The sequence below is a fragment of the Cupressus sempervirens genome, chromosome 5 (assembly GCF_028749045.1).
Source record: "Cupressus sempervirens isolate cs-2001-9-10 chromosome 5, ASM2874904v1, whole genome shotgun sequence".
Classification (NCBI taxonomy): Eukaryota; Viridiplantae; Streptophyta; class Pinopsida; order Cupressales; family Cupressaceae; genus Cupressus; species Cupressus sempervirens.
The window spans coordinates 121,084,396-121,372,753 of record NC_143122.1 but is presented as its reverse complement, the minus strand read 5'-3'; the positions used below and the strand labels follow the sequence as shown (position 1 = coordinate 121,372,753).

The 288,358-nt window shown below is 35.5% G+C and overlaps 4 protein-coding genes across 9 annotated transcripts; 3 read left to right on the top strand and 1 right to left on the bottom strand.

Annotated features, from left to right (window-relative positions):
• The first annotated feature begins 56,222 nt into the window (after positions 1-56,222).
• LOC149554807 (ADP-ribosylation factor-like) lies at positions 56,223-58,759 on the top strand. The gene is made up of 4 exons (XM_089829055.1): positions 56,223-57,774; positions 58,081-58,253; positions 58,575-58,596; positions 58,692-58,759. The coding sequence occupies exons 1-4, from the start codon at positions 57,684-57,686 to the stop codon at positions 58,757-58,759; spliced, it is 354 nt and encodes a 117-aa protein (XP_089685181.1). The 5' UTR covers positions 56,223-57,683.
• A 4,192-nt stretch (positions 58,760-62,951) lies between these two features.
• Positions 62,952-234,642, top strand: LOC149554805 (uncharacterized). 2 transcript variants are annotated; one of them, XM_089828812.1, is made up of 6 exons: positions 62,952-63,082; positions 95,220-95,356; positions 105,114-105,461; positions 133,623-133,989; positions 134,118-134,501; positions 134,624-135,301. In XM_089828812.1, the coding sequence occupies exons 1-3, from the start codon at positions 63,068-63,070 to the stop codon at positions 105,325-105,327; spliced, it is 366 nt and encodes a 121-aa protein (XP_089684938.1). In that variant the 5' UTR covers positions 62,952-63,067; the 3' UTR covers positions 105,328-105,461; positions 133,623-133,989; positions 134,118-134,501; positions 134,624-135,301. The 2 variants fall into 2 exon arrangements, with proteins under 2 accessions (XP_089684938.1, XP_089684939.1); XM_089828813.1 differs by lacking the exons at positions 133,623-133,989; positions 134,118-134,501; positions 134,624-135,301 and adding an exon at positions 234,027-234,642.
• On the bottom strand, positions 74,084-235,796 carry LOC149554804 (phosphoadenosine phosphosulfate (PAPS) reductase family protein). Of its 4 annotated transcripts, XM_089828807.1 has the most exons (16): positions 235,506-235,796; positions 195,765-195,810; positions 195,491-195,657; positions 195,260-195,377; positions 195,007-195,089; positions 194,824-194,883; positions 194,362-194,619; positions 185,016-185,112; positions 168,160-168,210; positions 167,887-167,967; positions 167,378-167,449; positions 130,315-130,377; positions 129,888-130,040; positions 123,444-123,501; positions 123,055-123,143; positions 74,084-74,598 (listed from the first exon to the last, which is right to left on the bottom strand). In XM_089828807.1, exons 1-16 carry the CDS (start codon positions 235,604-235,606, stop codon positions 74,515-74,517), a joined length of 1,581 nt encoding a protein of 526 aa, XP_089684933.1. In that variant the 5' UTR covers positions 235,607-235,796; the 3' UTR covers positions 74,084-74,514. The 4 variants fall into 4 exon arrangements, 3 of the variants coding, with proteins under 3 accessions (XP_089684933.1, XP_089684934.1, XP_089684935.1); XR_016364419.1 differs by lacking the exon at positions 123,444-123,501; XM_089828808.1 differs by lacking the exon at positions 129,888-130,040.
• LOC149554806 (uncharacterized) lies at positions 135,450-137,269 on the top strand. 2 transcript variants are annotated; one of them, XM_089828811.1, is made up of 2 exons: positions 135,450-135,727; positions 135,939-137,269. In XM_089828811.1, the coding sequence occupies exons 1-2, from the start codon at positions 135,680-135,682 to the stop codon at positions 136,206-136,208; spliced, it is 318 nt and encodes a 105-aa protein (XP_089684937.1). In that variant the 5' UTR covers positions 135,450-135,679; the 3' UTR covers positions 136,209-137,269. The 2 variants fall into 2 exon arrangements, with proteins under 2 accessions (XP_089684937.1, XP_089684936.1); XM_089828810.1 differs by having other exon boundaries at positions 135,450-135,826.
• Positions 235,797-288,358: the final 52,562 nt, after the last annotated feature.

Below are 288,358 nucleotides of genomic sequence, written 5' to 3'. Positions count from 1 at the left end.
GGTCCCCAGGTATGGTTACCTCCTAGCCCATGTATAGGAATTTTAGACATTGGTGATAAGTGGAAGGGGATGCTTTTATATCATGGATCCATGGCCTACCTAATAAGATGTTGTAAGCCAACTTCAAGTTTAGGACTCGATAGACATTTTCTTTTACAATCAGGCCAACCCTTATGGGTAAAATTACCATGCCTTTAGAAGATCTCTCTTCATCATCATAAGCTTTAGTTGTGATCTTTTTCTTAGGATCAATAGCATCCTCTATATACCCTAGTGATTTTACTAGGTTTGGTGTGCAAATATTTAAACCGGCCCACCCCGTCAACCAAGGCTCTCTTCACTTTGTTCATGTGTATGAAGATTTCAATGTGAAATGGGGATTTTTGAGGATGAGTAAAGGACATGTCATCCTACACCAAGAAGGATACACAATGAGGGGCAAAAAGATTGTTCACCATGTTTTGGAATCTATTTACATCAAGGTCATTGGGCACTAAAGCTTTGATGAGTATCTCCTTGTGCTTCAAGGATATTTGCAATAGTTCAAAGATGGAAATATGGGTGGGATTTTTCAATAATTGGTTGACTAGACTATATTTGGGCATAGTGGAACTTATTGTGGCTTGATCTAAACTAGTGGTTTCCCTCGACAAAACCACTTTAGAGGCTTGACCTTGGGTGATGACATTCAAGGCTTGTTTCTTATATTTGTCTTTGACCATGATGATATTAACATCAAATCCTAAGATCATGTTAATTGTGTTGTCATAATTATGAGTGTAGTTGACTTTGTCATTAGAGGATGTAGGCTAGTTACTTTTGGAAGACTCACCTTTCTCATGATTTGTGAAAGGATTTTTGAACATCGTGTGATCCTCAATATTGTGAAGGTGTTGTACTTCAATCATCTCATCATCAATTAATTTTTAGATGGCTCCTTTAAGAGCATAGTGTTTATTCATGAGGTTTCCTTAGTTCTAATGATAAGTGCAAAAAATCTTGTCATTTCACCACCGTGGTTTGACTTGTGGCTCATAAGGTTTAGCTTTTGGTAGTACAATGAGCTCATCGACTAAGAGCACTTGTAAAGCTCTTTCGTAGGTCTCGCCTATGGGTGTGTATACCTTGGGTATATTGGTGGATTTATATCCTCTTGGGGGAGGAGCTTGGTTGTATGCTACTTGTTGATTGGGATTATTCAATGTTGGAGTAGTTGTATTTCATTGGTAGAACAGAAAAATGTTATATTATTTCAGTGGGTCTTGGTGAGTATGTACATTGGTATTATTGATAGTTTGGTATGTTTAATTTGGTTAGGGGTGAGTTTACGGTTTAACATGATTGGCTTCCACCACCTCACCATTTACCATGTTTTTATTTTTATTATTGTTCCTCCACCACAATTTTTGTTTATCATTCAACCAGTTAGAGGAGTTATGTGGTTGTGAGGAGCTACATGAGAAACCTTTGCCATCTTTCAATAGCTTAATAATGTCATTGCTTAACAGGGTTTCTTCCACTTTAGCTACATTTTCTAAAGTGGTTTTAAAGTTTTTTGGATCTTCGAGCTTTATCTAGTAATTCATGGTTTTATATAGGCTATTGATGAAAATATCTATTTTCTCTTTATCCAAGTTGTCCTGATGATACTTGGAAAAGGTATGTCTCCATCTCTGTAAAAATACCTTGCAGGATTCTCCTGGGAGTTATTTTGTATTACATAAGTTGATCATGGCAACCTCCCTTTTGATGTTGTTTGAGTATTGTGTGATGAAAGCTGAAGCTAATTGGTTGAATAACTTGATATTGGAAGGAAGTTTTGAGAAACACTCCATGGCTTGCCCCCCAAACTCCTAGGTAATAGCTGCATGAGGTAGGTTGTGTCACAAAAAAAAATAATATTTAAAGTATAGAATTTTCAAAGATGATCTCAAGGATCTGATGCACCAAAAAACTTGTCATAATTTGGTATTTGCATGTTCTGTGGAAAAGGTGTCAAGGTAATGCTTGATTCAAATAGGAGAGGGCATACATTCTTGAGGCTACATTCAATTGGTTGGACTTTTTCCCATTTCATTCTCTCCATTTCTAATTGCAAGTCTTGGAGTTTTTGAGTGACAACCTCTAGGGGTGATTCTTCTTGATCTCTTCTAAGGTTTGATACATCAAAGTCATATGGTAATTTTTCACCTTGTTATACCAATAATAGAAGTTAACATTATTTATGTCATTCAAGTATCTTTTCCATTATGTCAACAACTTCAGGATTTTGTTGGAAATCCTCAATCTTAGTTTCAAGGCTATTTTCATCTCATATATGAGATGAATCATTTTTTTTGGAGGGTTCTAAGTTTTTTTTTTTGAATAAGGGTGATTTGTTAGAAATGGTAGTTGATAAGTAGTCAATGTGTGTAATAGGCTCAATGATATTTGGGGATTGCACATATCTAATAGTTCATTTTTCTATTCTAGCACTTACTCATATGGGCAATATTTTAGGTTCCTTTTGTTTTGTAGGTACATTGGTTTTATGTAGTGGCATGAGATGCGGATGAGACCCCTTTAATTCTTCTACATTTTGATGGTATGAGAATTGTTTTTGGACTAAAATATGTTGGAACATCAAGCTATGTTTCAAAAGGTATTCAATGACATTGGTGATGATAAGACTCAATTTCATGAAGTCAAGTAGGGGATGGATGTGTGTTTCCATTAGTTTCTGACTTGATGTACGAAGTTGAGGTAATGGTGGATATTGGATAAGAGTGCTCATGTAGGATTGGAACATTGCTCACTTTAAATATGTTGGTCATTTTTAGGATTCCTTAGTTTTGTAGAATTTTAATGAAGGAAAAGGGTATCCCAATCTATTATTTGTTTATGGATATTTTGTGTGCAGATAGTCTCTATTTTGAAATTTTTCTTAGATGCGTTGTTTAAATACTCATATACATTATTTCACTATTTGTATGCACCATTTTATACTATTTCAGATGCTCTTTTGTAGTGTGAAAGCATTGTTAAATATGTAGATGCACTATTGTATTCTTCAAATGTGTTGTTTCACTTGTCAAATGCCATAGTACAAAATTCAAATGTGCTACAAAAGTAATCAAATGCATTGTCTTAGGTATTAGATACATTATTCTATGGTATATAGTAGCATTTTTATTTGATTTAATAATGGTTTGCAGTTGCATTTGAATTGGCTTGGAAGGATTACAGTCTGAAGTTCATTAACATGTATTTAAGTAGACATTGTAAATCACAATAATAGTAGAGATGACAATGAAATAAACACGCACACATTTAGAAAATGAAAGAAAATGGCTTCCTAACAAGGCTTGCTAAGGGTTGTGACTACGAGGTTTTAGTGTTTTAACCAATAGTGTTCGAATTTACCTCTCTTGTAACAAAGAGCTCCCCACCAATGCAAAAGAGGTTTGACCCAATCTCTTGTGAGACTACTAGAGGGAGGCTATGTTTTGAACATGATTGACTTGAATTCAATTATGAATACAAGATAAAAGGATTTCCCTCTCACAAGCCCTGCTAAGACAAATCTCAAGAGGTAGCCTTTCTTCAAACGAATACCGTACCTAGTGAAAAGTAGGAGAAATATAAATTGGAAGCAGGTTTGGGAATTTGATCACCTTAAAAGAGTGAGAGTATATCCCTACTACTCTAATCTCTCAAACACAAAAAAAAAGATTGCTTAGTTACAAGCCTTTAACTATGGAAGGTAGGAGGCTCCTATTTAATCTACATGTTTGTTCATTCCCATATTAATTCCTACTAACTCATTTCAAAAGGTTTGGCATTTTAATCAACCCAATGAATTGAGAGCATAGGCCTACTTCCGAATAGATTAGCAAAATCAAACTCCTTACTTAAGCTTTGAAATGCCATAATCTAATTGAAAAGGGATTAGGCCTACCTAATTTGATGCTAGCAAAGGCTAGGCACATTTTTTATTGTCTTCATTCCCTTCTCACAATTTTAGTGGCTCTGGAGTTCCTATCTAGTCTAGAAGAAACCTGTGAACAACCAACAATCATATCTACAAGTTAGATATGAGAGTTTATAGCTCTGATTATTCATGCTACAAAAAATGGCATATGCGCTACAAAAATGTGCAAATGCATTATGTACAAAACATGCAGATGCACTACAAGATCTGGTAAATGCACTATAAAACAATGCAAATGTGTTACATAACACTTCAAATGTGGCAGAAAACAATGTGAAAGTGTTAAAATAGTGTTCAAAAGTATCAAAACATTGAGAAAATCTTAGATCCAGTCTTTGTGAGCTCGAAAATGTCTTTGAAGGTTTGTTATTCCTGTTCTGAGTCTTTCCAAGCGTTGTAAAACCTATAACAAGTCAGATCTACAAAAGAAACAAGAGTAATACACATATCTACAAGTAAAACCAAAGATTAGAATGAAAAGTTTTAAAATAATGAGGCTCTAGAATGAAGCCCCATGGTGAACTCCAATTTGTACATGGTGGGCCCTAATTTGTACATGGTGGAACTGTGTATTCATGAGACTTTAGTGCAGAGTGCAATCGAAATAACAATGAACTAATCTAGACCCAAGAAATCACTATTAAACAAAGACTCCATGAACATCTCATGTATCCCTTACTACAACTGCTAAAATCTCTCTCAGACCAGTATCTTAGAGACAGTTCTAGAATGGGAGTATGCTATGAATGCATATCTAAAAAATTCTATGCTAGACCTTTATGAAAATGCAAATTATATGAAGAAAATAACACTACAATGCTAGAATATGTTCATGCATGAGACTAAAACAATGCTAAATTGCTAGATAAATGCTAGAATGGTACTAAAATGACACTAAAATGACATTAATTATCTATAATAACAATGCTAGATTATAGCTCTAGATATGCCTATAGTGCAGATGCATAAAACTTGGGTACTTTCGCTCTTGATTTTTCCTCTTATTTATATGATTTTAGGAGGGTATTGGGGTAAGGATCAAGATTTTACTTTTTACTAGAGGGTAATAGTGAAACTGGAAATATCTCATCAAGAGGAAAGTTCCAATAGACTTAGTTTATGAGGATAAATGAGGATTTTTCAATTCTTTTAATTTCAAAAAGAGGGATTTTCACTTTTGAGAGGATAAAAGGTTTTTGTTGATTTACTAAATGCTGCATTTACTTTCAACTTTTGTCTTTACTTTTTCCTTTTTTAATTTTATTTTATGATTTTATGCATTATTTTGCCTCTTTTTAAAGTGATTTTGGTCCTTTTATAGATTTGATAGGTTATCGATTGATTTAATCACTTGAATGACCTTATGTTACCATTGATTTGAAAGTCTTTTGTTTTCCTCAATTTGAATTTGTCTTTAGTTTTTATTGCTTGATCTAAATTCTTGTTGTTTTACATCTTGCCAATTTTAGGGTGTCTACACTTTGTTTTGGAGTTATTATGGAAATTGCAAACTAGAATTCTTGCAACTTCCAAGGCTTTGTTTGGGCACATATGGTAACATTTTTAGGTGCAATTTTTTTCTGAAAGTGTGTGATTTTCCATCTAGTTTCCAAATCTGTAACTATTTTTTAGTGATTTGGAGTGGACATATCACTTTAAAAAATAAGTCTCTTTTGGCTATATTTGCACTTGGTGAATACTTGGATTTTAGTTTTCTTATATGTATCAATAATTTGAAGGAGTTATAAGTTGATTTCAGTTATTCTTTGGGTTCATTACAAATTTTTAAAAAGTTCCATTGCTCACTCCATATAACTATCATAAATGGAAACAATTAGTTTATAATCAGTTGATGAATGTTGGATTTATTAGAATAATTCTTGGACATGATCTAGAACTAGCTCAAGGTGTTGTAGAAAGGAGAACACTATTTGATCAAAGGGATAAAGAATGTGGCACTCTTAGATCAACCATCTCTCATTATTTTCTATATCGCATTGCATCTCACACAAATCTTCATGATGCTTGGACAAAATTGGAGAGAATCTTTGGTAAACCTAATAGAATGAAAAAAACTAGATTAGTGAATAAGCTTATAGGTCCAAGTCTAGCTATGTTTTGACAATATTCAAGACCTTTTCTCTAAGTTCAATTCTATTAGATTGGAGCTTTCAAATTGTGGCATTACTAAAGATGGTGAGAAATTGATATTATCTATTATTTCCAAAATAGGTCATAAATATTCTATTTCTATTTCCACATTCTGTGCTACTATGGACGCTCTTGGTCATTCATGCAAAATGCTTTCTCTTGATGCATTTTTATCTCAACTCACAAGGGAACAAGAAAAGTTAGCACATATGGGTTAGTTTAAGTCTTCAAAGCATCAAGTGTCGGTTGTAAATGACTCCTCTCCAAAGGCTTCTAAAGGAAAAGGAAAGAAGAAACACAAGGATCCTAAGAAACATGACAAAGGTAACGACTCTCCTTCATAAAATAGGTTTGAATCTAAGTCCTCTTTAAGATATAAATAATCTGGAAGAAAGAGAGATAAATGTGCATCTTGTAAAAAAGATAGGACATGAAGAGCATAAATGTTTCCATAAGAATATTGATGAGCTTAGTGAAATTCTTCAAAAGGAAAATATCAAGTTTCCCTCATTAGTGCCTAGTCCTTCTACACATTAGGAAACTTATTCATCTACATTATCATCCAAAGACAAAGGTAAAGGACAATCACTCATCGCTTCCACACATCCTAAGAAAGGAAAATGACTTCTTGATTCAAGTGCATCACATCATATGGCATCCTCAACATATATACTTTTTCTATTGAGCCTTGTACTTATCCACATATATTGATGGGTAATAATGCATACATGAAGGTTTGTGGGAAAGGTTCTATTCCTATGGGAGAGGGGACATATAATTATATTCTTTGTATAGCATCCTTGACCACTAATCCCTTTCCATTTACCAAATTACTGATGAGGCACAAAGAAAAATTGTTGAGTTTACTCTTGATTATGTATACATTATGGACATGGAGACTAGAGATGTCAAAGGTATGGGCATTGTTGATCATATGTCATGGTTGTATTATTTTTCTCATTTTTTTGATAATGATGATGATATTGATGATTTACCTAATCCTTTATCAAAGATGAATTATTAGTGTGAGGAAAACATTGGACACTTGAATCATTTTTTTCTTGAAAATAAGTTTTGAACTTAGTACTCCTCCACCTCCTACTTCTTTAGACATTCAATAGGATGATCTTTGTGCTCCAGATCTTGTAGTGTGGGATGAATTCTTGGGTGTTCTTTCAGATGAGTCTCATAATGCAAATTTAGTTAATATATTTGATGGGGTTTCTCTTGGAGATACTTCTCCACCTTCTTTGTGGATTGGATTTACCAACTCTTCATGTTATCTTGGTTTGTCACATCTCCTTGGTAATGCATTACATAGTAGTTTGTCATTGAGATACTTAAGATTTTGCACCCCAAATAAGCACATGGTGTAGAAGAAATCTACTCTAGGTGGTAATAGATGTTATCCCAATCCACCTTTAGAGAACATATCACATTATCATCCTCATCATTGTAGATAATTAAATGCATAATGAAGGATGATCCACCTTTGATGGACATGTGATTCCACCTTGTATAGGTGATAGCTTATCTTCTCCTTAGCACTATCTCTTATCGCCTCTCCTATATAAGGAAGCCTATTACATAGATTTTAATTGATCCATTGGATGTCAAGGATATCCATTATCAATACTATCATTCTTGCATCTTAATATAGTTATCTTGTCAATCTCTTGTGGAATTTATCTTGGTATTTCATTTGATCTTAGGAGTGTTGTAGAGTCACCTAAAACTCTAACACCTTGTAATTACTCTCTCTCTCTCTCTCTCTCTCCCCCCCCCCCCATAGTTGTAATTGTTAATGGAATTTAATTATATAAAGAATTATAATTTATAAATAAAAACTAATTTGAACTTTAGTGTTTACTTGGAAATATATAGTTTTATCATTTTAATTAAAATAATATTTATTTGTATTTTCTAGCTTAAATAGTATAACTAAAATTTATATTCAGTTTCAATATATCAACTCACTAGATTATTTATATTTATATTATTATTCTTTTTAATGTTTAAAACTAAAGAAAAATGGTTTGGGAAAAAATACACTCCAATAAATCAAATCAAATTAAACTTTAGTATCAACTTATAGAAAATTTGTAAAGCCATTCATGAAACCTAAAAAATGGTCTTATAATTCTCTATATAATGTCTAGGTTTTCAAAGAGGCATAAGAATTAGTTAAGAACACATGGTTGGCCCTAATTAGTAGAGAATATTAAACTATTCTTGAAACCAAGTGATGCTCAACATTAACCTATGATTGCATGACAACTAACTGTGTGAATCTCTTGGTTTCATGCAATGCAGAAGGAGGCCACAGTTCAATATGTAATCTCAATTCATATGCATACGACATTAGGTGGAGCTAAAAAATGTAACAAGTTTGCATTTTTTTTAGAGGTCTTTAGTTAAGAGTTATAGACCATCACAGACATTGTGACATTGACTCTTATAGACAAGGGTAATGTCCTTAGCATGCAAGAAAATCAAGCCTTTCTATGTGCTAGCTTGATGAGGACATTCTCTTGGCCATAACAGCTAGACTTCTAATATTCATGATGGTCTATAATTATAAGAACTTAATAGACCTATTAAATAAATGTAGACATGGTGCATTTTTTCAGCTTCACTTATTATCCATGCATATAGAACACTATTGCATGTGCATTCTCGATTCAGAGTGGCAGAATATTATTTTGGATGCAATGGAAAAATGACATGCAGTAGAAGATGGGAAAATGAAGTCACTTTGTAGGTTGAGAACCTTTTTATGTTATATTTTTTCACATGTATCCATGTGAATATGAATATTTTGTCACATGTATCATTTGAAAACATTGTTTTCTTCATATTTCATGTTGAAATAGGTGTATTTTTTCCATTGATAAAAGTGGGAGCTAGGAGGGATGTGTGTTGATTACCCAAATGAGTATTTCTATGAAAGAAAACATGGGAGTTTTGAGGGAACGGCCATGGACTATCCATGGATGATCATGAATCTACTCCTTTTTATGTTTTCTGGCTCCTAATGAATTTAGTATTTTTATATTGGATTGTTTGATTTGTAGGAAGATGTGAAACTAATGAAGGACATGGGCTTGGATGCATATAGGTTTTCCATATCTTGGTCATGAATATTACCATGTGAGCCAATATTTTAACCCTTAAACAAAAGTGACTAGAAATCAACAGTACATTTCTTTAAAAAGTTTCTTGTTTTTGGTGAGAACAAATGACACAATCAAAGGTGGAACTAACAAAGTTGGAGTGGCCTACTACAACAACCTTATCAATGAAATCTTAAAACATGGTAAAAATTAATCATGTTTTCTATTATGGACATAGAAGTCTCTATAATTTTATTCAAGCCATAACCAAATCATGTTTGTAGATATAAAGCCTTTTGTGACTCTGTTTCAATGGGACCTTCCACAAGCTCTAGAGGACAGCTATGGAGGCTTTCTCTGCAAAAAAATTGGGTATGAAACCCTTCCAGATCATGATATCCTTTTTGCATCTTGCCCATATATCATCAATGTTGACATTATTGTTTTTTAATTGAAACATTGACACGGTGGTGTATTTTTCTATGTTTCTATTTTGATTTTTGAGAGATTTCTCAATTCGGAAATTTAAGTGGGAGACATTTTGATTTCCCTTACCCTCATTGTACTATTCCTTCCTTTGTGTATTTTTATTTTAGCATTCTATTTCTTTTCATTTCTCATAATTAGCAACAACTATGTTCAACATCTTTGCAAACTTGATAAGAAGGCCATTTCAGTAAAGAATTTATCTCTGCAATACAATTCAACACTGGAGGACATGAACTTCAATGAAGATGACGAAAACACTTTTTGGATGTTTAATAAGAAATTATATGATAAAATGAAGGGAAGGGGGGATGAAGCTCATAAAAAGGATTAATAATGGGAAACAGTGGATTGGATCAAAATTAGCACCTTTGTAGACGAAGTAGAAAACATAGCTGGATGGAAACATAGAGGCCTAATGACCATATATCATCAATATTGATTATCAATGTTGACATTATTGTTTTTTAATGGAAACATTGACATGGTGGTGTATTTTGCTATGTTGCTTTAGTATTAGCATAGTGGTGTATGACTTATGTACTGCTGCATCTATGTACATATATATATTATTATTTTTAATATTGTTGTGTGTAAGATAGACCCAAAATGAATCTGAACCCAACCCAAAGAAATTTGAGTGAATCTTGAACCTGAATCAGTAATTGAATCCAAATCAACAACTTATCCAAATTGCTTGACCTCGAGGAATTTCAAACTAGGATGCTAAAAAATCTCCACTCCTTCCCACATTGCATCCTCAAGTGAAAGATTCTTTCATTTCACAAGATACTCCAAAAGAATCTTATTCCTTGACCTATTTTCCCTCGCACCCTACACCATTCCAAGTTCTAGGATTAATTTTCCCTCATCATCAACAAATGGAAGCACTTCTGAAGGGGCATTTTTCTATCTGAGGGCTGTCTTCAAATAGGAAACATATAGAATATTATGAATTCTACTGCTAGCTAGAATTTCAAGTGCTTAAACTACCTCACTAATATCTTCCTTAATACATTGTAGGTTTCATTAAATCATAGCATTGGGTACTTGGATCAAACTTTTGAATATCTGTCTCTACCATGGCTAGTTATCCATTGATCTTGCTTTCTCATGCAACAACTATGAACTAAAAACAAGCAACTTTTGGCATCATGGCTATCTACTAGTCTTGCTTTCCTATGTAGCAACTACGATCTAAAAATAAGCAACTTTTGGTGTCATAGTTATTCATTGGTCTTGTAATGGCACACAATATATTTAAAAAAAAAATAATTCGACTCTCTCTTGTGCCTTAAATTCTGATCAAACTTTTGAACATCTTCCTTTATCATATCTAAAATCAACTTCACATTGTGTTGTAACTTTGGCATAGGCGTTTCATCCTCAATAGCTTTCATTTCAGCATTTCAACATTCAAGTTTTCAATTTCCTCTTCATTATATGCTTGGTTTATCAATGATATCCTCTAGTTCGATTACGGTGCATCTCAACTAGCTACTTCAATGATGAAATCACCCATCTATCTCTAGATTGTGCAAGCACTTATTGTTTTACAAAATCTAGATAGAGATTGACAGTTCCAAAGCCATAAACCTAAAGACCATCATGTATGCATCCCACTTTAGGAAAAAATTGGATGTCATGTTCTTGTCCATATGTTTCAATCACTTCCTTCAAAGTCAATTGAGGTGCACCCATGAAATTATTCAAGTGAATCCCACTGCCCATGGAACTTGAGGCTTGTTGTTGATCATACAATAGCTTACATTCTCTCTAGCCCTAGGTTATTCCATAGTCATACCCTCTACAACTTGATTCATCATTTCAAGGGCTACATTTAGCTGACTTCTTAACCTCTCATTAGCAAGAAGCTTGGGGCGAAATAGTCCTTTCCACCCTAAAAACCATTGTGTTACTTAATTAAAACTAGGACTTGAACAAAGCCAATGATACAAAACCTGCTACCACTTTGGAAAAAATGTTGCCTCCAACATTGCAACCATATAATAAATGGGAATAGAACATGCCCAATCCATAACCTAATTAAATTGGTCTAGTTGTTGATTAGCTAGGTTGATTACAAATTCCTGTAGAACTATCATTAGCTTAGGTACGATAAAACAAATAATCAGTTGTATCCAACTAGAAGAATCAAATATAGTTTTTCAAGGTGATAAAATTGCATATGCAGATGCATTACTTGCGCGTAGGGCATGAAACATATTCCCCAACTTATAACGAATGGTTGGATATAAAGGCTCCATACGCTAGCCCAACAATGGTAATAAACCATAAACAACATTAGAGGAAACAATTGCTTTCCCATGCAACAACTATGATCTAAAAGCAATTTATTTTTTTAATAATTTGACAAGTCATCACAATTGTGACGGTCCATTCCGACGACTAGTCATTCCTTGCACAATATAGTTGTCACAAAAAATTCATAACTACAGCGATAAGATCTGATGGATAATCATCACTTATATAGCAACATTGTCGCATACATGTCACAATTGCAATGACTAACTAGAACTTCAAACCGTTGTCATTATGATGGCATATTGTGTAATGCCTACCCCTAGTTTTCTTTTTATGTTGTGTTGTCGAATTATTTTAGGCCAATTTTATGGTTATGTTTTATGATTAGCGATACTTGGTTACTAGATTTTCTTGGATGTTATTTCATACTCAATTCATATATATTTGATTATCTACTTCATACTCAGTGATCTTCTATGTTCATGATTATTTCAATGATGATGTATGTATGTTGATATAGTGATTTCATTTATTTCATGATGATTGTTAGATGAACGATTTATATGCAGTTTCTATAGATACTTACCCCATACTTGCATGTGTATGGTGTACTTGTATGTTTCACTTTATGTTTGATGTTTCTGATGTGGTTGAGGGAGGGAGTCATAGTCACTTGCTATTCAAGATCTACATGATGCACCACTCCTCGTCATTGCTTGTTTAGCTTATATTTATATGTATATGTACATGCTCAAATTTTATGCAAATTGTTAGTATCGGGCATCGACTTCCTTGAATTGCTAGGATGAGTGTGCCTTATCACAGTATCTCAATGGTAAAAGAGGGGAGATAGTCCTTGAGTCCAAATTGTAACCCTAAGCCAATTATCCTAGAAAGTAGGACAACTATATGAGTTATTTAACCTTTCGAATTTGTTAAGTGATGTCAATTCGTAATTTTAACCCTTGAGTTTAACTTAGTGCTCTGTCTTTATAATGTGTTTTCTTATTTAGTTTTGCGGGTTTTTTGTGACTTTTATTTATAATTAAATCAAATTAAATGATTTAATTTTATAAAAAAATTATAAAGAAAAATCAATATTTAATTATATTTAATTAATTGAGAAATTAATTAAATAAAAGAATTAAATTTAAAAGATTTAATTAAGATCTAATTTTGGCGTAATCATATTTATTTAATTTAATAATAATTTATTTAAGAGTTTCATTTTTATAATAAACTCTAAATATTATTATTAGTTAAATTAACAAATATTTTATTAAAGATGTTTTGAGATTAAATAAAAGAGAGAGAGAATAAATTTAATAAAGTTTATTTTAATTAGAATGCAAAAAAGTTTGCAAATGAAATTAAAATAAAATAAAATAATATAGAAAAAGGTTTTGCATGATTGCAAACTAAAACCTTAAGAGAGAGAAAGCTCTTTATTAAGAAATTAGAGCTCATTTCTCCACACATAGGTTTAGAGGAGCAAATTTTGGAGAAAGAGGATTTTTGAAAGGATGAGAATTTCTTGCGAGCTCTGAGCATCTGATCAGTTAACATCAGATCAAGGTAGGATCTTGTTGAGTTTTGCATAGTAATTTCCTCTTTGAAATCTCTCTATCTTCTACATGTTTATGGATTTGTTTCAAAAATGTAATTCGAGTTGAAACTCTTGTGGTAAAATTTACTATTTTTTGAATGCATCTGTAAAAGAATTTGAGATGGGAAACCCTTATTGGATAAAATTTGGGGATTTGTAATTTGATTGTTTGGATCGAGATGAGAGTTTTAAAAAGAATACTAGAAGTTAAGTTTACAAATTTGATAGTGTGTATTTGTTTTCCTATCAGATCTATTATAGAAATTTAATATTATTATAATATATATAATATAATATAATTACCACATTAATTGATGATTTACTACGATAATTATATTTATTTATTTAAAAATGAAATTGCAAAGTTTATTGAGATGGCATTGCTATTGTTTGTTTTAATATAAAATTGAAAAAAAAAAAAAATATTGAAATCTGCATACGATTTTGTACAGGGGGTCTATGTGTTTTATTATATATATATATATGTGTGTGTGTGTGTGTGTGTGTGTGTGTGTGTGTGTGTGTGTGTGTGTATGAATGTATGTACATTCATACATTCATACATACATATGAGGCAGGTCACCACCTCCCAACTCCCCTCCCCCCTTTTCAGTTTTAGCATTATGTGGCTGCTACAATAGACCATGGTTGCTTAAGCAGTTTGTGGTTGCCAAAGGCAGCCCATGGCTGCATGTAGCAGCGCGCAAGGTAAGGATAGGTAGGTTTTTTTTTTTTTTTTTTTATAAATATTTTATTAATATTATATTATATGTTAATTTATTTATATAGATAATATTATTTATTATTAAATATTAAATGTAATAAACTATTGTTTTTGATTAGATAAACAGGTTTTACAGGGAACTTGAAACCCGATAGTTAAAACATAAAAGGTGTAATAAACTATTGTTATTAATAATAATAATTCTTATTTTTATTAATAGATTAGTAATTATTTATTAATAGATTAGTAATTATTTTATTAATAATTTAATATAAATTATTTTATTAATAAATAGATAATTATTATCATTAATAATTTAAGGAGTATTGATTAAATTTTAATAATATTTAATTAAAGTTTTTAATAAAATTATCATTAAAATGTATTTGTAAAGTAAATGGATAATTTTAAATTGAGAAAATTGACTATGTGTAACAAAATTAGGTTTTGCTTAGATGGGTCAATTTTATATGAAAATAATTTCTAATACTAGGGAAATTTTATTACTTTGGATAATTTGAAAACCTTAGTAATTATGACACTTGGAAAATGAAAACTTGAAACCCTATAGTGAAAATTAAACTTTTATAGTTTCAAAACCTAATGAATTAGGAAAGCTATATTTGTTAAGTACTTTATGTGATGTATTGTTTATTAGTGTTGGGTTTCAAGTTTGACTTAGTACATTGACCAGTCAAGATGTTTACTAGAGGCTTGGGGAGTTTTGTTTGGTGATTATGTTATGGTCATATTTTGGTCACAATATTTTCCCAACTATGGTGATGTATTCCAATAATTCTATGATGAGTTTTGATTGGATGTTTGTTAGTTCTTTCTAGTTTCTTGTATAGAACTAAGGTGAATGGTGTGATTTTCCTGGTGTAACCTTTGATTTTTTTATCAGTAATCTTTTGGTGCTTTCGAGTTTCTTGTATATGACTGAGGTGATTATTGTGATTGGTCTTTAGGTGCTTTCTAGTTGCTCGTAAAGCACTGAGGTGAATATTGTATTTTATCTATTAGTGCTTTCTAGTTGCTTGTAAAGGACTGAGGTAAAAATTGTGATTTTATGATTTATATTTTTCATGAACTTAGAGTAGGTAATCTATTTGTACATTGGCAAGTGGCTTGCAATGGAGGCCGAAGGCCTAAAGAGGCTACTTGGGTAACCCATTGTAAGTTGTTTTAATAAGTGATAACATTTCATTAAATGAGAGTAAAATGAATTAATAAGAGTCAATTTTTTTCCTCGCCCATTTCTTGAGTGCTAGTATAAGCTAGGATGGGAGTAGAGAGGATGTTTAGTTGCGACCTTGCCTCATTAGTATACCTTGTTTGTATGAAAGAATACTAATGTTGCATAGAGACACTAGGGGGTCAGAGTCCAAAGAGGCTATTGGGGCAACCCTAGAGCTGGCTCATGTGATGACACTTGTCCACTTACATAGTAGATTTCCTATGTGTCTTTGTTACCTCTGGGTTTAGATGTTACTTGTGTATTGGCACCTTTGAGATAGCTTGCTATCAAGATTTCTTTGACCTAAATATTGGTTATGACTTGTGGATTGATATCCATATGGGACTTGAGATTATCTCCTCAATATGGTGGGAGTGTGCCATTTAAGTTCCATGAGGTCAGGTGGTAGTGTTTCTTATACCATTGAGATCCGACAGCTAGATGTCGTTGCTGGATGTACTTGTGCAGTTGTTCCTTTCTTTCTGATCTTGTATTTTCATTGGTTGGTTATATTCTATTGTATTGTATTTGATTACGAGAGCTTATGAGATGATGTATTTTATTCATGATGTATACTCTTTGAGCGTTTCATACCCTATGGCTTGTACATTGGATGATCATGCATTCTAATTATGCCAAGTGACATCCTTTGTAATTGTATATTATTTAATTAGATTCGTACTTGTCATTATTCCATGATGTGGATTTTGGTTATGTGTTAGATTTAATAGTAATAAACTTTTATATGTGATTCAATGTTATGGAACCCTTAAGAGATGTAATCAATTTTGGATGGTTGTATGTGTGTGAGTTATTGCTTCCACTATATTATATCTTGTTGTTATTATCTTTAAAAAAAAATGTTTGGAAAACTTAGTGAAGCTTTAGGTTAATTTATTTTGGGTTCCCTAGTGAGGTGTTACATATTTTTGTAATTGCGACATCGTCAACATGAACTCTTGTTCCTCCCTTCTTCCAAGTTACGACAGTGTTAGTAGTCACCATTATGATGGTTTTTCTCATCATTGCAATTTATGATAGCATATGTCTGATGGGAGCCAATTTGTGGTTTTGTCGCTAGGGCGACGGGTAGACATCACAATTATGACAGCCTACCATCACAATTGTGATGGCCTACCATCACAAAATGAGTCCAAATGTAGTAGTGTGACTAAGAACTCATACTGACCAAAATGACATTCAAAAGTTGTCTTCTCCACATCCCTCTCTTGAACCTTGATCTGTCGATATCCTAATCTTAAGTCTATCTTCAAATAGAACCAAGCTCCATGCAATCCATCTATCAACTTATCAATGTGAGGTATGAGATATTGATTCTTTATTTTTCTCCTACTTGAGGCTCTACAATCAATGCACATTCATATGATTCTATCCTTTTTCTCACCAATACTACTAAAGAGGCAAAATGACTCCTGCTTGGTATAATGTGTCCCATTTCCAATAGCTCTTTGATGGCTTTTTTCTATCCCATCTTTATCTCTTTTTAAATGTTTGGAAGGAGTAGTTGTAGTACCTCTCTCATTTGATTTCTGTAAGTCATCCTGATGGATGCAACCATGTTGATATTTCATTGTGATGAGATCATGATTAGGACCATGAGTGCCCTACACCCTTGGGGTGATTGGATTTATATTACTATATCAATTTCTTTGATTATGATTATGGTTGGTTTATGAGATTATGATGTGATATATGGTTCACTAAGGTTTGTGCCAGTGGTTACCAAGATCGATGTGGTATCATGATGTTGTTTCATGATTACCCAGAGATGTGTGCAAAGATTGCACTATGTACTATTATCTTACTACACTAGACTAGGTTCCTATAACAGTGGTCAGTCATGTGTTTGACCATTTTCACTTGTGTGTTTTAAGTTACTTTTTAATATTTTTTAAACAACCATTATTATATGCTTAAATAATTAGAAATGGATGGTCCATGTTGGATTCATTGGTTTAGTGTTGTGGATATTTACCTCTCTATACCTGGATTTCAGTATCATAGATGTTAGACTACGTTGTTCAATTGATCATATCCGCATGATGATGGTTTCTTTTGAGATGACAATATGTTTTATGATGATATCTAGTTATCCTATATTTCGGCATATCTCTTATTATGTTAGATGTGGATTTAATGCTTTGGTGAATTACTTCATTCTTGCTTTGATATGTGTTATATGAATGTGAGTGATGTAAATGGATTATTTTAGTATATTTCAATAAATGGTTAAATTGGGTATTCAATGCATTTATTGCTTCAACAATGTTATTATATACAATTGCACTTGATCATGTGTTTTAGTGTGTAGGATTTATATCCCTAACAATGGCATACAGAGTTAGGGATTTAGTTGTTCATTTTACCAATGTCATCCATGTACGGTCAATGTGCATCTTATTTAAATGTTTAAATTAAACCTTTCAGTGAGTTGATAAATCTGGACTCATTTACATAATGTGATTAGACCTGCGAACGTGTCTATACATTTAGAGGTTCGCATTGTAGCAAAATTGTTAAGGATTCTGTGATTTTGATTTTTGGATTTTCAGGCTTTATTTTAATTCATTTTAATTTCTAGCAACTTTGCTACAGATGAATTCCAATTACTTGGAATAGTCTATTTTCATTTGGGTTGATGTGGGGTTTAACTAGTTCTCCTAGTTATTTTTCCCAATCCATTATTCACTCAAAAGTGAATAAGTATCCAAAAAGGAATTTAATTCCTCACTTCTCACTTTTGAATTAGAAATTTTGAGAGTAAAACCCAAAATCCTCTTCATGAGGAATTACTGTTCTATTCATTGTGGGAGCTACAGGCGTGGGATCATCGTGAGATTGGTCTCATTTCGATCTAGCTTGGGGAGACCTTGGATTGCTACTATTTTCAGCTACTTCTGTGAAATTTTTATTTTATGGTTCATATTCCTATTTTTCCCTTTTGGCTGCTAGGTAGGGCTCTCCCATTTTATTGTTTCAGCTATGTTTCTATTTCTATTTTTGGTAGCCATTTGTTAGGAGATTGGGAACTAGTGTTCCCCTTCATTTTTGTATGCTAGCTCTACTTGGTTGGGCGGATATGAGCATTTCCTATTTTTTAGGATGAGGGTTTGAGGTTTTGCACCGTTATCCTAGTTATTTTTGCACATGGACTCCAAACCCATATTTTATTGTATTTTTGTGGTTTTTTTCCCTAAGACCAAATGGGTTTTATTTTTGAAGTTTTCCATTTTTGGGGTTTTTACCTCGATTTGTGTGTCACCCTATTTTCTCAGGTTTTATTGGTATGATGTTGGTTGTGGACCTGGATCATCCATTAGGATGCCAGTTAGATCATTGTTGCACTTTTATGTTGCATTCGGATGTATGTCACATCTATACTCATAACTTTGTGTTTGGTTGAGTGATTTTATACCTGATGTCATTATTTATTTTGGACCCTTGTTATTTTTTCATGTACACTAGGATTCATGTCAAATCCATACTCCCAGATTGAGGTCGGTTGAGTGAGTCCATGATGTATGGTCTTGTTGCATCATTGGGATTTGTGTAGAATCCATCCTCTCAGATTGAGGTCGATTGAGTGAGTTCATGATGTAATGTTTTATTGTTCTTGGAATTGATGTAGAATCTATCCCCTTGAACTATTTTCGGTTGAGTGATAGTTTTCTTGTATTCAAATCCAATCCTTGTGTTATGACCTTCGTGATGATGGTTTGCCACACACGAGCACATACATGTGCATTTGTCCAGTGACTTGTGAGGCCCAATCTTCCATGGACTTCTCGAAAGTTATGATCATTTGGGGTTGGGTTGGGAGTTTGCATTAATACAAGCACTCATTGTTGGATGAGCATGGATAGGGTAGGGTAGCACATGGAGCGGGTTTCTATCTTGCAACCTAGTATTTATGGTGCCATAGGGTTGGTAGAGAAAGTTTTAATTAAGTGATAACTAAATAAAATATTGGGTGGTAATAAAGCTTAATATAATAAAATGCTTCAATGTGAGAGTCTTCTATTCGTAAGTTGAATCTGCATGATCCAAGCTTCAATTTTTTGATGCCAACTGACTCTCCATGGTGTCAGCCCCTACATTGTTGCCCATTTAGTGTCTAACCAGGATCTGTAGTACTTGTGTTGTCTCATGATCTTGGTTGGATCATTTTCTCCATTAGCATAGTGGGAGTGGACCTACAGGTTTCACATGGTTGGGAGGTGTAGCTACCTATACCACTACTTGGGACTGATGCACAGAGATGGTTTATTGTTCAAGTGTGACCATTACTTGATGTTTTCACTTGGTGCTTTGGGTTTTGGAGTATGATTTCTTGTGATTTATGCTTGAATATCATGTTTAGATTATGTTAGTGTATGTGATGCATTCCTATATTATGATGTTTAGCATATCATTAGATGATGTGATGTGCTTAGTTGGAATATCTATTTCTTATTAGTTTTGCATGTTAAATTTCTTATTATTATGATGTTTAGCATATGATTAGACAATGACATTTTCTTAGTTGGAGTATCTATTACTTATTGGTTTAGCATGTTAGATTTCTTATTCTTAGTATGTTATTGCACTTTAGTAGTGATGTCCTCATAAGACAACTCTAACTATCTAGTTTGCAGTTTGAGATGTTATGCATGGGGGATGGCTAGGACCTTTGAGGTCTCATGATGTTATTATCGTTGGGAGGAACCATGCATGAATTTTTTTTTTGTTCATACATATGATGTTGTTTTCAGTACTTTTCCTTCACTACTATGTTTAGATGGTTAGATTTAGTTTCCATCTTTTAGTTGTTATGATTCGAGTGTCTATGCCTCGATTGTGGATTTGGCACTTCCTAGTGTGGAGGAATCATCTTTTCTAGCTTTTTATTTCTTATTTTTTTGGTGTGTTGTGGTTCCTCACACGAGATTGTACTTCCTCGTGCAAGATTTTTGAAGTTTCGCACAGAGTATTGCATTTTCTTGCCTAGCTCCTGGCACTTCCTTGTGCGACTTCCTTGTGCGAACCTCAGCACTAGTGCAGTTCTTTTTGGCTACTAAACCCAACACTTCCTCACACAAGATGGTGTTTCCTCGTGTGGCTCAATGCACTTTCTCATGCAAAGAGGTACTTCCTCACATGAGACTATTAGTTGTTATTCTCTCACGCAAAAAATATGGGGCATCTCCATTATTTTTGGAGACCACAATTTGGACTTTTGAGTACACTTTAGGAATGCTAGTGATTCCATGCTTTGATAGATCGAATATTTTATGTTCTAATGTCATCTTTGGTTTTTTTTCTTCAGTTTGGTCATTTCAGTTAGGCAGTGGTGTTTGGAGATTCATTGGTTGTTGGGATTGTTCGTGAAGTATTCCATTGTGATCTTTATGATCCCTATATGATGTTGTCATGTGCCTTCATACTTGTAAAAAAAAAATTCTTGGCTTTTATTTATCCTTGTTCCAAGGATCTTCGGGTGGGGTATTACATATGGTATCAGATCCCAAGCTCAAACATTGAGATCTTTGTATATATGTTACCCATATGGTTGATGTTGTGTTGTGTGAGTGTGAGTATCTTGGTGAGAGCTCATGAGTTATTTTGCTTTGGTATCTACTTGTGATGGATGTTTTTGTCCAGTAGATGTAACTAGAGCAGTGTGAGGAGAAGGAAGTTAGTCTTTCATTATATTGTAGATGGAACCAATGTGCCTTGTTTGGTTGGTATCTTGTGTGACCCTTTTTGGATGGAGCCACTGATTGGTGTCCATGTGTTGGCTTTGAATGCCTCTTTTGTTTCTCCTTAGGGAGTAAGGTTCATTGTTTTCCCTATTTTCTTATATTTTGTAAGAAAATAAATGAATCTTATTTGTGATTCTATGTTATGTTAGTAATGAAATGGTTCCTTTCATTGAGAAATGAGTGTTTATTGTAAATAATTGCAAATGAGTAGGTTTTGCATTAGATTCTTTGGGTTAATGACTTAAGTCCCTGATCTAATTACTTCATAAGCTTATGGAAATTGTGTTAAAATTGATGGATATCTAAATGTTAAATTGCATGGAAAATAAATAAGAAAATTATTATAGTCTGCATATGCAAGAGGTTATTGATGGTTTACTGATTGATGTGTGTGAGTGTGTTCTATAATGTTGTTAGGATGATGTATTCCTTAGCATTGGGTGGTGATTTATCCCTCTTGTGTGACTACCCTCAGTCATAACATGTAACGTGATTTGATTGATGCCTTGTTCTATTTGGCTAGAGGTATTTTCCTCATGTTGTTGGGCTAGCATTGGTTGTCAGTATTTTTCTTTCTTAGAATAGTCATCAAATTTCTCTATCACTCTCTTTGTGACATTTGTCACATTTAACTTATTGTTGAAATGTGCACTTTTTGATATTTTTTGTTGTAACTGACAGTTCCCCCATTTGGGCCTTTTGATTATGTTTCATGGTGACTATTCTACATGTTTTAACTATTGCCTAGTTGTGTGTTGTGACTCTATGATGTTCATCTCGAACCTCTAGTAGTACGTACAATGGATGATACCATAGAGAACATATTAGTGTGTTTGGTATAGATGTAAAGTTATTAATATAATTGGATGGTTTTAATGATGATTAAACATAATATTATTCTTGAAAGAAAAAAAATCGAAAAGATATGTACTTGTTTTATGGTAAGTGACTCTTTAACCTTTGCTTTGAAAACCTTTCAGTTTCATTATGCATGAATGCTTGGGTTATGTTTAGCTAATGAAATTATGAAAGAGAATTATTATTGGTTCCAATGTGTGAATTTTCCTTCATTTCATGTCTTACATCAATTTGGGCATGTGTGCACTTTGGTTGTTTTGGATGTTTCATCTATTGCTTGTCTTGGTAACTAAGATGATTGAGTTTTTCCATGATATTTTATCTTGAGTGGTGATTCAAAATCTTAGGTCTTAGGACTCTCTAAGATCCATCATGTTGTAGGCCTTATCAATATATTTTTGATGCTTTTCGAACGGAGTCAATCAAAGTAGGTGAAAGTTATGGCTTCCAAAGTGAAGACAATTTTTGTGTTGTTTTGAAATTTCACGTGAAAAATAAGTGATCCTGCACTTTCTCACCTAGTTCTTTGCATTATCTCGCCTACTTTGGTGAGAAACCTCACATGAGAGTGTACTAATTTAGAATGTTTTCCGAGCAACCATGGGCACCCTTTCACACTTTAGAAAGTGCAAATTGATGTTCCAAGTACCCTTTATTGAGTAGAGGCCAATTCAATCATTGCATATCACATTTATGGCCATTTGAGAAGTTTAAACCTTCATATTATTCTTAAAGGATGAATTAAAAAGCCTTCATAATCTACTAGGTACTTATTGGGATTCGTGCTTGGGTTTGTGTGTTCCCTATCACACCTTCCCACCTCTGTGAGAAGAAGTGTGGATTGTGAGCGTTCCTTGCTTGAGGTGGATGTTGCCTTGTCTTTTGAGAGTGACTCAGTCTTTTGATGGGTCTAGAACCGCCTTTTGGACATTGCCTTTGGCGCATCTCTATATCCTTTTCTCTCTTGAGAAAGTGGGCTAGTGTGGTTATCCCACTAAGTCAATTAGTTTTGGATGAGTATTTTGATGGTTGGTGGAATTGTGAGTTTCCCTAAAGCATCTTGGGCTGATTTAGTGTAGATGTTGAGAGAGACTCCCTCTTAGTCCTAATACTCTCTAGTTTCTTCCTCCCTAAGCTTGTATCTTCAAGAGGATTGTCTTAGTCTAGTTGCTCATTGACAGTTGACTTGAGGCTAGAGATTGAGTTTAGCTGTAAGCGGGGTGTGGTATTCCCAGCATGTTGTTGGAGGGACATGGTATCATTGGTCACATATTACCATATTATGAGTTGGTATGCAAATATTACATGATTTTGTCCACTATTGAATTCTTTTCAACCTTGTGGAAAGATGATATCTTGTTTGGTTGGGTTATGTAACCCTAGTTCATAGCGATAGTTGAGCTTTTTGTACCATAGAGACTATGTGCTCCTATGTTTGGTGGTCAGTATTGGCGAGTATCCTTTGGAGTGCACACTTTTGTTGGTAAACTGCCATCCTCTATGCTCAAAGGGTGAGTTTATGTGGATTTAAGGATGTTCATGTGTGGCATGATGGCATTCTTGGGAATTTTGGGATGGTTATTCCCCACGAGTCCAACTCTTTCTGGAATTGCATAGTCTTTTGACGTTGTGTTTTAGTCACATGGTAGGTGCATGTTGTAGTTGGGCACCTGTGGACAAGGTAGAGTGATTTTTTCCTTACCTTGTATTGTTGACTTTATGGCTGGATCAGTTTTCCTAGCACATAGGAAGTTCCTTGTTGGAGGACCTTGTGTTAGTGTGACACCTATTCTCTTGTGGTTAACCTATCTGGGGGTTAATGCAATGGTTTGAGAATGTTGGAATGATTTGGTCAAACTTGTGAAGAAGTCAATCAGTCATTCCTTTTTTAAAATTTTGATTTCGTCCTTGATGTGTTTGGTTTCTTTTCCTGGATTGCAAGCCTCCAAGAGTAAGCCTAGTCTTTGGGGGGGCTAATGTAGTGCCTCTCCCATTTGATTTTTGTAAGTCATCCTAATGGATGCAACCTTTTTGATCTTTCATTGTGATGAGATCATGATTAGGACCATGAGTGGCCTACACCCTTGGGGTGATTGGATTTATGCTACTGTATCAGTTTTATTTATCGCATAGGTTAATTAAGAATTGCACAGAGACAATGAACACAAACACAAATAGTAGAACTCCTTATATTATTCATATATGCCAGAACATTACATTATGCTCTTATCATGATTTACAATGCTTCCTGAAGGGGGTATAAATACTTTCCGAAGAACTTTTCAGAAGGTATTCGTCAGCCACATACATTATGTTCCCTACAAACTATTTACCCATCGGCTACATAACAAGAACTTTTCCAAAGGGTCCTGTCGGCTGATACACAATTTCTACTGATGACATCATCCCCCCCAAAAAGAAAAGTCATCTCCTGGCGACTAGCAAAATTAGGAGACAATCCACAAACAATAAAAGAAATACTAGAGAGAAGAAGGAGGTGTCCCAGAAGAGTGCTTTTGACGACGTAACTCGTACACCTAGTCAGTTCGAATGTGCAGATCAGTCTAAATTTGTGAATTAACCTCTACGACCTCCTTTAGTAGAAGCGCAACATCCATAGCCTGTCTCCTAGCCAATTGCAACTCATGCTGTGCTGCATCTTTATCCTGGATAGTTGCGTCCTTATCCTGTACAACTGCTACCATATCTTTCAATAGTGTTTCCTGCTCTACTGCCCATGCTGCCTGCTGGTCGGCCAAGTCAGTGGATAACTTTTCTCTTGCCTCTTTCTCAACCGCTAGGGATCTCTAAGCTTCAACATTGTCTGCTTCGCTATCTGCCTCCACACGTTGTCGAGCATAGTAAACCTCTTTGTACAATCCCATGATCTCATGTGCCAACTTCATCATCGAAGTGTCACTCGGTCCCAACTCTAGCTCAGTGGCCCAATCTGCCAACATCTCTAGTGTCTCAACTGCCAGCCAACCTCTATCCACAAAACAAGTCTAAAATCGCTTAGGACAAATCCAACAAATATACGCTCGGATCAAATGCCACTCCTTTCACCGAGTGAGAGCCTGAATTACCACATCATGCCCATTCCTCAATGCAGACTTCATAGTCCTAAGGTAGTCCCTACACCTATCCTCATCTGACCTGTAATCCTCCTTAGCGAAGTCCTCCAATGACCATTTTGCATCACTATTCTCCTCCTCATCAGTGGGAGCCATGCCCACATCTGATGTCGCCTCCTCTGCTATCGATACAACCATGGCATGTGGCATTCCCTCCTCCTGAGACTAAGGCTCTGGTATAGGTGGTACTTTCGAATAGGTGGGAGATTGAATGGATGAGCCACACTTGTCAAGAACGAGTTGGAACTGTTGCCTCAGAAAAACACTAGCTCTATCCATCACCTTTGGTTGTTTGGACTGCGCTGGGTCTGTATACTCTTGTATTCCTTCATCTAGTACATTCTCTACTGGAAGTTCCTAAACTTCTTCTGACTATGCTACGGTAACAACTATTGCTAGCTAAATTATAGTAGGTGCCACGAGTGCTGCGACTAGAAGTGCTTCAGTAGGGGTTGAAGAAGTCTCTCAGGTGATAGGTGTTGTCAGGTGGGAAAAGCCTATAGAAAATCCAACTCCCGGTCAGACAAGAGAAGGTCGTACCCTGTGTTACCATAGTGCGGCTAGTGTGACTACTTGGTGGAATCCACCAGTCATCAATATTGATCGCCATGTCTATCCAAACCCAGGAATGTGAGCCATGTGTAGACCTCCTAGCACCAACTTGAAAGTCACAAGAACTGTAGCACGCGAAAATAACAAGGGGGTAGCCATGACAATCTGAACCTCCTCATCATCCTCGCCTTCCCCTTCTTCTTCCTCCACACTATCCTGCTCAGAAGATGTCTCCTATCGGTCACTATCCGTATCACTTGCCATGTCCATCTGAGGCCTCTTTTGGCCTACAGAACCCTTCCACCCAGTGGTTGTATCCAAGTGCTTCCACCGCATGATAGGAGGTTCTCCTGGGGCTAGTGGTCCAAGCTTTGCCTCTAACTCATCCATGGGAATCATCTGTGTTGCTACATCAAGGAAGAGACCAATCGCGTAGTGGGGCATATAGAAGGTCTTGTGTTGGAGAGTCATAAACTCATGCATCCGTTCAACCAGCACAGACGCCCAATTGTACACTTTCCCAGTCATTATTCTGTTCATCATGGACACCTGTGAAAATGAGATATCAGATGCCCTAGAGGATCATGTGAGCCTACTCTTGACCAAGTCCATCAGACATCGCCATGGTCCCTCCTGAATGTTAGTTTTCTTTAAACCCCTTCCCTTCGATGTCTCAGCTAATGCTGCCTGCTCTGCTTTAGTCAAATCTCCACATACTAATCTGATTAAAAATAGCTTCCCATCCTTTGGAATTTTCTTCGACTGAACCTTTTTTCCCTGCTGCCCTAGAATGCCAAAAACACGTGTGAAATCGGCTGCCTTGAATGATACCACCAAGTTCCTGCCCAGATACTTAAATGAGCTCCTCCGAGAAGCTCTGCCATATGTCTCAATCAAGGTACGCAGATACCCTTCATAATCTCGAGTGCAAAAAATAGGCATCTCAATGGCCCATTCAACCTGTACCCTTCTGATGCTTGCTTTTATTGGATGATCATTAGGGGTTTCTTGCCACCATTTTTGGCAATTCATTCCATTCAACCCTTCGAATTGTATAGTCTGTGGCATGACTTCAGGTGTTGTAGTCTTACACTTTTCTTTGCTATTGCTCGAGCCTTCATTTTGGTTACCTTCACCTGCCATGGTCTTGCCCTCTACAACTCTAGACTGTGTTAGTTGTTTCTTCCACTTACGTTTGCCTGCAGACTCCATATTTCAGTTATATCTTTATCTTTTTCTAACAGTCTCCCAAATTTGTACGGTGGAGAACTCTTGCACAAACGTGTACAATGAATTTCAAATCACAAATAGTTCTCAAAATTCGTACAGGAGGAAAAATTCGTACGTTGAAGAAGTTTTAAAAAAATCAATAACAACCAGTACAGCAGAAAGAGCACAAATATGTAGAGTGCCTGCCCAAAAATCCGTACAGTGAGTTATACAAATTTTGTGGTTATTGTACGGCAGTGCAATTGAATTAGATTGGAACCTGTACGCTTCAAATTTGTGATAATACCCATAGATTGCACATGGATTCTCCCTTTGCACATTGCAAACTATTTATCTTATCGCATAGCAAGGCCTGAAGGAATCACTCAGATCAACTATCAAAGGCTTCATGAAATTGAACAAGGGAATTCCTCCAAAGCTTCCAAGTATTGAAATGTCTCCAAGGCTGAATATAAGTGTGGTTGCTTCTTTGCTAGAGATGCAGATGGAACCATGAGGTTTTCATACAATGTTAGTGTGGGAACATGTGAATACTCAGCATCCGAGGTTGCAGAGGGTGAACGCCATGGATTGGTGAGCTGTAAGTACTTTACTCTGATTCTTGTTGGAGCTGATATGCACAATTTGCAAACCTCTTCACAGGGTAATGGTGCCTGACCTTGTATAACTTTTAGTAGTCAAGAACTCCGTAGGCAGCTTTTATACCAGCACAAGCTCAATGTCAAAGGGGGCTCATCAGTTTGACATAAAAACTTCTGTCTACGGTACCCATGGATTCCTGGAAAAAGACTCTTACAGCAACATCCTCATTTTGAAAACCCATACACAACCCTTTTAAAAAATAAAAATAAAATCGTACTATAGCTTATTATTGTAAAATGTGGATGCCAAATTACAAATCCATACGGTAGGTTGAAGTGTCTCCCAGTTCCCATATGGCAATCAGCACTTCCAAATTTTATAACATGCTTTGAGACTTTATAATATGCAACCTCGAAAAACCATACAGTGCCTCCAAAATTTGTACGCTGAGTAGGTTAAAATCTGTACGGTGCTTCAGAGTTTAATTTAAAATCATACACGAACTCCCATACTTAAAAACTGCACACAATCTTAAAATCTCAAAAATTATACAACTCAAAAATCAAGTGAAAATCGTACGGTGAGTAGACTAAAAATCTGTACGATACTCTCTTTTTTTTTTTTGCAATTGTAACACCAAAGTCAGTTTTCCCTTCGACCGTCAGCATTGTCGATCTGCAACAACGAAGGGGTCGCCTAAAAGTCATTTTCTAACACAGAAGTCTTTCGGCCGTGGTATACCTTCAGCTTCGAGCCATTCACCACCTGAGGCACTTCCTATCCATCCAAAGTCCATAATTTTATTGCTCCATTGTCCCCTACTTCCTGGATCTGATACAGCGCAACCCACTTAACTTTGAACTTGCTTGGCTTGATCTCATTTCAGTCATCGTACTTCAATACCCACTGTCTAGGCTGAAACCTATTTAGTTTCAGGTGCTTATCGTGCCATGCCTTTTTCCTGTTCTGCGTTACTACAGTGGCCCACTGTGCTAATAATCGCTTCTCCTCCAACTTGTTCAGTTTGTAAAGCCGCTCCCTTAAGCTTTCCATGTCGCCCAAATTTTTTTCTAGGGCTATCCATAGGCTTGGTATCATGAATTCTACTGGTACTACGACCTCCTGTCCGAACATCAATTGAAACAGTGTGTGTCTTGTTGTAACTTTATACGTCGTACGATAAGCCCATAGAGAAGAAGGTAATTTCTCCTCCTAATCTTCCCCTTCGACTGCTCAGGATTTGTATGTAATTGATACCAAAATTTTGTTGGTAGCTTCCACCTATCCGTTTGCCCTTGGGTAGTATGGACTTGATAGCGAATGATAAATTTTGAACTTCGTGGTAAGCAGTCGGATCACATGATTTACAAAATGTTTGCCTCTATCACTCGTTAATTGTAACGGAATGCCATACCTGGTAATAATTTTCTCATAAATAAACTGTGTTGTACTTACCACTAAGTTGTTTGGTAGTGCACGCGCCTCCACCCATTTAGTCAAGTACTCTATCGCGACAACAATGTAATGGCGCCTTGTGGTTCTACTTGTCTTCAGAGGTCCTACGAAGTCCAAACCCCACCGTTCAAAGAGCTCTTGAGCATGAGAAGGATTCAGAGGCATGAAGTCTCTCTTCAAAGGTTTCTTAGCTTGCTGACATGTATCGCATGCAACAACCCATTCCCTAGTGTCATTGTATACCGTTGGCCACCATAATCCTGCTAGAAGTATCTTTCATGCAGTTGTGTCTGGCCCCATGTGTCTTCCTACTGGTCCTTCATGTGCTTCCTTCAGTACTCGTGGAATTTCTTCCTCCAGGACACAACGCCTCACGATCTGATTGGGTCCCATTTTATACAATAGTCCATTAATCAACTGAAATGTTCTGCTCCGTATCACTAACTTCTATCTTTCATTCGATGGCATGGTATTTGGAAACTGTCCCATCAACAAGTATTCACTGATGCTTGTATACCACTCCGATAGTGCAATAATCTGAAACAACTGTGCATCAGGAAAGTCATCATTCACACTTTTTGTCAGTTCTCTTGTTCTAATACGTGACAAGTGATCCACGCTTACATGTTTCTTTCCTGGCCTTATGATGATCTTGAAGGTAAACTCTTGCAACAGGAGTAACCATTGGCTGATCCTTCCTTGAATGACTGGTTTATTGATCATATACAACAGGGCCTGATGATTGAAATAGAACACAAATGAAGTAGCCAACAAGTAATGTCAGAACTTCTGCACAACATAGACCATCCCCAATGCTTCCCATTCGATCATACTATAATTTTGTTCAGCTTTTGATAGCAACCGACTGGCGAAGTAGATCAGGTGATCCAACCCGTGGCTTCCTGTTTGCATGAGAGTTGCTCGATCACATAGTTTGATGCATCAACATGTACATGAAACTCCTTATTCCAATCTGGGTATGCCAAAATAGGTGTTGTAGCAAGTCGTACTTTGAGACCTTCAAATGCTTCATCCTGTTCCCTCTCCCATCTAAACAATTATGTCTTGCAAATTAACCTATCTAACAGATATGCTATCTTGGCAAATTTTTTGATGAAATGCCTGTAATAACCTATATGCCCGAGGAAAGATTTTACCTCTATCACATTGGTGGATGGCTACATCTCCAATATGTCTCACACTTTGTTCGGATCTATCTTTAGTCCCTCCTTACAGACTATGTGTCCTAGCAACCTTCCCTGCAGAACCATAAATTTGCACTTCTTCGGGTTTAGAGCCAGGCGTGCACGTCAGAACCTTTCCATACACTTGCCTAATGCTACCAAATGTTTGTCCTCCACATTGAACACCGACCAATCATCAAAAAATGCCTTGAAGTTTTCAATGGACATCTTATCAAAAATGTGTAGTATGATCTGTTGAAATGTCGCAGGCGCATTGCACAAACTGAACGGCATCCGATTATAGGCATACACCCCATCTTCTACGATAAATGTCATCTTCAACTTATCCTCCTCTGCGATTGAAATCTGATTGTAGTGGAAAAACCATCCATAAATGAGTAGATCTCGTGTCCCACTACCTCCTCCAGGATGCTGTCTGTGAATGGGATTGGGAATGGATCCTTGATGGTGATTGCATTCAGGCATCTGAAATCGACACATATTCGGATCTAAATGGAGTCCTTCTTCAGTGAGATCACTATCAGGGATACCCATTCACTGGTTTGCATCTTGAAAATAATGTCGGCCTCTAACATCCGATTGATTTCCTCTGTAACCTGTGTCGCATAATTTTTGTTCATTCTGTAGGGTTGCTTCCGTACGGGTACTACTCCTTCGATCAACTGAATGCGATGCACACACAACTCCAACGATACTCCTTTAAGGTCCTTGTACGTCCATGCAAACACATCCTTATACTATAACAATATCTTGAATGCTACTGCCTTTAGTACTGAGTCCCAGTTGTCTCCTACCAGTATGTTCCGTGGTTTGGCTTCGTCTCCCAAATTCATGGTCTGCAACGCGACTTCATTGTATTTGATGGGTTCCCCTTCAGTGAACTTATGTGCCAGGGTCACATTGAGTGATGCATCCCCTTCCTTCATTTCAGTGAACTCCTTTGGAAATTCATCAGTACTATGTCCTTCTATTGTTAGTACGTTGCAGCTCTGAAACAATTCATAATCCTCTATCTGCCAATGGTAGAGACCATTTATTGAATCCAAATAGCCATCTCCTTCCAGTCATAGAACTCCCTCCTGATCTGGTTCCATACTTTGCCCCTTTTCATCCTCTTCTCCTTCAAAATATGATGATAGGGCTTCTTCCCCAACCATCTGAGTGTGCAGATCGATGACATACTTCTGGCCTTTTCTTTCGAGTGATAAAGTATTTTTCTTCCAATCGTTCTTTGCCTTGGCTTGTATCAACCACCCCCGACCTAGAATAGCATCGTACCCTTTCCACCTTAAAGGAATCACAGCAAAGTCCAATAGAAATGGTTGTGTTCCAATTGTCACTGGTTGCGCTGTGAGTATTCCCAATGGCTTGATTCCATTTTGATCAGTTGTTAACAACTGGAAGGTCGGTGGCCATAATGTTGACTGTCCCAAATTTTTCAAAGCACATTGACACCAGATCCTCTGTCCATGATCATGTCCATTAGCATAGTCCCGAGAATTCCCATTTCAACAACCGCCGGATAGCATCTAGATGAAAGAGCTAACAACATCGGGTCTTCTGCACTTGTGCCCCCTTGTTTCTCCTTTTCTTGCTCTATTGGTTGCTTAGCAATCGGGACTATACTCATGAGGGCCGTATAGAGTTGAGGCACAGTGAGCAACAGATCATTTATCCTGACAGGTATCTCGACTTGCAATATCTGTCGTACGATGTTTTGCTCTGCGCAGTTTCGTATGAAGGTACCAAGCGTGTCCTTCATATGTGCCATTTCTATCTGCGTTGCTCTCTAGATCTTTTCCCGTGCTTCCTCCAGTCTCTTCTTTTCCTCCATCAGATCAAGGTATAGCTTCGCCTACTTCCGAGTGATTGCCAAAACTTCTGCCTTGTTCATCTCGATGGTAATCAAGTTTACTCCAGACTTCGGGCACTTAGCATTGTCATGATCGCCAGGTCCACACCATCGGCATAGCAACTTCGGTGTGTTTGCCATTGTGCACTCTCGGGCAAAGTGACCCCACAGATTGCATGCGTGGCATTGAACAATTGGTCAACCATTGGCATCATATTGAATTCGACTCCTTCTGCCATTATTGTTGTTGCTAGTATTGTTTTTGTTGTTGTTGTTGTTGTTGTTGCGTCAGTTGTTTCTGTATCCACCCGATGTGGCACCTTCCATACTAGTGTTCTCGTTCCCTCCTGACAGGGATGCCTCTTGTGTCAGGAACATTTGCTACGATGTTCTTGTTTTCAAATTGAAAGGGCATTCCTTTATCGGGTGTCCCATAATCTAGAAAATCTCACAAAATTAATCTTTTGGGCATGATCCCTTCGTATGGCCTTCTTTCTTGCACTCTGTGCACCATAGGTCATTTCCCTTAGTCTCCTTGTTCATGTTTTTGAACTCCCTCATCATCCGAAGCATGTCCCTCTGAAGAGCACAAACTTTCTTGATCCTACCTTCATTGTCGTTTCTATCTTCTCCTAAAGGCTTGTTGTCATCTGAATCGGATGAGATGGTCTTCTTCTTCTTCTTTGTCTTCTGTTCACTTTTGAGGTTCAATGCTCAATTGTATGCTTCAGTATATGTCGATGGTGGCACGATCTTCATCTTTTTTCATAGCTTTGGGTGGCCTTCAATGAACCATCTTTTATGGAGCCCATCTGCCAGCTTATTCTCCATTTTATCGATTAAGTCCTTCAACCTCCTAGCGAAGACCCGTACTATTTCATTCTTCTTTTGCTTGGTATTGAATATCTCCACTACAATTTCATTATCGTCGCGCAAAAGTTGAAATTCTACGATGAACTCCTTCTTAATGTTATTCCAACTATTTAACTTTTGTGGATCAGTATCAGTAAACCAATCAATCGCAACACCCCGTAGGGTAGCGGGAAATTGGCAAATCCATTCGTTTGTATCTGTTATGCCATTCGCCCTCCAAATCATTTCACATGTTTTACAATGTCGAATGGGATCAACTGCTTCATCACCATCAAATTTAGGCAACTTTTCTTTCGGACCTGCCATTATCACTATATGTTGAGGGTTTTGTTGTGTACTTGAGTTGTTTTGCACTCCCGCGCTATTTTGAGCTCCCGTGCTATTTTGAACACCCACATTGTTCTACACATGCACGTTGTTCTGCACACCTGTGTTGTTTTCTACAGCCACACTATTTTCTACGCCCACACTATTTTTGACTTTTGCGCTATTTTCAACACCCGCGTTGTTTTCAACTTCTGCGTTGTTTGGTGAAGAAGAGGTTTCGTCAACCGAAGCTATTCATTCTGAAAGCATATCTCGGATGAAGAGGTCACTCCATGCTCGTGCTCCTTCGACACTTCGAGCCGTGCGAGTCGATCTCCTTCCATTAGGATTCTCTTCCCATGGTGTATGTAGGTTCAAAAACTCCTCCCTCGCTTCTTCCACCAAATCGAGCCGCTGCCGAGTCTCTTCCAACAATTTTTCAATGCTTTTGTGTCCATCAGTAACTTGCTGAAATCTCCGTTTGCGTTCAGCTGCTTGTGCCAAAATTAAATTTTCCTGCGTTGCGCGTAATTCATCATTTTCCTAGAACTTATTCTTATTCTTGTTCAACTGATTCGGCATTTAATCTTCATTTTCTTGTCACCGTACCAGGTCCATCGAGCAATGGCACCAAATGTTTACCGCATAGGTTAATTAAGAATTGCACAGAGACAATGAACACGACCACGAACAACATAACTCCTTATATTATTCGCATATGCCAGAACATTACATTATGCTCTCATCATGATTTACAATGCTTCTCGAAGGGGGTATAAATACTTTTCGAAGAAATTTCCCGAAGATATCCATTGACCACATACATTATGTCCATTACAAACTATTTACCTGTTAGCTACATAACAAGAACTTTTTTGAAGGGTTCTGTCAGCTAATACACAATTTCTACTGATGACAAGTTTCTTTAATTATGCTTATGGATGATTTATGAGATTATGATGTGATATATGGTTCATTGAGGTTTGTGCCAGTGGTTACCAGGATCAATGTGGTATCATGATGTTGTTTTGTGATTACCCAGAGATGTGTACAAAGATTGCACTGTATACTATTATCTTGTTACATTGCACTAGGTTCCTGTAGCAGTGGTTAGTCATGTGTTTGACCATTTTCACTTATGTGTTTTAAGTGCCTTTTTAATGTTTTCAAAAAAATCATAATTAAATGCCTAAATAATTAGAAATGGATGGTCCATGTTGGATTCATTGGTTATGTGTTGTAGATATTTACCTTGCTATACTTGGATTTTAGTATCATAGATGTTAGACTACTATGTTGTTTAGTTGATCATATTTGCATGATGATGCTTTCTTTTGAGATGATAGTATGTTTTATGATGATATCTGATTATCCAATATTTAGACGTATCTCTGATTATGTTAGATGTGGATTTAATGCTTTGGTGATTTACTGCATTCTTGCTTTGATATGTGTTATGCGAATGTGGGTGACGTAAATGGATTATTTTAGTATATTTGAATAAATGGTTAAATTGGGTATTTAATGCATTTATTGCTTTAGCTATATTATTATATACAATTGCACTTGATTATATGTTTTAGTGTGTAATATTTATATCCTTGGTAGTGGCATATGGAGTTAGTGATTTAATTGTTCATTTTACCAATGTCGTCCCTATATGGTCAACGTATCTTATTTAAATGTTTAAATTGAACCTTCTGGTGAGTTGATAAATTTGAACTCATTTTCATTATGTGATTAGACCTATGAATGTGTCTATGCATTTAGAGGTTCGCATTGTAGTGAAATTGTTAAAGATTGTGTGATTTCAGTTTTTCGGTTTTCAAGCTTTATTATAATTAATTTTAATTCTGACAACTTTTCCATAGATGAATTCCAATTACTTGGAATAGCTTATTTTTGTTTGGGTTGATTTAGGAATTAACTAGTTCTCCTGATTATTAGTCGTAATCCATTATTCACTCGAAAAATAAATAAGTATCCAAAAAGGAATTTAATTCCTTACTTCTCACTTTTGAATTAGAAAGTTTGAGTAAAACCCAAAATCCTCTTCATGAGGAATTATTGTTTTGTTCGTTGTAGGAGCTACGGGCGTGGGATCATCGTGAGATTGGTCTCATTGAATCCAACTCAGGGAGGCCTTGGATTGCCATGATTTTTGGCTACTTCTATGAGATTTTTATTTTATGGTTCAAATTCCCATTTTGACTTTTTGGCTGTGAGGTAGGGCTCTTATTTTATTGTTTCAGCTTTGTTTCTACTTCTATTTTTGGTAACTATTTGTTAGGAAGTTGAGAACTAGTGTTCCCCTCCGTTTTTGTATGCTAGCTCTACCTGGTTGGGCGGGTATGAGCATTTCCTTATTTTTCAAGATGAGGGTTTGGGGTTTTGCACCGTTATGGTAGTCATTTTTGCATATGGACTCCAAACCCAGAGTTTATTGGTTTTTTTTAGTTTTTTTTCCCTAAGACCAATTGGGTTTTATTTTCGAATTTTTTAAGTTTTGGGGTTTTTACCTCGATTTGCATGTTGCCCGATTTTCTCATGTTTTCTTGGCATGATGTTGGTCATGGACCTAGATCATCCGTTGGGATGCCAGTTAGATCATTGTTGCACTAGGATTTGTGTCACATCCGTACTCCCAAATTTGTGTTTGGATGAGTGATTTTTTATTCTTGGTGTCATTGTTTCTTTTGGACCCTTGTTATTATTTCATGGACACTAGGATTCATATAGAATCCATACTCTTGGATTGAGGTCGGTTGAGCAAGTTCATGATGTTTAGTCTTGTTGCATCATTGGGATTCATACAGAATCCATCTTTCTAGATTGAGGCTGACTAAGCGAGTTCATGATGTATGGTTTTATTGTTCTTTGGATTCATGTAGAATCTGTCCTCCCAAGTTATTTTTGGTTAAGTGATATTTTGCTTGTGTTCTCATCCAATCCTTGTGTTATGATCTTCGTGATGAGCCACACACGAGCACATACACATGCATTTGTCAGGTGACTTGTGAGGCCCGATAGACTTGCCGAAAGTTATGATCATTTGGGGTTGGGTTGGGAGTTTTCATTTGTACGAGCACTCATCATTGGATAAGCATGGGTAGTGTAGGGTAGCACATGGAGGGGGCTTCTACCTTACAACTTGGTGTTTATGGTACCATAGGGTTGGCAGAGGAAGTTTTAATTAAGTGATAACTAAATAAAATACTAGGTGGTAATAAAACTTAAGATAATAAAATTCTTTAGTGTGAGAGCCTTTCGTTGGGAAGTTGAGTCCACACGATCCAAGCTTAGGCTTTCCAATGCCAAGCGACTCTCCATGGTGTCAACCCCTACATAGTTTCCCATTGAGTGTTTGACCAAGACCTGTAGTACTTGCATTGTCTCATGATCTTGGTTTCAGTCATCATTACTGTCTAGTGTGAGTGTTAGCCATGGACGTTTTGTTTGTGTGTTTGTGGTTGGATCATTATCTCACTAGTACATTTGACCCTATTTTTAGACCAAAATTTTCAACCATCTATTAAAATGTTTTAGATTGGTTGGAATATGCAAGGAAAAAAAATATTTTTTTTAAAAATCTATGCCTGTGTTGGTCGCAATTTTGACCAACACGAGCTTCATATGTTAAAATTAAAAAAGGTCAATCTATTTCATTATTATGAGAAGGTGTCACTACACATTTTAACTGACACTTGGTGTTCCTCATGCTTGTTTGACAACAGCAAATTGCTCGTCTAGACTGGCAGGTGGAGCATGAGCAAGAAGGGCATTCACAGATACAGTCTCTTTTGGTTGTTTCAGCGCCAATTTTTGTGGCTATACTGGAGTCTATTTTGCTTAGGGTTTTCAAATCATGCCCTTCCATAGGTCTAGCCCTACATAAGCATAGAGAAGTTTTTAGTAAAATATTTGAAGTACTTTCTATGCATTGAGTTTTACATATATTGTCTAGAAAAGTTTTTAATAAAATGTTTTACAAATATTGTATGTGCTTGTATGGAGATGCAAACAGATGGATTTTTAGTCATTGCTATAAATATTTTTTCATCAATTTTGTATTGTTAAAAATATTGAGAGCTTGTTTGCCTTGTAGATAAAAGAGGCCATTGAGAAGCTTTTGAATCTTGTGTGTGACCCAATTACAATTACACAGGTGATTGTGTATCTAATTGTTTGTTTTCTGGTTGTATCACTTTAAAGTAACGTTTTTGTATCATCCTTATTAGGGTTTGTATGAACCACTCTAGGGTTTAAAATGGTTTTTTGGATAAACTGAGGCAAGGCCTTTTTAGGGATTGTCTAGACCAATTAGGAAGCTCCCTTATTAGCATCTCTCTGGCCCGTTCTAATGTTTGGATCAATGGGCAGACTAGGATTTAAAAACCCATCTTGATCTTCAAGATATTTCTCTTTAGTTGAATCATTAGTAGCAGCATGAGGCTTGTTGGGCACTGTAGAATGTAAAATTCCATCCATGCTCGACATCCCTGGGGTTAAGCTGTGGATTTGGGATGTTTCAGTTTCAGATAAATTGTCCTCCTCCAAGCTTGGCATTTCAGCTTCAAGATTAAGTTTTGAGTGCATAAATTGATTACAAATATTATGATCCATTGAAGAATTGATGTCAGATATCATACCATCATTAATATCAATACCCTTTATTATAGAGCTTATGAATTACAAGTTTCCTTGAGCTAAAAGGTCAAGGTCTCAGGTGTACTTATCGTCCCTAGCCTCATCCCTTTGAATGCAGTGTCATATCCTGATACAGACAAGGGTCAGTGCTGGGTTCATAAAGTATCCATCTGGACTTTTGACAGACCCACAGTGGGGTACATTTTATGAAAATGCTTGTGGAAGTGTGGCATGTTTTGGGCAACCTCAACGGTAAGTATTCAAATCTCCTCTGGAGACAAGTAATCACAGTGGTAGGGTACACCGAGAGAGGGTAAATTAAACATAGAAATAGGGTCAAATAGGCACAACAAAGTAGAGAATAATTTGTCATAGAGAAAAGAATAGTTGTCATGATATTTTGGTAGAGCAAAGGATAGTTTATCTTAATACACACAATAGTCTATTACACAATACACACAATATATAGGAACTTTTTAAAAGAGCCTAGGAGATAAACGAAATGGAATCTCTCTCTCTAAAAGAACAAAAGATTTTAAATGCCTTATATAACAAGCTTTTGGGCAATAGATGGCACCAAGGTAGGTCATGTTTTCAAACTATGATTAGGACAAAGACAACGAATGACGTGAATGGTGATTAAGAAAGTGCTTATGATTTATGAGCCATAATACCTAATCATCGTATCTAAATAATAATAACTACAGTCTCTTAAGTACAACCACATGGGAATGATGTCCTATTTACTGTGTCATTCTTATCTAAAAAATAAGAAATAGAGATTCTCAAATCTAATCCAAAATGTACCAAGACAAAACAAAATCAAAATTCAAAGAATAAGATAAAAATATTATGTCAACAAAGAGAGGAATTGATGTCTACAAAATATTTCATTGTCACTATAGTTAAATCAGGACACTTGGTTTTTCTTTCTAAAGTTAGGTTTGATCTTCTAGTAAAGTTACATGCAGAGATTGGAAAAGCTAATTTTCTACTAAAGGAATTAAAACTATAAATTGCCTATGAATGTCTCACATATCTTTAATAATGAATGCATTGAGATGAAACAAATCAGACAGGGCCTTTTAGGCTAAAGCTAGCTATTTGGATTTTGGTTGTTCTTTGCAATCCTCAACTATTTGTATAATATTAGTGGAATTATGCAATCAGAAATCATCTTATTTCTCTCCAACACTAGTGGAAGCCTAATAGTTAGGTGAACATCATTTTCAGACATATTGGGATATGTGAGAAGGTTGCAAACCTTTTAGATGTAATTAAGGACTTTATTACCCTGGACTTCCTCCACAAGAGTTAATTGCATCCTTTTCATTTCAATTGGGAGTAACTAACTTATTTTAGTGAACGATGGCTTGCTATTAAAGTAATGAGATGAAAATGTATTGCACAAATAGCTAGTACTAATATTTTGTGGAGATGTGAAAAACATTATTGATGAAATAAATGGCTATATGTGGAGCTCACTAAAGTGTGCTTTTGAAGGACAAGCTAGGGGCTCCTACTAGTTGTTCAACCAAATGTGAAAGCTTGCCTTTTTATGTCATGAAGGGACAATGCAATAAACTAGGCATAAGATGTCAAGTTGATGAAGTCTGCAACATCATTCTCATGAGATAAGTAGTTGACCTCTATAATGGTCTTATGATTAAATCATAAGCTACCTTTAAAATCTTCAGCATCAATTTTGTAATGGCTAATTAGTTTGGGATGCCAAAGCAATAGTTGTAATGACTTTTCTATTAGTGAGGGTGCTTTTTGAGGTTCATATGGCCTTTTGTCTCTATGTAGAAAACACATTCTTCACTTCATCCTAAGTGGGCTCTTTATGAGCTAGCCAACTTCATCGTGGCAGCTTATTGGGGTTTCAAGTATGGATTATTGTAAATTATATTTTTTTTTAAATTCACTCCGCACATTCTCGTTTTGAACTTTTAATCTTTGGCTATATTTTCTTTGATTTGGATTGTCCTGAAGCTAACATCCATTAGTTCCCATTTCTTATATTCTTCCAAATTGCCTTGTTTTGCACAGAGCATTGCTTCTCTAGTGCTTAAAAACCTTTTGAAGCAACAAAAGGGGAAATCTTGCAATCATAGTTTCTTCATTACAGGTGTTCCTTACGATGCTGCTTGAGTTTTTATATGCTTCCTTTATTCTTCCAAGTGAAGTTTGTTCATGAAAAATTGAAAAGCATTTGCTTGAGCTTGAATTTTAAATGTCAGTTTCATGTGTCTTTTAAGCATAAAGTGGGTATTAGTACTCTTCCAATGGAATACGAAACTAATAAAGCTTCACAAAGCTAAGCTTGTACTGGTATTGATTCTGATTTTAAGATTTTTACACAGATGAGTTTGTATTGGTGTCAATTAATAATCTAATCTAAGATGAAAGAAAGATTAAAAAAAATACAGAAATTTTAAAATCATGATTGGACTTCAGATTGTCATAAGAAGCTTAAATTTGTTTACGTCAAGGAGACTAAAGTACTTTTAGATCAATTTGTTCTATTTTAAACTTCATTTATCTTTCTCTGTGAATAAGAATGAAGTTTTAGTCTTCTTGTATTCTTGAACTTGTTGAAGTTCAGTACATGTCTTATACATCATGAACTAGGCAGTGGCCTTCATAACTCGTGAACCCATTGTTTCTTCCTAAGAATTGTTAGAGCTTTCTATTGCTTTTCACAACTTCTGTTCTTGGTCTTCAATGTCTGATGCATATGAACATTAGCATTATTAGATTCTGAGTTTTCTCTCTGCCCCCGCCAATGGTTCTAGCTTTGTACTCTGCATGGGATATATATTTATGGTTGGTTTGTTTATTGTGAGCTTGTTATGTGGTTATTTGAAAATTCTGATTTCAAGCTAAAATACGAATATTTATGTTGTTGGTGTAAAATCACTCAGCTCCAAAAAAGAATTTCCCTACCAGCCAATACCTGAATCCCTAAACCCAGACTATAGCTTCATTTTTTCATTTGATCCCAATTTGGTTGCTCTCCTGTTTTACTCGTTCTCAGTTGCATCAGTATAATTTCTTTCTGGGAAACTATGAAAACTTTATTAAGCCTGAGCCCCTCATCTTTCCCAAATTTTTGGCTTAATTTTTGTTAATAGATCCCAATCTGGTTGCTCCCATGTTCTGCTCATCTTCTCAGTTACATCAATTAGCACTATTACACAATTTTCTTTCTGAAAAAACATTAAAACCCAGTTAGGTCTGAGCTCCCTCATTTGTCCATCTTGTTGCATATAATATATCGCCATCTATGAAACCTTGATCAAATATAATCAAATTATCAACAAAGAAAACTGTTGGTTTCTTTACACATTACTGAAGAAGCTTTTCCACTTTAACCCTCTTGTGGGTGAAGGATAACATACTAAATAGAGGTACAAAGCTTCAAACGTCAATGGTAAAATATAAATAATTAGAAGAATTTTAAAATATTATCAAAACACACTATAAAGTGATTTTACAACCTCATAACAGTAACATCTTCCAGCTGTTTTAGTGTATCTGTTGAATGTTCAGTCAAGTCACAACACAGATGTGTTGTTTTCTTATTATGACATATCTGTTTGCATAACTACAACTTCTATTCTCTTCAAAACATATAGTTCTCTATAGTTAGCTATCAATTAGCAAGAAATCACCTTGTGCTACTTTGACACTTTCCCTCTTACCGGTTTGCTTTATAAATGATAAGACGAGAAAATGATATGGCCATGTGCACCCAGCTTATCTCAGTTCCTTTCCCTCCTACTTCAATATCCTCAATCAATAAACAATGAAAGAAAGGTGGACAGTTTCTACATGGGAAAGATGATGAAAAAATACGCCTAAGAATTCTTGTAACTGTTAAAATGAGTTAATATCTGCAAAATGTGCCACATTTACATAATATTTGGATGATTATTTTTGGGAAGAATTTATTACATAAATCAATTATAGCTCTTTCATATAATAAGTAAGCTTGGTCAAAATAGAAATATTATGAATACAAATTAAAGTTATAAATGATTAATTTTATTAAATTTTTAAATATATTAATATGAATACAAATGTTATGAATACTAAGTTATAGTTATATTAGTATTGATATATTTATATATTATTTTATTAGTGTTCCAAAATAGCTTTTGCTATGGAAAAACCTTTAAACTTTAGAAAATATGCAGCACTTTACTATTATTTACAGCCAGTAGCATTCCCTGTAAAACTATTATTTACTATAGACACCAATAATTTGATATTGGACCACAAGTGAAGGGAATCGACATTGTTAACCCTTCTGCTCCCAATTGATATTAACTCTATTATCAATGATCATCTTACACTTCCTCCCACACAGATCATTAACAAGATACTGCTTTTGCTCAAACTAATCATGTAACTTTGTATGTTTGGGTGGGTTTGTATACCTATAATTACTTGTTCATGATGGCAGCCTCTATATACAAATGATAACATAAATGTTTGATGAGAACAACTTCCCAAATTAAAATCCAACTTAGCATTGGAATCCAGAAGAATCACAACACATGAAGTTCATGTTCAGTCTTTGATGTCATTTTTTTAATGCGTAATCCTTATAGAATTCAAAAATATTATCTACTTAAACAAAATTCTTTAGAAGTCACACACAAAAACCATATCACATTGTTGAAACATTTTAATAATAAATATGCCTAAAATACAGGACTCGTAATAATTCGGGTGAAGAAATGTACAACATAGTAAAGATCTTACATTTGAATCAGAAGGTTCTGTACTTTGTCAGACAATACATAAGGTAAAAGGAAAAAAAATTGTCTAGTAACACACTTATACAAGGGTTTATCAGACAACAAATTGGCATCTTGCATGGCAAAGAACTAAGATATTATATTTTGCCATTTATATAGACGGTAATATTGTACATAAGATTCATTAGTGTTGGGCATAGATATGACAAAGTTGTAATAAAGAATGCAAAGTGGAACTCCCTCATTCAATGATTTTACAAAATGACAAAGAATGAAAGTATGTTTTCTATTTTATTGTTATAGTCTACCATATGTTCTATATTTTATCGTTGCAGCCTACCAAATTTCCTGACCTGTTGATACTAGTCATCTACACAGGTATGCTATCAGATAGCAAAGTAACTGAAACATATAAATGCAAGTCTCTGAAATTCATCCCATGCAATGCATTTGAAAGCAAGAAGAATCAAACTAGAGGAATATTGTAACTACCTCTTGAACTATGCCTAACTTTAGCGAGCTAGTTAAACCTAATCCTTTTCTATTACACCTCTCTGGGGATCATTAAATGTGCTCTTGTCTTTTTTTTCTTAAATAGAAGTTATATTATGTAAATTAGCTTTTACCTTCCCAAGAGTTAATACTTATTACCGATAATGTTTGTTGAATGTGACTTTGTATTGATTTATGTTTGCATAGTGGCTTAGTATGGTTTAAATAGTATAACTCACTATCAGACTTTAATGGTTTCAATGGTTCCTACAGAGTACGAGAGTGAAAGGAATCAATGACTATTTTGCTTTGTGGTTCATGGTTTCAATGGTTCCATAGCTGCGTAGGCACAATGTTCATTTAAAGTGATCCAGTGTTTCACTCTATCTCCAAACTCTTGAAAGCAGACTTTAGTGTAAGCTACAAAATTCTTCCTGCATTGTTAGGAACACAATCTCTTTTATGAAAGTACGATGGCCAAGCAAATAAATTAAAGTTTAATGATTTACAAGTGTTGCTTACACAATGATTTGAAGCATCTTTTTTTAGGAGGGCTACAAATATTGTGTTTCGAAGAGGCCTCAATCTTGCAGCTATGAGGAGCACATATGTTACCACTTACATATGAATAATAGTTAAAAGTATTTTTCCTCACAAGGCCTCTCAAAAGACGGCTACACAAAAGTTCTCAAAGTTTTTTCATCTTGACACAAGGGCTAGGTAGATTTCTCAACCCAAATTTAATTTTCTTCAAATGATTTACATATACAATCTACTTTATTATTAAAAAAAATTTGGTAAGTCTATTACTTTAATTTAGCTGCTGATTTCTAATACTTACTAAAAAATTTCACAGGGCGACATGGATGCACCATCTCAAACACCTTCAGCGAAGGTAAACATTAATTATTGTAATTTTTAATGTTAATATAGAAACAAATGTCATATTATTATGTTTTTGATAAGGTAAACAGGTTTTAAGGGGTCCTGAAACCCATAAGTTTAACAACAAGAAAGGCTGAAAATAAGCGAAAAATCGCCCAGCCAAATCATAATCCTTACGGCTGAAAATAAGCCCAAAGGCCTAGCCCTAAACAGCTGCCCACTAAAAAGGCCAGAGAACCAACCAGAAAAACAGAGACCAGACAAAAAGCCAAAGCCAAGAGAAACAAAAACCAAAGGACAGAGACCAAACCTAGCAGACTACTTCTCCATCTCGAGCATGGTCTGGGCAGCTTCGGCGCACTCTTGTTGCTCTTCTACCTTATGATCCTGGGCGTTCGTCAAATCCTGCTCCATAGTGTTGTCCTTGGCTTTATCCACATCCAGCCTATCTTTGTCTCTGTTCTGTTTATCATCTTCCTCCATCTGGTTCCTGTCTTTGAGATTATCCAAGAGAGAGAGGATGTTGTCGTTGATCGAAGCGAGGAGGGAGATCATTTGACTAGCCAGGTTGTGATTGTAGTTCTCAATATTTTTTACTCTCCTCTCCATTAGAGTCTCCCAGCTGTTCCGGTCTCCTTGGCTTTCAACACCTGTCTTGCTCTTGATTTTTTCCATTTGGGAAACCCTATCTCTGACATCCTCAAGCTCATGGAAAAGCCATTTAATTGATCTGAAGTTGTCGATCATGCTATTGCGGGCATTGTTCAACAGATTCATACCCGTTTCTCTTGCATTATCAGAAATAGCCACCATAGCCGGGTCAATTAGCTCATTGAGTCTAGGCTTCTCGAGGTCGTCCACCAGGAGTTGGGGGTTCATCGCCTCTCTGTAAATTCCCATAGTGGCCGTTCTCACATTGAAGTTCTTCCAAGCCTTCCTTCTGTTATTAACTTGCACTTCCCCCTCAATCTGTCCAGAGTTGTCATTTTCCTCCAAAGGAGGCTGAGGATGTATAGGGGAGAGGGGAATGGACAGAGACTCCTTTCCCTGACTGCTGGAGCACTCCATGCTCTCTCCTTCCCTCTTCTGTCTTTTTCTCAGTTTCTCCTCATCCAGCTCCTCCTTCGAAACCTTGTCAGAATCATCAGTATCCATTTCCTCCTCCTCCTCAGCAGAGCCAATTTTAGCTGGGGTATGACCTCTAGGGCTCTTTCTGCTGGGTAATTTGATAGAGGGGTAATCCTTCTTATGGCTTTTAGTCTTCTTACCTGAATGCTCAAAAACCTCATCAGAGCTGATGCTCTCGACATCGTCGGAATCTGTGGAAAAACTGGAGCTGCTCTTGTCAACATCCGCCCCCTGGATAGGGTTTTTGCTAATGGTTTGAGCGTGGAAATGCTCATGAATCAGAAGCAGAAGACCCTCATGCAGTGTCGGGTTGACGGTAGCTTTCTTTTTAAAACTAGAAATGGCCTTGTTCATCGAGTTAAAAAGATAATACGGGAAGGAGATCTTACTACCATGCCGAAAATGATTCAGAATCACAAAATGGTGAGTCCTAACCCTATCAAACCTGGGGTCTAGGGTTATATATTCAATGACAGCGTAGAGAACATACCTCCAGAGCTTCTTTATAGTATCCGTTACAAAAAACGTCTCTTTCTTGCCTAGCTTGTTCAGCTCTTCAGTGTTTTTCACAAAATCCTTGATAGCATTAGAAGACATCTTCTTGTCTCTGAAAAATTTATGCCCCCCCATCGGAATCCCCGTGACTTCAGCAACCACATCCTCAGTAATTTGAAAGTAGACCCCGTTCACCTTAACCTTACCATTATTCCACGAATTCACCATGCTGTTAGTGATCTTAGGATCCGAGCCATGAAGTTTCTCGAAGAAATTAGTAACCCCACCCTTTTCCAGCTCTCTCCAAACTTTGGCCTTGTTCTTCCACTTCTGAACTTCCCCCACCGACTCCTTTCTGCTCCTCTCACCCGTCATGTTTACCTGATCAACTTCCACAATTCTCATGAACTCTGATCTGTGCAAGTTATTTGCATTCAAAAAAATGGTGATGTTTCTTTTATGATACCCATGAATAAACCCCTTTCTGAAAATAATGGTATCATCATTTCGAACGTGTCAAAATGTCAGAGGAAACCCCTTTTGCTGGTGCAAATCACGATGCCAATAATGGCACTTACCATTTATTAAGCAATCTTTATTATCCATAATTGCATTGGATTTGAACCGTCCTTCCCAAGATATTATCTTGGTCGATGAGCAACTTTGCCTCCGCCGAAAAATCTTTTCCGGCATGCCAGGACAGATTATTGGTGGCGTTAACCCCTTTATTAGCAAACCAATCATCGACTGGGTTTGCCTCTCTGTAAACATGAGTGACGTGGACCTTATCGAACTTTGTGAGAGTGGCGCAAGTCTCAGCAATTATGTTCGCAATCGTCCACGAGGGAGGGGAAATACCATTAATGGTATTAATAATGTTTTTGGAGTCCCCCTCAAGCCAGAGTTTAGCACCTTACTCGCAGCTCTTGCTTCAGCCAGATGAATAGTTTGGATTCCTAGCAGGGAAGCAAAGGCAGCTATTCCCTCCCCATAGCTATTTCTTATGATTCCACCGCAGCCTGAAGGGCCTGGGTTACCCTTGGAGGCCCCATCAAAGTTGGCTTTTGACCAACCATCTGGGGGGAGAAGCCAGCTAGCATCCTGCCTTTTGAGGTTCCTGTCTTTTTCTTTAGCTATCTTTCTGTCCCCTTCTTCTTCTTCTTCCTCCTTCAGCACTTGGAGATTTTCCTTTATATTCTTCGAGACCTTCCTGCCAAGGATTATAGCCGGCTCCTCTCTGTCTCTAAATATTCTATTATTCCTTTCCTTCCAGATTCCCCAGCAAAAATGGGGTAAAATCCAGTCCGAGTGATCCTGCCGACCATCAATCTTACAAAGGCCTTTCCACTGATGGAAAAAATCCATGAGATTATCCAGTTTGCACCAGAGGGTTTCATTATCATGTGTGATGACATTCCACACCTCCCTGGCATAGTCACATAAGATGAAAATGTGATTTCCGGTCTCAGCCTGATTCTTACACAAGGGACATCTACTGGGCATAACATGTCCTCGCTTCATGAGATTGTCATGAGTAAGGATTTTGTTCTGAAGAGCCAGCCAGTAAAAAATGTTGATCTTTGGAGTGAGACCCGGAATCCAAGCCTCCGCCCAAGGGGCCTTCTCTTTTAAGCTCCAAAGGGAATTATAGCCTGAGGCAACAGAGTATCTTCCATTGGGATTATCCCTCCAGACCAGCTCATCCCCCAAATTGATAGGAATCATGGAATTGAGCATAAGCATTATAGGAGTCAAGTCCTCAGAGATGAGGGATAGGTCACTCCATTCCTGGCCATTCCAATAATCACAAACTTTGGACCCAATTTGATCAGTACAAGCTTGCATCCATCTCTCAAAAATAGGGTTATTGATAAGTGGATCTTGGGAAAGCCATCTATCCGACCAGAACTGGATGTCCTTCCCATTTCCCAATTTCCATGATATCCTGGCCTTAGCCAGGTCCTTGGCTTTCATGATCCCATTCCAAATGTTCGATCCTTTTGGGATATCTTCATTAAAAAGGGTGAAAAGAAGAGTGGGTCTTCTAAGGTACTTGTTTACCATGGTGTCCCTCCATTCACCGGTGCTACTGAAGATCCGCCATATTTGTTTAGCTAGGAGAGCCTTATTGAGGTGAGTGATCTTTCTAATGCCCAGACCTCCGTACCTCATAGGGAGGCAAACCTTCTCCCAAGCAACAAGAGGATATCTTTTCTTCCCTTCATTACCATTCCAGAGGAAGTCTCTCTGGATTTTCTCCATTCTTTCAGCTATTTTCCCCGAAATTCCAAAGAGGCTCAGGGCGTAGATTGGGAGATTTTGAAGAGAAGATTTGACTAAGAGGCATTTCCCCGCTAGACTAAGAGAGACCCCTTTCCAACCAGCCATCTTCCTGTTGAATCTGTCCAAAATATCATTCCAAAAAGACTCCGGGGGTGAGGATCCCAAGGGAAGACCAAGATAGGTAGAGGGGAAAGAGCCTACCCCACAACCCAGAATCCTGGCGATTTTACTTTGTCTAAACTCAGAGGTGTTGATGAAAAAGAGCGAGCTTTTGTTACAATTAATCAGCTGACCCGTCCCATTGGAGTAAGTATCAAGAATCTTCTTCAGGGCTCTGGCCTCTTTGACAGAAGCTTCCCCCCCCCAAGATAGTATCGTCAACAAATTGTTGATGAGTGAAGGGAACGCACTTAGAGGAGGGAAGGATCCCTTTGATACAAGCCTCACGCTTTCTACAGTCTATAAACCTTCCTAAGCATTCAGCTAAAATGATGAACAATATGGGCGAAAGGGGATCTCCTTGTCTGAGGCCTCTGGAAGGTTTGAAAAAATTAGAAGGGACTCCATTAACCAGAACAGCCAAGGAGGAGGTGGAGACCAATTGAGAGATAATTTTGCAACTTTACTGTCAAAGCCAAAAGTCGAGAGGACCTTCCCAAGGAGAGACCAGTCCACCCTGTCATAAGCTTTAGAAAGATCCAGTTTGAGAAGCATACCTTCCCGTTTGGATGCCTCAAGAGAGTGGATGACTTCGTGCACCATCTGGATAGAATCCAAAATTTGTCTCCCTGGAACAAAACCCGATTGATGCTGCGAGATTATCATGGGCAATATCTTGAGCATTCTTAAAGTGAGAACTTTAGAGATGATCTTGTAGAGAGAGTTGCACAGACTAATAGGTCTGAAGTTGTCCAACGAGTCCGCCCCAGGGGATTTAGGAATGAGAACCACAAAAGTCGAGTTTAGCTCCTTGAGAATAGATTTGGCTCCAAAGAATTCCTGGACAGCCTGAACAACCTCTCCCATGATCACCGGCCAGAACTTTTGGAAGAAAAAAGTGGGAAAACCGTTCGGGCCTGGAGCCTTGTCAGCAGGCAGAGAAAAGAGAGCCTCTCTAACTTCCGAAGCCTTAGGAATAGCACAGAGTTGTTTATTATGGATAGGTTGAATAAGCTGAGGGATACAGTGTAAAAAATTCTCCTGGTCCAAATTGGAAAGCATTGGGTCCTCAGAGAGAAGGCTAGAGAAAAAGGAAACAACTTCTTTCGAGATGGCAGATTCTTCAGTTAACAGCTCCTGCCCCTTTCTGATACCATAGATCCTGTTACTAGCACGGTGCTTGAGGGTGGTTGGGTGAAAAAACTTAGTGTTCCGATCTCCTTCCTTTAGCCAAGTGATCCTCGATCTTTGCCTCCAAAATTTTTCTTCCTTATTAATAATGTTATGAATTTCAGACAGGGTCTTGAGCTCTGAAACCCTGTTGGTCTCAGTGTAACCTTCCTTCTAAATGCAATCTTGGATAATAGTTAGATTATCAAATAACTCTTTCTTTTCATGAAAGATGTGACCAAAATCAGACTTGTTCCAAATTTTAATCATCCTCTTCACATTGCTAAGTTTTCTGGTGACTCTGAACATGGCTGAGCCCTCCACCTCTATCCCCCACCATAGCCTGATATTATCCATGAGGTCAGGGTGAGAGGTCCACATTTTCTCAAACCTGAAAGGATGGTATCTCCTGTGTACCAGAGGGGAAACAACAAGAGAAATGGAAGAGTGATCTGAACCAATTCTGGGAAGCAGAGATAGTCTGCAACTGAAGGATTGAAGCCAGTCCGAAGATATAAGAGCTCTATCCAGCCTTACCTAAATGCAATCATGGCCTTTTCTCTTGTTTGACCAAGTAAAGGATCCGCCCTTAAGCTCTACGTCCATAAGGGCCAAATTATTTATGAAGTTAGAAAGATCCTGTTTACTTTCCCAATCCGGGGGCATACCTCCCTTTTTCTCTTTATCTTCTAGCGGTGTGTTAAAGTCTCCCATGATTATACCTTTCTTAATGTCACAATCTTGCACCATATTACCAACTTTGGTCCAGAAGTTTTTTCTATCTCTCTTATTATTGGGGGCGTAAATATTCACTAAAAACCAGGAATCATTGGTGTGCAAATGTTGAACTCTGCAGAAAAGAATGTTATCTTCATCATACTCAGCTACTATATTGAAATACTTATCATTGAAAAGTAACAGCAGTCCTCCAGACGCTCCTTCAGAGTTAGAGGCTATGCCCTTCATGCTATTGTTGAACTTAATATTTTCCATCCTTTCCTTCTTCATTTTAGTTTCCTGGATTAGAAACACATCAGGCCTTTGGTCCCTTATCATATTTCTAATAACTTCTTGCTTGTGGATTCCATTGAGTCCATGAATATTCCAAGATAAGATCTTCATGATTTAACTACTGAACATGCTTCCTGGATGGTGCGCTGCGTACCATCCTTAATGTTTCTTCTGGCTTCCTCTTTCCTGATTTCATTCTTGTTTTTCCTTCCCACTAGGTTAGATTTGTGGCCGAGATCAGCCTTGGCCATGCTTCTAGTAGAAGGGGGAGAAACCGGAGAAGGGTCCCTGCTATTCTTCTTCTTTCTACTCCTGACTTCCGTCTAGGGATTCTCTTCTCCCTCTAGTCCTTTGTCCAGCCAAGCATCAATTCTCGCCAAATCTTCCATTGTCGATGCAGACAGCCTCTCTATGATTCTGTTTACTGTTGAAGGGGGGGGACAACACACCGGGTTAGGGTCCTGGGACATGGGTTCCCCCTCCTTTGGTTCTTCCATGGAGTTCGGGACAAAGGATAGTTTCAAGTCTTCCTCCTGAGAATCCAGAGGGGGAAGAGTCATTTTTTCACCTATCTCCTCAGATTTCTTCTCAGATTCCTTCGCATTGGGGAGATGTGTTGAATCGTCTTTCACTCCTTCCTCTTCTCCCCCTCCTAAGTTTCCAGTCACCAGAGGAGGCCCTGATTCCTCTTGGGGCGCATTAGGAGCAGAATTCATTTTTTCTTCTGCCTCTCCATTTGCCTTGACTTGCGATGCTTTTTTTCTCCATTCTTTTTTGGGATCTAGAGAATCTTTTATCCCCCCTTGTGGACGAGCCTTTCCCACCGTACTCTTCCCTTTGAAAAGTGGACATGATCCAGCCTTGTGGCCAGCCTTCTTGCAATGGAAACAAGCGAAAGGCACACTTTCATAGTCAATCTTTTGAGATCTGTTTCCCAGACGAGATTGTAGTTCTAAAACTTGAGGCATGTCCTGGCCTTCAATGACTCCTACACAGATTCTTGCGTAGTTCAATCTTTTCTTAGCTGCTGTGACAGGGTCAATGGAGAGGAGCTCTCCAAAGGTCCTGGCTATGCCATCAAAGACATCCTCATGCCAATATTCCAAAGGAAGTTCCGGAAATCTTAACCAAACTGGAACCTGAGATTGGAAATCATTGTTCAAATCCAAGTTGGATGTCCATTTTTGCAATATTAGGTTGGATCTGCCCAAAGACCAGTTCCCAGCGCATAGAATACGAGAAAAATCTTCCGAGCAAGAAAACTCGAAAGACATGAAGCCTTTGGCCATAGCAGTCACATCTACATGCCCTTTAAGGTCCCATTTTCTCCTGGTAAATGTCCTCACTACATCAATATTAGGTCTTGGCCCTACAAATTTTCCTACCAGAGTGTTCGCCATGCTTAGGATATTGTGGTCAATAATTTCCCTAGGGATTTCCAGAGCAAAAATACCTTTCTCCTTATCAGATTTGTCAATGACTTTTGGGAAAGACGATTTACCTGATGGTTTTATCCTGAATAGGTTCGACCAGCGTCCCCATGTCCCAGACGGCCCACTGCCCACATGGGGGGGAGGGGGAATCTTCTCACCTGGATGGGGCATCAAAACCCGTGGGTCCCCGTCCTTTGAGGCATCCTCATCTTTCCCCTCCGTTTCCTGCCCTGCGCTTGCTGCATGCCTTGCTGCATGCCCTCCTGCAGACGTGGTCTCCTATCTCCCGCCTTTCTCCAGATTCGAAACAACGTGATTCAAATTGCAATTCCCGCCCGCTCCATCCCTCTCTCTCACCGTCCCCATCTTCCTAGATATGAATGTTATGATAAGAAATTGTTACAAAAAAGCTTCTTTATGTCATATTATTATGTTCTTTTCTTTATGTCTTTGGAGTTATTTTGATGAAATTTTACTGATATTTTATGTCACAAATGATAGGAAAAAGCTAGAATGACTGCTAATCAAATGCAATCTGAAATACGGACGTCATTTCTACATGACATCGCCTGTAGTGCTGACCCTATATTCATCACCCAGAAAATTAAACAAAGATACACTGATGAACTTGTTAACATTATCATCGAGGGTGACAGAAGCAAGTAGAAAGAGGCACTGAGAAAAGAATTGGACTCTAGAATCCAAACTTTGAAGGTAAGCAGTAATTCGACTAAAGCAATAATAGAAGTTCAATAGATGTTAATATTTTATAGTATCTTATGGATCATGATCTCTAATTTTATGTGTTCTTGTATAGACATATGTGCCAGTTGCAACATCACATGGTGAACATGGTGAGGGTTGTAGCGCACAACCTTCATGTAAGTAACACTTTCTTTGTTTATTTTCATCAACATTATAACACTTACCCTTTTTTTTTTGTGGACACTTCTAGCTAGTATCCCATTTGATCTTTATCCATTGCAAATGTCTTTGCTAACAATATTGTATTCTTCAGCTCATGATGAAGTACAAACTCCTCCTTCGGTTGGCGGTCCAATATTGCCTGGTGCATTGTCAGCAATAAGGACCATGCAAACATCCTTGTCTATGCCCAGTACTAGAATTGGTAAAACCTTGTTTTGCTATATTTTGTAATGTGTTATATTTTGTAATGTCTGCCCTTATTATCCTTTCAAATGTGCACTTATTCCTCTTATAAGTCTGCCATAGACATTATAAATCTGCATATAATATCTCTTGTTCGTTTATATGATATATCTTTATCATACACATGACACACAAGTGTTCCATTTCACCTACCCTCATTATGTCTGCTCTTTACTCAGATATTTCTTATTGCACACACCACACATGTACTTATGTTCTATATCTACCCCATTCTGTATGATGTTATATTGTAGAACTTACACTCTTTTCCTCTCTTAATGATTTTCAATTATCTTGTATACCTTCATGTGTTCATGTAGAAAAATTTCTGTTTGAAATGGATGTAGCCTTTCAGTTTTGTCACCTTTCCTTTAATCGCACTTGTTTCTTAAACACATATTAATATATCTCAATACACATTTAATTATGCTTCTTTAGTAATGAATCACATCTTTTAAAACAATAATCATTATTGTCCTCTTTGAAATAATAAAAGATTGCTCCTTTCTACGAATCACTGTCCTTAAAGAAACTCTATAATTATTGTATCTTTTCTCTTAACAACTTTTCTACAACACACTCTAATCATTTGTTTCAATTTGTTGACTGATAATCTTACTGATGCAATGTGATTTTTGTTCATTCTGAATAAACTCAATTTGAATATCTAGCATTGAGATGCTTTTGCTAGTTTGTTGATATATAATCCAGCTGTCAAGTCTGTCAGTAAATTAAAGTCTTTTATAAAGTCAACCATATTAGGTTAAGTTGGCCATGACCAATTTGAAACATTATTCTACTTGGTCATCATTATAATTTACATTTGTTTCTAGGTAGCAAATTAATTGGTCATATTAACAAAGTGTGACTAGTGGCGTCTCTCTGTCTTTCATTTCATTTGGTGTCTTGTTTAATTGTCATGATGTTTCAATTGATAGAGCAACACAGAGCAATACTTCTGAAGTCGATCCATTTCCTGGAGCAGTTTGTGTGATTAGTACTGGTTCATATGAAGGGACATTGTTGCTGAACAAGAAAACTATGTTTCTGTTAAAAGAACAAAAACTTCCAGGTGCTTTAAAATTGTTATTATTTAAAGTGTAAATTTAGTTTAACTTTACATTACTCATTTTGGACTAATAAACCCTTTATGTTTTTGTAGGTAATAATGCTTTCTTTGATCATCTTTTTCATATGACATTGAGACTATTTGGACCCACCATACGTAAAAGGTACGTAGTTTCATATCATTGCTACATAATTTTTATTTTCTTCCATTTATTGTAATATACTAAAGTTATTGATCTAACAATCTTTTTTTTTTTTTTAAGGTGGAATTTTCAAGCCGTGGAATCAAAAAATCAATTGATTGCATCTTTTGAGGAGAAATTTGGAAAAAACATTTTTAACACTGGCCTACTTCTCAAAAGAGCAGCAAAGCATATAAAGACTGGGAGGGATCAATATAGAAGGGCTCTTAAGGATAACCCAAAGTACGACTGTCCTCCTATGATTCCACCGATGGAGTGGAATGAAATAATAGAAGATGCAAAGGAGAAAAGGCTATGAGAAAATAGAGTAAATGAAGCAGCATGGGGCAAAAAAAGGTATGTCATGATAGTATTAAGTACATTGTAATCATGCACTAATTATTGATATTTGTAAATATATAATCTAAGATGTTTGAAATTATTCATATATTGCAAGACACATCCGTGGCTACAAAAGCGAGACTAGAAAAGTTTGGCCAACACAAACTTGGCTCTGGTGGCTATATGAATCTCCAGTCTTGACTTGTAAGTAGGAGCAATGAAATTTCATATTTATTTTTTTTATATAATGTTAAAAACAATTTTATTTAATGAAACCATACATGGAAAATTGACTATAAAGTTGTGGTTGCACACCGATGCGAAGAATCTGAAAGCCTTGCCCAAGAATCTAGTGCACCAAATGATATCTCATAGGTAAATTGGTCAGATGAAAAGTAAATGAAATTGAATTGTTGAGAAGATTCTTTCTTTGGTATTAGTTTTGAACGTAAATTGACTGCATAACAATGTGCATAACATTTTACTGCAACATTCATATCCTACCATAGAACCTGCTCGTGACGAAGGCCATGATGTGCATTATAGTGGTGGAGGTATTAATTTGCTATTGAAAATTAATTATGCAATTATGAATACAATTTAACATCTTCAATTGCAATTTGACATGTATCCTTTTTTTGAATATTTCAAAGCATGTTGAACATCATGCTGAAGGAGTGGAGCATGTTCCAAGTGTCCAACATGTTGACATGGCGGCAAATCAAAATGTTAATGTACATGATGCGGCATTGTCAGGTAAGAAAAATGCATGTTATGTTGTACTAGTACTTAATTACAAATTTGTAACAATTTTTAAAAAAAAGAGTATGCCAATTTATCCCATTTACTTGTTCTTGCAATAGAGCCCCCTTTAGTTCAGCAGCCTCTTGCTCCTCCAAAGAGAAGGAGCCATTATAATTTGACATTACACGTGCCAGAAGAGGAGGAGAATGATGCAGATATGGATGCTCCTATGAACGCTTTTCTTAAGAAAGCTAAGAAAAATAAAAAGAAGAAATGATGTTTTAAAAACGCTCTTTGATAAACCTTGTTGGATAATGAAAGAACTTTGTTTTAACTAATTATCTATGAATCGTGCGTATTAATACTAATTTTTATTTTATGTTAATCAATATTGTTATGTGTTAATGAAGTCTTGATTAGTACTGTGTATTAATGAATTTTATATCATATTAATGAATGTTAAGTGATTGTATTTATTGAATGTTATAGTTCATAAATGGATGAATGAATGAATGAAGTATGTAGTTAGATGATAATGGGTAATTTAGATTGATGTTAGGGGGAGGGGGTTGAGGCCAGATGAGCTTCCACCTTTATGTGGTTGGCCTTGTTAAGTAGAGAATATTATAGTATTCTTGAAACCAAGTGAAGCTCAAACTAACATACCCTTTGTGAGATATCCATTCTAAGGATGTTATCTTAGAATCTTAACATTGTAAGGTAAGGAACACATTGTATCTCAAAGCCAACAATTCATTTGCATTTATTGAGATTGAATGCATTGTTTTTCAATGCCAATAATTCCTCTGTGTTTATATTGTGTGCATTATTTCTCAATGACAACAATTCCTATGTATTTGTAAGCCATCGCATTTATCGGTCTTCTCATTGAGGCTAATCAAAGCAATTATGCAGGTTGCTTGATGTCCATCACATGAAATGCAATGACGGTAGACTCTTCGTCTGTTTGGTATTTGAATACATGGATTGTGATCTCAAGAATTACATTGACAAATTAGTGATGAAGAAACTTCATGATGCACTTTGGGCTGATAGGATCACTTGCAAAAGTACTATTGGTATGTCTCCCTTCCAATTGGTATATGATGTAGATGCAACCATTCATTTCCTTTAGAACTCATTCCCTAAATCTGTAAAAGGCAATAAAATATGAAAAATTCCAGTTTGGTATTAAGATGAGAATCATGTACTTGAATCATCTAGAATAGAAAAGAGAAATAGTGTTGGATATCATTGAAAAGCATCATAAAAATGTAATCAGAATATATTCATGGACTTCCCTCGCATAGTAGACCTGTGGAAGGATGGGGTTGAAGTAAGTATATGATTCTCTACAATCTTCATAATTTGAATTAAATACTCTTTACAACCATTTTCTCTTCATTCATAATTACGTTAAGTACAATTGATTGCAGGCTCCTGTGCGGTTGCGAGTGTTGAATATATGTCCCTGCCCTACATTGCAAACAATTCCAAAGTCAATAGAAAATCTCGATAATTTAAATAAGATGTCTTTTTTAATTTCTTAATTAGTTAGGATTGGAAGAGAATATTTCAAAGAAGCCTGTGAAAAAGAAGATTTGTTCATATTGTTTACTGAACAACCAAGCTAAGTCACAGACAACTATCAACTGTTATATAGAGTCGCCTTTGCATTGCTTTTTAGAAAAAATAAGAATTGACTCTGTGTTGATCACATAACATCCTCAAGAAAGGGCCCAATTCAATATTTGTTTTGTGCCTCCAAAAGGCACAATTCATAGGGTAGATGGTAGGAAGCTTTTAAAAATAATAATGCAACATTGAGAATTAAAAAATGTAACCATGGTCTCCAAACAAAAACTCTGAATTGGTTAGCATAGCCATACATGGTACCTGGTTTATACACAGTTGTACTAGTTTTGGACTTTGTAGCATGTATGTGAACATTCCTTTTTGGTTGTTGGCTTTACATGAGTAAAGTTTATAAAATTTTGAAGTGAATTGGAGGCCATTTTCAGCAAATATGATGAAAGGTGCTAAAGAGATTGAAAATGGGTCACACTACATGGTGCTATCATTTCATTTTTATTTTGGGTTACTCTGTTTGTCCTATTTACTCATGTGATTTGGTCGTATCTTCCTTGAAATGACGGTAGGTATTCTGTTCTTCTTAAAAGTAGAAGAGGTGAGAACAAAGAATGCATCCTCCTTTTTGAATATCACTACACAAAATGTTTCCCCATTGTTCCCCAATCAGAGCTGATATAAGAAAAAAAAATGTAGTAACAGATAATTAGAGGAGTTTTGGAATAAGAGAAGAAGAAATCCATCAGTAGAGACAATGGGAAACACAGCTACCAAGGCACTTGCTAATTGTGTTTCTTGTGGGACTCTGGAGGTTCGAATTTTGATGCTTGGCTTGGATGGAGCAGGTGCATTATTTTTTTCAGTATTTGATACTTTGTGTGTAGATTATCTTGAGAAAGAGAGTGAAATTTTGGCAGAGAAATATTAGAGTTTTAAACATCATTGAATGTCAAAAGATTACAAGATTTTTGCAATTTGTCATATAAAGAGAATTTATTTCTAGATTTAATTGTCTTACAGTCTCTGAATAGAAACAATCTCTTCAACAATATATGAACTGTAAAAAAAACTCATACCGACTGAAACATACATTCTAAGTATGAAAACATATGAAGTTAACTAATAAGCCATGGATCTGTTTGTTTGATCAGGTAAAACAACCATTTTATACAAGTTGAAGCCGGGAGAGTATGTGAGAACAGTACCCACAATAGGGTTTAATATGGAGAATGTGACATTCAAAAACTTGAGCTTCACATTATGGAATGTGGGCGGCCAAGACAATATTAGGAATCTCTGGAAGCAGTACATGGCCAATGCTCAGGTATAACTCAAACCACTCCATTCTCATAGGTTTTACTCTTGGGCTTAAAAGTACTATTTTGTCATTTTAAGTAATGGATAGATGTGAAAATGTTAAGCTTTGAGTACAAATGAAATCAAAGATTGTTTAGTAATCTATTTAATGGTAATGGTTTTCCTGGTCTTTTCTATGCATCAAGACATCCATACTTCTGACAATGAAGTATGGATATGGATGTCTTGATGCATCATAGATAACCATTTCCCAAATCAACAATGTACATAAAAGTGGTTTTTTGAAGTAATATAGATTCATCAAAGCTTTGAATTTGTGTTTTATTAGATCATGGGTGTAAATTGTTCAGGTAGTATGGATTCATCAAAGCATTGAATTTGTGTTTTCTTAGATCATGGGTGCAAATTGTTTTTTATGCAAAACATGGGCTTATATTTGTGATAGATAGTTGTGACAAAGAGTGGCTGAAGAAGCCAAAGCAGGACTTGGATAGTCTGATCAATGATCCATAATTGAGTAGTGTGAAGCTTTTGGTGATGGTGAGCAAACATGATCTTCCAACGGCTATGAACTCTGTTGATATGACTGAAAGGCTTGGTCTTGGTAATATGAGCGCCACCAAAAAATGGCAAGACCAGACTTGCAGTGGAAAAACAGGGGAAGGCCTTCATGATGCTCTCGATTGGCTAGCCTCTACAATCAAGTAATTATTCATTTGCTACTTCAATTGCCAATGCTTCTATATCTTCTTAAAGGACTAATCTTTGGGCTTTCCTCTTCGTTGTTCTTTGTTCTTTGTAGAGAGAGCCCAACATCTTCCAGAGAGTGGGAAGCTTCAGAATGCCACGATCGCTCTCCTATTCATCTAGGAGATCACCATCAGGTACTTTTTGCCCTTGTAAGATCAAAGTTATAACTATTTTTTGATGGAGTTTTTTTGTGAAATCTATTTTGCACGAATTCAGATTCATATTGTTTTCATTTGGAAACCTTGATGTTTGATAGGCTCTTTAAGAATTTTCAACTTTATTACAAAGTTATAACTTAATATGAAATGTTTGATTATTCCAACAATCTTTATATTGTCAATTTTAGAAGTGGCCCACTAAAAATCTCCCTAAAACTTACCTAGAGATCGTAATGGGCTCAATTGATCATGTTTTGAATAACCTAGTAGATGTTTCTATGATATTATGGGCTTTGAATCATGTGAACCAGAGAAAAAAGAATTTGTTGAGACAAATTTAAAGCATGCTTTTACATGTTTCCGCTATTTCTTCTCATCTTTAGAGCTTTAATGGGGAACATAATCAAACACCAAGCTTGAAAGTTTAGAATTACTTTACCCCACCAAAAAGAGAAGTTTCAAAGCATAAATATTATTCCCCCTAAAAGTATTATTACGGCCTACCATACAAAAGCATAAAAAATATCTGATAATTTTGTATAGGTGACATGTTTGATTGTCAATGTCCTCGAGCTTGAGGGTTTTTCATTTCAATTTTCAATGATTCTAAAATAACTACTAGATAGAATGATGTAGCTACATGCAATACCTCCAAGACTTCTAGAAGCTTTTTAATATATATGTTTTTAAATTTATTGTCTTTATTTGTGGATAGGGAAACAACACACATTGTTGTTCATGTTTCAACTAAGACTTATTGGATTTAGTTAATATTAAAAGTGATGATGACTCATTTTTGGAAAAAAAACTTATTTCACAAGTCAATTGTGTAATTTTAAAGTTTTGGGACCATTTATATTCTAGGTCTAATTTGTACAACATATAATAACCAACGTTGTTAGAGCATATAGATAATAGAATGATAAGAAATTTCAGTGCATAAAAGATAAAAAGATAAAAGTGTTAAAATCTTATGTATTATTTAAAAGCTTATTATGTCTCAAATTAGTTATAACTATTGCTTATAGTCTTTTTAAGAGATCTTTATTATTAATTTGTACTGAAGACATGACATTCAATCTCTAAATACTATTTATAGAATTCTCCTACTTATTTTATTTAACATGCTACCTTACTTGTAAAATCTTCCAACTCCTAGAGAAATTTATTATCTATAAAATATTCAACAAAATCTACTTTTTTATAAAATGTTTCACTGTCATAACTATCATATCTATGAGTATTGTGGTGGTTCTGGGGCTTTCCATTTGCAGAATTTATTGTGAGGTAAATAAATATGTAGTGGATGATCCTACACTTCTCAAGGCAAAAGCTCATAAAAAGAAGGTATGCTTCAATTGAAATTAAGCATCCAATGAGTTTGTAGGGTTGACACTAATGTTCTGTGTATTCTCTAATCACTTGCCATGCCTAATGACTAAAGTGGTACCAAAAAGTAAAACAAACAAAAAAACATTTACAACTTTACAAAATTCTCTTTTAGCAAAGACGATGCATCTCAGTAAGATTCCTAACCATCATTAGAGAGAAGACCACTACAACTTCCTTGTTACAGCCCAGACAAGCAAAAAATCATCTTCATATTTAACTAAGACAAGATTGATTTACTCTCTAGAGAAGAGATAAAGGTTCACAGAAGAGATACTAGTGACACCATATGTGAAATTTGGGTAATGTGATTGCTTTGTTTTTTGGGGCCAAGAAGCATATGTACATTTGCAGTATCTTAAAATAACCATTATCATGAGAGTACTCGACTGGCCATGGTTGCCTATCAATATTCCCACAGGCCCTGTAAAGAATATGCCAATTGCCTACAGTCATACACACAAATCGAGAATTGGATGAAAAAATGTAATAGTAGTACCCTTAATACAAGGAGAACAAAAACTGAAAAATATACTTTGATCGAATGATAGGTGGTTTGCAAACCACTTGTCAAGATGGATTGATTATTCACATGATAAATGTTCCCCAGTTCTTCAGAGTGCCTTTGTGGAGATTATCATTTCGTGCTAGTTCTGTTGTAGTCGTCTGCTCAACCTATGTTCCCAACCACTCCATATCTTCCATCTCCTTGTCTACGTGTGCCCAAATTCTGTGTTGTTAAGCTTGAAAGCATTTTGAATAGAGGCAAGATGAGTTCATTGTTTGTTGACAAATCCTCTAAGATCATCAATGAAAAGTGACAATGGCATCCTAACAAGGCATGATGTTGCCCTTTCTCCTTCTTTCTAACTATTTGATCAGTACCAATAATCCTATATATAGATTGAGAATTGGTTGATAACACATAATATCCATAATACAAAGATAAACAAAAGACAAATTAAAACCAACAAAGAGTGGGTGGCAAGCCACTATTTAGTAAGGATTGGTCATGCATGCCCTAGACGCAGCCCAAAAACTCTAGTTGTCTTTATGGAGATTATCGTCACTTGCCATTTCTGCAACAGTTTTGTCTTAAGCTCTCAATGGCCATTGAGAAGCCATAGGAAGTGCAAGTTTCATGTCCGATTTCAGAATAGAGGTTAAAACAATAATGTTTAGTTCTGATTATAATTAATAATGATCTGGCATATCAAGTAGAATTTAAATGGTTGAAGCAAAGTTGCAGATCTGGTACTTCATGGTAGAATTTGTGATGTCAACCTATAGAGTTTGTATATTTTTGTATCTATGCAAAGAAGAAAAGTGTTGAAACTAAGAGCTTGTGAAAAAAGGAAAAGTGACTGCCCCAAGTTCAAACGGCTCTCTTAAAGGGTAATTGCAGCACGTGCCCTGGTTTCCCACTAACAGGAGGAATCATCGACTCATGTTTTGAACATGAGAATCAAAAAACAATAAAGGTCACGACTCCATGTTTTAAAATGAATATTAAGGGGAAATCCAATCTTTGGAGAAATTAAATGAAGGTGACAGGACATGTTGATGTCATTTCTAGCTGTTAACAACTGGGCATTTATTTCAAATTCAATCATTAACAAAAGGTCATTCCTAATTAAAAGCAACATTCTTCACTCGTATGGCGCAAAAATCTAGGGCCTAAGATCACACAACAAATCAGATAATATGAATTGTTTCTCTAAATTATAGTCATATGAAATCACTGATAAATAAATATTGATCAGATTGCTAGATTGTTGTTTGGAATATTTTACTACTTTTTAAAATGCATTTTCAATTCTTTTGTTATATTGCTTTTATCGTGTTCTTTTCTTGTCTTTCATGGTTATTTTTTGTCCAAGTTTTGAGGACTTTTACTAAAACAGAGGATTTCTATCACAATTTCTCCAATGGCATCAGGGACTTTGGGAGCTTCATCTGATACCTAAACATAGCATTTTCTTGTATGTTTATGCTATCTATACATGCATATTTTTTCTCCACACCATAAAATATTACTGAAACTGTATGAAGATCTTGCAAGGAATATCTACATTTACTCAATATCTTCCTCCTCACTGACTTTAGGAATTCAATTTTTGTGTTATTATGACTCTTTCTTTCTCAAATTCATGGGTGTTATTTATGTTTAGGTGTGCATGATATTTTAAGATATTTGGTTTGGCAGTAGGCTATAGGTTTAAGCCCTTTATTTTAATATCATTTTCAAACTTTTATAATGTAATTCTTAAGAGAGACCAAATTCACTTGGTTATACCATTGAATCTTGAAATATTTTAGTGATTATCGTGACTGAAGACAAGTTTTTGCTGCTAGACCAGTGTACTTATAATTTGTTTAATATTTTCTTCTTGGGCATTGGATCAAGTAAGTTGTGCAGATTGTATTGTCGGTGATGCAAAAGTGCAAGGTATTAGTGGAGGTGAAAAGAAAAGATTGTTTGTTACTTGTGAATTGATTGCCAACCCATCTGTGATTTTTGAGGATGAACCAACAACTGGTATGCACTAGTAACTTGCATTTGTTTGTCCCTATCAGGTGATTTTATTGAAGTTTTGCATCTATTTTTATCATATATTTCTATTTATTTATTTTGATTTGATCTGCAAATATTGCATCTTAAATCCTATGGTTATCCTCCTTTTCTTTTCATATTAGGAGTGGATAAATGTAATTGCTTTGAAATAATTTCTTCTATCTCCTGGTGTAGCTTTGAAGTCTTATGCTTAATGAATATCAACATCTGTTTAATAGATGCTTAGGTTGCTACTCTGCATTGATATTGACCTCTGATATGCCACGTAGATAAATGATCCTTTTTGCCCAAAAAAAGGGATTAGGAAGAGATGGTCGGCTGATGTTAATAGCTCGTGATTGCTGAGATATGCTTCTATATTTTTTTGATGAGGTGTTCCCATCCCTAGGTCACCTATCCCTATATCCATATTCCAATCTTGCCAGTCTAGTTTCATATTATGTTCATTTTCTCATAGATGGAAACAACATAAGCAAGTGCAGCAAGTCAGCTTATTTATTGTTGATATCTAGGGTGTTGATATAGCCAACTTTGAAGCTCAAATGCAAGCAATGACCAAGCCAACTTACACATCAATAATTCAGCATGCAAAAGGAGGCAAACTAGCTCTAGTGTTCATGCCAACAAGAAAACATGCATGGCTTACTGCCTTGTAATACTTTCTCTTTCTTCCCTCTGCCATTACAGTATTTCTGATTGGTTAAGCCAGGGAATAGAACCTTTTTGATCTGGTGATCCTCTGAATATAATAAAAGTGATTGAATAAAATTTTAATACATAGTGCTATGTCTAATTACCATATAACAACGCATAAAAATCACAATAGCAGAACACGTTCGGATTTTATAGTTAATGTAATTACTTGTAAAGGATGTTTGAGAAAGCTATAGACTGCTTTAAAATATAGATTTATGTGCTTGATCACTTTTTCCATTATGTGCAGGAGAAATGTTTACATTTGGCTACCAACATACTCCTCCCTATGCTACTTATCAAGTTCTCACGAAGTAGGGAATAATGCTTGATCCAATGCCCATAACGCTTTCAAAGCCTATCATGATGCATGACTTTGCAATAACTGATAACTATGCAATTTTAATGGGTCTTCCTCTCTATTTTGTCCCAAAGGCATTTTTATTTCAGAGTAGTCTTATATCATTGCCTTCTTGTTTGAAGAGTATGGAGAAGTTATTGGAAACTATCTAAACTCAAATAATTCAACTGTATGAAATGTATTTAAAGCCTTACAACTTTAGATCTGTTTTGTTCTTCATAAAAAAAATATAGGATAGAGGTTGTCTATACATCTGTCCAAAATAAATCAAATTGTTCAATTTTACTTGCTGCTATCTCAGGATATGGTGAAGAATGGAAAATTCATTATTTCTTACGATACTACAGTGAAAGCACATTTTGGTATACTGCCTCAATATGCCAAAAATGATCTTCAGATGAGATGGTTTGAACTACCAAACTGCTACATCTTTCATAATGGTAATGTGAAGACACAAGCATAATATTTTAGTATTGTCTTGATAACTTATAGACCGTTTTGCCTTAAGTTTCCTTCAAGACTCATTTTTCCTCGCATTTTTTAATGTTATATTTAATAAACTTACATTTTTCTCTTTTATAACTAGTAGTGGATAAGTTCATATTACTATTGTCAATTTTATGATTATCCTACATAGGTTGGTCAATCACTCTGAAAACAAGTTGAGATCTCTTAGGAGTCTTATATATCTCTGATTTTGTCTCCATTTATGGTCGATCTTATTGCCTTGGATACAAGGTTGATTGGGAAATATCTAATTCTACTTTATGATTGAAAATGCATGCAGAAAATAGAGTTATGTGTATGGTACTATACTAGATTCAGTAGCTAAGGTCAAGGGACTCATAAAGTTTGATCTTCAAGCAAAACCTGAGGTGGGAAAGTTTCAGATTGAAGTTGGAGGCAATGTGCTAGGGGTTTTTGATTTTGGACTTGGAAGATTTGGTTTTGAGGCAATATTTATAGCCAGGGATTATGGGTTAGATCTGGAGGAGGACGATGGTTACTTGATCTGTTTTGTTCATGATGAGAACACTGGGTATGATTCTAGCTTACACTCAGCTTTTTTGAGTCCCGAGTTGTCTTATATTTTTCTCTAGAGATGATAAGAAGAAACTTATATTTATGTGAAGGCTATTGTCTCTCAAATACATGATGAATAGGTTGTCTAGTACATACCACTATTTCGAGAGATATAGTCTTTTACAAAATGGCTCATAATAATAACAATACCATAGCCAATACTGAAACTAGGATCGGGATAAATCATAGTATTTACTATTAATCACTATATTAGCAGGTGACATGTAAGGAAAAAAAATTGATTATGTTAGAGAAATTAGTTGTTATGAGATGATCAATCGAGAGGAAACAGTTGAGAGCTTAGAGTGACAATTTTCAGATGATGATATGAAATGAAATGGGCATGCGAGTAGAAAGAAACTAGAAAGACATTGTGTACAGATGAAGGCATGAAATGGATGGTTTTTGAGCACTCAGCACAGACACTCGGCATTCAGTATATATCATCATTTGAGATCAAATGTGTGTGTGGGATTATACGCATAGTGAACAATAAAGGAGGGAATTGAACCCTTCTTGAGGCTCACACTTGTTGAGGTCCACTTCAGCAATGGCCCTTCCTGTGAAATTGCTGTCTAAAACCTTTCTAATGAGATAATGTGTTATGAGCTCTTCATCAGTGGGATGGAACGTGAATCCAGGAGGTAGTTGTGCATCACCCAACTATCTTAATTTTAGTTACAGTCATGATATGGGTGATGCACAACTGCCTCCTGGATTCACGTTCCATCCCACTGATGAAGAGCTCATAACACATTATCTCATTAGAAAGTTTTTAGACAGCAATTTCACAGGAAGGGCCATTATTGAAGTGGACCTCAACAAGTGTCAGCCTCAAAAAAAATTTGACCAAGCATTCGTTGAAATTTCGACCAATGCCTGGTAGTTTTCTACCAAGCATTGGTCGAAATTTTGACCAATGCCAGGGAGTTTTCCACCAAGCATTGGTCGAAATTTCGACCAATGCTTGACAGTTTTCCACCAAGAATTGGTCGAAATTTTGACCAATGCTTGATAGTTTTCTACCAAGCGTTGGTCAAAATTTTGACCAATTCTTGGTGGAAAATTGTCAAGCATTGGTCGAAATTTCGACGAATGCTTGGCAAAAAATGTGTTGGCAATGTTGAAACTTTTCGACCAATGTATTGGTCGAAATTTCAACCAACCAGTAGGTTGGTCGAAATTTCGACGAGAAAATTTGACTAATGAGTTCGTCGAATTTGGTTGAAGTTTGGTCGAAAATTGGGTCAAAATTTCAACCAATAAAGGTCAAAAAATGAGCCCAAATGTACTAGTGTCTCTATCAACACAGGGTGAGTGGACCTAAGGGTTTCACATGGTTGGGAGGTGTAGCTACCTTTACCACTATTGGGGACCGATGTACAGAGATGGTCTATTGTTCCAATACAACCATTGCTTGATGTTTTCACTTGGGACTTTGAGTTCAGGATTATGCTTTCTTATGATTTATGCTTTCATTAGAATGCTTGGATATCATGTTTAGATGATGTTAGTTTATTTGATGCATTCCTATATTATGATGTTTAGGATATGATTAGATGATGTGATTTCCTTAGTTGGAATATCTATTGCTTATTGGTTTAGCATGTTAGATTTCCTATTATTATGATGTTTAGCATATGATTAGATGATGAGATTTGCTTAGTTGGAGTATCAATTGCTTATTGGTTTAGCATGTTAGATTTCTTGTTCTTATGACGTTATTACGCTTTAGTAGTGACATCCTCATAAGACAACTCTATCTAATTGGCAGTTTGGGATGTTACGCACAGGGGATGGCTAGGACCTTCGAGGTCTCACGATGCTATTATGGTTGGGAGGAACCACTTATGAGTTTTGTTTTGTTCGTACATTGCGATGTTGCTTTCAGTACTTTTCCTTCACTGCTATGTTTAGATGCTTAGATTCAATTTTCATCTTTTAGTTGTTATGATTTGAGTGTCTACCTCAATTGTGGATCTGGTACTCCCCGGTGTGGAGGAATCATCTTTTCTAGCTTTTTATTCCTTATTTTTCTGGTGTGCTATTGTGGTTCCTTGCACGAGATTGTACTACCTCGCGCAAGATTGTGAAAGTTTCGCACAGGGCCTTGCATTTCCTCGCGTGGCTCCTGGCACTTTGTTGAGCGAACCTTAGCACCAATGCAGTGCTTTTTTGCTGCGAAACATAGCACTTACTCGCATGAGATGGTGTTTCCTCGCGTGGCTCAGTGTACTTTCTCGTGCGAGAGGTACTTCCTCGTGTGAGACTATCAATTGTTATTCTCTCGCACAGAAAAGAAGGGGGCATCTGCGTTATTTTTTAGAGAGCGCAATTTGGACTTTTGAGTGCCCTTTAGGAGTGCTAGTGGTTCCATGCTTCGAGGGATCGGAGATTTAGTGTTTTGATGTTGTCTTTGGTTTTCGTTCTAAAGTTTGGTTGTGTTAGTTAGGTAGTGGTGTTTGGAGATTCATTGGTTGTTGGGATTGTTGGTGACATCTTCTATTGTGATCCATGTATGATGTTGTCATGTGCATTCATACTTGTAAAAAAAAATATCTTGGCTTTTCTTTATCCTTGTTCCAAGGATCTCCGGGTAGGGCTTTACAGTAGTTATAACCAGTTTGGCACTTTCTTCTAGTTTTATTATGTGTTCAATACATCTATCTAGTGATATACCATTGGGAATGTCACTAAATACCTTGTTGTACTTATCTAGCAACACCTTAGTCTCAGGTGGGAAACTCCTCTTTTGTTGTCCTAATTTAATTGGTGCGATAACACACTATGTTGCCGAATCCACTTGATCATGCCTCTTTAATCTTTTAATTCTTTTGAAGGACACTATTTTTGGACTACCATTTGTCATATCTCTAAGAACTTGCGTCCCTTCAATTTCAAATTCTCTTCCATTGTTAGTAAATTCATCCTCAATTCACCAAGAGTATAGACTCATTCAATGACAAACATTACATTAGTATCTCCAATACTAACCACCTAGAAGTCATCCTTCCATTCATACTCACCTAGTCGAATGCATAAGTCTAGTATCATCTTTATAGATGTGAGTTTAAAACCATCAACAACCATCACTCTAAATTCATCACACTCTTAAGGCCTTAATCCCATTCTTGCCACAATACATTCATCTATAAAATTGTGTGTTTCACCCATGTCTATAAGTGTGAATATTCATTGTCCACACAACACACCTCCAACTCTAAAAGAGCCTATTTTCCATAAATTAGTTGATTGTGCCATGCAACTATTCTTTCCATGTTCCTTTTCCAATTCTTTTGAAGAGGAGTCTCCATCACTAGTGTCAGATTTGATGTTTTGTTATAAATTTTCAAAACTTGATTTAGGAGTTGTAAACTACTCCAGTTCTTTTGTGTTGACCTTCATAGCACACTTATGAGTAACGTTCTCTACATTAGAAACATAACCTCTTTTTAAGCTCATTTAATTACTCACCATTAATATGGTCGACACTTTCTTGGACTGATCAAAGTCCTAGTGTGAGTAGTTTTTTAGCTTTTTTCCTTTTTATAATTAAGGTTTCATGGAAAGTATTTATTCCTTCATGTTGATGCTTCAATTTCCCTTTATTTTGTTGACAGCATCTTACAAACCTATTGGGATTAAGGCCTTAACCCAACCTCTAAAATGATCTGTTAAGACGTCTAAGAAAAGCACCACTCTCCTTTTTGAGATATAAGTTGCTAAAATAGAGAGCTTTTGAAAGTCTGAACTGAAGTTTTCTATAATTCCCCATTTGTCTCAACAGTTCCAAATCTTTGCAATCTAAATTTGGATCTTTCTTACCAAAATGATTTGAGTTTTTATGTGAATTCAGCATAAGATACAATCTGATTATGGCCTAAGGTAATCAATCCATGATACTACCATTCATGGGTGCTACCTTCCGAATGCAAGATTGCATATTTTATAGCCTCATCTTCTACCATTGGTTTGAGCTAGAAGAAAGTGTATAACTATTATACCCATGATCTTGCTATATATTTTCCTAATCCATCAAAGAAAGGAATGGTTACCTTACTTGCTCTTTGTTGCAATTCTTGGTTCTAAAATCTTCCACCATTTCCCCTATGTGGTCTATTCCTTTCTTTGAAAACTATGTAATCTGGAAAGGTCATATCATCCTAGAAATATGCTCCCAATACTTGTCAATTCATCCAAACTTGTCTATAAATATCTTGATCAAGTCTCTCATTCTCAACTGGAAGGTTGTTGGCATTATAAAATGTAGGCATTAATAGTCTTGAAGAATTGCAACCCCAAAAGCTCCTTGTTGATCATGTCCATTTGTAGTTAAACTATGTCCCCAATTTCCATTATATCCTTGTTTCCCAGTATTGCCATGATTTCCATTGTTTCCTTGCCCTTGACTCTCGTTATTTCCCCCATTACCATTCTATCTAGTTGAGTCTACATTTGAGTCCTTTGTTGTTGAGATTGTGTTAACATGTTCATCATCTCCTTTTGGGTCATTGCTAACTCCCCTAAACCATTTTCGATTCCACCAGTAGTATGAACATCTCTATCCATTGCACCTATTTAATAATCAAATTGTTCAATCTTTGATTATTTGTCCAAATTGAGATTTGACCTATTCCTTTGAAGATAATAATGATGTGTTGATGGACGCATAACACCCAAGCACACAAGAACTTAACAATGCTCGAATACCACTATAATAGTCTACCTCCCTTATAATTTAGTTGATAGAAAACGATGTCACAAAATTATAACAATGTTATTCTTTGAACTAATGTAACTGTTAGGACAAAGCAAATTCTTCAAAATGTCATTTTGCTTTCAATCCAATTTTAAAAACAATAATTTTAATTACCAAGAGTTATTTGCACATATGACTCATTTCTTCCCCAATAGGCATAGTGGCATTAGATTGTTTCAATTTTTGATATAGTAATAAGAAACAACACAAAAAAATTTAGTTAAATCGTCCCTAACCTCTCAAATGCCTATGGTAGCATACTTCTTGTGAGTAACCATAAACCACACATTGAACTCCCTTGACGATTTTCACGATCTCACTAGTAAATCTATGTCACCCAATACGTTGTCCCTGTGATTTATGGAATCTATTAACCTTATCTTCGAAAGTAAGCAGTCTGCTAGACCTTTGGTATCTAGACGATTGATTCATTTGCTACTCATCATGGAAACCTTCCTGCAATTTGAGGTGATCATGAAAGCCACCTCATTCTCCCTGGGTATTGTCTTACCAAACCTTTTCATTAGTCATCAATTTTCATTCATATCTACAATCCTAAATTAGTCTCAGAACTCTACCCAGCCACATCATCCGCTCAGCTCAAACCATGAACTGAGAAAGGGACTTCGTAATAATTATATCTACATATGTCATGTGATTAATAAAGCCTCCTCTTTTGTAGAAACATCTATAGCCAACTTGATAGTAACATAGGCATTTAAACATCACAAGCTATTCCTCGTTTAGCTTTCATTCATGTATTTTAACATTACTGCACCTTACAAAACTTCAACAATTGCCCAACTTACTCCATGTTATCACTCTGTAAAGATTCTCTACTACTCTGATACTTATAAATAGTCTTAGCACTTTGTCCACTGCCAAAGAAAGTCTTTCTCAGGCAAGCTCTATCAACATAGAGGTCACACCAATCTAAAATGCAGAAGCTTCTTTCTTCTCTCCAATAATTTTGAACTCAAAATGTTTCCATTCCCCTTATCCCTTGCCACTTTGCAATTGTCATTACTTCTTGTCTACCTTCCCTCCACAACATTTCCATTTGTCATTTACTTTTCCCCCTTTAAACAAACACATATTTTATTTGTTTAAAATGTAATTCCTTCAATGCATTATAGTATATATGTAGTATTATGACTATTAAATGTCCAAAGGAGTAAGCATTTAATAAATTTGATTCAAATTTAGTGACCAAGAAAGGATGTTGCAATTGGAATTGTCCTTGTGCACATTATATTCCAACTAAACTTTTATATTATCAATGTATTAATTTGTCACCATCATTGCTTGGTGTATTTAACATCATTGTATGTCTCCAATTGTTTGATCATTGGAAACATTACTTATATAACAATTCATAAAAGAAATCAATATGTACCTCCTTAATTTAAATCCTTCCTTTTGATGTACTCTCTCTCTCTCTCTCTCTCTCTCTCTCTTTGTGAAAAGTTATTTCATGCTTTTGCGTATCGACTTCTCATACCCGCATCTATATCCGCAACCAAATCAATTACTTAGCGTTTCAACATTCTCCTCTTTGACCTTGTAGGGAGTAATTTAGGACCAAAGGTTAATGGTGTCCATTACAGTTTATGCCCCAAAAGGATGCCAATACAAAGGGGAGGATGCAAATGTTAATCCAGGAAATCCATTTTTTCGAAGAGTTTCCTTTGGAATCTAGTTGATAAGGTGAAAGAATTACTTATAGATTATGTCCATCGAGAAAGATCCAACGACAAATTGCCAAATGATCTTATGGTGTCCTTGTGCTAAGGTTTTAAAGACATACCTTGTTGAACAAAATAGTTTGGATCAAAATCTTCAATTCATCTTTGTCCTTGTTGGGAAAAAGCTTCTCTATGATGCAATATAGGGTTGAAGACTAAATTTGTGTGGATAAATAGTCCTGGGCTCTATGGAAAGCAATGTATTTATATCTGCCAAGTCACCTGTTTTTAATCAAACAATACCCTCAATCACACAGGTTCCTATGTGGATTCACTTGTACACCCTTCTACTGTTTATAAAAGCTCTAAATTAATTAAGAATCTGTTAGATAAAGTGAACAATTTTATTAGAATTGATGAGCTGATCTGTAGACTATAGAACAAATTTGTGTGTTCATCTCGTAGATTTATTAAGCATATTTTCCACAGCATCAGGATTGTCATATCAAGGTTCATGGTTCCAATTTGTAAATTTTCGGACACTGGTTTTGTTGCAATCTTTTGGGGCACAAAAGAGCAAAATACCCTTTCAAGAATCCTGAGTCGTGACTCAATCAACCTACAGAAACATATTTAGAAAGCTAGCAACCCAAACTTTTGAGTTTGTGAAAAATAATTCAAAGGCTTTTCTACCAAGAGCACTTTTTGGCCGGAGCATTTGCCTCAAAAGAATGCTCTATTTCCTGTTATTCCTCAGAATGGACCTTCACAGGAGAAGGAGATGTCCAATTGGCTTTGAAAGATATACAATTTCCCAAACTGAATCCAAGAAATCCAAAAGCAATTGCGTCCTCAATTTAAGTAAAGAGGAAGGAAGACAGAAGCATGAAGACATACAAACCTGTGACAAAAACTCTTAAATACTCTCAAAATTTTCAAAATTGCCACATTCCAAAATATTGTCTTCACTGAGCAAATTTTAAATTTCTCCCGCTTTTTGCAGCTCTTATCATCTTCATATGAGATGCCAACTTTACAATTCCCACTTGATCATTAGTATACAAAGATGAGGCATTCTAATCTGCCATTCTACTTCTAACTAATTTTTTCATAATGTGAACAGTTTGTCATGCACATAGAGGATTTCAATGGAGTTGATCTATATTTCCTTTGATCAAACTGCCCAGTCAAATTAGTTTTCATTATCAGTAATAGATATCAGTCCTGGAGGGTACCTAAAGCCAATTTCTGCTTCCATCTTCCATATGGTAGCATCAACTCGCATGTAGTTAAACTTTTTGTTTTCAAGACAATTCCAATGAAGTTTTACTTAGGCTGTTGTGAGCATCCAAAATCTAGCTTATTTCTTGGTTGTAATTTAATATAGCAGTACCACTAAGATGCTGCAGAAAAAGATGAAAAATCTTAAATTAAGTTTACAGGCGTCTTTCAGGTTGTGGATGGTAAAAAGATATGGATCCAAGCTTCCAGCTCAATGGATCTGCCCCTCACATTAAAATAATTCCTGCACTGGTGGATGTAGCTGACTTTGCTTTCAAAGAACCCAAGATCAGATAATATGACAAGCAGGCTAGTTTCCAAAACCAAATGTGAGGTATCAAGCTATAACACAATGCTAAAACTAAAAGTATTGTGGAAAGACAGTCTCCTCCTTCATTATCTGTCTTTTAATCAGTTGCAAAGAGAGCTACAAATATAACAATAAAGAAATTTAAAGAAGGGAGAAAAAAATTTAAAACCACCAAAAAATCAGCACAATGAAATATGACCTTGAAATATGACCTTGAAATGGTTTTTCTGCCCAAGTTTTGGAGGATGGTGGGGATAGCAACCAATTCAGTGTACATTCAAGTTTCTAATAGCACCTTCAAAACATGTCCATGATAAATCTATAATATGTTTGTTTCTCCTACCAAGATAACTAAGGCAGCAAAGAGGCTCTAAAGTTTGGTTCCTTTATAATTCACCATAGGGTGCAATAATCGCACACTTCATGTTCTTTTATTGAACAAAATACGCAAAGTTTACAACATATTGATTCTTTAAAATTGATATTACCTTAATAATCAATGAGCATGTCAATAAGCTCAAGGCAAGCCTGCATGATAAGTCAAACCATGAAACCAATTTATTTGCTCACTGCATTTCACATTGACTCAAGTGGTAAATTTTGAAATATAATCATAATGGTTTGGCCCTATAACTACTTCCTCAAAATTATCAGCCTTCAGATGAACCTCATGACATTCCTAGCAGAAGAAAACATGCATCAAAGGTTATGTTCAGTGTGAACACATCATAGATTCATTTTTTTATCGACAATAAAGCAAGCAACTCCTCCTATAATAATTCAAAACTCCAGAGAAATAAAAGACATGGCTTTCCTTCAAATTATAGAAACATTGAAGAGCCAATTTAATTAAATTTCTCTGCAGCTATGGTAAATCAAAGCACTGGAACTGAATTTCAATTTATCAGTTAATTAGTTTCAGCTTGAAAATGCATGTACACAATGCCAAGAAATAATGTTACTCCTTCGAATATATACTTTTATATTGATATTCCCGTTCAGCTGCTCCGTCGCTTGCATTTGGGACACCCTCAAGATGAGGATATAAATAACTGCAAGGAAATCCATCCTTCATGTCCAACTGCACTTTGTTGGATCTAGGTGAGGAAGATAATATATGGCAGGACTTTTTTAACTAATCAACAAAAACCTAAAAGGTGCAACTGCATTAAAGAATTTCTGCACCAAACACAATTAAATTATGCAGGAACAACAGAAGACAGATCAAACATTTTTAATTTCCGAAAATGACCCATGAGGAAAGGCAGATAAAAGCTTCTCCGCAGCTGATTGTACTCTCAATGAGTTCTGCATGCAAATGCGCAAAGGTATCAGAAAAAACAGAAATATTTTCCATCAACAACAAACTAGGAATACCAAAACCACCTCATGAGACTTCAGTATATAAAAAATTTGCAACACTTCAAATTTACAATTTGGATATCTGTCAATTGCATCCAACAGACTGTTGCCTGGGAATCTCCACAAAGAAAAATCTAGCAGACAATTTGTTGTGCAAGGATCCCAATATACACAAAAATAACACAATGGGAAATCACCCTGGCATATAAAAAGAGACTCTGATGCAAGCCTTCCCTTTGCCCAAAAAACCAGACGGAGCATATTATAATTTATTGTTGTTCAAATAGCCCTAGTCCTGTATGTGACAAGTTCAAAATGTAAATCGTTTCAATAATCAAGAATTCCAGTGGTAAAATTTGCAATAAACCTTCTTTCCTCACCCGAAGAAAGGACACAAATTAAACAAGGAGAGGAAATGTTTAAATCTGGCAGAAATTAGAATAGTGCTTGAACATCCTAATTTCACATACTTGAATGACGGTTCTTCAGGGAGTTCAAGAGCTGAAAGCAGAATCAAATCCCTCAGAATTATCTAGCATTTTATATGATTTGAAGACAGGCAATATCTATTGGGAATTTAGAATAATATTTAATCATTTAACTTATAATGGTCATTTAAGTCCCTTAAGATATCAAGTTAGTTTAGTTAGCAACTTTCTGGTTTCTCGATGTCAGACACTTTACTTAATTTCTTAACCATTGTTTCTCATTTTTCTGATTTCTTATTTAAGGAGCCTTTGTCTCCTTTGTGAATATCAAACTACTAATTATCATCTCATGGTATCAGAGCCCATAGGTTAGTTTTTGCAGTTTTATACCTAGAATTGAATTCCAGAATTTTTTTAACATTTCTTATGAAAATTTGTGAAAATAAAATTCTCAATTTTATTTAAAAAAAATCTAAGTTCTTTTTGAAAATAATTTTGGTGGAAATTGCAGAAGATTTTTTGCAGTATTGCATTCTGAAAATCATGAATTTTCAAAGGATCGAAGGTTTTGCATTTTGATTGCGACTAGTTTAGCCACATTTTTCTGTCAAAAGGGTTGATTTTGTGGCAAGATACAATTTGTAGCCAAGTCTGCAAATTTTGGCACCTTTCTCTTGTGCTTGTTGTGAAAAATTTAACCATTGCAGTCACTGATTATTAATCTCCTATTATAAACAATTATTAAACTGCTGAAAATAAATTCCCAGCTAATATCGAAAAATAACACAACTGCAACTTCACTTATAAAATATGGAAAGAAATGCGCAACACAATGAACACAATATTTTCGGACAAATTGTCCCTGGAAAAACCCCTAAGGGAAAACCAGTTCTACAGATGAGAAATTATATTAAACTTCAGCAAATCAAGAGATACAAAATTCCTTGCCTCTTACTGGCAGAATTCCGACAACCTCCTAATTTATCCCGCTGATATTCCCCACTGCTATTCCCACGCTAACACTGCGCTCTTGCTAACACTGCAAGACTGTTTGCTAACACTGCAAACGTTTCTCCAAACTTCATTGTTCTCCAAATGCCCCCTAGACCCCCTTTTATACTACTCTCATTGGTAAACCAACGGCCGAGATTGATTTACAATCGACGGTGGAGATATAAAACAACTTACCAACCCTAACAAAATTGGTTTCTAGTTGCTTCTAAAAGAAGTCAATTATTTAATAAATAATTGTCCTTGCTCTAACCAATTTGTTAGCAAAAACAATTAGATACTAAATAATAGCATATGGACAAACAGCTGTCCAAGCTAACAAAACTAACACTTGTGAACATTTTGCGTGTTTTTCTTCATGTGCACCAACTATTTTTGGCCTGCGTGAAGAGAAGAATTGCAGTATTTATGCGATTTTTTGAGAAAATCATGTCTGTTAAATGTTCATTCTGAATTTTCAAAGGATCGAAGGTTTTGCATTTTGATTGCGGCTAGTTTAGCCACATTTTTCTGTCAAAAGGGTTGATTTTGTGGGAAGATACAATTTGTAGCCAAGTCTGCAAATTTTGGCACCTTTCTCTTGTGCTTGTGAACATTTTGCGTGTTTTTCTTCATGTGCACCAACTATTTTTGGCCTGCGTGAAGAGAAGAATTGCAGCATTTATGCGATTTTTTGAGAAAATCATGTCTGTTAAATGTTCATTCTGAAGCTTGTAGCGGCTGGTTTTCTTCTCCAACCTGGCTAAGCTGTGTTGGTTTCGGGACCCTTTCTCAAATCACTAAGAAAATGTGACCTCCAAGCCTGCAACCTTTGTGCTTATCTTCCTGACCACCATTTTCTGACGAACCAAAAACATATTGTGCTGCAAAATTTATTGTTCCAGTTCTGTCTTTGCTTTTTACAATATTTAGAGAAAAATTGCCTAGGGTTTCCCTGTCATTGGAAAATGGGAGGGAAGGCGTCATTGATCAAGAGCAAGTTGGACTTCAATCAGCACTTCAACACAAATAACCACAATATCTAGAAGTACAGGATGCTCTTGATTTTTGAGCATCGAAGCTTGGACCAGATTGGTCTGGATAACACTGCTCACCTTAGAGTGGAAGGCAAAGATCAGGACAAGTTTGATGAGAATAACTGTGCAGCATTTATGTAGCTCAAGTTATCAGTCACCAATGAGATGCCTCCAGGAGTGCCATTTGGTAAACCTGTTGCAGAGCTTTGGACACATCTGAAGAATCTCCATGAAATGTCAAACAAGGGCAGAGCATTCTTTTTGAAGAAATATGCTCTTTTCAACCATGATGGGCAATGTCTCTACAGGAGCATCTTATGAAGATCAAGAATATATGCAATCAACTGAAGCCTATCAATAGGTCACAAGATGGAAGAAGAGGATATGGTGGTCATTATGTTGAAAAGCTTACCACTGTCCTATGAGCACTTCATCATAACACCCAACATTATATCCACTAATGTTCACCTGAAGTTTGATTATCTGTGCAATAAGCTGATGCAGCAGGCTAGGGAGAGCCAACAATTTGGTAACAACAATGACATGGCCAGGGTGGAATAGACATTTACCACCCAGGACAAAAGCAAAGGTAAATCCACTCACTAAACTAACAAAAGTTTCAATAAGAATCTCACATGCCACTTCTGCGTAAACTTGGTCATATATAGTGGTTTTGAAGAAAGCGGTTGGATAATCGCACATCCAGCTAGGAAGGGTCTCAGAAGGTGGTTCAAAGTGTTGAACATTCTTAAGAGAAGGAGTCAACCTTCAATGCATTCATGGCCAACTGACCTGCAAATTCTGTTCTTTGTAGTGTCGTTAGTTAATAAATTGACCATTATGGGAAGGTATTAGAATAATATTGTATTATTTACCTTTAATGACTATTAAGTCTCTAAGTTAACTAGTTGGTTTAGTTAGCAACTTTTATTTTGTGTCAATTAGATAGTCTAGTATATTTCTATTTTAGTTTTCCGTAGTCTATTGTTTCTTTTAGAAACAGTATCTTTGTAATTTCTTATATAAGGAGCCTTCATGTCCTTTGAGAATATCACAGTGGAATTCTGCAAAGGTCTAACATTGATAAAAAATTGGTAAGTTCCATCAGATAAAAATTTATGAGCCAGCAATTCCTCAGTAAGTCCTACTAGCAGACTTGGAAGTCTAAATGCAGAGGAATTCTGTAGTGGTCTCAAAATGAGTGTTGATAACATAGAGACTCGTAAGGATAATGATGTCACCAAGACAAAAAGAAATGATGTCATAGATGTCAGCAAGTAGAGAGCATGCACGAAGCTCAGAGAGGCTTGAGAATCTCTCCTACCTGGTTTGTCCCATATATTCATGGAACAGTGGCCAATAGGTTGTGATAGTTCATTGTAAAATATGGCCCGTTCTTATCTGTGTATCTCTAATGGACACTACCAACTATGTAAAGAATGTAATGAAGAAAGGCTCTGAGGTAGGGAATACAAATGTGCAGGAAAGAATGTCGTTCTTAGCTGAATGAGTGTTTCTCATAAAGCAGAAGAAAATATTATGGTGAAACTTTCAGAACCATCTCTGGCAGTACAGCCAAGTATAAAAGGTCGTGAAGACAAAGACTAAGCCATCCAAACTCCTTAGTGGAGGAGTATGTGATCTCTAATTAGAAATAATATGAAGTTATGAACCATCAAACAAATGCAGTTATATGGCCATAAGATGGTTGAAACACCTGCGGAATTGTGTATGGACAAGAATCAACACAAAAGCTAAAATTATAGCCATTGAATAGAAGATTTCTACTAGCCAAAGAATTTGATTGGTCCCCCACTTGATTGGAATTACATACCTATCATATTATTAATCAATGTCCTGCCAAATTTTATAAAATTCAAATCTTCCAGCAAATCAGAAAAAAAATAATACATGTCCAGAAAATGACAGGTCTGCAACGCATACAGAAGCCCTTGGTGTTTTGTTTCAAAACTCTAGGCTGGGTCTGCAGTGTGCTCTACTTTGGAAGGCCATGAATAAACAGACTGCTTCATTTTAGGCTCGAGCTCTAGGCAAACACATGTTTGGACCTTTCCAGAGGACTTAATAATAAACATACTTTAACAAAAAGATTATTGAAAACCTCCATTTAGTCACATGTTGGAAGATGACTCCAAGATTTGTTTAAAAAAAATCATCTTGTTCCGAAGGGTCATCAGTTGATGCATGAGCATTCTAGTGGCCGGCACAAACTTACATGACCACAAAATATTTTCTTTGCTTTAGTAGCTTTCGACACAAAAACCTAATATGTGCACTTCTATTTGTGTTTGTATGTCATTGTCTTCGCACATGTCCTGTTCTCGATGGCACAAGTCTGTTTGAGCACATCTCAACTTGCATGCAAGTCTCTCTTGCACAAAGAACAACACAAGCCTTACCCAAGTTCCTGTGCACCTCATATACCAAGATCTAACATCACAGATACTAAATTCCATGCTTGCCCTGAAAAAGTCAATGATGTCAAAATGCCAGTACATGGAGTCAATTAAGCCAACTTCTTTTAGATTTCAGCGATTAAATTTTATGATGACTTGTCAAGTTTGAACTGTCAAGGAGGCATCAATTTTCAATTCACTAAGGAATGGTGAGAATATTCCTTTTGAAGACTACACATTTACCTTGCAAATTAAATTTTCTCCCAATTGTGCTTTAATGGTGGGATGGCTGCATTAGTCCTCACACTGTACATTGATCATATCCTCTGTTCATGGCATCATTGCCAGAGATGCTTGGTCATTTTCAAGGTTTGTCTGTCTCTGAGATGCTCGGTCATTTTCAAGGTTTGTCTGTCTCCCTGTCTCCTTAGGGTTCAACCTATTGTTGTTTCCTAGACACAACTTCCAGTGAGTTTTTGGTAGTGCTTGAGAATGGGCATAGCTCAATGGTATTATAGAACGTCCCTAAAAATATTTCTCTAAGGTTGTTTTTCTTTATACAGAAAGCTCTGCAATTTCCGGTCTATAAAAGAATGTGGATTTGAGAAGCAAATTTCTGCAATTTTGAGATTCTAGGTCATTATTGATTTTTCTCTTTTTTCCCAAGCATTGAAAGAATGTGAAATCTTTCAAGAATGTTAGATAGAGATCATAAAATATTTTTTGTTAACATTGAACTCAATTTGCAAAAAAAAAAAATCACTTTTATTTTAGCTATTGTTTATGAATGGGAATGCTAATAGTTTTCTAAAGAGTTTAGGGATAAAGGTATAATGCTTAAATTATTTCATGTTATTGCTAGTCCCTTACCTTTGAAATACATTTTATGTTCATAAAATAATTTTTTTAAACATTGAACTGAATTTGCGAAGAAAAATCACTTTTATTTTAGCTATCGTTTACGAATGGGAATGCTAATAGTTTTCTAAAGGGTTTAGGGATAAAGGTATAATGCTTAAATTATTTCATGTTATTGCTAGTCCCTTACCTTTGAAATACATTTTATGTTCATAAAATAATTTTTTTAAACATTGAACTCAATTTGCAGAAAAAAATCACCTTTATTTTAGCTATTTTTTATGAATGGGAATGCTAATAGTTTGCTAAAGGGTTCAGGGATAAAGGTATAATGCTTAAATTATTTCATGTTATTGCTATTCCCTTACCTTTGAAATGCATTTTATGTTGATTTAATTTATGTTAATCCTTCCAAATTCATATTGCCATTTTATTCTTATATGTCATTTTTCTGTACTTAAACATGTTGCATTAAATAAATAATAATAATTTTATACATGTTAGTTTGTTATACAATGGTGTCAGCATTAGGCAGTAGAAGCTGACCCAAAAACACTACTTGGAAACTTGATACAACTATACCAGTCCTAAGGAGTGCTATTCATAACATCCAAGGGATTAAGGTTCATGGAGGCATCAATCACCTCAAGTAACAGATTGGATGCATAACTAGCAATGACATCAAACCATGAGGTATATAAATCATGTACAATATTGAAGTCTGATGCTAGAAACAATTGTGTTCAAGGTGAGAAATGAAACTATTTTGCATGTTGTAACTTATAATGCAATACCATTCATAGCAACAAGGAAACTACTTAAAGAAAAGCATCAATCATTTTTTTAAACCTTTTGTGTTTCCCACTACTTTGACTTCTTCTGGAGTACATAATAAAATACATTAATAATAACCCTTGAATTCTCAATGTGATGAGAAATCTAGTACAAAAACAATGGAATAGAGAATGATTACCAAGATATTTGATATTAACAAAGGAGTGAAAGTCTCCTTAAATAAGAGTTACAAAAGATTTGTGATTTTATCCAATAAGATCAACAACTAGGAAAGCATATAACTAAAAGAATAAAGGATATCCCTGAAGTCTATACCAACAACTTAATTGACCATTACAATATCATTTTGATACCATCTCTTAATGGTCAAATTGTTAACTACACCAAGCTTATCTCGAAATTTTACAAATTTATCACAACTCAAAATCTTGGTCAGGACTCAGAATACCTGCAGTTTGGTCCTCAGTTTGAATGCAGTACAACATCACCAATCCATCGTCTATAAATTTCCTTATAAAATGACAATGAAGTTCCATGTCTTGTCCACTCATGGAAGAATGACTTATTGGCAAGCTTTAGCACCCCTTGATTGTTATAATACAAGGGTAAAGACCCTACTTGAGACATTTGCTTATCAAAAAGCATCCCACAAAGCCATATTACCTCACATGTAGCTTTGGCTGTTCCTCAATACTCCTTTTGTCGAGGAAAAAGCTAGTGCTTGTTGCTTATTACCAGTCCATGTGACTACACCCATACCTAGGCTGAAAACAAAACCAAAAATGGACTTCCTAAAATAAAAAATACCTGCCCAATTTGAATCTGTGAACCCAACCACCCTAGGATCTTTGGTTCTGCTATACATAATACCAAAGTCAAGTGTCCTTTTCACATATCTCAACACCCTCTTCGTTGTAACTCAATGTTCCACCTTAGGTGCTATTATGAATCTAGGAATGTAGCTTCCAGCTGAGCTCAAATCAGGTCTAGTGGCTCTAATATAGATAAGACAGTGAACTAGTTGTGTGACTGTTAACTCATTGATCACTTGAGTCTATTTGGCTGAAAGCTTCAGCACTTTTTACATCAGTGTAGAAAAGATCTTGCAATCTATTATTTTGAACTTGTCTAGAAATTTTCTAGCATAGTTAGACTAAGAAATGAAAATACAATCACCTCTCTACCAAACCTCTATACCTGGGCAATATTATAGGAGGCCTAAATCTACCGTGTCAAAAGAATTGCTCAAATTCTATTTGATTACCTCAAGCCTCACTATCTATAATACTAATATCATCCACATACTGTCCAAATGGATATCATTGCCTAAATTTTTGACATACAAGTTAGGACCTGAAGGACTTCTCAAAAAACTTATTTATCCACATACTAGTTAATATTTTTCTTCCATGCCTTGGGTGCCCACTTCAGGCCATAAAGAGCCTTTGTTGGTCTACACACTTGGTGCTCCCTTGCTACAACCTAAAATCCTAGAGGCTGAGACATGTACACTTCTTCCTCAAGTCTCCATTAAAGAAGCCATTCTTTGCATCCATTTGATGGACTTACCAACCAATACCTGTTGCCATAGCTAGAACTAATCAGATGGTGCTCATCTTTTCTCTAACAGAAAAGATCCCCTCATAATCAATACATTCTCACTGCGAAAATCTTTTAACCACCAACTGTAATATGTACTTGTCCAGTGTACAATCAAAATTTATACTTAACATTGTACACATATTTGTAACCAATGGGTTTCTCCCCTAGTTGAGAATCTTAAAAAGCCCAAATCACATTTTTCATAAGATGATGATGTTCAACTTTCATGTCCTTTTCCCATCCTAATCAAACTTTCACATCTACAAAGTCTTGTGGCTCACGAACACTGTAAATGTTAACCATAGAGAAAAGTTAACTATGTTCTACTTCCTCTTGCCTCTGGACAATCTCCGTTTGATCATTTCATCATCCCAAACATCACCAATAAGTGTTTCCCACTAAGGTTGCTTAGTAAAAAAACCCTGCATCCCAATCAACACAGCAAACATGACTTGGGCAGTCTGGTACTATATCATCTAAATGCTAATCTAGGTTCTCTTGTAGAATTTATTTGGGTATAGGTATTGGAATCAACTCATTAGGGTCTTCCCCTTCAAGTGTAGCAAATGGAAGTTGGCCACCTAAAACTTTAGCCTTCATAGGTTCATCTTGAAAACTCTTGATGTCTAAAGAGAGATCTTAAAAAGCCAAACTTATTTATTAATCATCACATCCCTGCTAAATGTCAAGCAATCCATATCCATATTAATTAGCCTGCAGGCTTTATGATTGATATCGTACGCTACAACCATTTACTTTTGACTCCTGATGTAGAGTTTAGTTCTCTTGTTATATTGAATCTAGATGTATGTAGTAAAACCAACGAATTTAAGATGGCTCACTCATGCTTTACCCCCATACCATAGTTCCTTTGGGTCTTCTCCTTCATTATGTGTGTTGGAGACTTGTTGCGAAGGTATAATGCAATGTAAATTGCCTCAGACCAAAACTTCTTTGGGTCCACCATGCACTGGGCCTTATTTGAATCTGTACAGTTCCTTCTCTCAACTACAGTATCGTCAAATTGGCATTTGATACTATGCTTAGCACAAAAGTCCACAAATTCTTTTAAGGAAAACCTTAACTCTCTACAAATGACTTGAACTTTTGAAATTCTTTAAACAATTCTGAATTTTCTTTTAGGAAAAATAGTCAGTTTTTTCTACTACAATCATTTGCAAATAAGATATAATTGTGCCAAATACATGGCACTAGGAACAGATGCAGCATTCATAGATCCACATACTTTTGCATCGGATAGCTGAAGGACCTATAGTGCTCTCCACAGTTGTCCTTTTGAAAACAAAGTACTTCGCCACTTCCCTACTTGGCGAGCTTCGTAAACACATTGTTGGATCTCAAGTAAACCTTTAAACATATTCTCTTGAGTCAACTGAGAGAGATAAGAAAGATTGATTGAGATTCACATAACATTGATGCCAAAGAATATTGATAGGAGATGAACTCTTTGCAGACAATGCATGCTCTTTAAACTCTCTAGTGTCAACAAGCCAATATAGATCTGATCTTCTATGTCAAGTACACTGATTTTGTCAAACTTCTTATAAACAATCTGCCACTTGTAAGTGCTAAAATTACATTCAACTTGGGAAAATGGTGCATGATCTAACTAAAAGCAGATTGATCTCCTCTCCTAGAACATAGTATGCATTGAGGAAAATAATATATTATATTGCTGAGGTTACTTTGACATTGCCTTTGCTAACAACTATATACTCCTCACCACCATCAAAGATCACTAAATTTGAGCTAACCATATACTCGGTGGAACAACCCATCTTGTGCATAAAATGACTTGATGCTCCAAAATTAATGAACCATGTAGAAGAAGTGATCTGCTAATCCTTTGGTTATATATATGTATAAGGTTGACTACTAAAATTGCTCTACAATATGAGCCTTTGGTGGAAACCTTCGTTGGTTGGATTTTGTTTCAGGCAACCTTTGTTCGCAATACTTCTTCATGTGGTTAAGTTTACCAAAACATTGATATGTGATAGTCTTTAGATTCTTTTAAGTATCTTCATTTAGTCCTTGACCTTTCTCATGAGGCCACCTGCATTTGCCCTTGTCATTGGCTGCAAAGGCCTGTTCTTCATGTAAAGTTTCTGCAAATTGTTTAGACTGAATATAGATTTGATTCTTCTTTTCCTATCTTCTTATAACTTGCTGATAATAACTTCAGATTATAGCCTTTAATTGAATTAGAGATATAACTGAGGATTCTGTCTTCTATTTCTGCAATTCGAATGAGGGCAGTAATGACTAAGGAGCGGACTTGTATTTCATCTTGTGTGTCCTTAGACTTCATCCTTATCCTCTATAAGTATAACTCTTCCAAAAGTCATTTGCCTAATCCTCTAGAAGTCGGCAACTTTCTAAGGGTAATTACATATTAATTAAAACATAAACAATGTTGTTAGTTAATACTAATACAACCTCCTAAGGATAGATGCCGATTTTGAAGAAGGAATAATGCAACTTAGACTTGGTCCTCTACTTATCATGCTATATCAGATCTGATCGATCTGTTATCAGATCAGTATGCTTAATCAAGTTACAGATTCAACACTCCCTCTTAACGTGATAATCATACTGAGAGATATCATATCTAGCAACACCAATAAAGATGAACAAGCAAGAATTGATACTCTATATCTATCTGAATCTCCTTAGCATGTGGTATCATAGAACACATGATACAATGTCATATTACTAAACCTGTAGTATGACAAATCACTTCTACTAGTGATAACAGTATTGCAAAGAATACAATGGACAGGATAAATCTAAAAAGTAATATAATTTCTTCATTTATCCAAGTTGTGACTCGTAGATACTGGTATTTCTATATCACAACATGATCCTGAGTTTAAGACCTGCTAGAATACAGGATAAACTTGGAGAATAATAAAATTCTTCCTTTATCCAAATTGTGACTCATTGACATAGCAATGTCAATATCACAATATGATCTTAAACTCATCCAGATCCTACAGTAGAATTCTACTGTTTACCACATTATCTAAGAGATTGTCACCTCTTAAATAATGAATACAAATGGTGAAGCCCATAACAGTCAATAGCCTAACAAATAAAATTATTTTATTAATAATTTAAAGAATACAAATGGATTACAATTCAACCATACCAAGTCTTCTCTTGAAGTGGTCTATCTTTACTCTAGATAGAGGCTTGGTGAGTATGTCTACTGTCTGATCTGCAGTGCAAATGTATTCTAATTTTACAGAATTCCTATCTACCATATCTCTTACATAATGGTAAGGAATTCCAATATGTTTGGCCCTGTCATGAAATACTGGATTCACCGAAAGCTTAATGGAACTCTGATTATCACAATGAATAATCGTAGGATTTATGGCTTGCCCAAATAATCCCACAAGTAACTTCTTTAGCCAAACTGCTTCTCTAGAGGCCATTGCTGCTGCAATGTATTCGGTTTCTATGGAGCTTTGAGCTACTAAAGACTGCTTTCTACATATCCAAGATATCATTGTTGATCCTAAACTGAAACAACATCTTGAAGTACTTTTCTTGTCTTTAACACTTCCACCCCAATCTAAGTCAGTGAATCTATGTAAATCTAAGCCAACCTTCTCATATTTGAGTCCAAAATTAAGAGTGCCTTGTAAATATCTCATGATGTGTTTAACTGCAACTAGGTGAATCTCCTTTGGCTCACACATAAACTGACTTAAGGCATTAACAGCATAGCAAATATCAAGCTTTGTATTTACTAAGTACATAAGGGACCCAATCATTTGTCTGTAGAGAGTAAAATCTATGGAAAGTGATTCTACAGCTGCTTCTTTAAGTTTATGAAGATTAGTCTCCATTGGAGAAGACATAGATTTGCAATTCCACATTCCAAATCTCTTCAAAATGTCTAATGTACATTTCCTTTGATGAAGTATGATACTATCAGAATTCTACCGTACTTCTAACCCTAGGAAGTAATGAAGGAGTCACAAGTCTTTCATCTCGAATTCTCTAATTAGATCTTTCTTGCACTGATCTATAACATGATCATCACCTATTATTAATAAATCATCAACATATAGTATCAAAATTACCATATCATCTTTATCTCTTTTATAATATAAATTTGGATCGACTTCATTCTTGGAGAATCCTTAGCTGGTGATATACTTATCAATTCTTTCATACCAAGCCCTTGCAGCCTGTTTAAGCACATAGAGAGATTTCTTGAGCCTGCAAACAAAAATGTTAGGATCATGGGTTTCAAATCCTTCAGGTTGCTCCAAGCATACTTCTTCTAAAATCTTTCTATTTAGGAATGTTGTTTTTACATCCATCTGGTGTACTTTCCATCCCTTCGATGCGGCAATTGCTAAGATTGCTCTTACGGAGGTATATCTGGCAACAGGAGCAAAGGTCTTTTCATAATCGAAACCCTTCTTTCTAAGAAAATCCTCTAGCTACAAATCTAACTTTATACTTCCCAATGCTACCATCAGCAACATGCTTTATTTTAAATATCCACTTGGAAGAAACAACAGATTTTCCTTTAGGTCTTGGAACAATTTTCCAAACATCATTCTTCATAATAGATTGGTATTCTTTTGTCATATTTTCTTTCCAAGCTGTATGTTTAATAGCATCAGAAGGATTGGTTGGTTCTGTTTTGGATAAATCACTCATGTTTGTTGTATAACTAGAGAATCTTTGAAGTCTTTTGTCATGTCCCTTTTTTGGAGGTAATTTGATTTAATTAATTAAATTAATTAAGTTGTCCAAAATAATGAATATTTTATAAGGATGACTAATTAATTATTTTAATTAAATAAATAAGTGGTATTAAGTTAATTATTTATAAAGTTATCAAATAAACAATTATTAAAAGGTAACTTTATATTTAATTAATTTAATAAAGTGACTTGAATTATAAAATATTTTATAAAGTCACTTAATAAATAAAATAATGTTCTAGAAGTTTCCGGAGAAAGTGGAGAAAAAAGAATAAATAGGCACCTTGCGCTTCATTCTCGGCAGGCAGATTTGTTGTTGTTGATGTTGATGTTTGTTGATGTGTATTGTGGAGCCTAGGGTTTCTGCAGTAGTCACAATTGGCCATTGAGAACGAAAACTCTCAATTGGTACGCAATTTTGAGGGTGTGAAATATCACTTGAATTATTGCAGCTAGGAGGAAGATACTTCAATCTTCTATTTGTGCTACATTGAGAAAAAAATATTTGAGTACAAAAAGCAGTCCAAAAAAGCAATCCGGAAAAGCAGTCTGAAAAAAGCAGTTCAAAAAAGCAATACGAAAAAGTAAATTCGAAAAAGTAAAGAAAATTATTACAGCCATCTACAATCAGGTTCCTTTAGATATTCCATGCATTTTTTCTTATCATTTAGATGCCTATTAGAAGGTATGGCTATAGGTGAAAGTTTGTAACAAATTTAAGCATTATTCTTGCGAATGTAAGCCAAGAGTCTTGGCCATTTCATACTAGCATTGTAGTTGACATTTTATGTGCAATAAAGGGGACATAAGTTGCAGATCTGATATAGTTGTAATTGAATATGTGTTTATCATTCATGATCAGCTTATTAGTTTGCATGCCAATTGTTTGACAAAATGTCAATTGGCTGTAGGTTTTCTTTTTGGCATAAATAATGTTATAATTTTGCATACCAAGTGTTTGTGTTAATACCACTTGGCTATAAATGCATTAACGCCATCATAGGTTGCATCCAAAGTGTTTTTCATAATTACTATTTGTTGTAACAGCATATTGCAAGTAGTTTTTAGTTATATATATGCATTGAATATTGTCAAAATAAATTGCACATTCATGTTAGGTCATTGTGTAGTCAATTTTGAGTCTTCATGCAAAAGATTCTCATTGATGCAAATTGAAGAAGAGTCATTAAAGCAAACTGAAATACTATATCAGTCATATGACCCTTGCATGTGAGTTGTTTGATGAAATTTCTTGAGCCTTTATCAGCATTTTGAGATCAAATTTGAGCAAGGTCATTACATCTTTTACTTTCCCTGATTGTTCCGGAAGGTGCAGCAAAGTCTTGAGCTGCCTCGACTATTTTAATGGCCCAAAATGGTCTTTTCTTTGAATTTTGAGTTTCTTCAAGATTTAGATTTTGAATTTCATCTTCAATTTCTTCTAAGTTCTCCCTCTGGGATCCAGATTCACTATTTCTTTCAGAACTAGGTAAAGGAGAAGGTTCTTCTGAACTTAGGGCTCTTTTGAATGCTAGAGCTTCTTCAAAAATTGCATCCCTACTAAGTTCAATACTTTTCTGTCCAGGTATGAAAATCCTATATGCCTTAGATGTTTCGATATACCCTACAAAAATACCTTTCCTCCTAGAGGGTTCTAACTTGGTTCTCTTTTCTTTTGGAACATGGATATATACAAGGCACCCAAAAATCCTAAAATTGACTTATATTAGGTTTGACCTTAGTAAATACTTCTTCAGGAGTTTTATCTCTAAGGTAAGAATGCGAGCTTCTATTTTGAATATAAACAGCAGTACAAGAGGCTTCTGCCCAAAGGTAATATTCTAAATTTTGATAAAAAATCATAGCTCTAGCAGCTTCTATAATTGTTCTATTATTTCTTTCTGCTACCCCGTTTTGTTCTAGATTATAAGAAACAGTGTACTCCCTCTTAATCCCTGATTCTTTACAAAACCTTGTAAACAAGTCTGAGGTATATTCCCCTCCGTTATCAGTTCTAAGGGTTTTAATTTTATGTCCTAAAAAGTTTTCAGTTAATGTTTTAAAAATTTCAAATCTCTTTAGGATTTTTTCTAATTCTTTGCATTTTAAGAAGTAAATCCATGTTTTCCTAGAGAAGTCCTCTATGAACAAAATATAATACAGAATCCTCCAAGAGAAGGAACAGACATAGGTCCACATAAATTTGAATGAATTAATTCCAAAACTTTATTTGTTTTGCATATGCTTGAGTGGTCTTTATTTAGTTTGGGTAATCCAGTAACCATCTTCTCCATAGTTGATAAGGTTTTGAAATTTAGATGCCCTAATCTTCTATGCCATATTCCATTTATGTCTGCAGTTTCATGAATTAAGGCTTAAATAAATTGACTAGATTATGTATTCAATTCATTGACTAGATTATGTATTCAATTCATACAAATATTCTTTTCTCCGACCAATCAACTTCGCTTTCTTGATTGAGAAGTTCTTTGCCCAAGTTAATACTTTGCCGTCTACGAATGCAACATTATGCCCATCATTTTCAAGCGCTGTAATTGAGATTAGATTTCTTTTAATTCCTGGTACGTAGAGTACACCTTTGAGAAGAAGAGAATTTCCTGATTTTAGTTTCAAGGTGAAATTTCCAATTCCTTCAATAGAATATGTTGAATTATCACCAATGGCAACTTCATCGTTAACCTTTTCTGGTAAAGAGTCTAGTGTTTCTTTCTATCCCGTTATATGTCCAGAAGATCTATTATCAATTACCCATGCTTTACTTGAAATTTCATTCGATAGTCAGGAGTACAATACACGATTCTCAGGATCATAGGTATCTTCTTCCCTATTAACATTTGTACAGTTTTCTTGTTTAAAATTTTCAAAACAATTAGATCTGTAGTGTCCAAATTTTTCACATTTGAAACACTTTATTTTGGATAGATCTTTCTTGGGTTTTCCATTCTTTTGATTTCCTTTTTTCTTCTTGAAATGCTTCTTCTTGCCCTTATAGGAGTTTGTATTAAGAACATGAAGTTCTTCATCTTCTATTTTTAGTTTCTCTCCTTTCTTTAGTTTTCTGGATTCTTCTTGCAGACAATCGTTCTTAAGTCTATTGAAGTTAGGAAGATTATCTCTAGCACTTATTCCTTGTGCAAAAGTCTCCCATGAATCTGGTAATCCATCTATAGCCATTAGTGTTAATTCTGTGTTACTAATAACGGTTCCTATACTTGACAAATCATCTCTAATGCCAGCAACCCTTAGGAAGTAAGAATTCATTGATTCTCCTTTCTTTATCTAAATGTGATAAAGTTGCCTTTTCAGTGCAAGAACTCTTGTTGCATCGTTGACCTCATATGCATTTCGCAATGCATTCATCATATCAAATGCAGTTTGATGTTTTGTAACCATGGGTACAATATCATTTTTACTCCAACTAATATGATTTGAATTGCTTTCCTATTTCCTTTGCTCCAGATAGATTTATGAGGTTCAACTAGCGGTTGTTTGGATGCTTTATCAATGAATTGTTTTACATCATTTTCTTCAAGAATCATCATGATTCTGAATTTTCAGGCATCAAAGTGTTCTTTCCCATCAAACCCGTCCTCAGGTCTGATTGTGTATGCCATTGAAGATAGGAGATAGTTGCTAGATATATAAAGTCTGATTACTAAATTTTGCAGAGCTTAGGTTCAACTACCAGAGCTCTGATACTATGTAAAGTTTCCGTAAATTCTTTAGATTGAATATAGATTTGATTCTTCTTTTCCTATCTTCTTATAACTTGCTAATAATAACTTCAGATTATAGCCTTTAATTAAATTAGAGATATAACTCGGAATTCTATCTTTTATTTCTGCAATTCGAATGAGGGCAGTAATGACTAAGGAGCAGACTTGTATTTAATCTTGTGTGTCCTTAGACTTCATCCTTACCCTCTATAAGTATAGGAGTCAAGGGACATGTCCTTAAAAAGGACATGTCTCTTCCAAAAGTCATTTGCCTAATCCTCTAGAAGTCGGCGACTTTCTAAGGGTAATTACATATTAATTAAAACACAAACAAAGTTGTTAGTTAATACTAATACAACCTCCTAAGGATAGATACCGATCTTGAAGAAGGAATAATGCAACTTAGACTTGGTCCTCTACTTATCATGCTATATCACATCTGATCGATTTGTTATCAGATCAGTATGCTTAATCAAGTTACAGATTTAACACTTCATTCAATGAATCATTGTTGCTACCAAACCACCTCTTCAATTTTTCCTACTATAGGAGTTTTTTGCACAAATCATTGAACTAATTTGTGAACATGATGTTGAATGTCAAGGACCCACTCATATGACCATGGTAAGATTTTCAGCATTATAACCATGTCTTCTTGCATCATGCGACAAATAGCAACTAATTGATCGCAAAGTCTTTGATCTTCATTAAGGAATCTCTGAAAGCATTTCAACTATGATGGACAATTTTAGTTGGCATAATCACTTCCAGATTAAGCTCATCGAACTTGTCCTAGTTTATACCCAAAACAATAGGTTGGATGTCAATATTGAGGACAATTTGATCAACATACCAATGCTCAAAGATAGTGAGAGCCTCTATTTCCAGGTGTATTTATTGCACATAAAACTCTAGCTGCTTTCCAACATGATAGTTGACCAATGAAGTCATCCCTCCCGTAATTCTTATTAACGAAAAACAAAACTAGCTATTTTTAATAATAAGTAAAAAATTTATGAAAAGATTTAGCAAAACCTGAACAGAAAGTAAAACCCACAATCTTATAATAAAAAGTCACCAAAGTCTGCAAAAAAAACATATATGGAAATTGTTGAAAAGCAAGCTAAAATACTCCATTGTCCACTAAGTAAAATCCGACATGTTGAGGGAAAAGCACCCAAAACAGGTTGGAAAGAGGAGTCAAAGCCTTGTGAACAACAAACGTCTCAGTGAAACACAACAAATCCCAACATTTTTAATGAAAATCATCAATGAAGTCTCAAAAATCTGAGTAAATGTGCTGGTCGAAAATTTTGGCCACCGCTTATTGTACACTACAAAAAACCCTTCGCAAGACCTGGAAATAGCATTAAAATTCACAATATATGAAAAAAAAAATTATCGCAAAACTCTTGCAACATTTTCACCCATAAGCAAATCATTGCTAGAATGGTGAAGAAAATATCACGACTTGTTCAGTGTACCCTAGTCACTATTTGACAAAACAAATGATGCTGTCATTCCACTAGAAAAAACATCACATTATTTTCAGAGAAGTTGACTCACAAATTTCTTATCCAAAAAGAATCTGTGATATTTAGTAGAAAAAAGTCATGATTTGCAGCAGAAGTTACGATGTTTTGTTGGAAAAACTCAGCAGACTCAGAGTTACAGATATCAGATTAGGATAGATTTTCTGTGGACAGAATACCCATGGCAGCACCTAATATTCCTCTGTTTAAACCCCACGTCCAGCTTGTAGTCCAAGCTCCCAGCTCCAAGAAGTTACAGAGAACTTTAATGATAAAGAGGGAACAATATTTCCAAGCAACTCCTGCTACTTCCACACCCTTTGATGCTGCAAAGAAATTTGATTAAGTAGATAGTGACCCAAAACAAACAATTCGACAACCCTCTAGTGCTTTCCCCCTGCAAATGTTAAGAGTTTCTCTCAAGTAAACCCATGCCAGGAATAAGGGAGGCTTGATGCTGAATAAGGAGCTTCCTGACCTGTCCAGCAACACCAGCACTCAAGCCTTCAAATGTGCGAAAAGCCAGCCCAGATAATTTGCTCAATCTCACCATAACCTCAACTATTAGTACCCTATTTGACCATTAATGAGGCATTTGATTTCAGCTTATTATAATCACAACATCAAATTGCCCTTACTCCATGTCCACACCAAGGAAATGCGAAACTATGTTCCAGTAATAGAATAGAGAATGATATCGATTAACATTGCCACTCTGGAATAATGGATGGCATCCAAGTCACCAACCCTCAACTCCAATAATACACCTCACACCAAGGTTACCACAAACCCAAACATTCAAGCTAGATCATATGCTCCAGTAGAGAATATCCACCCATGGCATCCCTTCTCAAATCTTCAGAAAATCTGAGAGCTCTAAAATTTGTCTTCAATGAAGACTTTTCAAATTTCAAACCATAGTTGTTGAAGTGTAAATGAAAGATACCTGAATGATTTCTCCTGCTACCAGCTAGGAAGGAATCATTCACCACAGAAACTGATCTTCCCAAGAGAGTTTTCATGCTCCACATGCTAAGATGCACCGAATTCAATCTCCAAAAATCAGAGAATTATAATAAACTGCATAATGCCAAATGACATCTCAACTCCCCTTTTAAAAGCTTTTCCAAGAACCTTCCAAAAAACCTATTATAAATTTAAAATCACTTCATGATATTAAATAAACTTATAATCCTGAAAAATGATTTAGTTTATTTTTTTGAAATTTTGGCACTTAAGTCACTTTTCAATGTCTCATAATTCATCATCTAAAAATTTCTGCTCTCTTTCCAACGAATTATAATACTCAAGTGCCCAATAAATTATTTCTATTAAAATTGGCAACCTTAATAACATTAAATCAAAGTAACAAGAATCGGAATCGGATCGGAATCGGCAAGGCTGAATCAAATCGTGAATCGGCCATGAATCGGAATCGAATCGGCCATGAATCGGAAAATTTAAAAAACCCTTGAAATTTAGTGAGTAACTTATTTCATAAACCCTTTATCGCTGATTCGATTCATCGATTCACAAAAAATCGTTTGGCTTGAATCGAATCGCCAAATCGCGTGAATCGCATGAATCGCCGTGATTCTTGGAACTATGCATTAAATATATATATCTCAAAATTACCCCCATAACAACAATGGTTGAAATGCATCGGAATAAAAAATTGACTGCCCAAAAGTGATACTGATGATGAATTGATAACAATCAGACCCAATTGGGATGACTTACTAAATATAGAGTCCATCCAAAATTTTGGGAGACGATATCAAAAGCAGGAAATAACATTTGAAAGCATTAAATAACTCCTCTTTAACCATCTAAGCTTACTGGTGACATCAAACTAACCCCTCTGATCAAGTTGACACGTACCCAGAAGGCCAGTGTTAACTAAAATGCAAGAGAACACGAAAAAGAGGGTATTGCATCAGATTTGTGAACAGATTCTTTACAAATAAAGGGTGTGAAGAGATTTTACCTTTAGCGACTTAGTTTCCTCACAATAAAGGCACACTAATGATTGCAACAAATCCTAGTCATCTAGTTAATTTAGTAAACTACTTGAAATGTGAGTGATTTGTCAATGTAAATTACTCCACAACATATCTTAATCATCTAGTTGGATTATTTAGCTACTTGAGACTTGATTGATTTATAAATACAATTTAGTCTCAAATACTTTGATTAAGACATAAAATGTTGAACTAAGTTAACATGCTAGTTAAACTAGTTGATGGATTAGTCGAACTGGGTATCACTCCAGTGAGTTGAGAGCTTAACCTGGAACTTTGCTTGACACCTTATTTAGTTTCTCTTAGTTGTCAACCATTATTGTGTTAGGCTCTTTTAAAATCCAGTGTTTAACAAAGCTACAAGCAAATATATATTTAGTACAATTTCCTTGATGACAGTTCACAGGGGAGCAGTGGTACTTGAATTTGTTCCCTCGGATTCACAGTTGTGGATATTTTGATAAAGCCCCTTGCTTAAAGGAATTTGGGATGTGGAGGGAAAAACTCATATTGGAGAACACTTCTGCAGATAAAAGGTGAGCTAGAACTTTTACCTTGAGTTGCTCAACTAGTATCCTCATGCTAATGATGCAGTCGTGACAGCAGCAGATCCTAGAAATCTAGTTAGGTTAATTAAGTACTTGAAACATGAGTGTTTCGTGCATGTAACTTAGTCAACATCATCCTAGTAGTTAGGTGGGTTAGGTACTTCAAACTTGAGTGATTTGTGGGCGGAACTTAGTCTCAACTACTTGATTAGTGTTTCTTAGTTGTTATACTAGGTTTGATTAATTAGTCGGACTAATTGATTCATCAGTCAGACTAAATGTTACTACTGTGAGTTGTGACCTTAACCTGGAGCTTTACTAGGCACCTCATCTACTTTCTATTAAATTCTTAGTGCAGTTGTCTATTTTAAGCACACAAATTTGTAGTTCTGTATTTTTTTATGTTTGGAGCTATTGCACTGCATATCTTTTCAGATTTGACAAGAAAGTAGGTGCACGTTTGAGAGTTTAATACTGTGTCTCTAATATTCCTATTTTCAGCAGTATCTGTTTATACCATATAGGTTAGCATATTCAGAGATTTTTGTTTTCAGTTTTTATGTTTATGCTATAACTTGTTTTTGGCTTAAGAAAATTCTTGGTGCAAAATCTGCTCACCATGGTCTGAAAATTAATAACTTACTCAAAGAAATTATAAATTTAATATGTAAAGTCCCTCCCACTTCACTGCAGATTAAGGTAATTTTTTCCCTGTTTGTTTTGTTGTTTTCATACCTGAGAGATTCTATAAATGACAGTTTGCTGACGTAAATGATCACTGAATTTTAGGTGATCCACTTATTGGTTTTCTTTTTGTTGTGTTTGCACAGTGAACCAATGTTATTGTTGCATGTAAATACAATTACAGAATGCAAAATACAACAGCAACGCAATATTGAAATAACCTAAACGAATATCATTCCATTCAATAGTGTTCATGAATTAGCTCCAGTACATTTCAAGCATCTGAATTAGTAATAGACAGACCTGGGAACTGCAAATTCATATCCTTACCTGTTATGCGACAGCCACTCCCAGTACACTCAACTTCAACTTTGTCTCTGCATTAGTACTTTGATGCTTGCATCTTTTCCAGAACTGCTAACAGTAGGAAATCTCAACAGGATGCCAAAATCCTTGTACACTTCACCCAGAATGTGCCGGCAGCAGTGCAACAAGGTTATAGCAATAGAAGCCGACACTGAATATAGGCAATTCCACATACTCATCCTCTGTTATACAGGCAAAGTTCCCAGCCTAGTTTTAACTCACTGACTAGTAAGATATAGTGTCCCCAGTCACAGGCAAGCAAATTTGGCTCATGCTCCAACTCGACACTAGCCCGATGTATAACTAACTCTTCCAGCAATCTTTAATGCTGCCAAAGATGGGGAATGAAGTACTGAGGCTCAATTGACAGTAGTCTTTTGATTACGATCCAGTCTTCACTGGATAGCTCCAAGACCACTCCACAGTGGCGTCAAAGCTGTAAGCAATTGGGGTTCATGTCCCAACAACCCAAATGCAGTTGATATGTAGATACTCTTGTCTGTCCCTTGTTCAATCTCCTTCCCTCTATTCTAGTTTCTTCTCTTCGCATACCCCTCCTTCTTTCCAGCTCTGCATCTATACACCAGACCAAAATCTTCGCATACTTTCAGTAATGCTCAAAACAAATAAGTTATTTTCATCTCCTCAATTATAGACATTCCCTTATTAATCTCCTCTTATACACATAAGTGATTTCTTTGTCCAGCTATAAGTGAGCCACCAATTATGAATGTACTTTAATTATTTACTTTATGGATAAGAGGAATAATTATTCCTTTTAAAAATCATAATCTCACTCAATAAATAACAAACTCCAATTGGTATGGAATTTAATTTTCTTAAGCCAATCGCCCCAGGATCCCTCTAATAGTCCCAGTTAGCCCCAGGGACCACAACTGTATGAGTTAACAACTACACTCCTCAACTAACACAAGATGGCAAAATTACATCTCCTCCCTTGAAATTACTTGCCCTCAAGCAATCTCAGCCTCGGATGCTGCAAGATGGCCTCACTCTCCCATGTAGCATCCTCACTAAATACATCCTTCCATTGCACTAAATACTCTCTCATAGTCCTCTAAAGTGTGCACTTTCTCATATCCAAAATCACCTTGGGTACTGATATCAGCTTTCTCTCATCATCTAAAGGAGGCAATTCCACTAAAGGTGCCACATTGAGTCCCAATGCCTTTTTGAGTTGTGACAAATGAAAAACATTATGTATCCCGCTGTCCACTGGTAGCTTCAGCTCATCTGCTACCTCTCCAACCCTCCTGTTCACTCAGAAAAGCCCATAATAGTGTGGCTTCAATTTCTCTGCTCCACTCCTCTTAAGAGAGGACTACATGTAGGGTTGTAGCATGAGATAAACCATGTCTACCACATCAAATAATAGCTCAACTCTACCCTGGTTTGCAAATTGGTTTTACTGATTTTGTGCCTTTTGTATACTTACCCTCAAAGATCTCGTGATATCTTGGTTCTCCTGCAGTAAATCTCTTGCCCTAGGCACCTCGATGTCACTCAAAAGCAAGTCTAAATAACTCGGAGCATCATACCCATGGAAAGTCATGAAGGGTGTCATCTGAAGACATGTGGTCTGTTGTGTTTTACCAATACTCACCACGGTGCAACCACTTAAACCATGCCTTATGTTGTCCTATGTCATTGTGAAGATATCCCTTAACCCATGTATTCACTATTTTAATCTATTTGTTAGTTTGAGGGTTGTAGCTAGTGCTCGGGTTGAGCTCAATCCCACACAATTTGAAAAGTTCCTACCAAAAGAGACTCATGAACCAATTGTCCTAGTCACTGATAATGATCTATGGCAACTCATGCAATCTAAATATCTCCCTATAAAAAATAACTCATCCACCTATACTGTTGTATATGTAGATACAATGGCAAAGTAGTGTGCAAACTTCATCAAACTATCTACCACCACATAAATACAATCTTTGCCTTGCACCTTAGGCAAGCCCATGATGAAGCCCATCGACACACCATCCCATTTCCTCTCTGGAATCGGCAGGGGCTGTAATAACCCACCTGATAAAGAGTTCTCTTGCTTATTTTGTTTGAAAACTATGCACTCTCTCATATATTGTAATACAACCATCTTGAGCCCCTTCCATGTAAAGTGTATCTCACTTGCCTATATGTTTTGAAGCATCCCTAATGCCCTATCATAGGGGAGTCATGAAAGGCTGTCAAAATCTTCTGTTTAATAGCAGATCCAAGTGTCGCCCATATTCAGTTCTTATGCATGATTAAATCATTCGCCATTGAATACCCCTCATCTAGTAGAGTACTATAAATGATGTTTGTAGCCCTCTCATCCTTTGCATACTCTGTTGAAATCAGCTCTCTCCAATCATCTAATATAGCCCCTAAAACATACAGATGTGATCTCCGAGACAAGGCATTAGCAACAAGGTTCTTCCCTTTGACAGAAACTATTTCAAAGTCATAAGCTCGTAGTTTGTTGATCCATTTATGTTGTCTATAATTCAACTCCTTCTGTCCTAGGAAATGTTTCAAACTATTATGATCCGTCTTAACAGTGAATTTGCTGCCCACCAAATAACATCTAACTCCTCTCAGCACCCCTCAGCTTCCTACTCCCAAATGCAAAAGAGTCTTTATCTTGCATCAAGGCTGCCCAAACTCCCCCTGAAACATCACAATACAACTCAAATGGTTTATTGAAATCTCATGTGGCAAAAACTAGGCAAGAACTCATCAACTCCTTAAACTTGTCAAAGCACTATTGTGATCTCTATTTCTACTCAAATACATCCTTCTACGTCAGTGAGAGGGGTTGCTGACTATGAATATACCTTCACAAGGCAATGGTAGAACCCATATAAACCCATGAATCTTCTAAGGTGTGAAAGATTCTTAGGTGGTGGCCAATCCACAATAGCCCAATTTTTTTCCAAATCCATGCGAACACCCTTAGCACTAATTATGTGTCCTAAATATAAAAGCTTGGTGATCCCAAATTCACACTTCGACATTTTACCATACAAGGACTCCCATTCTAGGGATGCTCAACACAATATTAATGTGTTTTAGATGCTCCTACCAAATCCTACTATATATCAATATGTCATCAAAAAAATCTCAACACAAATTTCCTCAACTGATCTCTGAATACACTATTTGTGCATGACTGAAAGGGAGCTGGTGCATTAGTCAAGACAAAAGGCATGACTAGAAACTCAAAATGCCCATAATGGCACCTGAAAATTGTCTTTTAAGTTCTCAATCTCACCTTCCCTGATATGTATATGATGATAGCCTGACCTCAAATCTATCTTCGAAAAGTAGTAGGCTCCATGCAACTCACGAAAAAGCTCATTTGTACATGGAATTGGGTGCCTACTTTTTATCGTCCTCTTATTCAATTCCCTATAGTCTATGCACATCCAAAAAGTCACATCCTTCCAAACTAAAACAGCTATTGAAGCAAGTGGGTTCTTACTAGGCCTAATATGTCCCATCTCGAGTAGCTCCTTAATTACCTTTTCAGTTTCATCTTTATATCTGTTCGGGTGCCTGTAGGGAGTAATAATCACTGGTTTAGCTCCTTCCTCGAGCTCTATCCCATGCTCCATAACCCTTTCCGGTGGTCTGCATGTTGATATGTCCTCAAATACTTTAGAGTATTGGGTCAAAAAATCCTAAACTTGTGGGGGTTAATCATGTTTCTACTGTGCCCTCTCCTCTGGCATCACCACAATCCCCATTGCCCATTGTACCCAGTCATGTTATATCAACCTCTTCATTCATTTAAGTGACATCACATTAAGTCCCCCATCAGATAGTGCTCTAATTACCACCTTACCATGAGTTCAAATTTCAGGTCCATTTTGTCAAGGTTGAAAGTGAACTCATTGACTTCATCCAAGTCATGTCAAGAATGCAATCATAGTCCTCCATTTTAACAACAAAAACTCTCCCATCGGCAAGTGCGTGCCATTAAGCACATGAGTGTTCTGTAGTGTATTTTACACTAGAAACTATCATTATAAAGCCTCGTGCTCCTCTATCTAAAGTCTTGTTCTCTTAACCAACTTTTCTAATATGAAATTATGTGTAGCACCTGTATCAACCAAAACAATCACTCGGTGCCCCTGTATTATGCTCCTCACTCTAAATGTTTGTAATGACCCTCAATCGACTCTAGCTTGACAACACTAACTTTTCTTTACCATTTAGCTGTTTGACATTTCGTCAAACACTTTGCAAGCGAGCTTATAATTGATTATGCCTATTATCGCAGTTTATAATTGTAACTCTGATCTTTATGTTTGTTCAAGATTAAAAACATTCAACTAAACATGAAGTTCTAAATTTAGCAAATCCAACTAGCCATTGAATGTCAAATTATTATTATTAATGCAAGGAATGAGCAATACCTTGTCTAACAAATACTGATAAAAATTAAAGAAATGGAATTCTAACTGCAACTTATAACTTGTTAGGCCAATGATTGTTTACAATAGAATCAGGCTTATAACTTGTTATGCCGATGACTGTTTAAAAAATAATCAGACATGAACCTATAGACCCCAGCTGAGATTCAAATGGCAGAATGGCCACTTAAATTAGACTCCTATGTGCATGAACAGCTGGTCGTAAATCCTTCCCAAATGCCAGTAGTAGAGGCTCAGCGATCACAACTCCAAACACCTAAATGCAAGCCCAATGAACAGATGCAAGCCTCCAAACAATAATTGCAGGGCAATAAATATGGGAATGCAAGCCCTATATTTGGAGGCACCAGTCCTGTACATGTGAATGCAAGTCGCAGGCCAACAAATTACTGACCGCAACTCTCATAAAGTCAATTGCAAGCCACAGCAAATTTACGTTGGCTTCTGGTATGGCTGCAGACTCTCAACAAATTAACACAGGCTTCAATAATTTAATCATAGGCTCTGAAATAATGATTGCATGCCACAAACAAGCTAGCCATAGCCCTGTTAGTGTATGGAAGCCTCTCAAATGTGCACAACTGACTCCAAACTTCACACACAGATGTAGTTTGATTACAACAGCTCTAATTATCCCTCCAAACACTGGCATTTTTTCCAAAACAAATTGACTTCTCAGATATAGAGAGCAGAGAAGCAATTGGCGAAATTGCTATATCACAGCAGCAATTTGCAAGATAATCGCAAAGGCAATTCTTAGACTCAAACCCTTAAACTTCAGCAAGGGCATAGAATCAAACTCAGGAAAAATCCTTCACAAGCAACAAAAGAAAATTATCAATTAGATGCTTTTCGCTCAAAATGAGCTCAATTTTATAACCCCTATTGGCACAAAGTTTCCCATATGCAAAGTTTTTTAAGAAGCTTCCTAAACACGACATCATTTTATAACATGTCAAATAAATATAATTTATTTATTTCTTTTAGCTCCTAAAAAACAACATTTTCAACCATATCATAACATTATCATGCACAAGCTACTTCAAATAGATGCTCCCTCCAAGATTCTTGAAGCCCCAACTAGAAGCCCAAAATATAAACTGAGAGCATCACTCAACTCCTCTAACTCAACTGAGCTCATCAAAACCGGTTGTTGACTTACTATAAATAGTAAGTTCCTCCAAACTGAGCCAAAACTCACCATAGGGTACTAGAAAACCTATAACCCCACAACTGTGACCCTCAAATCCCACTGTCAACTTAGGAGGGTTGCATTGATGAATTGACCAAGCCAACTGCAAGAACCTGCTAAAAATGGGGACATTGCAATGCTATTTCTTGGTCATCGTCAAAGAGCCGCACAATTTTGTTTCCATCACCTAATTCACCTCTTGAAGGATTTGTCTCCTTGTCCACTAAATTAGATTGAGCATCCTCATCCTTTGAGATTGATTCCTCTGCTGAAAAATTCTCTATTTGGGCTGCCTTGGCCTTTACAAGACACTTGTGAGATAGGCCACACAATTCCCTACATTGGAAACATGATTTCTTTCTCTCCAATTCAATGATCTGATCACTATGTGACTTGTTTCATTCTTAGATGGAAGGTTCTTTGGGAAAGTCTTCTTGTCCTTATCTTTCTTTGAAGTGGATGCCTTAGAATGAAACTTATCTCTAGAAGATGAACATTCCATGTCTCTAGCCTTTTTAGAAGCTTCTTGCAAGATGGCTAGACTTAAGCCCTTAATCCATCCCTATAGGCTCTACAAGTCTGTCCATAAATAACACCAATAATCTCCTAAGAAAGATCTGTGACCAAAACCGAGCCTCTAAAACTCGACAATGAAAGTATCTACTAAAACCCATTGTTTATGTTGAAGATTGAAGGATCCCTACAAATGTAATAGCATTATATGTATTTTTCAAGGGCAGCGATCTCTCTCTTATTTATATTGTGGATGAGACATGGAGACATGTCCTTCATGGGACATGTCTATTCATTATCATTAATTAATATAACAATTGATTATATAACTATATATATATATATATATATATATATATATATATATATATATATATATATATATATATATATATATATATATATATATATATATATATATATATATATATATATATATATATATATATATATATATTCATTTTAGTCTCATAGGTTTATCCAGCTGAACTCCCTCTTAGCTAGGGAGGATAAACACAAGTTATTACCTCAATGTAAAATCAGGAATGCCAAGTTTTAAGAATATCTTTGATTAGAAGATATCCACCATTTAGATATCATCTCAATCAAGAGTAATGACCTCCTGAATGTCAAGTCATATGACATTCACCAAGTACTTTTTGAAATGGCCTCCTGAATGTCGAGTTGCAAGATATTCACCAGATACTCTTGAGTAATGGCCTCGTGAACATCAAGTCACATGATATTCACCAAGTACTCTTGAGCATTGGCCTCCTAAATATCAAGTTGTGTAACATTCACCAAGTACTCAAAAATGTTCACAAGGTATTTGCACACATATCCTCAATGATACTTACAATAGGAACATTCATGATCTATTTAAAGAACTTAGTCCACCATACAAGTTATAATCTATCATGATCTACTTAGACATCATAAGATGCCCATCATAATAGAAAGTTAAGTTATTGAAAGATCGTCACCTTCCAATAACTTTTACAAGTGATAATCATTTGGAAGTCATCACTTCCTTAGGCCCATCAAAATCATGCAATCACACACATGGATTTTTAGACTCTCTTTGAATCTGATATCAATCTCCCTTTTCTTGCAATAACACACTAGGAGAAAAAGATCAAGGTAAATAGCTCCTAGAGTACGTATTGAAATAATAAAATAGAGACCGATATAATACTCAAGAATAATAGATAATTCTGCAAAATAATATAAGACCATTCCAATAAAATATAGAATAAAATATACTTTGAGCATATATGCATATATTCAATCTTCTATAGATATACTTTAATCTATATTTTCAACATGTTATTTCCTTATTAGTGCCACATATTCTAAGGTGATCAATTTCCCAATCTATATTCACTTGTATTCATAAGAAATAAACAATTAATACTTACCTCCAACTTTCGTAGCATTATTGACTTATTTTGTGAATTCTATAATGTTTTATTGACCGACATCACCATTCTCTTGTGTTGGGTCCCTCTGTATCCATCATGTGTGCATAACCGTAAAGGAGGGATGTTTATTTGTTCACTTTAATCTCTTTATATAAGTGTATCATTCTTATTATTACATTCATTTGGTCTTTGTTTCATTTCCCTTTTGCGAACAATGATTGGGCAACTAGTCTTACGGGTTTAACATTTATCCTCCCTCCTTCAGGGGATGACCCATATTCCTATCCTTCCAAATCCTTATCGTACGATTTAAATGAATTTGTATCAATTACATTATAATCTACTAGGTTAATCAAATGCTCTATCTCACCTTGCTTCTTTATATTTTGTTGGCTGACGACCCTAAACACAATCGCATGCTTCTGTCTCAAATGCCCATATATATATTATGTTGTTCTCTGATGTAATTTATTGCAAACATATGTAATGTAACCAATTTAGCAAGTTCCTGAAGTTTGGGTTTGTCAGCTCATCATTGTGACCCTCGTGAGCTGACGTTTGGTTTTGAGGGTCCTTGTTGCGGATTTGTTATTTTTGGACTTGCTATTTTTAGGAAGTCATTTTTGGCCAGTTACTATTTTTAGTACTGCCAAGATGGTTGCCTAGTTTTTTGCTCTCGATCTCCAAAAGGATTATTTGGGGAAGTCGTATTTATTTCAATTATTAATGAGACTTAATGAATATTTAATGCACTTTTAATTATTATTGTGCTTTATATTATAAAGTAATTGGACCTATATTATAAAGCTACCTCTAAGTGAAAAATGTGAGGGTGACGCTAGTTAGCACAAAAAGCATTATAAATATGACTTCATTTGGGGAGAATTGAGCATCTTGATTATTATATTATTTTTTTATTGAGCATCTGGCTGAGGGTTTCTGAGCTTTGGAAATTGTTCTAAGAATTTCATTGCAAGTTGCGTTGTTGTATACAATTTTCTAAGTCCTACTCTATTCCTGTGGCTAAGGAAAGATTGGTTGTTAAAAGATACAAATTGCATCCATGATTAGAATATCAAATTGTGCTTGTGATTTCTAATTGGAGTGATTGGTAATTAATTCAGGAAGGTTGCATACCTACAGGCAGCATTTGATCATTTGGAGCATTGGATTGTGCCATTAAAGAGTGGCATTAAGGCCTGCATCCAAAATCCCTACCCCTACAATTGGTTTTTAGAACCAGCAGCTGAATATCCAAGGGCCCCCGTTGACTGTTTTGAGCATCTATACATGTGGCCGACCAGCATTCTCCCATCTAGCTTCGAAATTGGCAATTGAGAGAGGGTGGGATTAATTGTTGGGAGTCCACAAATCGAATGCAGTTGCAGATCAGTATTTGAAGGGCAGTGCTCATACCAAGGAAGGCAAATTTTGGGGTTTTGGCTTGCAAAAACACAAGAAGACCAATTCAGGTGCCATTCATAATTTTGTAATCACAATTTACTTGATCAATGAAGGTTGCAAAGTGGATTCCAAAACTTATAGTTTAATTTCATATTTTCCATTTCATATTTCTCTGAAGTTGTTATTTATTTCTACAAGGAGAAAATACAAACAAAAAACATATATTTCAGAAAATACAAAAAATTCAGAAAAATACATCAAAACACCAAAAATTTCAGTTTGTGTGTCAGCCATTACAGTTAGAGCATAGTCAAGTTTCTTACAAACTATAGAGTCAAACCATGGCAATACAATCAAGTCGATCATATAACATTTCACCCTTACAGTCCGTCTGAATTATGTTCCTTTTTTTTTATACTTACTTAATTATAATCAGCAATTTCTCAAGTATCCCTATAATAATACTTGTCTTCCGTGAGAAATGCTTTCCTTAGCACGAGGGTATTTTGATTGAAGTTCTTAATGTCGAAATATACCTGTCCTATTATTATTTGATGTGCCTTCTTATTCATTTTTTCTTCCCTTATCGTTGCTCCCAATATATATCCTATTATGTGTCACTATAAGTTTCTGATTTCAAACTATAGACATATTTCATCAGTTTTATAACAGTGGAACAACTCTCAAAAAAGTAATACACTACAAGTATGTAGCAGAGATGTCCTCCTTTTGTATGGTGGCCTGATAAATAAGAGTAGGTACGCTATGATGAATGTTTTGGACTGTTTGTATGTTAGCAGTTCGAATGTCTTGGATCTTTTCATTTATAATAAATTCTCTTTGCCAAATATTTGTCGTTACTTCTCTAGTGCTCCAACATTCTCATAATCTTCCATGAATTAATCGATATCCCTCTGGTCAGTGGTGGGCATATTAATCGTTGTATGTATTCTTTTGTCTGAGTTGGTGATAGTCTTATTGTCTGGTATCTGATATCCCTCATGGCCATGGTGCCAAATCTAAGGCAATACCATGAACTCTGAATTCATTGAAGTCGACATTCAAAAATTGATACTTTTCTACAAATAAGGATAACTATTTTATTACATGGAGTTGCTCGACCTATGTTCCTTTCTAGTCGATTTTTACATTTGCAACTTGGCTCTAATACCATGTTAAAGATTGAAGGATCGCTGCAAATGTAATAGCAATGCCTATTAGATATGTGTTTTTCAAGGGCAGTGATCTCTCTCTTATTTATATTGTGGATGAGACATGGAGAGACATGGGTCTATTCATTATTATTTAATTAATATAACAATTGATTATATATATCTTCACTTTAGTTTCATAGGTGATCCAACTAAAGCTACCAAACATCAACAATTTAAGCTAAGTTAAATCATTGAAGTGTAATTCACGGTCCTTGTCGAAACTCTTTCTTTTATTGTAGCTATGGTCAAATTTCTTCAAGTCGACATATAACATAAAGGTCATGATAATATAATTATTATATTATAATAATATAATAATAATTTTATATATTAAATTGATAATATAATTATACCATAATGAAATGTGGTGTCCCTTTGTTATGGGGCACCACTAACATATATGTAGGAAGATCGAGTCTTCCTCTAATGGAATTCTAATATACACATTCTAAAAAAAAATTAACATGGTATCAGAGCATGTTGTTTGCCAGGGATAATTGAAGTACAAAGGTGGAGGAATGTTTAAAGGGAACTCCAGTCTATCATAGCGTGACACAGTTGAAGCTGCCCCCTCTACTCCATCAATAGCTAGGAAAGCTTAGAAAGATGAAGATACTAAAATAAGAGATGTCGGTACTGAATGCACAATGATTGGAATAGGATGTTGCTTATCTTGGCATTGATCTTTACAAGATTATTTCTAATCAAAAGGTGAGGTGATGATTAAACTCAAATTAACAATCGAGTCTTGTTAGTTATTATCTTTAGATCAACAAACCACAATTTGGAGCTAGAGTTTGAATTTTTCAAAGCACTTGATCTTTACATGCATTCACACTTCCAAAACTTGATTTTGGAGAGATGTATTCCATTTCAACTTCTTCTTGCTCCAAGTTTTTCTCTTTGCTCTTCAAGTAATTGTAAGACTTGGATTTTATTTGCATTTCTTGATCATATTGCTTATTTATTGCATTCTTTTGCTCCGTGTCTTCTATTTGTTTCAATGCAGCCCTATTTTTTTGCTTCAAGTTACTAAATAAGTTTCTAACTTCTTTTTTTGTTGCAACTGCAAAGGGTCTCTTGTCTCAAAAACATAATTGCATGCAAAAGTAAAGTTTTGGAACTTATAAACTGAGTATGTTGTCCTCAATTTTGACATCATAAAATTGAGGCAACCCTACGCAATTTTCTCATGGATTCATAGGTGCATCCTCTTTGTTTTAACGCATTCATAAGGCATCATGAAAACAATTCATTATCTCTAAATTGTTCTTTGTGTAGTTTTATTGATGTGTTCTTTTAAAAGTTCTAGGTCAAGATTATCCCCAATTGTTTGTAGGGAAGAATTTTCCTTCTTTCACTACAAACACTCAATTTTTGGTTAATTTTCTCATCTTTTCTTTGTTTTTCTTTGTATTGTAAATACTTTGTGGTTTTTTCTTGACTTGGGTGAATAGCCCTTAGAATTCCACTCAATTTGAGCTAACTTAGGACAAAATCGAAGTTGTCTAGCTCAAGTTATAAGGGGAAAAGTGGGTTTTTTATTGACAATAGCACAATATAAAGATATATTTGATATTTAAAGTGGATTTTGTGGTCCATTTTAAAATTTCAACTCATTCTGAGTTGATTTGACCATAGCTTTTAATGTTTTATAAAAACAGCTTATTTCAAGGTTATTATTCATGTTACTTTATTAAAAACTATGGTTAGATATTAAATATAATTACATGAGACAACTTAAGTGTACAAGTGGGATCTTTATTTCATATTCCATATATCCACATGCAAAATTCTTCACGAAAATCCACTATCAATAAATTCTAAGTCCTAGCATCAATAAAAGTGTGCTTTTTAAATACAATTGCATATGTTATTGTATTTAAAGTTCATTTTTAACAATTAAATGCATATGTGTTTTTGAATCAACATTTAAAGTGGGTTTTTGAAACTCATTTACAATTAAATGTAAAATTAAAATGAGTTCTTTATTCATTTTTAGCCAAAGTGATGATTTTGGACCCGAATACATATGTTTTTTATTAAAAAACATGTTTTCCTTTAAGTCTACAAACACAAGTGGCAATTTTTGAGCCAACTGCATATGTTTTATAACACATGTAAATGCAATTGAAATGTGCATTTTGACTTATAAATTCCACTTGGTGCAAAAGGGATGATTTTATATCATGTTGTATATATTTCCAATATGCCTATGCTTCCAAAAAAGTGTTTTCATTAGTAATTGAAATGGTCAACTAAAAGTGGCGAATTTTGGTGGATGTGCATATATTTTTAACAAGTGTTTGCTCTCGAAAGTTGTGTTTCCCTCTATCTAGGGCTGAGTGGCGATTTTAAAAAGGAATGCATATACTTCAAAACATGTTATAAGTTCCAAAAAACGTGTTTTGTTTTGAAATTGCTCTATCTCTCATGGATGGCAATTTTTGTTGCAATCAGATGTGTTTCAAAACATGGATTTGCCCTTCTAAAAACTGTTTTCCTTCATTAAAAGGCTGAGTGGTGATTTTGGAAAGAAATACATATCTTTTGCACTATGCTATGAGTTTCAATACATGTGTTTTGACTTGAAAACACCTTATCTCTTATAAATAACGATTTTTGGGGAAAATACATGCATTTCATAGCATGTTAATGCCTTTATAAAGTGCATTTAGAGCCTGCAAGACTTTAGGCGGTGATTTTAAAAGCTTTTCCATGCATTCTCAATACATGCGTTTGAGAAAAAACTGCCCATTTTGGGCTTGATCTCCATCAAAATATCTTGTGATCTCAAGGTGTTTTTGCATCAAAACTCTTCAAGAAGCTATCTAAGGCAAAGGTTTTCAATTCCAAGCTTGTTTTTCATCATTTTGCAAGCTATTCTAATGCCCTAGGTGTCATTTTACATGCCTTTGTATTTGAAGTTGCAAGGTCAAAGGTTGTTCCACATTTTGGCCATTGCATTCCTCTAACCATCACCACATGTCCAAATTCGAACCATGTTATGAGGATTTCAAAATCTATTTAGGTCTTGGCTTTTGACAAATCTAAAATCCGAAATCTCTTGAAATATTTTCATATTTGCTCAAGATTTGGATAAGGATTTAGTTTCTCATTCTTGGTGGAGTTGGGGTAATTTCTTTTGGTTATTTTCTTTAAGGCGTTTGTATATATTTGGTTGAATGCAAATCTTTGTCATTTCCCTTTTCAGATTTGCATATTTTTTGTGCATAAGAAGTTTCTCTTTCTATCTTTTGTCTTCTTCTCAAAGTTGCAGATGCAAGGTCTCATCTTACTTGCATATGCAGTCGGGTGTAAAATCGCGTTCTTAAAAGAAAGATAAGTTTGTTTTTCCCTCACATGCAAATGCAAGTTAAACCCCAGCATTATGCATTCCATGTACCTCCATATGACTACCCTATGATTGAAGTCTTTCCCACATGCTTACCGGATAGAGTTTCACATTTTGCACTTGTTAAAACGTGAGATGCTCAATGTGTTATTCATTTTTCCCCTTGCTCACTTAATTCCAAGCTTGCTGGTCACATATGTAATTCACTCCAAAAAGAACATTTTAGGCTGGTTTAATCATATTTTAGCCATTCTGAGCTTGACCCATTCGTTTGTTCTCTATCCTTATTCATTCCATCCATAACTTGTCCAAAATTCCTCAAAATCTTGCTATGGATACTTCACATGAAGACGTTCTCATTTTATGGGATTTTCATGTAACAGTTGTGCGGGCATACCATTTTGCAATGTCAAGAGAACCTACTCCAACAAAGGGAAAAGACAAAAAGAAGATGAAGTATCGATACGATCAGTATCATAACTCCATCCCTTCATCACAAGTAACATCATATTGTGATGAAGTAAAGGATAATGATATTTCTCACATAAACATTGAAGATTTCCTTACAAGAGTCAATGTTGCAGCTACTGAAGATATGGTGTGGATCAAGCAGAATTGTATTCATTTTCTGTTCACTTTCTCTTTGGTAGCTCATGAACCAGAATTCATCCTTGCATGTGCAAGGCACTTTGATGCAGCCTCACAAACCATCAAAGACTAAGATGGTAATACTATCATTAGCCTCAATCCTGAAACTATTCATTGTATATTTCATGTTCCTCACACTCCAATTGTTACAAATATCACAAGGAAGAAGGGTATGGAGCGGTGCAATGAGGCTACTCCTTATTGTACCAATTTTGTAAATGACAACTAGCTCATTACCAAGAGGCCAAATCTTGTCAGATGGCCATTCAAGGGAGTATGCCAATATGATTTCAAGGAAGAAATCAATGACCTCATCACACTTCTCAGTCGCTTGGTAGAGCTCAAGGATTCAAACATTTGAGAAGGGGTCTCAAATGCATAAAAATAAAGCTTAGTAAAGGCTTTGATCTTGCTAGTTCTATTGGTTTAAGATCATAAATAAAAGGTAAAGGTAAGGATGACACATCCTTGTCTACATTTGAACCTCTTGTTCAAAGTCTGTCCAAGCTATCTATCAAAGGAGAAAAGGATTCAAGAGTACTTGAGGTAAAAGGGATTGAATTTCAATCAATTCAAGTTGACTCAAGTGATGATGAAGCAAGCAAATCAAAGGAGTCAACACCTCTCACTTCGTGTCCTCTTAAGGTTCTTGCTGCAACTTCTCTTCCAGATTCGGCTCCAATACCAAATGAATCCCATGATTGACCTTTAGGTGTTGCTATGGATGCATTCTCCAATGAGCATCCATCTTTTGAAGATTTTGTGACTATTAAAGATTTTGTGACTATTACACCCGCATTACTTTTGTCCTCGATTACACATGCACTAGAAACAGAAGGAGATCAGTATGATTTTGAGAATGTTTTTGATACCTACTCCTTGTCAATCCCTTCTGCTACTATTTAGTCTACGGCGTTGCTTGATGTGACTTTAGCTCAATTTGAGTAATTCATGACTGAGGTCACACATAGCAGTCCTCCTCCTACGGCTATTCAAACTGAGACACCAGCTATAGTTAAAACTGTTATGCAAGGTAATCTAGAGTAAACTATGGTAACTACTTTTTTCAGTCAATGCATCTTCTTTCAACCTTCCTCATTGGTTGAGCACTATCACACAGAAAAGGAAGAAAGAAGAAATCCAACCTGAGGAATCTGATTACAGAATCACAAGGGTTGAACTTGGTAAACAAACAAGGTTGAGTTATCAAAAAGGTGCACATGAAGCAATTAACTTTCTTTCTCAAAAGAATGATGAACTGTGAGAAAAGAAAATGAAACTCAAAGAGGAGAATGCATGTTTTTTGGGAATCATTGAAGAAATGAAGAGGTCCTCCGTAGGTAGTGAAATTGTTTCAGTTGTATGTACAGAAAAAGAGAAATGGAAGGCACGTGTCATAGATGAATGGACGACCAGCATTGAATCACAAGGTTATCAAGTCATTCGTGATATTTACAGAATGCTGAGAAAGGATAAGGAAGTTTCTTCTCAACTAAGTGATATTAAAGGATTACTCAAACAACAATTACAATTGTTAGATGGCGATAATGGTGCTTGGAAGAGTATGACGGAGCCTAACTTGGAGGGTTTATGTGCTTATGAAATCATCACATCTGTTGAGATGTATCATTATTATAAGCATATGATGATTAACGAAGAACAAGTTCTACAACAACTCATGAAGGATGGGGAGGCAACAATAGTGAACATTGATGAGAAAAATCACATAATCAGTGAGTGCTTCAAAAAGATGTCATGTGGAGATATCACTAAGAATGAACTCAGGAAAGAAAAGGATATTCTTACAAAGTTCACTGACACAATTTCCTTATAGTTTGAAGTAGATGATTTCAATCTCAGTGTAATGAATATATTTGCAAGCTAGAAGCGTTCATTAGATGAACTACAAAGAAAAAAGGAGGTTTATGTCAACGAGATTTTAGAGGCAACTAGCACATATCGAAGGATCGTAATGGTTGTTGAGTACATCAGTGAGCCTGATGCCAAGATTGTGTGAAATTCACTACAAAAATTTGCAAAGATGTTGTGACCCTGTGAAAATTTCAAATTTTCATATGCTTTAAGTAGAATAGTTGTAGGAAGACTACATGTAAAGAGCATTCATGTTGTAGATACAAGATAACATATATCCGTATAATCAACTCATGTAGTTTAGTTGCAATCGCATTAGGCATGCAACTTTGAATAAAGTCAAAGTAGTTAGTTAGGATAAGTATGGATGGTTGAGGTTGTTCCACTTTTCCCTCCACCTTTCTCTCTTTTTTTTTCCTATATAAAGAATAGAGTTCATTGTAAATAATCATCTTTTGCTTTATAGGAGAAGGTTGGCTTGTGACTAGAAAGCTTTGTATTTCTTGTTGCAAATCTTTGAAGTGAATAAAGAAGCAAGTTTTCCCAAACTTTGTGTTGAGATACTTGGAATTGATCATTGTCTCTTACATTACATTGATTCATTTATCTTTGTTACTTCTCTCTTTGAAAGCATTTGAGTGTTTGATGTTGTTTTTGAAAGACTTTGAACTTTCATAAACGAGATTAATCTAGTTTGATAATGGCTGCAAGTACTAGGATTTGAAGACTTTGAGCTTGAGCTCTTATTATATTATTTCATATTTGAATAGTTGAACAAAGACTTTGAGCTTTATTAGTTGTTCACCCTTTTGTTTCAAGAAGGTTGCTTGTATGAGACTTTCGGTTCTTTCTATTAACCACACAAGTTAAGATATAACTGTTGTCTTAAGGTTGTTCTTACATCAATACTTAAGCCATTGGTATTACTGTAGCAATAGATTCTTTTTGTTTAATTGCATGTAATAGTTGGTAATGTAAAATCATTCCTAAAAAAAGAGGAATTGATTCAGTAAACCACCCTTTTGTTAATTCCAAATTAGGCTTTTATTGCAGCCACCTACGGTAAGAAGGGAGCCTCCCCCATTGCTGAGAGGAGAGATTTATCTCACTACATTGTTGACTAAAGTTCCCATTTTGTAAGTTGTGGTTACAATGGCTTACAAAAGATTTAGCCAACAAAGTCAAAGCAAGAGGTATGTTCTTCCTTTTCGTTTTTGGTTTTTGTATATACTTTGCTTGTTTTTGTTTGTTTTTTTGGAAAACAGTTGAAATTATACCTCAAAGAATGCAAGTATCCTTCATGTTTCCATCATTCATATCCAATCTATCATCAAATTCTATCCAAACTCCACATTCCCAAATATTTAATGGGAATTCCAAAACCCGATTGCATATTTACACAAGGTGAAATTCTGAGTTTTTAACCACATGTAATTGCATCTCTAAAACCCGATTTTGGTCAAAACTCACATTTTTAAACAAAAAACTCTCATCCTACACACATCCATATACATCAAACTTGCATTCTTGTCCATTCAAAACAAAAACCCCATTTTTCCTACAGACAATCCAATTTCGAAAACCGGATTTTGGCCATTGTTGCCCAAAATGCAAGCTGTCCCAATCATTTCCAGCCATCCTAAGTGTTCAACAAGTATCTAAATCATACCTAGAACACTTCTCCTTCATGGATCTTCCATTATTATCCAAGTCTTGGAACCCTCATGGATTCAATCCCATTGGAAGATGTTTTCACTCTTTGGAATTCTCGTGATGCAACAAAATCTTCAAGTCAAGATATGTCAGAATTTCTTCGCTGAATAGAGGCATCATGTCAAGAAGACATGCTTTGATTCTCAAGAAGCAATTATTCATTGGGTCTCCACTTTCCTAATGGCTGCCCTAGAACTTGAGTTTATGTGGGAATGTCCCAATCACTTTGAAAAAAAAATCAATTAAAGATGTTGATGTGAAAGTTGTTCTAGGTTTATATTTGAACATCATTGAGACGGTTTTCAAAGTGTTGGAAGTTCCAGAATATGCAAATCTCGAAAAGGGGAATTCACAGCAATTGTGAAATGGCAAAAGATTGAGTACATCAAGTTTTCAATGACAACTGGAAATTCATCAAAGAGAATTAGAGGTTGTCAAAGATGTAGCACCACGGTTATCAAATTGAATGCAGTGGCATGAAATACAATTCTCCTGATCTTGTGATCATCTATGATTGCATCGTGAAGTAAAAGGCCTTTGGGGATAGTCTACAGGAGTGGTTCATTCATAATCAATAGTTTCAAAATTTTCTTCAAGTGTTTTCAGCTTTGTAGTTTCAAAAGACAGGTTGTGTGTAATTCATTTGCATGTAACCCAATAACACGAACCTTCAACTCATATAATCCAATAAAGCTTCTTTCTTGTTCGACTTAGTCAAGGTCGTTGAGTTTCTCCCACCTTTTTCTCTCACTCATTTACCTATATAAAGGACTGCCTTCCATTGAAAATATCATCCTTTTTATATGAAAGAGAGCTCTACCAAACATGTGTAATCATAACTGTGATTTTGCAGTACAAATTTGAAAGAAAAGTGAATAAAAAGAAGCAACTGGATTCGAAACTTTGATTGAAAGCAATTATGGTAGAACAAATCGAAAGTTGTGACTGTAATTTGTGTCTAATAACTTTAGTTTGTGTTATTTGTGTATGTTTATTAGAGAAAAGTGAGTACAAGAAACAATTGAAGTCGAAGCTTTGATTAGGAGCAACTGTGGCGGTATAGACTAGAAGCTTTGACTGTGGTTTATGTTACTATCTTATACTCAAGCCATTTGTTAGAAGTAAGTTACTTTCATGTCTTTGAACTGAAATAACTTATAGGATTATAGTGTAGAAATCATCTACTTTAGGAAGTCTATGCGCCCCAATGGTAGAGATTTACTTGTAAAAGAATTGCATAGAGATCTATAAGCTTCATTTTTGTTCTTATAGATAAGAAAAATTAGACATAAATCTAAGCCAATACAATTTCAATCAGCCCTTGAGTTGGTGTTTGGTATTGGTATCACTGTTTCCAACTGTTAGATAGAAGTCTAGTTAAAGAGATCAAGCTTGCCCATTACTTGCTCCGCGAGTATGTTGATTTGTTTCCTGAAACAAGAGGAAAGAATATCGGTAACACCCATATAAATATCTCTTAACTTCTTGCTTACCTTGAGTTGATCCAATGAAGGGTGAGAAGGGGCAGCCTTCCCTTTAAGATATGAGAGACTCTATCCCACACGTTGTGGCTGGCAACCCTATTTTGCGACTGAATTCGCATAAATTGTCAATTGCAATATATCCACCCAACAAACATAAACACTAAAAAAGGATACACTCAACAATCACGATAACAAGAGACCAATTGGCAACTACCAAGAAGGGAATATACACAACTACAATAAGAGAGATAGACCAGTCAACACAATTGGGAGAAGAAAATAAAAAGAAATAGTACCCATGTCAACATTAAGCACAGAGAACAATCAAATGCCCGACATTATATATGTCACAACAATCAAATGATAAAAAGCAAAGACTTGAGTAGAGTAGCATGCGACACATCATACAACTGGACGTCAACTCAAAGAGAAAATATGATGTTTGGATTAAAGAAGTTACTTATTGGAAGTCGCCTTAAGTTATTCATAACTCTTAACAACATATGTGGATTGTCTCTTTTTGAGAAAGCACCCAGACATTACTGATTGATAACAATTAAGGAAAAATTAATAAATAACTACTACAAATAATTCAATCTATTTAACTATCGACAAAACCAATTAAATTATAAGCTATTAGGATCAAGCCAATAGTGACAACAAAAAATGTATCCAAGTTAAATCTAAAATCAATCAGTTCCATATCTATTCCAATCATCAATCCAATAACAATGACATTGAATCGCAAACTCATATGAAGGAATACACAATGTGTACATCTCCATAATGCAATACTTGTCCCAAGTCATTCTCTATTTCAAGACTCATGGAGTTGCGACTTTCCAAATGTTTTGAAACTTGTTTTAAGAAGCAAAAGGTTTGATTTTAAGATAACAACCACATAAGAAGGAATTTAATTAGTTATATGTTATAAAAAAATTCCAAAAGTAGAAACAAATTATACAAAGTGTAAAAATTCAACCCGTTGAATATTGAGCACCCACTACAATGCACAATAACGCAGAAATGAACTCATCATTGGGTTGCAATCTGATATCTTGGGCTTTCAGATTTGACAGTCATAGAATTATAAGGATGATAAATATATAAGATGTGTATTCTAGGAAGGCATACATATGTATGTCATAATTCAATAATAATATTGATGTCTAGTAATTATCAATGCATCCATATTTGCATAAGGAGTAAGAATAACAAGCATGCACGGATACTAGTGTCAAAGAGGCTTGAATTTTTTGTGCATGGCGATAAGAGTACTAGTTATTATTATGATCGATAAATTAAGAATTGAGAATATACTGTGTATGGAGACCAACATATAAATGGATCAATGTATAGCTGTAATTGTTGTCTTCTAGTTGTCGGACTAATACTTGGGATTCACAAGCATCTACAGGTTGTTATTTAAGGAGATCTTATATTGTTAGAGTTTCTCTTCCTATTGTTGAAGATGTTTAGCAAATTGATTGTGGGGAAACAATGGACATTGTGGATAATTCTTAATCCTGATGATCGATCTCTATTGGGAATGTAAGTTTGAACTGGGTATTACTCATTTTAAGTAGTTTGGTGATTGACGAACAGCCGATAATGATATCGGCAGAGTTATAGCTTCATTAAGCACTTGTATAGTTGGCAGCTATCAAAAGTTCAATGTGGCAGATATCGGATTGAATCTAGCTAAGGGTTGGATGTCATTTGGACTTGGAACTTAGAGCACATGGCATGCATGCAATGCCAGCGGTTATCAAACTAAACAAAAGAGCACACTATCTTACAACACCTAAGTGAAGCTTGGTATTGTTGGAAGGCAAACATACTTTGGAAGGTACTAGGTTTACCAGTGCAAATTGAGAATATGATTCTTCTTTGTGATTGAGAAGTTCGAGGTGAAATTCCTTGTCACACATTCTTCTCTGTGAGAAAGAAGTTGAGGTGATAATCCTTATTCCACCCTCTAATATGGTTCGTGGTGGATTTCATGTGTATGAAACCATGACAATATTACGTGAGATTATCCGTGGTGATTTTTCTCGTACTTGTCAAATGAATATCTTTGTAAGGTGACGATCTTACAAAGATAAGATACTTGTACACTACAACCTTCATTATTAGGTGGTGATCTCACAATGATGGTAGATATTTCAAAATCCATTATGGTGGGTAGCGCATGTGGTGGTACTCAACGATATGCCCTAATGGTAGAATCTAAAATCCTTAATGGATGATAGTGCATATGTTGTATCCAAGGACATAGTGGTAAATGTCTTAAATCCATTATAGTGGGTAACACATGTGCAATACTTGACAACATGTCATAGTGGTAATATCTTCAATCCTTTATGATGGATAAACAGATGGTGATATATGGTGACATGTCATAGAGGTATTTCTTTAAATCTATTATGGTGGGTAACACATCTAGTGATACGTGACAACATGCCATAATAGTAGTTACCCTAATCCATTATAGTGTATAGCACATAAGGTGATATCTAACAAAATGTTATAATGGTGAGTATCTCTAAATCCTTTGTGGTGGATAACACATATCGTGATATTTGACATGTCATTAAAGTAATCCTTTTAACTCATTATCGTGGGAGATTCTTGTAATAGTTCTTCACGACATGCCATAATGGTAGTAATCCTAATCCTTTATAGTGAAAACATATGGTTATATCTGATGATATGCCATAAAGATAATTTTGACATCCACTATGGTGGATATTGTATAAGTTCATATATTTCCTCCTAAAATAGGGACTATTAAAAATTAGCGTCAATAGGACAAACTAGAAGTTATCAAGGATTCCTCCCTAGCTAAGAGGGAGTGTTGATTTTATTGCAGCTATGGTCAGATTCCTTTAGGTCGACATAGATAACATACAAGTCATAATAATTGCTTATTATTATATTATATAATAATAAAATAATAACTATATTATATTAAATTTGATAATATAATTATTATATTAATAGTAATTGCATTACATAATTATATTATTATTATATGATATTTTACAATTATAATTATACCATAAGTTACGAGGCACCACCAACATATATGTAGGAAGATTGAGTCTTCCTCTAATGGATTTGTAATATACACATTCTAAAAATGCAATCAACACGGTGAAATCAATATAGGAAGTAAATTGGTCATGGCCCAACGTGGCCATGTCATGGTGTCACTACACGTGCTAGACCATCCAAATGTAATGCTACAAATTTAATGACCTCTTCTTCTGCCATTGGATTCAGCTGAAAATACATATCCACCATTTGTACCCATACCCTAGTAGTCATCTTACCGGATCCTTCAAAATAAGGTAAAGAAAGTTTACTAACTTTCTTTTGCAAATCAATGTGTTGTCTCCTACCACTTGTCTAAGATATGTGTTTTAGCCTCTCATCTATGTACTCTCTAAAAGCATTAACTTCCACGAACTCTTCTCCATGGCGGGGTCCTTTTATTTCTACCTACGGTCATACCAGGTCAGTGAGACCTCGCAGAGATCACATACCGCAGCTGCAACACCCCATTCTTTGCAGGTCTCCAAGATGTGCTTGGTCCCTCTCTTGCCCTAGCAGTTACCATTATGTTTTAGGGTATTTTTCCACTACTAAGGACCCCTAGTTGGTCATACTCGTAGTAGTGTTGTGTGGATTCTCTCTTTTAGTTTTGTTTCTTGGTTGCTTGTTCTTTCCTTGGACGTCATTTGGCATCCTTTCTTTTTGTTGTACTTTCAGTCCCTTAGACCCTTTTGGCGGTCTCTTGTTGGACATTAATAATTTATCTTATCTCCATTCTCCCAATCTCTCCTAAACTGAGCTTGTAACTCAGCAATTTGAGGCACCTATCCCTACTGAACTGGAAATCGAGGTGGAAAGGTAGGTACAATGGATCTCAAGCATATTGTTTTTTGTTGGTCTAAATACCTATTCAAAATTATCCTCAACTTGTGCTCCTCCACCGTTTTTCCCAATATCTATGCCAGTATTGCCTCCATTATCGCCTGCATTATTCCCACCATTATTTCATGCATTATTCCCACCGTCATTTCCACCATCATTACCACTTGCATCCACATTTACAGCCAGCTGCCTAGCCATCATTTGTATCAAAATATCCATCCACTGACTATGTTCCTATGCACTCTATTCAGCTAAGCATTGTCCAAGTGCTATTTAATCAAAATACCTATTCAAAATTATCCTCAACTTGTGCTCCTCCACTGTTTTTCCCATTATGTACCCCAGTATTACCTCCATTATTACCTGCATTATTCCCACCATTATTTCATGCATTATTTCCAACTTCATTTCCACCATCATTACCACTTGCATCCACATTTACACGCAGCTGCCTAGCCATCATTTGTATCAAAATATCCATCCACTGATTATATTCCTATGCTCTCTATTCAGCTAAGCATTGTCCATGTGATATTGAATCCAATAACTGCAGAAGTCTCTCCTCTCCTGGATCCCTAACATTCCTATCCCCCATATTGTCAACAATCTGTTCAGCTGCAATAAATTGGTCCTCCTGATTTCCCTGACCCGTGTTTAATCATGCCCTGGTGATGTGTTAATGGCTGAACACTCCAATCTGGCATTACTTACCCAAGAGGATGGAAGGATCTTAGGATCTGATACAACTGTAATGTCCCTCCCCTTCGGCTGCAGATTAAGGTAATATATTCTCTATTTGTTTTTTTTGTTTTAAATACCTGAGAGATTCTATGAATGACAGTTTGCTGATGTAAATGATCACTGAGTCTCAGGTGAGCCACTTATTTGTTTTGTTTTTGTTGTGTTTGCACGGTGAACCAATGTTATTGTTGCAGATAAATGCAATTACAGAGTGTGAAATATAACAGCAATGCAATATTAAATAACTAAAACGAATATCATTCCATTCAACAGTATTCATGAGTTGACTCCAGTACATTTCAAGCATTTGAATTAGTAATAGACGGACCTGGGAACTGCAAATTCATATCGTTAATTATTATGCAACAGCCACTCCCAGTACACCCAGCTCCAACTTTGTGTCTGTGTTAGAACTTTGATACTTACATCTTTTCCAGAACTGTTAACAAGAAGAAATCTCAACGGTATGGCAAAATCCCTGTACACTTCACCCAGAATGGGCCGACAGCAGTGCACCAAGGTGATAGCAATAGTAGCCAACACAGACTACAGGCAATTCCACGTCCTCGTCCTCTGTTATGAAGGTGAAGTTCCCAACCTTGTTTTAACACACTGGCTAGTCAGATATAGTGTTTGAAGTCACAGGCAAGCAAGTTTTGCTCAGCGGAATGTTGCAAGGATGAAAGCAATAACAGTTCTCCAACTCGATACCAACCCGATGTATAAGTAACTCTTCCAGCAATCTTTAACACTGCCAAAGATAGGGAATACAGCTCTAAAATAGCTGGTCGATACTAAGGCTCAATTGATAGCTGCAAGACTCCACAGTGGCATCAAAGTTGTTAGCAATTGGGGTTCATGTCCCAACAACCCAAATGCAGTTAATTTTTAGATACTCTTGTTTGTCCCTTGTTCACTTTCCTTCCCTTTGTTATGTTTTCTTCTCTGTGCATACTCTTCCTTCTTCCCATCTCTGCATATATACACCACCTGACTCTTCGCATACTTTCAGTAACTCCCAAAACAATATGTTTTTCTTTTAATCTCCTCACTTAATCATAAACATTCCCTTATTAATCTCCTATTATACACATAAGTGGCAAGAAAGAATATTTTAATAAAGTCTTTGTCCAACTATAAGTGAGCCGCCAAATATGAATGTAATTTAATTATTTACTTTATGGACATATGAGGAATATAATTTAATAAGTCCTTTTAAACTTAGTTACCAGTTCGAGTTCAATTCAAAATAAGGGTTCGAAGAACCAGATCAGTGGTACAGCAAAAGTTTGGAAAGGGGTCTGGGTTCATGCGTACAAAAACATGTAAAACTTATAAATATATACACACACACACATACATATTTATGAAGCCAAGAAGCATAAGTTAAAATTAGAATGTCACATAGTATCCTAAAATCATATGATTTAATCATTTAAAGTTTAAACAACAAAAACACCATGAACTTTAAACTTGTAATCATTGCATCATTACAAAGCATTGTCCGATTGATTGGCATATCTTAAGCCCTGCTAGACAAGTTGAATACAAACAAGAGAGCTCCTTGTTCAAAAGCCATGTTTATTACAATAGGCATATAGCAATATGAGCTTGGAAAGAAGTGTATCATGTTATAAAAGAAGCAGAGTTATACCTGCGGCATTGTTCTATCCCTCAATGGTGGATTTATCCTGTTCATGTCTACCACTAGAGAAGCCCATCGTCTCCACATTCATGATCTAGTCTAGTCCATTTTGTGCAATTAGACATTCTCTATGTCAAAAAAGCAACCTGGTATGCCTACACTACAACATCTTGCAGGAAAATCAGGGTGCTGTTGATACACCATTTTTTTTTGAAACCTAGGCGAATTGTTGACGAATTGGAACCGAATTTGGTACTAGTTCAAACCCAAACCTGGTTCGGAAGTCATACCAGAAAACCTGGGTAACTAAGCTTTTAAAGATCGGAACCTTGCTCAAATAAATGAAAGTAATCAAACGAACTCTGATTGGCATGGAATTTAATTTGCTGAGGTCAATTACACCCAAGATCCCTCTAATACTCCAAATTAGCCCTCGGGACAACAACTGTATGGGCTAATGACTACTCTTCACGGGTAACTCAAAAAGGGGACATTACATAGTAGCCACACTCAAAGATCCAAACCTTGCACACCACACACACAATTGATAGAATTCCATGTTTCAAGGCTAAAGTTAAGGTAATCACTCCATAATTTTGATTTTAAAGTAGATAATAGGAACATAAATTTTTGCACACTTTGACCTTTAGATTACTACAACCTAATATTGTCCCTCCTCTACAGTCTCCACCTAATAAATTTGTCCATGAGTGGACATTTCATACATGGCCTTTCCCTTATTTACATTGGCAATAGTCAAAACTCTAAATGATGGCTGTCTTAGAATATTTTTATATTCAAGTAGAACAACAGGAGCCATCTGGTAGATTAATAAATTAAAGGATCAAGAATTTTTTAATAAAGAATATTTATCAATAAAACTACTCAATGATGCATATCCAAAAAATTATATTCTTTTGTTCCCACATCTCTAGGAGTGTGAAAGAAAAGAAACTTCACAGAAACCTTTACAAAAACATTAGGCAAGAAAACACAAAAAATGGTTCCAACTTATTTTTATTGACTTTGAATGAAAATCTCAGAAGCTACCTTTCCAACAAATGTTACCACCACTGTTGGTTGGATCCGCTGGCTTTGCATCTTTGCATGAAATGCTATTCGTGATTCACGATAACAACCTGCAAAATGTCCATATACAGATCATGGAGCAATAGAAATATAAATCTAGAAAAAGCGTCAGATCTAACATCACCATATCTTATATGTATATAAACAAAGGATCAGCAAGCATGATCTGAAATGTTGATTCAAAAACATATATGTAGTTTACAGCAAAAGCTACAATCTCATCATTCTATCTTCCTTTTTCAGTAGTTTCTAGCTTGCATAGATTTTGGCAACAGTTACAAGGATTATAATTTTAGAGTATTTTATAATTACAATTGAAATATCAGTCAAAGATTTTAGGGAATTCATACCAATAGAAAGATCTGGAAACTCAGAGTCTATTTTTGAAAGTGGCTCAGCAATCTCTACCTGATCAAGACAGGCCAATCAGATGATGAGAATTAAAACAGAAATTTTTTTAGAATCAATTATATAGTTCCAGTGTAAAAGAGATGCCTGGGAAATTAGGAAATCTAGCTGTGAAATAGAGATCAAATTGATTTACATTTCATTTTGGTATGAGCTTACACCCTTTAAGGCTTAATAAACATAACTGGAACCTTTTATGTTGATAAATATGATACAGGTCCATTATACATATATACATTTATAATATACATACACAAATAATATACATGCATACATATATACATATATAGACACAAGCACACACATGTATATGTCTGTGTATAGACATTCATACATAAATATATATGAATTGCCAAAAATAATTCATAACAGCAAATAAAATTGAGATATAAATCACTGATTGAAGTACAGATTGACCCAAGGATAAGTCATGCCCATGGCCACTAATAGAGAAGAGATCTCAACCATAGTTGGAAAACTCTCACTCGGCAACAACTCATAAAGCCCCTAAACGTTTAATCGGGAAAAAATCGACCAATTTTTATAAAAAACTCGGGTGGAACCTAAAAAACTGCTAAAATTTAATTAAAAATACATTTTTTTTGAATTTTCAATGAGAAGATGCATTTAATGAGCTAATTAAAGAGAACACAGAAGAAACAAGCAGAGTTAAGATACATATAAATGCCTCCCAATGCAGAAAATTAACTGGCAAACAAAACGATATTGTTTATTCCCTTTATCCTGCTGTCTTCTAATAAGGATGAGTTGTTTTCAAAAACTCGCTGATTACTGGGCGATTAAATGCAAAAAAACAGCAATTTTTTACTCTGATTAAATCTACCAAAGACTTGCCTAAGTAAAAAACTCATCGGTTAGTGGCAAATTGCTGACTATTCGGCGATTATGCCAACTATGTACTCAACAACGAAAAGGGATGTGAATCCCTTTCTATTAATAGATACAGTAACAACAATCATGAGAATAATCTTAAGATATACAGTTGCTCCCCACTACTCATATGTTGACTGAGCAAGGATCAGACACCTTGTTTTCAAAGAAATATGGAATCCCTTCTACGTATAGCGGCCCCAAATAATAAACAAGACCTTGAAAGTCGCACCTAGGAATTAAAACAGCCAATGTAAAATTAAAAATATTTCTTTGAATATAAACTTTCACTTGAAGATAGTAGGGCGTCCACTTACTCCTTCCAATAGCACTCAAAAGACATAGCAATCCTTCTTGATTTAAGGCTCGGTCTGGCTAAAATGTAAATGATAGAGGTACACAAAGAGTAGCCTGTATACCATAGATTCGCCACTAGACAAGATATAAAATAATCTGATAAACATTGTGAACTGATTTTATTTTTCAAATACATAGAAATAAAATCTTCAAGTTACCATAAATCCAATCACAACTAAATTAATACATCTAACTTTCAACACATATTTGGCTTTTGAATGTAAACACCAACTGGAAACCAATGGGACTTTTGTCCTCTAGATTTTTGCACCTAATTGTCTACATCATTTCATGTGGAGATAAACAAAATGCTCAAGGCCTACAAAAAGGGTGTGATAACGATAAAAATGGATGTCATATTTCCTTTCCAAATCTTCATTTACATTCTTCCATTTTACTTAAAAATTCTCTTATCTCACACAAAATCATCTCCAAAGCTGTTTGGAAAAATATTTTAATTAAAATATTACATTTTGGTGCTTTGTACAGAAAAATAATAAAATTAGTAGACTGCTTAAAATAGTATTATTAATTTATTTCCCTTTTTTTATTCCCTAGCCTATGGAAAATAAAAATAGGCTTCTAGTCTCCCAGGTCACTTAATTTTGAAAACAGGAAATTGCACAAGTCTGATTACCAATGATCTTCATGCCTGATTAGATCATCCAACTTCTGGATTTTGTGGGATGTCACTTCTTTTACACACCACACTCATGACCTATTCTCAACCAAATTCTTCCAAGCAACCTAGTTACCAAACAAAGTGCCACAAATCCATGTGACTACTAGTGCCAGGGGTTGTCTAGGATTTCAACTCTGCAAGTCCAATCACATACAAAGCTACACATTTTGTAAGTCAAACCATAACTTCGAAACTCGAACTTGGCAACAACTCGAAAAGCCCAAAAACTTTTAAAGCTCAATATTTGGCAAAAACTCAAGGAAAAAGTCCACAAATTTATGGAAATTTTGAAAATACATAATTTTTTATAATCTTCTCAACGACACATATATACTGAACTTGTAGGACATATTATTGATTACCATCATAAATAAATCAAAACTTGAGATTATATTCATATCATACAACAAAAAATAAATAATATAACTTTGAATACACGTGGATTTAGAGTTTCAAGACCAATGAAATTTATAAAACATAAATTTTGTCTACAACATAAGCTCAAAAGAGTTTGTTGTTGTGCGGGTGTCGCTGATGTAGATGGTACAACTACAATATCCTCAATAAGAACCTCATTTAGTGCCTCATCCATAGTGATAGGATCAAGCTGTGAATTTAGAAACCTAACCATAACAACTTATCAACCTCACCTTCTACTTCAGATGTTGTCACTTTTGTTTCCCATTCAAATGTCTCCCTCTCTAAATCAGCTAAGTCGTCATCAGTTAACAATGGATCCACATCAGTGGAATCAAGTTCGGTAATTCAATCAGAATGTGTATCAATGTCGTCAAGTGCTTCATGTGAACCCTAAACCCATACCTTCTTTTCATGCAGAGGCAGGTTGTACCACACATACACAAGGTCATTCAAACCTTTTGGGTCAACCTATTGCACTTCTTTGTGTGAATGGCCTCACAAGCACTCCAATTGCATTCACAACAAAAGCACTACAAGGCTGAAATTATAAGATGCAAGAGAGAAGCTTAAGATAAGGCATTGTGTCACCAAAGTCTTGCAGCCACAGTCAGCAAGGATAACAATTGGAATTTATAACTCAGTTGAGATTTTAATAAACTTTAACATTAAAAATGAAGTGAAATACAACTGAGTGCGTTGGTTTTACCTGGCTGAACAGCCACTTTCCTACAACAATTAGTAATGAATGGTAAAGTAGAATTGAGCACAGTTTCTTAACCTAGCTACAAAGTGGCTTTCCTGCAAATGCAAAAATCTGGAGAAAAATATGCCCTCTCAACCTTCCTATAACTCTATATTTCATCAAGCATGAAATCTTCGAGGTTGTCATGATAAAAGAATCTCTCAATACATGTGTTAAGGCCAAGGATAAAAACTGCATCTAGTATGAGAGAAATAAAACTTGGAGTTCAAATACTAGAAAGCGGAGCAAATATGTTGATAAATTGTCAATTCCACTTCCGATCAATTGTGCACCATATGGGTTCATATTTCGTCTTGGTTGACCCATACAAATGTTTAATAGTCTCTCTGACCATGTATGTGACCTCAAAGAGAAACCTTGTGAGGTTTTGATCCCCATCTACCAATTGTAGGATCCTAACCAATGTTTTGACACCTAAATATCAAAATTTAACGAAATCAGAAGATTTTAATGTTGGAATTGAGGTTTAAAGTATATTATTTCTACCATTTCCTCCACAACACCTTGATTTGCCTCTCCTTTTTCCTTCTTACCTCTTTGGAGAACTCCATTAAAGATGCCACAAAATCGGTTGCTAAAACCCCTATAAATTACATGTCCCTCTACCAAGGGCTTACCTTTTGCCTCTATCACTTTCATCTTGCTCCGTGTCCCCTAAAACCTATTGTTGTGGTTGAAAAGCCACCACCTTTTGATTGCCCTTTGGTTGCTACTATCCTACAAGGCTCTGGTGGCCCTAGTAGTAAAAAGAAACGTACCAGGAATCTAGGCTCCAGTCAGCCCTTCCTTTCAGCTACTGATTTGAGCATTAACACCCTTGCCACTCTTAGTACTTCTAGTTTACATATTCCTCATAGCATAAAGTCCATTCATAATACTTCCCTCACTAGCCATAGTATGGCAGCTCTAGGTTTCTATCACCACAAGCACAACCCTAATACTCAAAGCTTAGGTGAATGGGTTAATTTGGAAAAACAAAAAATGCCCCTTGCTAAGAAAGTGAAGATCGATTTGCATTTTGAGGAAATGCATACCAAGGACACTACTTAGGATAATAGCGGAGGTTAAGGATGTGAGCAACACTAACCCTAGAAGGTCCAATGAACTTGCAAGCCCCCTAATGGATAAGGGTAAGCAGGTGATTAATGTTAATTTTGTTAATGAGGAGTATTTGGATTCTGATAAAGAGTATGTGATGCAGCACACATGTGCTTTCAAACTATTTCACCTATTATGAATAAAAACAACCAAACAACAATACAAATTTGAACCTTCTCAAATTTCCATTCACCAACCCCCTACAATGTTCAACAAACCCTTAAATGACCAAAACACTTTAAAAGCTTGAAAAATAGAACATTGCCCTTTTTGATAGATTTACAATATTCTCGAATTTTGCCATTTTTGGTAATTTCTGAAAAAAGTCCTAGAAAATTGGAATTTTGCCTAAAGTTGCCCTAGACTAAGATAAAAAAAAATTACCATAACATTAGAAATTAGAAACATAACTTCAAAGTTATTACAAAACACAATCTAAGAATCAAGAAAAAACTAGAAAGCTAGGTTCGGACCCTAGAGCTCGAGTCTATGTCCGGATTTGAGTTGGGTCCACTACAGGTCCATAACAGTGACCTTGCCCAAACCCATCACAGACCCAGGTGAATCCAAGCGAATCTAGGCAGACCCGGGTGGACCCACGCGGACCCCTGGCCCATGGGGCCAAAAAAGTGAAGTTAAAAACATAAAACAATCAATTTTTTAATATTTTTTCATTTGCAACCCTAAAAGAAGCCTAATAAGAAACTTTTCATTCATCTAATCTCTCATTTGCTTTCTCATTTTGCTCTCTCATTTTGGTGTGGCCATTTTGCAAGTTTGAAGAGAAGATTGTAGAAATTGTTTTGGAGTCTCAAATCCTTCCAATAATCAGTGTTGAGTGTTCCAAGTATGCATTTGATCCTTCCCTTTGCTTCTTCGATAGTTTGTTTTTAGTTTTTTTATTGTTCTAAAATTTTATCAAGTTTTTGTATAAGTTTTGAAATATTTTTTTTTTGTTATTGATTGCAAGAATGAGTACTTAGAGTTCATTGTGTGGGTAGTGATCCCAAAGATTTAAAATTGATAAAAGTTTTCCTTTATTACAACAATTGAGCAATGTGTTGGAGGGGGAGGGTATATATGCAAATGCAATTTTTGCCAAACCCAATATAGAAGCTCATATTACCAAGTTAAACATCATTTGATAAGCCCTACAAGTCAAGGTATTAGCATGTGTGAGAGGCCCCCAAATGGAGGTAGGAAGGGATTGTCGGCTTCCCAAATAGCAGGCATGTTCAAAGAACAACAAGAGGTTAATAGGCCAGTGTCAAAGGGGATAAAAGAAAGAACAAACCAAAAACCACCAACAACACCCTCTCAAGCAGCCACTAGACAACATTCGTTCCTACCTACACCGTCTATGAATGAAGAAGAAATAGAAACACCCCCATCCCGCAAGGGAGGCCCATTAGATAGGGCATTTCAAAATGAATTAAAAGAAATTGCTGACATAAAGGTTGGGTGCCGTCTCTTTACGAATGGTGTTCCATTCAATCTAGTGAGATCACCTTATTGGAGAAAGATGGTGGAAGCAACAAATGAAGCACCTCGTGGTTACTGAGGCCTAAAATATGAAAAGATGAGAATCACCATATTGCACAATGAGAGAAAGAATGTAGAAACCCTCCTCAAACCAATAAGAGATTCTTGGATCCAAACAGGGGTGAGTATTGTCTCTGATGGCTCTGATGGATGAAAGATTGCAAAAACTGTCCATTAATAAATCTGATTGCTATCTCCCCCAAGGGGGCAATGTTTTTGAGGGTGGTTGATTGTGAAGGGCGGGTAAAGGATGCATATTTTATTGCCTAGCTTCTCATTGAATCCATAGAGTCCGGAGGAGTTGACAATGTTGTCACAAGACTCGCCCAAACCTAAGCATCAAGTCCATGGTACTATTTTGCACTGGTTCGCCCCAAGTCTGGCCAAGTTTGAGCAAGTCCATTAACAATGGTTGAATTTGAAATGCAGCTTTCTATCGTGCCTGAGCACCTAATATATTATTTTGTTAAAATGTGTAACCACAGCCTAGCAATGATAATTATGCATACTATCTAATGCCTTTATAATTACTTTTTTTATTCTGTGTGTGCTTAAACTCTACCTCATGGAACATCCATGTGTCCTAAATTAATTAACATATACTACAAAATATCATAAAGTTCTAAGACTTACTTCTGAGACTGTTGTCCGCAAGTATTTAGACACATAGGGTGGTTTCACTTGCAAAATACTGTTCTCTTTTTGCAACTCCAATAAACAGTCCCACTGCAGGTCCAATTCAGGAATGGTTGTTGCAGAGAGAACAATGACATTCTGACATTTGATCTACAAAATGCAATAGAATTAGACACCAATCATTGTCATAGGCATTTTAAAATGTTCTCGTGCACATGCAAGGTTCTAGATATAACAAAGATACAAATTAAAAAGTGTGATTATTGTATGTAAGAAGGCAAAAAGGTGTTCAACACAGATACCTAGCATAACCATTTCTTGTTCAAATCAAACCTCATAAACAGAGTATATATGATGTGGGATCTGTTGGAGAGGATAGACACTTTAAGAAAGAAGCTAGATTGACTAACTTTAAAGTACTCACCAAAGGAACAGGTAGCTCATCATGATGCAACAATTCAGTTATACCCTCAGGTAGCCGAGCCATCTGGTCAACACATTGAGAAAAAATTACGGTAGAAGATTAAAATCTAAAACATGTATAACTTTAGGACTCAATTTTTCTTCAGATTAAGCAATACATTAGCTGAAACAAAATGGAATTCAAAACAAAAGAATGTACAAATGGGATTTATTCATACATATTTTGCATGAAACTTCAATAAACCTATTATTATTTCCCACTTACAAGCAACAAAAGTAAAAGACAACTCAAATTTGGCAGCAGAGATTCAAATTCTTGTGATAAATCTAGTATTCATAGGTTCAAATATGTTCAATCATAGTATGAAAATTTAGAACATCAAGAGTGGTGAGGATAATTTTTGGCATAAATTTCCATGACAAAGCCAAACTTAGCTGATTCAATCATTCCTCAAAAATAAGGCGGACTTCTACAAAACGTAAGAGCCATGATGCTACCTATGCTTTATAGAGTGATTTCATGTAACATACCATGTAGTTCTGCCAACTGCAATTATTGTTAGTATTCAACATCAATGCAGTCAATGGTACAGCATAGATGTAAACAACTGTAGCTGAGATAAACTGCATCTGATATAACTTTTATAAGAAAACCTTTTGTAAGGATGAAAACCTAGCCACTTAAGATATTTACCTTGGAAATACAGAAAGACAAAACAAGCAATAATATAAAAGTTACCTAGACCTCAAAAACACAACCATTAACCAAATTTCACATTTATTACAAAAGTAATTGGTAAAGATATTGAATGAATTACCGGAATGAACAAGTGTTCATTTGTAGTCGTACGAAGATGATGTTTCTACTATGAAACAATCATAATATTAGAAAGTATCTAATATTTATAGAGTCTACAATATTGACCACTAAATAAGGAACAGTAAAGATATTCTAAGATATTATTCTAGTACCCCTCCTTAATGGTCAATCTATCGACCACACCAAGTTGCCCCCTAAATTCTACTAACTTATCTGAGCTCAGAGGCTTGGTGAGAATATCTGTTGTCTGATCTGCAATCAGAACATATAACAACTGAACTGATTTGTCTTGAATTGTCACATGAAATGAAAATGAATGTCACCATGCTTGGTTCTCTTGTGGAAACCAGATTCTTGGCCATTTTGAGCACCCCATGATTGTCGCAGTAAAGGGGAGTTATGATTTGCTTGAGACATCTGCATGTCTGACAGCATCCTTTGAAGCCAAATTGTCTCACAAGCTGCTTTAACTGTTCCTTGATACTCAGCTTCAGCTGAGAAAAAAGCCACCACTTTCCACTTCTTGCTACTCCTTGTGACTACACCAAATCCCAAACTGAAAACATACCCAGTTGATGATTTTCTGTAGTCAATGGAACCTCCCCGATCTGAGTCTATATAACCAATTATTTTAGGATCGTGACTTTAGTTAGCCTTAGGGGTTGTCATGAAGCGTGAAATGTAGCCCACTACAAAATTGAGATCAAGCCTAGTAGCAATAACATAGATGAGACTGTCCACCAACTGTTTGAATGTTAATTCGTTCACCACAGGCGAATATGATTTGAATGTCAGCTTCAGCCCTTTCTCCATAGGTGTGGCTGCAAGTCTGCACTCTTGCATTCTAAACTTGTCCAGCAGACTACAAGCATACTTAGACTGAGATTAAAAGATACTGTCTTATATCTGCAGAACGTCAACACCAAAATAGTAGTGCAGTCCCAAGTTTGTCATGTTAAGGATTGACACAAATTATGTTTGATCTCATTAATCAAAAGTATCAAACTTCTAGTCATAATAGGGTCATCAACATAGACAACAACAAGAATAATATCACCACTGGTGCTTTTGACATACAGATTAGAATAAGATGGATTCATCCTAAAACCATTATCTGAAAAGTACTTGTCAATTTTTATGTACCAAGCCCGAGGAGCCTAATTCATCAAAGACAACATCACAACTAAAGATAAGACAATTGATGTCTACGTCAATTGGTCAGTAAGCCTTGCGGTTGTCACTGTTCCTTGTGAATATATGTTTTTGACTCTTGGAATCCAATTTGGAGTGTTAGGCATCTCGAAGCCACACATCTGCTAAAGAGCCAAAGATTTTCAGATTGTTGATCCTAGGCTTACAACCAATCCAGGCTTCCTTAGGAATCTTCCCCTTAATACCCTGTCTGAGAAACCGATTGAAAAGATGGACTGTAGTGAAAACTACTTCTACCCAAAAATTCTTAGGAACATTGCTATGTATCATTATTGACCTACCCATTGCAGTGATAGTACAGTTTTGACACTCAACAACATCATTTTTCTATGAGTGTATGGCGTGATTAACTAGCATTTGATGTCATGTGTATCATAGAAGGTAGAGGAAGCAATGGAACAAAACTCTCCCCCCCGCCTTATCTGACCTAAGAGTGACAATAAGACAGCAAGATTCTTTTTTTTTTAAATAAGCTCTTATATTTCTAAAACACAATAAACACGTTTGATTTCTAAGAAAGTACACCCACATTTTACAACTGAAATCATCAACAAAAAGCAAGAAATACCTAGCACCAATAATAGAAGAAGCATGATAAGTGATCAGGTCGCGATAAAATAGGCCAAGCAATAAGCTACACCAAGTTATCACCAGCCTATAAACCGCAACATATCACAAGTAAATCACCAAAATATCAGCAATAATTCATCATTATATTGCAGTTTGAATCAGATTATTGCATGTGCCTGTATATTGGCCCGTGACAGCCCAGCAAGCACATATTTGTACTTTTTTGTTGCTAGAGCATTATTTGACAGGACAAAAAGCTTTTGGAGGGGAAAGACCATCTTTTGCAGCCATCTACAACAATTTGTTGTGGATTTGGAGTGGATTTGAAGAGTTTTTTCAAGAAAAATTGGATTCACAAGTAAATTTTCAAGATTCTTTCTCTTTTGTTTTAAAACCAATTTGTCTTGTATTAAATGCATCCAAGTTAACACAAACTCCCTCATACCATTTCCAATCAACTCTAACTCCTTTTAGAAGGTACTGAAAAAGATCTAACACCAATTGTTAGCGATTTTTGCAAATTTTTGTAGTTTTTCCATAAATTTCATATTTTTCTTTAAAAAATTATGATCCAATACTTTTTTAATTTTTTCTTTCAAGTTTCAGCTATGTTTAGACTTATCTAATGTTTAAATTGACCTAGTTTGTTTCTAAATTTCTTCATTGAATTCCTGAATTTGTACCCTCAATTTGTATGTGACTTGTAGGTTGATTTTTCATCAAAATGGCAAATATGGATACCTCTACAAATGTCTATCGATGCCCCAATAGATGCATGTAGATCAGGATATCTAGCCCTAAAGTGGCTAGAGACAATGCATGGAAATATGCTTTTGAAGGACCCGACTTTACTAGTGTGATATACATAAAATGCGAAAAAGTTATTAATGGAGGCATATTTTCTTTGAAATACCACCTTGCAGGGATCACAAAGCATGACACAAGGGTTTGTGACAACACCACAGCTGAAATAAAGAGAGATGAATGCCTTGTTATGTGCCCAAGAAGAGGAAAAGTTACAAAGGGAAGAAAGGGTGAAATAGGCCATGAGGGCAGCCATTTTTGAATCACAAGGTATCTCAAGACTTGCACTAACTATTTTTTAAGAATCTTTTATTATTTTACAATCACCATCATTTGTTTAGAATCTAGATTTTGCTACAACAATGATCATTGATTCATTTTATAATGAAATCATGTAGGTTGTGACTAGGTATCCCAGCAAACCTTGAGGAAGAAGAAGAGGCACTTGAGGGCACAGTGGGCTTACAGCATGGCCCACGAATCCACAAATCTACCATTCTAGTGGCTTCCACTTCTGCTGGTTATAGTAGACCACCACCACATACATCTTCTATAGATGGCTTTTTTGTGCACAAAAATACTTCTAGTGCACAGCCATCACTGGAGGGTACCATGTGGAACAACATCATGCATCGGCAAGTTGACCTTCAATGTGCCGATTTTTGGTTTTTTAACATCCTATTCAATGTTGCAGCTAATACCTATTTGCTGAATTTTGTGACAAGAAATACTGTGGTGGGAAAAGGCTACAAAGCGCCCACTCCTAAGGACTTGAGTGGGAGGTTAGTTCACTTGTTTTATTTTTTAAGTGTTTTACAATTTTACAATTTACTTATTTTTGTTGAATATCAGTTTTTTAAATCAAAGTTATGTATTTAATGTCAACTTAATTTTGTGCTTGTAGGTTGCTCAAAGATGTTGTTTCGAGGGCCAAAGATGTGGTTGATGATCAAAGATTACAATGGAAACAATTTGGTTGCACCATACTTTTAGATGGATAGATAAATGTAAGAAACCATATGGATAGATAAATGCAAGAAACCATACCATCAACAAGATAAAGATAAAGATAAGGAATCTTTGGATCCCTTGAACAAGATAAAGATAGTTGAAACTTTGGCTCTAACGTTAGAGCAAGTTGCAATGGAGGTTGCTAATGTGGTGCAAATGATAACCAACAATGCAGCAGCATATGTGGCAGCAGGTAGGATCCTCCAAGATAAGTATAGCATACTTTATTAGTCTCCTTGTGCAGCACATGTTGTTGACCTTCTTTTGGAGGGCATAGGAAAATTGGATTAGGTGAGACCGGTTGTAGAGGATGCAAGAAACATAACAAAATACATGTACAATCACCCTTGGGTTCTCCACTTGAGGAAAAAACTCACCCGTGGGAAGGAGTTGATTAGACCTGTTGCCACAAGCTTTGCAACGATTTTCTTAATGTTGCAAAGTGTTATTAGCTCTTTGAATATTTTGAAGCAATTGTTTGTGAATCCAAAATGGCTAAACTCAAGCTATTAATAAAAGCCTGATGGACAAAGTGTTGCATACATCATCTTTGACAAATAGTTTTTCGATGGTGCTACAAAAATTGTTAAGGTAACTTGGAAGCTTCAAAAGTTGAAGATTTAATTTTGTTGTATTAAATAATCAAGTCTTTCATTATTAATTTCTAGCTCTAGTCCCTAGTTAATGATGATCTTTTTCTAATTGTCAATTGTAGGTGACGAAGTCCTTGGTTTAAGTTCCCAGTCGGGTATGTTTATTAGCCCATGGATAGGGCCAAACAGTTTGTAAAAAATTACTAAAGGGGGACAGCTTTAAATTTGACCGCATGTGAGAAATTATTGATAGAAGGTCGAACAATCAGCTCCAACTGCCCATCCATGCAGCGAGGTACTTCCTCAACCCTTGTTTTCGCTTCTCTCCATCCTATGTTGATCCCATTGGAGAGGTCATGGAGGGCTTCATTCATTGCATGCAGAGGATGGTATCTGCCGCTGAGGTAAGAGACACCATTGTAACTGAGATGGAAGTGTATCAGAATGAAATAAGAAAGCTATTCTCCTCATACTTGGCAAGAAGAGGAACTCTCAAACCCCAAGTACACTATTTCAACTTTCGGTGTCTTCGGCAAGAATGACAAGTAGATAAAAAATAAGTTACTAAAATATGTTTTCACCTTGTTTTCTAACTCTTTACTATTTATCTTGCAGATGCTTGGTGGCGAAATTAGAGTGGAAATGTTCCAAATCTGCAAAAAGCTTGCCCTACGCATCTTATGTCAGTCATGTAGCTCATCTAGTTGTGAGAGTAATTGGAGCTTATTCAAGGCCGTTCACATGAAAAAGAGGAAGCAGTTAGCGCAAAGACCCCTCAATGACCTTTTTTATGTCAACTATGCAAATGTCAAAAGAATTATTATCATTGGTGAAATAAATAATGAATGCCACAATAATCTATATGCTGGAACAAATGGTAAATGAATATAAGTGATCTAATGGTATATGCCGGACTCCTATGATAGTAGAGAACACATGCCATTGGTATATGAATTATGAAGACATGAATAATGCCGAGAAACATTAAAAACAGAGAAGACTTAATCAGGAGCATCATGATTATTAGAATCAAACAGGAACTGGTAGAAGACAAACACAGCAGGGAAACTTGTCTTCCAATGACACTGTTCGGTGGTAATACAGAGAGCACGTTTGAACAACTGTGACTCCATTTAAATATAGACCTATAGAAATGCTCAAAGATTTGAATTCATTTAAAGAGCGACAGATATATTTGGAAATACAAGATGAGTTAGCATGTTCGAATTCATATCGCACAATAGACAGCGATAGAACTACTCAAGAGTGGCGACAAGTATTAATAATTAGCAAGGTATAAGCAGCGAAGGTGTACAGTTGCGTTGGAGGTAAAAGAAGACTTACAGCAGCACGAATATGTGCACATATTAAAATGTCATCATCAAAGCAGTAAAGGTTCAATATAATAATATGCAGCAATAATATATTCTTCAGCGATTCGTATAAAGTGTTGATATGATTACTAAGCAAGCAGTAAAAGAAAGAATGACTACTGTCATATATTGGAGAAAAGAAATAGAGGTAATACTTAATTTGTGTCTCAAGAACCAATGATCTGTAATTATAGAGGAAGATGAAATTAAGAGATATGAAGATTATATAAACCAATAGAATAACTAATAGTCTTGATTTTGTTCATATACACCCCATAGTATCGAGCTATTTGTGGAATTACTATTTTATACTCCCCATCGCAGCGGGCTTCCAGTTTGGGATATGCCGATCATAATCTGCCATGTTTCCATAGATGTTCCTATCTTCTATGGTGGTTTTTAATATAGTCCACACGGGTTCTAGTCTGATGTCTTTTAGTTATCCCTTCTGTCTGAAGATGGAAATGTTGTCATATTTTTTGGGTCTTGAAGACGTCAGCAAAGGATCTATGAAGATTGCATTCTGTTTTTTTAATTCTATAAACAGTATTTATTCCTGGTTACATTTTGTGATGCAACATTTTTTATTGATGTTGGAGTTGTGGGGTAATTCAATCATGAGCTCTGTTTCTTCATCAGTAATGGCATTGCATGAGCACATACTAACTTGTGATGGGTGTATTGTTTGCTTATGCGAACAAATGGAGTATAGGCCATTCAATTTGCGTGTTCCACTTCTAGTGCTGCAGAACTCTGATTATGATTCAGAGTTAGGTAAATTCTTCAATACTTCATGTCCAGTTTGCAGAAGTCACATTCGTACTATCATTGGCGAAGAGGTTCTTTGCCCATTTTCTCGATGTACTCTCTATGCATGGCAATTGATTTCAATTTTTGTTTCCAATATTTGTGATATCACTTGAACTCTTTCTTATGTAGTCTACCTTTGCAAAAAGTGTGTTTTACATAGCATTATTTCTACGGACATATTGCATGAGGTGTTATTTAAGTACAACTTATGGCATCATGATGGGTATGTTGGGGGTATTTTCTTTCGGCATTTGCTACTCAAAAAGTCAGTTTTTGTTTCAGCATTTGATAACATTAAGCTGACTTTTGAAGCCCGCAACTTTCATTTTATTTCCGACTTTCTGCGTAGAAAGAGTAATCTTCTAAACCTACCGATGGTTTACCAATTGAAAGCTAGGATGTCTGCTATTTTTCCCTTGTTTTTTGAACAAGAGCATGCCCATATTTCCTCGCAAATGGTTGCCCATCTACTATGTGTTCTGGATCTCAATGTATCGTCTAAAATGGAAAATGTTGTACGGGCCGAATATGGGTTTAATATGGATAATGTGCTTGTTCCTATGGAGAATGGTGCTCAAAATAGGAATGTGTGTGCTTCTGGATTCGTGAATGCAACTGGTTTTGTGGAATCTTGAGATCTGAAAATTCTGTTGCAGCTATGGATATTGCAGACGATACTTCTACGATTAGTATATTAATCTTGTCAGCCACCAGATCAATATGTAATTAGGCTCATAGTATTGTATAGGCATCTATGTGACTAGTCTAAATAAGATTGCTATTAGTTGCAGTCCAGTCTAAATAATTTGGTCTTTTGTACCAATCTCCAGTCTATGTAATGACAATAACAGATGTACTTCTCTTCTTATTTAATATCTATATATAGGCTTCTTTGCTTTTTGTCAAAAAAAATTAGTTATGAAAACTCATCAACTACAAAAGACACAATCTTCTCTTAAAGAGCTATATATGATGCATATATAATATGATTTAAAAATTATATTCGCAAACAAGGAGAAAAAGATGGCAACGTAGTGTATGCGGCAGACATGGAGTATATCAACGGTGAATATAGTAATTAAAATATAGATATATTCAGATTACTGAAGTGATACATATGCCAAAATTAATGCAGATATAAAGGACATATATATAAGCATATATAGAGGAGTATATACTGATATAACAAAAAAATTGTACAAATAAATGAGATGTGTATGCTGATATAGAAGAATATGATAGATAGATAGATAGATAAAATTTTAACATCCACGAGGCTAAAAATAGCCTATGGGACAGCAAGACAACTCAAGCAGACTTAAGTAGCACTGTTCGCTTCTTGTGCAAGACGATGATGAGTCCACCCAATTGCTCAATGTACTCTTCGTTGAATAGGTTATGCCAAGAACTGTCACATATGGTATCCGCAAATTTATCTCTGCTACTCTTGTAAGCCTCACATTCTAAAATAAAGTGTTGTTCAGTTTCCACTTTCCCAAAATTGCAGAATCTGCAAATTCCCTCTTCCCAAGCCTCCTTTGGCCTCTTCCAATGCTCGATCTCACAACGAAGTTGGTGAGAGTTGGTTAGATATATTCAGATTACTGAAGTGATACATATGCCAAAATTAATGCAGATATAAAGGACATATATATAAGCATATATAGAGGAGTATATACTGATATAACAAAAAAATTGTACAAATAAATGAGATGTGTATGCTGATATAGAAGAATATGATAGATAGATAGATAGATAAAATTTTAACATCCACGAGGCTAAAAATAGCCTATGGGACAGCAAGACAACTCAAGCAGACTTAAGTAGCACTGTTCGCTTCTTGTGCAAGACGATGATGAGTCCACCCAATTGCTCAATGTACTCTTCGTTGAATAGGTTATGCCAAGAACTGTCACATATGGTATCCGCAAATTTATCTCTGCTACTCTTGTAAGCCTCACATTCTAAAATAAAGTGTTGTTCAGTTTCCACTTTCCCAAAATTGCAGAATCTGCAAATTCCCTCTTCCCAAGCCTCCTTTGGCCTCTTCCAATGCTCGATCTCACAACGAAGTTGGTGAGAGTTGGTTCTCAACTGAGCAATAAGAATTTTAGCCCTCCAAGAAATGTTGGCTCCTATGTATGCTTTTTGGAGTTGATCACAAGTGGGGTTCAACTCATTTATATAATATAGTTTCTTCCTCCTGATCTTGCTTCCCCAATTTCTCTTGTAGAATTTCTCCATAACAAAGACCTTTATTTCTTTATTATTTGTGGGGCACATATTGAATTGAATATTCCATTTACTCATCCATTTGATGTTTTGTTGCATCCATGTCCTTTTTCACTTACATAGTGTCTCACTAAAGACAACTTTAGGCCATCTATCCTCTTCCATTTTTTCGATTCTTTTTAAATAGCTTAGAAGGCGAACCATAGCAAGTGCCTCAATAGGAGCAGCCCCCATTTCACTTAGCATGATATCATATGGAACAGTGCTTTTGATTGTAAGCTTGCTTGTGATCAATCGCTTTTGGATTCCTTCGATTTGTTTCCATTGTGCTATAGTAGTGTTGCTGGCCCATAATTCACACCCGTAAAGAACAACTGGCAACACAAGAAGACCGAACAAGGTTTGAATAGTTTCCAATCCCACAACTCCGCTTCACGACACCTATTCTGAAGAGCATAAAAAGCCTTCCACCCACCTAATATCATTTTATACCTGCATCTAAACCAACTTAGTTTTTTGCTGAAATTGATGCCAAGGTATCAATGCTCCGCAACTTCTTCAAGAACACTTCCATTGTAATAAAATTCATGTTGATGCTGATTTTTATTATTAGAGAAAATCATAACCTTAGTCTTGCTAATATTGACCTGCATCCCCACCATTCCGAAAAAGCGCTCAAGAGAAGATAGATGATCTTGCAAAGCACAGGCAGATTTGGCAATTAAAATGAGATCGTCCGCATATAGGAGCAGCTTTATAACAAATTCACCTAGCTGAATGTCTTCACCCTTTTGCATGTTTAACCACTCTTCCAGTTTGTCAATATATAAACCAAACAAAGTAGGAGATAAAGGGCAGCCCTATTTGACCCCGATATCGCTCCTAAAACATTCTGAAATGCCATCTGAAGTTCTGATTTTGACGTTCACCTCTTCGTACATCCTATGAACAGCAGCTTTGAGATGCATATGAATCCCCAATTCTTCCATCCTGAACCAAAGCTTGTCTCTCGGGACGGTGTCAAAAGCCTTTTTAAAGTCAACAAAGCAACAAAAAACCTCTTCCTTCTTCTCCCACTCTTTTTCAATAATGTATCTCAAAGTAACACAGTGATCCACTATCGAGTGCTTTTGCCTAAAACCAGCTTTGCCCTTTAGCACGTTTATGGTTTTCTTCTGCCCATTTGTTGATCCTAGTTTCTATCATGCTGCCAAAAAGTTTAGCAAAGAGGGGATTGATCATTATTGTCCTGTAGTTGGAGGGATCGTTAACATCACCACTCTTAAAAAGTGGTATTGCAAGGCTGATTGTCCAATCTTTCGGAAACCCTTCTTGGCAGATTTTGTTGAAAATTTCAGTGATGTGCGGTGCAAGAGTTTTCATACCCCACTTCAGATACTCTGCTTGGAGCGCAACAAGATCTTTTGCTTTACCTCCACCTAACTTCTTAATCCCTATCTCTATCTCTTGCACAGTGAAAAGATTTGTATCATTGTTGACCAAAGGTGGCTGTCCCACTCCACCCTCTTGTTCATAAAGTTTCTTAGCATATTCGAACCATTGGGTGGCAGTAATATTATTTTCAATTTGCTTTCTCCTTGGTTGGAGTTCTTTCCAAAAACGTTTGGGGTAATATTATGAGTATGCAATTATATAGGAAGAAATATAAAAGAGAAGTATAAAAATATTTATTAAATCGTCCATCAGCAACATCATCAAGATGGAAAATAGTTTGTGCACAGTGGGTTAGTGCTCATGAAGTCAACAGTGCAGTGGGTGCTTCTTGTAGGTCAATGTCTGCGAAGTGTGGGATTTGGTGCTCCAGTGAGTCAGTGCTCATAAACATAGTGGTTGGTGCCTCTAGTAGGTTGATGCCTACGAAACATTGTAAAAGAACATGTTTATATATAAAGAAATTATTTTGTCGTGGTTTTCTCCCACATCCACGTAAACATTGCGTCATTGTGTTCATATGCATAATTGTTTATTTCAGTAATTGATTCTATTATGGTGATTAAAGTTTTAATTGGAAAAAGTTGTTATTATGCTAATTCACCCCCCACCCAATACAATTGTCTGCTCTTCAAAGTTACGATAAGTTTTTTTATGTCCAACACATGACCACAAAGAGGGCCCAACGGATTGTCGATATGGCAAAAGATCAACCTACAACAAGATGCCAAAGGACATTGGATAAAAGAAAGCAAAGGAACAAGAAGAAAATAACTACAACCAAAAAGGCAAGCAACATGCTAGCTATCCTTAGCAATAGAGAAGAAATCCAAGACCGAAGGACAAGTCTTCGACCGAGAAGAAAGCCCCACATAATCACTAAAGAACTATGTGAGAAGAGGAAGAGGAAGATCTCTGCTAAAAGAGCTCTTGTTGTTGCATCACCGATCTAGAGTGGCCGGAGGGAACCAAGTTGACGCTTAGTACCCCAAGCTGGCTGAATTATCTCAAGAAAAGAAGTAATCAGCTGGTTGGCATGTGGTCTCGAGGGGAGTTGGTGCTGAATGGAGTGGTCCCAAAGTCTCAAAGCCTCTTGAAGATAAAGCGCAAGGTTTCGTTGGTCAATATATTTGAAAAAGGTGGGAAGGGGTTGACCTCTCCTTGACAAGCAGTAGAATCTCCCACTGATCTCATAGTAAATAGGGCAACAAAAGATGAAGTGGAACTTCATCTCGTCCTTCCCCAAGGTACAAAGATGGGAGGCCTTGTCCTCTCTAGCAATTTGATGGTCGGTTTGGATGTGAAGCCAATGAGATCCCACTTTGTAGGAGCCAAGAGAGATGTGGAGAGCATGTGACTAGAGTGGGACAAATACAAGGGGCGAACAATGATATTTTCATTGACCTCAAGAAAGTGCTCCACATAGATGGCCATCATAGGGCAAAGGCCCCAACTAGGACAAACCTAGGTGGTGTGGATAAACAATCTAGAAATGGTCAATCTGATGTGTTTGTTCATCTCCTGCCGTAAGGGAAGGAGATAAGAGGGGGCATCCAAAGGGTAATTGAACAAGGAGAGTCGGTCAAGCTCGATCATCATAGAGCCGAGAAGAGTCACGACCTCAACATACTAGCACCTAGCTCTAGCAGAAGTGTCAAACAGTGCAATAGCTTTCGAGGAGTAGTAAGCAAGATAAGAGTACCTATATCACCCACCAAGGAAACCACAGAGCACCAAAGATGATGTAGGAACCAAACCAAGTTGAAGATCACTCCAAGCTTGAAGGGTTGGGCACCAATCTTAGGAAGGACAATATTATGGGTGTGTGCTGCCTACACTTGATAATACATTGTAGAAGATGGGATTGCAATCTCTCAATCAAGACCCAATCCCACTACAATAGAGAGTGTCCCTAAAAAATTGAGCCATAGAGTATCTTCAGACTAATCAAGGTGTCCATGAGAGTCATCTTGGACAGGGTGTCCTAAAAACGGTGCCAAAAACAATATCTCTCTAAAATAGCCAAGGAACCATAGCCCTTATTGATACAAGGTTGAAGGGTCGGATGCATGTTGAAGCAAGGACCAAAGAGCTTAACCCCCGAATAAGTGTAATAAGAAGGGGTCTCTGCCTAGTTGTCTGGGAAAAAGAGGTGGAGCTGAGAGGTCTTAAGGCCATTGAATACCATCACCTTGGTCTTTCCCAATTTTAAATGTCAACTAACGAGAGTCTCAAAAAGAAGCAAGGTCATCAAGCAGTCTTTGTATGTCCTTGGGCAAGAAGAGGTCTCTATCTAGTTGTTCGGGAAAAAGAGGTGGAGGTGAGAGGTCTTAAGGCCATTGAATACCATCACCTTGGTCTTTCCCAATTTTAAATGTCAACTAGTGAGAGTCTCAGAAAGAACCAAGGTCATCAAGCAGTCTTTGTATGCCCTTGGGCAAGCAGGCTAAGAGGACCACATCATCCGGAAAGAAAAAGATAGATATCAAGACCTAGTGCAAGTAACAACCATCATCAAGGAGAAAATGCTCTAGTAAAAATCCCACAAGCTCATCAATATATATCTCGAAGAGGATAGGAGAAAGCAAACAACCCTGCTTCATCCCAATGCTACTTTGAATGAAGTCTGAAACCCAAAGAGGGGTCTTCATGTGACCCACAACTTTCTCATAGGGTATGATGATGGCACTCAAGAGAGTCTTTGAGATGCCAATGATACCTAGACTACTCGAAAGGGCAAGCCTGGAAACTGAGTCAAAGGCCTTGTGGAACTCCACAAAGCAGCATTAAACCTTCTCATGTCCCTATTGTAGTACGCTTTAGCAGTGAAAGATTTCACATAAATTGGATATCCCTTTTGTCATTAAAGCATAAAATGCAGATTCTTCATACCCTTATTGCTTTCCAACATTGACCTTAGTCTAAGACCATCCCTTCTTCCTGTTACATCCCAAATTTTTGCCCTAAATTTTAAATTGATCATAGCAGTTGGTTTAACGAATTATTATCATGTGAAGTGAGTTAGTTAATTATAGACGTTGCATCAATTTATTTCTTCCTGATCATGTGAAGTAAGTTAGTTAATTATAGCCATTGTATCAATTTATTTCTTCCTAATCATGTGAAATGAGTTAGTTGAATTATATATGTTGTATCAACCGATAATGAGATATTTTCATGATCATGTGAAATGAGTTAGTTCTTTAGACGTTGATGAAATCTCTAACGGTCACTAGACGATCGACAATGGTTTTGAATTAACAATTAATATATCTTGAATTAATGTCTTGGCGAGAATGTTGTTTGAATGATTGCAAGAAGAAGACTGAAGAGAGGGGAAGCATTGCTAAACGGGATCATCGGAAGGGGATGGTCGAATAGTCCAATCATCAAAATCGACAAGTTTGACCTAAAACTACCCTGGCAAGGATTTTAGAATTTAACATGTTGCATTGTGGAACCACATGAGCTATTAGAGAAACAATATAATAAAAAATTAAAATGATATAAATTAAAACAATAATTCATACCTTTGAACAATTATTAATAAATTTATTATTTAATCATTATTATACACACTCAAATACGAACAATGTATATAAAAATAAGGTGACACCAGTAAATTATAAGTTATAATCTAATGATGCCACTTTATCAATACATACACATGAACGTATATAAGAATGAACAATAATAATAAAATAATAAAATCAAACTTTTCAACTTCTTATTCTTTCCCTCTATTTTCCTTCTTTTTTTAAAAAATTCAATTTGATTTGCATTTGAAAAGTCTTCTTTGTAACTGATGTTAGTCGAAGAGCCAAGCCATCTTCTTATTAGAGACTCATCGATCATATTTGGACATGGTCTCTCTTCTTTCCCATTCTTTTCCATCTGATTTTCGGTGGCCCTCTGTTCTCTGCTTATACATTTTCACATAAGGAGAACCTGTTTTTTTTAATACTGACAACATTCACTGGGATTTCGTTTACCATTTCACTCTCACGTTATCCATCATCCACGGATTTTGAATATGGGAGAGTAGAGATCATCATCCCGGCCGCGAAGAACTAGAAGAAATTTTGTGTCGTCACGTAAGAACACTGATACGCCGAGCCTAGAGTAATTGTTATTTTCTTTTTGAAGTATGCCAGTCAGGTGTCACATTTTATTTTTGTTTTCAATGAATTTATACCAAATACTGTAGCCATCATATTACAGATTGAGATAGGCATTACATAGATTTTAGATAACAAAGTCTATTCATATTGCTGATTGTTCTTTAACCATAAGTTGTATCAACCATGAATATGAAGAATAGAAATGCAATGGTAATCTTGATCAAATAAATACTGCTTAGAATCTAATTCTTCCATTTATACTCATTCAGAGATGAAAATGATATCATGAAAATCCAAACACCGAGGAATTCACCAAGCAATAATGTCATTATAGGTGAAGAGATGTTAAACTCACGAGCACCTAGGAATCACCGGCATGGTAGCCTAAAATGGTGAGGAGGTGTAGAGAGTCTGCATACAATAAGAATGGAATCAGATTAAATAAATAATATGCAAAAACTATAATAGCTCATGCATGTTCTAGTTATGTTATGTGTTGTCAAGTTGAGTGGTGGAGATCAAGTTTTCAAACCCAACTTGAAATCCTTGGCCAGGGTAGAAATTAGGCAGATGTGTCGAATATGTGATCTTTGTTGTTTGTCCAAACACTTCAGCTATTTTGGAAAATAACTGTTGGGACACTCAACCCACCTGACTACTCAGATGGTTGGGCTTATGAACATCCTAAGCCTAATCCTAAGGTAGGGAGGGTCGTTTTATTAATTTAGAATGAGTGGGGATAAGTAATGGTCCGCGGGTGGGAGGTTAAGCCTATGTCAATGCTTCTCCTCTCACCAATGCTGAGGCTTGGACAACGATGAAAAGAATTCTATGTTAAAATTGTATGTTCTTTTACTTTTAACCCTTAGAAGAATAGATAGATATTTTTAAAACATTTACTTATATGTTGAATAAGTATTTCAGTTGATATAACTAGCCGTTACTTATTTTCAGTTGAATATGTTAGAAGTAGTTAAATTGTTAGCAATGCATATATATTTCTTTTTAATTCTCGTGAAATTTAGCTAAATATGAAAGACAAATTGGAAAGACTATTCTTTCAGTTATAATCAATTGATAGAAATCATTGTCATGTGAAATGGAATCAGTTACTTATTAAATTAGATTAATATGAGATTAAAATTGGTTATGAAAATTCATATGTTACATATGGTATCAAAGCGTTGGGTTTGACACTGAACCTAGGGCACCCTACCTTCTTGAAACCTGATAGAAATCTAAATTGACTACAAGATGTTAGTACGTAAAACCTCCGGCAAGAAAACTCGGCACCCCATCTTTCCCTATCTCATTAGAAACATGACTAAATATGACTATACCTGTTGTTCTGTGCCCTGAGATAATGAAACCCTGAATCAGGCAATTCAACAGATGAAGGAAAGTGTCAGGTGGACTCTTGCCAGAAAGGTAGCATATAAAAACAAGCTGATACAAAGCTGGAATGCTCAGCAGAGCAGCCTCTTTTACAGTTTCATAGATCTTGGATGGTGAGAGATATGTACCAGTCTGAACCAAAATGTAGTGCTGCAAAGCAAGATTAAATGTTATATTAATGTAAACCTCCTCAATAGAAGAAATTTTGTAAATAAGGTTGCTTAGTGAAGCAATGAAATAAATTAAGTTATTTGAAATCATGTGATTGTAAGACTTTCTTTATTGTAAAAGATCTCTTCTATCCACATAATTGACACAATTACAAATTAACAGGTGGGAATCCTAAACATAAAAATGAATAGCAGCGAGAACACTGAAAACCAAGATATAATACGCAAGAACCCTCAATCTTCGAATTAACTGCTACTCCAAATCTTGTAAGAAACACAATTAAAGTTAGAAACCATGAAAAAAAAGATGAGTGAAATGGCAGCCCAGATAGGGCAGAACCGCGAGGAAGTGCAAACCTCACCACCTCCTAGAGCAAAGACAGAAGTCTCTAAACGTAACAAAACTCCCTCTCCCAAGCAATCGGAGAAGCAAAAGAAGAAAGAGATAGTGACTGATTTATCAGCAGACATAAAGAAAATAAAACCACCTAAGTTTTCTGATTCCGAGTCCAGAGAGGAAGGAGAAGCATGGTTAACTGAGATGGAACAATATTTTGAGATTAGGAACTTCTCTGAGACCTCAAAGACAGTTTGGGGAATTTATCATTTCACCGAAGAAGCTACAACCTGATGGGGAAATACCAAGGTCAAACAAAACATTAGGACAACTAAAATCACTTGGGAGAAATTTGTGAACATATTTCGGAAACGTTGGCTGCCCCAAACCTTTTATGACCAAAAGCTTCTAGACTTCCAAAACTTAAGACAAGGAAATACATCAATACATAAGTACTGGGAGAGGTTCACCCGATTGCTCAAATACGTACCACCTTATCAGCAAGACCCTAATTTGAAGGTGAGGAAATTCATCATGGGATTGAACAATAGGATAGGGGGAGCTATTGATGTTCTCGCTCCCCGAACCATGGAAGAGGCCCTAGAAAAGGCTGTTCGACAAGAACACAAGATCAGAAAGGACGACTCTATCCGAGACAACAAAAGGAAGACAAACTAGAATTCAGACAGTACTGACTTTGGGCCTCAGAAAAAGCAGTTTAAGGGCTACAAAAGCAACAAACCTGAAGTAAAGAGCAATGGAGCAAGAGATGTCAAAAGCAGTTATTATACGAATAAGAACAACCGGAATAATGAGAAGAAGGGACCACCAGGAGGATGTTTTAACTATAGAGGGGATCATTTTATCAAACAGTGCCCCATTAAACCCAACATCAGCTAGCCACAGCAACCACCTTTGTCGCAGCAACAACAAGCCTTTCAGCAAAGGATTCATGCAGCCTTGGATAATAGACAAGCAAAACAGCAGATAGGCCCCATTGAAACTCTGGGTAAGATTTACGGGAACCCTGTGTCCATATTAATTGATACTAGAGCATCAAAATGTTTTATATCACCTAGGTTGTTAGGTAGATTCCCGAAAAGATTTAGTTTTATGGCAAAACCATGGACAGTTGAGTATGCAAACCAATCAAGGGCTAAGGTAGAGAAATGCCTATTTGAAGCTTGGGTTGACTTCCCGAATTCCTCAACGGAATTGAGCTTATATGTAGCACCCCTGGGATCATACGACATTATCATAGGAATTAATTGGCTTAGTGAACATAAGGCTAAAATAGATTGTCTTGCAAAAACTGTAAACTGTGTGGATGATGAAGGCAAACCAACAAGCATTTCAGGGATTAAACACGAAATTAGATCAAAACAGATTTCTGCAATGCAACTTAAGAGATATGGGAGGAAACGCTATGAGATTTTCGCAGTTAGGACTGAGGATACAAGGAAATCTAAAACAACCACATATGGGGATGACTACATTTATGAAGATGGAGAAATCAGGCAAAAGTTAAAAGAATCCTTCGAAGAAAAATACCCCTATTTGAAGAATTATCAAGATGTGTTTTCTGAGGAACTCCCAGGACTACCCCCTTCCCGAGCATTTGATTTTACCATAGACTTGATACCAAGAGCGGAACCCATTTTCCGAGCTCCATATAGAATGACAACTATAGAGTTAATGGAGTTATAGATCCAACTACAGGATATGCTAGATAAGAAGATGATCCGGCCTAGTGTCTCACCATGGAGAGCCCCAGTGTTGTTTGTAAGGAAGAAGGATGGAACCATGAGATTATGTATAGATTACAGGATGCTTAATAAAGTCACCATCAAAAACCAATACCCATTGCTGATGATAGATGATCTTTTTGATCAAATTAAGGGTGCGACAGTGTTTTCGAAAATTGATTTATGGCTAGGATACCATCAGCTTCGAATAAAAGATGAGGATATACATAAAACCACATTCAGAACGAGGTATGGACATTATGAGTTTACAGTATTGCCTTTCGGGTTAACCAATGCCCCGGCAGCTTTCATGAATTTAATGAACAGTATATTTCAGAATTGTTTGGACGAGTTTGTATTGGTCTTTATAGAAGACATTTTTATATACTTTAAGAACGAAGAAGAACATCAAAAGCACTTAGAAATAGTTCTGCAAAGACTAAGAGAACACAAGCTATATGGGAAACTATCTAAATGTGCTTTTTACCAAAAGGAAATTCAGTATCTAGGGCACATTATATCAACTCAGGGTATAGCAGTAGATCCATCTAAGATAAAAGCGATTAAGGAATGACCCATACCTAGAAATGTATCCAAAGTTAGGAGCTTTATGGGGTTAGCTGGGTTCTATAGAAAGTTTGTCAGAAATTTTTCAAGGATAGACTATCTGATCACTTCACTTCAAAGAAAGGGAAATAAATTTATTTGGACAGAGAAGTGTCAATCAGCTTTTGAGTTTCTAAAAGAAAAATTGACTATTGCACCTATTCTAAGGGTACCTAATCCACAAAAACAGTTCATAGTTATAAAAGATGCATCCAGAGAAGGATTAGGAGGTGTGTTAATGCAGGATGAGCAAGTCATTGCTTATGAATCTAGAAAACTGAAAATTTTGAACAAAATTACGCACCTCATGATCTTGAATTAGTAGCAATAGTGCATGCCTTGCAAATGTGGAGACATTACTTAATTGGAAAACCTTTCGAGCTTAAGATCTAATCATCACAGTTTAAAGTATATTTTCACCCAACCAAATCTTAATGCAAGACAAAGGTAGCTAGAATTTTTAGCACATTATGAGTTTGATATAAGCTATATAAAAGGTAAGGAAAACAAGGTGGCAGATGCCCTAAGCCGAAGAAGACACATCTCGGCGATAACTAGTGTAAACTTCAAGTTGAGGGACCAAATTTTACGACACTTGGAGCATGATGAGTTTTATATAGAAATCAGGTTGGCTATTATCAAAGATCTGCAAGATCCTAAGTATTCAAAGTTTAGCCTAGAGGAGGATGGATTATTAAGATACCACCGCAAAATCTATGCGCCCAATGACCCTAAACTCCAAAGAAAAATTTTAGGTGAATTTCACTAAACCCCATATTTAGGACATCCGAGGGTAGCAAAAATGTTATCTGATATAAAACCTTTATATTTTTGGAAAGGGATGAAAAGGGAGATAATAGAATTTGTAGCAGGATGTTTGGAATGCCAGAGAGTAAAGGCAAAACATTGGTACCTAGCAGGTCTATTGCACCCAAATGAAATACTCGAGAGGAAGTGGCAGGTAATATCCACGGATTTTGTACAAGGGTTACCTATGACCCGGAATCGACACAACACTATTTTGGTCGTGGTTGACAGATTGGCTAAAGTTGCTCATTTTATACTAGGTAATTTATCTGATGGAGCACCCGAGGTTGCTCATAAGTTCGTTAAAGAGATTTTTAGGTTGCGCGAAATTCCAAAGAAAATTATTTCAGACAGGGATGCTAGGATAACTTCCAGATTCTGGCAAACATTATTTACAGCTTTGGGCACCAAATTGAACATTAGTTCAGCCTATCATCCTGAGACCTATGTTACCGGATTCGCACCCTGGAGCTCGAGTCCGGGTCCGGATTCATTCGGGTCTGGATTCGAGCCCCGACCCGTCGCGGACTCGGGTGAATCCGAGCGGACCCACGGCAGGTGGGGCCAAAAAGTGGCCCAAAGAAGCATTAAAATTATGTTTTTTTCATTTTTTTTTTGCCAAACCCTAAAGTAAGGCCTATTAGATGCATTTCATTCATCTAATCTCTCATTTGCTTTGTCATTTTGCTCTCGCATTTTGGTGTGGCCATTTTGCAAGTTTGAAGAGAAGGTTGTAGAGATTGTTTGTGGAGTCTCAAATCCTTCAAATAATCAGTGTTGAGTGTTCCAGGTATGCATTTGATCCTTCCTTTTGCTTCTTTCATAGTTTGTTTTTAGTTTTTTAAATTTTTTATATTTATTGTTCTAAATTTTTATCAAGTTTTGTATAAGTTTTGAAATATTTTTTTAAATTTGTTTTTATAGATTGCAAGAATTCAAGAATCAGTAGTCAGGGTTCAGTGGGTGTGGTGGGATCCCAAATATTTAAAATTGATAAAGGCTCTCCTTTGTGGAAGTATACAACAAGAATTGAGCAATGTGTTAGTGGGGGAGGGTATATATGGAAATGCAATTTTTGCCAAAACCAATGTAGAAGCTCCTATTTCAGGGTTAAACATCATTTGATAGGTCCACCAGGTCAAGGGATTTCCATGTGTGAGAGGCCCCCAGAGGGAGGTAAAAAAGGGTTGATGGCTCCTCAAATAGCAAGCATGTTAAAAGAACAAGAAGAGGCTGATAGGTTAGTGTCAAAGGCAAAAAAAGATAAGTCAAAGCAAATACCACCAACACCACCCTCTCAAACAATTAGTAAACCACATCCCTTCCTACCTACCCCATCTATGGATGAAGATGAAATAGAAACACCCGCATCCCGCAAGAGAGGCCTATTAGATACGGCATTTGAAAATGACAAGAGAGAAATTGCTAACATAAAGGTTGGGCGTTGCCTCATTACAAATGGTGTTTCATTCAATCTAGTGAGATCCCCTTATTGGAGAGAGATGGTGAAAGTAATAAATGATGCACCTCATGGTTACCAATCCCTTGGAAATGAAAAGTTGAGAACCACCATACTGCATAAGGAGAGAAAGAATGTAGAAAACCTCCTCAAACCAATAAGAGATTCTTGGATCCAAACGGAGGTGAGCATTGTCTCTAATGGATGGAAAGATTGCAAAAACCGTCCATTAAGAAATGTGATTGCTGTTTGCCCCAAGGGGGCAATGTTTTTGAAGGCGGTTGATTGTGAAGGGCAAGTAAAGGATGCAAATTTTATTGCCCAACTTCTCATTGAATCCATAGAGTCCGTGGGAGTTGACAATGTTGTCCAAGTAATAACGGACAATGCTAAAGTTTGTAAGGCTGCAGGTGCTTTGGTAGAAGCACGATATGAGCATATCTTTTGGACACTATGCATTGTTCACACCTTGAACTTGGTGATGAAAAGAATGGGCAGCCAAATTGAATAGATGAAAAATGTGTATGAGGAGGGTGAGCAGATCCAAATGTTTGTGACAAACCACCATATGTCACAAGCAATTTTCAGAACTTTCTCCCGCTTGGAATTATTGAAGGTAAATTTTAAACTTTATTTAGCTTCATTTATCATATTAATTTTTGTGTCATACTTTACAAAATTTAATACATATTCTTAATTTTTTGTGTTATCAACTTATCATATTAACTTACAATTTGAATTAAAATGGTAATAGGTTGCTGAAACAAGGTTTGCTTCACACACAATCGTCCTTAGACGACTTGTGAGGGTGAAAGAGCCATTGGGTCAAATGGTTATTAGCAACAAATGGGGTGGATGGAAGCAAGCTGATACAGAAAAGGCCAAAACTGTAAAGGATTTGATCTTCAGTGATAATTTTTGGAATAGGGTGGAATATGCATTAGAACTCACCAAGCCCATCATGTCTATGCTTCGGTATGCCGACACGGATGAGCCTTGTTTGGGGAACATATATGATGCCATGGACTCTATGCTAGAAAGAATGAAATCAGTAAGTTTAAATTTTTATACAATAATTCATCCTTGTTTATTGAGAGATTTTGATTTTTGATTTTAACACTACATCAAGATAACTTACATGTACATCATTTGACATCCCAGGTCATTCAGAGGAGAGAGCAGGATCCTGATACCTTGTACACTAAGGTGGAGAAAATTGTTCTACATCGTTGGAACGTTGGAACAAGATGACTACACCTTTACACCTTTGGCATATGCACTTTCTCCTAGATATTATAGCAGTGAGATACTTGCTATTCCTGGTAGAGTGGCACCATGTAGAGATCCTGAAGTTGCTCCTAGGTATAAGAGGGCACTTAACAGGCTCTTTAGTGATCCTGATGTGGCATCAAATGTTAGGAGAGAGTTTCTTGATTTTGTCTCAAGCAAAAATGCAGAGCCTGATGCAATCAATGACCAAAGTAAATTGGATGCCATTGGATGGTGGTACTTACATGGGGAAAGTTACACGTACCTCCAACCTCTTGCCACTAACATCTTGTCACAAGTATGTATTTAAGTTTTTTTTTTCCCTTTCTTATGGCCACTTAGCTTGTCAAATTAGCACTCTTAAATTCCTATTGTATTGAAAAATTACTTAGCTAATTTTTTAAAATTTGTTGGTTGTCTCTCTAGGTTGCAAGCTCTTTTGCTGCTGAGCGGAATTGGAGTACATACTCCTTTATCCACTTAGTGAAGTGTAACTCGTTGGGTTCGAAGAAAGCAGAGGACTTGGTATTTATTCACAACAACTGGCGCCTCTTATCACGCAAGGATCCAGGATATAAGAAGGGACCAGAGAAGTTGTGGGATGTACTACCTGAGACTTCTAACTTGGATATGATTGTCCAAGATATATCTAGAATTGCCTTGCTAGATGTTGAGGAGGAGGAGGAGGAGGATGTGGCTGCATCTGGGGCTAGTGGAACCGGTTTGGGTTCCAATGATGTGGAAAATGCCAATGATATAGATGAGGATGAAGCCATTGATCCCTCATATTTTGATGACCCATTTGACCCTTGAAGGGCATTTGCATCTTTGATAAACTATGTTTAAACATTTGTCATTGACTCATTGAGTCATTTATGATTTATCACTATGTTTCATAGTTTCAAACTTTATTAAGTCATAATTTATTATCTATCAATCTGATGAAGTAGTCTATGTTTTGAAATTCCATTTTGCATTTTAGTAATTCAATGTATGATTTTATTTACAACATTAGCATAGATTAATGAGTGAGTATTTAATGTTTATCTTTGACATTTGGCATTCATCAATAATCAAGTAACATTGATATATTCATATTATGGAATGACTTAGTTTTACTTTTACAACTATATGAGTTTATATTTTTTTTGCATATATATATATATATATATATACTAACGAACCCACCCAGGAACCCAAATGGGAAAAAAAAAAATTGCCCGAACCCACGAACCGAACCCCAAACCCGAACCCGTCTCCGAACCCAAATCAGCAACTTAGCCTGAGACAAATGGTCAAACAGAACAGGTAAATCAAATATTAGAAGATCTCTTAAGAGTATACTGTATGGACCGACAGTACCAATGGGAAACATACTTACCCTTAGTAGAATTTGAATATAATAACTCCTATCAGTCCACCATTAGAAGGGCTCCCTTTGAGGCTTTATACGATCATAACTGCAAAACTTCAGTGAGTTGGAATCGATTGGAAGATAGAATCATTGTCGGGCCTGAAATGATTCAGAAGATGGAGGAATAGGTACTCTAGATTCGTCAGAGGTTAAAGGAAGAAAACGGCAAACAAAAGAGTTATGTTGATGCCAAAAGAACACCCAGAGAATTCTCAGTAGGGGACAAGGTGTTATTAAGGGTTAAACCTCAAAAAAGTACTATCAAATTTGGCAAGAATGCTAAGTTAGCCTCAAGATATGTAGGACCCTTTGAAGTTTTGGAGGTTGTAAACTCAGTCGCTTACAGGATTGTTTTTCCACCAGCCCTTGCCAGGATGCATGATGTCTTCCATGTGTCATATCTTAAAAAGTATACTACCCACCATGAACATATGATTGATTGGAAATTATTGCAGGTGCGAGAACTAGGAGTGGTAGAGGTAAGACCGCTCAGAATACTCGAGGTACGTAAGCTACGCATATGAAATCGGGAAGGAACATAGTGCAAGGTCTAGTGGGACCAATATGCTGAAGATAATGCCACTTGGGAGGATTATCATGATATTTTTCAAAGATAACCCTATCTTTTCTCTGAGATTGAAAACTGAATATTTCTTTTCTTTCCATACAACTGACTGAGTACTACATAAATTTGCTATTATTTTCATCAAGGACGATGAAAAATCTAAGGGGGTGGGTATGTTACATCCCAAATTTTTGCCCTAAATTTTAAATTGATCATAGCCATTGGTTTAACAAATTATTATCATGTGAAGTGAGTTAGTTAATTATAGACATTGCATCAATTTATTTCTTCCTGATCATGTGAAGTGAGTTAGTTAATTATAGCCGTTGTATCAATTTATTTCTTCCTAATCATGTGAAATGAGTTAGTTGAATTATATATGTTGTATCAACCGATAATGAGATATTTTCATGATCATGTGAAATGAGTTAGTTATTTAGACGTTGATGAAATCTCTAACGGTCACTGGATGATCGACAATGGTTTCGAATTAACAATTAATATATCTTGAATTAATGTCTTGGCAAGAATTTTTTTGAATGATTGCAGAAAGAAGACTAAAGAGAGGGGAAGCATTGCTAAATGGGATCATCAGAAGGGGATGATCGAATAGTCCAGTCATCAGAATGGACGAGTTTGACCTAAAACTACCCTGGCAAGGATATTAAGATTTGACAACATGTTGCATTGTGGAACCACATGAGCTATTAGAGAATTATTAATGAATTTATTATTTAATCATTATTATACACACTCAAATACGAACATATCTATATAAAAATAAGGTGACACCAATAAATTATAAGTTATAATCTAATGATGTCTCTTTATCAATACATATACATGAACGTACATAAGAATGAACAATAATAATAAAATAATAAAATCAAACTTTTCAACTTCTTATTCTTTCCCTCTATTTTCCTTCTTTTTAAAAAAAAAAAATCGATTTGATTTGCATTCGAAAAGTCTTCTTTGTAACTGATGGTAGGTAGTCAAAGAGCCAAGCCATCTTCTTATTAGAGACTCATCGATCGTATTTGGACATGGTCTTTCTCTTCTTTTCCATTCTTTTCCATCTGATTTTTGGTGGCCCTCTGTTCTCTTCTTATACGTTTTCACATAGGAAGGAGAACCTATTTTTTTTAATACCGACAACATTCATTGGGATTCCATTTACCATTTCACTCTCACGTTATCCATCATCCACGGACTCTGAGCACGAGAGAGCAGAGATCATCATCCCGGCTGTGGAGAACTAAAAGAATTTTTGTGGTGTCACATAAGAACACTGATACGCCGAGCTTAGAGTAATTGTTATTTTCTTTTTGAAGTATGCCAGTCAGGTGTCACATTTTATTTTTGTTTTCAATGAATTTAAACCAAATACTGTAGCCATCATATTACAGATTGAGATAGGCATTACATAGATTTTAGATCACAGAGTCTGTTCATATCGCTGATTGTTCTTTAACCATAAGCCATATCAACCATGACTATGAAGAATAGAAATGCAATGGTAATCTTGATCAAATAAATACTGCTTAGAATCTAATTCTTCCATTTATACTCATCTAGAGATGAAAATGATATCATGAAAATCCAAACACCGAGGAATTCACCAGGCAATGATGCCATTATAGGTGAAGAGGTGTTAAACTCACGAGCACCTAGGAATCACCGGCATGGTAGCCTAAAATGGTGAGGAGGTGTAGAGAGTCTGCATACAATAAGAATGGAGTCAGATTAAATAAATAATATGCAAAAACTATAATAGCTCATGCATGTTCCAGTTATGTAATGTGTTGTCGAGTGGTGGAGATCGGGTTTGCAAACCCAACTTGAAATCCTTCGCCAAGGTAGAAATTAGGCAGATATGTCAAACATGTAATCTTTGTTGTTTGTCCAGACGCTTCAATTATTTTGGAAAATAACTATTGGGACACTCAACCCACCTGATTACTTAAATGGTTGGGCTTATGAACATCCCAAGCCCGATCCTAAGGTAGGGAGGGCCGTTCTATTAATTTAGGATGAGTGGGGATAAGTAATGGTCCGCAGTTGGGAGGTTAAGCCTATGTCAATGCTTTTCCTCTCACCAATGTCGAGGCTTGGACAACAAATAAAAGGATTCTATGTTAAAATTGTATGTTCTTTTACTTTTAACCCTTAGAAGAATAGATAGAAATTTTTAAAACATTTACTTATATGTTGAATAAGCATTTCAGTTGATATAATTAGCCATTACTGATTTTCAGTTGAATATGTTAGAAGTAGTTAAATTGTTAGCAATGCATATATATTTCTTTTTAATTCTCGTGAAATTCAGCTGAATATGAAAGACGGTTAGATTGGAAAGACTATTCTTTCAATTATAATCAATTGACAGAAATCATTGTCATGTGAAATGAAATCAGTTACTTATTAAATTAGATTAATATGAGATTAAAATTGGTTATGAAAATTCATATATTACACTTCCACTATTCAAAAGCAATCTAACTTTGACAGTCATGTATCAAGTTGCCAAATTTATGGTAGTAGCTACAATACACTTTCAAGCTATCTTGAGGCTGATTGGAGTATTTCAAGTGAGAGGATTAGGCTTTACCTTTATCCTTGTGAAAGGATTTGGCTGAGAAGTCTTGCTCTAAGGATGAAGAAGTTGCACTGCTACTAAACTGTTGTTTCGAACGACCCTATTGTTGAAGTTCAATGCATAAATCAAAAAACTTCAAGTGAATATTAGTTGTAGTAATGTTCAGTGTTTCTATGAAGTGATTATAGGATTTTAGGTAGACTTTTCAGAGTTATGACTACCATATCTTCCTCCATTTTTCGACCAATGGCCTCAAGTTGATCTCGAATGTTCTTTATCTTTGGCAAATGCTCCTATAAGGACATACATTGATCCATCATGATCGAAACTAGTTGGTTCTTCATGATGAATGCATGGCTCTTATGTAATGTCTCGTGGAGATCCTTCATTAGAGTCTAGGTCTCTGCAATTGTGTTGACAGATGACACTTTTGGGAATTGATCATCAGTAACTAAAAGCTTGAGAAGCATGGCTACTTCTCGGTTGTGCTCATCAAACTTATCCTAATCTTCTCCAAGTTTGGTAGGACGAAACCATTTACCCAAAACAAGTTCATCAAGGGGATGATACTCAAAGATAGTCATCATCCTATACTTCCATATATTGTAAGTTTTGTCATTGAATCATTTATTTCCTTCCAACATTATGTTGGTCAAAGATGCCATTGGCATATTTTCCAAGACAAAAATGATAAATTTTGTAAAGGCAAAAAATAGTGTGCAGAACCCGAGGCATGGATCCCAAAGCACAAAGGTAGATTCAAATATTGACTTCAAAATATAAAAGTACAAATGGGTCAAATCTAGCGGTGCAAATTTTTGATAGATAAAAAAATAATCGAAGATCCAAAATTTCCCACAAAAAAAAAGAAGGAATATGTAGATAAAATCAAAATCCAACCAAGAGAACAAGCGAAAGTCTGCAAATCAAGAAAACACACACAAATTTTGGCAAAAAAACTTTGTTTGAGGTACAAGTTGTGTGAAACAGCTTCCGTAGTAACCAAAAACAGTATCTAGAAGAGCAAACAAGGAAGAGTCACGCTGGTTGAGCAATATGCTAAATATGAGCTCCAAATGAAAAAAAAAACACCTTGTGTCCCAAAACTCTTGTCACAAGAAAAGAAGTGTCATCAAACAGAGAAAATGAGCCCTAAAATGACTACAAACACCGCTTGAAATGCAAGGAAATCCGATGCAAGAACCATACAATTCTATCACAGAGAAGAAGCTGAAAGGACGTTACGTGGGAATATGAGAGAGAAACTTGACCATAAAAATGGTCACACAGGTTGCAAAGAGGAGAAACACCTATTGTTTCTAGATATTCCCGTTGCACAAAGAATCGGGTCAGCAAAATAAGAAAACGATGACTAAAAGTAAAAAGCTCAGAGTTTGCAAAGAAGAAAGCTCAACCCATTGAACCATAAAAGCAACCAAGAATTTTTTTTTAAAGTCCTGTTTTTTATCCCTACAAAATGGTAGTCAAAATCTAGACACCAAGAAAGTAATTTTAAATAATTTAAAAACTAATAATTTCTTAAAGAATTATAAGTTTTTGGAAGAAAACTTATTATCATGAAAATAATTAGTAAAAAATTGACGGAATATACAATCATTCATGTACAAAGACGGTTTCTACAATAGAACAATCATAATCTTAGAAAGAATGCAATATTTACAAAATCTACAATATGTTAATTTCATATAACTCTAATAATCATGACTGGTCTGAATTGCAGATCATTAGATCTAGTAAAGTATGGAGATCCTTAGAAAGGATTGATCTCTTAAATACATTATTTATATGACCTAATTGGCATCTTTAATGGGCCACTTATTATGTTCTATTTTGCATAGTATAGTTAGTACATTTACTAACTAATCATAATCTCCTTTAGACGCCGATCTTGGCAAGATAAGTTGAGAGTTTATATAGAGGACCGACTTGGTAAGAGTCATGTCCTTTCTAAGGACATGCGTCTTGATTGCCTTATAAATAAGGATTAATAATGTGGATAAAGGACACACGAAACTTATATGGTCTGCTCCTTTAGCATTATTGCCCTATCCGATTTGTAGCAAGTATAAAGCATTTTGTAGAATAATTGTTATACTCTTTTAACACTTCATATACAGGTCTAATATATTATATCAGTTTGGTTGTTCAGAATTTGCAGAACTTCACATGGTATCAGAGCTCTGGTAGTCGAACCTTGGCTCTGCAAATTAGTAATTAGACTTGATTCATATCTAGCAACATCCTTCTACCTTCAATGGCTAGCACAATCAAACCCGAAGATAGGTTTGATGGAAAAGAACACTTTGTTGCTTGGAAATTGAAAATTATGATGATTCTTTAAGACAATGATGTAATACAGTTTGTTGATAAAGAATCCAAGCAACCTGATGCTGACCTCATAAAACTATCTGGAGTAAAGGAAATAGGAAAGTCATGCAAATCATATTAGATGGAGTTAAAAATGAAATAGTACCTATGCTAACAAAACATCAAACAACATTTAATATGATGAATGCATTATTAAATGCATATCAAGTTAACAATGCAACTAGAACCCTTGCACTAAAAAGACAACTAAATCATATACAAAGAAAGAAGGGAGAATCTATGAATTCATACTTCCTAAGGATGGCTAGTCTAAGAGATGAACTTGCAAGTATAGGGACCATAATTGAAGACAAAGAGCTGACACTCATGGCTATAGATGGATTACCGGATACATGGGAAAAATTCTCACAATGAGTAAGTGCTAGAGACAATATTCCAGACTTCAATAGATTTAAAGGAGATTGTCTTTAAGAAGAATCTAAAAAACTTAAGAAAGGAGGAAAATTGAAAACTAAAGATGAAGAACTTCATGTCCTCAACACAAATTCCTATAAAGGTAAGAAGAAGCACTTTAAGAAGAAGAGTAATCAAAGCAACGAAAAACCTAAGAGAGATTAATCCAAAATAAAATACTTCAAATGTGAAAAATTTGGACACTATCGATCTAATTGCCCTAAGATAAGATAAGATAAAGATAAGATAAAATTATTAATGTCCATGAAAAACCAAAACGGTTTATGGGACTGAGCATACAAACAGAAGAGCCTACCAAGCAAAGGCACCAAACAGTGACTGAAAAGGAACAAAGCAACAAGAAGAAAGAAAGACAAGGTAAGGACTAAGGGTCCTTCATTGTCACAAAGAAATCCGTAATAGAGAGGTACATCCGTGGACAATCCATAGTCTTCGGATGCCATGAAGAACCCCTATAAGAATACAAAGCAGCAAGTAAACTATACAAATGTTACTAGGAAAGAAGAAAATTATGATCTTGAGAAATGTGTATTGTATTTTGCACTATCAAATGAAGTATCAAACACAGCATGGGTAATTGATAGTGGATCATCTCGACACATTACAAGATACAAAGAAGTACTAGACTCAATATCAAAAGAAGTTAATGGCGAAGTTACCATAGGTAATAATTCCAATCATTCAGTCAAAGGAATTGGGAACTGCACCTTGAAACTTAAGTAGAGTATTTCTCTCCATCTCAAAAGAATACTCTATTTGCCAGGAATAAAGAGGAATCTAATCTCTGTTATAGCACTTAAAGATGATGGACATAATGTTGCATTCATGGATGGTAAAATAATGACCTGGTCTAAGAACTCTTCATTTAAGAAATTAAAGTTGATTGGTCAAAGAAAGGGATACTTGTATGAATTAAACATAGAACCTACTCAAGCCTTAATTCATGAAGCTGCTGATATAAACGAAATGTGGCATAGAAGGTAAGGACATCTAAAGTTCAAAGCCTTATCAACTATGGAGAAGATGGTTACGGATTTACCTAAGTTGAATAAGGATCATTCAAGCATATGCAAAGGATGCACTCTGGGTAAAAACACCAAAAGTCCATTTCATGATAGCACTAGAAAAACTAACCATGTTTTGGAATTAGTCCACTCAGATTTATGTGGACCTATGTCTGTTCCTTCTCTTGGAGGATTCTGGTACTCTATACTTTTTATAAATGATTTCTCTAGGAAAACATGGATTTACTTCTTAAAATATAAAGAATTAGAAGAAATCCTTAAGAGATTTAAAGATTTCAAAACCTTAACTAAAAAACTTATCAGAACACAAAATTAAAACTCTTAGGACTGACAATGGAGGGGAATATACTTCAGACTCGTTTAAAGATTTTTGTAAAGAAGTAGGAATTAAGAGCGAGTATATTGTTCCTTATAACCCATAGCAAAACGGGGTAGCAGAAAGGAAGAATAGAACAGTTATAGAAGCAGCAAGAGCTATGATATTCAATCAAAATTTAAAATATTATCTTTGGGCAGAAGCCTCTTGTACTACTGTCTATATTCAAAACAAAAGTCCTCACTCCCACCTTAAAAGATAAAACTCCTGAAGAAGTCTTTTCTAAGGTTAAACCAAATATAAGCCATCTTAGGATATTTGGGTGCCCAGTATACATACATGTTCCAAAAGAAAAGCGAACTAAGTTAGAACCCTCCGGGAGGAAAGGTATTTTTGTCGAGTATAGTGAAACATCTAAGGCATATAGAGTTTTCATACCTGGTCAGAAAAACATTGAACTTAGTAGGGATGTCATATTTGAAGAAGATTTAGCATTCAAAAAAGCCCTTAGTTCTGAAGATCCTACACATATACCTAATTTTGAAGAAAATTGTAAATCTAAGTTTCGGAGGGAGAACATTGAAGAAATTCAAAATGAAATTCAAAATCTTAATCTTGAAGAAAATCAAAATCCTAAAAAAAGACCACTTTGGGATATTAAGACTATAGAGGAAGTACAAGACTTTGTTGCACCAACCAATGTTTCAAATGCTATTAAACATACAACTTGGAAGGATGCTATGATGGAATAATACTAATCCATTACTAAGAATTATGTTTGCGAAATTGTTCCAAGGCCTAACAAAAAATCTGTTGTTTCTTCTAAGTGGATATTTAAAATCAAGCATGTTGCTGACTGTAGCATTGAAAAATATAAAGCCAGATTTGTAGTAGGGGATTCTCTTAGAAGGAGGGAATTGATTATGAAGAAACCTTTGCTCCAGTTGCCAGATACAACTCTGTAAGGGCAATCCTAGCTATTGCATCAGTGAAGGGATGGAAAGTACATCAGATGGATGTGAAAACAACATTTATGAATGGAAAGATTACAGAAGAGGTATATTTGGAACAACCTAAAGGATTTGAAACTCATAACCCTAAAGTCTTTGTTTGCAAGCTCAAGAGAGCTCTCTATGGGCTTCAACAGGCTCCAAGGGCATAGTATGAAAGAATTGATAATTATCTCTCCAGTTTAGGATTCTCCAAGAATGAAGCTGATCCAAATCTCTATTATAAAAAAAGATAAAGATGATATGATAATTTTGATACTATATGTTGATGATTTAGTAATAATAGGTGATGATCATCTTATAGATCAATGCAAGAAAGATCTAATCAAAGAATTTGAAATGAAAGATTTAGGACTCCTTCATTACTTCCTAAGACTAGAAGTATGGCAGAACTTTGACAGCATCATACTTAATCAAGGAAAGTATACATTAGATATCTTGAAGAGATTTGGAATGTGGAACTGCAAACCTATGTCTTCTCCAATGGAGACTAATCTACACAAACTTAAGGAAGCAGCTACAAAATCAACCTCCATAGATTCTACTCTTTACAAATAGAGGATTAGGTCTCTTATGTGCCTGGCAAATACAAGACCTGATATTTGCTATGTTGTTAATGCCTTAAGTCAGTTTATGTGAGCCAAAAGAGATTCACCTAGTTGCAGTTAAACACATCATGAGATACTTACAAAGCACTCTTAATCTTGGGCTCAAGTATGAGAAAGTTGGCATGGACTTACATGGGTACACTCATATTGGGCTGGAAGTATTACTAATAGGAAAAGCACTTCAAGATGTTGTTTCAGTTTAGGCTCAGCGATGATATCATGGATATGCAAAAAGCAGGCATCAGTAGCACAGAGTTCCACAGAAGCTGAATACATTGGAGCAGCAATGGCCTCTCGGGAAGCAATATGGCTTAGAAAGTTATTTGTGGGATTATTTGGATCAACCCATGAATCCTACTATTATTCATTGTGATAATCAAAGTTCCATTAAGCTTTCTATGAATCCAGTTTTTCATGACAAGTCCAAGCATATTGAAATTCCTTACCATTCTGTAAGAGATATGGTAGACAGGTACTGTAAAATTAGAATACATTTTCACTGCAAATTAGATAGCAGATATTCTTACCAAACCTCTCTCTCGAGTGAAGATAGATCACTTCAGGAAAAGACTTGGTATGGTTGAATTATAATACATTTGTATTCTTCAATTATTAATGAAATAATTTTCAGTTACAATTATTTTTGTCAGGCTATTGACTGTTATGGGCTCCACCATTTGTATTCATTATCTAAGCGATGACGATCTCTGAGATAATGAACACTTGTATAAAAGACATTATGAGAGATGACGATTTCTTAGATAATGTGTTGAACAATAGAGAGCTACTGTCAGATCTGGATGAGTTCAAGATCATATTGTGATGTAGACATTTCTATGCCTATGAGTCACAGCTTGGATAAAAGAAGGATTTAATCATTCTCCGTATTTTATCCTGTGCACTGGTAGATCTTAACTCAAGATCATATTTTGACATAGGCCTACTAGTACCTATGAGTCACAACTTGGATAAAGGAAGAAATTAATCATTCTCCGGATTTTGTCTTGTATGTTGCATTCCATGCAATACTGTTATCACTAGTATAAGTGATAAGTCATATCATAGGGATAGTAATATGACATAGTATCATGTGTTCAATGACACCACATGCTTAGAAGATTCAAATAGATATAGAGTATCAATCTATGCCTATTCATCTTGATTGATGGTGCTAGATATTTTTTCTCTCGGTATGATTATCAAGTTAAGAGGGAGTGTTAATTCCATATAACTATGATAATCATGACTGGTCTGAATTACAAATCATCAGATCTAGTAAAGTATGGAGGTCCTTAGAAAGGATCGGTCTCTTAAATACATTTTTTATATGACCTAATCGGCGTCTTTAATGGGGCACTTATTATGTTCTATTTTGCATAGTATAGTTAGTACATTTACTAACTAATCATAATCTCCTTTAGACACTGATCTTGGCAAGATAAATTGAGAGTTTATATAGAGGACCGACTTGGTAAGAGTCATGTCCTTTCTAAGGACATGCCTCTTGATTGCCTTGTAAATAAGGGTTAAAATGTGAATAAAGGACACACGAAACTTATATGGTCTGCTCCTTTAGCATTACTGCCCTATCCGATTTCTAGCAAGTATAAAACATTTTGCAGAATAATTATTATACTCCTTTAACATTTCATATAAAGGTCTGATATATTCAAGATCATCTTCAGCAAGTAGAGACAGGCATTATATCAGTTTGGTTGTTCAGAATTTGCAGAACTTTACACAGTATAGACCATTACATAAGGAATAATAAAAGATATTATAAGATATTATTCTAATAATATTGTCAACCACCCATCCAAGATTGTCCTAAAGGAGAGCTATACCTACCAGGGCATGCTAGCTAATACCCATAATGGATGACCTTTTCCAATAACCATTCCCATTTTATCATGTATATTGTTGTCCCCAACTTTAATCAGAAATTCTTCAAATAGCATGTCCCATATTATTTAGCAATAATACCTATTGATCATTATTTAAATTCTTAAATCATGTGGCCAAATTCCACACAGCAATGTGTACTACACAGCCACCTGATAAAAAGAAGCAAGGTCAGCTAGTGCTTGGGGTATAGGGACTTGGTGTGATAACCAAAGAAAGCATGGCTTTATGAATAAGATTAGTTTAGAGGGAACAGCTGGGTTCATGTGATCATCAAGAATATAAAAAAATGTCCGTTATTGTTCAACAGAAGAATGGAATTTAGATCTCTCTCTATCATAAAGTAACTTCTCTCATTGTAAACATTTTGTTAGATCACACATAATGAACAACAACAGTGCTCAACCGCCTCAGTTAGACCTTGCTACTTGAAACCTAAAAATTAGAATCAATTGAAATGCATATGAATATGTCCTTATATCTAAGACGTCAAGTTTTCACAAAAATTTCAATATGCACCATTAAAGTTGCAAAAACAAAGGATTTCAGAAATGATGAACTATGCAACAGAACAGAGAGAACTTGCATGCTCCAAAATTGTTTTCTAAATTAAACTATGTATGAGTTTTGCATTGACATTTCACTTTTTCAATCCTTCAGTTATCCTCTCTTATCCTGATGATGGTTTGCAGAGCTAGACCCAAAAGTCAATGCAAAAATCATACAGAGTTTATTCCAGAAAACAATTTTCAAAGATCACTATGAACTGTGGAAATCTGATAAGCTAAATTGACACTCATATTTTCAAAAATTGCCAAATGGCAGAGAGATTACATTGCCAAGCGAATTTGTTTGAAGAACAGAAAGTAAAAACGCCTCTCTATTATTGTGAATCTCCTCTCATTTAAACATTTACGAACCTAACATTGTGAATTAGGACAGTGTTTAACTGCCTTAGCTACATTATGACCTGACACCTAAAAAGTAGAGTCAATTTAATAAATAAAAATATTTCCTTGTGTGTTGAAGATCAAAGTTTTTCATTAATTTGCATCAAATAATACAAGGGCTGGAAAAATTTCAAGGATTGTCAAATACAAAAATTAGAATTAACTATGAAAACCTAAAAAGTACACTCACATGTAACCAAAAGAAGCGACCAAACAGAAGAGAGATTATGTTGTTGAGAAACTTTGTTCTAATCATTAATGATATGCCATGAAGATGCTCTGAAGATTATATGCCTTCGCTAGAGGTCTAACTAAAGTGAAGCCTTTTCTTTCATTTAGTTATCAAAACAAGAAATGACCCTAGTTCACTGTTACCACAGTATATCTAAACTATATGGTTGCCTTGGAGAAGCAGAAACTGAATTCCTCTACCCATGCTCCCAGTCATTATTACCGCACCATGCACATGCTACACATGTAACATGCATTATCAAGGATAATAATGGCACACCCTTAAGTCCATTATCTACGGCATTTGAGCAGTTAAAGCATCTGGTGTCATCATGGCCTCTAAATGCTTTCCAGGTCACAAACCAGCTGCACTCGTCTTTCAAAAACAAGAAATTTTTAAAAAGTAATCAAACAAAAAATGCTATGCAGATAAAGGCCAACAAGGTTATGAACTTGAATGCCTGCTTGTTGACTAATTAAGGAGATCCTATTACATTTTTTCCAGTTATACAATTGCAGACATCTGTCACTGATTTTCAAACTCTTCTGCTCACCTAAAGTTTTTAAATTTTATAATTCATTGGTCAAAACAAGTGTTAATTTTAATTTTCTGTGATACTATATATGGGTTGCTACAAACTTTAAAGCCCGAAGCAACTTATTTACAATTACGGTACTTCCTCATAACTTATGAACTTATAACAAAGGATCTATAGTCTACTTATATGTCTAGCATAGATAAAATTCCTTTAGTAGACCACGATTTTTTGGCAGTCAACAAGTAGTAATCACATGGGAGCACATTGGGACGGTAAGTTTGGTTCACTTAGCTCACCTCATTCTGATCACCAGAACAATCAGCTCCTAGAAACTGTCTAAGATATTCTTCAAATTCCTCATCAGGTGCCTGCAAAACAACATAAAGAATATTTATTATGATAATCTTGTTCATTGTCACAGAAAGGATCAGGAATAAGAGCATGTCATGTTAACACTTAATTTTACACAATCCCACTAATAACTTTTCCAAAAGTAGATCATTTCATAGACTTTCATGATCACAACTCGTAGAAAACTATTGACATGAAACATTATTAAGAGAGAAACAAAAACTACAATGTAGGGGTACATTCAAGCAAAAAAGCGTTATCTAGTTATAATATCTTCCCATAATAAAACCTTGATTAGGTATATTCTCTATGAAAGATTCAACAATTTGGTATCTTGTTTACAAAGAATTTTTGACTGTCTTGATGATCAAAAGAACTTGAAATATATTTATTGATAGATACAATCATACAAAATTACTCAAGATAAGAACACCCAAATGAGGCATTATCTCACCAAGCGAACATCGAAGGCTTTTGCAACTCCAGCCAATGAAACATCAGAATGAATAGGTCCCACACCACCAAAGATAAACACCTGAAGTTATCCATTTTTAACTAAATATTATAGAAATTTCCCAAAAGCCACTTGCTAAACAGACTGCCATCAAAAATCACTTTGCATTTTAGCACATACGTATAGTTTGAACAAGAACAGTAAATACAATGGAAGATAAAGAAAAATAAAAGCTGCATAATAAATCAGAATACCAAAGCTTATCAATTTTACCATATCGCTAACTTGAATCCGCTGTTCAACTGCTTCAGCAATGGCATCAATCTGCGTTCATCCGAAAAGTAAAAATGCTACTCCTCAATATACATGGCTGAGCAGATCACCTATTATGTTGTAGGGAGTTCATACTTAAACAAGGTGTATAGTACAACATGCAAGAATATAAATTACACATGATATTTATTATTGCTAAGCCTTTTTCTTTCAAGTCAATTGTCAGGTAAACAAATTCTCACTTAACTCTTCAAGCATTGGAAATTTCATGCATTGGTAGCTATACATATAATATGCATAGCCCATAAAACATAGTGTTTGATATAGGCCATTAACATAACATTAGATTCCATATGCAATAAATAAGATAATACGAAACGTACATACAACAACAGTACCATGGCCAAAACAATATGGACCGGCACATCCTCCCAACATTGTCTATCAAATATCAATTATGCACCGTTCTACCATTAGCTTGACAATAACTTAACAAATCCAAGTTGGTGGAACAAGAGATACAAGAGCTTGCTCAAGCTGATGAACTTTTGGTGACACTGACCAAAGAAAACTCATCAATTGAAATTTGAAAATTATTTTGATTTCTAAAGTCATATAATAAATAAATAAATCATGTAATATAAATAGAATATGGAAGAGTTGATTAGTGACTCCTGAACACCCTAAAGAACCTTGCAAGACCACAATAACTTCCACAAGAGGGAAAATGGCAAGAGTAGCTTCTTGATAATTAATGCTGAAACTTTAAAAAACAGGATTGATTGTATTAACAATATACACTCTTAAATAGATTTTATAAATGCTATAAAAAACATTAAGTTAAAATATATATATAAATGCTATAAAAAGCATTAAGTTAAAAAAAAATTGCCTAAATAAAACATCTAAAATAGACCAGATTAAGACAACTATAAATAAAGCCTAAATGACCATTAACTAAGTTTATAGAGTAATGAGCTAAATATAGCAAGAACCCAGAATACTAAAGATATTCTAAAACTCTCCCTTAATAGTCATTCTATCAACTACCCCACAGAAGACAATACATGTCTAATAGTTACATATCCTTTAGAACATTTTGTTGTTGCTAAGACCCTCTCTGGATCTGCAGAATGTCAATGACCAAGAGTAGCCTAGAAAAAAACAAAGGTTGTCACCTTCTTTGAAATGGTCTGCAACAAAAGACAAGAGCCTGTCACTGACTCTTCCACTAAGATAAGTTTGTCACTAGCCCTCCCAGAATCTGCAAAACCTTTGACCATAAATCATCACACAACGTCCAACTTGATGTTGGATAACAGAAGTGTCCTTCCGGATCAATAGAGACAAACACTAAGAACAGCTGCCACAATTTTGAGGAAAGGTCAACAAACCCTCTAAACTTTTGCAAATGAGCAAAGACCTAAAACAAACTACAAGATACAATGATTTGGAATTTACAAAACCTTTTTTTGGAAAGAACATTAAAAAAAAAAACTAAAACAAGAATCCCTTACATAAAATCCCATGCGAACCTCGCAAATTACAGAAACCAAAAACAATTTTTGAGGAGAAAAATCAACCAAAACCAAACATTTATTTTTAGGTGAAAAAACTATCAGAACCAAACAAATAGCTAGCACAAAATACACATCAAAGGTAGAAAAGAACACAGGTTTTTTAAACCAAAAAATGACAGATTTAAAATGAGGAAAATTTGTGTTTAGACAAAGGGAAAAATCTACAGCCAAAAAAACCTTGTAATGGCACTGGAAATTGCAAACAATGGAGCCAAAAATAATAGAAAAATTGCATGAAAAGCACAAGTCATGTAAAATCCCCTACCTGTTATGTCCCATAATTTCATCACAATTTCCATATACACACTTTGACAGTCTGTCAAACACTTCTACAGCCACACCAATTGTAATATCCTGGGTACTTAAAATGATACCAGCAGTTCCAAAATGAATTTAACATCCGAGATTTTCAAGAATGAATCAGACTTCTCCATAATTCAGATGAACGCCAGCCCAGATATAAATTTAATTCAAAATGCAAGTTCAATAAACGCAAATCTTCCCAAGATATATAATTTTAATTAGGGTCACAATCTTAATGTTTAATCAGCATTCGTATACAAAACTTTCTCAAAAAAAGTATTTTAAGACGGGATTTATTGCACCTGTAAATTAAAGAGAGTGTCAATATTTAACATCCGTTGTTGACCACTTGCCAGCTATGCATTTGCCGTGACTCACAAATGACTTTTCCTATGTGAGTCTATCATGTCTGGTAAGTCGATCTTCAAGAAACAATCTTTAATCCTTAACAGCCCTTGAGTATCTGAGACATGTCATCTCCCATGTCTGGATGGTTTCACTGCTATTCATTGTTCAGTGTCCCCTCATGTCAACTCCAAATTCCCTTTCTCCCATTGCGTGCACTAAGGAAATACGAGAATCATGTACTTGTTGATGTTAGATGTAGATATGTACAGTCTCATGGGTGTTTGGTCTGAAACTTCCATCATTTGTGAATTGCTTGATAGTAATCTTAGACGGTGTTGATACTTCTAATCTTGTCAAGGCTTTCACCTCTTTAGTCCCACTTATGCTGTATTCCTCAAAAATGTCTAAATGAGCCAGTATTCCTGCAGCCTTCAATGGCTTTATTCCCTCTAACATAGAGAAATGTTTGTGCACATGTTTCAGCGCAAAGTTCAAACACCCAATGCTCAATTTTAAACCTTCCACCAACTCTTGCAAGTCTCCATCCAACTGTGCTTGCCTTCTAATGATTTGCAATTAATTCCAAGATGTCACTTAGGCTAGATCACTAGCGAAGGTGATATAATGCAGATGAATAGTCAAGGTTTGAATTTGGACAAGTGTAGATAGTTAGAGAGATAAAATGCACAAAAAAAAATGCAACAACCTTTGACTAAATCAAAGCCATACACAAAGAATTTGGAAAATGGCGTCCCAAGCATATCAAGTGATTTAAAAGACTTGAATGCAAGCTAGGAAGGATAGGAAATGCTTTCAAACTTACCTTGACCCAAACACTTGCTGTTTTAATGGTCCAAATTGCTCAAAACTAGGACATTTTTTAGCAAAAACGTGCCTTAAAGGGTTTGAGAAATGGAGAAAACACTTAGCAAACTCCCTTTTTGAGTAGCCCAACATGTTCTTTGGGTGCTTTTAGGCAAAAAGGACCTATATATCATCAAAAACGACTAAGTAATGCTCAAAATATGAGCATTTGAAGGCTGCAAAATCCGTTTTTGATGAAAAACACCCAAAAAGGTAAAGTTTTGCAAGCCAAAAACATGTGTTTAGGGGCTAAAAATCGCCACTTTTAGGTGTTTGATCAAAAAGCCTCATATTGTAAGTAAAAATGCACTTTTTGGTTGCAGTGACATGTTTAAAACATATGCAATGGCTGGAAAAATTGCCATTTCAGATTTTAATGCACTGCAAGCCATAAAAATGGGTTTTAGAAGCAATTTGCATGTTTAAATGATATGCAATTGGGTCTAAAATCACCACTCTTGCTAAAACGCATTTTTAGAAGTGAAAAAACATGTTTAAAACTGCTTGTTACTGCATGAAAAATAGTCACTTACGATCTTTAAGTGAAAAACGGGGTTTTTCAATGCATATACATGTTCTTTTAGCACTTCTAATTTTGGCTTATAGAAATGGATTTTTATTTACCAAAAATATATGCACTAAGGTCAAAAAAGTCACATTTTGTTTACTTAAATGAAAACTCACTTAAAACATGTATTTACATGTTATAATAACATGTAAATTGATCTCAAAAGTCCACTTAAGTGGCAATTTAAAAAATGCATATGTAATAGGTTTGAAAAACTCCACCTATATGCATTAAAACATTAAAAATGAACTTACATATGCAAATGGATTCAAAGTCTCAACTTAAGTCAATTGAAGAAGATTTGAATATGCAAAAGCACATTAAAAACCCACTATACACATAAAAATGTACTATTGCATTTTAAAAGTCCACTTTTATGATGTTGGCCTTATATTTGATTGGAAGTGGGTTTTCATATAGTGATTTGCATGTTGATATATACAAAAATTTAAAAAAACTCCCACTTAAATGCATTTAAAGTGTCTCAATTAATTAAATTTAATATTTAACTATAATTTTCAATAAAGTAACATGAAAATAGACTTGAAATAGGCTAATATTCACAAAAGATTAAAAATTATGGTCAAATCAACTCAGAATGAGTTGAAAATTGAAAATGGATGTCAAAATCCGCTTTAAATATCAAATATAATTTTATATCATGTGATTGCCAATAACAAGCCAACTTTTATGAGGCTTTTCAATAAATATATGTAGTTGTCCTAAAAAACCCCACCTTTTCCTTTATAACTTGAGCTAGACAACTCCAATTTTGACCGAAGTTAGCTCGAAATGAATAACATTCCAAGGGTTATTAACCTAAGGCAAAAAAAGACTAAAAACTATAATCAACAAAAAGAAAAACAAAGAAAATACGTGAATTTTGCCAAAAATCTTGCATTTGCAGTCAGAGAAGAAAAACTCTTACTAGCAAACAATTGGGTTTAACTCGACGGAAACCTTCAAAAGAACGCATATATAGAGCAACACAGAGTACAATTCAAGGATAACGAATTGTCTTCATGACACCTTATCGATGCGTTAAAACAAAGAGGATCGGCTACGAATCCATGAGAAAATTGCTTAGGGTTGCCCCAATTTTGCAAAGCCAAAATTAAGGACAACACATAAATTGTGAGTCTCTTATGTGGGAAGTCTTGAGTTGAAGTCTACTCAAGATTAATAAATAATAATAATTACTCACAACAAATAATAATAATTAATCTTGGCTTCTGCCTATTACCCATCAAAAAAATTAACCAAAAAAATAATTCGTAATATAAATTAATTTTGAGGTTAATTAAAATTGAAATTAATCAAATTTACTATAAATAAAATTCAATGTAATAAAAATATATATATAATAATCGAGTTGTATATAATAAAATTTAATTAAAAAGTTATATAAGTAAATATAAATCAATTTATGTAAGGGACTTTATAGGGCGATTTGGCAAATTATTAAATATGCATTGAATTAAAAAGAAAGGGGATGCGCAAGTACATTTAAATTACACTTCAACTAAGTTATAGTTTTGATTAACTTAGTTGAGTTGAGTTGGATTAAGGTATTATCAATTAAGAATATTTGGGCATTATAAAATACAAGTTAAATATTGATGCGAATTTTAAATGGGAACTAAATTTAAAAGTTCTATTAATGACATTAGTATCAAAGTCTAATATTATGGCACATTTAATGCATAAGATTGTTTTTATTTAATGACAATGATATCATGTGTAAGTTAATATTGATACTTAACATATCTTGTACTTGCTTCTGCATTTGTATTATCAATGTATGTTTAAACCAGAGAACCAAAAACTATGGTGATTCATCCGGTTTAGGCAATTTGGTGATCCAATTTGGCCTAGGCAATTTTTGCTGTCCCAGTGAATCGGATCGGCAATTTTTGGCCATGAATCCCCATGAATCGTTATTACATCCCTAATTTTTCCCCTAAATTTTTATTTTGATCATAGCCGTTGGTTTAACGAATTATTATCATGTGAAGTGAGTTAGTTAATTATAGGCGTTGCATCAATTTATTTCTTCCTAATCATGTGAAGTGAGTTAGTTATTTATAGCCGTTGTATCAATTTATTTCTTATTGATCATGTGAAGTGAGTAAGTTAATTATAGCCGTTGTATCAATTTACCTCTTCCTGATCATGTGAAGTGAGTTAGTTAATTATAGCAGTTGTATCAATTTATTTCTTCCTTATCATGGGAAATGAGTTAGTTATTTATACATTGATGAAATCTCTAACGGTCACTAGATGATCGACAATGGTTTTTGAATTAACAATTAATATATCTTGAATTAATGTCTTGGCAAGAATGTTTGTTGAAAGATTGCATGAAGAAGACTGAAGAGAGGGGAAGCATTGCTAAACGGGATCACCGAAAGGGGATGGCCAAATAGTCCAGTCATTTGAATCGACAGTTTTGACCTAAGACCACTCTGGCAAGGATACTAGGTTTGACAATATGTTGCATTATGGAACCGCATGAGCTATTAAAGGAATAATATAATAATCAATAAAAAACTTAAAACTATAATTCAGACCTTTGAAGAAATTATTAATGAATTCATTATTTAATCATTATTATTCAAACTTAAATACGAACATATGTATATAAAAATAAGGTGACACCAATAAATTATAAGCTATAATCTAATGATGCCACTTTATCAATACATACACATGAACGTATCTAAGAATGAACAATAATAATTAAATAATAAAATCAAACTTTTCAACTTCTTATTCTTTCCCTCTATTTTCTTCTTTATTTTAAAAATCCGAATTGATTTGCATTTGAAAAGTCTCTTTGTAACCGATGGTAGCCGAAGAGCCAAACAAATTCTTTTTATAGAGTCTCATGATCATGTCTCAATGCATCTTTTACCTTTCTTCCTTCTCTGCCATCAGGCTCTCTAAGTTTACATAGAGTGGAGAGACTGAATTTTAAATCTGATTAAAACCATTACTATTCCATTTTTTCCCACATCACCTTCACATTCATATCTGCGGGCTACCAAGCAAGGAGCGGAGCCCTCTTCTTCCAACCACAAAGAATCTGAACAAAACAGAGGAGTCATGTAAGATACTGCCGAGCTTTACTTCTTTATTTCTTATATTCTTTCTTAGTGATAAATTTGTCGTGGTTCAAGAAGAGTATAAAGACCAAGTTCAGGAGCTGTCAAACCACGTATGTAAATCTTCATTGTTGAAACTCCCATTTACTGATATCTAATTATCACTGACTAAATTCAAGGGGATGTTAAATAGATTATCGAATATGGAGTCTGCCATCTATATCATTGATGTTACTTAATCAAGATAGTGTATCAATCATGCATGAACAATTATCTCAGCTCAGAATTTATTACACTCAGGAATGAAAATGATATCATGAAATCCAAACACCGAGGAATTCACCAGGCAATGATACCATTATAGGTGAAGAGGTGTAAAGCAATGCGGTGGATATAAACTCGTGAGCACCTAAGAATCACCGGCATGGTAGCCTGAAAATGGTGAGGTGTAGAGAGTTTGCACAAACAAGAATGGCATCAGATTAAATAAATGATACGCTAAAACTACAATAGCTCATGCATGTTCCAGTTATGTAAAATGTTGTCGAGTGGTGGAGATCGGGTTTGTAGACCCAACTTGAAATCCTTCGCCAGGGTAGAAATTAGGCAGATGTGTCGAACATGTGATCTTTGTTGATTGTCCAGACACTTCAATTATTTTGGAGAATAACTGTTGGGACTTTCAACCCACCTAATTACTCAGATGGCTGGGCTTATGAAGATCCCAAGCCTGATCCCAAGGTAGGGAGGGCCATTGTATTAATTTAGGATGTGTTGCGATAAGTAATGGTTGGGAGGTTAAGCCTATGTCAATGCTTCTCTCACCAATGTCGAGGCTTGGACAACGAATGAAAGGAGTCTATGTTAATATTGTATGTTCTTTTACTTTTAACCCTTAGAAGAACAGATAGATAATTTAAAACATTTACTTTTATGTTGAATAAGCATTTCAGATGATATAATTAGCCATTACTTATTTTTCAGTTGAATATGCTAGAAGTGGTTAAATTGTTAGCAAAGCATATATACAATTCCTTTTAATTTTCGTGAATTCGGCTAAATATAAAAGACAATTAGATTGAAAAATTTATTCTTTCAGTTATAATCAATTGGTAGAAATCATTGTCATGTGAAATAGGATTAGCTACTTATTAAATTAAATTAATACGAGATTAAAATTGGTTATGAAAATTCGTATGTCACATATGGTATCAGAGCGTTGGGTTCGACACTGAACCTAGGGCACCCTACCTTCTTGAAACCTGATAGAAATCTGAATTGACTACAGGATGTTAGTACGTAAGAAATCCCGCAAGAAAACTTGACATCCCATCTTTCCCTAACTCATTAGAAACATGACTAAATATGATTACACCTATTGTTCTATACCCCAAGATGATGAAACCCTGAATCAGGCAATTCAGCAGATAAAGAAGGAAAGAATTAGGTGGACTTTTGCTAACAAAACAACATATAGAAACAAGCTGATACAAAGCTGGAATGCTCAACAGAGCAACCCTCTTTTACATTTTCATAGATCATGGATGGTGCAAGATATGTACTAGTCTGAACCAAAATGTAGTGTTGTAAAGCAAGATTAATTATTATGTGAATGTAAACCTCCTCAATAGAGGAAAAAATTTTAAATAAAATTGCTTAGTGAAGCAATGAAGTTAGTTATTTGAAAACATGTGTTGTAAGACTTTTTCTCTATTAGATTTCTTCTTTTCGCATAATTAATGTAATTGCAAATTAACAGGTGGGAATCCTAAACATAAAAATGAATAGCAACAAGAATATTGTAAATCAAGATATAATATGCTAGAACCCTCAATCTTCTAATGAACTGCTACTCCAAATCTTGCAAGAAACACAATTAAAGTTAGAAACCATGGAAAAAAGGATGAGTGAAATGGCAGCCCAGATAGGGCAGAACCGCGAGGAAGTACAAACCTCACCACCTCCTAGAACAGAGACAGAAGTCTCTGAGCGTAACAAAACTCCCTCTCCCAAGCAATCGAAGAAGCAAAAGAAGAAAGAGATAGTGGCTGATTTATCAGCAGACATAAAGAAAATAAAACTACCTACGTTTTCTGGTTCTGAGTTCGAGGAGGAAGCAAAAGCATGATTAACAGAGATGGAACAATACTTTGAGATTAGGAATTTCTCTGAGACTTCAAAGGCAATTTGGGGAATATATCATTTCACCGGAGAAGCTGCAACCTGGTGGGGAAACACCAAGGTCGAGCAAAACATTAGAACCACTGAAATCACCTAGGAGAAATTTGTGAGCATATTTCGGAGACGCTCGCTGCCTCAGACCTTTTATGATCAGAAGCTTTTAGATTTTCAGAACTTGAAACAAGGGAACATGTCGGTACATAAGTACTGGGAGAGATTCACACGACTGCTTAAATACATGCCACCTTATCAGCAAGACACTAATCTGAAGGTGAGAAAATTCACCATGGGGTTGAACAATAGGATAGGAGGAGCTATTGATGTTCTCGCTCCTCGAACCATGGAAGAGGCCCTAAAGAAGGCTATCCGACAAGAACACAAGATAAGAAAGGATGATTCCATCTGAGACAAGAAGAGGAAAACTACCTGGAATTCAGATAGTGCTGACTTCGGACCATAGAAAAAGCAATTTAAGGACTATAATAATAACAAACCTAAATTAAAAGGCAATGGAGCAAGGGATGTCAGAAGCAGTTATTACACAAATAAGAACAACCGGAATAATGAGAAGGGACCACCAAGAGGATGTTTTAACTGTGGAGGAGATCATTTTATGAAACAGTGCCCCACTAAACCCAACATCAGCCAGCCATAGCGACCACCTTTGCCACAGTAGCAACAAGCCTTTCAGCAAAGGATTCATGCAGCCCTGGATAATAGACAAGCAGAGCAGTAGATAGGCCCCACTGAAACTCTGAGTGCGAGAACCAAGAGTAGTAGAGGTAAGACCGCTCAAAATACTCAAGGTACGTAAGCTACGCTTACGAAATCGGGAAGTAATGCAATGCAAGGTCTAGTGGGACCAGTATGATGAAGATAATGCCACCTGGGAGGATTATCATGATATTTAACAAAAATATCCCTACCTTTTCTCTAAGATTGAAAACTGAATATTTCTTTTCTTTCCATATAACTGACTCAGTACTACTTAAATTTGCTATTATTTTCATTGAGGACGATGAAAAATCTAAGGGGGTGGGAATGTTACATCCCAAATTTTTGCCCTAAATTTTTATTTTGATCATAGTCATTGGTTTAACAAACTATTATCATGTGAAGTGAGTTAGTTAATTATAGACGTTGCATCAATTTATTTCTTCCTAATCATGTGAAGTGAGTTAGTTAATTATAGCTGTTGTATCAATTTATTCCTTATTGATAATGTGAAGTGAGTTAATTATAGCTGTTGTATCAATTTACCTCTTCCTGGTCATGTGAAGTGAGTTAGTTAATTATAGCCGTTGTATCAATTTATTTCTTCTTAATCATGGGAAACGAGTTAGTTATTTATACATTGATGAAATCTCTAACAGTCACTAGATGATCGACAATGGTTTTTGAATTAGCAATTAATATATCTTGAATTAATGTCTTGGCGAGAAAGTTTGTTTGAATGATTGCAGGAAGATTGAAGAGAGGGGAAGCATTGCTAAACGGGATCATCGGAAGGGGATGATCGAATAGTCCAGTCATCTAAATCGACAAGTTTGACCTAAGACCATTGTGGCAAGCATACTAGGTTTGACAACATGTTGCATTATGGAACCACATGAGCTATTAAAGGAACAATATAATAATCAATAAAAAAATTAAAACTATAATTCATACCTTTGAAGAAATTATTAATGAATTCATTATTATTCACACTTAAATATGAACATATGTATATAAAAATAAGGTGACACCAATAAATTATAAGCTATAATCTAATGATGCCACTTTATCAATACATACACATGAAGGTATATAAGAATGAACAATAATAATTAAATAATAAAATCAAACTTTTCAACTTCTTATTCTTTCCCTCTATTTTCTTCCTTCTTTTAAAAATCCGAATTGATTTGCGTTTGAAAAGTCTCTTTGTAATCGATGGCAGCCAAAGAGCCAAACAAATTCTTTTTATAGAGTCTCATGACCCTGTCTCAACACATCTTTTACCTTTCTTCCTTCTCTGCTATCGGGCTCTTTGCGTTTACATAGAGTGGAGAGACTGAATTTTAAATCCAACTGAAACCATTACTATTCCATTTTTTCCCACATCACCTTCACATTCATACCTGTGGGTTACCGAGCAAGGAGTGGAGCCCTCTTCTTCCGACCACAAAGAATCCGAACAGAACAGAGGAGTCACGTAAGATATTGTCGAGCTTTACTTCTTTATTTCTTATAGTCTCTCTTAGTGCCAAATCTGTCGTGGTTCAAGAAGAGTATAAAGACCAAGTTCAGAAGCCGTCAAACCATGAATGTAAATCTTCCTTGTTGTTGCACCAATCGGGTATTCCTTTGAACATAAAGTCCCATATACTGATATCTAATTATCACTAACTGAATTCAAGGGGATGTTAAATAGATTATCGAATATGGACTTTGCCATCTATATCATTGATGTTACTTAATCAAGATAGTGTATCAATCATGCATGAACAATTATCTCAGCTCAGAATTTATTACACTCAGGAATGAAAATGATATCATGAAATCCAAACAACGAGGAATTCACCAGGCAATGATGCCATTATAGGTGAAGAGGTGTAAAGCAATGCAGTGGATATAAACTCGTGAGCACCTAGGAATCATTGGCATGGTAGCCTGAAAATGGTGAGGAGGTGTAGAGAGTCTACACAAATAAGAATGGCATCAGATTAAATAAATAATAAGCTAAAACTACAATAGCTCATGCATGTTCCAGTTATTTAAAATGTTGATAAGTAGGAGATAATTTCCACAGGAGTTAAATCCTGATATTCACATCACTATTTAAAATGTTGTCAAGTGGTGGAGATCGGGTTTGTAGACCCAACTTGAAATCCTTGGCCAGGGTAGAAATTAGGCAGATGTGCCGAACATGTGATCTTTGTTGATTGTCCAGACACTTCAATTATTTTGGAGAATAACTGTTGGGACTTTCAACCCACCTGATTACTCAGATGGCTAGGCTTATGAAGATCCCAAGCCCGATCCTGAGGTAGGGAGGGTCGTTCTATTAATTTAAGATGTGTGGGGATAAGTAATGGTCCGCAGTTGGGAGGTTAAGCCTATGTCAATGCTTCTCCTCTCGCCGAGGCTTGGACAACGAATGAAAGGATTCTATGTTAATATCATATGCTCTTTTACTTTTAACCCTTAGAAGAATAGATAGATAATTTAAAACATTTACTTTTATGTTGAATAAGCATTTCAGATGATATAATTAGCCGTTACTTATTTTTCAGTTGAATATGTTAGAAGCGGTTAAATTGTTAGCAAAGCATATATACAATTCCTTTTAATTTTCATGAATTCGGCTGAATATAAAAGATAGTTAGATTGAAAAGTTTATTCTTTCAGTTATAATGAATTGGTAGAAATCATTGTCATGTGAAATGGAATCAATTACTTATTAAATTAGATTAATACGAGATTAAAATTGGTTATGAAAATTCGTATGTTACAATCGGCTTGAAAAATCGGGCAGCCCAATTGGGCAACTTAAAACCTTTTTTTTTTTTTTTTATTTAATGAATTTGTTTTCACACTTCTCTTTCTTATAACCCTGAAAGTCCTTCTATTTGTTGAGTATGCCAAAAGGAGAGGAAAAATGAGAGATAGACTTGTTTTTTTCATTTGTTTACAGATAGACATATGTTTCATGGATCTTCATCTTACATACATTTATGCTTTGATGTCATTGATTTTATGGATCTTCATCTTACATATATTTTATGATTGGACAACATTTATAATTTTATATGTCTATGTCATATGATCCTAAGTTCTCTATTTACTTCAGCTACAAATTACAATTTCCATTTTACATATGTGATGGATTTATCATCTATGTTCTTTGTTATGTATGTTAGCTTCGATTTGATGATGTTATAGGGTGTTTAAGTTATATTCAATAAAGGGTGCATGAAATAAGTTTTAAAGCGTTAAAATAAAATCTCTAAATTTCAAGGGTTTTTTCACTTTGTCGATTCGTAGCCAATTCATGGGCGATTCATAGCCAATTCACAAGTCGAGGAGGCCTTGCCAATTCTAAGCCAACTCCAAGTTTTGGTTCTTTCATTTAAACATTTAAGAAAAAAAATTAGTGCATCAAATATAGTGTAGAGTTAGGTTACTTTCTCATGGCTTCCCTAGCGGGGCATTGCAAGAAAACATTGGCTACATTTATTAAAAAATAGGCAAACAAATAATAAATGCGGGCTGAAAAATCTTCATCCTTTATAGAGGCATGACATAGAAACCAAACGCAGATTGCTGAAAATCTCAAGATATGCCACCAAAAGCATGTATAAACAAAAAATTAAAAACACCGAAACCCTTGAAATTTGGAAACGAAAAACGGGTTTTAAAAAAACTCTGAAAATTGCAAGGAAAAAACTTCAATGATTTTTTTCATAATCCTAGGCCACCCAAACTGACTCCCACGTTGATACCATGAAACTTTCAAAATAGGATTTGGTTATATTAACAATATTCACACTTGAATAGTAAAAAACGTTAAAAAGTTGTTTAAACAAAGATAAAGTCTAAAAACAGACCAGATAACTAAAAATATAGCTTAAGTACGATTAAATAAGCTTCTAGAATAACAAGCTAAGTATAGCAAGAACCTAGGATACTAAAGATATTCTAGGAAATGCAAGAATGGACATCAAAAAGTACATAAGAGGCCTCACTTATAAGTGCAAGGTGAGAGATAGATTAGACAAGATTGTGACGTGTCTTAATAATATGCAATGAGACATCTAAAGAGACAAATATTAAATGCCTAGGTATCAAAAAAATAAGATAAGATCATGTCACAACTAATCTATAATCTAGAAGCACACCTAGAACTAAAGTACATTTAAGTCATGTGAATAAGTTTCTTACAAAAACTAGCAAAAACATTGCGTACAAGACCTTATTCACACCAAGTGCCCCCCTTAAGTTCAACTTAGGGAGTCTTAAATTCAACTTAGGGAGTAGATTACTTTTCAATTTATAAAACCAGCTTTTTAATTTATACTTTTAGCAATCTTAAAGAAACGAACAAAGCATTCACAAAAATAAGGTCTTATAGAGCTACAACTGATATAAAGCTACAATTCTATCAGCTTGGGGTATACAAGGCTAGAAATCATCACGATCCCTTACAAAAGATTCTCACAGCTAAAGAGAAGAAATATAAGCATAGGTTCAATGTTGAGGATTATCAGGAAAACCTAACAGATGAATGTGGAGTAAGAAGAAAGATGTAGTCCAGGATGTTAGTAGACTTCATGAGAAAATTTTAGAGAGCATAATAGAAACATGCTGATTTTAGATATATATAAATGCAAAGTGTGTACAAAATTGTATTCTCATTAACTTAGTTCTCTGTAAAGAGAGTAGCCCTTGTTAAATGAAAAGTTGGAATGATGTAAAAAAAAGTTGACTTCAGTTTTAACTTTTTTTTAAATAAGATTGTATTTGTTGCTTGAGTTAATAGAAACTGTGCGCTTGGATTAGAAAGCCTTTCATTTTGTAGATGGTCTGCAGCTTCATATTAAACTGACAGCATTTTCACCTCACCTCCTACTGAAATTAGTAGTTAGACATGCATCCCAAATAGAGTTGACCATTTAAGTAAGGCATTACACAAAGAAAAGACTTTCAATGTCACTTAGAAGATAAAGGAAGTCTAAATGATGAGTGGCTTTTCAAATGTTCCGCTTAGGTAGAATAGTTGATAGGAGTAGACAATAATGATGACAATATGAGGTCAGGTATAATTTTATCATTGGAGAGACTTGAGAGTATACAAGCAGAGGTTTTGAATGTGATTAAAATGAAAGCTATCAATGTAAACATAGTTGCACATATATGATTATAGAGGCATATGAATTCTCAAAATAGATTGTATGTGCAAATCCTAGTGGTCAAAACAAGGGGTATCAATGGGACAACTATTTCAAATTAGAAAATAAAAAAGAAATCTACCATTTTTTAGTTGAAACGCTGAACAGAAAACATGGGTGATTTTTTTTAAACCACTAGTGAGTATTTGGGAAAAATTCACCAATTAATCAGCTAGTTTTTGTGGTTATTTTTTCTCTGAAAAACTTTCCCGGCTAAAAAAACTCCACAACAAATCAGGACTCGGCAATTAATCCAACTATGTTCCAAATGTTTCCCACTTTCGAGCAATAAACCATGCCTTTTCTACAGAGTTGTTGGAAACTCCTATGTCCCTCCTTGGGCACGCGTATCCCCGTATCCAATTTGGAAACATATCCAATACTGCTCAGATACATGTCGAATATTGTACCCATGTCTACCTAATAAACTTGATTTTCCAACCGTACCAAATACTATGAGATTTGCTTTTTTTTAAAGATTTGATGTAGATCTTCCCTTTAATGTTAAAAAATTATATATTAAAGCAATTTTTTTTTTTAAATACTATTGAAAAAAGCCTCCACTGGATGAGAAAGACAAATAAAATGTTTTTTCTATTTCAGCAACCCGTTTTTGGGTTATCTTCTAATGCAACTCTACTGTGTTTACAAATTGTAAAGCATTAAATTAACTTCTAAATATTTATGTAGCATTTATGTGTCACTATTACTTTTGAAGTAATGAAAATCTCCTACAATAACTCAGAAAACTATGTTAAATATATGTATATGTATTATTTATTAATGTTGTGTCCAGCCGTATCCATATTGGGTGTCTAAATAAATGGCCGTATCTGTACCCAATACCGTTTCTGTATTTGTATCTGTATCCGTATCCGTGCAAGTTTGCTTTTCTATAAATGAGAGTACGCATATTGTTATAGTAGGATTAATGATCGTGGGTCCATGGCCCTTTGCTGCCCAACTCCTGCTCGAAATCACTTCCATCGAATATAAGTCTCCTCACAATCTAAGAAGGTACATGCAAACTGCTACTGATTGCTACATCTTAAAATTAATTTCCAAACATGTTGCCTTTTCCTCTATTATATTTTTAAAGAACAATGTACATATGCTTCAATTGCTTCTAACAAAAAAATGATATTTGATTTTCTAGGATGTGACCAGTCAATGGCATAAAATTAATTTAGTAAAAAAAGTTCATTTTTGACATTGGTACTTCCTATGGTCTTCCTACTGATATCAAATAACTGCACCATATGATCTTGCACATAAATAACAGATAAAGAAGTAGCTCAAAACTAAAATGTGTTAATCCTCAGTTATAGAATGTTCCCATCCACATCAAAGCCTGGTGTATAAATACTTGTGCAAAAAGGTAGTAATGGAATTCAAATCAGTATAGCACATTATATATTTAACAGAAGGAAGACAATGAATATAACACCCAAATACGTAACATGTGAAAAGCCAACTAGGATGAAAATAGCCCCTCCAATAAAAGTTAGCCATTGGAAGATGATTAAAGCCAAAACATCGATGCAAGCTTTTATTTTAAAACCAAGAATAAAATCATACAGCCAGACCATCAAAAATATGCGCAGCAAGGCGCAATTACACATTAAAGCAAAACCCACAGTGCTGGGAGCTAAAACAACCACATGGTCCCAGATAAGGTAACTTCCATAAACCAAGAAAGTTCATGGTGCCATAAGGGAAACAGAGATGAGTCCAGTTCAACGGAAATTAAAATGAAATCATCAATTAGACAGAATGAAAAAGAAACCAATATAATCATGCCACAAGGCAACACTGGTATTTTCTTGTTGAGGAAAGGAGGAGGTTGATGCCCACCTGGTTTAATGCAAGTTTGAAGATGACAAGAAAAACAAACAAAGCAATTATCCTGCCTTATTGTTTTCTCAAAATTTTGAAATGCATCTATCATTCTTTCAGAAAGGGCTAGTATATTACTTACATCATTAGGAACCACTGCACGATAATTCACTGCCCAACCTATGGAGTGGAGCTTTGTGCTCAAGGAAGACCCAAGGTGATCCTCTACAGCACCTCGCCTGCAGAAAACGCTCAAGAAATCATGGAAAAAATTTGGAACTTGTCAATCTAACTGGATGCTATGGATAGTGTCTTAACTAAGCTCTATTCATAGAACATTTTCAGCATAGACAAATAGAAGATGAACAATATGAAAGAAGAATAACCACAAAATGAAACCATAAGCATATAATGCCACGAATTATGTGTCTAAAACTTTTAATGATAAAAAAAGGCCTCTATTACATGTTTCTTAAATTGAGCACATATATTGTAGTAGTTGTACAGTTCCAGTCAGAGATGTACTTGATACTTGAGATCAACAATATGGCATCTTTTGTCTGTTTTACTGTTTCCAGTTCGTTTATTGTCTCTTTCTGATATCGGAAAGAATATGTTATGTTAGTGGCAAGAGAAATCTCCATACACAATTTCTCTCTATATGCACACGAGCAGCTGTTATGCTATTCATGAGTCTACCTGCTACAGAATATATAGCTTGTAATTAAGGAAATCCTTGCAGCCACAAGGATCATTTGATGATATAGACAAAATAAAAAGGTACATCAAATACCTCAGTGTTAACAATCATTGCATGAATGGTCTCACACATGCATATTATATCAAGCCAATGCTGGTGTTGATTCCAAATTGTTATAGAATAAATTTAATTATTCATTGTTTATACTAAAAGACCACTATATATGAAATATTGATATTTTATTTGCTTGATTTCAATTTCTGTAAAAAATTGTTTTGCACCAGAACTAGGCTAGCTAGCTCAAGTTAAAGCTATGTTTGCAATATTAATAGATAAATATACATATACAAATACATGTGCATACATACATATGCATATTATACATACATACATATGCAGCCTTTCCTTAAGAACCTTTTTTTAAGACTGTTATAACTATTTCATGTAAGTGTGAAGCTATTTAAGTGGATTTTGTTTGTTTGATTAAGGGATTGTAATTAATATGATCATGTTTTTATTTATGTGAAATATTTAGTCAATAATGTTATCATGGTATTTTATTCACAAACAGACAATGTTTTGCAATTTTACAAATGGTTTATGTTGATTGATGGAAGTATAAACAGGATAACAAGATACGAAGAGGGTGGGGTGAATCAGAATCTTAAACACTTTTACTTTTCAGCAATTCATTCACACATTCACCTGTTGTCTTATGCATGTAAAACTTGTAAAAGTAAACATGTTGTAATACGTAAATCTAATCTATCACATGCATGAGAATAAACACATAACACAATATTTGTTACCCAAAAACCCTCCAAGGTGAAAGTAAAACTGGGGTGAGGATGATACCCACAAATTTTCACTACTGCAATGATAAAGTTAACCTATTAAGGTTACAATGTTTGATCACAATATATGATGTACCCTGTGCGGGATCTGCCCTGTTAAAAGCTTTTGAGACTATTAGATCTCACCTTGTTAGAGGATTTAACACTTACAATAAAGTAAGTACTCTATTGGGAGATTTACAAAGATCTATTAAGACCACTCTATAAAGAGATTTACCCTGATTTAAGTTGATTAAAACTAATTCAGTACCTGACTCTCGGTTTTCTCTATAAGTTGATTTTGAGTCTCCTCTTTGCAAACTGATCCTCTCTTCTGATTTGATAAAATCTTTCTTTCCCTTCACTGCATTGTTTAGGTCACTTGCTCTACTAAGAAATAACACAACACTTCCACTAACTTCTAATCTGATCTTAATCCTTCACTTCTTCATTTGCATATTACTCCTTCATTTCTTCGCTCTTTTCTCACACACACTTGACTGATCTAGGTTAAGATCTTCTCTATTTAAAGAGTTTTGAAAAGAGTTTTCTAGATGCTTCCATATTATGCCTCTCCATCTAAATTGTTGATCACAAAACATAGGGATCTGTGATCCACATCATAAACGTGTAAAACTCTCTGTAACAACCTCTACAAATCAAATGTTCCTTCCATGTCGGCTTGAAAATGCTTTACCTCAAAGTTTGTATCATTCCTAACTTTAATGTAAACTCTGCATTGCTCGGCACTTATTATTCTCTGATACTCGGCATTGTTGCTGATGTTCGGTCTGCGCTATGCTCAGCACTTACTATGTAACTCAACACTTATATGCTTGACCTACTCAGTAAGTGTTTAAAAAAAAACTTGGTGACCATATACTTGCTCAGCTCCTATAGAGCTCGATACATACAAGTTTATATACATGACTCGGCCTATATAGAGTAGCTTGGTCGTAGTGATGATTGTCTGACTCTGCCTAGTAAATGACTAAGTGTTTGACACTAATACACAACAATAGTTAGATATACCAACAATTTATTGCATATAAAATTATGATAATGAAGATAATTGATCCTTCCTTGTCAATGGAAGCACAAGAAGATCAATCCCACACATCAAAGAGTATCATTGGAGTGAGAGGATGTGGACGTGTAGTGAAGCTCAAAATACCATCTGACCAACAACCATAACTGAATGTCTAGTCATCATGTCTTGGGTTGGGTTGTTGCCTTGGTACCATCAAGTAGGTTGTCTTTTTTCATCATGTGTTTAATATTAAAAAATTGATTCTTAGATTAATTTAAGTGCAACAGATCCTTTCCTATCAATTTAAAAGAACAACCATGGTAAACTCTTTATTCACATTTGTTCGAGTATATATAAATAATCTCTCTCTCTCTCTCTCTCTCTCTCTCTCTCTCTCTCTCTCTCTCTCTCTCTCTCATTCTCATGTAACATATTTTATGAGTAAGTAATATATAAATATAATCACCTACCACCATGTATCATTAGTGCAGCTCTCTTCCATATAATTTAAAATCAGTTAATCGTAGGGATATCTTAACTATATTTATTATAGCTGAAATTCCTAATCTGTTAGAAGATGGTGAAACATCGCTGTCACCTTGTCCTGTAACATCTAGGGAGCTCCAATGCTCCTCAGGTAAAGATTGGAAATGTGGACAATTTGAAGAGACTTCTTTTTGGATTTGGAGAACTTGACTTCACTTTTCGACTATGGAGAACCAATAGGGGAGGTTCCTCTTCATTCTTGATTTCTTCTTCAATTATGTAGACATTTTATTAAACCTAGTATTGGACTTTGGAGGACGAATTGCTTTTTGCATAATGCTTGACTCTTGATTATCAAGGGAAGGAATTTATGTTGGATGCAGGGATCTTCTCTTTTACACAAGAAGGAAAAGGGGAAAGTAGACCTTGCATAGCTCTATGCTTTAATAACAATCAAGGGCTCATATAGCTAGCTCAGACAGAGCAATTACTAAATTTGGAAAGAATTCAACAACAATATAGCCTTGAGTCGTCGATTATTGGCGGGGGTCCTTGAGGCATTTCATTTGCTTTCCAATCTTGGAGTACTGCTCTTGGAAATCGTATCTTTCTCAAGTCACCAAAGCAAATCAGGCTAGTACCTCTCATATTAATTATTTCCTTGATTAAACACAAGTATTGTGTATACTAAGAATTTGTTTCAAAAGCATTAGATGGTTGTATCTCTCCACAATATCTCTAACTTATCAAAATGTTACGTTGCATTGAAGGAAATGTTACAAATACTAAAACTCACCAATTGGACTCATTGCATTTTTATTGTTGTTCTACCCCACAGTTTTTAATGATGATGGGGAACTAGGATTGCACAACCCAACAACCTAAATTATGAAGTCTAGGCTCAATGCTAGTAGAACCTCAATAACCTTGACATCCTTGCATTAGCAAAGAGGATGATGAACTATTTGTTGTTGTTGTTTTCTTGAAAGGATTCTAGTTGTGCTATCAACTCCTTCACAACACCAGGGTCAATATTTTGTATAATGAAACATCATCTCTAAGTATGTAAGCAGTGTAGATTTGGAGGTGATTGATGCCTCCTAGAAAATACACACCTTGATATTTGTAAAAGCTTGCCATTTTTTGCGACCAACCTACTAACTTATAAAAGTTAAGAAAGTTACTATCCAAGCAAAAAAATAGTGGTATTTGCTTTAATAGCCTATTTTGCCTCCAAAATTAATGTAAATATTCCTTCTTTCTTCCAAGATCAACAATTTGTTGGCACCATGTTCATCATGTTATCTATCTATTCAAGGCTTTGACATAGTCAAAATCTTATAATAACATTGAGAACTTTGTTTTTGTATAGCCTATTTAAAGAGAATTTTGTTGCAGGTAAAAATTGGAACTTACTAATGCAAATCAGAGGTTAGGATCACATTGATAAGGTCCACTAAATCATTTTTTTATTCATCGAAATCAAACATCTAAGGCCAATCTAAAGCCACTTGAATTTTGGAGGTACAGCAGCAGTGGCGATTCACAAAAAAAAATTATATAGACAATTTTCAGACAGTGCTTTCACAATCTTGGGACTCTTTTCTTTGAGAAATTTGCTTTTGTTTTGGGGTAAAATTTCATGCTTTACACAATGGTATAGGTCATTTGTGATATCTGTTGACGAAGGATTGTTGCAAATGTAATAGCATCATTATAATATATGCGTTTTCCAAGTGCAGATCTGAATGTATATATATAAGGGTAGAAGAGACATGTCCCGTGTAGCGTCATGTCTCTACATAGCCTAAGTGTTAATAATATAGTGTTGATCAATAACAGTGATTAATAATTATTAGATGTCAATAACATTACACAATATGAACATATACATATATGTATATACACACACGTATGACTCATCTAATAATTATTAATTAGTGGTAATAATGTTTAATTGAAAAACATAATTACTAAGAACAATTTAATCTCTTGACCAAACTAATCTGACTGAAGCTACAATATTAACACTCCCTCCTAGCTAGGGAGGATTGTTTGTAAGAGTAGCACTTTCTAGCCTCGAGTAATGAGGGAGAAATATCATTTCAATGTGATATTTTGAATTAAAGAAAACAACATAATTTATATGCTAACTTACGGTATAATCAAGTATGATTCAACTAGGAATATCAACTGTATGATATTCATCATACTTATATTTTCTTTGGTATGTGCACTGGCATCAAGTCTTATCATGCCTACCAAGGAAAACATCTACAAATGGTGTCTCCAATACTAAGTCTCATAGTATATACCATGCCATATCTTAGTACAATAACTTCAAAATTATCTATGAGATATGTACTATCATGATCTCCATAGACATCAACCATATGATATCCATCATGAGAGCAGGTTAAACTATTGTTAAGATCGCCACCTTTCATGATATTTCTACAGAATCATGTAGCAACTCATATGATATCCACCATGAAACATATCAAAGCGTGAATCCACCATGAATATTCTCAGAGGGTATAACAAGGGCTTTCACCTAAACCTTCTCTCTCACAGAGAAGGATCCATTAAAGTACATCTCAAGTAATCAATGATGTTGAGACTCCTTCTCAGTAAGGGCTTTGTTAACCATAACTCCAGGTAGGAGGCTCGATGAGAATATCAGTTGTCCATTCTTCAGTGATAATGTAACTTGCATAAATACTACAAAAACCATCTCTCCATGGACTGCTCCCTCTAAATCACTATGATCAAATTCCTCAAAGATCAATTTGATAGATCCTCTAGTAGCTCCCTCTATTACGGAAGCGTACATGGTCTTAATCATGAAAATGTCTTGCTCCAAGAGACTCATTATTTGGTACATGATAATTTACACCATGTTAAAATTTGGATCACAACATTATTTGTAGGAGTGGCTTCTCGTACACAAATGCACTTGTTTGATTCCATGGTAGCATGAGTTAAAGTAATAAACTATGGATTTATCTCCAAGCTTTGCAACACCAAAAGTTCCTATTGATGTGGCTTTCATATAAAGCTCCCAGTACATGCATCAACCTCTTGACTTCTTAGTCCAAGGTTTCCTCTAATGAAATATCAAGATCCCTCTTGTTATAGAAGGATAATCATAATCCTAACCATCAAAGATATATTGCTCCAAGAGTTTTTTATTATCTGACATCATTAATATGTAGCTGAAGGTGCTAGATTCAAGACCACTGAGGAGCTACCATCATAAGATCAAGTCCTAGACCAAATACTTATATGAACATCTTCATATTTGAACAAAATCCAATCGTAGTCTGCCCCCTCTCATGGGATGAGCCCCTTGACTTTGTTTCATTATCCCAAATGTTATCACCCGCAAAAACGCCTCAGCAACATTCATCATGCACCATTCTTCTCTTGCTTCAAGAACATCCTCTAGGACCAAAGTAAAGAACAAGAGCATAACAAGGCAAATGACTCTTCTAGTATTTACAAGGATAATGATAAGAAATTAACTACAAAGAATATATAAAAATTTACTTAAGAGAATACTTATCTCACTATTCTAAAGCAACTGCTCACCATCTTCCAATAAACTCAACGTAGAATCCATTGCTGCATCCTCAAAACTCTAACTCAATTTGAATTCTTGTAATAGAGGACAGCCCTCCATCTATGGAAGCCCTTCCACATCCTTAATGTAGAGTCATATTTTTAAAAAATATCTCAACAGTGCTAAACTTTGTTCCTGCACACTGCGAACAAGTCTTTGCCAAGTTCTATCACAAATAATAAAACTTAAGAACTTATGTTTCTCACTACAGAAGGAACACAGATCTCCCATAAAGACACCTTCAATACATGCCAGTGCTGCTTTACGAGTTGTATAATTTACAAACCCAAAATCTTTGTGTTTGGCAGATGGCATATTACGTACCAATTGGACATTCTCAATTTCACCATAATTTTTAAACTTCTCCTTCACATGCTCCTCATTCCAAGCAGCTGGCAAGCATTCAATAAAAACAGACCTAACCTGGGCATAATTTCTTCATGCCGCTCAATACCAGACTTGGCAAATGCAACCTTTGTCCAAGCCCTGCTAATGTTGCATACATAAATAGTCTCATTATCATGGCTTGTTGTCACTCCACATCTCTTCCCCTTTACCTGTGGATTCTTAAGCGCTGCAAGACAAATGAATGCAAAGACCTTGTTTTTTGTGTATGAGGATTCTTGGCCAATCTAATCTCAATAATTTCAACCACTTCACCAAACATGTTCTTCAAGTCCTCTTCATTAGCCTCCTTGTCAAGGCCACCAACAAGAACTTTAAACTCTTTTTGTTTCCTCTGCTCCTTCATAGTTGTTGGGATTGCATCATGCTTTGAGTGCTCTTCTTCTCCTTTATCAACCAGCATTTCTTCTCTATATTCCTCTCTTCCCTTAGTGACCTTATTCTCTCCAGCACTACTTGCATTTTCCTGTACTTCTTGTGGTGTAACATCTGTGTCCTCTATATCCAATTCCTTGTCATTGACACATTCTTCCTTTAAGTCATCTCCACCAGCAGTTGAATTTGTTCCCTCTTTGATAGCTTCAGTCTCCTTTTCTTCCATAATTGTCACCATCGGCTCTGCCTTCACCTCTATTTTTACATTAGTGGCAGATTCATGGGCCTTCACTATCAGCTTTGACTTTGTTAAAGGGGCGACTTTGTTGGAGGAGCAACTTAAACTGTTCATAATTCTAACTTGTGTATGAAGAGTTCCACCTGAGTGTGCCCATGTAGGATATGAGCCTCCTACTCTCTCAACATGTTGCAGTACTATGGCATAGACTTCATATTGTATAGGACAGCATGGGAATTGCCCACTGTTATCTTGTCTTAGCATGTAATTGACCACCGACTGGAAAAGTCCTTGTTCACCAAGGTACATAGAAGAATCTCAGCCAATTTTTGAACACCAAACATAGATTGGACTTACCGATTTTCTTCAAAAGTCAAATCATGTGAACTTGCAACATTCAAATTGGATGGACACTGGTGACGTCAATACCATGTCTCAATCCCAATTTTTGAACAGGGCAATTAGTAAATCTCATATCCCCATAATTTTCATCGTGGCCCTCTCCAAACAAGCACTTTGGTCCATTGCAAGAGATTAAATCTTCAACGCATTGCATATTACTTGTATCCCCTTCAATGGTTGTCCCTTCAGCTTCTTTCACAGCAGACTTTCCATCAGTTCTTTCATCATTTTCCACAACAAACTTCTCATTTTCTCTTTTATCTCTCTGCAGCGAACTTCTTGTTCACCTCTTTATCTTTTTCTAAAACAAACTTCTCATTTGTCCCAAACTTTCGTTCTCCAGGGACGTACAGTTTTCCAACTGCAACATCTTATGCACTTAGAATGCAAAACTATTTGGATCATCTAGTCTAAAGCTAGAAATAAGAGAGGTCATGCCATAAAAGGCCAACAGCAAGTGTTTTACAGACTCACCAGTCTTGTTCTTTGCTCTCTTTGCAATTCTTTCATAACAACTTTCTTATGTTGCGCATCACCATCACCCATGTGCTCAAAAATGGCATTAAGCTCAAATTTAACAGCTTTAAAATCTTCTTCAGCTTCAGCTTCCGGCTTAGCTTCCCAGCCATCCCACCAATGCACATGGTGGATTCTTTTCTCTTTGCACATACAACATCACTCTCTACTGCATTTAAGTTCCCAAGAAATTTGTTAATTATATAATCAACTTCACATTCTTCCATCTCTGCTCTAGCCTCACCTTGGCTCTTTTGGTCAATGATTTTTTTTTTTTAAGATCTCCTCTTGGAGGTAGATAACTTTGAGCAAAAATCTCTTCCTCTTTTAAATCCCTCAAAAGGATCCATTTACACTTGTCGCAAGATATCTTCTTACAACTATCTCTTCCTTGTCTCACATGAGTTGTGTCCTCTTTGGCTTGGATCATATGTATATTATTGCTATTTTACTAATATTATGTAAAATAGAACATAACCATTATCTTTTTATTTTGCCACTTCTCTTTTTTACTTAACTTGTCAACCAAAAATTCAGTATTCAAGGCCTGAAAATGAATTACTAATAAATTTCCCACTTGAATATACACAACAATGATTGAGCCAAAAACAAATTTCTCACTTGAATATACACAACAATGATTGAGCCTAAGAAAAGACAAGCATCAGCAAAATTTGAACATTTTTTCATCACACAACTACATCAGTTTGATAAACAAAGCCCAACAAACCAAACATAATATCAAATTACTTGGTCCAAGCAGGAAATTTACGATTACTGATATAAAAATCTGATCTAGAAAATATAAGTCATTATAACACAAATAGAAAGACTTCTGAATGAAAATTGAAGTTTTAGCTGGCTTGGATAAAATAACTCACAGGATCTCATCCCCTACGCCGATTATTGATGCCACTAATGTGCTATTATCTGAAGTCAAAGTATCATTCCTTCCATTGCTTAAAGCCACCTTAGTATCACGAACTCTAAAGGATGACTTTTTCATCCTTCCCGCTCTTTCCAACCTTCCATCAGCCAATAAATATGCAGGTCTAAATTTTTCCTTAAGTCCAGATGAGTTCTCAATGCACAACAATCCATTTGGTACTGTGTCATGAACACTCCCAATCGAGGTATAACTGAAGAGAACATGTAAATGCGATACAAATGATTGAATGTTTGTTATATACCGCAGTTACTAGTATATTTATGAAATGTAGAAAAAGGAAAATACTGATTGTGACTGCAATGCGAAAAGATTGCAAGCTATATCCGACTGATAATTGACAACACAGACTGTCATTAAAATCTATGTCTAAACAGATATTAGTAATATGCATTACCCTTGATCATAAAGCTTGCAATATGGGACCTTGCAAGTAAGAAGGAAGGCCCATACATCTCTGTAAGGAATAGCAAACAAGTTCCACCAATGACAAATATTAAGATATTGAACTTCAATGTTAAAAAGGCAGAATTTATATATAAAAATGACATGATGTGAATAGACATTTTCAAAGATAGACCTGTATGACCAATCCAAAATTGGATTCACTCTCATGAAAGGTGGCCATCCTGCAGAGCTTGGGGAAAACTGTTCTTGTCCAACCTACAAACACCACAGCAAGGGATGAAAATCATAAGAACTTAGGCACTCTGAGATGAAACTAAGATACAAACAAAGCAATGAAATGCATCACTGCGAGCTCAATAACAATAGAGACGAAAGTGAAAACTCTTTTTCTATAAAATTTCATCGCCTCGCCTGTGCCAGTATACCGCATTAGGGTCGCCAATACGTGTACCAAGGAAGATTGCTTTGACAGGATTTCGTTTTAGCAATGCCTCTAGACCTGACTTAAAATCAAGCCGAATTATTTCCATCTGCAGGTTATAGCTGACCCAAAAAGTCTCTAATGAGAAAACAGCGATCTTGTGTTGAAAGAACAACAATAAAAAAAATTCCATCTTATGAGGATTATATAACTTCTTAAAAATATAATGGCTCACGTTTCCGCAGTCTTGTATGTGAATGCATTAATTTCTGGAAATGCCCCAGGACTCTCAAAATAGATTGTCCTTATTGCACGATTTGGTTTAGACTGTACATGATCAGTGTCTCTTACTCCCATTGCTTCCACAGAGGCATAGCCTGCCCGCAGAAGATGCAGCAAAACCTGCAGAATCCCAATAACAAAAAAAGACTTTAATTTTGTTATCCACCACTAAATGATCTTTCTTGCTGTGAAACAAATAGGCTTCACTAGTAAGGAATGGCCTTTACCGTTGAGTCTTTCCCACCATTAAAACTAAAGGCAACTTCATCAAACCTGTAGTTAAAAGCAGTCAGTGTTAAATTGTATCTAATGAAACTGTGCACATACAACACTATTTAAGATAATCCTTCAGAAAAACTCCCGAGCTTCAGAGCTAAAACATAGGCACAACACTATGGTAATTTGACAGCAAAACTATCAGGGTTTAGAGTTCAAATGTAAACTTCAACAATAAAATCTGAACCATCAGTAAAATAACAATATGCTCGTAGGCAGTCAGTCCATGACATAAAAACACAATGTCCCATGGATACCAGGCCTGACAGCAGTAAAGAAAATTGGTATATAAATACAAGCCACCTTGTTAACAAATATGTAAAAATAGACACAAAAATTCATTGCTAATACTGCAGAGAAGAGTCCAAAAATTAATATGTTTTGACCAGGAGCAACAAACAGCTTATGATTCTTCCCCATTAATGACACCAATATCAAGCCCACTGCCAACTGTTCAAATAAAAAGGAAACTCCGGGTGAAAAACTGTGCAAAAGATAGATTGTTAAGACCTTACATCTTGTTCAGGTTATCAGCTTCATTGTGCATGAGTATGGTTATAGATCAGGTGCACACTATTTTCAGTTATTTGGATAGGGCTAGAGTCCACCCAATAAGAGTATAATGTGGACTTACCTTGGAGAGGTCTAAATAAGTAAAAGTTGTTCATACTTCATAGGGTTAACAGGCAATTTGAGGATTGTCTTGAAATATATCCTACTTGAATATACTAGGGAAGTTGCTCCGTCAGCTTCTATTTCTGCTGTGTTCTTGGTTGGTTGCTTCCTCAAAGATGCATAGATCAATATCTTGGTCTTCTGCATCATTCAATGTTTCTATTCATTGATCTGTTGTGTGGTGTGGCTTCCAGTATCACTGGAGCAATTCCATTTGATGGCTTAGCACAATTCTGATGAAGCCTAAAAAATGGCTATCACGTGTATGGTTAGGGATAATAAAGCATGTCAAGATAAACATTAGAATCTCATGTTCTCATTTAAAATGTAATCAAACATCATTTCAGACAGTAAAGGTGTTAAGCAGGAGATCTCAAAAAAGCCAGAATGGAAAATTTTCAGAAAGCAGTCAACAAAATCTTTGCTAGGGCAAATTAATGCCAACCCTTTCAAGTTTTGGTGGAATAGAGGAGATCGTGGGTGTCAAATGGCAGAGACAGTAAACATTATTGATATAAGATAAAACACACGGTTCACTCTGTCAGCGGAAGCATGGGAATACCAACACAAGGGCCTCAAGTCTTCACAATTTCAAGTGATTAAATCACATTGAACAGAGAAAATTCTCAGGAAGGTTGTATTTGAGATATTGCCATAGCTTATTGCATGGACATCTGGATTCAACATCATTACTGCTATCCAAAGTGCTTATGAGAGCAAAATGTTATTTTCAAAAGAGCAACAAGAATGAGTGGCTGAGAAGAAAGCCTTGATTTGAGACATTAACTAAATGCTAGGGGCATTGAATATAACGGAAATGTAAATATAAGATCCTATAGTTTATAATAATAGCTATAGGTACATTGAATTTAATTCATTGGAAGCATCAAGTTAAACATTAAAGAAATAAAATCATAAAGACTTCAACGGAGTTGATTACTTGGCCAAGGTGGTGCCTGAGAGTGCTTCCAAATTAACATTACTGGACTCCCAAGGAGGCAATCAAAACATAGACTTATCTATGATAAGTGTTTAATCTAACGGTGAAACTGAAGACAATGATGAAGATCGAGAGCTGATGAATCATGAAACAGACTAAAATCGTGGAAACTGACACTAAGATACTTTGGTTTGTAATTAAGGGTAGGAACATTGAAGATAATCAATTGGAAGTTTTATGTCACAGAATAAACAAATTAAAATTATTACAACTTTCATGTAAGTGATTATGTGGTCAAGGTGACAGCTAAGATTGCTTCCAAATTAACATTACTATAGAACTTCCAAGGAAGCAGTCATAAGATAAGACATATATATAATGAGTATCTAATTGGATGGTGAAGAGGGCGATGAAGATCAAGTAGTACGTGAATTATAAAACAAAATAATATCTGTAAATTCCATAATAAATCTTTTTCCTTTTTGTTGTTTATGAATGACATCTTAGATCAAGAGGATAAAAATCTGTCACAATTTATAACAATTGTTAAATGCAAAATAATGAATGGGTTATTAAACGAAGATCATAAATGATCTATACATACAAGTATACACAAGAACATTTCTATAACGAACACACAAAGAGAGAGAGGTGGAAATATTCTAAAGAAAGAAACAAAAAGAGAAAGTTTCCATATTGAACAGAGAGAGAATCTAGAACCTAGAAGAGGAGTGTGTTGTGAGGTTTTCACACCATCACCCCAAAAATTTTGGGGACCCCCCTTTTTTTGATTGCCCTAGCAAATTTGGAGTTGCCCAGGGGTTTCTGATTTGAAAATTTTACACCTTGGATACCTTCGAGACAGGAGGGATTTGATTTGGTTTGTTTTCACCTAGTGCGAAACTTGATTTTTCAGAACATGATATTTTATTGTTAGGCCAAGCAGGTTTCAAAAACAACATTTTTTCGATGGTTAGAACGATATCTGCCAGTGTAACAGCCGGTTTCTTACTAACTAAATTTCATTATTTAATTAACCAATTTCTATTTCTTATTCACATGACAAAGTTTTCCAATAACGGTTTAAATTGGAAATAAATCTAAATTACAATTCTAATCTATCAAGAATTACATTGATAACAATAACTGATAAATTACTTGTTCAAATGAAAAATAAATACTTAACTAATTCTATTATTCAACCAATTGTCGAGATAACTACGTTCTAATCTTAAAATATCTATCTTTAAAGTAAATGACCAATAAACTTGAAAAGAAATGCTAAACTTACAAGTTTGTTAAAGAGCATTCAGATTATGTGTGAAGCTTCCTTAATAGATTGTCCAAGCTCTCGCTTTGGTGAGAGTTGAAGCATTAACATAGGCTTAACCTCCCAACTGCAAAACTTTTTACTTATCCCCACAGGTTCTACTTTAATAGAACGGCCCACCCTACCCCGAGGTCGGGCTTGGGATGTTCATTGATCCAGCCATCAAAGTAGCCAGGTGGTTGAGGTCCCAACAGTTATCTGACAGAATAACTCAAGCTTCTGGACAAGAAAAAGATCAATTGTTCTGGCAAGTCTGCCTAATTCCACCTGGCCAAGGATTTCAAATGTGGGTTTATAACCCAGTCTCCACCACTCAGCTTGACAACTATTTCAGAAGTAGAACTTGCATGAGCTAATGCATTATTTTATTATTTATATATAGTTTGCTGATATCCTTTTTGTATTTTCCTTTACAGATTCATCTACACCTCATCACCATATTCAGGCCATCCAGCCGGTGATTTCCTTGGTGCTATCAACTTATCTTTACTGATATGTCCTGTACCTTCTTCACCATATTCTAGCTCTCAGCCTAGTGAATTCCTTGGTACTCTGATTTATAATCTCTGATTTAAACATGATTTCAAGTTGCATAATATGTGCTATCCAAGAAGATAGTCTTTTAAGAAAAAGGAATTCAAGAAGTTGTCTATTTGGATATCATGCAGTTTAGCTGATTTGAATAAAATTCATGGCTAAGTTAATCGACTAATCTTCAACAGGATATAATAAATTTGAGAAAACAACTATGGACAACTTCTTCTGGGACTTATATCATAAAAAGAAATAGAGACAAAATGGATTTACGTTTGGCTCTATGAACAGTTCGATGATACAAAATATTTGCCATATGGTCGCCTTACAAGGATGTTTGCATATTCATTATCAATGAGAAAGAGAAGTGAAAACATTTTTCTTAGAATACAAAAGATATCTTACATGACTTGGCCCTGTGATATGGTGACTCAGATTCTGGAATTAGTTCTCCAATCCGCAGCTATAAACTCAGCCGTATACTCCGTAAAAACTTGTTGTATCCTCCACACTGGGTTTTGTAAGTTGGTTGAAGGTTTTTCGGACGTGATATGGCTTGCACGACTCAGAACAGTAAAGGATGCCAAGGCTAGGAAAAATATCCTACCAGGTTATGCTTGATGGTTTCATAGAAAGATACGAGCCAGACCTTTTGGCTTCCATCCGTTTCAAGATCATATTCGAATTCTTTTATTCAACCAGCTAGAAAGAAATAAAGAAGAGGGAAAAAAATTAAAAAGAAAAGAAGATGAAGAGTTTATTTAAATAATTAATATTATTTATATTATCTTATTTTCTTAATTAAGTTTATAGGTACGTAATTGTAAGGTGGCATAATTGGATTAATGATTTTACAGAATGGTACCATAATTGTAAAGGTAGCTACAATTTCTCCTTTCTTTTGGGTAGGATAGTTGTCTGATTCTGAGTGGCTGCCATTTTGGTGCCTTCTCATTGGTTGCCACTTTTCCTTTTTTTCATTGGTCCATTGATGAGGTGGCGTCTTCTCATTGGCCAATGGAGTGGCAACCCTAATTAATGTTTATAGGATTTGATCTAGATCGTTGATTTTGCCTCTTAATCTCTACCGTTGGTTGTGATTTTGGGCCCTATATAAGGCTATTTGCTCTCATTTGTAAAGGGTTGAAGAAAATTGTTGCTTAAGATAATACCAAAATTGCTTCTCTTATCATTGTTGTGACTTGTACGGTGATTAAGAACACTTAGTGTTATTGCATGGTTTCTACTTCCAATAGTTAGAGTTAAATTTCATTGAAGTTGTTAAAGTAGATTTTATTTCAAGAAAGTTGTTGAGAGTAAGAGCAGATGGACAATTGCATGGTGATATTAGTGGATTTTGATAGGGATCTATAAACTAGGCGATTAGCATCCTAGCAGCTGGTTAAGAAGCCTTGCGTGGTAATTTAGTCTTTTTCCCTTGAATCATTGCATCTATGGAGGTAGAGTCGTTGGTAAGCTTTCATCAAATTTGATCCCCATCCATTTGCTAATATTTCCATTCATAGGAGTAGAGGTAAACTAGCAAGTAGTTGAGTAGTTGGAGTTCATTTAAGAAGAAAGTTAGAAAAGGAGAAGCATCATTGGCAGACATACCCTCCATCATCGCCATCAACAATATTTGGTGCTAATATACATTGCAAAGCTAGATTCATCACCATCATAGCAAAAGTCCAAGTCATCTTCGAATGGATAATGTAAAGCTGCCTACATGATTAACTAGCAAATCACATTAATATAACTGAGTTAGTATCCACAGGTGTAAAGAACATTGGAGTTTTTCTCATGTCTTCATGAGTATTTACTTTTCAAGAGAGGGATGAGTGTTTGATATTTCGTATCAAGTATTCAATTCCTATATGTTATGTAGTGGTACAAAACTGAAATCAACAGAGTGACCATTTGAAATGAAATAAACCTACAGAAGAGAGAGAAACAAAAATAGAAAGATTTGACTCAAATACCCTCCCTTAATTGTCAATCTAACTTCAAAACAAAAATCTGAAAGTGAATCCTCAGAAGGCGTAAAAGGAAAACTTAGGCTTATCAATGAGCTCTGCATGTTCTGAAGTATTGGCCTGTGGCTAAGATCCTCCTTGCTTCCGTTGTTCAAAAGCAATGTGAGTCTTGCAATCTTGGATCAAGTGACCAAATTTGTGGCAATAGTTGCACCCATTTCGCTTCTTCTTGGAGCTATCCCGAGACTGAGTTGATGACTGAGATGGGCTTTTGTCCTTGTGAAAGGATTGGGTTGTAAACGCTTGTTCAAAGGAGGATGAAGGAGCATTGCAATCAAACTATTGTTTCCAACGGTTCTACTACAAAAGTTTGTCGCACAGATCTAATAATTTGCGGTCGACATTAGTTGTAATAATAGTGAGCGTCTCAGTTAAGTGCTCATAAGATTGTGGTAGACTTTTCAAAGTAATGGTTACCCTATCTTCTTCCTCCACGATATGGCCAATGGCTTTAAGTTGATCTCTAATGTCCTTAATCTTCAATAGATGTTCCTGTAAGGGCATGTGCTCATCCATAATAATAGAGAATAGTTGATTCTTCAGAAAGAAAGCTTTACTTTTGTCTAATGTCTCATGGAGATCCTTTTGCGTAGTCTAGATCTCTACAGTTGTCTTGCCACACAGCACTTGAGGTAGTTGATCATCAGTAACTAGAAGCTTAATGAGCATAATAGCTTCACGGTGACCTTCATCAAACTTCTCTTGAGTAGCATCGACTGTGGTATGACGAGCCTTGGTATCCAGAACAATTGCCTCAAGGTGATGGTACTCAAAGATCGTCGTCATTCTTTGCTTAGGGGAGACGGTACTTAAAGATCATCATCATTCTTTGCTTTCAGGTGTTGTAGTTCTTCCCATTGAAACAAAGGCTGCCTTCCAAGAAAAGATTGGTGAGAGATGCCATGACACGTTTTTCAATGAAAAAAATGAATATTTGAAAAAGGCACAAACTTTGAAGCAAATTGATGGAAGACCTATAAAAAGTGAAAAGAGACCTAGAAGAGAGCTCGAAAAAACTAGAAAGAATTTGATGCTAGATTTTGAATCTGTTGGCTTGAAAATCGAGGCACAAAAAATGATGCACCTGCAGAAAATTGAGACTGACCCAATTGAGTTTATGAAAAACCCACAAGGAATCTAGAAACAAAATATATGTTCAACTTGAAATGAAGGGTGAAAACCCTAGTCAAAATGTATAGAAACACTAGGCAGCCATATACAAATCAGAAAAGCTCAAGTGAGAAAAACAGTCAAAAGTTGTTGTCTATTGTTGGTATCTCTACCTATTGTTGTCTATTAGTGTCAAACACTTAGTTATATATATATATATATATATATATATATAGTTATATATATATATATATATATATATATATATATATATATATATATATATATATGAGTTAGTCGGTCATCACTGCAACCAAACTACTCTATATAGGTCAAGTCATATAAAGACTTGTAAATAATCATATATATGTCGAGCTCTATAGGAGTTGGGCAAGTCTTTGGTCACCAAGTATTTTTCAGTATAAGCCGAGCATAGCGATTATCGAGCAATCAGAGCACATTGATGCCAAGCAACACAAAAGGTGTCGAGTACAGTAGAGACAGAGTGACAGCAACAAGAACAGTGAATGCGGCGTATCAAAAACAATTTGTGTCGAGCAATGCAAAATTGACGTTCGAGTCAGGAATGATACAAACTTTGAGGTAAATTGTTTCAAGCCGACACAAACACAACATTTAATATTTGTAGAGGTTGTTGTAGAGGCTATTATGCATTTTATGACATGGATCACAGATCCCTGAGCGATGAACAACCAATCCGAGGAAAAGGGGAAGAGTCTAGAAAACTCTTTAGAAATCTTTAAATAAACAAAACCGAAATCCTATTTTTATGATCAAGAGAGACATAAGGTGAACGAGCAAGTTATTCGTGCAATCACAAAGCAGATCAAGTGTGAAAGTGCGAACATTGCAAAGAAGGCAAAAGAGTTAAGTTGTGAAGAACAAAGGAAGCGACCTTATGAAGTAGTGAAGGACAAAAAGGAATATCAGATCAGATTGAAGAGAGATCCAAAACCAACTTTTTGAAGCAAACCGAGGATCAAGAATTGAATCAGTTTTAACAGATTGAGTCAGGGATAATCTCTTAACAAAGTGATTTTAACAGACCTTTGTAATCTCTTAACTGAGTCCTTACTTTATTGTGAGTGTAAAATCCTCTCACAAGGTAAGACCTAATAGTCTTAATAGCCTTTAACAGGGCAAACCCCTCACAGGGTAGATCATCAGAAGTGATCAAAATTGTAACCCTAACAGGTTAACTTTGTTATTGCAATAGTGAATATTTGTGGGTGTCATCCCCAACCCAGTTTTGCCTTCACCTTGGAGGGTTTTTGGGTAACCAAATCTTGTGTTATGTGTTTCATTTCATGCATGTGATTGAAAGAGTAGATCTACATGTTTCAACAGTTTGATTTTACAAGTTATGTTATGCATGCATTAGGTATGAGATGGTAAATGTGCTGAATGCACTAAAGTTGTGTTAAAAGACAAAAGTTGTACAGATCCTGATTCACCCCACCCCCACTAGCTCTCAGTATCTTAGTTTCCCAATTAAGACTTCCAACAGTCTACAACAAAAAACACAAGCTAGAGAAGGCTGAACATAGCCTCACATATACAAATCAAGTAAAATAATTATTGTTTTTATCAAAGAAAGCTCATGAAAATTTGCAAAAAAAAATCCCCATCGAGAAGAGACTAGAGAATGCAGAAAGACGTGGTGGGAAGACTACAATTACACGAAGCAAGAATGATCAGAAAGAAGGCGAAGAGAAGTTTTGCAAAGATAGGTCACCAAAAAATCATCGAAAATGGTTGCGCAGGAGGATTTTTTTTCCTTTGCAAAAACGGCAAAAAGAAGCCGCAAATGCGGAAAAAATTGCTCCAGTTAAAGAAGGAATGTGAATTATAGATAAAAGATTGCAAAGGAGAAAAATAACCCTCTGCAAAAAAAAAATTGAACACACCTAGGCAAAGAATGTCCGAAATCTTCCGAGTCCAAAATTTCATGATTCATGAAGAAATTAAATATTTTCAAAACCTATTTCGAAAAATAACAAAGAAAATTTCAATAAAGAAAATCATATTATTATTTTTTGAAAAAAATAGCTCCAATACCATATTATGGTAAAATAAGGAATGTGTTAAAGATCATAAATGATCTATATATGGGTGTATACACTAGAAGTTTTCTATAATGAACAAAGAAAGAGAAATGGAAACATTCTGAAGAGAGAAACAAAAGGAGAAAGTTTCCAAATTGAATAGAGAGAGAATATGGAAACATAGGAGTGACCGTTAGAAACAAAAATAAATCTATGAAAGAGAGAGAAACAAAAATATAGAGATTTAACTATAATGTGTTTTCAATTCAATAAGAGGCTGAAATCACTCTCATGTGAGAAGATACAAGTAAATATGGACAATGATGTTGATTGAAGTAATTGTGAAAATACTCCTTTGGCAATACCATTCCCCTACATTTTCAAAATTCAAAGGATGGAGAGTTTAATAAGGTAATCATCAAAGATTACTTTTGTGGCTATGTTGTTATCTTCCAAACTTTTCTAAATTACAAACTTTCATTTCTGTAATTTTCTGCTAGGAATGGTTTCTCTGTTATCTTTATTCATTTTGTTTCTTTCTTAAAGGGGCTAATGTCCATGGTGGCTACACAAGTGGGAGTACTGGGAACCAAGGCATGGATGTGGTATCCTGGCTGGGAAGAGCATGTAGAGGCCTACAGATAATTTTGTGAGCAGCAGTAGAATATAATACATAGGTGGGAACTACAATGTATCTGTATTGATGAATGCAGCAGAAGCATGAAAAATATTAGCTTGGAGAAGCTTGTGATAAGCTATCAGGATTCAACAATGTAGCTTTCAAGTCAAACAAGTTAGGGCTAGGGTTAGATCTTACCAGTTAAAAATTTCTTTAAATAATGTGATACTACGTTTGAACCATGCAATCATAACACACACACACACACACATTCAACCATTCAGGTTAGATATTCATATACTATCAATGATATTATACAAGCATGTTACGTTTGGAGGAAGACACATAATAGGTTCACTTGAAGTCATTTCTACAATAAGCCCAAGAGTGAATGTCTTTCAGAGCCCTCTTTTCTTAGTGGGTTGCTTGTACCTACTTTCCCTCTCAATACATCATTCCCCAAATGACAAGTGCAATCTTGAGGAGTTGGGCAGAGGTCACAAGGGGCTTTCTTGGTTCTTCTCTGTAAGTGTTCTCATGTCCCTAAGAGACAGTTACATGGTCAACTCTAAAGTGGGCCTTGCATAAACCTCTTGTAACCCACCTCTGGCATCCCAAACCCATCCTACAATAAGGGTTTCAGAAACTTCGACCTTTCTTATATTCTATAATATACACTTTAGAATTATATTATGCATAAGCAAATATGCACATATATGTATGTATGTATGTACACAATCGATTGTGAGAATGAGAGTGATGAGAAAGGGGATCTGATATAATATCAGTTTGTAGAATTATGCCTGATTTGAAGATAAATTGCTTTGGTGTATATGTTGTTCAACTTCTATAAATCGATCAAAGACTTATGCTGAATGCTTCAATCACCCTTGGCAATTGTATTTGTTTTCTGAATGTGTTTCGATTTGAAAAAACGTCTGCTGATTGTACTTGAGTGATTGGATAATGATTTGAGGTGTTTGCGAATGATGATTATGTGATTGTTGATTAGATGATTGATGAGTGATCATGTGATGAATTATGGTTTGATACTTTGGTGAATCATGATTGAATGAATGCTGATTTGTAGTGAGATGTTTGATAGCTGAATTGTTTGCTTTCTTAATCCGAAGACGAAGTGATGATTGATGTGGAATTGAAGATTGTTTGCTTGATTACATGAGTGAATGTTTGCTTGATTTCATGAGTGAATAATAATTGATGGGTGAATAAAGGATCTGTTTTGTTGGATTGATGAGTAATGACTGATAAGTGATCCTTCAATGCTTGGAGTGATTTCTCCTTGATACTTTATTGGAAAAGGGATCACCACCTTTTATATGAATTTAGTCACCACTTTTCATTGTTGCCTTTGAGAATAATACATTATTCCCGTATTGATCTCTCTTAGATGTCCTCAAACGAAATATTCTCCCCTTTAAATCTTCCAATGTGGAAAAGAGAGACACCTCTTTATCATGTCTGTCCTTTGCAGTGGTCACAACCTTTCACCATTACCACCCTTTGCACAAGTCACATCATTCATAACTTTAGCCTTTCGAAGGATTCACTTCCTTACTTTCTTATCCATAAATTCTTTCTTGATTTAAACCTTCCATCTATGTCTTCTCTTTATACTTCTCCTTTGAGTCTGCATATCCTTCCCTCAATTTGCATCAGCATATTCTTCTATCTCTGTGTGTGTGTCTTCTTTAAATCTGCATATGCCTCCTTTATATCTGCATATATTCCTCCTTTATATCTGCATATACACTTCGTACAATTATGTTATGCACTCTTAATAAATTATGCCTTCAACCTTTCTTTGATGATCTTCCTTTTATCTTCTCATTGACAAATTTGCAAACATAAGTCTACTATAAACTCTTGCTCCCCTCAAATGCATCTTCCCAAGAGTGGCGTCTCTTCCACTTTCTTAATGTTGCTCCTTAACAAATCTTAATTGATGATCTTTATTTCTAATTCAGATTCATTTCAGAGTTCTTCTCCAATTCCTACCTGATTATTCTTACAATTATGTTATGCACTCTTAATAAATTATGCCTTCAACCTTTCTTTGATGATCTTCCTTTTATCTTCTCATTGACAAATTTGCAAACATAAGTCTACTATAAACTCTTGCTCCCCTCAAATGCATCTTCCCAAGAGTGGCGTCTCTTCCACTTTCTTAATGTTGCTCCTTAACAAATCGTAATTGATGATCTTCATTTCTAATTCAGATTCATTTCAGAGTTCTTCTCCAATTCCGACCTGATTATTCCAAAATGCATTTTCCAATTTTTCTTTGCTCCATCCATATGGCTTTTGAATGAGCCATTCTCCCTTTCATATGTTATGGTTTAGGGAGTTGCAACCCTTCATTTCAAGCCTTTGACTATTCATTAAATTTAATTATAATTATAGTTATATCATATTTTATTGTTATTCTATTATAATTAAATATTTTTAAACAGTAATAAGATAGTTTATTCATATTAAAAGTATAATATTGCAGTATGAAATTAGGGACTATACCTGTAATTATTGATCTAGCATCCCAACCAACCAAACACCACCCCATTAACAGGAACATTAGTAAACATACACCAAAACAGCCAGATCTAGCAACCCTAAAACCCCTAATCATATCAAAATATTGAAGCCCATCGCAAAAACGGCTACACCCTATACAGCATGGCCTCACCAAGACGACGTGAACTAAATTGAAAAGCAAAAAAACATCCACGGAGAGCTCGTAGCTTACAAAACTTTCTTCTACACTGTTCACCCTTTAATCTTCTTCTCCTCTGATGTTGTAGTTGCACATTTTGCTTTGTTCTTGGCCCTAATATCAGCCAGCATTTACCGTTCTCTCTTCTTCTTTCCCGATTCCTAATCTTGAATGTGATCCTTCAACAACTCCCAGCCATAACAAGCTTCATTTTGGCAATCCTCTACATTTGTATTTACACTCCAAACCAGAAAGAGGAGGCAATCTTGCACCCGTTCCCAAATACCAATCCCCCTAAATGGCCCAAAGTCCTTTACGTGGTTCAGTGGCAGTGATAATGGGGATAAGGCCCTCCAACCACTTTAGCCTTACATAAGCCCTCAATATCCATACAGCCTCCTACTTAGACCCAACTCTAAAGACCGTGCCAACACCAAGGAGGCAATAACAATAATTGCTTTGTCCCATTGCTTTGAATTCATGTATTCTTCACCCAAAAGAAGGTCTATAATCAGCCAAAACTTGGGATTGTTCAACAGAAAAATTCTCTTCAACCGCTTCCTAGTAATCTCTTCAAGAAAAAATCGTTTTTGCCTTGCAGTGCGAAGGGTGATTCATTTCCATATTACACTACACCTCACCTTCACATCAACTGAGAACAGCAAATGACGACTAATAAGTTGATGCCATGGGTTTTAATGGCATTTCTGACAATTTCTCATGTGTCTGCGTTAGCTTCCTCTCGACGCTTCTATAGATTACCTAAGTACTCCCTGTGGCTTCCACACATGCCTCGTATGAGAAGGTTGTCTAATCATTCAATATATTCAATAAAAGAACCTACTACTCCATATTTTCACCATAATGTGGCCACATATAATCTCGTCCTTCCTTGTATTAGTTAAGATTACTTGACATTAACATGCCAAGTTTACACATCATCAAGAACCATTACTTTGAATTAACAATTACATTTAAAATTCACTAGCCTATAATCTCCTTTAATGGTGACTTCAAGTCCCATTCCAAAATCAAATTCCCCCTTCAACCTAATAGAAAATTACTTGTGCCTCAAGTGCTAGACCATTGCTATCCACATTTTGAAAATCCTCCAACCAATCCTCACCCGACACAACATTCAATGATATTGCAAATTTTGATAATTTGTTCGCAGTTTCATTCCCTTCCCACTTCACATCTATAATTTTGCATTCTATAATGGAGGCTAGTAAGGAGTTGATTTTCTTGACATACTTATTAAGGTGTCTCAGCCTTGCTTAATGCATTAGCATTCATTCTTTTAGTTGCTTTCACTGCACTAACAGCCACTTGAACCTCAACTCCATTATTGGTGTCATCCCTAAGATGTTCAGCTCCCCATAATAACACATTACCTTGATGATCCCTAGCCACATACCTATTGTAAGGTTTTCACACCACCACCCATGTTGTAAATGAGGACCCCCTCTTTTTGTTTTAGCAAATAGGGGTAGTGGTCTTAGGTGGGATTAGTGGGAATTCTCAAGATTCCGAGTCAGAGAGATGAGTTTGGGCAACTTTGGCTTCCTAGGTAGTCAAGTACGTCAAGGATACAGGCGAGAGTTGGGCTAAGCTAGCTAAGGAGATGTGATGAGTACTTTGGGAATATCATTGATATTATGGAAGGCCAGTACTCTTGATATCAGATGTTATATCAAAATCTTTTTTGAGTACTTGGTGAATATCATGTCTTGATATTCTCGAAGACCAATACTTGTGATATCGAATGCGATATCAAATGGTGTGAAGCTTTTGTAATATCAAATGAGATATATAAAATTTGTCATTCTTAATATTACCAATACTGTAATATTTGTCTTGTGTTTATCCTCCATAGCTAAGAGGGAGTATTGATGTTTGATAGCTTTTGTTGGATACACATAATATGAGATATAACTGAGATATAAATGAGAAAAATTAATATAATATATATAAACGATTAATATATTAATTATCTGGTTAACAAATAAACATGTCCTATGAAGGGACATGTCTATTCATTGCCTATTCTCAATATAAATATAAGGGGTTGTTTTGGAACATACATACCAAAAACATGGCAGTGCTTAGTACATTTGCAGCAGATCCGAAAATTAACATAAATCACATCAAGATATGAATATATATGATATAAATATGAATATTTATGATCTAAATATGAATATATATGATATAAATATATATATATATATAAGGAGACATTACATATAATTATTAGAGTTTAAAAATGATAATGAATAGACGTGTCCCATGAAGGGACGTATTTATTCTCCCACTCTCTTATAAATATAAGGGGAGGTTGCAATTGAAAAACAAATACCAAATATAATGGCAATGCTTAGTATATTTGCAGCGATCCCTGAAAATTTCACATGGTATCAGAGTCAAGTTCCTTCTATAAAGCCTAACAACTTGAAGGTAGATCAACACATGGAAAATAATAATAATATTCGGAGTGTGGATAGGTGCAAACCGTTGAAGACCCAGAGAAATTTCTAAAGCAAATTCAGAATGTGAAATTCCTCCATCAACAACAATGTGCGCCCATGAGTGCCAAAATGAAAGAGGGAAGAAATTTCTTCCAAATATAAAACTTCTTGATAGAGTGTAATTTGTACTCAACAACGCAAATCATTAAATCGACAAGTATTATTTAAGGAGGGAAGTACAGAAGATACAAGGTATGAAGACCAAACAACAAACTTAAGGATTAAAAGAGCATCGAAAGCTTTAGCACCTAATAAAATTGAGTTCATAATCAGAAGGTGGTCACAAATATGTGAGAAGAAACATATAAAATAGAAGGGGCAAAAGGTGTCAAATGCATAAGGTGGAGAAAATTGAACAAAAGAGAAATCAACGAACCGAATGAAAGGAGAAGTTTTGAAAATGTACAAAGGCGCCAACATAGATTGCTTAGTGGCATCGCATATGGGGTGGAGATAACATGTCGACAAAAACAAAGTGTAGTTACCAATTATTTTATACATTGAATACAACTAGAATCCACGTGTTCAAATCATCTTGGAAACACAAGCCCTCAATGCTTCTACCAATTGTCGACAAAGGCATAATTCTTGATATTTTATAATCTTGGTCAAAGACTATCGCCGGCCATTGTGTGCCATCTGTAGGAACCTTATCTCTGCTCTCCTTTACTGAGCCATGTGTTTTGACAATAATATGGATCGCTACTTCACTCATTACAATCGGGAGATTAGTTAGACTTTGAGAATTGTTACTGGTCAAAGAATACTGGACAAAAGTATGTCATCACAACATTATATATTATAAGGGAAGTCATTGTGATACTCATTATCAAGGGCGCACTGGATTATGGAATAATTGTTTCTTCCTTGAGAGACTACAAAATTATATATAATTGTTTCTTTTGAATAATATATAGTGGAATATTAAAGCAGCAACTTTGATGGAGCAATACCTTCATAACTATTGCTTGCACAATACTGGTTGTTGATACTATATGTGAACCCTTTTGTAACAAATGGTTTTTCATAACAAAAACAAAAACAGTTTATAAAGAGATTTTTCCAACATTCATTGAATAGATAACTGAATTCATTTTCATATGACATTAACTATTTTAGCTATCAATGATTAACTGAAATAACCATGTTCAACTGAGATAACCATATCAACGATCAATTGAAGAACCTAGATTAACGATTAACTGAAATAGCTAGTTTAATAATTAATTAAAAATAGTTGTATTCGTGATCAATTGAAATAACTAAATTAATGATTAATTGAAAACAACTGTACCAATGATCAACTGAAATAACTAGATTAATGATTAACTATCTTTTCTACATACAAGTATCATCCGGTGCGTCTTTAGCTGGTTGTGCAAGCCTTGACTTTCGGTAAGAGGAGAAGCATTGACTTAGGCTTAACCTCCCAACCTCGGACCATACTTATCCCCACACAATCTATTGAATTAGAAAGGCCCTCCCTACCCCCAAGATCGGACTTGAGATATTCTTAGTCCAGCCACCTGAGCATTCTAGTGTTTACAATGTCCGCACAGTTATGGACGATCATGTCTACATAACTGGCACCACTGACATCAAGTGATCAATAGATGGCAAACATGCCTTTAAACTAACTTGGCCAAGGTTTTTTGATGGGTTCAACGACTCGATCACCACGGCTCGACTTGACAATAGAAAACACTATTAGGGACGAGCATGAGCTATTAAGTATGGTTATATAATTTTATTTAATCACATCTGATTCCATCTTTTGTGTTCTTGCAGATATCATTCTCACCTCTTCACCTTTTCATGGCTATACAGTCAATGTGTCCTAGGAGTTTGGATTCTCATAGCAATCGTCTCTATTCTGTTAATTCATGGCAAATAGTTGCTTCTAGCATTTCACATTATGTAATTAAAGACTTGCAGAAATAAATTCACTATATTCTAACTTCCAATGGTAAAGCAATTTATTGTTCCATGTCTTGGGTACTTTGCTATGATTTATAGTAACAATTTCCTAAGATTATTCAAGTATGAAATGAGTATAATCTACAATTTATTGCTATGAAATTTGAAATGCATTAATGGTTATTTAGGGAAATATAGCAATATTTGGAGAATGATCAACCACATGACTTGGTATAAATTCTGGAAATGCCTGAGCTTTGCTAGAGGTTGGATATTTTTTCTTCTTCAAAATGATTTCACACTGTGTAAAGGTGACCTCAACTTCAACAAGGTGGAAATATACGGTAGCCTGTACAAGAATGGCAACACTTCTGCAGAGATCTGAGTTTGGCAGAGGTCTGAATGGTGTGTGAAGTTGTAACTATGAGCAATGGAAAAGGTGGAATAATAGAGAAGTCGGGAATGGAAAAAAAAAGAGCTGATCTTGAGTAAGGTACTTGAGTGCTTGGAAAATAGATATCTGCCTCTCACTCACGACTTCAATAAAAAGTGTAAGACGTGACTCCTTGGCTTCCATAACATAAGAATATTTTGTCAATTAAAAACACCAAGTGTTCAATTGGTTTCAAACAAGGAAAAGAATAAAAGATGGAAAAAGAGTTGGAAGGTTATAATTCGAAAATTATTATGATTTATATTTATATATGTACATGTAAATATATTGGTGAGGTGGCATCATTTTATTATAAAAAAATAATATGATGGTGTCACTTCATTTTTATATATATGCGCACGTACATAGATGTATGTTATAATAATATGGTGAAAGATTGTTTAAAATCCTTTGAGGTAAGTATTATATTTTAATTAAATTATTTTATGTTTCTTAAATTATTTATTTAATAGCTCATGCTGGTCTTACAGATGTATCCTGAGTTCAAGTCGTTAGGTCCTTATCAAAGAAGTTTAAAGTCATTACTGTTGACTAGACTAAGCAAGTATCCCACTCTGTTGATCCCGTTTAGCAATGCTTCCCCCCTTCATCTTCTCCTGCAATTACCCATGAAACACTTCCACCATAATAACGGTTCCATAATAATTTTCATATAAACATTTAAAAAACTTATATTATTAACCATAATTCCAAAATCAAGCAACTGCTAAACATCATATAACAAATAATGGTTAACGACCATCTTCATTAACAGTTAATACAACGGATATAAATAACTACCTACTTTACATGATTATGAAAGAAAAACCTGTTAAATCCAACCGCTATGAGCGAATTTAAAATTAGGTCAAAATTTGGGATGTAACACCTTTGAAGCCTAGAGAATATACCTATCATAAAGTGTTTGGAGAATTTATGAGAGGCATTAGAGCTTCTAAAAAATAAAGGAGAAATATAAAATGCAAACCCAAGTGATTAAAATATAAAGATCAACATATTGTCCCAAAACCTTTACAGAAGAGGAAGATGATTCCGACTGGCAAAGTTTTAATGACACATGAAAATCATGATACTTTTCAAGACTCCCTTTTGCGGCTGTCTAGGGTGCCGAGAAACCATCTTGAGTCTGAAAAACAACATTTCATGGACAAGGATAATCTTGTTCTTACTATCATTAAAGCATTGGAGGAGTGTAAAAGATCTAGGGCCACAAAAGAAGCCAAGAAAACTTTTCCGGCCAATCCTTGGTTTGATGAGGAGTGCAAAATGGCAAAAAGGAATTGGAAAAAGAACATGAACAGAGAAAGTAGAAAGGAGTATGATCAACTGATTAAAAAGAAGAAAGAAGAGTATCTGAACAAGAGAAGAATAGAGTTGATTAATCTTTGTAAAAACAACCCCAGAAAATTTTGGAAAGAGCTTCAGCAGAGAAAAATTCAGATAGAGAATAACATAACAGGAACCAAATGGCTGGAATATGCCAAAACTCTCTACGAATGTGATCTAGGAGAACGTAATACCATGGAAACTGAGACTACAGGGGAGTTATTCAGCGAAAATGATATTATTCAAGGCATAAGGAGGTTAGCTGCTGGTAAAGCACAAGATATAGATGGGCTACAAGCGGAATACTTAAAATGGGGTGCTGAAATCCTCACACCACACATCACTAAGATTTTCAACAGTGTCAATAGAGAAGGTTTCCCTGTAAAATGGACTACAAGTGTGGTGATCCCACTCCACAAAAGTGGAGATATAAACAATCCTTCTAATTACCGAACCATCATGATCAATCCACTATTTGGCAGCTTGGTAGAACAAAAAATCAGCAACTGGGCTGAAACAGAAGGCAAACGTGCAAAAGGGCAAGCAGGCTTTAGACCGAAACACTCTACTATAGATCACGGCATCACTCTCAGACATTTGATAGAGAAAGTTTGGGACACTCCGAGGAACGAGGCTTTTTGTTGTTTCGTGAACTTTAAAAAAGCTTTCGACACAGTGCCACGTAATAAACTATGGGATAGAATGGTAGAGCTGGGAGTCCCTAAAGAACTTAGGTCAGCGGTTTACAGATTATATGAGCAGGTCAAAGCTAAAATCAGAACGACAGAAGGGATATCAGAAGATTTTGACAGCAACATCGGGGTTAAGCAAGGGTGTCCGCTTTCTCCAACATTATTCGGGCTCTATATTGACAAGTTAGAAGAGTGGATAAACAAGACCAATGGTGAGGGGGTGCAGCTGGCCCACTTCGTGATAAGATTGCTCTTATATGCAAATGATCTCATAATTCTTGCTAGAACAGCTAAAGGTTTGAAAGAGCATTTGAAAGCACTAGAAATTTTTTGTCATGATGTAGGAATGCAAGTTAACACTAGCAAAACCAAAATTATGATCTTCTCACTAAAGAAGAATAGGGGCATACAAGCCAAGTTTCTGTTTGAAAACAGCCCCCTTGAGATTGTGGAAGAGTACAAATACTTGGGCATCGATTTTCATAACAAACTCAACTGGGATACTTGCAGATCGAAAAGGATCCAAGGGGGCTGGAAGGCGTTATACTCTTTACAAAACAAGTGCAGGAACACAGAACTATGGGATTGGACGACCATGAAAACTCTATTTGGTTTGCTGGTCACTCCGGTCATTCTATACGGATGTGAAGTGTGGGGTGGTAGTATGTCCAAACAGAAATGGCAGCAAGTAGAAAGAATTCAAAAACACTTCATCACATGCAATCTTAAAGTCAAGACCACAGTTCCGTATGAAATCCTTTTGGCAGAGGTGGGTTCCTTTCCATTAGAAGCCGTCGCATTGATCCGGATGCTAAGCTATTTAAAGAAAACCCAAGGTCTGGAAACACATCGTTGGCCCAAGTTGGTAATAGAGGAAAAACTTGTAAGGCGGAAAAGCACATGGATGAAACAAAATGACAAATGGATGCAAAAATGGGATATCAACATCCAAACTTGCCCGGATAACATTAAAGAAATAAAGAAGTTTGTCAATGAAAAATTTTGCAATATTTTGTGGACAAGACACATAGGGCGGAAAAAATCTTATTACATTAAAGAATTTAATCCCACTTCTAGTCATGATGAAAAGGCCTATATAAGGGCACCTATTAACTGGAAAGCAAAAATGTTGATGGCACAAATTAGAACTAGTTCACATCAGCTGCGATGTGAAACTGGTAGATGGCAAGTTCCAAAGGAAGAGTGGACAGACAGAACATGTTTATTCTGCAATACAGGAACAGTTGAGACAGAGCAACACTTTGTCAAGGAATGCCTGGCTTACAACGACATCAGATCTGATTATACAAAAATTCTGCAGAACAAGGACTTCAACTATTTATTCGAGGAAGATCAAGTGAAGAGAACAGCGGATTTGATTATCAAAATTCAAAGAAGAAGAGACAAGTTAACCAAAACTTTGCAACTGACTAGTTTGGCTCCTGACTCGGGAGGGTGATTGCATGGGTCCCATAGACTACTTTAGTCTCGTGGACGTCATTAAAATCTATCATATCATATCATATCATATCATATCATATCATTGGTTTCTCATGAAGAAGGAATTAGAATTTAGTCATAAGACATAAAACGATTGAGAGGTCGATCAGTGCTGAGATATATGTTAAAAGATATGAGATAGAAGAATAGAAGAATATAGAACAAAAGGCAAAGATAAGAAAATATAAAGTCCACATGGAAGGATATAAGAGGTAAGTTTATGAATTTATTTCATTTTTGTATGAATTTTTGTTCATTTATAAAAAGAGATCTAAATGTTCACACATAATTATTAGCGGTGATTTTTACTATAAGAGCTATTTGCCTTGATCTTTTCCTCCGAGAATGTTCTTGCAGGAAAAAGAGGGAAATTGAGATTCAAGAGACTGACATTTTATTAGAGGCAACCTTGAAAGAGAGGGAGCAGATAGTGGATGTGATTCAGCCAACCTTCAATGATCTCGATCATATTGATTCAGAGGCAGTAAAGCATGTTGAGCTGGATTCTCCAATGATCAATAACTTGTAGCAATCAAGAGGATTGTGATTCATGAAAATACCTCGTAACTGTGTTAGTTTAATGGGCCTGCCCCCTGTGTACATCATGAGGAAGTGACGACTTCCAAATGATACCACTTGTATTTGTAGAAGTTATTGAAAGGTGGCGATCTTACAATAACTAAATTTTCTATTATGATGGATATCTTATAATGTCTATGCAAATCATGATAGATTATACTTTGCATGGTGGATGTTTATATGGTAAGCATTATGAGAATGAGCGTGCAGATACCTTATAAACATTTTTGAATACATGGTGAATGTTATGGATATTGATATTCTGGAAGGCCATCATACAGATTACTTGGTAAATATCACGTCTTAATGTTCTGGAAGGCCATTACTCACAAAGTACTTGGTGAATATCACACAACTTGATGTTCTCGAAGGCCATTACTCATGATATTTGGTAAATATCTTGCATCTCAACATTTTGGGAGGCTATTACTCAAAGAATATTTGGTGAATATCATTTATTTTCCGGAAGCCCAATACTCATGATATTAGATGTGATATTAAACATTTTTGAGTAACTAGTAAATATCGAATGTAGATATTCTGGGACACCAATACTCATGATATCATATGTGATATCAAAACTTTTTGAGTACTTGGTGGATATCGAATGTCGATATTTTGGGAGACCAAGACTAGTGATATCAAATATGATATCAAACCTTATTTGAGTATTTGGCGAATATCATGTGTTGATATTTTGGAAGACCAATACTCTAGATATCAAATGTGATATAAAATGTTGAATATCCCCTGATCAAAGATATTCTTGTATTACATTGAGGTAATATACAGTCATGCGTTTATCCTCCCTAGCTAAGAGGGAGTGTTGATGTTTTGCAACTTTACTTAGATAAATCACATCAAGATATGAATATATATATGATATAAATACATACATATATATATATATATATATATATATATATATGGAGGCATTACATATAATTATAAAAGTTTAATTATGTTAATGAGCAGACATGTCCCATGAAGGGACATGTCATGTCTATTCTCCCACTCTCTTACAAATATAAGGGGAGGTTGCAATTGGAAAACACATACCAAATATAATGGCAGTGCTTACTACATTTGCAGCGATCCCTGAAAATTTAATAAGAATTATTAAAATTAAAGGGAAAACACAAAAAAAAAATAATAGTTATGAATTCAAGATAAACACACTTATACATGGACAAAATGAGAAAGTTTAAATAACTAAAAACATCTTGTACAAAGTGTAGACACTAAAAATTGTCAAACACCTACAACTACATGTTTCACTAATTGTCCATCTAAATTAATTGGATAATTTGATTATTCAATCAAACCTCATTACATTCTTCTATCTTCTAGATAATTGAATGATTTTTAATTATTAAATTAAATTTCCCTCAATATTCTTCAATCAATTTAATAAATTATTTGCTCCAATCAATCAATTTCATCTTAATTATCTATCATCATCAATTAATCTACTAAATCAATTTCCTTTTTCAAATTTCCCAAACCGATTAAATTATTCATTAACTATTCAATCCCTTTTCTCATTTCCTAGCTTCAATAATTCATTAATCTTTAAATCTCTTTTCTCAATACCTAAATTTAATAAATGAAACTTTATTTAATTTAGGATGAATGTGGGAAACGATAAATAAATTTTATTTATTTATTTATCCATCTCACGTACTAGCTTCCTCAAAATCTTATCCACCCCACTTACTAATTTTCTCAAATTTTATCCTACTAACTTTCCTCTTATCTTCTTCACATTAATTTTCACAAATCTTATCCCACTAACTTTCCTCTTTATCTTTTAACATGAAGATTAGATAATTCATTAATTATTAATCTTATTTCCCCTTTTACTACTTCGCACAATTAAATTAATGGAATTTTTATTTAATTTAGCAAGTATGTGAGATAGATGAATTAATTTAGTTAATTTTAACATGTACTTGACTTTCTATTTTCTCAGAATTCTATCTTCTTCACCTACTAAATTCATCCTGCCTTGTCATACTCAATTCATATTTTTTCAATATTTTAATTTGCTACATTTCTTGTTTACCTTCTCTACTTGCTGATTTTTTCTATCTTCTATCACTTTGAGCTGTTGGGTTTTAGCCCAGATATCAGATATCCTAGAAAAACCCTTCGAGAATGATGGGAAAAACCTAGCCACACTCAACATAGATCATTTTATTGATAATATTATTAAAGTGTACAACACCTTTCGCTTGAAGCAATATATATAACATAAAGAGAGACTCTTCACATTCTAACAAAAGGTCTCTTCAATTTCCCAAAAACATAATTCTATATTTTCAAATACAACTCCTCATATTTTCATGCCTCAATGCATGTCAAATAACATGTCTTTATTTTAATATTACAATTTATCATAAGTGTCCTCTTCAACTGAAGGTGACCATAATGATAATAACGTCCATACTTCTAGAGATGAAGATCTCTATTGCAACTACAAACTCCAACACTCCCTCTTAGCCAGAGAGAGATCTTTAGCTGAACAGACACACCGTTATGGTAAATCAATGTTGTTGTTGTTGTATTAAGCAAAGGGAGTGAAAGCTTCGTATATAGATTTACAAAAAATAGTTTATAAAAGAAACAATCATGAACTAAAGACGGAAATAAAAACTAAGATGACCATTAAAGAAACATTATAATATTTCAATACCCTCCCTTAATGGTCATTGTATAACAGTTGTCTTTTGGTCACAAATTCTTCTAAACATTTGTTGTTGTTGAGAACCTCCTTAGATCTGCAAAATGTTTATGAACAAGAACCCAAAATCCGTCCAAAAAAAGAATAGAGAAGGGTTTCCCCTTCTTCAGAATGTTTTGCAACAAAAAGCAAGAGCCTACCATTGACTCTAACGCTGAGATGAGTCTATCACCAACCCTCCTAGAATCAGCAAAACATCTGACTAGAAATCATCACAAATTATCCAACTTGATTTTGGATAACGAAGCTACTCTTCCCTAGAGATAGAGACAAACACTGAGAACAGCTAGTACAATTTTGAGGGAAAATTGACAAACCCTCCTAACTTTGCAGATGAGCACGATGCCCCAAAACAAGATGCAAAAAGCCATAATTTTTAAGGAGAAAAATCAAAAAAGCCGAACACGATTTTTGAGGTAAAAAATCAGTCTAAACCCTACATGATTTGTGAGGTGAAAAAATAATCAAAACCAAACAATACAAAAAGCTTTATTTTTTAGAAAAAATAGTAACCCAACGGATAAGTTTTTAGGAAAAATTATAAACTCATCAAGAAATCCCCACACAACTTTGCAAATTACAGAATCAGAAATTTTGAAGGTAAAAATTTTAGAAACCCATTAGAATATTTTTAAGGGAAAAATTTATGAAAACCCATCACAATTTTTCAAGGGCAGCAAAACACAAGACTTCGCATGGTAAACCAATACATGCAGACTTAAAAAATCGGAGACTTTTGTTGCAACCAAGAAATTGCAAGATCAAAACCCTTAACCAGGCTTGTGATTTCTAGCAAAAATTCTCGAAGACAAGACAAATCACAAAAGTTTCATAAAATACCTCTAATAGTTTTTTTTCTAAAAATCGAAAAGCGAATTTTTGGAAACAATTCCAGATCAAAAGAGGCTCGAAGTTTTCTAAAAAAATCTGCCACATTTTATGAAACCCCATCAACTTGCTTTGATACCATTTATGGTAAATCGATGTTGTTGTAGTTGTATTAAACAGAGAAGATGAAAGCTCCTAATATAGATTTACAAAGAAGATGTTTCTAAAAGAAACAATCGTGAACTAAAGACCGAAATAGTAACTACCTAATAAACTAAAGACTAACTAAGATGACCATTAAACATTATAATATTCTTATACACACAAAGCTGCAACCAAAATATCAATGATAAAATCTAATCACATGGATCCTATAAAATTCATGGAATCACTCAACATAAAACCCCTGCAAGAAGCACAACAAACTTTCATCACAAACTTTGTCATGGAATCTCTCAACATGACACTGAGAGAATCAATTTACTCATTTTTAATAGGCATGGAATCACTCAACATGATAGACCTATAACAATTACTCATAACCATGGAATCACTGAACATGATAGACTTGTAACAATTACTCATAACCCTGGAATCACTCAACGTGATAAACTTGTAAGAATCACAGTTGAGCCTTTAATCACGGACTCTCTCAACGTGAACTGTCATGGAATCTCTCAACATGACATCCAACTCCCATCATGGAATTTCTCAACGTGATGTCATAATGGACTCTCTCAACATGTTCACTTAACAAAGTGAAAGAATTATCATAGTTGATTCTTACAATCTTATTTATTCACACAAGAATAAAAATAGGCATAACAAAAAATAAGACTTAGTTTAAGTCTCAAATTTTACAAATAAGTATTACAAGCATATATGAGAATGATGAGGATTCCCTAAGCACTTCCTCTTAATTATGAAGCCTCCCTCTGAAGCTAAAACATCTCCCTCTTAATCATTGCTTTTCTAGTTGCAACCTGCAACAAAGAGAGATTAGTAAACCAATCTATCATATAAGGAAATGAATACTGAAAGAAAAACACTATTACTAGCTATATAAAATACAGAGTACTTATCTCTAATCTAGTGCCAATCCATCCTCCAGCTACTTCATAAAAATTTATCTTCTTTTAATAATAGTTAAACCCACAGAGTCATCTAGAATATGCCAAGTCTTTATTGCAATAAAAAAATGATCAGATTTGCCTCCAAAATCCCCGATTTTGCTCAAGCAAATGCAATCAGTCTCAAAGAACGTCAACACAAATAAAATTCTAGATTCACAATATCAAATGTCTTCAATAAAAATATGAAGAATATGAAGAAATCATAACAAAGAATAATCAGACCATAAATTAAAAATTAATATTTAAGTAAGTGAAAACTTATCTCTTAATTTTCTTTATATCTTTCTCTAGTTGTCTATCTCTCTGCTTGGAGTGGGGAATCACTAGCCAGTCCCCAGCTTTTGACAAGGGCACTCTCCGCGAAGCCAACAAATGACTGAGTGTGAAGATTTGTTGCGGTCTATAATATAAGGAAATAACAATCCCAACAAGCAGAGCATATGCCAAAGCATGTTGGTGCATATAATCCTTCTCAAACATAAACACTCAATCTTTGTTGGTCATCCATCATTCTTCATAAGCAGGCCACATTAATTTGGTCGCCCAAATGTAGGTCAATATAGGAAGCCTTTTGATTATGCACCTAAGATATCTTCTTTGCAACTTCCTGTGAGATCTTTTTTTCCCTGTTTCTATTACGAAGTAAATGGTGAAATACTTGCTTGTTATTGACAGACACTAAGAGGTCTATATATACAAAAGAATAAAACAATGTTTCCTTAGGAAACGATTGTAAAGAATAGAAACATCTTATTTAACCTAAAAGAAAGCCTAAAAAGAAAATAACTACAGCTAACTATATATTAGAAACATTCTAATATTTACAATAGATTACAAATAGATTACCATTAATTAATAATAGACGTCTATCTATTATCATAATACCCTCCCTTAATGGTTGATCTATCCACAACACCAAGCTGTCCTCTGAATTTGACAAACTTATCAGAACCAAGAGGGGCTTGGTGAGAATGTCTATAGTCTGCTCTATGGTAGGAACATACTAGAACTCTATTGTCCCGTCTTGAATCAGCTATCGTATGTAGTGACAGTGAACATCCAAATGCTTGGTTCATTCATGGAAGACTGGATTTTGGGCTAACTTGATAACACCTCCGTTATCAATAAACAAAGTAGTCGGTCCTACTGGTGACATCTGCATATCCCCAACCATCCGACAAAGCCAAACAGTTTCACATCTTACCTTAACAATCCCTTTGTATTCAGCCTCTATAGAGGTGAGAGAAATTGCCTGATGCTTCTTACCGGTCCATGTGACTACACCGGATCCAGGTTGACTATTGATCATGCCTACCCAATCTGAATCTGTGAACCCACCGAGTCTAGGATTAGAATTTCGAGAGTAAAGAAGTCCATACTCTGAAGTGCCCTTCACATAACAAAGCACATACTTTGTTGTCATCCAATGATCAACCGTAGGAGCTGTCATAAAGCATGATATGTGGCTGACTACGAAGCTAATGTCAAGCCTAGTAGCAGAGAGGTAGATGAGGTTGCCTACTAGTGCATGTATGTAGTATCATCAATGAGAGGATAATCAAACTTGGCTGATAACTTGAGACCTTTTTCCACGGGTGTAGATGCAGGCTTGCAATCCTACATGCGAATTTCTCTAGTAAAGCCCTGGCATATTTGGACTACAAGAGGAATATACTAGAAGATTGTTGCCAAACGTCAACACCAAGGCAATGATGCATGAGCCCAAGGTCAATCATATCAAAAGACTAGCATAAATTTTGTTTGATTCTCTAAATCAAAGATGTCGAACTACCATAATGATCAACTCATCCACATAAATAACCAGAAGGATGATGTCACTGTTAGTAGTCTTGATGTACAAATTTGAGTCTAAAGAACTCCTCTTGAAGCCTTGATCACTGAGGTACTTATCAATTTTTAAGTACCATGCTCAAGGGGCCTGCTTCAAGCCATAGAGAGCTTTTACCAATCTAAGAACCTGGTGGTCCTTACTAGCAAGCTTGAAACTAGGAGGTTGCATCATGTAGACCTCTTCATGGAGATCGCCATTCAAGACAGCACTCTTGACATTCACTTGATGGACCTTCCAGCCAAACTGTGTTGCCATGGCTAGAACTAATTTGATGGTGTAAATATTTGCAGGAGCAAAGGCCTTCTCATAATCAATGCCCTCACACTGAGAAAAGCCCTTCGCAACTAAACGAACTTTGTACTTATCCAAAGTACCATCTGAATTTGTATTTGATTTTGTAAACCCGTTTGCAACCAATGGGTTTCTTCCATGGTGGAAGATGAAAAAGGACCCAGGTGTTATTCTCCAGCAAGCTCTGGTGTTCATATGTCATGGCCTTTTCTCACTCTGGAATTCCTTTAGCCTAGGAATATGTTTGAGGTTCAAACACACTGAATGTTGGCCATAAAAGCAAAGTTAACAAACTCTGTAGATTTGCTCATTTTTCAAGCAGTTCTCCCATCAATGAGCTCATCATCACGAAGATCAGCAAGTGTCTTAGCCCACCACTTACGCTGAAGAGGAGAACAACCAACATTAGTATCAGGAGATGCTTGGTGATCAGGTTCCTCATTAGAAGAATTTCGATCAAACTCAAGTGAAACATCTATATATCGAGGTGATCCTACAAGAGAAGTTGGAGGTGTCTATATTGGGATCACTGGTATAACTAGAGTTGCAGGAGCTACTAGAGCCCTCCCATCAAGTAGACCTAATGGAAGCCTAACTCCCAAATCATGAGCCTTCATAGGCTGGTCTGCTTGATCAGGAACAGGAGAAACAAGCATGAAAGGTCCTCACTGCTCATCAAAGACTACATCATGACTGTAGATGAGATGAGATGTCTCAACATCAATCGGGCAGTAGGCTTTGTGAAGACGACTATATACAGTAAGCATGAGTTTCTGACTCTTGGCATCTAACTTGGTTTGTGACACATCAGGGATCCCAACAAAAGCAAGGGTACCAAAAACCTTCAAGTGACTGATTCTGGGCTTGTGACCTGACCAGGTCTCTTCCGAAGTTTTACCTTTGACCACCACTATGGGTGACTAGTTCAAAAGATAAATTGCACTGTTGACTGCTTTTGCCGAGAACTTCTTGGGAACATGTCTGTGTTCGAGCATAGACCAATCCATCTCAATTATTGTTTTGTTCCATTGTTCAACTACATTGTTTTGTTGTGGTGTGTGGGGTGTGATTAACTAGCGTTTGATGCCATGAGTGTCCAAGAAGCTAGAGAAATCATTAGAACAAAATTCTCCCCCATTGTCTGATTTAAGAGTAATAGTAGACTTCCCAGACTCTTTTACAACTAAAGGTTTAAACTTCTGAAATACAGGAAATGCATCTAATTTCTTTTTAAGGAAATACATCCACATTTTTCTACTGAAATCATCAACAAACAACAAAGAGTACCTAGACCCAAGAACAAAAGGTGTTACCATAGGGCCACAGATATCGGCATGAACAAGCTAAAGTACCTGAGAAGCTCGCCATGAATCATCACTTGTGAAAGGTGTACGATGTTGCTTCCCAACCTAGCATGTATCACAAACTCCAAGTTGTTGAGTCTGAATCTCTAGCAATCCAAGGACAAGCTCATCCCGAGCAAGCTGAGAGAGATAATGTACATTTTAAGTGCCCATATCGTTGATGCCTAAGTGTGCTAACAAAAGACCGCCGAGAAGTCATAGCTAAGTCCCAAATATCACTAGAATCAATAAGTAAAAAAGACCATGATCCTAAAGACCCAGTGAAACAATAAACTGAGTCACACGATCAATGATGGTACATTGATGTGAACTGAAGGTGACATACAAGTGTGGAGAATGTCGTAGTAACTAATTGACTAAGAGTAGATTTAGTTCCATCCCTGGAACATAGTACACATCGAGGAAAATGAGATACCTCCCAGCAGATTGAATCTAAATGTTGCCTTTGCTGACTACAGTGTACTCTTCTCCACCACCAAAAATAACAGAATCTGAATAAGGTTGGTAGTCAGTAAACCAGTCTCTACAGTGAGTGAAATTACGAGAGGCACCTGAATCAATGTACTAGGCAGACGACTTCACATGATCTGCAGGTCTTTTAGCCAAGAAAGCGTAAAAGGCAAATTTCGTCTACTCAATGTGCTCTGTAGTGTTTGCTTTGGGCTGCAAACCTGGTTGCTTAGATTGTGCAGCTAAGCGTTTCCGACATTCAACCTTCATGTGACCAAACTTGTGGCAATAGTTGCATTGAATGTTCCTCTTCTGGGAGCCGCCTGAAGTTGGAGCAAAAGACTTCTACTAAGGCGACTACTGAAACTTGCCTTTAACTTCTAAAAGGATTTAGCAGCAAAGGCTTTCTTTGTGGAGCTGAAGCTGGAGCTGCTATTGAACTATTGTTTCCACCGATCTTGCTGAAGAAGAAGTGTGCTAAGATCAGTGAACTTCAAATCAACACGAGACGACGTGATGTTGAGAGTCTCAATAAAATGCTCATAGGACTTTGGTAAACTCCAAAGAGTGATAACCACAATGTCCTCCTCCATCTTACAACTGATGGCAAGCAACTGATCACGGATTTCCTGAATCCTATACAAGTGAGCCTGGAGTGAGGTTCGCTCATCCATGATAATAGAAAACAGAATGTTCTTCAAGAAGAAAGCTCTACTTTTGTCAAAAGTCTCATAAAGACCTTTGAGATGTGTCCATATCTCAACAACTGTCTTGCCAAATGGAATCTAAGAGAATTGATCATCAGCCACAGATAATTTGAGAAGCATCACCACCTCTCAATTATTCAGATCCCATGTATCCTGATCAATACCAAGAGCAGTTGGATGCTTCGTAACCCCCAGAACAATTTGATCGGTATTCCGATATTCAAAGATTGCTATGATCCGGTACTTCCAAGTGCCATAATTTTGACCATTGAATTTTGAGTTGTACTCGAGCAGAATGTTTGTCAGAGATGTCATGGCACGTTTTTCAATTCAAAACGTGAAAATCTGTAAAGGCATGTTCTTGGAGGCAAAAACACAGAAGACCCAGAAAAATTGAAGGATGATCCAAAAGAGAGCTCGAAAAACCCAAAAAGAATATGTTGTCAATTTCTGAATCTGGTGGCTCAAAAATCAACACACCCAGAAAAATGGACGACAACCCAATTGAGCTCTCAAAAACCCACCAAGAATTTGTAATCAAAAAAAAAATCGAGGTCAAAAATTAGAGTTTCAAAAAAAAACCTAGGCGACATCCATGAAGTCTCGGATTTGCAAAAAAATGGAGTTTTGGAGGCCAAAAAATTGCGATCTAAGGTTGCAAACAACTGAGCTAAGGTAGACAATGATCTCACAGTATTCTAAAAAAATGTTGCAAGAATAAGCATTGAAAATGATGAGAGCTTTTCTATACATCTTTGTGCGAACACATTCACCACAAAAACATTCACTTTGTCATCCCTGATATGCAATTTACTGTGATAACAAAGATAGATCCAATACAACTCTCAGCATGTCATCAAGAGACACACAAAACATTGATGATAGAACCCTTATGAAAAACATGGAGAGAATATACCAAGGAAGAGACACAAAAATGGCAGAACCGTTATTGGGTGAACACCACGACAGATTCAACATAAACAAGAAATGAAAGAATTGATCTCTCCTCATAGTCTGCAAAGATTCTTAGTTCTTCCCTGACATTAATGCTTATATTGGTGATGAGAACAGAACAATGCAAATTTGAAGCTACGATTGACAAAATTCTTAGAATCAACACTATATGTTAACGATAGTTAAAAATACCCTTCGGAGATTCCGAGCACACAGTCAGACGCACAACCTTCTAGTAGCAACAAAGCATTGTTGATATGTATATTATTGTTTAGCAACACCCCCTTATATTATAAAGAATCCAAGCCTCAATCTCGAGGTCAATTTCTATGGAAAATTCCAACATTTTGACTTTTGTTGTTTTAATGACAAAGATGTTGCTTTTCTTGTTGCTATCACACAAAGAAGCAACAAAACAATCTTCTGAATCTTGCTAAGACTCTCCTACTCATCCATAAGCAAAACGAAATTCTAAAATTTCTCACTACCTTTAAAACCTTGAAAAATTGTTAAGAACAAACCTCAAACCTAAGATGAAAATGCAATACTTCATGCACGAGCTTAAAAACTTTCAATCAAAAGGAGCCCCTAAACGGTGTCATCTAACCTGGCTCTAATAACATGTTGGATTTTATCCCAAAAATCAGATAAACAATGTTAAGGAAAACATAATGCAGATACAAAATACACTAGAAAAGATGCTAGAGATACGCAGAGATATCCTGGGAAAACCCTTCCAGAATGAAAGGAAAAAACCCAACCACACACAACAAAGATCATTTTGTTGATAATATAATTCAAGTGTACAACGCCTTTCACTTCAAGCGATATATTTAACATAAAGAGAGACTTCACATTTTAACCAAAGTTCTCTTCAATTTCCCAATGCATGACAATAATGACCAAAGGTCTCTTCAATGGTTTCTCTTGAGAATCTTCACATTCTAACCCAAGGGCTCTTCAATTTCTTCACATTCTATATTTTCAAATACAACTCTTCGTATTTTCATGCCTCAAAACATGTCGAATGACACATATCTTTATTTTAACATTACAATTTAATCATAAGTGTCCTCTTCCGCTGAAGGTGACCATAACGATAATAACATCTGTATTTCTAGAGATAAATATCTCCATTGCAGCTATAAACTCCAACATAACCAACCATTTCTAACTCACGATCCCTTTTCTCTCACAATCCTCTCCATCGATTTCCCAAAAATCCAATCAATCTCCACCACCAATCAATCATAATTCAATATTTGAACTCATTCAATTCCTCTTTGTGGGTACCTAGGACTTCAATATCTTCATTTTGAGCTTTTGAATTTACCTATGCGCACTTGAGATATCAAAGCAATCCAAGAAGTTAAGGAGGGAAATGGAGAAAATTCGTCTTGGATGCAAACATATTGGTATTATTTGTTAATTTCTAAGTTACCAGGTTTGTGGCTCCCAACCCCTGGTACTAGTTTGATTTGTACTCGAACCAGGTTGGGATTTGGTCCCTCTGTGGGCTTGGCCAAGGTCTGTTCCTAGGGCAGTCGGTTCATCCAATCCAGACCAAGTTTGAACCCAGGTCAAACCCGAGCAGACTTGGGCGGATAAAGAGCAAACGAAGGCAAAAAGCAAAGGGAAATGTATTTTGTTTTACAAATATAATTGCTCTTTGAAGTTCACAACTCTAGAAAGGTGTTTCTAAAAGACTAATTAGTTTTTTTGGCTCATTTGTTATACAAAAAGCTTGGTTTCTCTTGAGATGGAGCAAATATTTGGTTCTCATAAGTGCTTGAGAGAAAGTCTGGATGAGTGAGAGGGAGTTGAGAGGGAGTTGGAAAATCAGTTTTTGAATCTTGATCAAGTGTTTGAGTTTCATTCCTACTCCTTTGCAAGCTTCCATGGGATGAACGAGGTTTTTTTCGTTTTTAATTTTTTTATTCGTCTTTAATTATCCACAAGATCTACCTAGATTTTATTTTTTATGTTTTGTTGCTTTTCTTTTGAATGTGTAGAAAGTTTCTTGCTACAGGAACTAGAACGGCATTTGCCTCTTCCTCCATAGGCACAAACAAACAACACAAAACAGATCTAAATTTTGATTCTCCTTTGTAAAATATGTTGATATATATAACCGCTTCTAGGAGGTGGGCGATTCCGTTGGAAATGTCAGAGATGTGATGTAAAATGGAATAGTTCATATCATCGAGGGGTAGTCCATTTTTGTAGATTCCTAAGAGGAGCCAAAACATGCCCTAGAAAAAATAAAGTCCCTGTACTAACTAATACAATGTTAAATTATATTATGAAGTATGTGGTGGCAATGGGTCAACATCCCTTGCTAGATTTGAGACATACTTTAACAACCTCTTGTGTCTTCTATAAGCCTAGTGGTTGCATCGAGCATTAACAGGACGATCTTTTGGTGCAATGCAAACCCTAGCAATTAACAAGTGGTATCAGGGCTTGGTCACAGGTTCGAACACTTGCAGGCCATAGTGAGTAATGCTAGTAGGGATTGTTGGCAATGGGCCAGCATCTCTCACTGGATTTGCGACATGTTTAACAGCTCTTTGTGTCTTCTATAAGTCTAGTAGTTGAATCGAGCATTAACAGGTCAATTTTTTGGTGCAACCACAACCCTAGTAGTTAACAATATGCAGATGTGGAAGAAAGAGAAGCACATAGACAAATTTTCCCACTACAAAAAGTCAAAGGAACGTCAACCCCATCTTCAAATATTGTTATAGAAGACCATCATTTCTTACTACTAGAGTTGAGCTTGAACCTAAAAGCGAAGCACCCATTGATGCAAAAAGGACCTTTGGAAACTTCAATTCAAAATGAGAGTCGAGACATTGTCCACCAAGATGTGACAAGATGCGTATATGCAAATGCGTTGACTTTCAAAGTCCTTTACTCCACATATTGGAAGATGTTGAAAAGTGTCAATGAAGCTCCAAAAGGGGGTATAAGGGCCCAAAGTATGAGAAGGTATCCAACACCTTGTTGGAAAGAGAGGTCAGTGGGGTTAAAGAAGCATTAAAGCCCATAAAGGATTCATGAGTTGAGACAAGTGTATCCATTGTTTTAGATGGGTAGAAGGATGCAAGAAATTGTTGAATGATCAACATCATAGCAATGTTCCCTAAAGGGGCAATTTTTTTGAAATTCGTACACTGTGAGTGGCAGGTAAAAGATGGGCAATTTATTGTTGATAACTTCATCTCTATCATTGAGACAATAGGCCCTAGAATGTTGTCCAAATCATAACAGGCAATGCGGAGAATTGTAGAGCTGTGGGTTTTCTGGTTGAAGAATGATATCAGAATATCTTCTGGACACCTTGTGTGGTTCAATCAATCAATCTTATCCTACAAAAGATTGAGATAAAATTTGTTGGACCAAAGAGGTGTATACAAAGGTTGAGGACATCAAGATGTTCATTGCCACCCACCACATGACTCAAGGAATTTTTAGATTATTTTCAAGCTTAAAACTAATGAAGGTAAGCGAACTTAAAGCTGTAATTTAATTAAATAAATTAGTATTTACACTTTTTTTATTTTCATAATTTGTTTGTGTAATGCATGTTCTTCTTTGAAGTTTCGCTTTATTTTTTAATCATTTTGCCTTTAATTTCTAATTTAAAATGCAAAGATTCAGTTTACAACAAACACAATCATCTTGAGATTACTTGCGAAGTCAAAGTGGCACTTCGTAAAAAATTGATCTATATGGAGGCAAAGCAGCACTAAGAGGAAAACAAGACTTACGCAACAAGTATTAAATGACTCATGGTGGGATTGTGTAAAGAATCTCGTTAGTTTCACTGAGATCATTATAGGCATGATTCACCACTGATATGGACAGGCATTGCAATGGACACGTGTGTGATGGTATTGACTCAATTCTTGAAAAGTGAGGGTTATCATTAACGCAGAAGGGCAAGACCTTGAGAAGACTTTATTCAAACAATTGCATGCAATTGTTGTAGAAAGATGGTAGTAGATGACCACTCTACTACATCTTCTTGCCTATTTGTGGACTACAAAAGACTATAGCAAATATTTTCTTGATGTACAAGGAAGGCTTCCAACATATAGAGATTTAGAAGTGTCTGGTGGGTACAAGGCAGCATTTCTTAAACGCTTTTCTGATAAATGATATGGGAGATATGAATATAAAAGAGTTCAGAGTTTGTGAATGCAAAAGGTCTATGTACCAACACTCTTCGTCATCAATATAACAAGGATGCTCGTAGTTGGTGGTAGCTCCATGGCCAACACTTCCAATTGTGACCGCCCCTCACAATCAAAATTATATCACAAGTTTTATTTAAAATTTTAATTTACTTTTTCTTTGTGTTGCTAGTAATTTTATTAACTTTAATAATTTAATTATTTAATTTGTCTTGTCTTCATAGGTTGCTAGTTCATTTACATCACAAATAAATTGAAGCACATGTTCTTTCATCCACTCAGTAAAGTGCAATAGATAGCAACTGAGTTCTATAAGAATAACATGGAACGGAATGGAAAGGAGCTCTTTCAGGTCTATTCTGAAGCCATTATGCAGACATCCTTGGATGTAGAAATCAATTCAGAGCTAATCAAGCTGATTCCTAAAGATTCTGATACCACATTGATTAAAAACCGGAGACCCGTCACATAATTGAATGTATCCTACAAGATTCTTGCAAAATTGCTTGCCATAGGGTTGGAGAAAATTCTACCACATGTTATCAGTCAGACACAGACTGGATTTGTGGAGGGGGGATACATTTTGGATAACCCTGTTACCTGCTGGAAGGCATTACATTGGACTAAGGATTCTGGCCAGCAAGTTTGTATGATGCTTTTGGATTACAAAAAAGCATATGATAGGATTGGATGGAAGTTTATCAATATGATGCTTGAAAGCTTGGGTTTTCTTGTTTTCTTCTGCCAATGGGTGATAACACTAATGAATGGGGCAACAGCTTCAGTGGAGGTAAATGGTGTTATATCCTTGCAGTTTGAACTCGCCAGGTCAATAAGGCAAGGCTGTCCTCTTGCACCTGCCTTATTTGTTATAGTTATTGATGCTTTCTACTACCTACTTAGAGGTAACACATTGTCTCCTAAAGTTCGTGGCATAAATTTACCCAATGGTGATGAGCTCTCCAATATTCAGTTTGTTGATGACACGGCCATTATTATTGAGATATTTGAGCAAAATGTACATTATCTCATGAACAAACTGGAACTGTTTCGCTCTGCCTCCAGGAGTACAGCATCCCTCCAAAATCTATAATGTTGGGCTAGGATGATGCCCCCCCTTATGGTGTAGTAAATTTTCCTTGGCATGGGGTGGACCTAGCCACATAGTGAGATACCTGGGGATCCCATTCTTTGTTGATCCTAATCTGAGAGAGGTGTGAGAATGGGTCAAAGAGAAGATTGACAAGAAGATGTGTAAATGGAATAATCAATACTTATCTTTGGCAGGAAGGTGTCAAGTTTGCCAAAAGGTACTATCCTCATACACCATTTACTATGATTTTGCTTGGCTGTTCAACAGGCTCAAATTAACTAAGTGCGTGAAAAAATAAGAGACTTTCTGCGGTCTAATGGCATGGATTTCTTAAAAAGGTATGCAGTTGGATGGCAACAGTGTTCTATGAGCAATGAATTAGGAGGTCTGGGGCTGAAAGATTTGAGGATGAAAGGTACATCACTGGCAATTAAATGGATTGCCAAGGCCTCTCAGGGAGAGGGACCATGGAAGATCCTGATCGGGAATAATATTGCTAGGGCAACCGCAGTCAATGATAAGTCTTGGAAAGTTCTTCATATTAATGAATTGCTCTCTGGTCAGCTGGAGCTCAGTGTGGCAGGGTCTAATGTGTTCAAAGCAATTTGGAAAAGCTGGAACAATATTAGGCACTTGGTTTCTAATAACAGCATTTTTTATGAAAACAACAGGATTTGTGGAGAGAAGTCTATATGATGGAATCTATTCCATGGTGACAAACCTCTTGCTATGCTGGAAAATGACCTAATAAAGGTACTGAATGCTTTTCTGACATCATCCAAGATCGGAATCTGATATCATGGCAAGAACAGGAGAAAAAGTTTGATGTCTCTCATACACATGGAGGACTTATACCATATTGAGGGAGGCCTGTAAAACTTTGAGCCTATCTAGACAGTGTTGTGGGGAGGCTGCTAGGATTGACCGTCTTAAATGGCTTGACAGTACCTCGCTCCCTTTGACCAAAGCCATACATATGGATAGATAGATACAAATACATACATATATAATATGTGTGTGTGTGTGTGTGTCAGTGTATGTATATGCATGCATCTATATATCTATATACATATATATAAACTCATTGATTCCAATGAAATCTTTGATCACCTCAATGCCACTTGGAAGATAAACTTGAATCCCCCAACCTGGACCAAGTACTTGATGCATCTCTGGCACAGACCTGTTGAACCTAAATTGGCTTGCTCCCTGTGGCGTCTTATTCTCCTTAGGTTGTAACTTGTCGGCTAAGAAACATAATAGGGAGGTTAATACTTGTTCTTTTTGCAGATGTTGTGAATCAGTAGACCATATCTTTTTTATTGTTGTTTTGCCAAATAAGTGTGGGGTACTTTTGGTTTCACCTTAAACAGCAATTTTGATATCCACCATGTTTTGTTAGGAAAGTTCTTGAATCTCAATAAAGGCAGTTTTCTGGTTTATATTATCTGTAAATGTTTTACAAAAATTTGGAAGTTTAGAAATAATGATATATTCAATGGTAGGGCTAGGCGTCTTACTGATCTCTCCGGAGACTTGTGTACTGTAACATTTCCTTGCAGGTGACCGATCGTAAAGTTGAAGCAAGAGAACTTTTTAAAATTGATCCATGATGGAACAACAGAGGTACACAAGAAAGAAGTGGCGTATGGGTTCACATCCACCAAGGCAGAGGAGGAGAGAGATGATTTTGACATAATCTTATGGCAACTGTTCCAGCAGATCAAGAGAATAAAGAGAAGGAGAGGCAAAATACTCAGACTCCAGTAGTTCCTGTTGCAGATCCCGTTGATGCTCCTGTAGCAGTTCCTGTTGATGCCCCTGTTGCAGCTCCCCCTCCCCACATTCAGATCTGCTTCCTAAGACTGTGGGAATGACCCATCCTTTTACTATCTTTGTCAGGGATGGCAAAGTTCCTAAGTAGTCTGATGGTCCAATGAGATGGACTACCTGCTTTTGATGGATCTGTTATTCCAGCTTATATACTGGGTCATTTTGTTACTGGTGAATATCGAATATGTATCTCTGTAGGTGTGGTTAAGATACTCTTAGTCTGAACAGAGTCTTTGCAAGCTGGCATGTACTGGTCAGACGTGGACTTTTTGTGATGTAATTTGAACGTTCACAATTTATACTTAATACTAATAGAAAACCAAAAAAAAAACAGATTTAACACAAGACCGAAAAAATGACAAATCTTCATAATTAATTAATACTATAAAATTTGTCAAGTGATTTATGCCTTTTGATTCTGTGTTTCTTATGGCACGCAACTTTTGATTTTCCTTTGCATGGGTATGGAAACAGTAAAACAAAAATAAGCAACCACAATTTTATTTATTTTCTAGTTTATGTTAGACTACATTTTGTCAGATCATTTATGTCTACAAATGAATAGAAACTCCGCTCATAAAAGGCAACAGTATGTTTCCGTAATTAGAATCTTATCAAAATGGTAATTAAATATAAATAAATAAACTGAAAAACAAGCCCAACTCGCTTTCAAAATTATTTTGCTCTAAATTAATAGGACAATTTCGTGGCTTCACCGGCTTTCTTATAATGAATAGAGTTTCATTTTCCTCTGCATGAGAATCTTAAAACAAAGACCAGTCCCAATTTGTCTCCAATCTTATTTTGCTTTAAATGTTGTCAAACAATTCGCGGATTCATCAGCTTTCTCTAGCAGGCAGCATTTCGCTTTCTTCAGCATTGGAATATAGACAATAAACAGTTAACAGAAACTACAGATAAATATTCCAATTAATCTTCAAATTTATTTTGTTCTAAGTTTTTGTAAATAATTTGCAGCTCCACCAGCTTTCCTATAACCAGGAACATTTTGCTTTCCTATGCATGATGTATTTTATTACTAACTGATTAAAAATAAATAAATTACAGAAACCGCAAAAACACTTAAACAATTTTGCTTCGAATTTATTCTGCTCAAAATTATGTGAGATGATTCACGGTTGCCAAGGCTGAGAGCTTAAAATCATAACAGTGAAAAGAGCTTTAACAGAAGAATTTAACAGACTTACGAATAAAGCGCAAGAGTCCTTTGAATGACGTAAATTGATTGCTTGAATTTTGCCTGCAATCTTTTGTCGTCGCTCCCCAGAACTGCTTTCTCGATCTCCATTGCAATGTCAAATTCTCTTTCTTCCTGGATTTTAACAATGTTTATTTGCAGCGACAGATATAATGTACGGAGGCCCTAACAGAGTTCTCCGACCCGTAGGAGAGGAATATTCAGGGCATTTAACAGATGAAAATGGATTTGCCCTATCACAAAATTCGGGTTCGTTTTGATAAAATACAAAATATTCAGCGATAAAAGCACCGTGTCGCTCCGTCTTTGTCGAGCCGTGTTTTGCGGAACTGATCTCCCGTCATTTGACGTTGACGGGAAAGATGTCGTGAGTAGGATGTTCTTTTACTGTTCTACGGAATAACTTATGGTGACGTGTTATTTGCATTTTCAGAGCAATTTTGTTTTTGCTCTTTCTTTTTCAGAAGCGTACCTTGTCGAATGGCCGCCTCAATCAAGGGTCAGGGAGCTTTTTGAAGAGTCTCAAATGCACTTGTACTTTGAAAGTACGAATAGTTTATGTTTATATTCTATATATTTATTATTACTAGCACTTAGCACCATTAAAGTGCAATGATTAGCTCTATAGTAAGATACATTTTGTGTTATATTAAATGAGTGCAATGATTAGCTCCATGCTAAGATACATTTTGTGTTATATTAAATGAATGTTGTTGTTGTTTTTACTTAGGTTAAGTATGTTGGTAGTTTATAAATACAAGAAAAAGAAACAAAATCTGAATGAATAGAACATATATTTAAGGTGTCAAGTTTTCTAGAAATATTTTTACAGTAGAACATTGGTTGAATGTGATAGGTGTTAAGAAATTTAGCGGAACCCAATTATGTATGTAACATATATATTATGTGTTGATAGAAATCTAATATATCTTATCTTCACCTGTGATCAGGTTTGAGAACTACACAGCAACAATTATTATATACAATACCATGGGTTGGCATTAATATTGGTAATCATGCCCAAGCATAGTATTTGATATATGCTTCTTCCATCAAACAACAATTATATTTGTATTGCATATGCTAGTCGCTGACAAGAGGTTGACTAAAGTCTTAATCATTTATTAGCATCATGCAGGATCATGACGTTTCGTGGCAAAAGCCATGTAAGGGTCATGTCCCTACATGAATGCAACCATTCGATGACATATGTATATTAAGCATTTATTGTGAAAGAAAACATCAATAACAAGGCATGTGAATCACAGTCGCCTACTCATTACATTCAAACTGCAATATAATTAAATACAGTTTGAAATAAATCTGCATAGTCATTGTCATCAGCATAGTTGAACTGTAAAAATCAATCAAACATATATCAGAGTTCATAAAGGAAATTGAATATTGCTCTGATCATTGCACTATTTTTGCAAATACAATTTAGTTCGATCTCTGCTAACATCGATCTATATAATTATAATGGTATCAAAGCAATCATTGTTGATTCAGTAAAAGATCATATTGCTCCTTCCATATCAAATCTCAATAAAGCATTTGAAGTATTTAAGACAAATAAGGATATATTTGAGATTAATAACTCAAGTAGATTGCTCACATTAAAAAATCAACTCGTGAATATAACAATGAATAAATGAGAATCAATCTCATCCTACTTTGGAAGAATTTATGAAATAAAGAATCAATTATCTTCTATTGGAAATAAAGTTGAAGATCAAGAATTATCCATAATAGAACTTAGAGGGCTACCTATATTTTGGGAAGCATTTATCCAAGTCGTCAACAAACCTTCAATACCAGCTTTTGATCAACTTAAAAATGATTGCACCTCAAAAAAAAATCAAAACTAATTTCTAAAGGGATCATTTCAAACCAAGAGGGAGAAAATCAAACTCTTTTCTCAATCTCTAATAACAAAGGGAAGAAGAGGAAATTTAAACATAATGGGAAGAAAAATTATCAAAAAAATGGAAAGAATAATCACAATCTAGGAAAGATTTCTCCAAAGTTCAATGTTACAAGTGCGAGAAATTTGGACATACTTACAAATTCTGTCCAGAAAGGGAAAAAATCTAGCCACCATAGCTAAAGCTAGAAAGGAAGATAATTTATTATTCTACTTAGCTTTGTCAAGTGAAATGAATTCCAACGAAAATGTATGGATAATCAACAATGGTGCATCTCATCACATAATAGTATTCAGAGATAAGTTTGGAACTTTTTGAAAATTATCTCGTTGAAGGAGTCACCGTCGGAGACAACTCCATCTATCCAGTAAATGGAATTGGGACTTGTTTTATACAACCGAAATCTAGGATCACTCTAAAATTGAAAGATGTTCTCTTTGTACCTAGCATAAAAAGGAATCTAGCATCCATCTCAGGACTTGTAGATGAAGGGTATCGTGTTACCTTTAATGAAGACAAAGTATTGTAGTCACCTAAAAATTCCAACTTTAAGAATGTCATCACCATAGGGTCTAGAGATGGAGCTCTATATAAGTTGTATAATGTTCAAAAGCAAGCCCTAAATCATGAAATGTGGCATAGAAGGCTTGGACATCTTGGATTCAGTGCACTATTGAATATAGAAAAAATCACCACTGGTACACCTAACTTAAATTCAAACCATATAAGCATTTGTAAAGGATGTGTTGTAGGAAAGAATGTAAAAAGATATTTTCCCCCAAGTGAACACAAATCCAAATTAGTTCTGAAACTAGTTCACATTGATTTGTGTGGACCCCATGCCAACACTCTCTTTAGGAGGATACGCATACTACATAATCTTTATTGATGACTTTTCTAGGAAAACTTGGATTTATTTCCTAAAAATAAAAGAATCAAATGAAGTTCTGTTGAAATTTAAAGAGTTCAAAGCACTTGTGGAAAATCAAACGTCAAAGAGAACAAAAACTCTAAGATCAGACAATGGGGCGAATACACCCTCTGAAAATTTCAAAGATTTTTGCACCTCTCTTGGGATTAAGAGGGAGTATATTATACCTCATAATCCTCAATAGAATGGAGTGGCAGAAAGGAAAAATAGAACCATTGTCGAAGCAACAAAAAGCCATGTTACATGATCCAAATTTACACTTCTCATTCTGGGCTAAGGTCACTAATATCGATGTATATATTCAAAACATATGTGCCCCACACTCAATCCTTTAAAACATAACCCCTGAAGAAGCCTTTACAAGAATTAAACCTAATTTAAGTCATCTTAGAATATTTGGTTGCCTTGTTTACATTCATATACGTAAAGAAAAAAGAACCAAGTTGGAACCATCTGGGAAGAAAGGTATATTTGTTAGATACAATGAAAACACTAAAGGGTATAGACTCTATATACTTGGGAAAAGATCGGTTGAAATCAGTAGAGATGTCAATTCGAAGAAGACGTTGGCTTCAAACTATTCACACAAGTACAAAAGGTGAGCCCATCACAAAATTGGATGAAAACCAACAAATTGAAATTCAGAAGGAGAACATATTAGAAGGAAATGAACTATTATCAGATGTTGAAAATAGAGACATCTCTAATATCAAGAAAAGGCCACTATGGGCAAGGAAAATAATCGAAGAAAATAATGTTGAATGGGATGAAATCTCCAAAGAAATTAACCATAAATAAATCTAATGTAGTGCAAGGCAGGAGAATCCCCAAAGGTGATGTCCTAGCCCCTAGAAATAACCACACAATGGAAATAATATCAAGAAAAGGCCACTATACACAAGGAAAATAATTGAAGAAAATAATGTTGAACTAGATGAAATCTCCAAAGAAATTAACCACAAATAAATCTGACACAGTGCAAGGCAGGAGAATCCCCAAAGGAGATGTCCTAGCCCCTAGCAAATAACCACACAGTGGAAACAATGCAACAATGCAAGATCTGATACCAATTCACAATACTTGATTCAAAAAAACAATTATCTACATGTAATGTGCTCAGTTGTAAGGCCTTCCACATTTCAGTCAAATACGACAATAATTACAAAAATAGTTATGCAAGATCCTTCAAGATCCAACCCAAACCCTAGCTAATCATGATCCACACTCTGGTATAAATCTCTAAGGAAGATCTAAACTTGTGCTCGCAAGCTCACTAAGAAATCTCCTTGTCTCCTAAGCCTCGGCTACTAGCCCTTCTCAAATTTTACCCAAGATCCAGGTGTAAACTACCTTACATTTGACACTCTGTCTACACACTTAGGAAAACTTTGCTCACTCAGCTACTCCATCTTCTCCATGTTGGATCCCATGTTGAATAATGACTCAAGCCTCCACAAGACCCCCTACTTATACCCAACTAAGCCAAAGGTTGGCCTAGTATGTTATAAATTAAAGAAACCCTTGCATTAAATGCACATTTAAGCCACAAGTTGACTTACAAAAAAAATTAAATACAACCATATTAAATGCCAAGGTTGACTCACACTAGAAACTAAACATTGAAAACTAGGGCAAAGGTGGCACCAAGTCATAATCCAGCATTAAAAAACCACTTCCAAGTATTAGCAAATATCAGGTTCACTTGGCACATGAAGGAAAACTCGGTTAATAAAGGCACTTGGTTAACACTAGAACTTAGTTCACAGTACCATCTTGGTCAACACTGCAACTTGGTTAAAGTTACAGGTTAACACTACAAGTTAACATTACAACTCGATTAACATTGCAACCCTATTAACACTATAGGTTAACACAGAAACTCGGTGAAAACTATTAGAATCTTTAGGAACCTCAAATGCCCCTGCATCAGACTCCTAGGGTACAAAGAAAAGTGTGTCCCACACTTTGATGCCCAAAGAAATTTTGCAACCATCTTCATCTTCACCAAAGGTTTGCACTCCATCACAGACAATAGAACAAATACGCAAAACGCCCACATCTAAATCATTCTATCAGACACCAGAATGGCCTAAATCTCAACCACCCAATCAACACGCTAACTCCTAGGAATAAACTGAACAACATGGTAACCCACAAATAGGTCTGCAACTCAGTTAACATTGCAACTTTGTTAACACTATAGGTTAACACAAAAACTCGGTGAAAACTGCCAGAATCTTCAAGAACCTTAGATCTCCCTGCATCAGACTCTGAGGTACAAAGAAAAGTGTGTCCTACACTTCACTGCCCAAAGAAAGTTCCACAACCATCTTCATCTTCACCAAAGGTTTCCACTTTGTCAAGGACAATAGAACAAATATGTAGATCACCTACATCTGCATCATTCTACCAAACACCAAAATTGCTTGAATCTCAACCACCCAATCGAAATGCTTACTCCTAGGAACAAACTAAACAACATGGTAACCCACAAATAGGGTCTGCAACTTATCACCACAATCTTTCTCAGGAACAAGAGCATCAAACTCCACATCTACAACACCAACAAGTAGATCCAAAACCAAATCCAAATCAACAACAATATGAAAGCCATCTCCAACACATGCCAAACTCTTAACACCATCAATCTCATTGCTCACAACAAGATGTTGTGCAACATGTAAATCATCACCCACAACAACCTGATTATCCATGACCAAGCGTTTTGCAATTCCCATGTCACATCCACCCAACTGATCACAAAAATAAATGTCCATCCCAACATCAACAAGGTTGGGAATATCCTCAGCAATAGCCTCGAGTTGCTTTGTAGGTTCTGCATCAAACTCCTCAAACTGATCAACAAAACTAACTTCCACCTTGACCTTTTCATGCCCTTTTCTCTCTCAAACAAGTCTTTTAACTGGCCAGACAACTCTCTTTCGAATCGGTAGAATCCAACTCCACAAACATCTACAGAACTCAACCATCCCTTCCTTAACTCGATCGATCAATGTAGCTTCCAACTGAGCCTCCAACTAACATGACATCTCTGAAAGCCTCTACTCCACAACATTGCAAATATTTGCAATCATCTCAGGGTCTAATCTTCTCGAATGAATCTTCCAAGATCATTGCAAACCCTCTATAACAAATCTTTCCTACACAGCTTATGACAAACCCAAATTGTTTGCAAGTCAAATAGCAACATGCCACCTCATACGAACAACTAGGAACAAATCACAAGTCTAGGAACACAGATCTGCAACATAAATCACACAAAATCTCTATGATCAACCAAGATCAAGCTTCCATCTTTTCATCCATCAATCCATCTGCAAGTCCTTTGCAATTGCAAGTCAGAACCACAATCTGTCACCTCACAACCAATATATCTAAGACTGTAGAAAGAACAATCTACCACTATATTAACCAGAACAAGATCTTCTTAGATCAACTTCTCCCACCCAAGGTATTGGTGCAAACTGTCTTAGCTTCAAAGAATTCTCTACATGCTCAAAAACAATTGTGCTCTGATACCATCTGACGCAGTGCAAGGCAAGAGAGTCCTCAAAGGAGATGTCATAGCCCTGAAATGTCCCTTTTCTGATTTTATATGATATTTCAAGCCTCTAATCAGATCTTTAAGATCAAACAACCAATATTTCAAAGATCCACCAATTTCTCAATAAACCCCAAATCGGGTATGCTGAAAATAGTGCCAAAAACTTCACAGCTTCACATATTATTAATAAATCTGAAAGTGGACATTTTTATAGAAATTTCAGCAGCATAATAGCCTACAAAATGACATTTTCATATCTTTATAACATTTACACAACAGCTCCCAAATGGAGGACAAAAATAATGCTCATCGAGCTCCCGAAAACAACACAAAATAGCCGGAAACACCACAAAAAACACTAATAATCTATCATAGAAGTATAATCATAGCCAAATACATATATTCAGATCTATTTTAACATCTTAATATCTGATATATAGCAGCAACCCAAACTAATATGAAATACTCAATCGGAAACACCAAACTCTTACAAAAAACACACCTGAAAACTCACAAATTTGCACTGTTCAGCACAAAGGCAAACTCTGCATGAGCATGCACATGGAATGGATTCAAAATCCTATCCTTAGCCTTCCTAGAAACTTACAAACTCCTGTTCTTGGGTCTCCTTCTCCACAGGTTTGGCAGCCTCTGAAGAACAACAAAGAAATGAGCGAAAATCAAGTTCTGGAATGAGCCCAAAATGCCTCCAAACCCCTTAAAAGAGGGCATAACCCTAACTCACGTCCAAGAGGGGTTAATAAAATATAATTTAATAATAATTCTTATTTATTAGTCCATTGGTTTCCAAAGATTAGTCCCTTTTTCCGAAACTTCACCTTTTTGGAGCCTGCCTGCCTTAGCAAAGTTTATTATTTTTAATTATTTGAAAAGGGGACATGACAAGTCCTCCCCTCCCAAATATTGCTTTTCCTCAAGAAATGAAGGTTGGAATTCTCAAGAATATGTGCTCCTTCCCAAGTTGCATCCTCTAGTGGTAATCCTTTCCATTTGACCAAATGCTCTATGACGCTCTTGTTTCTCAATCTTTTCTCTCTTGTATCCAAAATCTCTTCTGGTATCAAAACTAATTTCCCTTCATCATCAAGAGGTGGTAATTCTGCAGATACTATGGTTTGCTAGCCTAGAACCTTCTTCAGACAAGATACATGGAAAATATTATGTATTTTTCTGTTTGGTGGGAGCTCCAATTCACAAGCTACCTCTCCTACCTTCTCGATGATCTTATAAGGCCCATAGAACCTTGGCTTGAGTTTCTCTGCCCCACTCCTCTTCAAGGTGCTTTGCTTATATGGCTGCAACCTAACAAATACCAAATCTCCCACCTTAAAAGATCTTTCAATCCTTTTCCTATCAGCATATAACTTTTGTTGGTTCTGTGCATGTTGTAGATTATCTTTGAGGGACCTTATTATGTCTTGGCTTTGCTTGATGAAATCACTTGCTGCAGGTACTCTGCTATCGGAAAGTATTAGATCAACAAAGGAAAGAGCATCATAACCATAAAGAGCACAAAAAGGAGGCATACCAATAGACATGTGATGAGATGTATTGTAACAATACTCCCCTAGGTGTAACCATTTCACCCAATCATGTTGTTGATTTGAAACATAGTTCCTCAAATATCCCTCTATCCATTTATTAACTATCTCTGTTTGTCCATCTGTTTGAGGGTGATAGCTAGTACTGGGAGTGAGTTTAGTTCCTGCCAAATGAAAGAGCTCCTTCCAAAAAGAGCTGAGGAATCTACTGTCCCGGTCACTAACAATGTTTATAGGTAAGCCATGTAATCTAAAAATTTCCTTGAAGAACAATTCGGCCACTTGTGATGCCTTTAAATCAGATGTGATAGGAAAGAAATGTGTATACTTAGTTAGTCTATCGACCACCACATATATGCAATCCTTAACTTGAACCTTGGGCAACCCAGTGATGAAGTCCATGGAAATACTTTCCCATTTCTGTTCAGGAATAGGAAGTGGCTGCAACAACCCTGTAGGAAAATTTTGCTCACTCTTGCTTTGCTGGCATACCATACATTCCTTAATGTGCTTAAGGACATCCTCCTTCATACCTTTCCATGAAAACCACTCTCGAATTTGCCTGTATGTCTTGAAGTATCCCTGATGACCAGCCAAAGGTGTGTCATGAAAGGTCCTCAATATCCTCTCCTTAGTTTTTGATCTTGGCACTAAGAAGATCCTGTTCTTGTAATAAATCAATTCATCAACAACCTTGTACCTGTTATCATCCACTAACTTATCCAAAATCTTGGTGGCAAAGGAATCTTTAGCATACTCTGAAATTATGGAGACTTTCCAATCAGCAGAGACAGATGTTAAGGAACACAAAGTGGGCTTTCTTGAGAGAGCATCAGCAACCACATTATTCTTTCCTTTCATGTATTCAATATCAAAATTGTAAGCTTGCAATTTGCTTACCCATTCTTGTTGACGATCATTCAAATCCCTTTGGTTCAAAAAGAACCTGAGGCTATTATGGTCTGTCTTTACAATGAATCTCCCACATACCAAATATTGTCTAAACTTATGAAGTGCATGCATGATTGCCAACATTTCCTTATCATAGATGGAGTGACCTTTCTTTGATTGATTTAATTTTCTACTCTCAAATGCTAATGGATGTCCCCTTTGGGTTAGGACAGCCCCTATACCTTCTCCAGAAGCATCACATTCAACAACAAAAGGTAAAGAAAAATCTGGAATTGCAAGCACAGGGCATGAACTCATTACCTCCTTAAGCTTATCAAATATTTTTTGTGCCTCTTCTGTCCAAAAAAAAGCTCCTTTCTTTGTCAAATCAGTCAAGGGGGCAGCAAGCTGAGAAAATCCCTTGGAAAATCTCCTATAGTAGCTACACAACCCGAAGAATCCTCTCAACTGTGTAAGATTAGTGGGTGGAGGCCAATCCAAAATTGCCTGGATTTTTTGTTGATCAACCTGTACTCCTTTAGAACTTATAATATGTCCCAAATATAGGATCTCTATCAAACCAAACTCACATTTAAATAGCTTAGCATAGAAGGATTGCTACTCCAAGATTCCCAAAACAGTGTCTATGTGCTTTAGATGCGCTTCTCATGTTTTACTGTAAATCAAGATATCATCAAAAAATACCAAAACAAATTTTCGAAGATGCTGGCTGAATACCTTATTCATACAAGATTGGAATGTTGCAGGTGCATTAGTGAGGCCAAATGGCATAACAAGAAATTCAAAGTGCCCATAGTGACATCTGAAAGCAGTCTTTTCCACATCTTCACTCCTCATTCGGATTTGATGGTATCCTGATCTTAAGTCAATTTTTGAGAAGTATATAGCACCATGTAACTCATCAATGAGTTCATCTATGCGTGGTATGGGATACCTATTTTTTATGGTCTTCTTGTTTAGAGCCCTATAGTCTATACACATTCTCATTGTACCATCCTTTTTCTTGACAGGTACCATAGATGATGCAAATGGACTAGAGCTAGGCCTTATGAATCCCATGTCTAGGAGTTCTTTAATAGTTTTTTCAATTTCTTCCTTATAACCTCTTGGATGGCAGTATGGAGTTGTTATAACTGGTTTGGCACCCTATTCTAACTCTATAACATGCTCAAAACCTCTATCTAGTGGTAATCCTGGAGGCAAGTCATTGAAAACTATACTATGCTTATCAAGAATATTTTGAATTTCAAAATGGAAATTACCTTGATTCTTTGGAGAGCTTGTTGGATGGATTATGACTCCTGCTGCCCATGCTACTTGTCCTCTTCGAAAAGTCCTCTCCATCTTCTTTGCAGAGATCGCCTTAGGTGCTCCATTCGATAAGCCTCTCAATATGACTTCTTTCCCATTGGAATGAAATTTAAACTCCATAGTTTGATGATTCATGTAATAGCCTCCAATAGAGTGCAACCATTGAACACCCAATACAAGATTTGTCTCCCCAGTACCAACCACATAGAAGTCATCACATAATTCATAATCTCCTAAGGTCATCTCGAGTTGTTTCACCACCCGTGTGCAAGGGATAGTGAAGCCATTAGCTACAATAATATTGAATCCCTCAAAATCTTTTTCTTTAAGCCCTTTTTTCATGACAAATCCCTCATCAATAAAATTGTGAGTTGCCCCACTATCAAGAAGAACTGTCAACCTTTGCCCTACTAGTACCCATCGAATTCGAAAAGGATGGTATCTTGGAACTCCTGATAATGTTGCTAAAGTGCCATCCTTGCTGATTTCTTTTTCTTTCTCTTCTTCTACCTCCTCCTTAGTGTCATGAAATTCCTCATGCTCATCTAAATCAGATTCTGAAGCAACTTCAATATAGTGCACTTGACCTTTCCCCAAACATCTGTGTCCTGGAACCCATGGTTCTCTATAAGTAAAACAAAGCTTTTTCCTTCGTAATTCACTCCTAGTCTCTTCATCTACCTTTTTTTTGCCACATTTATCACGTCTTTTGGAGGTAGTGTTGGGAAAGTCTTTTTTTTTTTAAATTTCCCTTATGTTGCCAAAGATTTGGGAGTTTTTGATTAGTGACTGGTTTCATAGACACGCAAGTTTCAAGTTGCAAGCTTCTTTTGATAGCATCCTGTAAGGTTGAGGGTGAGAAAGCCTTAACCAAACCCTTAGCAGAATCTTCTAAACCATCAAGAAAAAGATAAACAATCCTCTTTTCACTCATATCAGGTACCATAACAGCCACTTTTTGAAACTCTTCTATATACTCATTAATTGATTTGGTTTGCTTCAACTTTGACAATTCTTTAAAGTACTCTTCATCATCCTTGAGGTCAAATCTATCTATCACTCTTTGACTAAAATCATCAAATGTAGTTACCTGATCATGACCTTGAGTAGTCATTCCATGATACCACCAATCATAGGCTGCATCTTCCAAGTGTAGACTTGCAAATTGAACAGCATCATTCTCCTTCATGGGGTTAAGTGTGAAGAAAGTCTGTAATTTTTGTAGCCATGCTCTAGCTGAAATTTTATTTATTCCATCAAAAGTAGGTGCTGTAAACTTGCTTATTTTATTTTTGAGCTCTCTTTCATTTATGTCATGCTCCCTCCTGTTCTCTTTCTTGGGCATCAAAGTGTTCATCATATCCACATATTCTCTAAAAGGAACCGAACTGTGAAAGTCATCATCTAAGCCATTGTAAGTAGCTCTTAATGCAATCAAGTTACTTGTAACCTCTTCCACGGGATTAAGGGCTGGATTCGGTACTGGTGGCTCATCTGCAGGCAAGAAAATAGTTTTGGTTGATTTAGATGGTGTGGATTTCAGATTTCTTGGCTCCTCTGAAGTGCTCCCTTTCTCATTAGTAGATGCAACTCCTTGCATTTTTTCTGTCAATATTCGCAAAGCCTCTCTAGTTTCTGCCAAACTATCCACTGTTTGCTTCTGAGCATTTTGGATGTCTTGGAAGAATTTCTTTGCCATCTCATCTGGATCAGCCATAATTTTCTCTTCCTTGGATTTTCTACTTTTACTTTCAACTGGAGGTTTGATCAAAATTTCTTTATTCTTTTCTCGCTGCAAATATCTTTTTTCTCTTTCACTTAGTTGCATGCAAACTTCTACAAACCCTCAGGCTGGCAAGATCATAGCTCTGATACCACTGAAATGTCCCTTTTTTGATTTTATATGATATTTCAAGCCTCTAATCAGATCTTTAAGATCAAACAACCAATATTTCAAAGATCCACCAATTTCTCAATAAACCCCAAATCGGGTATGCCAAAAATAGTGCCAAAAACTTCACAACTTCACATATTATTAATAAATCTGAAAGTGGACATTTTTATAAAAATTTCAGCAGCATAATAGCTTACAAAATGACATTTCTAGATCTGTACAACATTTACACAACAGCTCCCAAACAAAGGACAAAAGTAATGCTCATCGAGCTCCTGAAAATAGCACAAAATAGCCGGAAACACCACAAAAATACTAATAATCTATCACAGAAGTATAATCATAGCCAAATACATATATTCAGCTCTATTTTAACATCTTAATGTCTAATATACAACAACAACCCAAACTGATATGAAATACTCAACCGGAAACACCAAACTCTTACAAAAAATACACCCGAAAGCCCACAAATCTGCACTGTTCAGCACAAAGGCAAACTCTGCATGAGCATGCACATGGAATGGCTTCAAAATCCCATCCTTATCCTTCCTAAAAAACTTGCAAACTCCCGTTCTTGGGTCTCCTTCTCCACAAGTTTGGCAGCCTCTGAAGAACAACAAAGAAATGAGCGAAAATCAAGTTCTGGAATGAGCCCAAAATGCCTCCAAACCCCTTAAAAGAGGGCATAACCCTAACTCACGTCCAAGAGGGGTTAATAAAATATAATTTAATAATATTTTTTTATTTATTAGTCTATTGGTTTCCAAAGATTAGCCCCTTTTGTCGAAACTTCACATTTTTGGAGCTTGCCTGCCTTAGCAAAGTTTATTATTTTTAATTATTTGAAAAGGGGACATGACAAGCCCCCAACAAATAACCACACAGCAGAAACAATACAACAATGCAAGATATGATACCAATTCACAATACTTGATTCAAAAATAATAATTGTTTACATGTAATGTGACCGGCTATAAGGCTTTCTAGGTTTTGGCCAAATATAATAGCAATTACAAAAATAGTTCTACAAGATCCTTCAAGATCCAACCCAAACCCTAGCTAGTCCTAATCCATATTCTAGTAATAACCTCCAAGGAAGATCTAAACTTGTGCTCACAAGCCCACCAAGTAATCTCCCTATTTCCTAGGCCCTAGCTACTAGCCCTTCTCAAATTTTACCCAAGATCTAGGTGTAAACTACCTCAAATTTGACACTCTATCTACACACTTAGCAAAAGTTTGCTCACTTAGCTACTCCATCTTCTCCATGCTAGATCCCATGCTGAATAATGACTCAAGACTCCACAAGACCCCCTACTTATACCCAATTAAACCACAATTTGGCCTAGTATGTTACAAATTAAACAAAACCTTGCATTAAATGCACATCTAAACCACAAATCAACTTACAACAAAAATTAAATACAACCAAATTAAATGCCAAGTTGGCTCATACTAGAAATCAAACACATACAACTTAGGAAAAGATGACACCAAGACATCATCAAGCATCAGAAAACCACTTATGAGTATCAACAACTATCAGGTTCACTCGGCACATGAAGGAAAACTCAGTTAATACAGGCACTCTATTAACATTGGAACTCAATTAACACTATGAACCTGGTTAACACCACAACTCAATTAACACTATAGGTTAACAATGCAACTCGGTTAACACTATAACTTGGTCAATACTTGAGGTTAACATTGCAACTCAGTTAACACTACATGTTAACATTGCAACTCGATTAACACTACAGGCTAACATTGCAACTTGGTTAACACTACCGGTAACATTGCAGGTTAACATAGAAACTCAATGAAAACTACAAGAATCTTCAGGAACCTTAGATGCCCCTGCATCAAAATCATGCTACATTGCACTAGTAACTGAGATTACAAAATTTGAACCATCGACTATTGCAGAAGCTCTATCATGTCAAGCATGGAAAGATGTTATGGTCAAAGAATATCAATCCATATTACAATATGATGTTTGGGATATCATACCTAGGCCAAATGACAAATCAATTGTCTCATCAAAATGGTTATACAAAATTAGGTATGCTTCAGATGGTAGTATTGGAAAACATAAAGCAAGATTTGTTACACGAGGGTTCTCCCAAAAGGAAGGTATTGATTATGAGGAAACTTTTGCTCCAGTTGCTCGATACACTCTAGTAAGGATAATTATTTCTATTACAACATCCAAAGGATGGAAGATACATCAAATGGATGTCAAGACCACATTTCTGAATGGTATCATTAATGAAGAAGTATATATCAAACAAATTGAAGGTTTCAATATAAAATACAAGAATCTATATGTAAGTAAACTAAATAAATCTCTTTATGGCCTTAAACAAGCACCACGAGCTTGGTACAAAAGGATAGATAACTATCCCTCCAAGCTAGGATACTCCAAAAATGAAGTCGATCCTAACATATATTTCAAAATATCTAATGGTGACATGTTGATTCTCGTCCTCTATGTTGATGACTTACTAATAACAAATGAAATCATCTAATTCAAACATGCAACCAAGATCTTGTGGCTAAATTTGAAATGAAGGACCTAGGCCTACTACACTATTTTTTTGGGTCTAGAAGTATGTCAAAAGAAAGATTATGTTTTTCTAAATCAAGGGAAGTACACCCGTGACATCTTGATTATATTTGGTATGATGGACTACAAGCCCCTAGCAACTACTATGGAAAAAAATCTACACAAGTTAAAAGAAAAAGCAGTGAATTCATAATGTATTGATCCCACTCTCTACAGATAGACCATTGATCACTTTTGTATTTGGTAAACACTAGGCCTAGTATTTTCTATGCCACCAATGTATTAAACCATTTCATGTGTCAACTAAAGAAGATTCATTTGAAGGCAGCTAAACATATCTTGAGATATTAACGTGGTACTATTGGTCTTGTTTTGAAGTACAAAAATATTGAGGTAAAACTTGAAGGATATATTGATTCTGATTGGGTTGGTTGTTACATAAACTATAAGAGTATTGTTGGCCATTTTTGCCTCCCATTCAACCCATCATTGATAACCAATTTGAGAGACCTTCAATGGGCTAGATTTCTTGTTTCAGGTTAACACGCTAAAAGTTGGCGGCTAACATTTCGTGTTGGCTTGGTTTGCTCTTTGATAGAGTTGGCTCAGTTTGTTCCTTAACCAAGTTGTAGTTTCTTCTTTTGTCGAGTTAACTCATGTTGCTCTTGCTATAGTTGGCTTCGGTGGGTCCATGGTTAGTAGAGTTATGTTGATGTTGATTGGTCCTCGTACTTCCATGTCATCAGTTGGTAGGGGTCCCATCTTTCATGTTATCCACTTCCTTCTTTGTCAAGATCGCCATGTCAATGACTCTCATGTTTTCCTGTACCATCTCAACATCCTCTCGAAAGTGTGAGATTTGTCCATGTCCCTAGTCTTGGGTTGGCTCATGTTGTGAAGATCTAACGAATTTCATGTTTTTGTGTGATACTTTCTCATCCTCATGAGAACATGAGATGTTGCCACATGTTTTCATTCTAGCGTTTCTTCACCCTGTGGTGCTTCTTTGATGCTTTGAAACCCAAAATGTGGCCTGTGTCCATACCTATTGTGTGGGTTTGTTCTATATGTGTAGGTGGTTGACTTGCTTGTTGTCCAACATCATGCTGCTACTCATCCCCATTCTGATGTTTCCTCATACTGCAATGCTTCCTCTAGGCTCTGAAGCTTGGAATTGTATGACAGCCATTGGATCTAGTGCATCTTGAAGGTTTCCTCATTGCATCTAGGTTGTTCGTCTTGAGGTAAATATTTGTATCGACTGTGGTGACTTAATCTCTCACTAGGGAGATTCTCATGACATTTGGTCTGTCCATTTCAAGAGATGATCTACATCGATAACCAACATTCAATTATGGGGAAATTATAATTTGACCTCTTACGACTGGATGCATCATTTTTTGCTCTTCCTATCACTTCCATGAGCAATTCCACTCCACAATCTAGTTTTTTTCTAATTCTCAGTTATTTCTCTCCTCTGTAACTCAACTCCACCTAGTTGGGGTTTGAACTATAGTTAAATCAGAGTCATGCCTTAACTCTTTAAAAGGCAATTATAAATATGTTTTCTAGGTTCTTGTCTACTTGTGTTTTGCAACAACATTATGCTCTATAAATTTTGCCTTTCATTAATGAAATAGCTCTATTTCTTACCTCTTCTTTCCATCCATTATTTGTACATGTCTATTACCTTGAGGTGAATGTTTCTTTTCTAGTATCTAAGGTTTGCATGTTGTGTTTAAATCATTGGTGAAGTGTTGTGTTGTGAAGTTTCTTCTTCCGTTCAACACCCAATTAATTTCCAACCTGCATGTGAGTTCTTTGAAGGTAGATTAGGGTTTAGATATGTGTATTGGAGGATCTCAATAATGTTATGTGCATTTTCTGGTAGATTTGTAACCACATTCTATCTCGATGCATCGCCTCCCTTTCCCTTTTTGCATTTTAATTTATGTTCTCCTTCTCCCTTTCCCTTCCAGGAGTAGCTTAGTTTCACCCTGATAGTAAAGAAGTTAGCCTTCTCTAGAGTTTCAACCTCAAAGCACAAATCCCACACTCGGAGGTCGTTTCCATGTTACACAAGATCGCTTGAGGGTCATACCTCAAGCAAGGGTGTAGACTTTTGTGTCAATAAGTACTACAGGGTGTTGTTTTAGTCTTGGACCAACAATGATATCTTGGTTCAATAGAAAACAACCAACAGTTGCCTCGAGTTCCATAAAGTTGAATATATGGTAGCCTCTATGGGAACTCACAAAGTAGTATGGTTGAGAAAGTTACTATTTGGACTATTCAAAATGCAACTAATCCCCATAGTGATTCATTGTGATAACCAAAGTTGCATTGAACTTTTTGGTAATCTTGTCTTTCACAATCAATCAAAGTACATCGAGACTCCATATCATTACATAAGAGATATGGTTGATAGAAATGTTATTAAATTGATTTATCTCAACACTGATGAACAAAATGCTAACATTTTCACTAAGCCTCTTGCAAGGTTGAAAATAGAGTACTTCAGAGGTAAACTTGGTATGGCAAGTTTGTAAATACATTTTAAATTGAATGAAATTGAATATTAAATTTTTGGATTTGTGTCTTATGAAAGGTGATGATCTTTCATGTGTGTGTGGTCACTATTGTAAGGTGATGACCTTATCAATAGTTTGACCTATCTCCTATATGCACTACATTGATTTGTAGTACCTAAATGTGTTGGATATCTAGCATCAAGTGTTATCATGGTTCTTTGGGTTGGATTTTGTCAGACACCATGATAACCAACTCGTCATGGTTCTTCAGGCTAGATTTTTTCGGACACCATGATACCCAACATGTCATTATTCTTTGGGTCAGATTTTGTTGGACAACCTGATATAGTTTCTATCTTAGACCACAATTAAGGTGGTGCTAAAACTTATATTAAAGTTATAGAAATTTCTTCAATTCCCTCTTTTCTAAAGAGGGAGTGTTGAAAATTTTAGCCTTGTAGTGAATTGAAGCCAATTATGTATGTAATATATATATTATGTGTTGATAGAAATCTAATATATCTTATCCTCACTCGTGATCAGATTTGATAACTACATAACAACAAGTATTATATACGATACCCCAGGTTAGCATTAATATTGGTAATCATGTCCGAGCATAGTATTTTATATATGCTTCATCCATTGATCGATGATTATATTTGTATTGCATATGCTAGTCACCAATAGGAGGTTGACTAAAGTCTTAATCATTAATTAGCATTACGTAGGATCATGATCCTGCACCCTTTGTGGAGAAAACCATGTAAGGGTCATGTCCCTACATGAATGCATCCATTCAATGATATATATGTATTGAGCATTTGTTGTGAAAGAAAACATCAATAACAAGGCATGCAAATCATAGTCTCCTACTCATTACATTCGGTGCGCAATATATTTTAATAAAATATGAAATAAATATGCATAGTCATTATCATTAGCATAATCGAACTGTAAAAATCAATCAAACAATATCATAAAGGAAATTGAATATTGCTCTGATCATTACAATATTTCTACAAATATAATTTAGTTCAGTCTCCACCAAAATTGATCTATATAATTAACAACAGGATTATATCACTTTGGATATGGTTGTGAATATCAACCTTGCCTCTTTGTTTTGTCTGGGTAATATTCTTTGCATATAATGCATATTTGTAAGTATTCTAATGAGTTTATTCAGCGTTGAAGTATTTTAATACTACCATAAAGTTAGTAACAATGTTTGGTGGTGTTGTGACTTTGATGGTGTTGTAACTCTTTTTATTTATGGTTGTCTCTATGTGTTGCATTTTATTGTCAATTGTAATTTTATTGTCCTTGTCTATCTATGTTTATTAAACATCTACAAGCAAATATTTGGTCATTATCAAAAGAAGGGAATACTTGGTTTCTTTTATAATTTCTCTCTTTGAATTCTTATTTCTTGGGAATTAACCATGATATGTCAACTATAGCATAATATCCTCTTTTGTTGCCACCTCTACAACATTTAAAGATTTTTGAATTCCTATTTCTCACCTTGAAGAACATCTAATTGCCTTTTATAGGCTCAACAACTTTTATTGTGCACTCTCAAATTAACTTTTTCCAATTTTAATAATGTTGAGTGTGTTAAGGAAAAATATCGCATTTCTTTTACATGGCATCTTTATTTGTCTCAAAATAATTCACATAAAAATTCAATCTAGTACTTATTTTACATGTACCAAATCATAATTAGCCAATCTGTCTGTTGACTCATTAAACCCCCATATATTATAATCTCCTTGTTACTAGTGTTAGTTTCAAACAGGTAAAACCTCCAAATAAATGTTAAATTTAAATAATAACAAGTTCAACTATAATATTCTAGGTGAATGTACTACCCTAATTCTAACCCCAAACCTTAAGGACATCTCCATATCAGGTTTCCTAACCCTTAATTACTCCAATGGCTTATTTGGAGTGCATCCCCTAAGGTCTCTTCTTGGAAGGGACATCATCTATCCAAGGCTTATCACATATGCATATGTTCACTAATTAGAATATTTTGGCACTATAGTGACAATCTCATCTAGCCATTCATACAAGGTCATAGTAGCCTCTTGTATTAGCACTATTATCCATTCATGTAGAATTTGCACTAACCTCTTGCATTGACACTATGAGGTTTCATTTATCTCATCTTAGTCATCTCTATAGAGATAACTCCAAACCCTACATTGGTATGTAGTCATTCATATAGAGATGAGTGCAGTCCCTACACTGGCACTATGGGAATTCAATCTATTATTTATTTATATTCATATAATGAACACTGCCAAATTTAAATATTCGTATAAATATTATTCTTTTGAATTGATAATAATGTACTCATTTATAAATATATGTTTATATGTGGGTATACACACCCAAACACATGTAAATTTAATTATATAGCCAACATTATTTATTGACATATCATATAAAATAGAAAAGTTTGAACATATAACATACCTTATACACATACTTTTATGATACATCTATCACCTTTGGGAGCTAAATTGCTTCTCACATTAAGTATATGCCAAAAAGTATGCAATTATATCTCTTTTGTTATCTTATTTTATTTTATCTTTTGATACAATCCTCCTTTTTTCCCTAAGGGAGATGACCCAGCAACTACCCAGGCTAACTTTGGCCACCTAGAACTCATAATATGTACAACAAAATTTCTCAATTTATTTAGTCGACCTTCGTAGGTGAGTGAAGAGCTTAGAGCTTATATTTATACTTTTCCGTATCTGTGGAGCTATCTATAGAACTCATAGAGTGCAAAGTGGTCTAAAAGGGCCATTTTAAAATGTTTGCTCAAAATTTTTTATGTTCAACCCCCAATAGCCACTCACCAAAAACTAGTATTTTTTGCATGATTGGACCAATAAACAACTAAGAAAGCTTAAAAACAATCAACTATTAGTACATGTGTAATAAGCTACTAGTACATGTGCTATCATTTTTGACATTTTTTATGAGAGGTAATTGGGGGGATCTATAATGGTAGATGTAGCAGTCATTGGAGCATGGACAACTACTAAGTTGTCTCCCCTATTCAATGTTAATTTATGAATCTTGCTATATTTATGATTTATGCCTTGAATAGTCACAACCCTTCATAATCACAATCCTTTCATAATGTCATGACTTTTCATAGTTACAACTTATATGTAGAGTCACAACCATTCATAATTGCAACCCTTTTGAAGAGTCACATCTATTTATTGAATATCTTTTGATATTTCATTAGATTTAGTTAATTTATATATTTTTTCTATTATATTATTTATATAGCTATTTATTACCAGTTATTATTACAATACCATTTCTTGTAGTTAATTTTATTTTCAATTACTTGTAAACCTTATATTAAAAATTATTTTATTAGTAATAGATTATAACATATATTATTATTTTTACCAATAATGGATCGAAGCCTGGAGTATTATTTATTTATTATTAATTATTGTTATGTATTAAGCTCGAGTAGACTCAAACCAAGACCTCCCAGGTGAGAAGTGTTGGTAAACAGATTCATCTTCACACAAAACTTCCAAAATAACCCTTATTTCCCCAACAATGAAGGCTCAAAAAGCTACCAACAGTTGGGTCACTTTTCCATTGGATTGTGCAAGTGCACTCTGAATTTTATAAGGTACAACTCTCTGATTAGATATACAAGGAATGAGTTTAACAGATGCTTTTGACTTGAAAGCAAGGCCACCCTTGCTATTCCTAGATAGGAGGTGAATAACTATAACATAAATAAAATGAAACTTCCAAATACGATAATGGAAATATGAATTCCTTCCACCCATACATGTATTCAAAAAGATTGATAAATGATTAAATGAACAAAAACTCTACCCAATAAACAGACCCAACAATATAAGATGACCCCATAATCCAATCTTGATTCAAATATAAACAACATAAAAGGATTCAAAGCATGCAACCTTCAAATAAGATATGGAGCTTTTCACTCATTCAAATTTCATTTGAACAAGATATATTGTTGAACATTCAAAATACTTGGAGAGATACTAACTTTAAAGTCTACAATATGATAACAATAAAAAATAGTTAACCTATACAATCTACTACACAACATACAGTCTACCTTTTCCCCTATCATGCAACATACAATCTATCAAAAATAGTGGAATCCAACTGGAATCCCCTCCATGAAAAGAAGAACCCCTGTTGTCTCTTTCCTTGGCATATTTATCCTCTTCTGTTGATTAAAATCTCCTTTTTTAGTTTCCATAATTGAAAACTAGTTTCTCAATTTCATTGATTTAATAAATATATCAAACCTATCCTTTATCTTTTCCATCATAAGGAGTCATGATAGTTTTAGGGGTACTCTCGAGAATATAGCTTAGCTCCTTTTAAGGAAACTTCTTATTACACATCTTTAGGATGAAATATAGAGCATTTAAATAAATGAATGATCTTTTATCGAGTATCTCAATACCCCTTCTTTGTTATGTCTACTTTAGATAGATATATAAAATCAATTGACAAATGTCAATTGTTGAGCATCACATGTTCTTTATGTGACAAGTGGCATTATAAAAACTCTTTGTGACATTTTGATGAGATTACTTTAACCCACATAATCAACCCTGTTGTTGTTGTACACCTGAAGACACGATACTCATTAAGGTATTGTTTTCGACAACTTTCATTAAGGTGTTTTGCACGAAGACTCCACGCCTATTCTTATACTATATGATTGGTGAGGCATTGTGTGAATAGATCTTCCACCTTATGTTCTAACTGCATATGCCCAAGTTCCATTAGCAATTTTGCAATATAGCTCTGTGCAGCTCAAGAATTGGAGCTCTAAAGTGTGTGATCTTTTCCATCAAGGATAGATACCAATTTGATAAATATTTAAATAAGATAAGCCAATAATTTGATTATGTCAAATAGTTTGAAGTGGGTCTACATGGTCATGCAATTCACTTCCTTGACCTTTTTACAATCTTTTGATTTGGGCTATCTTGTCTTATGCTATCGAAGCCTTCCAAATTCTACATGATATGATGTTTAGTTCGCCACTAAAATCAAGAGATAATACTCATAGCTACTCACTCCTCCAACCAAGGTGATTAGTGATTGTGCTAAAGTTTTGGAAATATGGGCACAAATGTGATTCCATCCATTCCTCTCACGTCGTGTGGGCCTAACACTTTTGATCCACATAATGAACATCGTACCTCCTTAGGGACTCTCTAACTACATCATGATGTTTATTGTGGATCATGGGTTGTCTCATTTCTCTTGGCATCATACTCCATCGAGTCCCTCGAGTTCTTTTACATGTTTGGTTGTGCATATGCTTCCATCATTCACCTTGCCACGTGACTTAGGGTGCTCTCATTGTGGATTGGCGTGATTGACATCCATGAGGGCTTGTAATTTATTCAATAACCATCAGAATCAGGCATGATTATTAGCTTGCACAGACCTCACACCTTCATTCTCACTCTCGGCATTTAGTCAAATAGTTTGGTGGCATCGTGCATGGATGTCTCACATTCATGACTCTCTACACTAGAGGTACCCGAGCTGATGCCTGATTTTGGAGAAGAGGGATTGGATTGAAGTTCTCTTAGGATGATACTAGATTAGCATTCACAATCCACACTTCCCTTTTGATCTCATATACTTGCTCACCCGGATGCATCCATATTGAACAATTATCAAACGGATTGCATTTATATGTATCATGCATCTCTCAACACAAGAGGATACATTTGGGGCCAGATCAATATGATTTAAAAACATGAAGGGAGCACAATTTACATTTTCACCTATGTCAAGTCCACATCTTAATGAAATCATTATCTTCACTTGAATTGGAATATCTTTGAATCTGCATTCTAATCATTTGAACCCGATTTCAATTAGTAGGCTTATGCACCCTTTTATAGAAGGTAATCCATATGTAAGGCATATGATCAAGGTTTTGTTTTAGAGATTCTTTCAATCAGTAAGCTCTCAGTCTGAACCATACATGGAGAAAACTTTCAAATATGTTCTACTCATACTCTCTTCTTGCATTCTAATAGACCATGCAATTAGAATATAATGAGTGAAAATTTTCTCTTAGGAAAGCATGGGGCTACCCAAACTTATAGTAATTTAACTTGTGGCCTTCATGATCTCTGAATTTGAATTCTAAGCATTTGAGCTCTAGAACATGTATTGGCGAGCTTCAAACCCCAAAAGTTGCATTTTGAAATATGGGTCTAAAATTGAAAACTAAATCTACATCTTGAATTCACATTTCATGTCTAACAATGGCATACATATAAAATTGAAACTTGACCTTTGGCTCTGCAAACTCGGACTCCAAACCATGTGAACCTAGGAACTAAACATTGGTGTGCACCTCTAAACATATGAGCTTCAAGACCTTAATCAATGATGAAATCAATATAAATCTGAATCCTTGAAGCACTGAGTTGCATTACAAACTTGACAAGGTGAACCTCTAAACTTCTAAATCATTAAAACTGAGCCTCCATAATGGGTCCTGCATAGCTCTGAAGTCTTTTGCAACTTTGTTGAAAGTAGACCCACTATACTTTTGAACCACTTGTAATTAGTTTAACGGGTAAAAAGTGTTTCAAAAACATTTTGTACCATTTGAAACTATTTGCTTGATCTTTCACTTTGGCACATGTGCCTTTTGGTTCATGATTATGACAATTAATTTGAATATTGCCTTCATAAAATAAGACTTCACAAAGCACTTCCAATATTGATCAGAGGAGAAAAAGAGAAAACCAAGAAAAGGCCATTAGGAAGATTGGATTTTCAAGCTCAAAATCGGGGTTCAAAACACCAACTAACAAGAGGCTCACAATTAAGTGTTGTGTTGTAGGCTCTTACCTAATTATGTCATATATTTTTATTTTTATTCTAATAAAAATATCTTATTATTATTTCTTATGTTTATATTTTATATTAATTACAATATACATTTTTGTTATCATTATTTATTTATTTTTTATTATATTATTATTTTATGATTAAATTGTTAATATTCTATCTTAAAATGGGGACATGACACATGACATGGTTGTAGTAACTATGTTATAGTCACTTCTATTTTAGATGGTACCAAACCACTTTGATTACTCCAAATTATACCTCTTATGTCTCATGTTGTGGATAATATCCTCTTTCAATTCTAAGAAAAATAAAATCTTACAAGTTAACGAGGAGATGTTACACAACCTTACTCTAGACTTACAAGAGTCCCCAAAATAACCATTCAAAAGCTCATCCTTAGGATCCTCCCTTGATGCTCCATGGTTCCCTTGTATTCAAAGCAACACATTGATGTCCCTCAAACTTCTTTGACTATGATTTTAGGAAGTATAAACACTTTGCAACTTGATCCCACAAATAAAACTCCTTGACTCTCTCACTTACCCTTATGGTTTAGGTTTGTTGTAGGGGTTTGAATGAAAACATAGATACTATGATCATCTTAGATAGGGATAACTTTAAGAAATCCCCTCCCCGAAAAAAAAATATAAATTCATGGTGAATTGAACATTAGTTTCGGCGGGAAAATTAAATTTCTATTGGCATTTTTTTTGACTTAAGGAAAAGTTTAATTTTAGATGTGATTTTTTCTCCGAACATTAAAAAATCCATAAAATCGATGCAATTTTTATCCCTTGTGATAGAAAAAATATATATGTATAGACCCTAACAATACATATAAAGTCAGTTAAATACATCTTTCACAAATTAATTTAGAAATTTTGGTAGCCCAACTTCGGAAAGCCATAACTCTCGAACTGTTGCTCCAATTAGCTATTATAACAACTTTTTAGAAATGTTAGCTCCTAATCTACAGAATCAACATTGTGGAAGCACCCTTCTATTGAGTTTTTGGACCTCATTTGGGCATTCGAAGGCCTCCAATGGTGAGCCTGAAGATTTTTCTGCAGATTTTTCCACCAAAAATCCGCAATAACTTCTCTGATACTTAAGCTGGAGCAATGAGATTTTTATGGTAGGCTTATAATTTTGGAATGAACCTTCATGTACAAAATTAGAACATTCCAAGCTCGTATGAAAAACTTACTAAAAATAGCAAGCTCCCAGAAATAGTAACCACCCTGTCTACTAGTCCTTATTAAAATAAAAAAGACTGAAAAGAAAATATTTTTGGGTGATGAAAGATTGTTCTTATACCTAGGATCCTCCTACATTAGACACTTGGGGTAATTTGAGAAGTGACTCTGTCACGTCTCAGATGTTCAGAGGAAAACCAAGACGGTTAACCTCCTCACTTTCTAGCCATGATGAATCCTCTATTGGCCTTCCTTTCCATTTGACCAGGTATTCTTCATAAGTTATGTTCCTTGTACTTTTGCCAATACGATTGTCCAATATCTCCTCAATCTCTTTTGTAGCCAAACTAGTCGCTGGAATACTCCACTGTGCTTCTAAACCTTCATCTCTATCACCTCCTTCATAATACTCTGTCAAATCTGAAATATTAAATACTGGTGAAATATTCAATTCAGCAAGCAACTCCACTTCATAATCATTTCCAGAATCATGCATTTTCACTATCTTGCACTGTCCAAACTTCTTCATCTTCAGCTTATTATATGTACCCACTGGAAAATGCTCCTTTCTCAAATGAACCATGACTTCATCTCCTATCTAAAATTCCTTAGACCTCCTTTTCACATCTGCCTTAGCCTTGTACTATGTCTTCATCTTTATGATGTGCTTCCTCACCTCCTCATGGATGGTCTTCAAATGTTCAGCAAACTCTATCGCTTCAACACTACTCATCTCTCCTTTATCCAACTGCCGCAATTCAGAAGCATTTATGGGACTACTCCCATATACAATTTAGAATGGTGATATACCACTACTCCTATTGACAAAATTATTATATGCAAATTTTGCCTGTGGTAAAATAAGATCTCACCCTTTTGGTTTGTCTTCAACCAAACATCTCAACAAGTTTCCCAAACTATGATTCATAACTTCTGTCTCTCCATCCATCTGTGGATGATGTGATGAACTGAACTTCAACTTCATCTTCAATTTCTTCCATAATCTATGCTAGAAATACCCAACAAATTTGGTATCTCGATTTGAAACTATACTCTTTGGAAAACCATGTAGTTTCACCACTTCTCTGCAAAACAACTCTACTACATGAACAACATCACTAGTCTTCTTACAAGGAATAAAATGTGCCATCTTTGAAAACCTGTCAACCACCAAAAAAATAGAATCATGCCCTCATCAAGTCCTCAAAAATCCAAGAACAAAATCCATGTTGACATCCTCCCACGACTTCACTGGTATAGATAATGGTTGATACACCCCTATATTCTGCTTCACTCCTTTCACCATCTGACATACTCTACAACTTTGTACAAACTTCTTCATATCTTGCTACAACTATGGCCAGTAATAATTCTCAGCAACTGAACCTATGGTCTTATCTCTTCCAAAATGTCAAGCCAATCCTCCACTATGCTTCTCCTTGATGAGATTCTCTCTCATTGAACTTCTTGGAATGCACAACTAGCTTCCTTTGAACAACATACTATCTTGGATCATGAAATCCAACCACTTTGTCCTATCAAGTGTAATAGGTTCTATACAAGCCTTCCACACTTCATCAAAATTAAGATCATTTGGATACAAAGTATCGAGTTGCTTGAACCCAACCACCTCTATCTACATTTATGTCAGTAAAAGTTGTCTTCTACTAAGAGCTTCTGCAAATTTGCTAGACTTCCCACTCCTGTGCTTGAAAACAAATGTATAACTCTACAAAAACTCAACTCACTTCAAATACCTTTGGTTCAATTTTCCTTGACTATTTAAATATTGCAAAGCTTGATGATCAATATACTATTTCTCTCTAAGAGAACAAGCCAAAAATTCCAAGAATCATCCCAAAAGGAGGCATTATATTCATCACCAATTTGGCATGATAGGTAATTGATCACAACTTTTCTACATTCTATAATAAAATTACATATTGTGAATCCTTTAAGGGGGTCTCTTATAGTGAAAATTCTATTGTCATCCATCGAATCCAAGTATTTAGCTTTTAGAAATTGCACCCATAATTATGCCAAGTTCAAATAAATATCCCATACTAATTTAGCGCCTAAGGCTTTATTAGTCAGATTTCATTTTTGAAGACTAATCCCACCATTCTTTTTGGTCTTGCAAGTAGAATCCCAAGCCATCAGTAGTATCTTATTCTCCTCTTATGCCCCATTACGAAAACTTACGCACTCATTGTTAAATGTAGCAAAACTTTGATAGATATTTTTAAGCAACTCGTAGAAAAAATAGGAATAGATGATATTACATACTATAACATAAGAAGCTTCCTACATACATGAGCCATTTTCCTTTCCAACTTTCCACCCTTTCATACAACTATCAATCAAATCCTTCCAAAGGTTTTCTTTATGGGCTCCTCCAAATCGAAAAATCCCGAAATATTTATTAGGGAGTATACCAACCTTCATACCAAGAATAATGCAAATAGGTTCTTGTTGGTGTAAATAGGTATTTACTATTTACACTTTACTTAAGTTTACTTAGGTTAGTGCATTATTTTATTATTTTGCATTATTTAATTATTTTTCTTTATGAGACACTTAGGAGTTTGTGCACCTTCTTGAGTTGTCATGTAAACACAGAAGTACGCAAATCTAATTGTGCACATGGTGTCTACAACACAACAGTTTACATCATTCACTGAGTTGTCATGTAGACAACACAATTTTTCACACTCCTAATTTACCACATGTTGTCTACAACATTGATATGCATGTTTCACCTTTGTAGGCTTATCCTCTCATCATCGCACTTACTTTCGTGCTTAATGGAGGATAACCCATATCTGGTGGACGTGTGCCTAGTTTTAGGACTTATCATGATGTTGATACTAAGTCATTCTAGATGCATCTTAGAGGCCTTTCTATTGAGGTATTCCTAGTGTACTTGTACATTGTATTGAATACTATACAATTATTATGATCATGCTCTGGTCTAATTTGTGCTTGTGTTTTGCGTTCCTTAGTCTTGGGTAAATTATGCCCTAAGGTAGATTCTTACATGGTATCAGAGTTGAGGGATATACTCGTCACATAGCCATTGGAGACCTTGTTGCTTTATCTCTCTAAGGGATTCGATTCAGATCCGGAGCATCAGTAGCAATTGGGAGTGTCTAGAGCCAAAGCGAACCTCACCACTGCATCCAAAGTGATGATTTGGTGAAGATTGACTATAAATTTTCCTATTTTAGGCCATAGTCAAATGAGAGGCAATTTTTTTTTGCAAATCGAAAACTGAAGGCCCTATCTGCAAAGCTGGGTATGGTCTTTTTTCGATCTAATTAATTGATTTTTGGATCCATTAATTCTTCATTTTTCTAAATTTTCGGTGCTTTTTTGAAATTATTCTTTTTCAATTTTAGACACCCAAGCAGAGAAACTTTTTTTTTGCCCAAGCACCAGGCAGTCACACCCCGGCCCTGAGTAGTGCGGAAGTCCGCAGGAATTATTCTGCAAGTATTATTCTATTTCGCAAGTAATTCATATTTTATTTGTTCCGGGCGGCATTCTCATTTGGAAATCTAGCATAGCAATGCTCGAGCTCTAGCGAATTATTTCCACTAGGCCGACCCTTCCATATTTCGATCTAAACAACCAAACATTGGTGGTCAACAAATTTTTTTTGGCGAAGTGATACCGACGACCACTTCTATTACCACCTGCCATGGTGCTTTACTTTGCTTCCACAAGCTCTTCACTTTAACCATCGCAGAGCCCTCTCATTTTGCCAATGTGGGACTAAATTTGAGGGTCCCTTGCTACATTTTTCTAAACCTGGCAACGCCAAATAACCAGCGCCCATGAAACAAGAACTCCAAAGTCCTCTGGTGGTCCGCGCATAGACACACAACTCACTTATAAACTTCCACGTAGGTGCCCAAACCCTATAGCCTACGGACTCAGCAACACCATGTGGTTGGTTTAAACTTTTCCACATCATACTGACATAAGCAGCCTTATCAGTCCATTCAGAACACGTCAACAAAGTCATACACTACGTGCCTAGTACAATCAGCAGTAACCTTGACACGTCGGTGCTCAACTAGATCGCCATGCCAATAGTCCATGTAGGCACCCAGTCATCTATCGTACACTTACACATAGACATACATGTTGGATTATTCTATATAATTTTTTGTAAAGTGCCACATCAGTAGTTGTACAAAGTGACGTCATCCAAGCTTGCACAGACACTGACATTAGCAAATCATAATCCTAAATTTGACGGTCGTCTGACTGTCATACCAGGGCATTTTTAAACTACTGTGACAGCCATTTGACTGTCAAATATAACACACTATTTTCCTCTGTAGACCCCTCTTCAGATGCAGTTTTGATTTGGCAGCCCTTGGTCATCCAAACTCCAAATCGGGTGCAATTTTTTTTTTGATTTTGGGTAAAATTTTCTAAATTTTTTAGTGGTGTAGCTAGTTTCTAGCTTTGGTGCATGGATTTGTTAGTATAAGCATTTTTTGGTGACTGTACCTGTTTAATCTTTCTTTTTACAACTTCAAACACATCATACAAGCTCATCTGGACTCCTTTTTAGGTTCCATTTTTTTGAAAGTGTATTTTTTTTGTCTAGTTTTCAGATGTGTAATCAGATTGTAGTCTTATTTGGACAAAAGTATCACTTTTAGAGATAGGTCCTATTTTGCATTGTATTGCTTCACAATTGTTGTAATTTTGAGCTACATTGTAATAGTCCAAATTTGTACTCTATATAGAGGTTGTAATAAAAAAAATCAAAAAGTCCACTTTGTCCATTTTGGCAAGTGGCCCATTGTAAATGCACTATATATAAAGTACCAATTTTTTTTTTTTTTTGGGGGGGGGAGGATTTTTTGATTGGGTGAAAAGGGGGGGTGTGTACTATGTACTGTGTCTCCTTGATCTTGTGTTCTTGCATTATGGGTTCTTTTTCAAAGTTAACTCCACATAAATTTGCTCCTTGGAAAGAAAACATTAAAGAGCCATTGGTAGAAAAAGGTTTGTGGCATTATGTCATTGGTGCAACCAAGAAACCTCCTGCTGATGCTGATGAAGCTCAAAAAGAAGATTGGGAATCCAAACAAGAGATGGCCTTAGGAACCTTGTTGAAAAATATCTCTGATCCTGTCAAATTTCACATTAGGAAGCTTACAGATCCAGTAGAGGTTTAGGCTAAACTAGAAGCTTTGTATGGGACAATAGATGAAGACATGGCTTATACTATAGAGGATAAACTTCTCAAGTTGGATCCTAGAAATTTTGACATAATTAAAGACTATCTTACCCAAGTAGAAATGTATAGGGCATAGTCGAAGGATTATGATGAACCCATTAAAGATGGAAAGATGATCAAACACATCATGACTCATCTTCCATCTGAATATGTTCCTTTTATTTCTAGCTTTAATACACACAAAGTGACAATGGGTAGTGCCTATGTTAAGCCTTCATTCGAGAAATTCTCAGAAATGTTGATCTTTGAACATGACAATCTAGTGGGAATGGGAATTCTCAAGTCTTCCAAAACCAAAGCCTTGGTAGCGAATGAAGGTAATTCAAGTGGCAAAAACTCAAACAAGAAGCAGAAGCAATGAAAGGATAAGCCACAAGATGACACACAATAGTCCTCCTCAAAACAACAATCTTCCTCAAATCAGTCTTCTTCCACTCAACATTCTTCTTCACAAAAAGGAAAGTCTTCTTCCAAGAATAATCAAAAGGGGAACAATTCCAACAAGAAGGAGAAGAGAACATGTTCGTATTGTAAGAGGAATAGTCATGATGAACATGAGTGCAAAGATAAGCAGATTGATGAATTGGTCAACATTATGAGGAAACACAAAATTGATGTACCAAATGCATACAAGGAAAAGGGTTCTTCATCCATGTCAAAGGGCAAGGGAAAAGCTTTAGTTGCAAGTGCAAACAATGTTGAGGAATGGGTTCTAGATTCAAGAGCAACTCATCGTATGGGTGCTTCAAGGGAGCAATTTTCCTCTTTAAAACCTTCAAAAGTACCATACATCTATGTGGGCAATGATACTCAAGTTGAAGTAGAAGGTAAAGGCAATGTTGAGATGGAAAATGGCATCTTCAAGGATGTCGTTCATGTTCCTAACCTTAGCACCAACCTTCTCTCCATCTATCAAATCACTCACTATGGATGTGGCAACAAAGTAGAGTTCCTCCCCAATGCAGTAGTGGTGAAAAATCTCAAAGATGATTCAATGGTGGTAGTTGGAAAGAAAAACCATGAGACTAGACTTCATTCTTTCTCACATTTTGTGCCTAAGTCCACGTCTCTTGCCGTATTGACTCATTCAAACACACAAAGTAAACTTTGGCATGAAAGATTTGGACACCTTAATTATCGCTACCTCTAGCAATTAAGCAGCAAGGAAATGGTCATTGGTCTACCTCAAGTCAAGTTTTCAGAGGGTGTATGTCCAGGTTACGAAGCAGGTAAACATCCCAAAGAGAAATATGACAAGGGGAAGTCTTGGAAGGCAACTGTTATTCTAGAATTGGTTTATAGTGATGTAGCTGGCCCTTTTCCAGTACCATCCTTTGGTAAGGCCCACTATGTTCTCACATTTATTGATGACTTTTCAAGGTACACTTGGGTCTTTTTCCTTGGTCATAAGAGTGAAGTCTTTGACAAATTTATCACATTCAAAGCTCAAGTTGAGTAAAAATCTAGGAAAGCCATCAAGATACTAAGGACGGACAATGGCAAAGAATATGTCAATTCCAGACTTATAAAATTTTGCACACACGAGGGGATAGATCTTCAACAATTAGTTTCTTACACGCCATAGTAGAATGGTGTAGCTAAAAGAAAGAACATAACCCTTAAGAAAATGACTACTTGCATACTTCAACACAAGTCTCTAGATCAAATGTTTTGGGCTGAAGCTACGTGTTGTGCCAACTACATCCAAAATAGAAGTCCACATAAGGCCTTAGATGGAATAACACCTTTTGAGGCATGGTGTGGCAGGAAACCAAGTGTTAAGCACTTCAAAAATTTTGGTTGTCCAGCATGGGCTAGGATACCTCCACAAAAGCGAAAGGCATTAGAACCACAAAGCAAACCATGCATATTTGTTGGATATCCTGATCATCTCAAGGCATACAAACCAATGGATTCAGAGATGCATGAAATCTTTTATGAGAGGAGTGTTCATTTTGAAGAGACATGTCCAAGCTTGGCTTCTTCAACTCCTCCTTCTTCCTCCTACGTGGATAGTGATCATAGTGATGAAAGTGACTTAGAAGATGAGATTCCTCCAACTTTGATTTGCAGGACACCACCTTCGCAGGTTCAACAAATAGTTGAGGACATTCCTCCTTCTTCTTCTTCCACTAAACCTCATTAGGTACAACAAACTCTTGATGCAGTAGGTTCCTTGGTGGGAAATCCTTCAGACACTCGAAGGACTAGGTCACAACACAAGTCATTTCCACATGCATATATAGCCATTGCTTCAGATCCACAATCTTATAAGAAAGCATCAGGGATTCCATAATGGGATAAGGCTATGGAGGAAGAATACAATTCTTTGATGAAAAACAACACATGGGACTTAGTTCCCCTTCCTAAGGGAAGAAAAGTGGTTCGATGCAAGTGGATCTATCAAACCAAATTTGCAACAGATGATAGTGTTGATAAGCATAAGGCTAGACTAGTTTCCAAAGGTTTCTCATAGGTTCCAAGTATTGACTATATAGAGACTTTTGCACCAGTTGTCAAGATGAACTCCATTCGCCTAACACTAGCAATTGTTGCAGCTTAAGGATGGGTTGTACACTAGATGGATGTTAAGAACGCTTTTTTGAATGGTGACCTTCATGAGGAAATTTATATGGAGCAGCCACATGGGTTCATACAGGATTCTACTATGGTTTGCACATTGAAGAAGTCTATTTATGGTCTAAAGCAGGCTCCTCGGGCTCAGTATGCCAAAATGGATTCCTTCCTCCTCTTAGCAGGTTTCACCAGATGTCATTCTGATTCAAATGTTTACATTCTTCAAAAGGATGACTCTCACTTGATATTAGTGCTTTATGTCAATGACTTGATTATTACAGGGAGCACTGCATCCATCATTGCTAGTGTCAAGACCTCTCTATAGGACAGATTTTCCATGACAGAATTGGGTTTGTTACATTACTTCCTTGGCATAGAGATCACACAGTCTTTAGCAAGGATTTCACTTTCACAGCCCAAGTATGCTCTTGACTTGCTTTCTCGGTTTCACATGAGTGACTGCAAGCTTGCTCCTACTCCCTTCCTATCAAGTGTCAAGCTAGAGGCTAAGTGTACCACTCCATTTGTTGATGCTACCTTATATAAATAGTTAGTTGGGAGCCTTATCTACTTGACACACATGCCCTGATATTGTTTTTGCAGTTGGTATGGTTTTACACTTTATGCAAGAACCTCATGAGCTTCATTGAAAGGCTACCAAGTGCATTTTGCACTTCATCAAGGGTACACATACACATGGGATTCATTATGCAACAAGTACAGGGCTTCAGTTGGTTGGATACATAGATTAGGACTATGCAGGAGACTTAGATTCTCAGAAGTCTACTTCGGGGTACATATTTCACCTTGGTTCTGACCCTATTTGTTGGCAAAGTAAGAAGCAAAACAATGTTGCTCTTTCTTCCATAGAGGCTGAGTATCGAGGAGCTGTCAATGCAGCTACATAGGCTCTTTGGTTACAACACATCTTGGAGGAGTTTGGATTTGATCTACCTAAGCCTATAGTTATTCATTGTGACAACTAGAGTGCCATTTAAATCTTTAAGCATCCAGTTCAGCATCAGTGAACAAAGCACATTGAGGTTCATATGCACTATATCAAAGAGCTTATTCATGAGCAGATCATTGCACTACAGTACTATCCTACAGTTGAGTAGGTCACTAATATCTTCACCAAACCCTTCACTGAGGTCAAGTCTGCTCACTTGTGAGATCTCTTGGGGGTGTGGGATGTTGCAGAAAGGGGTGTCCCTTGACTTCTCTTTTCTTCTTCTTCTGGGAGGGATTTTTTCCTCTTCTGAGGCCTTCTTCTCTCTCTTCTTCTTTATTGTACTCATCTCTCCTTTTGGAAGAGGGTTTTTCCCATGAGGTTTTCCCTATTTCTCCATTTTATGAGAGATTGCATTGCATCATTTTATAGCATTGCTTTTGTACATGGGTACCTAATATGGCCTCGTAGTCGGGACCCATTATGCATTAGTGAGTTTAAGTGTGCTCCCCTAAGTTGCACTTAAGGGGGGGTGTTGGTGTAAATAGGTATTTACTATTTACACTTTACTTAAGTTTACTTAGGTTAGTGCATTATTTTATTATTTTTCTTTATGAGACACTTAGGAGTTTGTACACCTTCTTGAGTTGTCATGTAGACAACATAGAAGTACGCAACTCTAATTGCGCACATGGTGTCTACAACACAGGAGTTTGCATCATTCACTGAGTTGTCATGTAGACAACACAATTTTTCGCACTCCTAATTTAGCACATGTTGTCTACAACACTGATGTGCATGTTTCACCTTTGTAGGCTTATCCTCTCATCATCGCACTTACTTTCGTGCTTAATGCAGGATAACCCATATCTAGTGGACATGTGCCTGATTGTAGGACTTCATGATGCTAATACTGAGGCATTCTAGATGCATCTTAGAGGCCTTTATATTGAGGCACTCTTAGTGTACTTGTAAATTGTATTGAATACTATACAGTTGTTCTGATCATACTCTGGTCTAATTTGTGCTTGTGTTTTGAGTTCCTTGGTCTTGGGTAAATTCTGCCCTAAGGCAAATTCTTACATGCTAGGGTAAAGAAGTATTAAAAATAAATCTTAGACTTTTCCCAATTGATAAATTGTCTAGAAGCATTTTTGTAAGCATCAAAGGTTGATTTGATGGTTCTTGTCTCTTGTGCAAAAGCCTCCCCCATTTGATAAGTGGTGTAAGGAACCCAAGCAAGAATTTTGTCCAATGAAGATACTATGCAAGAAGGAAAGTTGAAAGGCATCAATATATGTTGATTGGAATTTTCTGAGGCCAATCATGGTCAGTTGTAGTGATCAAAATAATGAATGTATAATCCTCATAAAGTTCCTAATAAGTACCTTTGGATCAAATGAATAAAAGGGGGGTGGGGGAATAGTGCCTACATGGGATTAAATTAAGTTTTAAGGGTCTTAGATAGGCTAAATAAGTCTTAAAGTACATTTGGAAGAAGTTTGAGTAAGTTTTCAATCTATTTAAGCATGAAAATGTAAGTTAGAAATTCAAATTTTGGATTTCTAATAGTTAGTAGGTTTTTGGAGGGAAAGTTGATTTAAGCCCTTAAACTCATTTTTAATTCCTTCAAATCAACTTGGGTCAGTTGAGGAAATTGTTTTCCACCCTATATAGCTTGGTCATGGCTTAGGGCTACTAATAGTATAGATTGGAAATCATTTTGTACGGGTTAGTTATTGGAATAAAATAAAAAGTTCACTTGCAATTTTTTATGGTTCTCTAATTGGTTTCCATTCTTTTATCTCGATAATGATTTACTCTACTACATTTAACCCTATTTTCTAATGTTATTTTTTGACAGAGGGGCACATTTTGTCAAATTGGGTTTTTTTTTCAAATGTACCTGACGTCGTTGTAATTCTAACTACCTAGGTCGCAATCGTCAGATTTCAAATGATAAAGGGGAATTCAAAAAATAAAAAGACAAACACCAAATCATTTTTCACAATCGACCATGTGCAAAAGTGCATTATTGGAACATGACATTTGAGCACAAAATTTTCCTATGAGTGACTCAATGCTATAAGCTGACATATCATCGACATTACCTAGGTAAGGACATGTAATGCCTCGATTTTATGTGATTTAAAAATGAAATTGCTTGAAACCTTATTTATGTGATTTGAAAATAAAATTGCTTGAAATCTTATTTATGGGTTTTGAAAATAAAATTGTTTGAAACCTAGTTTAGGTGATTTCAAAATGAAATTCCCTAGCTTGAAACCTGATTCTATTTCAAAATGGAATTGCTTTTGGAAACCACAAAAAATCTATGCAAAAGAACCATCACTTATGCTTTAAGAATAGTGTAACCCTGGATGCATTTGAGTAGTGCAATTTATGGCACCAATATTTTTGGGATAACTTCTAATCAACACTAATTTGCAACACAAAAAAAGTCCTCTGGCACAACTATACACCACACCTATTCCCATGGAATTCATATATTCCTTTAGTATTCACTAACTCTAGTTATGGTTTTTTTAATTCTAGTTTGCATGGTTTAGATTTATAAAGGTAGGTGGGACTTGATGAGAAATAGATGGGATATTTTGAAGGTGGGTAGGAATATAAATAGCCATGAATGACAAGGCATTGAACAATGAAATTCCTTACTATGCATGGATTTGATGTGGTTCTATGACCTTGGGCTCTTCACTCTCTCCTATTTACATACACAAAAATCAATGATAAAGAGAAACTGGGGGGCTACACAATGGAAACTTTTGTTGAGTTGGGGGAATGGAAGGGAAATTAAAATTCATTAAATTTTGATTTATTATACTATAACTTATGCCCTCGCCTAGTTTTTCCAATCATTCTTTCATTTAGGATTCGGGAGTGAATATATATTTTGTCACTTGTTGTGCCCTTATGATCTATATTTTTGTAGTGATCTCTTTTAGTGGAGAAAGAAGAAAAGGAAAAGGAAAAGGAATGGTCTTATATACATTGTGTGGTACAAGTGGCTTGCATACAACCACATTAGTGACCAACATGAGTAGTAGGACGTTAGGTTAGTCAGTAGTAGTGGTAGTAGTAGTAATAGTGCTAACTATACCGTACTATGATCATAAATAATAACTAGGCCTAGGCTTATTCATGCCCATCATATGATCATGTAGCACACAATACAAATAATTATTTATTGGTTTTAGCTACAACCCCATGAACTCCTTTTTGTTCCCCTGTGACCTAATTTTGCAATCCAAATAATGGAGGCACTTAACTTTGCTTATAGTCGTGATAAGGGTGATGCACAACTGCCTCCTATATTCAGGTTCCATCCCACTAATAAAGAGCTCATACAACATTATTATTGAAGTTGATGAAAGATCAACCCCACGACTCCCAAGAATTACTTGCATGCAAACATCTATCACAGAAGAGATAAGCAAAAAACTATGGAGGCTAAAATTGACAAATCCATAGATGAAACATTCTTGACAAGAAAAATGAGAGATTGTTATAATCAAAAGTGGATGAATTGCTACAAAGAGATCAATCCTTATAAAGGTGATCAAAACTCCAAAATGGAAACTAACCTAGGTTGCATAAAAATAATTAATTATTATATGCCCAAAATTTAGCTTAAGTAAACTAGAGATAATAAGTGACTTAATAATTAAATCAATATGATTTAATTAATAAGAAAATAGTTTATTACTCTAACACCCGCAAAGATAAACTTAGGGAGTAGCTAAAAACCTAGAAAATACTACTGAAAGTAAAATTGGGTCCCAACAAACAAGGCTTGATAAGGTACACAAGCACAACCAAATCTTTGAAAAGAGGAGAAATAGAGAAAATCCCACTCCAAAAAGAGATGGAAAGAATGCTAAAAGAACTAGTGAAGGACTGAAGAAGCCTCCACACTGGGAACAAAAGATGATCATGAGGAACACCATTGAAGCATGAAGCTACAAACACTACCAAATTGTTGATCTGAAGAACCTCCACTATATAGAACATTACCAAGTAGAGAAGAATAAGTTTGAAGAGTTGATCAATTGAAGATGGAAGGTATCTTCATGGCCTCCAAAAATAGGAATATAAGAATGTCTTATGGTAAATGATCCATCTCACCAAAATGCATAGGTATCCAACCACTACAATTGCCTAATACATAGGATCAAATATTGAATACATAGCTCACTCCATCGACCCAAGAAAGCAATAGAACCAACATAACCCCCTTATAATGCTGAGAGGTAAGGCATGAATACTGAAACTAAATGTAATGTCTCCTGCAAAAAGAAGAACCATAAACATTGACAGTGTAAAAGAAGTACAAACACCTACAATGGCACGTGTCATTGACACATCACAAGGCTAATGTCATGGGAGGAACACTCACTTGACAAAGGAAGATGGAAAATATGGCCAACATGAAACCCCCAAGACATTTTATAGTGTAGTGTGAGTACAAGAAAACATAAAGATATGCAAGATCCCAAAATGCAATAGAGTGGCACTTTATCTCAGCGTTTTTCTAAAAATACTACAAAAGGATGTCAACAAAGATCAAAAGAGACATAAGGATGATACAAGAGAGAGTACAACCCATAAAAAATAATTCAAAGCAACAAAATCAATCTCTAGACCTAAAATAACGAAGATATCTTCCAGAATGCAAAAAGCAAAAAACTGAATGAGATGTGCCTGAAGCATAATCTAGAAAATAGAATGTCTCAAGATATTTCTCTTAGAGTGAAAAATAGAACTCCTAACTTTAACTACATAAACTAGAAATCAAATAGCATCAAAAGTCCAAATAAACTACACCATCATGATGGACTCAGAACTAGCTTTTCGGTGATATCTTGTTCGCAAAAAAAAGAGTGCGGATGAGTAAGTTACAACCAAAAAACCACATGTAGGTCAAATTAGAGCTGGAAGGGCCCAATAAAATTACAGCCTCAGGATTTGTGCCAAAATGCATCAGAAAGTGCACTCACTAGTACCAAAAAATTACCTTAGGAAGCATGCCAGTTTTGCACACAAATGTCTTAATTTATGTGCCAAATTTTTTTGATTCACATGCCAAAAATCTCAATTTGCGTGCCAAAAAAAAAGATTTGTGTGTTGAAAAATCTCAATTTTTGTGCAAAAAATCTCAATTTGCGTGCCAAAAAACCAAGATTTGTGTGCCAAAAAATCTCAATCTACGTACTAAAAAATCTCAATTTTCATGCCAAAAGCATAAAATCATCACCTCAAGAAATGTGCCCAACTTAGGAGCAATATTTTTTTGCCTCAAATTCCAATTGTGTCCAAATTGGACAAATTTTATATGAAAATATGGGCTTTTGGTGCTCTAAGCTCAACACTGATGTCTGTTTGGGCTCAAAGTGCATCAAAAATTAGTGACCCCCCAGATTCAATACAAAAATCCTCTTAAAAATGAAACCCTTTGAAAGAAAAAACATAGATCTTAAATCCAAGCCAAATCTCTCATAAACATAATAGGGGCATGTGGATCTGGAGCTCTGATACCATGTTGAAGTTGATGAAAGATCAACCTCACAGCTCCCAAGAATCACCTACATGAAAACACCTATCATAGAAGAGAGAAGCAAAAAGCTATGGAGGCTAAAATCACCATATCCATAGATGAGACATTCTTGATGAGAAAAAAGAGAGATTGTTATTATCAAGAGTGAATAAATTATTACAAAGAGACAAATCCTTATAAAGGTGATCAAAACCCTAAAAGGGTAACTGACCTAGGTTCCGTAATAATAATTAATAATTAATAATTATATGCCCAAAGTTTAGCTTAAATAAACTAGAGATAATAGGTGACTTAATAATTAAATCAATATGATTTAGTTAATAAGAAAATACTTTATTACTCTAAAAATTATATCATGAGAAAGGTTTTAGACAACAGTTTTATGGGAAGGTCCATTGCTAAAGTACCATACTCATTACATCATAAGGTATTTGAAGATCTTTTTAGTGTCAATAAATCTTGGCCTTTTATTGAGAAGATGTAATGCCCATGCGAGAAAAATCTTATCATTCGGGTTAAAGTGTGACCCTGTGTACATATCTTATCAACAACTTACATGTTTTGTATCTTTATTATTGATTGAACTATCAAAAACTAAGGTTGAACTAATAGTGCACTTTTTCAATATCATTATTTCTATTTCTTGCATCAATTTTCATCCTCTTTTCAAAATCATTGTGCTTACATTAATTTTCATCCTCTTTTCAAAATCATTGTGCTTATTTTCATATCAATATCCTTTTAAAGTTCTTGTAGAAATTATGGCTCATTGACCAATGTGACCTCTCTAATGCAATTTTTTTTTTATGGTACTTCATGATTCTCGTGTGGATTATTCTACAACATTATCCTATTGTTTGATGGATTTCATTGATAGATGTGCTTGCACTATTGATTTATGTTCATGAGTTTATGACTTTTCATGTTCTTGGTTTACTTAGTTTACAATTAGGTATTAAAAGAAAGATATAATGATATTGAGGGAAGAATTGGTTTCCCACAAATGCACTCTTTGTCTACCAACTTTTCTTGACCAAACACTAGCCTTCTTTGTCTTGGAACGTACCCTAATTTACATAACTCCTCTTCTCAAATACAAAACCCCTTAAAATTAAATAATACACAATTACCCTCCTCTATGCAATGGTCAACATTCCTTATACTGAAACATCATTTCATAACTAATATTTCAAGTTCCATATATAAATAGGTCTAAGATTATTAGTGTACTTGTGCCAACATTTTTCTTTGTTTGTAATGGTTATAGACTGACGTTTTGACATCTAAATTTTATTTTCCTGTGACTCGTCAAATCATGTCAAATTTTATAAGAAAATAATAAAATAGGAAGACACTTTCTTGATTGTGGTATATCTTCAAATGAAGAGGTGATGGAAAATGTTAACACTTGCTAAAATGGCCTAACTTGCAAAAATTGCAAGGGCCTAAAGAATAGAAGAGTTGACATTAAAAAAACCTAAGAGACGTTATAATAACCATGGTCACATTTTAGTATATGTATCATGTAATTTTTAGCTAACATAAGATACTTGTATTATGTATGTAGGAACCTGATCCCCTTTCTTGAGAGTCCCTCACAGTCTCATGGATCGATAGGTATAAGTCAATACATTTTATAGAGATAGTTTATTTAATATAGTTACAAATGGTAAGATTGATATCTTGTAAGATCTCTCTATCTCTCTTTATCTCGATGGAGTACAGGTACCAAAAAATAGTTATTTGTTAGATGTGTCTTCCTTGAGTGAGGGAAATCTAGGAATAGAAGATGAAAGTGAGACATGTAGTGGGTCTCTAATAGGGAGACCAACTAGAGGTCAAAAGAAGAGAAGGAAACTCAATAAATGCATAAATTTATTTTTTTTCTCAACAGGGGTTATGTTCTTATGACGATGAGACAAAAGGAGACTTCGAGGTGCCCTTAAAGTACCAATATCTATAGACGCAATGGCTACCCATGGAACTTCCTCTAGTAAACATTATTTTTTGTGTTAATGAGAGGATATATTGCATAAAAGCCTCGTTAGTGCAGAGTTTGGGCCTATTTTCCAAAGATGACATAAAGGTATCTTAAACCAAAGTTATCAAGTTGATGGAGTATGTTGGACCTTTTTATGATTACAAAAGTTGGATGCAAATTGTTTGATATAAAAAGAGTGCACAAGTATGCACTCTCTAAAAATTATATACAACAAGGTGAGGGAAATATAGGAATAGAAGATGAAAGTGAGATATGTAGTGGGTCTCTAATCGAGAGACCAACTAGAGGTCAAAAGATGAGAAAGAAACTCAATAAATACATAAAAAATATTCCTTTCTCAAGCGGGGTTATGTTCTTATGATGATGAGACCAAAGGAGACTTTGAGGTGCCCTTAAAGTACTAATATCTATAGACATAATGGGTACCCAAAGAACTTCCTCCAATAAAGATTGATTTTTATGTTAACGAGAGGATATATCACATAAAAACATCATTATTGCAGAGTTTGGACCTATTTTCCAAAGATGACATAAAAGTATCTTAAAAAAAAGTTGTCAAATTGATGGAGTATGTTGGACCTTGTTATGATTACAAAAGTTGGATGCAAATTGTTCGATATAAAAAAAGTATGTGCAAGTATGCACTCTTTGCAAATTATATAGAACAAAATAGAACAAACAACCAATAATCAAAGTAAAATATTGGCTAAACACATTGATGGAAGCCAAAAACAACAAGGAATATTATAGGTTTTATAAATAGTATGCAACCTAGGTTAGCTCTTTAGCAACCCAATTGCATATTTGAGGTGCGTGAGGGAAATTGGTATTTGTATGTGCAATAAAGTCAATACGTGTAGGGGAAGAGTTGCTCATTGATTATAGTTTGAATTTAATAGATACAAAAAAACCTACTATCATGGGGGTGGTAAGTACTATGCACCATTTAAACTGACCTCCAAATAATGACTCCAACAGTTATTATTATTATTAAGTCTTTTGCTAACATTTTTATATTTGATGTTTATCTCATGACCACATGGATAAGCATAGCATTGACAAGGATATTGATATTCCTAACTCTTCTTCCCAATAGGTAAACCTCATTATAATTGTTCAAATTAGATAGAAGTAAAATATTATTTTATTATGTTATTTTCTTGAGTGTATTGGAGTAATTTTGATAGTGTCAATGATATTGTTGTGAAAGTTGGATGATTGGGGAAAAGAATTGGCATCTACGCTAGTCGTGGAGGAGAGATTTGATGAGGACTATAATACTATTATAATATAACTTGTTTATCTAGTTACTATGATTAATAAAATAATCAAGGATATCATATCCAAAGTTCTTAAGTTGTCAATAATATGCCCTCAAAATCCTCAAGTAAATAAGAGGGCAAAGATATTGCTAGACCAAGAAGATGCCTTACAAGTAAGTAGTAATGAAATCTTTAATTATAAAAAAAGTTCAGTAATGGTTTATTTTTTATACACTTTTATGTAATTAACTAAGATATGGACATGTTGTTTTTACAGGGGTTTTTTTGCATATTCACGAGCCTTCTCAACTTGATGAGTGTACTTCAAGTGGTATAGATGGTATCCGTGTTCTATCCACCACTTGGACATTCTATTCATAATATCCTAATGTTTTTTTTCATTGATGGAAGTATAAATAGGATAACAAGACACTGAGGGGGAAGTGAATCAAAATCTTAAGCGCTTTTACTTTTCAGCAATTTACTTACACATTCACTAGTGAACTTGTGCATGTAAAACTTGTAATAATAAACTTGTTATAACATATAAATTTGATCTATCACATGCATGAAAATAAACACATAACACAATATTTGTTACCCAAAAACCCTCCAAGTTGAAGGTAAAACTAGGGTGGGGATGATACCCACAAATCTTCACTACTGCAGTAATAAAGTTAACCTATCAAGGTTACAATGTTTGATCATAATATATAATCTACCTTGTGAGGGGTATGCCCTTTTAAAAGCATTTGAGACTACTAGGTCTCACCTTCTTAGAGGATTTAACACTTACAATAAAGTAAGGACTCTGTTAGGATATTTACAAAGATTTGTTAAGACCACTCTATTAAGTGATTTACCCTGATTTAAGTTGGTTAGAATTGATTTAGTACCTGACTCACAGTATGATCTGTAAGCTAATTTCGAGTCTTATCCTTTCTAACTGATCCTCTCTTCTAATCTAATAATATTTGTCTTCCCCTTCACTGCTCTAATTAGGTCACCTGCTCTGTTAAGAGATAACATAACACTTTCACTGACTTATGATCTAATCTCAATCTTTCACTTCACCATTCGCATATTACTCCTTTTTTGCATGCACACTCTTCTCTATTCATCTCATTTCCATACCATACCTCATACAATCTAGGTTAAGATCTTATCTATTTAAAGAGATTTGTAAAGAGATTTTCTAGATGCTTCCATAATTAGCCTCTCTATTTGAATCATTGATCATAAAACATAGGGATTTCTGATCCATGTTATTAATGTGTAAAAATCTTTGCAACAACCTCTATGTATATTAAACGTTCCTTCCAAGTCGGCTAGAAAATGATTTACCTCAAAATTTATACCATTCCTAACTTTTATGTAAACTTTGCATTGCTCGGCCTTTACTATTTTATGATACTCGGCATTGTTGTTGCTTAGTCTGTATTATACTTGGTATGTACTATGTAACTCGACACTTGTATACTTGAAACTACTCATTAGATGTTTGAGTTTGCCTCGTATAGAAAATACTCGATGACCATACACTTACTTGGCTCCTATAAAGCTTGATACATACTTATATCCATGACTCGACCTATATAGAGTAGCTCAGTCATAGTGTTGACCATTTGACTCTACCTTGTAAATGACTAAGTGTTTGACACTAATAGACAACAATAGTCAGAGATGCTAACAATCTCCCCCTTTGATATTAGTGGAAAAAACACTCTTTCATATTCACATCATTACAAATATAATCTGATATGAGCTCTCCTCCTAAGTCTTATGACTTATGCCAAAATAAATAATGAATAAACAATGTAAATTGAATACATATCCACAAACTCCACTCTATGACAAAAAATTCATTTCCCCCTTTAACAAAATAATTTCCTTATTGTTTTTGAACACTTATGTCACAACTGTTGGGGTTGAACAGGTGGAACAAAACCATATTTATCAATGAATTTCTAATGAACTTTGGTGATCATAAACAATGCATGATCCCATGTGGTTCTTATTGTCTCCAAAATGTAATTCTACAACTATAATCTTGTAGTTAAATCAATTAAGTTGTCAGTCATTGAAAGGTTGTGATCTTCTTTGATAAGATCCTAGGGTGATTGCATCTCCTTTTGCATGACCTCCAAATGAGGTATTAGCATTGCTTGAATAGAGATCAATTTAGATCTCATGTTGTTTTTAGTGATGTAAAGCTTGGCCAATGTGCCTTGAGCATTAAGTAAATCATTGTAATGATCAATACCAGATCCTAGTGATTGTGAAATAATATTTTTGGATCTCTTCATCTTAGATTGAATCTGGTGGTATTGTGCCTAAATATCATTTGTGAATCTTGGCACTTATGACAAAATGTTGTATTTTATGTATAAGTTTTGTCATAACTTGTACACGCTCTTGTAATTGCACTTTCTGCTAAAAAATGGTTATACAAACTTTATCCATAACCTTGTTCTTAAACCTCCTAGCTAATCAATCCATCAATTTTTCATTTGATTCCACATTACCAGCATGCACTTGTTCAACAATATTTATAAGCCGGCTAATGATTAGGGCTTTTTCATCAAAATTTTGAATATTAAGAGCATCAACAAAAATGTTTTTCACATTATAAAGCACTTGCTTTTGTTTATGCTCTCTCTTTAACTATTCTTTTTGTTTCTTTTTTGCCAAAATCTATTGTAACAAAATTGTTTGTTCCAAGGTGAGATTTTCCAAATCTAACTGTGGCATCTCAATTATTTCATCCAGACTAACTTCAATATCTAGTGAATTGTTCTTGATTTCTTTTCTACTTTTGCTCGATGAAGGAGTGCTACAGCTCAACACTACTTTGGGAGTTGGTGAGGGAGTTTCACCATTCGATCGTGCGGGTGCATTGGTGCTTGACACAAAAATGGTCACACTCAGTTTAGCTCTACTTATCTATTTATTTTCCTCAATATGAGGTACTAAAATAGTTTGATTGTCTACACTTGTGTCTTTTACCTCATTTCTAGTCTCTATAGTTGTGAGCCTTGATTACTCGACCTCTTGAGTGTCATGTGTGTCGACAAATACTAGTTGCATGTTGCCTTATAGACTTGACACACCTAAACTTTCTCCACTATTGTGTTCATCTGTGATGGTTGCAGTTTCAATTTCTTTCTTTGACTTTGCTCCCTTAGTTGATAACCCAAAAATACTTTTCCAAAGAAATTCAACCTGTTTTGCTACAACTTCTATTCTTAGGAACAAATATGCTCCTATACTTTACCAAAAATGTTTCTTGTTGATTCTAGGATAGATCAGGCATAACTCTGACTAAGGTGTCAGTCCTTATCTTTTGTTAGAATTCTTTAGAATAACTAAGAGGGGGGGGGGGGGGGGGGGGGGGGGTGAATCAGTTATCCAAGGTCCAAATGCCCTATTAATACTTTTTCACTACTTTTAATGAATCCATACACTTTTCATCCATCCAAACTTTAAATCAACCATATTAGCAAGTTACAGTAAACCAACATGCAAAGATAAAACATGCAAGATCAACACATGACACAATGATTTACGTGGAAACCCAATTTGGAAAAAACCACCAGTAACATGCTACTTGATTCTCACTCTTCTGAAGTGATACCCTGTTAAAGGCTTACAACACACTGTTAAATGTGACCTTGTTAGAGGATTTCACCAAACTGTTAGGAATGGGCCTGGTTAAAGGACTTTAGAACATTCACTTGGAATGTCACCCTGTTAAAGAATTTATCTCATGGCTATTAAACCAACCTAAGTCCATAGGATTTAAACTTTACTGTTACAATTGCTAGAAAGTAACGATAATGGTCTTTTGATCTGATATAACTTACAACATACTTTGCAGATTTCAGATCACACTTTCAGTTCAATCCTAATGCTTGGCTTCAATCACTTCAGCTCTGACTGCTTGACTTCTTCTCAAGCTTCGTCTCCTTGAGTCTTCTAACTCATTGTACCAATGCATCCATATTGGGTCTTCTTACTGAAACAGAGTCACTATGCTCTCTTATCTCCTTAGCACCTCCTTCAACATTTCATGCTTTCATGCTTGATTGCCTCTCTCTCTTTTTTCATTAACTTATGACTCCTTAAATAGAAATTTGATTTGCCTTTGTCGCTCATTTCTCCCTCTCCAATTTTAGGGTTTTGAATGGATTAGGTAGGATACAATGTATCTACCTTATATCTTGTTCTTATCTTCAAACTTTGTCAGTTGTATCCTTAAAACGTTTTACATGGTGTTCTGTGCCACCAGCTCATCATTCTTATCTTCCATTTTAATTCACAAACTTCTAGATAACCACCTTGTCGGCTTAGATCTAGCGAATCTTCAATTTTCAAAATAATGCAGCAACTCGGCATTATTGATTTACTGGTGCTGGGCATCTCTATGTTACTTGGCACTATTGGTTTTACTGGTGCTCGGCATCTCTGTGTTACTCGGCACCTATCTTTGCTCGACACTCAATATCACTCGGCACTTGAACTTGCTCGGCACTTGAAGTTTACTCGGCACTTGAACTTGCTGGGCACTTGAAGTTTACTCGGCACTTGAACTTGCTCGGCACATGAAGTTTACTCGGCACTTACTAGGAATTTTCTCGGCACATACTAACTTGCTCGGCTCCTTCTCTCTAATGAACTTAGTTGAGCTTTACAAATGTCTTAGCTAAAACCTTACATCTTTGATATGTTTCAGTGTGCCCATTCTCTGTATCTTATAGTATGTCATCAAATACACTTTTTCATCAATGGCTTAGTTGATCCTTGTACTTCATTACAACATCATAACTTCAACCTTTCTCTAGGTGTTCTAGTTACATCTTATTGATTGCCTCCTCCGTGACAATCAACTAATTGATAGTATTTGGATCACTAAAGCAATTGTCATTCCTACAAGTAGCAAGTTTTACATCAATGACAAAATATGATTGAGAACATTCTTTACTAGTTCCATATATCATTCCAACAACTTTTCTTATGATCATTTCAATCATTTCCAACATCTTTTTCTCTTCTTCTTCTACTTGTTACCATCTTCTTTCCAATCTCTCATATAAGTCTTTGGGTCTTCTGCTTAATTTCACTAAGAGCTAGCTTATGATTAGCAATCATATCTACCATAGCCTCATCAATTTTGGTTTTGTCAGTATTATCCATTGTATCATATTTTACAAATCTAAAGTTGGATAATCCTGAAGATCTTCTTAGATTTGTACATACCTCTTCGACAGGCTTTGTGTTCACTTTGGGTGGTCCTCTGACCAATCTCCTTCTTTTTGGTTTAGGGGCACTAAGCTCAGTAGTCTCTACTACTATTTTTTTTGCAACTTGATCAGCACCAGCACCTTCCCTGGTCCTTGGCTTATTTGGTGGTGGAGGAGAGAGGGGTGTCATCACTAGCTTCTTCTTAGTTCCTTGAGCCTTCTTACTTGATGGAGTGACAAATAAAAGGGCTTTACTAGTGCAAGAGCACCCTGACCATCTTCATGGAATTTTGAGTCTTATTTAGTATGTTTCTGAGTCTTGATAGATTAGGGAATTAGTTATTTCAATTCATGTTATTAGGTGGTCAATTAAGGTCATGTTGAGTCAAAGTGGGTCAAAGTCCATAAATGTGGGAAATGCCATGTAAGGCCATCAATGTAATGTTAAAAGGTCATAATAATATTTTTGACCTATTTAGGGTACCAAGAAATCATGTAAGGGCATCAAATGCAAAATGTGCAAAATTTGTAAAAATTGTCAAATAAAAAAGTTGTTGACAACATTTTTGTAAAATGAAAAGTTTTAAAAGATGGAAGGTCATCCATCTTGGACAAGCTCTTAGAGGAGGTGAAAGGTCATGTTTTTGTATCAATAAATGTAATCTCATGTAGAATAGAGAGGAGGATGTGTGGAGAAGAAAGGTGAAGAGTATAATGTATGATTTTGTATAATAAAAGCATATTTTTGCTTTGTGAAAATCTTCTTATACATTGGTATTAGACTATTGTCCTAGCATCTTCTCCTTGAATTCATGGTTCTATTAATTCCTAAGTTTCCTTATACATGGTAATGAAGGCTATGATCAATACTAACGTAACATATATACCTAACATCATTGATTATGAGTAAAGTTCTCTGTATCCATAGATTAAGCAATAAGTTACATGTATCTTTAGGGTAAATGACCACATTAGTTGTATGTTATCACTAAATGAAGTTAGGGAATATTTTAAGGGTATTCTTGGTTGTCTTGATAGCTATCTTATAGGTTTGAATCATAACCACTACCCTTTGCAAAGAGTTGGTTAAGAATCAACAAGTTACATGTTGTTACAAGGAAAATATGGAGAATAAACATTGAAAATGTGACAATGGCTTGGTTAAAGTTTTCATGTGTGTTGGAAGGTTCATATACATTCATGGGATGATAAGGAACCTTTTGGAAGAGTGGAATAGAAAAGATACTTGAATTGAGAGACAAATATCATAATTAGCAATGAAACCCTCATTATGGCAAGGGTTTGAAGAACCTACCATCTACTCAATGACTAGGAGTCCAAAAGTCAATAGTTTGAAAGGCTTTGATAAGGTAATGGTGTATTTAAGGTTGATGGTTCAGTTCTTTGAGAGTTTGGTAAATTATAGCTTGAGTGTGCTCTTTAGGCCTATTAGCCTAGATTAGGGCCTACAGGTTATATGCCTTAAGGAACAGTTTGGAACCTAAGGTTTTGGAATTTAATAAAGTTCAGTATTGGTTGTCTGAATCTACCTTTAGTATTGATAGATGTTTGAAATATTTTTATTTCTTACTAAATCCCAAAGGTAGGGCTATAAGGAAGAGCCCTCATTAGGTCTGTTTGTGAGAATTGATGTTTTGAAGCCCACTAAGGTGTATATCACCTTATGAATGTCTGAAATCACGTAATTGGCAATGAGTTAAGCCTTTGGAAGTAATTTGGAATATGGTGTTGTGAAAGCTCCTAGAGGGTGTAAGGTAGTGGAGGTGTGAGGGATAGTCATTTGGGTACTGTGGAGATTGAGGTAGAGATACTTGGTAAAGGTGAGTGTGGCATAAGGAAAAGGCCAATCACCTAGTCTCTACCCTTGGAAGAGTCTTGAGGGGCTGATGACAATATGTTGGATAGGTTTGGAAGAAGCCTAGTTATAGAGTTTGGTAATAAGAACTCTGTACCATCTCCCCCTTGCATCATTTACCCTTGTCTCCTTCTTCTTCTTCCTCTTCCTAATCACCACTATCTTTTTCTCTACCCTCTCTAAGACCTTGTATTATCTACAATAGTTCCTTTTCCTTGCCAAGGGTGCCCAGTTTCGCTTTTAGGTCTTCAATCATTCTTTTCCTTTTCTTATCCTTAGAAGATATCTTGGTATTTATAATTATTCTAGCCTTAGCTTCCTCATATTTTCCAAAGGATTCAACCTCAATGTCTATTTCTTCTTTTAACAGTGTAACAATGTTTGCACTCACTAAATTACTGTCAATTACACAATCAAAACTTTGTAGCAAATCCTTCCTCAGCTTTATTGCTTGCACAAATGTGTTATCTATATCTACAAGAAAGCACATGTCATTGTAATACCTCATGACCAATTCTTCTGGTATCCTCACCCTCATATCCATTCTTTGCTTGAATTCCTCAAAATAAGCATCCATGACATTCTCAAAATTTTCTCCTAATTTAGTGATGTATTTTTTATCTATCTTCTCACTAGTTTGTCCTGTTCCCAAATAATATCACCAACACCAAGAAAATACTTATGGATATAAAAGAAAATACATACAACGAGGGATCCAAACTGACATATTGAATTCTTTGCTTTTCTGGTAGATGATAGATTCTCTGCTAATTGCAGTCTTTGTAGCTTGGCAAGATCATATTCACGATCTTTCATCCCTATCTTCCATGCTTGATCCACTACCATACATAACACACTATTCAATCTACTTGACTAGTAAAATTTGTGAGTTATAACCCTCACAACAAATTTGATTAATGGATCACAAATGTTTGTAATGGATAGACCTTGTCCATTCCACTTGGTACTTGTGTTTGCCTTAGCTTCCACTAAACTCAGGCATCACATGGTTTCCTTCTTTTCTAGGGTTGGATAGCCTGTAACTCTATGAATCATTTTCTTTGTGATCTCCATGGGTCCATTCTGTAAACAAAACTTCAAATCATGGATTCTGCTCAAAACAATTTTAATCCATTCAATCTTGTGATTCTTTGGAAATTCTGGGGCGTGACTTTACCCTTTCCTCTCAAAAACTTTAAATTCATCCTTCAAGATTCTTTCATTATATAAATTCTTATATGCTTCTTTGATCTCATAGTCTCCCACTTCTCTAATCTTACACATATAACAACTCCTAACAACATGGATCATAATAACTTTGGGCAGTATCGAGGATAGCACACCCATTGAATCTCCTTTCATTACAATTTATGAAATAACATGAAACTTTGGTGGAGCACATGCATCACTCTTCACCAATTGAATTTTACCAACCTCTTGGCTCATTCTAGTTGTAGATGAAGTTGTCATATTCTTTGTTAGGGTTTGAAGTCTTTTCTTTCATTTCTAAATTATTTAACACAGTCTAGATCTTCACTTGTTTAGGCTTCTTGTCCAAATTGCTCTTGAATTATGTTACTAGTCGCTAAATTTGCCAAATTGCTCTGTTCTCTTGAAATACATATGCAAGGTATAAGATAATGTCTTCAAAATTCAATATAACCTTCATTTGATCAATTTACAACCTCCATTAATGTTGTGTACTTAGGTAGGTGGAAGCTAACTATCTTAGCCGATATTGGTGTCTTTGAACAAGTTCTTTTCTTTACAACTCGGTCTCTTCCATATCCCTTGGTCTCTACCATTTCTCTTCTAAAGTGACCGGTCCATGTTGCAATGCTCGATCAACATAGACAATTTTATTGATGTTTGGAAACCCTCCATGAATATGTTCTTATGCATCTTTATATATGCAAAAATGAACTTTGGCACATTTCTTGTAAGGAACTAATGTAAGATATATCAATTGAATATAAAGTTCCTTACATACCTTTCTTGCTTATTTTGAGATGACATGATCACATTCTCCATTGGATTGGGTGAACTTAGCTCCATTTGCTCCACTACTTCCATTTTCCACTTTCTTTTTCCATTTTTAATTCATTTCCTTCTTAATTTTCTCAATGTCTACTTTTCCTTTACCTCAGTCTATTTCTTGATTTGTTGAATGTACTTGAGTCTCGCAATTCTTGTTTAGATGTCCAAAATTGTGACATTTGGAACATGCATTGTTAGGTGCATAATTCTTCCTCTAATTTGTCCACTAAGTTTTTAGCTGAGATCTGCATCCATATGCTCTATGCCCATACTTTTGATAGTTATAGCAATATCCTTCAAATCTAGGTGTAGTAGATGCATTCCTCATTCTTGACCTACATTCATGTATTTGATGTCCTTGTTTCTTGTACTTAAAACAATAACCAATAAACTTAGGTTTAGGATTTTGCATACCACGATTGCTTTGACAAATTATTGTAGTATGACCAAGTTTTCCACAATGATAGTTGATGTTTTGTCCTTTGACTTTTCATTCCTTAACTCTCCATTCTTGGATGATTCTCCTTCCTTAGTGTATGAATGTCTTGATCCATCAGTATTGCTAGAAGACTCATAAGTTCTTCAAAGTATTTCATTGCCTCTTTTGGTTTGTTGAGTCTCTCCATAGACTCTTTCTTAGTTTTTAGTTCATTCCTCTCCATAGACTCTTTCTCAGTTTTCAGTTCATTCCTCAATATGTCTTGTGATTTGAGATTTGTAATATCCACA

What these genes read in the sequence shown, in the direction of transcription:
- LOC149554807 (XM_089829055.1), top strand. Translation starts at nt 57,684, where the DNA reads ATGGGAAACACAGCTACCAAGGCACTTGCTAATTGTGTTTCTTGTGGG. An exon ending in GCTTGGCTTGGATGGAGCAG is followed by an intron (nt 57,775 to 58,080) that starts GTGCATTATTTT and finishes TTGTTTGATCAG; the next exon opens with GTAAAACAACCATTTTATAC. An exon ending in CATGGGTGTAAATTGTTCAG is followed by an intron (nt 58,597 to 58,691) that starts GTAGTATGGATT and finishes TATTTGTGATAG; the next exon opens with ATAGTTGTGACAAAGAGTGG.
- LOC149554806 (XM_089828810.1), top strand. Translation starts at nt 135,680, where the DNA reads ATGGAGGGCTTCATTCATTGCATGCAGAGGATGGTATCTGCCGCTGAG. An exon ending in GAGGAACTCTCAAACCCCAA is followed by an intron (nt 135,827 to 135,938) that starts GTACACTATTTC and finishes TTTATCTTGCAG; the next exon opens with ATGCTTGGTGGCGAAATTAG.
- LOC149554805 (XM_089828813.1), top strand. An exon ending in AACACTTCTGCAGATAAAAG is followed by an intron (nt 95,357 to 105,113) that starts GTGAGCTAGAAC and finishes TAATTAATTCAG; the next exon opens with GAAGGTTGCATACCTACAGG.
- LOC149554804 (XM_089828807.1), bottom strand. Translation starts at nt 235,606, where the DNA reads ATGGAGATCGAGAAAGCAGTTCTGGGGAGCGACGACAAAAGATTGCAG. An exon ending in ATGGTGGGAAAGACTCAACG is followed by an intron (nt 195,658 to 195,764) that starts GTAAAGGCCATT and finishes GGGATTCTGCAG; the next exon opens with GTTTTGCTGCATCTTCTGCG. An exon ending in ATTTTGGATTGGTCATACAG is followed by an intron (nt 194,884 to 195,006) that starts GTCTATCTTTGA and finishes TATTCCTTACAG; the next exon opens with AGATGTATGGGCCTTCCTTC.